Source organism: Etheostoma spectabile, chromosome 4 (assembly GCF_008692095.1).
Source record: "Etheostoma spectabile isolate EspeVRDwgs_2016 chromosome 4, UIUC_Espe_1.0, whole genome shotgun sequence".
Lineage (NCBI taxonomy): Eukaryota > Metazoa > Chordata > Actinopteri > Perciformes > Percidae > Etheostoma > Etheostoma spectabile.
In genome coordinates this window covers 21,804,145-22,032,558 of record NC_045736.1, presented here as the reverse complement: position 1 = coordinate 22,032,558, position 228,414 = coordinate 21,804,145, and the positions used below count along the sequence as shown (strand labels likewise).

The window sequence follows — 228,414 nt, the reverse complement described above, 5'->3', positions numbered from 1 at the left end:
GAGGATTTTAATGCTGAGGGAAGTCATGAGCATCTTTAATAAAAAGTCCAGCTGTTTATCAGATGCACACAGTGAACATCTGCACAACCACTGAACAAAGCTTCGGGCTATCGACTTAATAGCACAGTGTATTCCCATACATTTTTTCTTTGAGTCCAGTTCTACACAGCACACAGTCACACTCTCCACACTACCAGGTTTAAGCACATCAGAGGGACACAGTCATTCATGAACATTGGGTGGATGATTAAAAAAAAAACTCAATGCAGATTTTTTTTCCCTAAGTGTGAGTAATAATAGGTGAAATTTGCAGGAAATGCTCATGAATGTGTATAATGTGTTTGATTTCATTCATTTAATAGTCAGTCATATTCATGTCCATTGAGTTAGAGACACAAATTATTTTGTGATTTACAGTATATATTAATGAGTTTTCACAAAATATTTTCAATGAACATAAAAATATTTATTGTTGTACATAAATGTAAAAAAGAAAATCCACATTAAAAACATGAAGTTTCTTAAATGTATTTCTGATGCACACACAAATTGGTTGTTGGCTGAAATGGAAGAAGCCACCAGGTTGGCCACAAATTATTCCCTTTTCAAAAGAAATGTATTTCTGAATTGAGCCGTGGCAGCCTTGTGAAAACAGGCTAAATGACTACTGGCTGATTGAGCAACGCATTCATTTATTCATATAAGAAGATTGTCACATTGAATGCTTATTCTTTAAATGGTCTTTAAATATTTTTTTCTTTTGCAACCTGTTTGAATCTACTGTCTTGCCATCTTTATACAGTATACGTTGCTTGTTCTCACTTTGTCTTCTTTTTTGATTCTTTTACCTTCGCGGGCTGTTTTGTTTTCCTCCAAGGCAGGAAGTTGTAGGAGACTAGAGCTGTGAGGAGGTATGTAGCCATGCCAGTGTATCCTCCCAGTACCAGACACAGCGGCTGTGCCAACACGAACAGACAGAACACATTCATTGACGCACGGTCATCCAGCTCCACCTGATCGTCCTGTGTGGCTTTCATCACTCCAAAAAAATACATCAGTGCCACCCCCGGGTAGAAAGCCAATTCCACCATGATGCTGAAGACAGGATGCTCCCACAAACTAGAATGCCTTTGGGTTTAACAATTAAACATGTGTTGGAAAGTAGTAGCAAAATCCAAGTATTGAGCAAGAGTATTTTCAGAGACACTCACCTGGATCAGATTTACATTCCCCCACTGACAGAAGTCTGTCTGAAGTATGAAGGTGGATCTGAAAGGAAAACACACTTGGACCTTTGATCTGTAGTCACAAAAGTCCTGTCAAACATTATCCACCTCTTGTGCTCCTTATCAGAACACTTGACAGTTGTTACCGTCTATGACATGAAGCACTCTTTAAAATGATTTTTATCACTTTTTAAATTACTAACAAAAACAATTATACTGAGCTTTCATGTGTATTTTATTAAAGCCACAGACAGTATTCCTTAATAAAACTGTTCTCATACGTCAAAGTGTCCATGTGTGAACTGAATAACATGTCATAATTGTATTATGTTGTAAAAACCTGAACTTTACATTCACATATGCCTTTCTTCTAGTTTGCAGATGTACACTGACCGGTACAGTACAGTGATTTACAGAATCATCCATTAATACCTATTTTTTATTGCAGTTAGATGAGAAGATTCCAACAAATCCAGAAGATCGACAATCACTCTCATGTCTGTACACCAAATGTGAAGCTATGGAGCCAGGAGATGGTTGGCTTAGCTTAGTATAAAGACTGTAAACAGAGGTTAACTGCTAGCCAGGCTCTGCTAAAAATTCCCCCTATAGGCTGCCTCTAAGAATGAAGGAATACACAGTGGGTACGGAAAGTATTCAGACCCCTTTACATTTTTCACTCTGTGTCATTGCAGCCATTTTCCAAAAATCAAAAAAGTTAATTTTATTTCTTATTAATGTACACTCAGCACCCCATCTTGACAGAAAAAAACCCCAGAAATGTAGACATTTTTGCAAATTTATTAAAAAAGAAAACAAATATCACAGGGCCATAAGTATTCAGACCCTTTGCTCAGTATTGAGTAGAAACACCCTTTTGATCCAGTGCAGCCATGAGTCTTCTTGGGAATGATGCAACAAGTTTTTCACACCTGGATTTGGGGATCCTCTGCCATTCCTCCTGGCAGATCCTCTCCAGTTCTGTCAGGTTGGATGGTGACCGTGGACAGCCATTTTCAGGTCTCTCCAGAGATGCTTGGTTGGGTTTAGGTCAGGGCTCTGGCTGGGCCAGTCCAGAATGGTCCCAGAGTTTTTCCGAAGCCACTCCTTTGTTTTTAGCTGTGTGCTTAGGGTCATTGTCTTGTTGGAAGGTGACCCTTCGGCCCAGTCTGAGGTCCCGAGCACTCTGGATGAGGTTTTCTTCCAGGATATCTCTATACTTGGCTGCATTGATCTTTCCTTCAATTGCAACCAGTCGTCCTGTTCCTGCAGCTGAAAAAATCAAAACATAGCATGATGCTGCCACCACCACGTTTTACTGTTGGGATTGTATTGTGCAGGTGATGGCAGTGTCTCGTTTTCTCCACACATACTGCTTAGAATTAACAGCAAAAAGTTCAATCTTGGTCTCATCAGACCAGAGAATCATATTTTTCCTGGTCGGGGAGTCCTTCATGTGTCTTTTTTGGCAAACTCTATGCGGACCACTCTGCCACAAAGCCCGGACTGGTGGAGGGCTGCAGTGATTGTTGACTTTGTGGAACTTTCTCCCATCTCCCTACTGCCTCTCTGGAGCTCAGCCACAGTGATCTTTGGGTTCTTCTTTACCTCTCTCACCAAGGCTCTTCTCCCACAATTGCTCAGTTTGGCTGGACGGCCAGGTCTAGGAAGAGTTCTGGTTGTCAAAAACTTCTTCTATTTAAGGATTATGGAGGCCACGGTGCTCTTAGGAACCTTGAGTGCTGCAGAAATGGATTTGTAATCTTGGCCAGATCTGTGCCTTGCCACAGTTCTATCTCTGAGCTCATTGGGAAATTCCTTGGACTTCATGATTCTCATTTGCTCTTCCATGCACTGTGAGCTGTAAGGTCTTCTGTAGACAGGTGTGTGCCTTTCCTAATCAAGTCCAATCAGTTTAATTACACACAGCCGGACTCCAATGAAGGAGTACAGAACCATCTCGATAAGGAGTTTTTCTTTTTTAATAAATTTGCAAACATTTCTACATTTCTGTTTTTTTCTGTCAAGATGGGGTGCTGCATGTACGTTAATGAGAACTAAAATGAACGTTTTGGATTTTTGGAAAATGGCTGAAATGAAACAAAGAGTGAAAAATGTATAAGGGGTCTAAATACTTTCTGTACCCACTGTACTACAGCCAGTAAAGCAAGGCAATGCGTAGCTGTGCCAGAGTTACAGAGAGAAAGAGTGTCCAATGTGGTGACATTAAGAAACCAGTGAACAGATTGCTTTTTCTTGATTTCTTAAAAAGTCCCTGGTGGAAACTTTGCCTGTAGGATGTTCTTTGTTGCTCAGTCTATCATGTTCACTTCATTTTCAGAATCTAAACTCACACCACAACATACACTTATTAGCAAAACCACTCAACATAATACTCCATTAGTAAAAATACAGAGGAGGACAGAGCCCAGGCAGGGTTCCTGGACGACTTAAACTTTCCCCACAGCAGAGAAGCTACTGCACATTAAAACGTTTGGATGTGCAGCTACTTACAGTGGTGTGAAAAAGTGTTTGCCCCCTTCCTCATTTCCTGTTCCTTTGCATGTTTGTCACACTTAAGTGTTTCGGAACATCAAACCAATTTAAACAATAGTCAAGGACAACACAAGTAAACACAAAATGCAATTTGTAAATGAAGGTGTTTATTATTAAAGGTGAAAAAAAATCCAAACCATCATGGCCCTGTGTTAAAAAAGTGATTGCCCCCCTTGTTAAAACATACTATAACTGTGGTTGTCCACACCTGAGTTCAATTTCTCTAGCCACACCCAGGCCTGATTATTGCCACACCTGTTCACAATCAAGGCATCACTTAAATAGGAGCTGCTTGACACAGTAAGGTCCACCAGAAGATCCTTAAAAGCTACACATCATGCCGAGACCCAAAGAAATTCAGGAAAAATTGAGAAAGAAAGTAATTGAGATCTATTAGTCTGGAAAGGGTTATAAAGCCATTTCCAAAGCTTTGGGAATCCAGCGAACCACAGTGAGAGCCACTATCCATAAATGGCGAAGACATGGAACAGTGGTGAACCTTCCCAGGAGTGGCCGGCCGCCCAAAATTAGCCCAAGAGCGCAGCGACGACTCATCCAAGAGGTCACAAAAGACCCCACAACAACGTCCAAAGAACTGCAGGCCTCACTTGCCTCAGTTAAGGTCAGCGTTCATGCCTCCACCATCAGGAAAAGACTGGGCAAAAATGGCCTGCATGGCAGAGTTCCAAGGAGAAAACCACTGCTGAGCAAAAAGAACATCAAAGCTCATCTCAATTTCTCCACAACACATCTTGATGGTCCCCAAGACTTTTGGGACAACCTTCTGTGGACCGATGAGACAAAAGTGGAACTCTTTGGAAGGTGTGTGTCCAAGTATATCTGGCGTAGAAGGAACACTGCATTTCATAAAAAGAACATTATACCAACAGTAAAATATGGTGGTGGTAGTGTGATGGTCTGGGGCTGTTTTGCTGCTTCAGGGGCTGTTTTGCTGCTTCAGGACCTGGAAGACTTGCCGTGATAAAAGGAACTATGAATTCTGCTGTCTACCAAGAGATCCTGAAGGAGAATGTCCGACCATCTGTTCGTGTACTCAAGCTGAAACGAACTTGGGTTCTGCAGCAGGACAATGATCCTAAACAAGTCCACCACCGACTGGCTGAAGAAAAACAATGAAGACTTTGTAGTGGCCTAGCCAAAGTCCTGACCTGAATCCTATTGAGATGTTGTGGTATGACCTTAAAAAGGCCGTTCATGCTCGAAAACCCCCTAATGTAACTGAATTAGGACAATTCTGCAAAGATAAGTGGGCCAAAATTCCAACAGGACGCTGTAAAAGCCTCATTGCACGTTATCGCAAACGCTTGGTTGCAGTTGTTGCTGCTAAGGGTGGCCCAACCAGTTATTAGGTTTAGGGGGCAATCACTTTTTCACACTGGGCCATGATGGTTTGAATTTTTTTTCCCCTTTTAATAATAAACACCTTCATTTACAAATTGCATTTTGTGTTTACTTGTGTTCCATCCATCCATCCATCTTCATCCGCTTATCCGGTATCGGGTCGCGGGGGCAGCAGCTCCAGTAGGGGACCCCAAACTTCCCTTTCCCGAGCCACATCAACCAGCTCCGACTGGGGGATCCCGAGGCGTTCCCAGGCCAGGTTGGAGATATAATCTCTCCACCTAGTCCTGGGTCTTCCCCGAGGCCTCCTCCCAGCTGGACGTGCCTGGAACACCTCCCTAGGGAGGCGCCCAGGAGGCATCCTTACCAGATGCCCGAACCACCTCAACTGGCTCCTTTCGACGCGAAGGAGCAGTGGCTCTACTCCGAGCTCCTCTCGGATGACTGAGCTTCTCACCCTATCTCTAAGGGAGACGCCAGCCACCCTCCTGAGGAAACCCATTTCGGCCGCTTGTACCCTGGATCTCGTTCTTTCGGTCATGACCCAGCCTTCATGACCATAGGTGAGGGTAGGAACGAAAATTGCCCGGTAGATCGAGAGCTTTGCCTTCTGGCTCAGCTCTCTTTTCGTCACAACGGTGCGATAAATGGAATGTAATACCGCACCGGCTGCTCCGATTCTCCAACCAATCTCACGCTCCATAGTCCCCTCACTCGCGAACAAGACCCCAAGGTACTTAAACTCCTTCACTTGGGGTAAGGACTCACTCCCCACCCGAAGAAAGCACTCCATCGGTTTCCTGCTGAGAACCATGGCCTCAGATTTAGAGGTGCTGATCCTCATCCCAGCCGCTTCACACTCGGCTGCGAACCGATCCAGTGAGTGCTGAAGGTCACAGACCGATGATGCCATCAGGACCACATCATCTGCAAAAAGCAGCGATGAGATCCCGAGCCCACCGAACTGCAACCCCTCCCCGCCCCGACTACGCCTCGATATCCTGTCCATAAATATTACAAACAGGATTGGTGACAAAGCGCAGCCCTGGCGGAGGCCAACCCTCACCTGGAACGAGTCCGACTTACTGCCGAGAACCCGGACACAGCTCTCGCTTTGGTCATACAGAGATTGGATGGCCCTAAGAAGGGACCCCCTCACCCCATATTCCCGCAGCACCTCCCACAATTTCTCCGGGGGACCCGGTCATACGCCTTCTCCAGATCCACATAACACATGTAACTGGTTGGGCATACTCCCAGGCCCCCTCCAAGATCCTTGCGAGAGTAAAGATCTGATCCGTTGTTCCACGACCAGGACGGAATCCGCATTGTTCCTCTTCAATCCGAGGTTCGACTATCGGCCGAACCCTCCTTTCCAGCACCTTGGAGTAGACTTTACCAGGGAGGCTGAGAAGTGTGATACCCCTGTAATTGGCACACACCCTCTGGTCCCCCTTTTTGAAGAGGGGAACCACCACCCCGGTCTGCCACTCCTTAGGCACCGTCCCAGACTTCCACGCAATGTTGAAGAGGCGTGTCAACCAAGACAGCCCCTCCACACCCAGAGCTTTCAGCATTTCTGGACGGATCTCATCAATCCCTGGGGCTTTGCCGCTGTGGAGTTGTTTGACTACCTCAGCGACTTCCACCAGGGAAATTGACGACAATCCCCCATCATCCTCCAGCTCTGCCTCCACCAAAGAGGGCGTGTCTGTTTACTTGTGTTGTCCTTGACTATTGTTTAAATTGGTTTGATGTTCCGAAACACTTAAGTGTGACAAACATTCAAAGGAACAGGAAATAAGAAAGGGGGCAAACACTTTTTCACACCACTGTATTTGATCAGAGGCAGCAGCAAGTATTGAGTCAAGGAGTTCATAATTAGTTTGAGCCCATTTGTATTGACTGTAGACCTGCAAGAAATAGTGTGAATAGAGTATTTTTATTGTTTTACAGCTGTATTCCAACATCCAGCTAATCCCAGCTGCTGCAGCTTGAGGGAGCGCTGGACCATTAGTCAAGTCAATCAGCCACCTAGGCTGCTGTGGCCTTCCATAAACACCCTTTGTATGCGTTTGTGTGTGTTATTCTGTTGCATTGTTTGTCGAAATAATTCAGAAAAACCTTCACTGTGATGTTTGCCTCCTCAGGAGGGGTTTGATTCTGGATTTAACCACTAGGCCATAGACCAGGATTGCACTCTGGGAGGGAACATGTGGCCCTTTGAACTGGGATTTATCAAAACCCTACTTCTCCACAGGGTACAAGTGAAGTACCCACATGCTTCTACAGCAAGCAGAGAGAAGGACAAAGCCTCAGCCATCAGATTAAATCCAGCTCAATCATAAATCATCAGTTTGTTGGAGTTTGCTTCAGATACACCAAATGGGTGTAATAATTACAACTTTAAGCATTTCTACTTTCAAAAGCCTGTTACCAGTTCTGTTTCGAGCATGTTACTCTCTGATGGAGAGCAGTCAATGCAAAAAAACAACCTCATTTTGGGGCACATGAACACTTCGCAATGGGACGTTAATCTTCTTTTTGTAGGATGTTTTGTATTGCAAAAGTCTTATAGAAAATATCTTTCTCCATTTTCATTAAGAAGAAAAGCCTTAGTAATGACACCAAAATCTGAAGTTTGCTGTTGTTTAGAAGAGGTATTTTCAGAAGTATTTGTCATTGTCCTTGAATACCTCAACATGAAATCATGTCATCGTCATTTAGCCAGTCACACGAGAATAAGAACTATTCTCCACAAAACACACCTGCTGTGGGAGAATTTTCTTTAGGAAATGAAATAAAACACAATTTCCTACACAGCAGAAACCTTACTGTCCATCAAGACAAAACTGCACTACCACGGATTGTTTTAATTTTGTCCTACGGCAGCCACAATAAAAGGTTTGACAAAGACATACTCTAGTTAGCTGGTGTCAAATTTAAAATAAAAGATGACTGCCTTTTAAAAGTGTGCATCTGAGGCTGGCTGAAAATACCAACAGATTATGGGTATAACTGGTATTTGCGGACAACTTCCCTTCATTTAGGAATGGGCCATGGACATCCAACACATATTAATTAGTGTATTTTGGTATGTTTGCTTTAGAAAAAGTGTTTAAAAAAACTGAGAAATGTTTAATGAAGTAAACAAATGTCTTTATTTTCCAGGTATGTGTAGGAAAAAAGCACATTTATTTTAAGGAGCTTTATTGCTTGACGGGGCATTTGTCTATTTTTGCATAATTACTTCCAGAAAGGGGATATTTTGGACAGCATGACGCAAGTAAGGATAAACACAGTAATTAGTTCTAAGGAAACTGCAGGAAGCCGAGAAAACAGGACGGAGAAGGAGGAAAGGGGACATTTGAGTTCCCTATGGTGTTATTAATGTGACCAGCAGTACAGAGAATTGACCACCTCCTGGTCCATTGCAATTGGATGACAATAGCATTTAAAGGAGGTATCCAGGCTTTTGTAATGCTGGCCCCACACTTTATAGTAGTGTATAATTTGCAGAGTTTGGGTCTGATTCGCCCCTCACAAAAATCCGATTCCGATTCGAGGCTGGTCTGGCCGGATTATTGGCCCAAACTATACTGTAGTTTGAGGGATTTACAGGTACAATTTTACGATTACCGACTGGCTCGAAGCCAGTAAACGCCACCTACTGGATGTAGAACAGAAACATGGCTTCCAACCAGGTGGATGGTAGAAAAGAAAGAACTTTGGAAAAATAACAGACACAGTATGAGTGCTTGTTTTTAACGTCATCCATTCTTTCCCCAGTGCAAAACATAACACACACAAGTGCAACCATCTGATGACGACAGTTCGCCTACATGTTTTTTGTTCTGAATTCACGTTTAGTGACGCAAGATTCTGTGGGATCACAAGTCTCTGTCGCCACTCTAAAATTGTTCAGGAGAATGCCAAGTATGCGGTCCTGGGTCTTTACAGAATTGTCTGGTAAGTGAATCCCCATATAAGAAAACTGTTAAATCTGTCATTATATCTGTGGTCTTCCATATTTTTAAAATCAGTTAACTTTTTCTGCACAGCACCCCTTTTGAGGATAAAAAACATTTTCAATTAAAGATTAAATTGTGGTCACCACTACATATGTTCTTGTCTTTGTTTTGGTAGTTGTGTAGCTTTATCGTCTGCTTTACAGTACCTTGACTTCGTAGTCCTTTCACAAACCTGTCCATGATTTGCTAGCAGTGCAGCAGAACCATGCATTATTCACCTATGTTTCACATTGCTGGGCCCCCCCTAGGGGCTACGCCCATCAGTATGGGAACCACTGAGTTAATATATGAAAATCCTCCAGTATGCACCACGCACAGGGTATTGGCTATTGATCACCCAACAAGCTGGCTCCTTAAGACATTCAGAAATAGGCATGAAACAGTGTTTGTTTCTTAGGAACTGACAGCAGCAACTGCTTTCCAATGGTTTTGTTATTTGTTCTTACCATTACTGCTACAGACAAATATAATTTGGTCTGCTGACAGTTCTGAAAAAAAAAACATATGCTTGTTATGTTAATTATTTGAATTGCCAACTGTTGATTAGAGTGTTGTTTGTTAAAGAGGGGTTCCTATTGAAGGAGTGCTCAAAACTAACATTACATTAACTGTGATGGATAGAACAGTAAGGATTTAAACACCTACGAGGTTAAATGTTGCTGTGATTGATGACTATGACTGATCGTGCACAACAAATGTATAAAAGGACTGTATAGATGACAGGTCTGAAATATTACAACAATTAAAAAGATTCTAATCGATATCCAGAAAAAATATAACTTGATCTCAACATCAGTTCTCATTGCTTTTTTTAAGATCAAATCAGAGGACGGGATGAAATAAATACTTGTTTTTATGTATTCTATTTGGTATCAAATGTTGTAACTGTTGGTTCTTCTTTACATTTTTTTGTCTTCTGACCCTGCTGTTGCCAACCCACTCCTTGGAACATCTGCAATAATGTGCTCACCCACACTTAACAGCGGACCCTGAAAATACATCATCATTATCATCCTGGTAGAAAAATGGGTGTGCATGTAGATGTGTATGCCTCTTTATCTACTGGTTCGTTCAGTGACGTCTTTATATGTGCACATTGTTGCGTATCTCTGAATGAAGGATTCTGGTGTGTGTGTGTGTGTGTGTGTGTGTGTGTGTGTGTGTGTGTAGGTGTGTGTGTTCCTGATCCTGAGCTGGAGGGCTGTGGCAGAAACATCTTGTGTCGGTATAAATTGATTTCCGGAATCCAGATGCTAGGTGCTCTATGTAGTAAAGAGCTGTGTCCTTCTGCACCCATTTTATGAAAGAAAATATAGCTGTGCATGTGTGTGTGTGTGTGATGTGCATTTGCATGTGAGAGAAAGAAGATGGAAGAAAGAGAGAGACAGATGTCCATGTTTCCATATTAAAACTATAAAAAAGACATGCACATCCCAATAGGATGGGTGCGGGATCAAAAAATATCATTGAAACAAATAGATTTGCACACCCCATTAGAAGGATTTTAATGCAGTGTAACTTTTCGAGTTCTTGGAAACATAACACAGCCTTCAAATCCTTCGAACAGGAGCTACTTGGTATGCAGATCCATTTGTTTCCATCAGTATCAATATTGACCCAAAAATGTCAACCATACTGTAGTTTTCTGAGTTGGTCAAAAGTGATGTTTCCTCATGCAACAAGCAATCTGTGGGAAATATCTGGTTATTTATGACATTAGTGTTTTCGTACCATTGTTTATGCATAAAAAGACAGAATCAGAACAAGTGTGATAAACAGATATAGGCATACACACACACTGCGTTTAGGAACTGTAGTTATCCAGAAATTACAAGTCTTTCCCTTTTTTTGGAAGGCAGTTTCACCAGTCAATTTCTTTACAATGTGGTTTACAGGTCTTAGCAACATACAACAGACTAATGCTGGATGGTGGCCTTTAAATCTCTATGTAATTCCTTCATTGTAATTAATATTGATTGTAAATCATTCAGTATGAACACATTTTAATTGCTAACTGCATTTCTTAAAGCTATGGTGCATAATTTCTGTCTCCCTTATGAGGAATTCTGTGTAGTAGACAGATAGATAATAAGGGTAGAGCTTAATGACAAAGCCTACTGAATTAATGTAGAGCTTACTGAAAACAAAAGAAAAAGAGAAATTAAAAAAAATAAAATTAAGAAAACATAAGCAAGCCAACAGTGGTGTGTGATATGATCTAGTTTACAGTCATATTACACACACAATACATTGTCCTAAACCCTAAAAGTAATCACTCTTACTTTCTTACTATTTCACAGTATTTTGTGTTTATGATTTACTCCAAAGTATGCTTGTTTGGTGATTGCTTTCGAATATTTGCCGATGGCTTTAAAATACACTTTTAAAGTGTTTTTGAATTTGATAAGCCTTTTGCAGTGATTTATCCTTCATAGCGTTGGCAGAATTTAATTTTTGTTTACTAGGATACGGTGTTTTATTGTTTTACCTTTGTATTTTTAATCTTTCATGTTCTTAAAGTGTGGATATAAGCATTGTGCACGAAAAAACACATGGTTTTAAACATTGTACTGGAACAACTGTCATGAGACAGAAAATCTGTGGCTTGTGATGAAGGGATGTAAAAGTAAATGCTTGGGGCTGGCAAGTCAGTTCGTCAGAGGCTTTGCCACTTTTGGTTATTTTCAATAAGTTGTGAAAGTGTAATTTACACCTTGCGAGGATTTGGTAGAACTTTGACTGTAAACTAAAACTTGGTGCCTACTGAACTTGGAACCACGACCTCTCTCTTCAGTCCCACAGTTGAGCTGTAGTTGACTGATCCATTGTGAGAAATCAGCAGATATTGAGATTTACTCAATGTCAATGTGAAGCCAACTACTAAATTTAATGTAAAAACTTAGAAACGCCAGGCTAAATTCTGAATGACTGAAATCTTTAAAAGTCACACCACCAAATGTTTTGATTATATTTTTTACATTATTTTTAATAAGCCCAGGCACAAGGGTATATAAACGACTTAAGAACACCCCCTGATAGGGGGGCTGAGCTGATAGTCTTAATAAGATTTGTAGCAACTCATTTGGCAATGGCTTGAATGCAATGGACGTTCATTAATATCAAAATGTTACCTACTAAAGCTTTAAAATGTCATGCAAATAACTCCTTTAACTACAGAAAACAACACACACTATGGGAAGGAAAGATAGTTGCAAAAATAGCAGTTTTGACCCGTTTCAAAATTGAACATTAAGTCAAAATTAATTTGGATTGCACATATTTGGTTAAATGTGCATTTACAAGCAACTCAGTGAGTATTACATGCCAAATATGTTTCTGAATACTTAACTGCTGTTGTTTCCCTGTTATTGAGCTGAATGGTTTGTTCTGGGAGCTGTCCATTGCTGTGGTGCTTCTTGAAAGCCCTTGTCATTGGCTGAGAGGAGTTCAAGTGATTACACTCTCATAAATCTCACTGATTAATATGAATATTTTTTTGCGGAGGGGATAGGCCTACAAATAATTATTTAATCTACATTAAAAGTTAAGATTAAAGAAGTAAAACAAAGCGATTTATTCCTGTCACCATCCTGGGACACCTCCAATTTATCGTGCGACCCATTGGGGGATCCCGACCACCAGCATTGCAACCACCGTTCAGCACCGTGCTCTTCAAGAGCAGGGTCTTACAAGTGTCTATTATGACCAGCTGATCTTTATTTCATGGTTTTGGCGGATTTTACGCTTAATCTTCCCACCAAACCTCAAGTCTTTAATATTAAAAAGCATAAGGACGTAATTAAATTACCATGACACTCACTCGGTCAAACAGCAGCACAGAGGCTGCTGCAGGGCGACAGCAGCAGCACCGGGGCATGGGTAGGGTTGCGAGCCCTTGAGTGTAATTCCGTGTGGGAGGAGGATGGGTGTGTTCGAGTGTAATCTTTCCTTTTCTCTTCACGCGCTCTGCTGTGCACACAGACTGAAGACAAAGCGCAGAGAGGAGTCCACCTCTCCTCTTCATGTGATGTGCAGCCAGTCGGTTAGGATGCAACAGTAATCTCAGATACTGTCCACGTATTTTTTTTTTTTAATTTTTTTTTTTTAAGATTTCACTTACGTTGCATGGACAGTTAACCAAGTGCGTCAAGTGCTTTTTCCGCGGCTGTCCACTCACTTAGTGCTCCCCCTCCCTTCTCTCCAGCTTCAACATTTGTGAAGTGGCTGCCTCACCCGCTCGGACCGGAGGCCGTCCGGTCTCTGATCTGGTTTCTGGAGTCACCGGAGACTCGACGCGCTCAGTCAGGGCCAGGGTGTGCGGCTCCCGGATCACACCCGAGCCACCCCGAGCTCTGGCGATGGAGATGATAGAGGGAGACGTTATGGACAAACTAGACGACATGTCATCGGTGTACGACTTCGACCCGATCACCGGCAACATCCCCGCCACCAAAGTAGAAATCACCGTCTCCTGCAGGTGAGTTGAGGCGTCCGCAGAGAGCGAAGGGCGCAATCGACGGAAAGTTCGTGGTAGAAAAGTTGTGACACCGCCGCACCCTTTCTTTGAGATTTTGTTAGCATTGTTCAGTGAAAGGGTGATCTGTAATGATTACAGTAACTTATCCAATACGGTGGTTAAACGCAAATGAGCTGCAGGGTTTGGGTGGGGACAGACGCTAGTCTGCATGGTCTAGTTCACTTATGAAGAAAGTTGTTTATCCAATCTACAATAAGCACTTTTTCTTTTTTTTTTATCATTTGATTGATTTCTGTTGGGGGGGTTAAAACACTTCTCACTGTAGACGTTTGGAACCTGTGCCATACAAAGGTGGTCTGAAGATGTGCAGCACTTCACATTAACTCATGCATGCTGATGATATGCATGGAAGAGAAAAGGTGTGTGAGCCATGTAAGTTCTTATTTTTGGAAAACCCGTTAAGGAGGCAACCACAAAATCTTGGAATCTGTGCACCTGGTTTGCTTTTGTGGATATACTTTATATGCGTAATGAGGCATTTATAGTGTAGCACATTGTTTGCTGTAAAATCTTCTCAGATGTAAGCCACTTTCATATTGAGCCAGGATGTGTCCATTGTAACCACTGGCTGAGCTTTGAAAGCCTCTTTGCTTTCTCTTCTGCATTCTTTACAAAGTACTGGATGTTAAAGATTCAAACAGTTACATCACATCCACACGTGTCCCTGACCTCAATGTTAGCTCATTACTTATTATTTTATTGGTATTATTATTATTAATATTATTATTATCCTTTTCAGAAAGTTTTTCAGGAGAATGAATCCCCCTGCGCCAAATAAATCTCAACACAGAGCTTGTTTAGTGACAATAAACACTCACTCCATTTCCCATTAGGAAAGGTGTTTAAAGTCAAGGCTTTCAATGCTTTTCACCCCTCTTTCTCTCTCTGTCTCTCTCTCTCTCTCTCACACACACACACTCTCATACACACACACACACACACACACACACGCACACACACAAACACACTCACACACTCACACACGCACCCACACAGACACATCTCTCTGGTCTCTTCGATGCCGGGTTTTAGGTTGGTGAGCCATCGAAGCAGAGTGAGTTTGAGCTATAACAAGCTGCGTGTGCATTATTGATGGTCTTTCTGGCGTTCAAAGAAGCTCACTGCCACATCTCTCAGCTCGGAGTAAAATAAACAAATCTAAAACCAAGGACCCTGGCGAGAAATGAATGTTTCAATTTACTGAATGAACAACCGTTTGCTTGTTTGTGTTGTGTAGGAAATGGTGGGCGATAGTGGAAAATCCGTTTAGTTTCAGGCAAAAAGAACGACTAGCATAGTGTTGCCTATATTAGTCAAAGCCCTGCATTATTTTAGATTTTGTGTTTTCCAGCTTGTAACGATGAGGTGATTGGGATAACATGCCTCAGTGATGCACAATTAAGCACCATTCAGGTATATGAGTGCATGTCTGTGTGGGTGCGTGTGATTATATGCGGATATGTGTGTTGGTAAAGAGGGAGACAGGCAGAGTAGTGGTGCAGATGCCTCTTACCTGAAAGAAGAGGAGTTTGTGAAGATGAGATCATTAATTAAAAGGGGAGTGTTGATGCTGGGGGGAGAGAGAAGAGAGAGAAAAAATAAAAGCCAGAAAGAGCAACAACAGCTGAGAGAGTTCATCTTAGAGAAGCAAACATTTGATATTTTTGTAATTACAATTGTAATGGATTAAGACACCCTAAGTGTACAAAAGGTTGTTCTCATAACCTATACCTAAACCTCTAATTTTATTACATACTGCTATTCCTGTGGTGTTATAGCAAATATTTAAGAGGCTACTGCATCAGGCACTCCTTAAGCAGAAGAAATCAACAGTAAAATATCGTGGTCACATAAAAAAAACTTCTAATAACAGTTCAAGGCCTCACAAATCCTCCAAATCCTTTGTACAGATGTGGTGTGAGTCACAGTTCTATTCGAGAGAAGAGGCTTCCTGTTGCGTCTTCTTCTTCGCTATTCTCCCATTGTCAACATGTACATGCACTCTCTAAAACCATCAAACCATGATGATAGCTGTTTCCTCTGGGGTTAATACCCCTTATTACAGGCTATAGCCCCTGCTTTTGACAACTGATTATTATCAGGACCAACAACAAATGGAGAGGGGTGGGTGCTGGATCTGTAAAATAAGAGGGCAAATGATAGGAATAGGTTTGTCTGTCATTCAGGGACGGTAGAATGACGGATTTAGTGGCCGGAAGTTAAGCTATTTGTTCAATGTTTATGCAGGAAGTCTTGGTTTTAGTTGCCTAACCTCAACCATACTTTATATATGACAGACAGCCCTTGGGATACATCTGTCACCATGTTCACAGCTCTCACTGTTTGATGTGTCGTTTACAGCACATTTGTTGTGTGGGAATGCTTGGCCTTTAGGAGCTGAAGTTGTGTCAGAAATAGAAAATCGGTGAAGCAGTTTGACACTGAAAGAGAAAGAAAGAGGAGTATGTTGGGCCAAATTCAACCTGTGGTTTTTCTTTAAGTGCCCATATTATGAAAAAAACACTTTTTCTGGGATGTGGGGTTTTATTTTGTGTTTATGGTGCTTCCACACGCATACAAACTTGGGAAAAAAACTATCCATTCTGTTTTGAGTGAAATACAGTTTTCTGAATGTTCTCTGCCTTCAGTCTCCGAGTGAGTTGTTCAAAATCTGCATGGCTTTCTCAATGGCAAAACACTGCTACAACACACACTAGTTCACCATAATCTACAAAAGAACTACCTACATGTCCCTGTTCTGCAGGTATTCCACAAGTGTGCCCAACCTCGTTCAGATGTCTCCCAGCTAATCCTGCCCTGTACTGACCAAAGAGAAAGAGTTGTCTAGCTAATGTTATCTTACCCAGCTACTGCGCATGTGTGTCTCTCAACAAAGATAGTATAGAAGTGAAATCACTCTGTAGCTAAAACAAGTGAGATGTCTCACTTGGTAGCAGAGACCCAAACACACCGGGTGAAAAAAGGATCTGCAGAAATGTGCAGTAAAACAAAAATATGGTGTTTTTTAAAATGAAACCATGTAAACCTATTTTGGTACAACCTCAAAATACAACTGTGAACCTGAAAATGAGCATAATATTGGCGCTTTAAAGTTGTGTTTACACTTCCAAGGGGCATGACAATCAACGGTCTGCTGCTTGTGGATAAATGAAGGGAGAATGGTACAATTGGCATGTGGACAGGAAAGCAGAGATGTAAATTGTAGAGCCACAAAGCCAAGCCACAGTCTTCTTGTTCATCCCTTTGTTCAATCCCTCTGTTACCTTTCACACGCAGCACAAAGTCTGTTCTGACATTACTGCTCCACTGTCTAGTCGATTCAAACATAAAGAAGTACTTAATGTGTCCAAGGGCTATGCCGTATGTTGATTTTTTAAATCACGTTGACATATTTTCAAACGAGATATGGGATGACCTATTTCTTCTGTAAAGCCATGCTGTCGTGTCAGGCAAGCTTGTTCAGGTTATAGATGAAATGACAATCAATCCTAAAATAACATTTGAGTTGAAATGCAAAATAACGTTCATTGCGTTTGAGAGAAAAACATGGCTTGGTTGAGCATAATGACTCGTGTTATAAGAGTCAGTAGCTTGTTTGGGGAATAGCTCAGTGTAGCCTACTGTGTGTGAGAGAGAGCCAGTGGGAAATGGGGGATGCGTTCAGAGCAGAACATGGTTGGCTATTGAGGCAGAGAGCTCTATAAACCAAGACCGAACCCAGCCCATACCCACACCTTTCAGATCTGACCTGACTGAAACCACCTAGTACTGCCCAATTTGAGACCTGAATCCAAGACCTGAAACGAACCAAAAACAAGTATACAGTAGCTGTCTGTTTAAGACACATCTTGGCTCTTACATGTATGTGCAAGGGGCTGATGGGAAACAAATATGGCTCAGAAAGGGAGCGTTGTGATTGTCAACAAGCACTGGGTCAAAGTTCACATTGACTGAAGTCAGAGTAGAGAAAACCATTTAAATTATTAATGGATTGTCCTTTTGTTGTGAGTGACATCCAATCTAGGATTTTCAATAGGGTGAAGATGGATCTTGTAGTTGCTGAATCGTATGCTAATTGGTGGCTTGTGGTAGTAATGTAATGTTTCTATTCCTGTAGTTAGGGCACGGCTGCCTAACAGCGAGGATTTCTATCTTAGTTCTTGAGTGCAGTGTATTGCATTGCATGTGTTGTTATGATTAAATTATTCTGCTAAATGTCTGAATGGTCTAGATTTGCATACAGCTTTGTGCTTATGGGGACCCTGGTTTCAGTGTCTGATCGGTTCCTTTACGGATCTGGGACAATTATGAAAGCATCTCACACAGTGTGGAAAAGCCTTTGGGATATCTGACGCCACAGCTTATCATCAATCTGATTTCCCATGGTCTTGCACATCACATCTCTCTAGGTTTGAGCACTTTTGGTGTGATACGGACTGCACCATAAGCATCATGGAAGCTAATTAACCATATGAAGAATGTGGTGCATAAAACATGAGCTCAGCTTTGCAAACTGCAACATAATCATCTTGCAGATGACCCACCACCACCAAAAGTGAGATAAACCCCTCTCTATCCTCTCTCCCACCATCTCTCTCTTTATCTCTATCTGACACACATGCCGTCAGTAATTTTGTGGCACAACTAACTGGGCAAACTGCCCGATGCCACACAACCCAACAGCCTTAAGCTGGTTAGAGAAAATAAGTTATGGAGAGGCAGAGAGAGAGGAAACACAGTGGGGAAGGTGAAGAGCACATAAACCAAGAAAGACTGAGATGAGAAGTATATGGAGGTGGGTAGGTTCATCATTGTACAGTAACTGGAGGACAGAGAGTGAATTCATTAAGAAATGCAAATTAGAGCCTAGCATGTTAAGAAAGAAACTGGCAGACTAAGTGATATTAATGTTACATTTTTCATTCAGGTGATTTAGTTTTATTATCATCAATAGCACAGGGGTGAGTCTCAATCATTTATGTGATGCAATATTTCTGTGAAATGTGAGCATAACCAGTAAATAACAGGAAATGAGGATCTTTCAAAGTAAACCCAAGTGTTGAACGGGAAGCACAACTTTAATGAAAAGACACTTCCAGCTACACTGGGGCTTGTTGATAAAACCGCCTGAGAATTATAAATTTAAATGCTCTTGATAACGGCCCACAAGTTACAGTTTAAATATTTTGGGCATGTGAGGTACCAAGGACAGATTTACTGGGCACCTTTAGGTTCAAGTAAAGCAGTACAGGAAACACACAAATTACTTTTAGGGGGGGGACAAAATGACAGTGAAAGTACTTTTTTAAATATGCTGTATTATTGAATAAGTATAAGCTAGAAACAGGGTACTAGCACACTATATGTTCTTTCATAATTGCTATATCATGAAACGAGGCAAGCTAAGAGAACCTGCAGGGGTCTCAAATATTGATGAAAACACTAATTTTTTCCAGTCAAAAAAGTCACTTGTTAATGATGTATGCAGACAAAAGACATGAAGCAGTAAGCATTGTTCTTGTGTGGCAGGGCAGAGCTAGTTTATTGTAAAGAACCATATAAGATCAGTGACAGAGAAATTCATTTGTATAAGTCTTTTATCTCATATTTCTCTGTAGTAGTGTCTTAAAATATTATAACTTTCATGCTTATTATATATTCATATATTCTTATTATTTTCAGATTCTTACTGACTATAGAAACATACAAGCAACAATAAAGTAACGTTATGCTTTATTGTTTTCTTCTTCTCTTGTAACCTGTAGCCCCACAAAATGATGTGGTAAGCAAATCAAATGCTACTCCTTGGAAGTAATGCCTGGTTACTGGGTAGTAAGCTAGTTTGCTTAAATCTAGTCCTAACTATTTAGTTCCTATAGTTTTGTTTTTTGGAAAAGAAAAAAATTACAAAGACAAACCTAATTATGGTTGCTGAGGTATGATCATTGCTGTTCAGGGGCGGATTATGCAGTCAATTGGATGATATTGACTTAAGCAAGACAAAACAGAGGAGCAAAAGCAAAAAAATGATTTTTACTTCCATAGCTTTATTATCATTTTCAGACATTTGTCTTTATGCCTAATCTAAACACAACCCTCAAATACCCAAAGAGTAGTCTCACATTGCGAGATCTATCTCTTCTGCGCTGTGTCATTTAAAATTTTTGACCCATGCATTTACCCAGATCTTCCGGAGCACTCTAATAAAGGGTGCCAAATATGTTTCATATCGACGTATCTGTAGTTTGTTGAAACGTACAAAATCTTTTGGCAACCTGGCTGTTTCTTAAGCTGTGGTAATCATCTGCTTATAGTTTTTGCATTACATTTTTAGTGGAACAATTTTCACTCATAGTTTTTTTGTTTGTTGAGGCCATACATATCTTTTTCCTTTTACTTGTCAAACCTCACTCTGTATAATCTGCAGTCAAAGAATTTCTAATGAGGGAAGAACTTCCACTCTCTTGATACTTTCGGCTTCTGAACTGGTTGCAGTTCCACCAGAGTTCACCCCCAGTTCCACTGAAGTGGAACTCTGGTGGACCTGCAACCATATTTGGTATAATGGGGCTAAATAGGGAGTGAACAGGCTTTACATAGATGGGCTTTGCTGCAGTGTTATTACGCTGGAGCAGCACTAGGGCCCATGGCACTCTGCAACAATGATGATTCTGCCTCTTTGCCTCTCTCTGACTCCAACCATCTCCTACACAGACCTGGCCTCTTGGGAGCCATTACACAAAATCGGTGAAGCAGCTTAAACCTTTCTGTTCCACCTCTTCTTCAAGCTCTGTTTTGCTAATAGCCAGTAGACAGCTGTGTGGTCACACACAATTTTTACACAAGCTTGATTACTGCAACTCCATTTTCACTTGTCTTAGCAAGTCCTCCCAGGACCATCTACGACTAGTTCAGAACTCTGCTGCTATAGGCTGTTGGCCAGGGCCAGCAGGATGTCGCACATCACTACAATTTTATACAATTACATTGGTTTCCAATCCAGTTTAGGGTGCAATTTAAAGTTCTTGTTCTGCTCCAAACCTGTGGAACGCCTTCCCACTGTCTTGCGTTCTGTAGTCTTTGTTGAAGCTTTTAAAAAGCAGCTGAAGGCACAATTGTTTAAATTCGCTATTGACTCTTGTTTGTAAACTTTGGGTTTTAGGTTTTAATTGTTGAAATAATTTTCATTGGTCATTCAACAATTATTTTCGTTTTTCCCTTATTTATTTTCTGTTGGATTGTACTGTATTTTTACAAATTTTTATCATGTGAAGCACTTTGTGTCTTTGTCTATAAAAGGTGCTGTATTAAAAGTTTTGTAGAGTTTTGTGTGTGTGTGTGTTGGTGTGTGTGTGAAGGAAGCAATACATTTTAAATATGCATCAGAGATGTTGCTTCTGTTTAGTTTTTTTTCTGTTTCTGCCTTCAAGACTGCATTGATCAGACAGCGTATTGTATGATGGCACGTCTATGTGAAGCTGTTTTCAAGAAGACCTTTGGATACTTTTTAGCATGAAGCACTCTTCTCCTGACCTGACAGAACCAATCAATTATTTTCTACACTCTTACTTTCTTAGTAACACCTTGGGTGAGTGCATTGCAGACAGCAAACATAATAGCTGAGACCCATTTACTATCTTTCACAGTTCAGTGCTGTTTTTTGGCCTTTCTTTCTACACCTTCTACACATTGATGGACAGACTGTGACTAATGCTTTCACTAAATCAATAAGGTGGACTGTGGGCATGCTGAAAAGATTACACATACACATGTCAAGAGCTTGTATCCACACTTTAAAAGCATTATTTCCCTTTACTTGCTCGTTTGATATCAACAAGAATTACTGCCTTGCAGTTGTATGCACATGCCTCAGACAATTTGCAATTTACGTCATTGTTGGTCAAGACACATCATAATTTATGTAGTGAAGACTTTAAAGCAATATAAGAAAATGTATTAAGCATATTTTTATTGGCCAATTTAAGTTATTGCTATATTGATATTTCCAGTGAGACACATGCTGTCTTCACTTAGAGACTATTTTTACAGACTGATAGAGAGCTTTGCCACAAACAATCACCTGAACCTCAAAGATCAACAAAACCAATGAGCTTGTGGTGGACTAACAGAGATACAGGAGGTCCCCTGTCCTGGTCGTCATCCAGGGAGAGCAAGTAAAGTGGGTGGACTCAAACAATTACCTCGGGGTCCTAATCAATAAAAAATGGACTGGACAAACAATACTGAAGCTTTCTCCGGGAAGGGACAGAGACAGTTCCTCCTGAGGAGACTGAGACTTTTAAGTGTGTGCAACAGGCTCCTGCAGAGCCAGTGTGCTTTTGTTTGCGGTGATGTGCTGGGTTGGTGGCATCATAGCTTTAGAGGTCAGCCGTCTCAACATGCTGTTATGGAAGATCAGCTACGCAATCAGGTTGGAACCGGACAGTGTGGAGGCAGAGGCAGAAAGAGGACGAGGGACAAAATCAAAGCCATCTTGGATAAGCCTATCTACAACCAGCTGTGGCCAGTTGGCAGCTTGTTGCGGAGAGAAAGATGAAGGACAAGATCAAAGCCTGGGAGTGTGCAAGTTAATTTTGAGAAACAACAAACAGAGTCAAATATCTTGCATGTGTTCTCATGCTTGGCTTATAAAGCAGATTCTTATAGAGCATAAAGTTGTAGCCACGGCAGAAAACAATGCTTTAAATATAAATGCTGCTTCAAAGAAGCTACACATTCTAAAACATTGATGCTTCACACACATCTTCAACCCGGCAACACAGAAGATTGATGCAATCATCACAGTTTCATGGTGGGCACCAATTAAGTATCCAACCAAATGTGAAACATGATCACAATATCCCATTCTGTTCCTGAGTTATGGTGTTGAATAATGTCCAGGAAAATGTTTTTGCAGGGCATTATGATGTCCCAGTGAAGTTGACCTTGACACCCAATAATTCCCAACGGTCCTGACAGTAGCACCATTCAGTTGTCGTCTCAACATATCCATGGTTATAATCAGCTCTGTTAGCTCTGCTGCTGAGAATTAACTGTCCCATTCCTGTACCCATCAAATTATTTCATCCCGCACAGTTATATCAAGCTCGTATCTTTCAGCTCTTTCAAGACTCTCCCGGAATACAAATGAGGCCTGATGAGGCTGCGGTTGACAGCCGCTGAACATAAGTGATGTTGAGACCAAAAGGAAGAGTGGTAACACTCCCTGCACGTGTTAATGATGGCTCACTGTCATGCTGGCATTAGAGGCTGAGTGGCTGAAACAGGGCTTTGATTTGAGCCGAGGAGTTCTAGATAGACAAAGTCAAATGTATTGGTGAAGGAGTAAGGAAACACAGGACCACCCTCCCACACATAGCTAAAAAGTCTGTGTTGGGTAGATATAATAATAAAGGAAGTTTAGTTTGGGTATGAAGTCTGTGGCCTCTATTTGGTACTAAGTCATGAATTGTAACTCTTGCTGTGCAGCAGAGGTCTCATATTGCCTTACAAACAACTGTCAGTCAAGTATATTTTGACCTAAGGGACCTGAGAGATTTTTTTCTGTATTTATTTGCGTACTGTAAAAACATTAATACTTTGCTCAAATTATTCTTCACTCCAGAATACACCCTAGCAAAGCTTTTTGGCGTACTTGATTCTCCAAAAACATAATCTTTTCACTTTGGTCTATCATTTATTAGATATCGGGCTGCCATGTTTCATTTTTTGAAATACTAAAAGGCCAACCTTCAAAAGTAAATTTCCTGTTTGTAACAGTAAACCCATTTTTTATCATTTCGGGTACAGTATCAACATTTTACCATTGCTGTTTTCAAGCCCAATGCTATCAGTGAGTTTCCAGCCAGCTTTATTGTGAAAGGTACAATGTTCATGGCTACATAGTCAGTGTCAGTCGAGTGATGTAATGTTTACATAATGGCAAAAGGTTTTGAAAAAGCATAGCATGATTTGATATATTAAAGTTCATAATCATGAAAATGCCATCATTTTCAAATCTTGGTTAGCAGCAATGTGTTAGAGTAATACAAACCACAATCTTTTTGCATTTCACCTGATAAACACATTGAAACCAGGTATTTTTACATTTGCATACTGTTCCTACTGCCAAAGTCTAACTGTCAGGTCAGGGATTGATGAGTGTTATGTTTGATCTGCATGTGAGGAATGATGGGTCACTCGAGTCATCTGTCTAATTGGAGGAGCTATTATACACATCTGACCGGGGTCCCTGACTTACTTGTCTCTGCTCCCTGATTAGCATTATATGAAAGTTACTCTGGACTGAAGGATTCCTATCTCATGAGTTTCATTATTTTATTGCGCAATTTGCTTAATTTGGATTCTCAGTTTGAGATACTGACAAACCAAACAAAGCTAAGAGGCTTTTGAAGTCATTAAACATTATAGAGCTCACAGCACATAAGAAAACAGATGCAGCATTTGTATAAGATGACCGATCACCAACACCCTGATGAAAAATTACCATTTCTTCTCTTTAGTTTTTTTCACAGTTTATTAACCAATATCCAACGCTGTCCAAACTGCTCCAAATTCCAAACCCCAAGTTCACTGGATACCCAGGAAGCGATGTGTGAAGTAGATTGGATGAACGGTTCTTGAGTAGACACACACACACGTACACACGGAGAAAGCTCGATTTTATAGTTAGATGTAAGGTAAGATACAATAAGAAATAATGTGAAAATAATAAGATCACTCATCATTAAATTCTCTAACTCACAGATTTGCTGGCTCTCTGTACCACAATAAATCACTGTTCAGTACTTTGAACATGTGTGATATGTGGGAAGTTGCATATAAAAAACGTTTTTCAACAGTGAATATCGAGTACAGCCCCTTTAAACTCTAAACATCAAATTCTTCTGATACACAACACCAATGCATGAACAGTCATTTAGCTGTGTGATTGCAACCGTTGTGCAGCGGTAGAAGCATCTGTCCTCGGCATGTGATGTGAGTGTAAATATGTGAGTAATTGGAGCTTAATGGCTCTCAGTCAGAGCTTCTGTATTGAGGAAGGTGAGTCACAGCTGTGGACAGCTACCATCACCTGGCAGTTACAAAAGATGGGGCTCTTTTCATCCTCACTATGACCACATACACTACAAGTGATGCATCCTAATGGAGTACAATGAACTCATTTGTTTTGAATGGCATGCCCATGAACTCAGGTGACTGGATGCTCCCGGTCATTGCTTTGTGTCAAAACTTTCAAGAGTGGTATCAGTCACTTAGTGAGTCGGCTGGTTCTAAAAAAAAAAATCAAGAAATGTATCTGCACATGCAGTGTATAGTGAATTATAAGCTTGTTCTGATACATTCAAATAATAATATTATGTCCATTTGAATACATTTTCCTTAAAAGGTGATGGTAATTTGAGTATGCAGTGCTTATGTTTAGAAGCAATACCCGATACGCTTCAGCTAATGAGCTCAGCCCACTCCAGGTATGTGGCCTCAGGTTTGGATATGCCAGTATTTCTCTTTATTGGCATCTGAGGGAGCCAATGAGCAGAAACACTGCAGTTCACCAACAAATTCCCTGAGCTCAGAAGTACTGTATATCAGTATGTCCAATTTAACCACATAAAAGGTGTTTTATGATTTTCATCGGCACAATGCTAATTGAGGCATCATTACAGCGACTATGGCTTTACTTGTCAAAACAGAGCATGGGTACAGTGAATTTAAGATGACAACTAGTTTGCAAATCCTTCACATACTCTACCTGTGGAACATGATTTCTTAAAACTCCACAAAAAGTCAAAATAAAGTCAGGCAATATAATCAATCTAAATTATTGTGTGTGACTGAGAAATGTTGTTGATGAATAGTTTAATGCTGTCATCATTAAAATTATATTTTTACAAACTGTGGGTCATTCAGCATCTTGTAGTGGGTGACATATTATTGAGTTCACTCCCAGGAGATGTGAGATAGTTTGCCTATTCTCAGCCTGCGTTGCTATTTCAGCTTTGGCTCTGGGCCCCGATACAGGACGGGATGATAGGGCAAGATCGTCCTGTGAGAAACAGCGAGGCTGGAGATGTGTGAAAAGTGCGTGGGTGAGATAACTGGATGTGATTATGGCGCTTCCAACGCCCCTGAGGAAAAACAGATAATGGATGTGTGTGAGTATGTGCATGCTTGCATGCGTGTGTGCATGTGTATCAGTGCGTAATTTGTTCTTCGTGCTGCATTCATAAGGATGTGATTATTTATATATATGTGTATATATATATATATGTATATATATATATATATATATATATATATATATATATATATATATATATATATATACACACACACTGTATACATATATACTTCAATGAAAAATAGAATGCTGACATGCCAAACTAAAATTGCAAACATGGCAAACAACATAAATGCTAAATACCAGCATGTTAGCATTGCAGTTGTGATATTGAGACATTATCATTTGGCTCAAACCACAACTGCATTGAAGCAAAGCTCCACAGAGCTGCTAGCATGGCTGTAGACTCTCAGTCTCAATATTATTATAGACTGCTGCATATTGTTCGGCCTGTGAATAATTTGAGCAAGTTTTTATAGAAGCAAGTATCTCAGTCTTGCGTTGCCAGAACTCTACAGCGCTGTAAGGTCTTGCTAGATACTTTCTGGGATGAGAGAAAAAAAGTTGTTTGAGTTGTTTGCATTTTTTTTAACCAATCACAATTGTCACAGTTGTCTAAGTTTTGGGCGCAGCGACACCAGTTCTGCAAAATAGTCTCATTAAAAAAGTTGTTTTGGTGGAATATTTGTACCCCAGCAAAAGAAAATGCCACATACAATATTAAATTAAGTTAACTGTTCACACAACACAGTAATGTGAGCTATTTAAATTAGCTGGATACATGCTTAAACATAATTTTCTCTTACCAGTGTATTGCCATGTGTACTTCTTCCATGGCAATCCCGCCAATCGGCCCCAAAACATCCCAGTTAGATATTTAATGTGGTAAACATATTATTTATAAGTCTTCACAATCATTCATTGAAAGAACCATGCAGGCCTACCATATTGCACAATCTAAATCTTCTTTAAAACTTGACATTTTCAGCATGTAGCTTGATAGTTCAAAATTTGTTGTCAACTTCCTTAGTGAAGGGATTTTGAGAACGGCAACACTAAGAGCGGAAGGTAAGGGGCAAAGCCTGACATCCAGCGTGTGGCTTTATTCTGAAAAGGTACGTCCATTGATCCAAACTAGTATCTCATTAGGTGAAAGAGCATGTAATAGCAGCAGGAAGAGGAGGGACATCCGACAATGAGATCCTCTATAGTGACCCCCTTCACTAAAACAATCACACATTTTACACTGACTGACTTTAAAGCAGTTTTTAAAATAAATTTAAGGCAGAGAAGTGGAAATGTCTTCTTCTTCTTTCTATTGAAGAAGGGCACACAGTATGAAACAGTTTCCTGTTTAAATTACAATTTCTTCTACTTACTTTAATTTTTTAATCTACCTAGATGCTACAAGTTGATTTCCATTGTGTGACAGAATCAGCCACTTTTACCTTCAAAACTTTGAAAACAAAACATTCTGCTGCTCATATCAAAAGCGATACTGCACTTTGTCAGGATCCTGACCATGCAATTTTTAATACTGCCCATTACCTGACCTCTGTCGACTCATGCTGTGGCACAATCCAGGCTGTTGGAATTTTGTGACAATCCCGAGCTTCCCTGCCAAGCTGCAGAGCTTGCTGCGTCTATCTGGCAGCCTGAACAGGAATCTCCCCAGAGGAAGTCCTGGCCTGAATAATTCAACAACTGGTGGGAAAAACGATCCTACATGGTTCTGCCATTGATCCGACATTAAAGCAATGCCAGCACTATAGTTTAGACTCAGATGATAGAGGCAATGGAAAGAGCTTTATTTATAAATTCCTTCTGCTCATTTTGTTATATAAAGATGGATTACAGAACATTATAGAGGAGCTCTTTCCAATTATTTTAAACTTTACAATATGTTGATCAGGGTGGGAAATAATCTTACCACAGTGGCAGGTGGATGCCCAATTTTACCAGCCACTTTTTCCGGTATTTGAATTTATAAAAGAATGTGCACTAGCATATTTTGAATTTCTTCAATATATTATTATAATATTATTTTTTTCACTTTGATCCTGGACTCCCGTCTTTGGCAGCTGTATGGCAGTGCACTTGATAAGATACTTGGATGACTCTTGGTCTTTTATTGCCTCTAATTTAAATTTAGTTGTTATTCTAACAAACAAATAGTTTGCATTTTCAGACAACGCGTAGGTTTGACAGTGCGGTGCATGGACTGGTTGTCGGGAAGGTAGGCTAACCATTACCTTGTTTTCCCTTTGTCATCAATGCACCACTTGTTCACAAAGTACCTTCTCTTTTTCTTTACTTTGCCCTCAACTGTTTGTACATTCACAGCTACTGCTGACTCAGCGGCGGGCCTCTTAACACCGGGGATATTCCGCCACATTTCTTTAACCGATAACTTTCCTTTCAGCTGTACCTCAGCTCAGTTATGTGTCACGGACTAGTGCTGAAAACCACTCCACCCGCCACTGTGGCTGGTATACAAGGCAAAGTCCCCTGCCACTTTGAAAAAGTACTTGCCTTTGGCTGGTTTTGTGTGCTAATTTTCCGCCCTGATGTTGATGTTAATGTCATTAAAGCACGGTAACACTTTATAATAACCATCATACTATATTAGGTATCGGGTAATGATTAAAAACATTTTTGTAAGCCTTTATGAAACCATAGATAGATAGACCAGATATTACTAACACTTTGTTAAGGGTTACTTGTTGGTTTGTAAACCATTTATAAACAGTGTATGGCTGGTTATTATAAAGTTGCAACAGATTATTATAATACATATAATATATACAGTATATATATTGACATACATTATATATATATATACTGTATGTACGTACAGTATATTTGTGTGTGTGTATATACAATATATACAGTACTGTGCGAATGTTTTAGGCAGGTATGAAAACATGCTGTAATCTGAGAATACTTTCAAAATGGTTTACAAATCAGTTAATCATTACCCAATACCTGATGTAGTATATGAGCGATATAATGTGTAAACTGTTTATTTACAGCACTACTAATATTTTGTCAATTATAATTTAACAGCAAAATTATGGTTTGCTAACAGTTAAATGACAATTAAGTAAAGATGAATTAACTCTCAATTTACCATCTACTAATGATGGTTATTATAAAGTGTTACTGGCAATAAAAAAAAGTACAAATAAAAGGACAGTGAAAAGATGAGAGACAGTGATGAAGGGCCAGTGAAATCTTTAATAACACTGTGCTGCATAATGCTTTACCCAACTCTCCTCTCTCGCTCTTTTAAACATGTTATCGTCCTTCTTCCACCTCCACAATTTCCTCTATAGCTTCCATTAACGTTACTTTTTTCTCCCTTCCTCATCTGTCTGCTTCTTACTTTTTAATCTTCCACTATAACTCCTCTTCCTAAACGCACTTTTCTTTTTACCTTGTTGTTCCCTCCTCTTTCCTCCTCTGCCATCCGCTTTGGATGACCACAGTCCCATCCACCTGTCCCTTTTTTATTTTGTCTCACTGGCAATGCTTTTTTAATCAAGAGTGTGAGGATAGCCCTCTTTTTACGATCCTTGAAAAGCTCATATTTTCAAAACATCAGGCTTTTAAGGGATATAAAAAGTATCATTTTTTTTAGCTTCACTGTCATGCATTTCTTTTACAAAAATGTATTTGAAAGGGGGTTGTATGTCTCAGATTTGTTAAACATAAAAAAATATGATCAAAACTGGAGCTTCAAAATGTCCCCATATCTGGACACCCTAGGAACAGTAGCTGATTGTTATTGTATTACCATTATAACATACAATGCCAAACATTTAGGTTTAAGGAGGATCAATGGTTGGTATGTAAGTCCAATATTCACTCTCTTTTACTTCAATGTTTGATCTCCACCAACTCCTGAGGGAAATATCAGAATCTTTGGCTGCTAAATGCTCCACTATGTTCAACGAAAGGTCTGTGTGCTGTTGAAATCGTTTTATTTGCTTAGGTACAAACTTACAGGACATTTTGCAAAAATCCATTCAGTTGGGCCTTTCATTATCTATTAATTTCTGCAGATGATGAATATCCAGTTACGTCTCCCTTGCTTCCACACACACACACACACACACACACACACACACACACATTCAAACACACACGCACACACACATTCAAACACACACGCACACACACATTCAAACACACACGCACACGCACACACGCGCACACGCACACGCACGCACACACACACACACACACACACACACACCACACCACCACACACACACACAGTCTTGAGCCCATGTTTCAGTTTAGAGTGCAGAGATTCAATTCTACACACAAAAGCTGTCCTTGCACCAGGAAAATACACCTTTGATGGGAACATTTTACCTTTGATGCACACATGCATAATATCCCAGTCTTCTCTTGGTTTCATTTAAATTCATGCAATACTGTAATATGTTGGCTATATGCAAGCTAGCTTCCATAAGACTTCCCAAAGGTTAACGTCAGCCATGGCAGTTTAACTAACAATGCATAAAAGATGGAATGTAAATGAATGAATCTGGACTAATTTTTACAAGTAAGCAGTATCAGCGAGTAGTATTCAGTTAAGCTCCCAGAGTTTTACTTATTAGCCTGTGGCAGCCTATTTATGCTGACTTGTGCTCGATTCCAAGTCAAGAATCTCCTCAGTTCAATTTTCATGTCTTGAAACGCCTCTTCAAAAGAACCACTCATCCCTTGATATTTATCACCCTTTTCTCAGCCAGCACTCAGAGCAGTTAGAGTAGGAGAGCTGAGGAATCTCCTGCAGGTTAGAGGAAAGGGGCTGTCTAATTATTGTAGATTGTGTCAGATCTCTGTAAATAAAGTCAGCTATGTCTGTCTAACAGGGACTTGTTTCTTCTCCCCGTGCAAGAGGAACTCCTTTATACTCTACATCTAATCTCAGAGGGCTCTCTCTCTCTCTCTCTCTCTCACACATTTTCTCCCCTCCTTTTCTTCTTGTTCTTAGATTTGATGTTCTTATATTCCTGCTCTCTTGATTTTCACAAATTCTCTTGTGCACAGAGACATACATTACATATCCAAACCCTGCCCCCACGCAGCTCAGATCTTTTCATAACCTCATTTACATAAGGGGAGTTGAGTTTCAGGAAGTTAGTTTGAAACCCCTTAAGTATTGCCATTCCCTTTGAAATGTATTATGTACGTAATGCAAATGTGGTGACATGTTTAAATATTTATCATATAGGTAGTTGTTGCCCTATAGTGAAAAGTTAATTCTTCATTTAAGTTTATTTGTGTTAGGAATACTCAATACTCAAAGGAATATTTAAAGTAATACTCACAAAGATCACAATTGCCGAATAAGTTAACACACTGGTGAGTGAGCCTATAGTTTACTGACAAACTCAATTGCATTTTGCTGTGAATTATGAATTGGGTGTCTGTGGCAACGTTACCGGTAAAAAATCACAAGCAGCGCAGAGTTAAGCTGGATTTACTTCTGCAGAGGCTCCTCAAAGAGCTTTTTGCCGTAGCCTATGTAAGCGGCCTGAAGTTTATACTTGTGTGTAGGTGTGTGCATCGGTCTCTTTAAAGGTGCAATATGTAATTCTGAAGTTCACCAAGGTTACTAGGTTAAGACCGAAACATCCAAAACAATGTTGCTAGACAGATATTTACTTCACAGCACAGCCAAGTAGCTAACGTTAGATGCTGGCTATATTGACCGTCATAAAAGCCTGTGCTCACGCGGAGCTCTGTACCCAATTTACAGACACACTTTTTTGTCTTAGAATTACGGTAAGAACAGCTAAAAACACACAAACCTCACTGTCAATGTGAGTACACAAATGTTGAAATGACATAAAATGCCCGTCCCTTGTAGCCGTGATAAATTAGACTGAAGCTAGTGCTTACCTGGTCAGGAGGAATAATAATTTATAATTTATACTGTTTATTGATCCCCAAGTTGTTTCCATCTTTCAAATACGTCTCCAATATTTACATGGTGATTGTTAAGTCTCTGGTCACGCAACTTTTAGAAACATTGTTTTTTTTTAGGTCGGGTGGAATCTATCTCTGTTGGTTCTGTTTGTTTGTTTGCTGCTTTCATGGCTGTACCAACGTTACAGCTTTAGCACGCTGGCTTTATGTTTTTACAGGTATTTCTGGCAACCTGGCCTGGCCTTCAAACTGGGTAGTTGATAACAACACACAGGCCAAAACACAAACAGAAATTCCGTCCCGGAATGGAAATTTCAAAATTAGAAAATACTGGCATTAGCATTGTTGTCAGAAAAGATAGTCAACATCAACTTAGCATTTTTCCTTAATATCTGATGATGCATTGGGATTATTGACAATTTTTGGATTTATTACAGTAAACATATTACATATTAGAACTTCCACAAAATAACAGGGCCAGCGTGTGTGTGTGTGTGTGTGTGTGTGTGTGTGTGTGCGTGGGGAGTATGTGGGAGAGCGAGCAAGAGCGTGTCGGAGATTAGCTTTGGAGCGACTACCACCTCTAGAGGCATAGTGAGAAAAACAAATTTCCTTCCCTCTGCTTTCTGACCACGGTCGGAAATCTGTAGCAGGAAAAGTTAACATTCTCCTTGATTACATATTGTTCATGGAGAAAGAGAACCCAGAAATGAGATGTGGGATGTGGGAAATGCGATGCTACCAAGCGGACCAATCCCAGTTGATGTGGCCGCAAGGTGTAGTTAAATCATTTGAGAGGTGCATGTCCGGCTACGGTGTAGGGAGCGGCGTAGGGAACGGCGTAAGGAGCGGCGTAGGGAGCGGCGTCGGGAACGGCGTAGGGAACGGCGTAGGGAGCGGCGTAGGGAACGGCGTACGGAACGGCGTAGGGAACGGCGTAGGGTACGTATCTCCATGTACCCAGGTACGTACCCACAGCGTCGATTTAACCATATGGATAAATTGGCCTTTAGTGACCATTTTCTATCACCTATCACTGGTTAGTCTGCCAGAGGAGGCAGGCGGAGCTATTGCAACAGACTTGCTCTTTAACTAACTTCTGAAGCAGCACACTGTTTTTTCCAGTCTCTGCTTGTCTTGCAATTAAATGGTTACTATGGCTAAACAAACTATGAAACAAGTAATGACTACATACACCTGCAATTTTCTGCTTATTGCCATAGAAAACAAAACAGTATTATTTGAGATTGTAACTTTAAGGTTTAATTGCATCATGATCTTTTCTAATTTATCAAACATTTTTTTAATTTTATATGCATCTTTCTTTTTCTGTTCACACCGTTGTGGTAAAGGATAAGGAGATTTCACCATTAGTAAAAGAAGACTGTATTTTACAGTAATTACCACAGTCTGCAACCCTGAAGACATACATTACACTCTTTAAGACCATTTTCAAAGTCTAAGTGGCTGTATATTGCTGAAGATGAGCACCTCATCTAATAAAATGTTGGGTGAGGTTTACTTCAAAATTTAGGGCAGGACCATTGTTGACTTGGGGCCGGTGTTTAGGAAGGCATATGCTGCGGGGGTTGAATTTGACACAGGGTGATAAAATAATCGCTTTGATGAGCTTTTGTTTCAGCAGACCTAGATTGGAGTACACTCAGATTGAGCTTCTGCTGGCTGGGTGTTGGTGTTTGAAGCTTTGGATAATACAGCCTTTTTCTGTGCTACTTCCTGGTTGAGAGCCTCATACACATCTATATGGCCATCCATGTGCTGTACTGTACATGGATGGTTGTCATGAGGATTAAACTAGTGTATCCTCACTCAGTTGCGTCAATTGATTGGCTTGTTACATTTTGGCTAAACTTTGAAGTACCGTAAGTTCTCCTAAAAGCCAGCATTCAGATGACGGCAAAGTTTAAAATAAATAGTCAAGGGTGTTGCCAGCACGAACAAATAATGCAAATAAGGTTAAAAAACACAGCTCACAAGGTAAATTAAGTATAATGTTAATTGCCACAGGACCAATTGAATCAGTACCGCAAGAGTCACGTCAGGCGCTTCACTTTGCTTTTTTCCAAGAACGACGTTAAGTTTTAATGAATAAATCTCAACACTTCAAGAATTTTCACATTAAAAGTCTGTGGGCAGTGCAGGGCTATTGTACGGTATACAATAGATTGCACATGTGGTGAAACACTGTGTATGGAACCTTCCCCTCTCTGACACCAAGATTACTTTTTCTTTCAGAAGCAATACTAATATCTTGTTATTTTTTACCTTTTTCAAATGCAGGCATACTAGGAATATTTGCTCTTTACAAATGGCTGATCCTCAACCTTATCTTGCACTCATTTGTCTTTCATATTTCTAGACAGAGAAAATAGTTGGCTAAATTTACACTGCACACAGCTCAATTTGTGACAATGATTAAATCCTCCATTTTATTTATAATATGTAAAACCAAAAGACAATTATCAGTTATGTGTATTTATATTTTCTGACTGCAATTATCATGCACTTGAGAGTAGGTGTGCTGATATGAAATTGGTTTAGTCTGAGGTCTAGAGCAAAGGTCTGAAAGTGTACATGTCAAAAGTAGAAGCTTTTAATAATTTAATGGCACCAAATGCTTTTAATTATTCAACAGTAACAGAAAATGACCCCCTCATAGTGAACAAGTAAAATTATGTTTTCTTGGCCTTTCCACTTGTTTTGATGTTGTTGTAATTACATTGATGTGTAATTAAGCTGTAATTATGTAGTATTTTTATTTTGTTTCTATTGCATTGTTTGCTAATGGACATAAACCAAGTGTCTCTCCTTTGGATGTTTGTTTTATGAATATGTAAAAGCCTTTCATTTGGAGATAGATAGGCCTAGTTTTCTTTTGACATAATTTCCATTATTTATTTGATTTTTGCGACACTCAACATATGTAGTTAATGACACAATGTAATGCACCAAATGAACCAATCAAAAAGGTGTATGAAAAAAATGTTTTGGTTTTCTACAAACCAAATTTTCCCTTCAGCCATGTTGCTTCACCTACATGCTTGGAACATGGGAGCTTCCATGGAACTGGAACAAGCTTCAGTTCTTTGCTATCTGCCACCTCACTGCTAGATGTCATTGAATTCTACACACGGAAACCTTTAAACTACTGTACACAACTTAAGACAACATTTAACAATGTGTTCAGGGGTCTGTCTCACAAAATTAGTTTAGTCGCTTATTGTGCACCTATGGGCTTAAACCTGGTTATTTACCTTCATAGAAAAAACTTACTATAGTTTTTCATCACCATAGAAACGTAGGCTGCTCATCAATCATGCTCTACAGAAAGTCATGTTTAGGTTATTGGTTTCAAAGTATTAATCCATCTTCCTCACCAATTATCTTTCTGGAAAGATGCCAACAGGCAGACCAAACCACAATACGTATACGTCAGCGTTTCGGCCTCACCAATTGTTATACACATGCAGAGGAACATTGTTTACAACGTGGCAGCTCCAGTTAGCTTTCCATCATTATTTATTAGAGTAACAATATTCGGCATCTATGTGGCGTTTACTGGCCTTCTTTACGCTCAGACCATAAAAGATGGCCTCAAATGAAAAGCTAACATGAGATTACAAATATATTAGTCCTAAAATAGAGTTACTGTTGGTCTAAATGTTTTCATAGGATAGCAAGAGTCAGACTACATTGATAATGCCTTAGCTGCAACATGAGAGAGACTTTGTTTCCAAAAAATCTTTTATCACATCAAATAAATCTCCACCTTTAAGCAAAACCTCCAAAATTACATTGCTGACTCTTGTTCCTGCTGACAATCATGAATCATATTTATACACACATATTTAAGCTCTTAGTCTTTATCTTTTTTCGTTGACTGTCTTTTTTAATTCAGTTGCTTGTTCTATGTGTCATGCGTTTGATTATGTAAAGTTGTACAGTATGTTCCTATTTATTTCTGTAGCCTCTTGGCCAGGTCATGTTTGTAAATGAGAATTGGTTCTCAAACAGTTTACCTGGATAAATAAAGGTTAAAAAAAAAAATCACAAAGATAGAGAGGAGGTAGTGGTGGATGACATATGGGCGGATTCATTTTGGACCAGTGTTCAGACATGAACTAAATTAGAAAAGACAGAGAGAAAGGGAGGCAATACTATAAAAATTGGTTGGATGGTGCATGCTTGGGTAATAATGTCTGCAGATGCACACACTACTGTACACACAAACACAACAACAAAGTTATGACAGAAAAATGCAAATGTTAAGTGTCCACTGTGAATATTTCTGTTGTTCTACTGAGCAATGAAACTAACCAGTGCACAATGGTTTACATTAGTGTCATTACTCACTTTCACAGAAGCAAATACCGAATGGGTTAAGGAGGATTAATGTGAAAACCACAAAAGAAAATACTTCTATGGTTATATTTATCTTGTACTAAAAGAATAGGAAACTATTTCATAACTTCATAAATATAATCAAAATATTAAAACATCCATAAAAAACTAGCACCTATGAACGTCCTATGACTATATTAGTTATACTTGAACAGGATCTGTGGTATAATTACTTGTCTTTAAGAGAACTCCTAAAGAAGTCAAATATAACAAACAGTAAGATCTTTGGATACTCAACAAGTCTCTGATTGTAGCATGCTCAGGAGACAATCCAAGACATGTCTTTAACTGGCTTCTTCAACACAGACACAGGTGTTCCAGTTGGCTCCTATGCAGTAAAATTGTCTTTGACATTTACTTATTTGCTCTGTATAGAGTCAGACACAAAGAAAAATGTAAAGGCACTCTGTGACAACCTTTATAGGCTACACACTGGTTTAGATTCTTCTAATTTGTGAAGACAGGCAAGGAAACACGATCTGATGCAATCAGAGCCAACAGCTGTTAAAATAAAAATAGAACACATAAAATGTTACACTCCTACACTACCTTTATTAGAGGAATATATCATTTTTAGATGAAGTGTGAAAAATAGCTACCAACTCGACAGCCTCCACAGTTCTCTCTTTTTAAAGGAAAAGAGAAAAGTATTCCTACATGTACACAGATTTTTAGAAGAAGTTTCTAATTTGTTATATGATACAACTACTCTCTTTTATGAATGGAATTTATCTGATTTTGATAACTTTCTTACTGACTTTGGCTCAAATCTGATTGGTTCACATTACATTCACATTATGGGGAATCTTTACACCCCCATCAGCAAACATTGACTGAATTCATAGTTTCAGAGGTCAAGATACTACACGACAGTTCACAATATTTATAATGGAACTGTTGTTTTTACTTGAGGGTTGACACTCAAACTATAACAATGGAGAAGAAATAATTATTGCATCCAGTTGTGTGCTGGTTAGGATGGGTTGGTATATATAACTGAATGTGTACTTAGAGAAGGGATTAATAAATTAAAGCAAACAGAGCATCTAGTTATTAACAACCGCACATGCACAAAAGATTCAAGATTCAAGATATTTATTTGTCATATGCACAGATTTTACACCATGCAATGAAATTCTTAAGTTGCAACGTTTCCCACAATATAAAAATGTACACAATATACACACAATATATTTAAAAGATTCAGGTATAAAATTGCATGCAGCAGCAAGACATTAAAAGCATTATAAAAAGCATATGCATTGAACAAATGCAAACATTCACAGTGTAATGCAAACAGTGATTAGATTGCGAGTAGAAATTGTCAGAAGACTGAGTCATTCAACAGCCTGATGGCCTGTGGCATGATAAACTGAAAACAAAATGTTTTTTTTTTTTAATTTTCCTTTCTTCTACTGGAGTTTTAGACATGCAATATTTTTGTTATTAGGATGAAATGACTTTTAAAGTCAGTGCCGTGTGTGTCTGAAACCTTGGACTCTGCACCTAGACATTCAAATTCTGCAACACTTCAATGCCAGAACAACAGCAAGTATCGTCTTTGTAACTGTGAACGTGAGATGAAAACCATGAGGTTTCAGGATTTCATGTTTTGTTTTTTTCGGTAATTGTCTTCTCAACTTCCTCTTGAAAGCTATAAAAGGGAGGTAGGAAGAAATACAGAAGACAAAATAGATTGAGGTCGATGAAAGAACAGCCGAAGATTTCCGACAGGAGAGATTGCTGAGTAAAATGAAACAAGAAATAAAAACCAATACAAGAATCAAGAGATGCCAGTGGGCTTTTGGCATCTCGAGTGAGGGCTCTCATGTCACTGTAGTGACTGAGCAAGCAAAAGAAAACAAGGTGGGTAATAGTGTTGGGCCCACAGAAGCCTCTGACAGGCATAATGAAAAGGTCAAGCAAGCATGATGGAGGTGTTTCACCAACACATGAAACACGGGCAGAGGTATGAAAATGCAAATGAAAAAGGCTCAGGAAGAGTAGATGAAAGTGCTTTAAAAAAGAAATATACAAATGAGAGCAATAGATGAACAATTTTCCAAAGAATTCATTGGTTGCTGTGTTGGAACGCTGAATACATTTATTATATTATGTGCAGTTTTACTACTATTACTAAATGCTCTGAAACGGAACTAGTTAATTTAAGCCAAGTTCAAAAAAAAGATTAGCAAAACTGTTTTAGAACGTTGCAGAGAAAAGGTCTGAACTGGCCTGTCTCAGCTCAGATGTAGAAGACATCACCTGTTTGAACAGCCAATAGCAATGCTGTAGTAATAATCTCACTATCACTAACGTTATCCACAATCAGAATTAGACGCAATCAATGATTTAGCTAGCTACAAAAAGCCTGGAAGACGGAAGTTCGAACGGAAGTACAAAAAGTCGTCGCTATGGAGATGATACAGCGTCTTGTCTCGTTGCGTTAGTGTTAACAGGCAGGTTTCAGAAAGCTGCAGACCTTGGTCAAGGTGCCAAGAATTTGGCTCTCTTATACTTTGTCACCTCAGTTCCTTGTCTGCTCTCGTAATAATTACTAGAGCCACGAGAGGTTGCTCCCTAACAATAAACGTAATTGGCGGTCCTTATAAGCTGCTTGCTTTTTAACCTTTATTAACCTATCAATTTTACACTCAGAATCTGCATGGTGTAGAGATTAATGTGCACATTTTCAAAAACAACTTGAAATCACAAAATATATAGATGATACTCTTCTATTCATGTAAACTTATGCTATATAAAGATCTATGGGTAAAATGGCTAAGGTAATTGTCCTGTCTTGTCCCTTCACTTATTTTATGTAGCACATACCGTATAAGCATATAGAAAAAAGAAACATTTTGGAGACACAGATTAGGTGAAAGACGATTGGATGATAGAGCAAGACGGAGGGCAGAGAAGCACACAGCTTTAACGAGACCCTTGACAATGACCTTTTTGTACTTCCTCTTCACATTACACAAGCCTATAATTTTCTATCTCCAACCATTGCTGTAAATCAATGTTGCAGACAATAATCAAGCTTCAGGTTCAAAGGATTAATTTAAAATGTGGTCTGTGCTGGGGTAACTACTGAAATTAAAACTCCTGGCTTTAGCTGTCATGACATTTTCAGACCAGAACTATTTGATAGTTCTAAGAACCACCTTTTTTATTGTGTCGGCACGGCAAGAATTGTAAAGATTGTAATTCTTTGAATGCCGGTTTTAGGGACTTTTTTACCTTCTATTTTAGAGTATCCTTAAGTGACATAAGTGTACGGTAACTGATTGAACACAAGAGCCAATGCAGCAACGACAACAGCCATCTTTAAAAACCTGTTAGCAACAAAAGACAATAGAAACAACAGTTTGTAACGGTCCAGGCTTTACTGAGCATACAGTATATGCAAGAGGGAAATGCAATATTTTATTTATACCCAACCGCCGGCTGGCTTCCCTTCAGTGTTTCTATTGTCGGTGCGAATACAAACTGAACTGACTCTAGGCTAGTTCTCAGAGGAGCGCTACAATGAGCAATTTGGTCCCAAAACACATATAGTTACCAGTTACTTATAAAAACCATTAGTCTAGGAATTAATGGTAGGCTACTAATTACAATTTAGGCTAACTTTATTTACAACTTGGCTTATATAATCCACAGGATGAAAATTCACATTTCAAAACAAACAGAAATGTGCATTACCCTGACACTATTTTTACTTTAATATGAAGAGTTTGAAGTTACACTCTGAATGCTATTACAAAGAGGGAGGCTTGGTGGGTATTTGGAGGGCAGAAAAAGATGAGCATTTAGTAAACACACAGACATGCTGGTAATCAGGCAGCTATTGTACGAGATACCAAACCCAACAATTGTCTGTGCTTTTATACAAGCTTATTTTTTAGTCAGTGATTGGATAAATGTGCATGTGTGGTGGTGCACATTACAAAGACCATTGGCTCAGACATTTTACGGTTGCGATTTCATGTTTAAGTGCTCTATTATCTCTTTGACATACAGAACTTGATCTATGCTATTATCTCCTGCCACACGTTAAAAATACCTTTAAGTAGCACATATTGACTAAAACGGCAAAGTAGAACCAAATGGGTATTTTGATCAGAACTTGATTTGAAAGTACACCAAAACTGTAGGTTAGTTTCAGTCAGCCTTTTTACTTTACTGGACAATTTAATGTACTTAAACACTGGGGTGTGGGTGTGCTTGATTGACATCTCTCTGACCCATTGATTAGTTTTGTTACACTTGTTAGGATGGGAAAACCTAAGCAAACCTTAAAGGTCCAATGTTTAGGCATTTCTACCATTTAGTGTTAAGATTATATATCGCAATCAACTTCCTTGCGCCACACAGTTATGAGTACATATTACAGCTATGGTAGCCTTCACACTTCACACACAAAAAGCCGGCCTTTTGCTCTTTTCAATATCCTTTTTTGTTTTCTGGGCGAAGAAAAAGACTCCTGTATTTGGATTTTGAATATGTGTGGTCCTCCGTGTTTCCTCTTCAAATTTGCCGGGGCCGTGACGCAACGATACCTATTAGCAGATTAGCACCACCTGTGAGTTGATCTTGTGACAGCAAAAACGCAAAAGGCGGAGCAGTATATCCTGTATGTCCCTTACCGGCTAACATATTTCAAGATGGCGCATAAATATGGAGCGTCTACCCCAGAGACAATTAAAGAAATGGACCAACAGATCCAGTTGTTCTGCACGAAGACCAGTGAAGGATATTAGAAGCACTTTTCTGGTGATGGCTGAGCGTTACTGTGCAGCAGTAAACAACCGTTTGCCTATTTTTACAAAAACGTCTGCTAAAGAACCGTAAAGTGAGCTACATAGGGCCATGGTTTGTCTTCCTCTTGTGTTTAATTTTAAGTTTTTATTGCCACCTACTACTGTTCTTTATTTCCTTCCTTGATGCCAGGTGTGGTTGTGAAAAGCATCTGAAAGGGAGAGGGGTGAGGGCTTGAAAGTCACTTAGCAGATTTAAGTTTTGTTTTGTTTCCTGTGGATCAGAATCCAATCAGAGTAGTAGCAGTGATGATGGAAAAAGAAAATTCCCCCAGAGAGCTACAAAACCTTTTTTATTAATAGTTATTTTAGATTCTTTCAAACAAAAAATAGCATTTTATTAAGAGCAAATGAATGTATGGAAGGTCTACAGAATTGAGCAATTTCAACCCAAAAAAATAGTTGAATTGAATTATAAGAATTGACCACTTCAGATCTCTGTGATAGCAACATGTAAGCATGAATGAGATGTTCCTTGTCACTGAGTAACAATTGTTTTTATTCTCTATCTTCATTTTTCAGAAATCTGCTGGATAAAGACACATTCTCTAAGTCAGATCCATGTAAGTACATCACAGAGACTCTGTGTTTGATTGTTTGTCTGCACTCTTCTGTCATCACTGTATTGGTACTCTAATCCTAAAAAAAGCCTTCTGTCCTGCTCCAATTTCATTTTTTTCTCTTTTATCACATCGGGGTTTTGTTGATATGTTGCCCTGTGATTTGGGAAATCTATCTTGTGCTCTGAGTGCCATGTCTGTTTGTTCACTGTACTGCTAAATCTCCTCATATACATTTCCCATTTTGGAATCTGATGAATTTTGCTGATTGTATTGCCCCTTTTCTCTCTATTTGCCCCTCATTTTCTTTCTCTTTCACTATATTTCATCTCTTCCTGTCTTTATATGGTACTTTTTCACAGTATGCGTGCTCTATACACAAGGTGTTGAAACCAAACAGTGGAGAGAGGTGAGTGTACACCCACACACACATATACACACAGAAGGAAGTGACTTATGGCCAATAAATCTCTTGCTGTGCTTACTGTGTGTTTGTCGTAATTGTGTGTTTGTGTGTCGGGTGAGGCTCTACTAAAGACCGTTCAGGTCTTGTATTTGTCTTTTCTCAAAATGCCAGGGAAATATTCTCTAATTGGACACTCCATCCAACAAAAATAGGCCCTCACAATGTAATGATCAATATGTTGACACTTTGGGGACTAAACAGCACGCTGGGAAGGCTTTAAGTCTTACTGAGCCTTTATTCAGTTTGAGCAGCATTACTGTCCAATCTCTCTACTTATTATCTGACTGGTCTGTTTGTCTATTAATTACATTGTTCTGCTGTTATAATAAAAAGTAAAACATTTAATCATAGTGCAAGAGTGAAGTGACTGAAACTGAAATCTGTCTGTCCAATGCAATCATTGTGAAATGTGGGGTGCCTGAGTAGCTTACGTGGTAGAGTGTGCGCCCAACGTACAGAGGCTCAATTCTTGCCGCCCTCGGTTCCGCTCGGTTCCAACCTGAGACCCTTTGATTCATGTGATCGCCCCCTCTCTCTCCCCCCTTTTATGTCTAAGTTGTCCTATCAAATGAAGACCTAAAATAAAGGTAGTAGTGGGCTACCTGTGTAGTGATTTGTTGTTACAATATACTGCAATATATGTTAGAAGACACGTTTTCAGGTGGCAGTCAAGGCCGTGGAAAATAGAAGAAACACGGTGTGTGTGTCTGCGGTAGTAAACTCTTGAACTCGCTGTGTGATAAATCCTACTGTGAAAGAAAATAACTGAACTTTTATACACCACTAGCACTGTCTCGGTTTGAGTGGCGTAACATTTTGGAGGCACCGCTGTGATTCCTATCAAGATGAGGATTACTATGCAGCGGAGAAAAACACGGGAAAACCCCAGTGTGTGTGAGCAAGGGACACGAGGTAGCTTAGCTTACAGAGCTAAAAGTTACAGTCTAACTAGGACGACACCGAGCCGTTTTATTGGTTAAAAAAAAAAAGTGTATCAAGAACACGAACAGCAAGATGTCGGAACAAGACTTTCTTTTGGGAATTGAAGAAAATTTGATTTGATTAACTGTGAAAGGCGGTGGTGAAGCAGCAGCAGTGTCCATGTATGCGGACGGCGTGGGAGCAGCTCACTCGCCACAGCCCGCATCGGAATAACTATGAGGAAACGGCAAACCATTTCTGGCGCAGGCAGAGAGTCCATGAGCAACAGTTACTATGCTCCTTCAAAGGGGTTCAGAAAGGACTTCAAAATATTTTCAGTTTTAGTTTTCATTGGTTCTTCTGGTTCAGAAGAACCAATGAAAACTAAAACTGAAAATAGTTGACACTCACAAAGCAGGAGAAGGCTATACAAAGATAGCAAAGGGTTTTCAGATGCCAGTATCCTCTGTTTGGAATGTAATTAAGAAAAGGCCGTCATCAGGAACAGTGGAAGTGAAAGAAAGATCTGGAAGACCAAGAAAAATATCAGACAGAACAGCTTGCAGGATTGTGAGAAAAGCAAGTCAAAACCCACGTTTGACTGCACGATCCATCCAGAAAGACCTGGCAGACACTGGAGTTGTGGTACACCATTCCACTATGAAGAGATACTTGTACAAACATGGTCTTCATGGAAGAGTCATCAGTAGCAAACCTCTTCTACGTCCTCACCACAAAAATCAGCGTTTGAAGTTTGCAAATGAACATATAGACAAGCCTGATGCATTGTGGAAACAAGTTCTGTGGACTAAAACAGAACTTTGTGGCCGCTGTGAACAAAGGTATGTTTGGAGATAAAAGGGCACAGAATTTAATGAAAAGAACCTCTGTCCAACTGTTAAGCACGGGGGTGGATCAATCATGCTTTGGGGTTGTATTCCAGCCAGTGGCATAGGGAACATTTCCCGACTAGAAGGAAAAATGGATTCAATAAAATTTCAGCAAATGTTGGAGGCTAACTTGATGCCATCTGTGAAAAAGCTGAAGTTAAAGAGAGGATGGCTTCTACAAATGGATAATGATCCTAAACACACCTCAAAATCCATGAAAGATTACATCAAAAGGCATAAACTGAAGGTGTTGCCATGGCCTTCACGATCTCCTGACCTCAACATAATTGAAAATCTATGGATAGACCTTAAAAGAGCAGTGAGTGACAGACAGCTCAGAAATCTCAAAGAACTGGAAGACTTTTGGAAGGAAGAATGGGCGAAGATACCTCAAACAAGAACTGAAAGACTCTGGGCCGGCTACAAGAAGCGTTTCCAAGCTGTGATACTTGCCAAAGGGGGCAGTTCAAGGTGTTAACTCTGCAGGATGCCCAAACTTTTGCATATGCCATTTTTTTGTTTTCTGTTATTTTGAAAGTGTAAATGATGGAGAGAAAAAATCTAATCTTGTGTGACATATTATACAAATGTCTAATCTGTCATTTGATGCCTTTTGGAGATTTTCACATCTTTTCTTGGCTTCTTTATGCACATTAATACAATTTTTTATCTGGGGTGCCAAAACTTTCGAGCCCCACTGTAAAACATATAATGCCATACCACGACCATTGTATGAGGAGGTAAAAACCCACATACAGGACTTGTTAAATAAAGGGTTTATATGCAAATCCACTTCCCCATAGCATCGGCAGTGGTTTGCGTGAGAAAACGGGACGGAAGCCTAAGACTATGTATTGATTACAGAGGGCTTAATAAAAAGACAATCCCAGACAGGCACCCTATACCACGCATCCAGGAGATACTTGATGGTCTGGGTGGAAATGCTTGGTTCAGCGTGCTGGACCAAGGCAAAGCTTACCACCAGGGAAACATTAGCGAGGACTCTAGGAAATTCACAGCCTTCACAACCCCATGGGGTCTGTATGAATGGAACCGGATTCCATTTGGCCTAACTAATGCACCGTCAGCCTTCCAACGCAGTATGGAAGAAAGCCTTGAAGGACTCAGAGACAAGATATGTATTCCTTATTTAGACGATGTCTTGGTGTACAGCAAAACATTCTCTCAGCATGTTGAAGACATGAGATCAGTCTTAAAACGTCAACAAGCCTGGGGAGTCAAGCTGAGGCCGGATAAATGTGACCTGTTTAAAAATGAGGTGCGTTATCTGGGAAAAGTGATCTCAGCTGACGGCTACAGGATGGACAATAAAGAAGTAGCTGCAGTACAAGCGCTTAAAACAAAACCACCTACTAACATCAGAGAACTCCGGAAACTCCTAGGGTTCCTGGGTTACTATAGGAGCTACGTGCAGGATTTTTCCCGTCATGCAAAATGCCTGTATGACCTGCTCTCATCAGACATAACCCAAAGTACTGAGTTAAAGTCCACATGTCGACCAGCGAGGACAGAACAAGCCCCTCTCAATCAGAAAAGAGAGTGGACTGACACAGACCAAAAAGCATTGAACTATCTTGTTGATGTCTTGACTAACCCACCTGTAATGGTGTATCCAAGATTTGAGGATCCATGTATTGTGCATGTTGACGCTTTACAGGAGGGACTGGGAGCAGTCCTTTACCAGAGACAGGAAAGCAAACTGAGAGTCATTGGCTATGGCTCACGGACATTGACAGAAAAAAGTTACAGACTACATTCGGGAAAACTGGAGTTTTTTAGTTTTGTTTTATGCTCCCTCTGTAACTGTATACAGTAATAATAACCCTGTTACGTACTATGTCCTGAGCACAGCCAAACTAAATGCAACAAGACATTGCTGGGTGTCTTCGCCATTGTTGTTTTGAGTGAATGGTCGCGGCCGTTACACACACTTAAACCACGCTCGTAGCTCCCAGTGGCTCCTCACTGGTTCGGTTTGCTGCTGCCTGGACACAAATGCTTTACTTGAAGCCTGACAATATTTGAATAATTTGTGTGATATGTGCGGTGGCTGACAGGGCCAAACACACTGCAGCGTAATGAAACACACGCAAAAAGAGAAAACTAAGAAAACATCTTTAATTTGACAACACATGCACAGCATTTAGCAAAGTGCTGCAAATACACACAACACAACCAAACACACAAACGCGCTACAAATACAGAAACAATGCAAAAAAAGCATGCAATCCCCAAAAACAGAAACAATGCAAAGAGAAAAGCACACAAACTCAACACAAAAAATGCTGCATCCCAATTACACAACAGAAGTTTTTCAGGCCTTTAGGGGGAGTGCTAAGTGGAACCGTTTGATTTTTGACCCCGCTGAGAGAGAGAAAGAGAGAGAGAGAGAGAGAGCGAGAGAGAAGGGGCCTGTTCAATCTTAGAAAAGTGTGTGCACCGTTGTGAAACGGTGTGCAACTGCTTTGAGATCATAGACTGTAAATATTAAGTCTATGTGTGAGATATGTTTTCTCTCGTTTGGTGGGCGTGTCTCGGCTCAGGTCACATGTGATACTCAATCAGCCCTAACCTGTCTGTAAACTTGTACTAAAAAGACAGAGCGCTAGCTTCCCATGGGGTTCGAAAATCAAGCTGTTACACTTAGCGCTCCCCCTAGAGGCCTGGAGAACTTCTGTTATGTAATCTGGATGCTGTGTTTTTTTGTTGTTGTATTTGTTTTCGGAGGTTGTGTGCTTTTCTTTTTGCATCTTTTCTGTTTTTGGAGTTTGTGTGCCTTTCTTTTTGCATTGTTTGTGTATTTGCAACACATTGGTGTATTTGATTGTGTTGTGTGTATGTTCAGCGTGTTTACTAAATGCTGCACATTTGTTGTCGAACTTATGACGATGTTTTCTTAATTTGCATGTGTTTCATTAAGTTGCAGTGTGTTTGCCCGTCAGCCACCATGGATATGTGATACTGCGATTCTCGCGTGATATTGCAAGAATCCAGCTGCCGTGCAAAGTAAAAAAATTTAAAAAACAAACACAAAAAACTACACTATCTGCTTTAAATAGTCACTTCAACAACAAATCCTTAGTTAAAAATTGTCCCAAACAAACTCACAGTTCACTCCTATTTGATTAATTTTTGCTATTTACAGTGGCCAGCTGGTTTAAGAAATGACTAAAGCTTTTTTATATTGAAACAATGTATTTGAAGGATTTACTTAGGAAAGTCAGAAAGTATTGAGGAATTGACTGACTCATTGTTGGTTTAGGTCTTTTCATGCAATCAATTGATAGTAACCGAAATAAAAAACAGTGCCAGCCTTATGTTTTGAAAAGCTGAGCTGCAGATTGCTTTCAAAGGCAGAATCGAGGAAAAAGACAGTGACAGTAAAATATTGGACAAGATAACAAGATAACGTAGACATTCTGCTCCTTCTCTGCAAAAGCATTATAAAACCCGACCAGCTCACTGTCATCAACAGGAACAAACTCCTCATATTCACACATGGTTATGGTTTTTGATTTAATGTTAATGCTTGTGTCTATTGTACATTACCCTGTATGCATCCATGAACAATTACAACTCTGGACTACTGTTTTTGTAATGTGGATCTCTGCCAATTTCTTATTGTGTGTGCAATAGTCCAAATATATTTCTGTGCATGCTTATGCACACGTTCCAACAGAGTACTTTTCTTTGATGTCACTCACCATATTTGACATCCTTACTTACCCCTTGTGTGTTTATTTGTTCAAAGCAGATGGCTGTGTGGGCTTTTATTTAAATATAGCTAAAGGACTGTGGAGAACTCTGTTGTGTGAACAAAAATGCTTATGCATGTGTGAATAAAGCATAGTGGTAAGCATACATAAAGATCTTTCCATCATAAAACTCTCATTTGCGCTTCTCACAAAAACACACTGTTTAAGTTTACAACTAATGAATGTAAGACAGGCTATTAATCCAATTAAGTACACAAAACATAATTAATATAACAAGCATTTCACTTGAGTTTATTATCAAATCAAATTATGCTTAATTCTTTCATGTTTGCTGATTTTGTTGTAAACCGTCACATCATATCGGTAAGAGGTGGTGGGTGTTGCTCCAGGTATCATGCCCAAACCTCAGACTGAACAAGTGAAGCCAAACAGGGGACTCAATAGGGACTTTTAAATAACCTTTTCTGACAGGGCCCCCTAGCATACTGCACCGGTTGGGCTTGGGTCACATTTGATAATGCTTTCCACCTCCTCCAGTATTTGTCATGTGTCATGTCAATGCAGTTGGTGCTCTCTATGGAGCTTCTTGATTAGATGAAGAATGTCTCCTCATTTTTTGGCATTACTATGCAAGATCACAGAGCTATGTTCATTATCCTGTGCAGTGCTTTGCTCTTGATTTGGTGAAAAATACTGTTAGGGGTGATTTTACACTGATGCTGATTGGAGGTTATGTAACTCAGGCGCAGTGTAGAAAACTGGTCTCATTCTAATATGCTACGGAATATTAACTGTGTACGTTATTGTGTACAATACAATATATTTGTTGTTGTTTATTTATATATCAGGAAATCATAGTGATGACTCTGGTATGGACTTAAGTATTTAGAGTGTACAGTAAGAGATGTTTACCAGGTGCCAGGTAAGGCTGTTCTTTTGCTAAGTATAATTGACCAACACAACCTCAGTGGAGTACTAAAAACAGCAAAGAGATCTGTCCTCAAACAAGTTATGTAAACATAATTGTCCTTATACAATAGCGGCAGTCAAATAAAGGCAAAATGCCAAAGAAATGTGGAATCTAACAAAGCCCTGTAATATTGTTAGTCAGTTAAGCCAAATAATTATTAGCATGGTTAAAAATTAAATTAACACCCCTGTGAAAATCTTTTATTTTGCTGACCTCCAGGGGTTTATCTTCTCACCTTGCTGGATTGATGCAGGTGCACTTCAGTACCCCTGTATGGCCCTTTGAGAGAGTAACTGTGTGAGTAACTGCGTGTAGCTGGGATAGCTCCTATAAGAGGCTCTCTGTTGTATGTGTGTCTGTGGGGGAGTGTCAGTGCATAGCCATAGCCATGCTGTCAATGTCACTTTTTGTTAGCCTGAAACATCTTGTTAAGCTCTGGATATAGCACAGAAAGCACAGTAGGGGAATCCTGTTCATGTGCAACGTTGCCTCTACACCCTCACTCATCACATCTATTACGTAAGGGAATTTTACACACAAAATTATCAATCAATCATTCAATCAACATTTAATCTAGCACTTTACAGCAACCAGCAAGTATCCACAATGTTTTACATCAAGAACCAAGAATAAAACAACATAACATCCAATGAAAAGAGTAAAAACAGTAAAATCAGAAAAGGTCACATAGAAACAGGAGGAGGACAGGGAATTGTCAAAACCATTACAATGTACTAAAAGCTATTCTAAATTAATACGTTTTGAGTTTGGATCTAAAAAGAGCTACATCTGTAGCAGTGTGAATTATTATTATTATTATTATTATTATTATTATTATTATTGTTAGGGAATGACCTGTGTAAACATCCTATGCCAACAAGAAGGTGATCATGTGTATAGTGTAATAATGTATTTATTAATTATTGTTTCTTTGAACCTGTAATTGTTTGCCCTCTGTCACTAACAGACAAGTTTTTTTTTAATTATTATCATTTTTAAGTGGGCTGAGATGAAATAACACTAGGACAAAGTCTTTTTGTGTACTACAGCGCCTGCATAGTGCAGTCACGGAAGGCTTGTATCATGTGGACATGCCGACAGTTTTGTTGTCATTACTTAGAATTCCTCATGAGGGCGGCAGAAACTACTTTAATATAAATATATTTTATATTATATTTATACTTATATAATATGAACACTATAGCTTTAAAGCTATAACAAACTTTGGGATGTATTTTTAATGCCACGTTTCATGGGGAGAAAGATGTGATTTTCAGCTGGTCTTTTGGCTTTCCTCTCTTAACAAATGAAGTATCCTTAACGCTCTATCATTCTTGGGAGGCTTTTCAAAATCCTGTGTGCTTCTTTCACTCTGTCTTGGGGAATCTTAAACACACCCCAGTGTTTTTCACTGAAGGCCAAAACAGAAACAAAGCTCAGTCTATATTACACACAGTCCACACTAATTCACACCATCGTCATTTACCTCTCTCTGTGAAAACACAAGCCTCCACCAAGCTCATTATATCAGCACCATGGTTCCATCTGCCGAACATGGTACGAGGAGAATAAAAATCCATATTGGCGAAAGAACTTCAGGACATTCACATGGCACAGATCCCCAGGGGTGATTTACTGTATGTGTGCTACAGGAAAGAAGATAATTAAATCTTTGTTAGGTTTGGAACAAAAACCCCACAAAAATAATGAAGGATTAGGCTATCCTGTTGCCTTCATTTTAAACCCGTCACTCAGAGTGTGTGTGTGTGTGTTGTGTGTGTGTGTGTGTGTGTGTGTGTGTGTGTGTGTGTGTGTGTGTGTGTGTGTGTGTGTGTGTGCGTGTGTCTGATTTTTCCTGTCTGTTTTAGGGACAGGTTCACATTTCAATATCAGACACTGCAGGTCAGTACGTAGACTCTACATGTGTGAGCTGCTCTGCAGCTGTGTGCTTGTATGGTACATGTCGAGGCGAGGGTGTGGGTCAGAGACTTCAAACCAGATATTCTCATTAGCCAGTTCCAGCAGCCCAGCAGTATCTAATGAACTCCGCAGCACGGTATTGTCTCTTCTACTCAGCAGGGAAATCACATTACGGAGCTCATCTTCACTATCACCCGCCTCTTTACTAACATGGGCTCACAGCCTCATCAACACCTGGGGCTGTCTTGGAAAGAATGGGTGTCTCACAATATCAGTATCATTATCTCCCTCGCTGGTTAAATTTAGATGTTCAGTCACTGAGTGAAAATATAACACTAAAAAAACAGAGATCAAAGAGATTACATTTTGTAACAATATAGAGGTGTCTGGTTTTATAGCAGTTGTATTTTCCTAATTACCCACATTTTATTGCATTTGGTGTTTTTACTGTATTGATTGAAAAGACAAAGTTAACTCACACATCCACCTACAGTACCTGCTGTCCACATTATGGAAAAACAAGATTGATTCCTACTTACAAGTGGCTTCCTTGTCATTGATTGAAATTGTAGAGTTTGCCAGTCTTCCAATAAAACAGGGCAGGTTTGGCTCAAACACGGTTGTAGTAGTGCAGTTTTATGATGCCGGATTTTACATTGATATTGTACACTGCAGGCAAGACACATAAAAACAGCAATACTCTGATTCCATTTGGTTCCTGAATCACTGCTCCAGTTTGAGAATATTTTACTTAAGATCATAAATTAAGAAAATCTAACAGTGATCAGTAAGAGTCACTGGAATCAAAAGTTTGTGAAATAAAAATTAAACTGAATGTTAAATAAGTTCACTCAACACATGCAGTGTGGAGTTATATTTAATCTGGAAATTATGTTTTTGTGAGCAATGAAAGATGAATTGCAAACCTGGCAAAAAAGGGCAACTGCCCAAAAATGTCCCAATTTCTTTGTGTGTCAATTGGTTGTACGTGATGTCAATAACTGCCAATTTGTTTAGAAAGGTCACCAAAATGAAATATAAACTCAGTTTGGTGGCCCTGTGTCAAAAGACCTCATCATTTTGGTTAATGTTGAGCACAGATGGTTCATATTCCTCAATGTTTGACACACTGAATACCTTATAAATTCAGGGCTATGTGTTGTTGTCTGTGTGGAGTACACTTGATGGGAACTCCAAGAGGACAGAGTACATGCACAAAACCACAGGGGCAGGAGATGTATTAGCAGCCAAAGAACAACTTTTTGGACAATGGCCTTCTAATAACTTTGTATGGTATATGCATGTGGCATTGCTGGGTCTTTGCCAACCTTTGCTCTGGCCTATTTCCCTGCCTTCAGTCTTTTGCGAGTGAGAATCCAACTAATTAGGAGGGCTTAATCACTAGCTTTCTCCCCCTCTCTCTTCCCACTCCTTTCCCACTCCCACTACTCCCCCCTCCTTTTTTTTACAAACCTGCCCCCTTTTCTTTACACATATTTAGCCGTTTTTCTTACCGTCTCTGTCTCTCTTTACACATTTCCTTACCTCTTCCTTTATCTCTTCTTCTCTGTGGGGTTAATGAGTGAGCTATCTTGCTATAATTAATGTGGGAGAGGAGTGAGGATCAAGGAACCAGGAAACACACCCCTGGCTTCCTCTGCACAGCGGCAGCATGTGAAAGCACTTCCATTAATCAGGCCTCTGTCAATGTATGCATATAAAGGAGAGTCTGAGAAAGAAAAGAAAAGAGAATTTAGAGTATTTGTTTATTAAAAGTGTTTCGTTGTCTTGCTTCTCCTTTCATCATTTTCTCACCTCACTTCCATTTGCCTTTCTCCTTCCACAGTTTGGCAGAACGGAGGTGATAGATAACACCCTAAACCCAGACTTTGTTCGAAAGTACATCTTGGACTACTTTTTTGAGGAGAAGCAGAACCTTCGCTTTGACTTGTGAGTGATTTCCTTTGAAGTTGTATATCAACAATGCCATTTCTCTCCCTCAGCTCTGTGCTAATTTAGAGCCCTTTATCACAGTCTTAAAAAATGTACTGTTTGGAAAACATCGCCCCCAAAATAACGATCAGATTAGCAACCGTAACTAGTAGGTGTATTAATAATTACTATTTAACCATTAACTGATAACAATATTTCCGACCAATTATATTATCAGTTAAACAGTTCAAAACAATGTAATTAAAAATTGTTCTAAAGAGTGATTTAAAAAAGCTGTCTACAATCTATTTCTTAACGGATAGTTAGCTTGCTAGTAGCAAGTTGCGTTTGTGAGTGTGTACTTTAGTCAGGCACAACAACCTTGCAGGTAAACTACTGTAATCGACGCGGTGGAAACAGGCTCAGACATATGATACATGCAAGCCGTTTCATTTTTACTGCCAAAGTGAATGCACGTGTCCATGACAATGCACATAACATTGTGGCTGTGTGACTGGTACAAGTTCCCAGCTGTCCAAGGATGCTAAAAGCAAACTGGAACTCAGTTGCCTGCTTGCCTGTTAACGGTCAGGTGCCGGGCCAGGCGTTATAAGTATTCAGGAATCCGCCCAAATCTAGGCGGTTCCGGGGGCATGCTCCTTTCTCATTTACAGCATCTATGTGCACTATTTTTCAAGCCAATTAATAAAAGAATGCTTAAACTCTGTACATAATTTGGGAAAAACATGATAGTTGCTATGGAAAACAACCATTCTGTGGAGTTTACATCCAATTTGGTATCCATGTCTTCATCATTTTGAAACCAAAAAAAAATAATTTATGAGGATGACTTATTTTCACTCCTGTCTTCTTAAAAAAAAAAAAAAAAAAAACTTGTCTGATGTTTCTTTTCCTAAGTTACATAAGTAAGATATATAGATAAACTAGGAATTTTGGCGTAAACTGACAAATCTGCTTCATTTGAATTAAAATGCCGTACTAATTTGGGCTGCTAAATTAGTAACTCCAAATCCCCAATAATGCCAAGTAAATGTGGTCCTCAACACTTTGAATTGAATATTAGAGCAACATAAGAACATTTACTCAATTATATAATTCTATTAGGGAACAGCATAGTAGTAATTATAGTAGAAGTAGTAGTAGTAGTAGTAGTAGTAGTAGTAGTTGTTGTTATAAAACAAAACATTTAGGGCTGGAGCCCCTGAAGCCACCCCCCACTCAACCCCTGTTAACGGTTAATGATTTGTTAACAAGGGTAGGTCAGAAAAACAAAATCTAAATTAGAATCCCTAGTAATTAGGCACAGCAGGCCTGATAAGCTTTGAATTTCTCCAAATAAAGATGTGACGTTTTGCCTGGGACACATAGTTTTGAGTTTTAAGCCAACTCATGGTGGTTTAGCATTAGCAGAAGCTAACGCTAGCTACCCACAACTGATAAAAAAATTGTACAGGCAGTCATCATTTTAACCAACAAAATCCATAAATGTGGAGCCTGCTTTTCACTTCTGTGTGAAATCAAAGACCAATCTTTTAAGAATTGTAAAGAATTTTGAATGAAAAATCTGCCAACCTTATTGCTGTAACCTGCAAATGTGCTGTGTGAGAACTGAGCGGTTTAGCAAAACAATTATTTGACCTAATGATTCGTTTTGTGACATGTGATTTTCATTAATGATTTCTTAGTACAAATACATATGTTTCTGACAAAAGAGTGGTCATCATTTTAGCAAACTGTATGTAGCGTGTTGTTGGCCAGCATGAAGGGTTACCTGCCAGCTCTTTACAGGCGGGACACACAAAGAAGGCTGTCTCAACACTTGCTTGGGTTAAGCTTTTTCATGGATACAAATAATCTTAATTTGAAATCACATTAACAACCATTCCCTCAGAGCTTCTGAATACAGGGACCATTAGCACAACTTGCCTTTATATCCCCTACAGCTAAGCCACCACAGAATATAAAAATAGATGCAATTTGGCAACTTTGTAGTATAGCACTTGATCTTTTATTTAAATTAATAGTAAGAAAAACTCATAAACATGTAGCGTGTGCAGCCTGAATAATCTCCAGCAAAAAAGATCTATTGTTTCATTGTGTGTTTAATCTTCGTACATCACATATGGTCCACTTCCTTCACTTTCAAAGTGTTATATTCACATGCAAATCAGACCACGTCCACCATTCATTATTATGGAAGAGGAAAAAAAGGTCTTGTTGAACCCTTACCCAATTATTCTGCCCACATTTAGCAACATCTGAAACGATACTAAGATCCTTTCCTCATTTTTATCTTGGCTCGTAGTGTGTGATGTGAATTGTGATGACTGTTTTTTATCTCTCATGAGTGCACCCACTTCTGTACATACAGTGTTTTTTTTGTCCTGTTATCCTCCTCAATTGCCATCATACCATTTGCCTTCCCTAGATGTTTCAGACAGTCCTTAAACCTACAACAAAATGAGATAAGCGTGGTGAAAGTATTTGTTTTGTGATCCCTGTGATGACAGATCACCAGCGTTTGTTTAAAAGCGTGCCTTTATGAGCATGTTAATCAAAATGTCTCTATTTAGATAAGAGTCTCCTCTACAGTTTTTGAAGTAAAATAGCTTTGCTGCTTTTATTTTGTTTCCCTTCAGGTATGATGTCGACTCCAAAAGCCCAGACCTGTCCAAACATGTGAGTGCACATATTGTGACCTTAACCCACTGATAAATGGAGGCCAGTTTTGAGTAAAATCTGAATTATTGGCTTGAATACTGCTTAATAGAATATGGTGTTCAAAGTGGTTTGAGACTGGCCAAAGTCTTTTTATTAGTGGTCCATTGGTGTCAACATTGACGTTTTTCTGTTGACTGCTGCATGGTATCGTCTTGATGGAATAGAGCAAACCCTTTTTATTGCCTGATCGTATAGTAGACGTACCCAAATACAAATGTTTATTTCTATTTTATTTAGTTTTTAGACTTAAACAAGTTTATGCATGCTGTAATTGTGCTTTGAATATTTTAATTATATTTATATTGATCTATTATTAAGTCTTATTTAGTGTTTGTATTTGTTTTAGTAGTATTCAGCAGGCATTGCTACACTGTCATGTAGAAAAGCTTGGATTGTGCAATGCTTTGTTAGTTTCCATTTTAAGCAATATATTACATTACATGATCATTTTTGTTTAACTAGAACAAGATAAGGCTGGAAACTATGGTGACAGAAAGCATTGACAAAACTTTAAAATAATCAGTTTGGATGATTATTTGATGTATTTGGATGACTGGGTTTGCTTGGTTTCATCACTAGCTTCAATTCTACCTGTGTGCTTTGTGTTTTAGTACTGGCACAGCATGTTGTCTTTGCACTCGTACTTGGACATTTTGAGCAATGCTAGGAGTGCTAGGTATTTGGTATAGTGTTGTGATGATGTAGTTATTGCTGTTGTCGTTGTTTTCATTAATGTTGTTGCTGCTGCTGCCCAACCTTTCTGGAAGCCTGCAGAACTCAACGTAGGTCCCAGCATCTCTCTCACTTTTGACACTGCATGGCTGCTGTCTCACATTAACGATCCTTTACTCAGGAGGAAGAGAAAACAAAAACTGAGAGCCAAGCCGACCCATTTGTGCAGCTCTTAATCATTGTCGCAGTCTCGAAGGGCTCCACAACAGCCACAATATGAAAATAAATACTCAGTTGTTAGCTTTTGTACCATGTTTTTAAAGATGGTGAGAATTCCCAGGCTCTTCCCTTTAACCCTCAGTGGAATCAGTGGGCGTACTCAGACTCACTGAAATAAAACACCCTACAGTATGAGGATGAATTATTTAGTTTACGCCTGTCTGTTAAGGCCAAAGATTTCCCCAAATCCTTGCTGAGATTAATTTAAAAAAGAGTGTGTTAAAACCAAACAGTATGATTTGGAATCTGTCTCTGGGAGTCTTATGTACCAGACCAGTGCGGGGTGATACAGAGAGACTGTGTCCAGTTGAAGACATGATTAAAACTATGTCACTCTGACTCAACTTTAGTCATTTTAAAATTTAAATTTAAATAATGTGGTGTTTGTTGTCATCGTTCATGGTGTTGTGAATCCCTCCATCATCTAGTAGTGAGCAGAGGCACTACAACATGCATATTTGTCTTTTCAGTAGCAAACCGTGGCTCTTCAACCTTGGCCATCTAACCCCTTTGCCTTGTCGGGAAAATAAAGCAAACTACCAGCCTAACTTATTGTGTCCTCTCCTTTAGTACTCCAAAAGTTATTTATGACAATTCCAGCTCTGAAACAAAAAAAATGATAGTCCAACCTTAGCAATGCAACAAGCAAGCAGCACACAGCAACTTGCTAGCTAGTTTATCGGCCTTGCTAATGGATGTATAGATGGTGCTAGCCTGTGATTTCTGTCACCACAGCGACTTGTCATATAGTTAACGATAACCAAACAATTGCATAAAACATAATTTCTTTTGGTTAAACATGTGGATGCAGAGGATACATTGAAAACTCTGAACTATAAATTGAAGAAAGCAAGCTTCTTTGGCAGAAACAAATTCTTTAATTTATCAGTTCCAATGGTAGTATAGTTTTTAGTCTGGGTCTGACTATATTCCTTCTTTCCCTTCAGGACTTTTTGGGTCAGACGTTCTGTACTCTTGGGGAGATTGTGGGATCACCAGCCAGTCGACTGGAGAAACCACTGGGGTGAGTAAGAGCTTCAGGCCTAAGATACCTTACTGCCTAAATACCCCCAACTCCAAATGTGATTGAGGAAGACTATACTGTGCTAAGAGGCAAGGCAGCTTTATTTGTAGAGCACATTTCTTCATATGCAACATCAATCACATGCAATGCAGTGGTATGACAAAAAAAAAGCGTGTATTTATTTGAGGTGAGTGAAAAAAATAAAAAATTGCATGTATTGTGACTGTTTTAGACGATTTTTTATATATATTCTTTTCCTTTTTAACAAGGACTTATTAGGAATTCACCTTAATATTTACATATGATATATATATATATATATATATATCTATATATATATATATGTATATATACGTATATATATATATATATATATATATATATTATATGTATATATACGTATATATATATTTATATATACATATATGTATTTATTTACATATCATATATATATATCATCATTTACACTACATCATGTTCATTTCCAGCCAAACAGAACGAAAGAAGAAAATGCAGAAAATCCGTGTTGTGTTTCTATTTAAACATGAAATAAATGTCAGATTGACTGGCATGGGATGTGCATTCTTCTTAAAAATGTCTTATAATATATTGTCTCTGGAAGTGTATTATTCTACTTTTTTGTTAAAGAAGGAAAAGAATATTACAATACTCATTACTGTCAAATCCCAATACTTCTAGAATTGAAATAAATGAAAATAACAATACAAATTGAATCGGCACTCATGTATTGTGAAAGAATCGAATCGAGACAAAAGCATGCCGCCCCAGCCCTAATATTTATACATACACCTAAAAACCAAACACATAGGCCTGAAAAAACAGGAAGGTTTTGAGCTTAGATTTAAATGTAGAAGGTATACAATAAGCACCTTTACCAGCTCCTGATCTTATTCTAAGTGCAACAAAAAAGCCACTGTCTGAAGACGTGAGAGGTCTGCTGGGGGTGTAGTCAATGAGCAGGTCAGAAATATACTAGGTAGCTGAGCCATGTTGTGCCTTAAAACCAACACAAGGCTTTGAAAGTGGATTCTCTGTTGAATGGGAAGCCAAAGAAGTGATTTACTGGAAGTATTGGGAGTAAAGTGACAATGCTTTCCTGTATAAGTATTTTAGCTGCTGAATGCTGTATAAGTTATAGGGTATTTCGTATATGTATAATATATAGTGTGTACGTCTTCCTATTAACTGTTTTTGATAATCCAGTGAAAGGGAGAGGGGAGTTAAGAACAAAATACTATTACTATATACTATATACTATTTATAAACTTTGTTTGTACTGAGAGAAATTGAGCTAGGGGCACAAAGAGAGGAAGAAAAGAAAATGAGGAGGAGGAAGAATGGGAAACACATCAGTGATTTAGCAAGACAAATGATCAGACAGAGAAGGAGAAGAAGGAAAGGGAAAACAACCCATCCTACAGATGTTTTCCTATGATAATTATTGTCATTAAAGAAAAAGTTGAAGGAGCAAAATTACCCAAATTACGGCTCATCTCCTCAGCATGGACCGCTCCACAGCTCTAAACTGGCTGAGAAAAATGTAGTCATTATCCATCATCATTATCAGTGTGCTGGGCTCTTGTGTAATTCAGGTGAAGTCATTTAAATGTGGCATTCAGTAAGATATACTGGTTTTTAGCTCTGGATATGTTACCGTAGACAAAATTAAGAGGGAATATTTGAATATTGGTCATCAACTTTGAATTGTACAAGATGTTATTGCCATGTTGTAGTATTGGTTAACATGTTATGGAGAAGTTGCCGTTATCCTGCCATGCTTTTGTGTGTAAGTACTGAGGTCATAGCAACACAGACACTTTAGCTAATCCAAAGGTAACGTCTTTGAAAGCTGTCTTCCAGCAAGACACCTTGCGAGACCACAGAACGATACTTCACCATCTTTCCATAATGTAGTTAGACACACAACTAAGGCGTCAGGTTTATGTCACATCTCCCGAGACAGGCAGATCTTTGCGCACCATTTTAACAACCCAGAGGACTTCCATAATAATACAATTTGGCAGGCGTGTAATCTCCTAGCTGTCTCAAAATAAAAATTAATAATTGTGCAAGAGTTCTATTTTGCTTTTCTAACCATTTCATATAAATGATCAGTTTAAGAAAGAAAATTTTATAATAAACTTGTTAAAATTAAGGCTCAAGGCACACTTATATTTGCAGTGCTTAAGTTAAGGTATTTTTCAGCCTTGATACATTTGTGTGTAAGTGAATAATGGGAACAAACCTCTTTGGCACTGGTCCAGATTTAATCGAGAATGCTGTAACCCGTGAATGGATTGTGTGTGTCTATTTTTGTTAGAATTCACTACATAATTCACACACGCTCAGGATCTATTCATGCACAAATGGAGGGATGTCAGAGTGAGTGGGCTGCCAGTGCTGGACCACCACCCTTAGTGGTTAGGGAGGGGGTACGGCGCGTTGCTCATGAGCACCATACCTATATCTCTAACGTTAACATTTGAGCTAGCGTTGGCTAACTTTGGATGTTGTTAGCCTAGCCATCCAGTCGGATTAATCCATAACAGAAACTTAGAGCAACAAAGAACACTTTGCTATCTTCTTATAGCTTTCTTCTGCTTTGTGAGCATCAACTATTTTCAGTTTCAGTTTTCTAGACAGCTGCTTAGAAGAACTCATGGTGCTGATTGTTGGGGCAAGGTCAGATGAGTCTGGGCATTTAAAACCTTTTCAAAGATTGACATCACCTGGTCTTTCCAGACGATGATTGAGAACAATCCATGACACTGTCACGTCTCATCTTTCCAAAGGGGCGGTGCATGCTATAAACTCTGCAGGGTGCCCAAACTTTTGCAGACGCCATTTTTTTTGCTTTCTGAAAATGTAAATGATGGAAATAAAATCTAACTTTTTGTGACATATTATACAAACGTCTAATCTGTCATTTGATGCCTTGTGGAGATTTTTCCATTTTTCCATTTCTTGGCTTCTTTATGCACATCAATAAAAGATTTTACCTGGGGTGCCCAAACTTTCCCACTGTATATTAGTAGAACACGATCACACATTATATTATTCTCGATGTTGTGGAACATTAACCAGGCATATACTGTAAGTATGGCATATTATTTATTATTCACCATAAATACTTTGAATGAGTAATCGTTTGACATCATTGGGAAATACAAGAATGTAAATGGAATGGTTATAAAAGGAAATAAAACTCTTGCACGATTATTTATTTTTATATTGAGTCACTCTGCAGCGAGAGATTACACAACTGCTTGCCAAATTTTATTATTATGGCAGCCCTTAATCTTTAATTAAAGGCTGCAAAAAAACCATTAACAGTCACCAAACTAACACAACCCTAGATATAGTATACGTACAGTACATGACCTATTTTTTTCACTTGGTATTCATTTTATGGCTGTCAATGACTAATTTTACAATGTAATGTGTTTCATGAAGTAGATGTTGGGATCATTTCCATTCTGTGATTTTGGTGGATATGTGGAACAGACCACCCATGCAAAGGAAAAGAAAGAATGAAAGAGATAGAGAGGAAGTGACATCAATGAATGTGTTTTTGTAGGGACATGGACATCAAGACAGAGACACAAACACAAACGATGATGAGGACACCTAAAAAAAAAAATTGCTAGTCTAGATTGTACACTGAAGCACAGCTTAACGAATTAGCAAAAAGAAGCAGTAGAAGTTAAAAAGCAAAAGACACTAGTCACTATGAATGAAGTAAACATTGCATTAAGTATTCAAACATCCTATTCTAACAGACACATGAAAGACACAAAAATAATGTGTTGGCATGGCTCTTAGTGACACAGAGAGATAGGAGCAGTTAGAATAAGTGTATGTGCAGGATGAATAGTATGAAGTGCAGTGTAATATGGCTATGTATAGGCGTAATTACAGCATGTACATTTGTTTTGCAAATTGTTCGGGGGGGGGGGGGGGGGGGATGCAGAGTTAGATTTCAGTAGGGTGACAGTCACAGGAAAGAAGCTTCCTCTGAACTTGCTGGTTTGGGTGCGGAGAGACCTGAAATGCCTCTCAGAGGGGAGTGGGGTGAACAGTCTGTGGTTGGGGTGGAAACAGTCTTTGATGATGCTGCATTATGCAAGCATTGCCTGGATGGCCTTGATGGAAGGGAGTGAGGAACCGGTGATGCGTTCGGCAGTTTTCACCACCCTCTACAGTACTTTCCGGTCATGGGCAGAGCAGTAGCCATACCAAACTGTGACACAGTTGGAGCGGGTGCTCTCGATGGTGCAGTGGTAGAAGTTCACCAGGATCTGAGGAGACAGGTGGACCTTCTTGAGTCTCCTCAGAAAGAAGAGACGCTGATGAGCCTTCTTGATTAGGGTAGAGGTGTTTAGGGTCCAAGAGAGATCCTCAGAGATGTGGACACTTAAAGCTGGAGACATGCTCCACCTCAGTTCCGTTGATGAGAATGGGTGTGTGTGTGCTAGCTTTAAACTTCCTGAAGTTCACAATGAGCTCTTTGGTCTTCTTGGTATTGAGATCCAGGTTGTTGTCAGTGCACCACGATGATAGGTGCTGGACCTCCTCCCTGTAGGCTGTCTCATTGTTGTTGCTGATGAGACCAATCACCGTAGTCTGCAAACTTTACAATGGTGCTAGAGCCATGTACAGGTGTGCAGTTGCAGGTGAAGAGGATGGATGGTGGTTTTAAAGCATGCGGAAACAGCTGGTTGGACTAGTGACAGATTAAATATGTCAGTCCAAACCTCAATCAGCTGCACAGCACAGGCCCTGAGTATCCAGAGATACCATCATCCTGATGGTATCCAGCAGCCTTGTGTGCATTAATCCTGCTCAGTTCAAGTAATGTTGTAGCTCCACTTGAGCGACATTTCCTGGAGCATTCTGAAGCTCAAGGGCAGTGGAGCTTTCTGCTGTGGTCTAAAATAAAACTGGTGAGGATTTAGTAAACATTTGGCATATTGCTGTAGTTTAGCTTACTACATTTGTTTGGGGGCTATTTTTAGCTTTAGTGTAAGGTTATAGCTTCATTTAACATGCAGTAACTGGTGGCTTAGCTCTTAACACTTTCCAAGTAGATTGCCTTGGTAAAAAGGAATATGACACGTAATTAACATAATGTTATGTTTGTGTATAAATAAACTAACGGAGCCGCTAGTCTCTGGCGGTTCTACAGAACTTTGCTGCTGAGCCAAGCAGCAAGATGTGAGGATTACATTTCAGCACCAGTGGAAAGGGGAATGGTGCATTTTCAGTTTTTCTTAATAGAAAGATTGTGTGTTTTTTGGTGTGACAAGATGATATATGACATAGTTCTCCTCAAAGAAAACTAAAACTGTGCTGCCGATATGGAAACATTTTGGATTTCAAACCGTGAAAAGAGGTGAGTTGAAAAAGGCACAATGCAAAGTGTATACACTAAACCAAAAAGGCTTCTTGTCACTACAGGTAAAATCTCATGACTTGGAGGTGCATTACCGCCACCATGTAGCCTGGAGTCACTAAACTCATACTATGGGCACTCTCATCAGTCCTACTCAGGAGTGAATAAGAAAAGTGCAACACCTAGTGGTACAATTTGGTATTCCGGTCCGGTCCGGTGTTTGGCTTGATATCAACCGTTTTGAACATTTTTACACTGGCCCAAGCCTAAGCACAAATAAACACACCCACACCTCCACACTAGACTGCGGGAAGGTGCCATATTTTGTGTGAATGCAGAGATTCATCCTGTAACTGGATGAGTGTCTTTGTCTGTCTTTTTATGTACAACTCCTACTGAAAGACAACAGAACCCTAGACTAGGGTTTGAATATAACACCAATTTACCCTATTAATGGGAAATATATTTCCATGTCCAAGCTAAAAAAGCACAGGTGTAATTAATAACATCAACACGGACTAAGTATGGAATGTGGACTGGCATCTGGAAAAGGTGCCATTTTGCCTCCTGGGCATTGCTGTGGTTCCCCTTAGCAAGGCACCTAACCTCCAGACTGCTACAGGAGCGCTGTACCATGGTTGACTCTGCCCTACCCCTGAATTATTTGTGCTGTGTGTTTAAAGAGGCTAATATCCATTTCAACTGCCAATTACATGTACCTTGTTGGCCATGCGGATTGACAAATTGTATAAGGATCATTAAAAGTATTATTAAAACCGGAAATTGAGCCAACTTTAGTACCTTCACCTGTTTCAAAATGTCTGTCATGAAAAACATAGAAATGCTAGCAAACCACCTGTACATAGACAGTGTTTTTTAATGATAATAAGATGCACCTTTTTCTAATTTACAGAGATATGTTCATAATGTATAATTCAACATTGGACTTATCCACTACCTAAAATGTTAATGAACCTAATTCATACTGTATGTGTGTGTGTCTGTGTGTGTGTGATAGAGAGAAAGAAACAGAGCGCTTCCGCCAAACAAGACATTTGTTTCATCTGAACATCAAAGGCGCTCTGTTCTTTTGTCATTGCTTCAGATTTTACAGTCCTCTCTTGCCACAGGCCTCAAATGCATATTTTATTAAAGAGATTACATTCTCTTGTTATTTATATTTACACAGAAAAAACAAATTAAACTTATAGTGCAGTTACGAAGCTAGCTGCACAATTCTGTTTGTTTCCTTTTCTATTTCCTTCCATTTTTGGAGAATCTGGAAAAGGTACACAACACACAAACTGGTATTTATAATAATATAATAAATATGCAGTGAAAACGTGCACATTGTACACATTCTTTATAAGTATTGTAGAAAAGGTGTAATGTAATATGCAAAATTGTTAGAAAGTTGTACTGTGCGTGTCAGATTTTTTTGCAGTCTTTAAACATATCTAAATCATATGCAAATATAATATATAATCAGTATTGGTAACTTACTGTGTAATGTAATTGCTCCAACATTTTTTACTGGACTCTTACCTATTCATGCATTATAACTTTTCTATTTAACTGAATATTGTGCACATTCATTTGTAGTGTGTGACAGTTGAATTTGTAACAATGTTAATGCTGCCCTCATATTAATCATAGCATAGCCACAGCTGTAAGTATGGGTGGTATGGAGTTGTTTAGAGGCCTTTGCCAAACAACACACACATTGGGTGAAAATATGTTCAATATTACATTATTATTAAATTATTTATTGGATTATGATATTTGAACTCAACTGCCAAACAACTACAACCCACCCTTCAGAATCTCTGCCCCCCAGATTTGCGGATGTGCATCGATCACTTCTGCTAGTGTCTCTGCTGACTAAACAAAATGTGTGTGTGTGTGTGTGTGTGTGTGTGTGTGTGTGTGTTTGTCTGTCTGTCTGTCTGTCTGCCAGAGACAAAAACAAACCTAAAACATTTCCCTGCAATTAGAATAACACTGTACCTCACTGTGAGAGCGAAACATGGCTTATTACATTACTCTAAGGGACTCTAAGGTTGTTTTTTTTTTTAATCATAGGAGTTTTGGGGGTTTTTGGCAACAAAGACTTGACCCTCTCTTTGCCAATAATGAATGTTTCTTTGACACTCTAAAATGATTGGGGGAAAAAAAATGACCCTCCCTAACAGCTCATTGATGCTGTCTGTTCTCATTTGTACTCAACAAAGATGTACTAACAGCGCCTGTTTATATACATCCGTGACATAAATGACTAACATCTGCATTCTCATCTTACACATCACATTCCACTGTTATGTTGACCATTTCAATAGAAACATTGTCGTGGAAACACAATAAGTTTTGAAACTAAATGCACAGTTCCTGCATTACCGGATTCAAATACTAAGTTACTCTTCTTGTAAACTAGTATTCACATGAATAGCCCTCCCGGCTGTGTGCTGTCCGTGAGCTTTGACTTTTCAAAATAAAAGCTTGCGTCTGGTATAGCAATTATGCTAATGAATAAAATTGTTTTTTCAGCAGATGTCTTAGTGACAGCACGATGGACGTGGCAAAGCACTTTTGTGTTTATATGTGCGGGAGAGATTTATTCAGGTTGGGAAATCGCACGGTCTCTACAAAGCTACAGCAAAAAAATTTGGGCTGACTAAACAGGGAGGGACCCATATGCTAGCGATGGGGGCCAAAACTGAGAGAGCTACATGGAAAAATATGCACCAAACAAGCCACTTGGAAATTTGCTGTTTTTATGAACACAAAAGTTGGGTGACCCTCCCTCCTAGACTATAAACAAAGAATAAAAAGACATGACCCGTCCCTATTTTCCTCCGGTGGTCTATCCCATAAACGCCGAACAGTCCCTTGGCAGTACGACTTAGAATTACTCAAACATCCCACTAATTAATTTACCATGCACCTGTTGTTCCATTTTAGTATGACCGCAAACAAAATGTTTACACAAGTGAAATAAATTGTGAAAAAGCCTGTCATTGCAGGCACCACCTTATTGCCAGTCAATTGCAGGTTTGCTGATAACGGTGGAGAAAAGGTCTGAATGCAAACCAGCTAATTCCCTGCTTAATTTAAATCCATGGTTATTGCTTTACAAGAAGTGACAAATAGGAGCACTGGGCTACCCTCTACGCATTAAAACAATATTTAGCCATTTCTCCATTATTTATGATTTATTCTGTGTTTTTGCTCTCACAGCAATATTGCTCCAGGCAGCTGAGCTTTAGCTGAGAGTTTAATTAGTAATTCATAAAACATCTGACAGCCACAGGTCATGGACACCTCAACAGGCACTACCTTTGCAAAGCTCATAGTAATACGTTTTTGTTCAGACTCAGGCAAAGAAGTGTTGATTCAACTTTGTTGACATTGTTTTGTGGTCTCCATACTTTTCATGTGCCAGCAGTGAGTCATAATTGTAGTCAGTGAAATCTCTCAAATCTACTAGATGGATTGCCACAAAACTTTGTATATACTGTACATTCATGGTTCCTGTCAGATGGATTACTTTGATATTTTATACAAACATAACCTTAGGATAAATTTTAGTAACTTTGGTGATCCCCTAACCATCCACCTGCCATTATCAGGTCAAAAGTTTAATTTGTTCAATATTTTGGTTTGTGACCAAGTACTTGAAAAACTGACTATATTCCCAGCCTCATTTGTACAGTACTTTGTGCATAGTGCTAATTAGGTAATTTAAGCAGGCCAACACACTAAACTAAGATGCTGAAAATGGTCAACATAATACCTGAAAAACATCAACATGTTAGCATTGAACATTTTACAGTACCTGCAAGCAACCTGGTCCAGAGACTGTATATACGTAACATGTTCAAAACTACTATTTCATATTTTCCCTTCAATTGCCCAAACCTACTTTGAACCATACTTCATATAAAGTTTATAAAGCTCTTCATCATGCCTAAAAGAACCCAACAATGAAAAGTCAGCGTCAAAACACATGATGCAAATAAAGTAGACAAACAATCAAACTTTAACGCAAGGATAGAATAAAAAAAGACAAGATAAAACGGCACAATGCAAATAACGTCACATGTTGGAAAGACATAACAAATCTACTTGTCACCACAAACCCAAACAACTAAAAGCATCTTATGAGTGGAAATTCATGAAACCTTGGGCAGAGCAATTCTGTGTACACATATTTTTTTCTGCAAGGCACTCACTGCACCTGCACAGTTAGATTTCCAGGAGCTGACCATAAAACACCACAGTTTTCAACCAAAGCCCACAGAGCAGCTCAACTTCAGCAGATGGGGGTTAAATGGCTCACTCTGGGGCACACTGATGAACAACAAGAAGCTAGTGGAGAATAGTAGTCATTCACTTCAGTTTTCCTCACAGCATTACTCAAACTCAGAACATTCAAACTGCATGTTTTCTTTTTCAGTAACCTTCAGGCTGCTACAATCTACTGCGGGGTACCATGGTTGTAGCTTTTAACAATGTGCCCATATTCCATTGAAAGGCAGTGTTTCCGCTATACGCAGTACATTTAGCAGTGGCGGTCCGCTGCTATTAAATTATTGCCACCGCTGCTTCAGTAATTTATGAAATGTCATGAAGTCGTGATTACGTGACTCTGCAGAGCTGTCTGTTCCACTGAACTCAAGCGAACAGTCCCCAGCTGGAACTGGAACAGTCATCACTTGCAAAGTCATGGCAACCAAATAAACAACATTGCGGGTATAGCACTTTCTCCTTAGGCAGAGTGACAAAGAGTGACAAAATGTGGATCCTGGAGCTACAGTAGCTTGGGAAATAACATTATTGGCACTGACTTTGATGAATTTACTGTTTATCAGATTCCAGATGAGAGTCCCTTTGCCTTTGACTCCCTGCCACATGAGACATTGTAGTCCCCCAACACGCTGTTTGCCAGGTTAATGGGGATGCATATTGCTCAAAACCAACATGAAAGTAAAGTTCCTTCAGCCTTATGTTGCTAAACCGTTTATAAGCAGAGACGTTAAATCACCTGTTTCATGTAACAGTTTCCTAACTCCAAAAACACACTGGACGCAAAAGCTTGCAAAGCGCTGTGATTTTGAGCAAATCACTGTGATTTGGAGCAAAGCGCCATGATATGAATTTTTTTTTCATTTCGGTGCCCATGTTATCCAATCTTTCAGTTCATACCAGCTGCGATCAGGAAAGGAACGGCCGCACTGGCCTGCACACTACAGTGATCATTTGCGTCTCCTCTATTTCTTCCACGTGCAAATATGTCAAGCACGGTGGGTAATTATAAATAGGAAGGCCACATCGCAGCCAGATAGGTTACAAAATAAAACAAATTTCAAAATAAAACTCCCAGGTTTATGATGATTTTGGCTGTCTTGACTTCTCAGCTGTGTCAAAGCAGAACTAGAACAAAGCAGGCGGTCAGGCACACACAGAGAGAGACCGACTAATGGACAGAGAGACAGAGTGACACATACACAACCAAACACTCACAGGGAGAGAGAGAGAGAGAAATAAAGAAGAGAGAGAGAGAGACACTGTAGAGTGGAAAGGAGAATGACAGCTTTGTGATCACTGCGGAGAAATGCACGTCTGGTATGAATCTAGCTTTGCGGCGATTCTGCATCCAGTGTGTTTTCACTGTAAGTTACTGTCAATGTGCTGGATTTTTCCTTTGCAGTGGTTGGCTAGCAAATAAACCCACTGATGGCAATGTTTGTCTTCATATTTGGCAGAATGTTTAGTAAAGACACAGTAGTGGTCATAGTGGGTGAAATGTGATCTTGCACATTGCAAAAAAATCTGAAGATGTTTATTAGATGTGTGATATATGTAAAGCTATATAAACTCACAGTAGTGTTATTATGGAACCAACGTTACTTCTAGGAAAGGCCCATCTTACGAAGCAGCTCAGGGTTAGGCATTGACTTTGAGTGGTTGGTGGAAGGTTGGGATAGCCAATTGATCAGAGGATTTTGACCTTAACAAATCGGTTTACGTTACCTTGTGTAAGCATGGACACTTGGCCAAGAGTATTGTGTGAATGCTATTGAAGGGCTTGCAGTGGTAAAACTGATTTTATTCTGATCTAATGACTACCTGTTAGAGAAAGGACACTATATCCTGGAATGTAATTGTAAGACATATGCCTTAAAGAAATGATTGCCAATCAAGCAAACTGTTGCTGAAAAGGATCTACATGCTGTATTCACTTAGAAACACAGAAATGGTATTGCAGTAACCACTATTTATTGGCTGTGTTTTATCTATGTGACACTACTGTTTCAGACAATGGATTATATAACCCTAAGCCCAATACAGTTTATGATTGCTGTGTTGCATTATGTAGACTGAATAAAAAAGAAAAGTATACAGATGTGGAGACCATGTTATTAGGAACAATGGAATGAGTACCAGTTGAATTAGTACTACAAAGAAAGAAATGAGAGCAGAGAAGAAGAAAGTGGAGCCATGATTAACCGCACAGAAAAGACATCAGAAAGATGTTGAGGGGGCGAGGAGGACGAGGTGTGTTTGATCATGCTTGGCCTTTTACCATCTCAATATTCTCTGAATGTCAGTGTTTATTTCTAGAGCACAGAACCGAAATGGGAGGAAATTATTTGTGAATGTGAATAGAGGCATGTGTGCAGAGGCAGGATATCCAGCTGGGTATGATGACAAACTAAGCCTGACACCATAGCCTTCATGTCTCCAACAGTTGGCCTTAGGCGCTCCTGGATGAAGTGATATTGTAAGATCTGCAACCACAAGAATTCTTGAATGGGTTATTATATTAATAGTGTTATGGGAATATCATTGTCAGATGTTAAACAGTTAACAGTAATAGACAGTTCAGTGTTGCTATGCTTTCAGAAATTTGTGATCAGCCGTAAAAAAAATATTTTCTCACTTGCCCTTAATTGACATCTGAAGTATGCAGATTGTTTCTACTTTGTAAAGGCTTCGTCCTCTAAGAACTGTTGCTATTGGGTTTATGCCTCACGCATGTGCAGTTGTGAAGATTTCTTTCGCGCCATGTTCCCTTCACGGGCCTCTCTTACGTCTGCAGTTACTGTATATTACTGCTGCAAGACCAGAGATCTGCTTCTTATTTTTCTTCAGCAACAAGCAGTTGGAAGACTTTGAAGAACAGTGTACCAATTGAGAGACCGGCTACATCCTGCCAGGCGGACAGTCAGGAAAGAAAAGGATACCACCAGTCTCTTTGACTTGGATCCACCCAGAGATGGTTCTCTAGCCGGACCCCCCCCGTTGCGGCTCAGTGGCTTTCAAATCTGCATCAGACAGGCTCCCTGCTAAGACCTGCGTGGGCATTCAATCTCACATAAGGTAATGCAGGCGAAGCCCAGCTACAATGCGTCAGAATTAACAGGAGCAAACACCCATTCAAAGTGCGTATTGATAGCCTACTCAGTTATTCCCCACCTCCCAGCTGATAATGCGGATTGGTGAGAGTCCTGAGTCCCCCTCTAAGCAGGTCTTGCTTTCGTTACCCTGATCCGAATACACGTTTTGGTCCCTTACCCCGCCATTCATCTCCAGCATATATCGGGCAGCAGACACACTTTCGATTCTGCCTACTATGGCTTGTGAGAAACAAACAAATTGCTTCAAACCGTGGCGGGGAGGGCACGATAATCACTGCTATGTTAACAGACAACACACAGACATGTACGTGTCCACTCTCAAAATGATGTACTGTTACCCATGATGACCACATGGATGTTGAAGCTAATCACAAACGGCTATACACTTCAATTTTCCAGCCTCCCCCAGTTCTTACCGGTGTGGTAAAATCTCAAAGGCACAGTGTGCACATAATGCACATAATGGCTCTGACATCAGAGCTTGCGGCGCTGCTAGAAAGATGTGCTAAACCCTATTCTTCCGCGTCCTTCCAGAGGAGGACAACGAATTTTACTCCTGTTATTTCCTCAAACTGGAGAAAATGGAAGAGATGAGGCCAATGCTGGACCTGTCTTTGTTCAACTGGTGCATCCTGGAGCCATAAGGCCCTACGGGCAGCACCCACCTGGTCCAATAAACTCCTGAGCCAACTTGCAAAAAATGGCGTCAGTGGCAGTGACAGTGACGGGACGCCAGGAACGCATGTCTCACTCCAGCTGGGAGTTGGAAATATAACAGAGCTTGGGCCACACAATTTCTCCTAAAGAGCAGTTCCCTCTCAGTCAGTCCTCTTTTGTCCCTTCTGAGCATCTTGCAGACACTGAGACACATGTTCCCCTCACACACACAGACAGGCTCGCTGCCACACTCACATAAAGTAACACAGGCGAAGCCCAGCCACACTGTGTCAGAATTAACAGGAGCAAACACCCTTTCAAAGTGTGTGTTGATAGCTTACTAACTTATTCTCCATCTCCCAACACGTGGAGCGACCGTTCATATGTTGACTACATGCGTTGCAGTGTGTGTGTCCGGCGATTGGTTCACTTCCATCGACCTGAGGGCACGTTTACATTCCAGTCATCCCAAAACACAGAAAATTCCTGTGCTCCTGCTTCCTGGAAGTTCAATAGACAACCGGCTGACTACTCTGTGGCCCACCATATGTCCTCCAAATGTTTTTTCAGCCATTACACTGAGGCGATCATGGTTCTTTTTGACGACCTATTTATATTTATGGCATTTCAAATTTGAAGGCATTTTTAAGAAGCACTAGCCAATCCAACATTTATAAATACAGATACCTGAGTGTAATCAGGGCTGGGAATGCTGCCATGGCAGAGTAAGTTTAATAAAATAAAATGCTTTCAAATTTAAATGCTTGAAGATCATCATTTTCAGTTCTCAGAAATATTTTTCAAACCTCACTTTCTGTAAAAAACACAAAGTAAGTAGGTCCAACGTTTCTGTGGGCTTCACAGCATTTTTCTTCCAAACTCTTTAATCCTACAATATTTTCCTTACCTTTTTATTGAAAGTGAAATATCATAAATCACCTATGAAATTGCAGAACAAAAACACAAGCAATCATCACAATTTTTTAGTGCTAAATTGTTGGCTGCTCATATAATTGTGAAATGCGCAACATGCCTACTTCTTGGAAAGCGATACAAGGATCGGAGCCTGCAAATATGGCCTTAAGCCATGTCCCCCATAAAGTGTTGTCGCGTGTGCTGGAGATTTGTTTGAGCTCTTCAGAGAAGGTGACTAACAGAAAAACATCTTGAAAAGATTTCAAATCACCATAAGCAATGTTTGTGAAAGACTGCAAGAGAAGATTCATCAAAGGCTGACCTTTGATATTAAAACAGTATATAACATGCTACATGCTTGGGATGTTTACACTGAATTTGCATTTGAAAAGGAGATTTTGAATGTTTCTGTCATGACCCTGATCCCTGATGGATCCTTTTACTTCTGAAATAATTACAATTTATGCCAGAGTTGGATCCTCTCCCGTGTACCCTCTTATCTTCTCTCAGACTTACTTTTAACTTAGAGCTTGCACTAGTAAGAATAATGGATTCTACTGGCTTTCTTTCTAGCTCAACACAATTAATTAATGCATTCTCAAAGGGCACATTTCCACTGTAAGATTCAGTCCAGACCTAAAGTAGAAACTGTGAGTTTCTGACACTTCTTGTGCTTTTTCTGTCTGTGGGGGAGATGCCTGTCAGCAAAACACTGCTTCATTATCCATTCAGATGGAGTAATACACACTGACACTTGCTGTGAGTCATCCAGCTCAATCATTCTCCTCAACTATTGGTGTGCCTTGCTCAAGAGCAGCTCAGTGATAGATGGTGGAGGAGGGGGGGGGGGGGATTTCACTTCACCTTATCTGTTGAGATGTCTCCAGCAAGTTTGAAAATTGAACAATTGGATTCTCCTTGAAGACTAGGTGTTTCTGTCTCACTGCTTCTGATTTCTTTACACTCATCTTTTGCTATTTCTGCTTTTCATCTCTGCTCTCTTTATTCCTCCCGCAACTTACCTGTCATAAAACCACACATCACTTTCTGTTGGTATGGCTACCAGCTATTTCTAAACCCCACTTTGAATGAGCCCTGCTCCACTGTGCCTCATCATTACTATCAGATGTGCAAATGCACACAAACACAGGCCCTGACAAAATGCCTGGTGTAACAGCTCCAGTTGGTTTTTAATTTGGATGACATTTTTGTGTGATAAGGTTCTTGTATGTTTTTGGCTGTTCTGGTAAAAAAAAGTTACATTTTGTCTGGCTGTGTGATTGAATTATTAGTTTCTAACAGATGTGGTTTTAAATTCCAGATAGCTGGGTCTTTTGCAGCGAGTCATCATGAAGAATTTTACTTTCACTCCCTATATTAAAATGGATTGCACCACACAAAAAAAGTTCTTACTTATTAGAACATATTTACAACTAATTGACAGCTGTAACTGTCAAAACTAGCTTGCCTTTATGACCTAGTTAAGAAAGATGTAACTTGGACCTCCAAGGACCTTTCATGGACCCCTATGGCAGAATTTGACGGGCCCCTAGTAATTCCCTTTGAGAATCACTGCTAGAAAACTAAAATTCACATATGCACACACACTATTGACTCCCTGTTACCAGACAGAGTAGAAAACATATGACGACAACTCGAAGTCTGAATACAAAATGAGCAAATGTTAGCCAGTATGTGGACAATACAAACCCATTGGTAAGGATAAATCCCCCAAATTGTCTAAAGAGACAAACACAGACACGCATACGCGCACGGGCACGCACACACACAGACACAGACACAGACACACACACACACACACTTCTGTGTTTTTCTCCTTTGGCATGTGCTAATGGAGGTCTGGAACAGTGGAATGATAAAGCTGTCATACCACCTCCATCTCTGTTTTTTCTCCCTCTAACACAGAGTGATAAATCAAGTCTCTGCAATGGCATCACTTCCACAAAGAGACTTCTGTCTAGTAACACAGACGTATGTATGCACGCGTACACAAACACACACACAAGCATGCACGCACGCACACTCTCATCACAGATAAATGCATTAGATCTGTGTGCCTCTGCGCTATGAGGGTGGCTATTCATAGCTTTGAAACACAATCCCATCACCTGTCCCTCTCCATTGTATTTTGTCATGTATCTTCATTATTTCACCTTCTATCTCTTTCGCGTACGCACACACGCACGCACGCACACACGCACGTACGCACACACACACACAATCACGTTCTTAGATTAGACTACATTCCACTGGATCCAGCGGTGGTGCTTTGCTCACTCTCTGGGGAAGCCTTCATTGGTGGCCTGGGTCCCTATCACAAAAATGTCTGTTCAGGGAATAACTGTACTGCAGTAGCAAGTTTCCTTTGAGACAAAGATCATACAGTAAATATGAGGTATAAGACTTTATTTCCTTGGGGTGATTTTGGTGGTCAGAAAAGAGTAATGGCCGACAGCGTAATTACTCCTAGAGGGCTCCTTTTCCACATGAGTACCTAACCTCTTCCTCTCCTTACACTCTATGTCTCTTTTTACAGTATCGGCTGATGGGAAGCTGGTATTTCTTTTTTTATAAAACTGCAGCTGCTTTTGTCTTCTCGGAGGTCAATATTAAATATGACTGCAGCAGATATTTGAGGAAGGGACAAGGGGCCATAGCACTTTGCAATTGTGTCACAAAGTTAGATTTAAGGCAAATATGGTAGCACAAGGGTATTTCATATGTCTGTATGTGCAAAAATAGACTTTGGAGCAAAATAAAGTCATTTTTTACTTAATGATTTATTCATTAGATGCCAAGATTTTAGGCTAAACTCCCTTTTGTGCTAATACTCTGAAATGGCTCTGACCATTTGCTAACCTTCAGCTCTGTTTTGTACCACAGCACAATGACTTTATTGTTTGGGTCAATCGCAGGCTACATGAGGATCAAGGGGTCCAGCACTCAGTTAATGACTGTGGAAGAATCAAGAATCAATGTGATTGCGATAGTTTTTACTTGTTTCTACTTTGTCTCATAAAATTGTTAGTGTCCTTTCCATCTTTTAATTGTTTCCATGAAGAAAGTAAGAAATGGCAGGAAGAAAGGAAAGGGAAGATTTTTTCCACTACCCCCTCCAGCTCCTGCTGTTCAATTGACAGGGAAGTCTTTGATGTGATGATGAAAAGTGACGGCTGTAATGCCCAGGGCAGCTCATGTTTGAGGAGCTAGGTGAATTGAAACGGATGGTACAGGCGAGCTGAGCTCCAAGGAAAGGTTCTCGCCAGAAAGAAGTTCTGTCCCTCACCAGCATCACCAGCTTGGTCCAGGAACCTTTCTCTAGCAAAAACTGAAATAAAAAAAAAATCGAAAATAATTGAACAATGCTTTGTAGAGGTTTATGTTCCATCCCAAAGGATGAGGGGGGGGATGGATAGATGAAGGATAGGGAAAAGGGAGAGTGGGTCAAGCAATCAGAGACGCAGCATGGTATATGTAGGTTTGTCTGGTGATGAGAGGTGTGGTTTAGGAGTGGCCCTGCTCCCGAACCTAAGTTAACAAATTAACTTAATTTCACTAGCAAGGACCATGCCTCAACAATGTGTAAATTAAAGATTTAATGAACATCATGAATGTGTAGACAGATGAATAGCTGATGGCTGGTCTGGGAGGATGTCTGATGACCGGGTGGAGGAGACTCAGAGTGGGGGTTCCGTCTCAGAAGCAGTTTTTGCCCGAATAGTTTACAGACCCACAAAAGAGTCAGATTGTGTACAACTGAGTTGTGCGTTGGCTTGACGGAGATCGTTGAGATTGTTGTGAATGTAAGATCAGTATACCTGGGATGACCAGCGGCCTAGGACCTGAATGGTTTCGGAGATGTCTGATCTGTCGGCAGTGGATGCTGTGCCGATGCAAAAAGAGTGACTGGAATAACGTTTGGGTGATATGGCTGAAATGCAGAGAATTATTTTCAGATGTTTCTGAAACCAGAATCAAGGGGCCATTTTGTAATAGTAAAAAGTGGGTGTTGTGGACATGCCTTGGCAGCGTACTTGAAGCCGATATATTTGATTTGTGGCTCGTAGGTGTCTGGTACTTAGAGGTGTGGTTTAGGCGTGGCCCTGCTCCCAAACCTAACTTAACAAATTAACTTCATAAGTTGGTGACAATAACTGTCATGATTGTAAAATAAAATTATTGTTGTTCTCCTTTTCTTAATCAAACTTCCTACCCAAGCCACAGCTAAACACATATCTAAATGGCCCAGATTTGCTCAAATCAGACACAGCTCAATTCAAGCTCTTTTGACAAATAGGCAAAGTGTTTCAACTGGGTTTCACACAAATGATGTCTTTTGTTTGTTATTTTTAGTCTCTCCTGAACCCAATCTTGATAAATTAGTCTAAAACTAGCTGACCCACACTTGGTCTTATTACATGAAGTAAAACATAAATGTACATAGTTTAAGGCAGCATCATACTGCTCATAAAGTGATCTGATTGTTGGAAGATGTAACAGCTGCTGTAATTCATTTTGTATCAGAATGACATGCTGCACTTCAGCAACATAGTGTTGGCAAATTGTTTATGAGGCAGTGGAGGCTGGGGGCGTGGCCTTGACCAACTGCCACTTTGCTCATTCGAAAGCCATGATGTCTCTCTCTTATGGGTGGGCAAATTCTCTGGGCGGGCAAAGCTGAGAAAAGAGAGGTAAGATTACTGGCCTTTAAAAATAAAAATGCGCCTGCCTCTATGGGAATTTAACATAGGGGTATGTATACTTATGCCGCTTATTTAAAGGAAGAACATTCATTTATTTACGATACATAATTCATTCACAAGGTTGGATTTTTCCTAATCTTTTTAATTAATGCATTAAGATCAATTTACAAAAGATGATTTTTTTATTCCTCTTTTTAGTCAACTTTAGAATAGGTATGTACCCTTTTGAGCAAAACTGTACATGTTTTACATATTTTCTAAGTGTGACTTGCAGGTCTCAAAATGTATCTTTCACCTTTTAAAACAGAGTAAAAACTAATTGCTTGCTAATTCAGTAGCTTTGTGGTAGGAGAGACCCTGGAGCAATTGTTTGTTTCATGAGAATATTTAAAAATGACCCAAATTGAGAAAACAAATGAAAGGAGCATAAGATGTTCAGAAAAACAACATATTTCTTCTTTTGTGATAAAAAAAAAATACCATTTAATTTGGAAAGATAACAAGGATAGTACGAGTTTTCTACCTGGCTGCTCAGTTTAATTTGTTTTCTTGCCCTAGTGTTTTATTTGTTTATTTAAATGCAGAATTGGCTTGAACCTCATTAAAAGCAAGTAACCCCTACCAACAAGAGAGCACTGTTGTCTTCTCAATAAACACTAAAGCTCTCAGGTTATTTGCACTTACTGTACTGCAGAATGTTAATGCTAGGGCTGTCCCTCAATTTACATATTTAGTTGTGATTAATCAATTGATTGTCCATAGTTAACTTGCAATTAATTGCTAAGTAATCAAATTTTTTTTTTTTTTGTAGAATGTACTATAAAAGGGATATTTTTCAAGTTTTTGATGCCCTTATCAACATGGGAGCGGACAAATGTGCTTGCTTTAAGCAATTTTGTATTATTGCAACAATACAAAACAATGACAAATACTGTCTAGAATATTCTCCAGAATAACCTCAAAAGTACTGTATGGTCAAAAAATATGCTGAAAGCATAATATGGGCAACTCAAGCTCATCAAGCAACAACAGATGGGCACATATGACTCCATGAAGTTATCCAGCAAGGCCTGCCTTTGGCAATGGGGAAGAGGATTCTCTGCCTCTGCCGTATGCTCAACCAGCAAGTGGTATTTGAGACTCAACGTACTCCGTTGGTAATTTAATTCCCATCGACAGTTCATGCAAATTACTTTAGTCTTGTCGAGAGAACCATCCGCAAAAGATTTTGAAACTGAACTCGCCATTCAAAAGACCCTTTTTGTTTTCCATTTCTGTTACAGGAGGTTTTTCTGCTAGCCATCCATAATGTTACTGCTGCACTGCTTCCTGATTTCCCAAACTACGGACCGGCCTGAGGCCCAATTCAAAGAACATCTGTGCTCTAACCTTGCGTCCTAAAATAATAATTAGTGACGTTAAAAGGAATTTGTTTTAACTCGTTATTATCGCGGTTATTTTGACAGCCTTATTTAATGCACTAATTAACCTGATAATAATTGAAAACAAATGATCTATGACAGAATATCGAGATTAGAAATATTTTAGCATGGACACATACTATCCATCCACATGAAACCAAAAAGTTATTCTCTTTGAAACAAACATGCCGTGTCTGCATCTGAAGACGATTTATGGCCTAATTAACTCACTATGGGCAAAGATTTGCTTAAACACAAAGTATCTATTAGTGAAGGACATTCCCCCCTCCCAATTGCAATTAATTATTACCTCACATTATATGAATAATTAATATGTGGGCCCTAAGGCCCTGGGGCACTTGCCCAATTTGCCCGGTTAATTAATTGCCCAGTAATCCTGCAGACCTCAATGAAGTTTGAACGGGACAGCTGTTCTCATCTATATACATTTACAGTCACTATAATACTGTAAGGATGACTAATTACAAAAGCTGAGCAAGATTGAACTTTTTTGAGTGACTATACATTGTTATAGTTGATTATTAAAATGAATGATGGAATTTCATTATTCCAAACAGTCATATTCTCTGTCTGAATACGGCCGGACGATTGCATTCATGGTTATGAGCTGGGGCCTTATTTATAAAACTGTGCGGCAAATTTGCGTTAGAAGTGGCCTACGGATAGAACATAGGATGTAAGTAAGCACAGAAATATTCAGATTTATAAAACCGTGCGCATGCACGTGCTATGCTGGATTCTCTTTATAAATCTCGGTTGACTCTAAATGTGGCTCACCTTTGGTGGTTTCATGTCACAGCCATAATTTCCCTTAAATAGTCAGTGGAACGCCTCAAATTAATATTTAGCCATACTGACATCATCTGCACAGAGGAAAACAAAGCAAAGGACTTTCACTCAATGTGAAGTAGTACTTTTTTGTTTCTCTCAATATGACTCTAAGGTCAGTATTTGCTCAGAAGCTAATCGCCGCTGCTCTCTCACTTCTGCGTAACTTGTTTTATTTGTTTTACCACAGATGGATCAAACAGGTGTTAGTGTATGATATCAATTGTAAGATTAGCTTTGTTAATTCTTCATATCATCAATAAAGTGAATATTTTGACTATTTTGATATTTTGACAATGGTCTCAGATTCCCACAGTTTCAGGTGTTTCATCCATCCGTCGTCGGTGTCGCCGGTTCTCATTTCACCTGTTTCTGTGTGTACGCCTGGGTCAGAGTGTCCGTGCAAGACTGCACATTTTCCCGTCAAATTTGCTTTTTATAAATCCCAATTCTTGCGTTGATCGGTGTACGTCTTCTTTTGTGCATTCGCCACATTTATAAATGAGGCCCCTGGATCCTGAAGCTGGATGGATAACCCCTCCAGACACACTCACAACCGTTTTTTCCTGCAGCGGTACTTTGGAGAGAAAGGGGTGTTTGTTGTCAGGATGAGAGCTCATCCAGTATTGATACCCTTGTGTCTAATATCTGAGCAAAACTCAGTTTCCTCCTCCTGCAGGCAGCAATTGATCACGGCTCACTCACTCTCCAAGCCGGGCCATCTGTTAGGAAAACAATTTTTGTCATTGCGGATTCAATTGCAGCAATCAATCAACTCAACAGATGAGGTTGCCTGCACTGAATTAACAAATTCAGGAATGCTGTTGACAATTAACTGTTTTATCAGGTTACAGTGAACTTAATCCTCACAGTCATCTGGTTGGGAACCCACAGAACACACTACTCCTGCAATAAGCCTAGTCTGTTTAAACATTTGGAGACTGCGATTTTGGCAAATAGCATTGATTTTCCTCCAAAACAAATTAGAGGACTCAGCAGCATGGATGGCAAACAAAGCATTAGAGATATTGCCTAATTGCCTGAAGTGTCATTTGCTCCCCAACAGAAAGAGTGAGGATATTTTTCCCATTTCACTCATTTCAGAGAAAACATTTGTAATGAAATGAACCACAAATGAAAAAATGAGACATCAATTAAGTACCACTGCCCATGATTACAGCTTATCTGTCTCCATGTGCCTTTATATCCAGGTGAGAATGAGGCTCGCTACAATGCTAAGCAGCGTGTAGAACGGCCGGAGAAATGTGCACTATAGGACAATGTGCTGGAGAGCCCCAGTCTGAAAACACATGTTACAGCGTGGCTCAATCAGAGATTCAGCGTGTCCCCTATGTCATTGTTTGCATGTAGAATAGACAACAATGACTTTTTGGTGGATGATCATTTTTTTGCAAGACACCCGTAGCCCGTGAACCTCAATCAATGAGCCTTGTAGGGATTCAGCAATTCCCTGCCCTCGCTGCTGTACTGCGCATGTATGGGGACACAGAGATATCCCGATTTATAGATATATAGATGGATGGATGGATGGATGCTGGGTCACTAGTTCTATTTCAAGCAGTTGCAGATCATAGAAACAGTAGCAGCCATTTCAGTTCATTTCTTTGCTTTCCTGGGTTTGCTGCTCACTCTTTACCTCTTCTATTTGATTAATGGCACTGTCTCACTGGTGGACGTTGTAATAAAGTCAAATGAGGTCTCGAATGGCTAAGGCTTTGTAGAATCAGCAGTGGGTAATTGAGGAGGTGAATGTCTCAGATGTGTGTGTGTGTGTGGGTGGGGGTGTCTGTTCTCCAGCCTTACCGCAATGAAATACTGTTTTTCAATTCCCTTTGGCAGAGTTATTGAAGTCAGTAACTGCATTAGAGACGCCCTGCTTCGCAACATATTGTTGTGTGTTTGAATGGTTGTGCTAGTTTGGTTTTAAAGGTTAGCTAATGCCGTGGAAAAAACGCTTCCTTCCTCAATGCATCAAAATCTTTTCAGTTTGTCTCCTAAATAAGACAGCAACAGATGAGCAGCGATAATTTAAACATTGTAATCCACAGCATCTTTTTTATCCTACAGTGATGTTACTTAATCTGAAAGACATGTTTGGATTTCCATGCTGAAATTTGTCACAGGCTTCCCGCTTGAAACCTGGTAATCCTCAATCACGCCTTTCACCAGGCAAGACTTTTTTGTTTGTAGATACTTTGCTTCATAAAAGGATTGTCTGCAATACCAAATAGGCCATTTGGGATGTTAGTGGGTAGTAAGTGTAGCAGAGCATTCTTCCTACTGGTAATATGTCACACTGAAAGCATTTATAAACTGTCATGTAATGAGATTTCCATGTCTTCTCTTGGTGGATTATTGCGGATCACTGTTAAGGCCACAAATGTTTATGTCACCACATGTTTAATCTAGCAGGGTAGAGACTTTTGGTACAATTAACGTATTTCCTAACACGTTTAAACTCATTTGACAACAATCCTGTGAGCCATTGTGTAGAACTAATGAACTACTACTGTTGGTGATGGTCTTCTGGGCTGTGGTGATGCTGAATGGACAGCTTCTGTAAAGTGACTATATTTGAATGGTTTTGCTGCTATATTGTTGCAGTGGTCAAGTGTTTTTGCCGTCTTGAATATCATTTTAGATAAAGACAATCACGTACTGGATTTTAGCTTTACATAATTATATTATAAATATAACTTCAGTGATCGTGTTAGGCTGGACAGAAACTAAAAAAACATGATGTTACAGATTAGAAATAACTGCCTTAAACAATCCCTTTTTAACAGTTCCACATTTAATTAATGTGAAGTTATTCCAAGTAATGCCAGTTGATAAAGCTAAAGAACAACTGTGCTGTTCAAAACACACGTAAAAATCAAAACTATAATCCTTCTGGTACTTCAATGTACTCAGGAGTGTAAGCAATATTCAATTCATTTTAAAAGTATAACGCTTTCTATTACAATTTTAAACTAAACTAATGCTAATGGTGTGATATTATCTTAGTCTTACCAGCAGAGAAAAGTTCTTTTCATGAATAAGCAAATTATTCTCACTCTGTTTGATGGGGTCATTGATGGTAGTCCATGGCAACATCTTTTCATGGTTGACTGTTGCTGCTCCTGTACTCCTGTTCTTCAGGCGTAAATGAGCACAAGGCTTCTAAAAGAAATCAATACTGTCTGAAAACCTTCCCAAGACGTCTGCTGAAGGCATCCCATGTTGTAAAGTGAGCTACCCATCTCCTGTGCATAAACTCGTAATTTTTATTGATAAGGTCCACAAGGGCAATGGCATCTGCAAATGTAAATAAACTAACGTATGGGTGGCGGGATGTAAAATGAGTTGTGTGGTAGGAGTGTGGGTGATAAACATAGTTAAGTATGAGATAAGATCAAGTGGGATGTAAATGGAAGGTTCTAACTCGATATATTGATTTTTAAACTACCCTTGGGCAATTTTATATGACACAGTTCTAATGTAAGGTACAGGAGCAAGGAACGTTCTGGTGTCTAGACATTAAATCAAGGCCAAAGCTGTTCGTGTTACAAGCTGATTCTCCTTGTCAACAAACTGCAGTCAAAGAATGGAACTGAGACATATTCAAAGACAGCACACAAGAACTATGTCTGAGTTGAATGCTAAATCCTAACAAACTCAGGAGACCTTTGGTGATTAATAGTAATCAATGTAATCTAACAAAAGTACCACAGATTACAAGCATCAGGTGATAAATAATAATAATTCACAAAAACTAATCTTCTGCTCATTTTTTATACATTCAACGTGCCCAGTTCCATGTATCCTGTTAGATTATTCTGTGTGCCTTGTCAACCTATTTATACACCGATAGTGTACAGATATGACGGCTGTGGTCACAAACATTGAAAAATGGCATACTGTATAGAGAAGCATTTAAGGAACGTGGTTATATTGAACAGCTATTGTGAAAATAATATAGAGTTCTTCCAATACTGATACAAGTATCGGGAAAGCCTCTAATAATGCCTAAAATTCTGTTATCAGTAACGGTGATTAAGCTAATATGCACCCATCAGATATCTATCTGATGAAAAACTTTAACATAAGCTTTCATTAGCTGACCAAACTGTAAATCAATTCTTCTTCATCGCTCTAAAAAAAGAAAGTTGTGCTGGCAGCTACTGTTTTAGGAGTGGTTAAGGAAAATTGATTTCCAGTTTGGTCTGCTCGCAGGGAGTGTAACAGAGTGTAGTATCGTATTGTCAGACCTTATCTCCACAATGCAGTGTCAGCAATAAACAAAGTGTAATGTTAGTCAGAGCTAACATTATCAAAATATCCACAATTTGGCTGTGATTTACACGGGAAAAGCCAACCAGTGAAACAGCGATGTGTACAGTTTGCAAAGCTTCAGTTTTGAGGGGTGGCACTACTGTTTCTTACTGTTTCTGTACTAACACTGACACTACTTTTTAGGAATTGTTGTTTATTTCCAGATTTTTTATTTTATGTTCTTTTTCAGTAAAGATTGACTGACAAACTAGATAAAAGAAAGTTCTATGGCATTTTATTCTCTGTGCATTTCTTCATGTTTTACAAAGGGTTTAACCTCAGTAACCTGAGCTATGCCATACAACAATGAAAGCAATCACGTCCATGGTCACGTCACGTTAATGGTATACAGCTGTTAAAATAGATTATATATATATATATATATATATATATAATATGTACATGTCTTTTTCAGTGTACATATATATATGCACACTGAAAAAGACATGGCCAAAACATAACCCCCCCCCCCCGTGAAGCCTTTTGTTCTTTTTGGACTGTCTTTGGTTAAATGCACCCCAGCTCTCTGTTTTTTGTCTTATTTAACTTTAACACTTCCCAGAAAAAAAAAAAAATGTTTTTTTACATTATCCAAGAAATAATTTTACATTTGCAACTTATGCAAAACTGAAAACACCTTAAGGAATCTTTTAAAGGCTCAATTCTTTCTTTAACCTTTTCACCCTTCTCTCTTAGTTCAAACCTATCATTTTTCTTTGTTAATGAAGGGGGAATATTTCCAGCCTCTCAGGTGAGCTGTTGCACAGAGGGAATCAATGAGGGGCTAAAGATCCCTTTGGTAGAGTGCTCTTCTGGAAGGCCTCCAGCACAATATCACTCTCAAGAAGTCTGATTATGTACAATGGCCCTTGGCCCTGGACACAGGTTTTTGTGCTCTGTGTTACTTGAATGTTTTCGTGCTTTTTGTTTGCTAAGGAACAGTTACAGTTTACATGTTCATGTAAAAGTGTAAAACTTGAATGTGAATTCACACTAACCCTTTAAAAACACCAAAGTCACATAATAACAAAAACAAACTAACCGATCGAGGTAGCGGTAGACCAGCAACCAGGGTTTTTGTCTAAATGAATCTAGTGGCTTTAAAGAGAGCATAGACGGATGGCTCCAGTTCCCCGTTGGAATGGGCAATCTAACGGCAATGTAAAGTTGTAGAAAAAAAATCTAAATATAACATACACTTGAACTGATAATATTTTTTAGGTTGGCTTTTTTCAGGTGGCTAAAATATGTTTAACTGCTGCCCCCACTGACAGCTGTGCATTGCTTAGTCTCCATGCTCGTACCCCTGCCTGCTTCTCCAACTGGGGGTGTGTCATCATCTATAGGTAAAACACTGACTACGGAAAGTTACCTCATACAACCCAACTTAAAATATTCTGAACTGTTTAATTATATAGGTACACAGCAACAGGCATTGTAAGTTGGAAAAAGAACAGAGAGTAGCTTCCAAATAAGCCCAGTAGTTCCCATCCTTTATCCTTTCAATCCTTTTTCCTTTTCTTGTCCTGCTTAATTTAACCATTCCTTGTTCACAGCAGGTTTATTAGTTTGCTTTAGTCTTTGACTCTCTGAAGATTCTTGTAATTACAGATTATCACCACTGTAATCAAAATGTGTGTAAGTGTGTGTGTGTGTGTGTGTGTGTGTGTGTGTGTGTGTGTGTGTGTGTGTGGGAGTTTATTCTCTGAAAGATTAAGTGCAAGTGTTATTTTTAGGTTTACGTGTTCCTATAGGCAATATTATGTCTCTCAGTGTTTGTATGTGCACTGTCAATGTACAACTCTCGTTTGTTTAATATCGGAGGTTCAAAAGCACTTGTGTGCATTGTGTTAATGGATAGGTTATATTATGCATGCATCGCTGCTTTTACTCTTTTAAGATGAAAAAAGAATAAAGTTAATGAAAGAAGAGCTTTCTAATTTGCCCAGGTGCAGTTCAAAAAATAAACTTCCTGTCAACCTGCACATTTATGACATTATTGTTTCAGGTTTGTCAGTAATATGAGGGAGCTGTATCTTGTGTGGCAGCCTCAGGGGGTCTATCCGTCCTAACTGCAATTCTAATCTAGTCTTTCTATTTTTGCTGTCAATAGCACAATGCAAATTACATATTATTCCATCATTTTCAACTCCAATATTTTCCTTACCAATGAGATGGGTGGGCATTTTTGGCATGCACCGGCATAAAAGAAATAGAGACAGATAGTTTGACACCTGTTTTCCTGTCTGAGAGTCATCCAAATAAATTACACACACATTCATACATACATATATATATATGTATATATATTTACTGTATATAAAATATCATTAAATAAAGAAAGTGAAAGAGCTTGAGGATTGCTTACACACACATACATTATATATCTGTAGAGATATTGTACAAAGGAAGAATGAAATGGTCAGTCAAAACACAGAAAAACACTTAAATATTAAGATTTTTGATTTTATGTAGCTCTTTGTGTTGTTTTTAATTATTTTTTACTGAACCCACATCTTCTTCACATGCAACCTTTGTGAAGCATATACATATTCTTCAGCTAGAAAACATGGTGTTATGGTTGTTTATTGTAGCCATAGCTGCATCATAGTTAGCTGCTTTGTTGATGATTGTAGAAAAGTTTGTGTGAGGAAGTGCACAAACTCTTCCACTCTTGTGCAATTGGTCTGAAACTAGCATTAGATAATTCACCTAACTTCTTTGGACTGTGAAAAGAAGCCTATGCAGACCACTCACAACCACAATGCCTCCCTATGTGGAACACTTTAAAACTAATAAGGCACATTATTCTTACTGTGACACACAGCCACACACAGCTGATAAATGAAGCAATTAACATGCATGCAGAATGACCACAGTAAACTCCATTTAATGGTCATCTGGTGAGACAGCTAATGGTCTGGGAGGTCTAGCATACTGTCAGGCAGACAGGTTATACATTCTGTGGGGAAACAAGAGAAATGTTTTGTTAATATTATTTAATTGGAGAAACAGGCCTTATTTTATTTCAACACGTCTCATATTGACAACAATGTGGAAAGGATTATGGATACAACTTTTAACTCAACTCAAGCTAAGTAAACAACACTGTTGATCTAAAATGTGTTGCAGTGCAGGCACAAAAAAGAAAAGAGAGAACAATGACAATAGACTAAAATCACAAGTTCTTAATGTATACACACAGATAACCAACCAACCAAAGACAACAGACACACTGTCCCAGACCAAATCAGGCACTGTTGAAAACTAGTCTGTAGCAACACATTTAGACCCAGACCTTCTGTAGTGCAAGACAGGCCTTTGGTCAGAGGATCTCAAGTCTGTGACAGCATGGTGTGAGGATAGTAGTACACTAGAGCAGCGGTCTTCAGTGTTTTTTAGGCCAAGGACCCCTTAGCTTAAAGAAAAAGAGAGAGAGAGTAGGGACCCCCTACTACACTGTATAAAATTGAGTTGCGTTTTAAACTAGGCTGGATGGATGAAAATGAATGGATAGTAATATATGATTTATACATCTTGTTTTAATGTTACACTTACATGTGTAAGGCACAGTGAAAGCTGTTTCGGCACTTTACCTATAATAAGCTTATCTTTAATGTGTAGATAAATGTTTTTTTTCCACAAATAGGCCGATTTATCTTTGGAATATAAATGTTGGATTCATATTAATGTACTTTATAATTTAAGAATTTTTTTTTAAATAATTTGGCGGCCACCCTGCACTAACTCTGCGGACCTATGGAGTCACGGAAAACCTGTTGAAGATTTTGGCACTAAAGAATGGGTGAGACTAGACTCTGCAGACAAAAAAAAGCTTTTCAACTCAGTTCTATGACTAAAAGGAAATAAGTTGAGGGAGGAGAGAGTTAAAGTAACATGGTCTTTCTTTCTTAATAACGCTAAAAGCCTTGGTGCAGCATTCTCAACATGCTGGAGACAGAGTAAAAAGGTCTGAGTGATAGTAGAAAGTATAGAGTTGCAGTAATGAGCGGTGGATGCATATGAAGGTGATGACATTCTCCAAGTCATACACAGGCATTACTAGTACTAATTAAAGGCTTTTTTTGTTTATCAAAGTTCAATGCAGAATCTAATTTGATTACTAAATTTGTCCCTGTGGCTTCATAGTGAAACAAGGTTTGGAGTAAGAACAGGCACTGTCATACCAGCTTTTCAGATGGCATAATTAAATTCATTAATGGAATTGCCACAATCACTTTTTTTCCTCGTGGGGATGAAATAAATCCACTTAAATGTTTCACATGGAGAAAATTCAGGCCTTGGACAGCAAGCCTTTTCTACCGTCCTGGTCTTTAAGGGGACTGGAGAGCCAGATAATCCAAAATGGAGGAAACTATCCTAGTTTACTGTATTAGCTGAATTGAACCACTCACTTCAAAGGTGTTATCTTTTTATATTTCTTACAACCAAGCTAAGCCAGCTTGCTAACTTGATTGTTGGCAGTTTGAGACATGGAGAGTTAGATAGCTGTTTTCTGCCTCCTCCAACTCATTATTTGACAACATAGTGTACTATTCTGAAATAAAATGGGATGGGGCCAGGTAATGATCCACTGCAGAGAAAATATAAGAAGCTAGGAGAGCTATTTCGATTGATTAACACAGCTGGCTATGTCTGTTAGCGGTTGGGTAGAAAGTATGTCCTGGTGGCAGTTATGTTAGTTTATTATAGTTATTTAGCTTGAACTATGGGTTTGTGTGTCATCAACAAAATGGTAAAAAGAAATATTTTAGATGAAGACTCATTTGTCTTTTGAAAGCTGTATTTTTGAGACACTGGCTGATGGAGTGCCAAGTGTCTATGAATGTGTGTGCAAGATTTTTGGGGAGAAAAAGTACACTCAGTCATCCAGTTGAGCAGGATGGTTTCCCCATCTGAAGCGTCTTTTACTGTGTGGATCAAAGGTCTCCATCTACGTCTTAAAATTGCACACCTCTGCACAAAGAGCAGAAAGCACTTATACACAGCTTGAGAACACTTTCTCTTGACCTCAGCATGTTGAGTGCAAAACCCACTCATGTCCATCAATTTTTTGTGGAAATTGTCAAACCATTGCTGCTGGAAATACAAGAATATAGACATTCTTGTTCTGCAAAGAGGTTGTATTGAAGGTGTTTGGGTGGATTACTGGGCATGCTGTGTATTGTAGGTTAAGACTGCTACAACACTTTATTAAGGTTAGTTTATTACAGTTATTTGGCCTTGACTCTATTGGGTGTCATCAATAAAACTGAAAAGAAATAGTGTAGATGTATAGTATGTACAGGTAGCTTTGTCCATTTAAAGCACTCTAACCTCATACAAGTCTTTATTTGAGCTTCATTTAAATTACTGTAATGTCATATGGTGCCATAACTTTCCTACTTATCTTGTAAAATTACAGACTTTACAAAAGGTTTTTATGCAGTATTTTAAGATGCACAGTAGTGATAATAATACTTGATTTTTTAAGTATTCAAGCCTTATTGGATTGTACAGGAATGTGTCATCACCAAAAACGTAGAGTCTAGTAAGAAATTAGATCTGTTGCTTCATACAACTAGGAACATTTTCTAAAACAGGCTCGAAGTTGCCGTAACCAGCTCATGAACTCATAAACTGAGGTCATGAGGTTAAAGGCTTTGCTCCCTGTGCTCTGAAAGAGCCAAAAGACTGATTTGTCTCTACAACTAAGTGTAAAAATGTGTATAATGAAGACAAGAGGTAATTAAAGCACTGATGAGTAACATGAGCTGTGGTGTTGTGCGGTTTGAAAATCTGAGGGGGAAAAAATTAAATGCATACAAAAAAAAGAAAAAAGTTGACAGTACTTTATAGCAGAGAAAGCTAAATTCCTCCGAGGTATATTAGGTTAACCACATGGCTCTGTTGAGTAATATTTAAAATTGTAATTAAATTAAATGCAATAACTTAAGTGAGAGTTTCTGTAAATGTCAAGCATGCACTACAAATGTTCTTCAAATTGACATTTGTTGTTGAGTATAATCAGGACTAATTCAAGGCTGGAAAATTACCATAATTTTTTTTCTTGCAGTGGCTTTTAATGATCATTTAAGAGCCAAGAGTGGACAAATAGAATTTTTGAAGCTCTTATTGTTTTCTCTCTTTACTCCACAGAGGGATCCAAGGGAAGAAATGTGGCACTATCGTCTTGTCCGCAGAGGAGCTGAGCAATTGTCGAGTGAGTAAGCCATAATAATCTCCCCTGCCAAACACATTAGCAGGCAAACATCTGTCAGCAAAGCCTGGTTAAACAGAATTTGCTCATGAAGTTGATTGAGCCGGATGGAAGCTTAGAGGGGCAAATAAAACCAGGTGCACAGCAAAGAAATATACAAAAAAAGTTCTTGTTGACAAAGAAATACTTTTTCCGCCTAAAATATAGGTTGTTACGTCTCCTCGGAGTTAAAAGGTCATTGTGACAAAATAGCCAAGTTTCTGAGGCACCTACATTGCCAGCCACAGACATAGTGGGTCCTCTTTCTTATATGTCCTTCCCTGTTCTTTACAAAAACATCTATTAAATATTATATATTTATTATTTTTCAATGAGGAGTAATGGATAAATATTAGTTGGTATTAGGGATGAGCAAGTACAGCATCATCTGTATCTGTATCTGTATCTGTTTACCACATGAATTATCTGTATCCGTATCCGTACTCGGACTGGGCGGGGTCTAAACCGGAAGTGGTCAGATTTAACCCGGAAGTAGGTCGGGTTCTCTTGAAATGTGCGGGGCTTTAACCGGTATGTTATTTAAGCATGCAATTGATATGAGTTGATCAAAAATTGTTGTATTTATTGCTGATTTGAAAACTATTTACATGACAGCATCGAGCTTCAGATCAATGGTGTTGTCATAGTAACAAACAAACTATATACAGAACGTTTTGCAACAATGAATACAACCAATGCGGTTGCAATTATGAAGTAAAATGTAATGAACAAGAGTTTTTATACTCAATATATCTTTCTTTTTTTAACTTTTTATTTTTTTATGATCAGTGTGATTTTTTTAGTTTTTGGTTCTTTTTTATTTCTTTTATTTCCACACAAGGTATATGTGTGTGTGTGTGTGTGTGTGTGTGTGTGTTGTGTGTGTGTGAGTAAGAGAGAGACACAGAGAGAGAGGGGGCGAGGGGCAGCTGACAGTAAAAAAAAAAAATCTCCGATGGCAGAGACGCAACGGGAGTTGCATTTAAACCAAGCAGCATGTCTGAAACCCACGTTCACCAGAAATCTACTGGTTACTATGTAAGGACTACAAACCGAAGTTAAAAACAAACCTGAAGCTGAAGAAACCCTAAACGTTAACGGAACAGATCCGCAGACCCGATTAACTGCCTGCCTGACGGAGCGGGAGCGAGCGAGAGAGAGAGAGAGAGAGAGAGAGGCCGAGGGAGCGCATTTCTCCATGTTATGTGTGTGTGTGATAGAGCCAAGTGTGTTTGTAGGCGGGCGCTGCGATTATCACAGAATGCTGCGCGGCCAGTTGAGGAGTTGTATTCAATCCGAGCACGGATATTGACTCGCATTACTCGTATAATACTTGTACTCGGCAAACGTGCTTTATCCGTACCGGATACTTGCTTCAGCCGGATACTCGGATCACCCCTAGTTGGTATATGTGCTGAAACTCAGGTAGCCTATCATAGAGGCAAGTATTTATGCATACCAATCTACTGTGTCTATGAATCTATCTACCATCTACCTATCTACAGTACCTATCACACACTTGTGCTGAGTGTCCTCCTGTCTAATGAAATGGCCCAGAACATGATGGTTGAGTGCTGTCCGTAACCTCAACCAACACTGTTGGGTAAAGCTTGGATGCTCCACTGGGCTCCTAGCACACAGATTAGAAGAGGATATTGAAAAGCAGAGAGTGCCACAGAGCACAAAGAGAGAGAGAGAGAGAGAGAGAGTGAGAGAGAGAGAGAGAGAGAGAGAGAGAGAGAGAGAGAGAGAGCGAGAGAGAGAAAGAGAGAGAGAGAGAGAGAGTAAAGGAGAAGGAAAAAATAGCACAATGAAAATAAATCGCAAACAAGAAGTGATAAGATGGAAACAGAGATGTGTGTGTGTGTGTGTGTGTGTGTGTGTGTGTGTGTGTGTGTGTGTGTGTGTGTGTGTGTGTGTGTGTGTGTTTGTTAAAAACATGCAGAGACAGAAAGAGTCTGACACATAGCAACAAATGCAAAGACAGTGAAGTGAATCAATAGAGGATAATTTCACGTGTACCAGCCCTCAGCTATAAGAGCAGCTTGGCTTATGATAGTGTGAGACTGAGCGTTGGTTAATTAAAATTCAGCCTTGCCTGACCTTGTCCCTTCTAGATAGTCACACACACACACACACACACACAGACACACAAACACACACACACACACACTTTTCTCTTTCACACAGTTGTCTCGCTTTCATCCCAGCAAGACAACCTAGTCTCGTTTTGACAGACCTTCCTCCACAGTGCTGCAGCGGATGGTCCGGCTAGTCCACACAGCATTCCGGAATGGGAGAAAAATGTGCTCTGGTTTATTGGCATTTCTTTAAACCAATCACAATCGTCAGGTGCGGTGCTTAATAGCCTCCGGAAGGAACTTGTTTTGGTGGAACGCATACCTTCAAAAGTTGTTTTAGTCGAGAGAAAACTCAGATTGGCAAGATAGTCTAGTTAGCTGTCTCAATTTAGTTGGCAAAGATCCGAGAAGCAGTTAACCATTGTCCTCATAAATGGACCGGTGTTTAAAATTCCTTACAAAGAAAGCAACAGGAAACGTACATTGGCGAAAAGACATGCCTCCAGCGGAATTTCCTGTGGCACCGGAGCAATCCCGGAAGTGGAACTTCGTGGATATAAAGGAAACTATCACAACCTGTCTAGAGGCTTATTAACATGAAAACACATGTACATTAACACGTAAAGCCTGGTTCCTGCTGCAAAGCACACACATAGCATTTTGCAGCTAAAGAGGTGGACATTTTCCTTGGTAGAGTTGGTGGAGATCAAAACAGAGCTAAAAAGAGAGTGAATGTTGGACTCATGTTTTCAACTTGTTTCCGCTGCCTTAAATAAGCCTCAACTTTAGCAGCTTTAAAGTGAGTCTAAGCATTTATATGCCGACTGCCAAAAATATAATCTGTATTTTCTTTTCTTCCCACACTTTGCTGAAGCAATATGATAATGTAAGTCAAAGATTCCGACCGCCGCATGTGGGACGAGCTACAGCAGCGGGACGGTTGTGGTTAAGAAAGAACAACTGCGAAAGGAAGGTCACACGCAGGAAGCAATCCCCCGGGGTGAAAGTCCTGTCTTGTTTGACCAATTCACCACCCCCACCAACCTACTTAGACGGATTCTCGGCTTTTCAATACTACTCGCTACCGTAATCGTGCTGTTATCACAAAAGATGCTTCCCATTGAATTAAATTAGTTTAGAATTCATGCTCACCAACACGAACAAAACGAGAAAATTGTCTCCCTGTACACAAATCAATAGATTAAATAACAAAATTTCCCGAACCGCCATAAAACTGGGCTGACCACCATAACTGATTATTTTAACAAGCAAATGCACGGTGTTTAAAATATGATTAGAAGTGAAAAATAAATATTACACAAATGTGACCACAAATTAGTGAGAATTAGTTAGCAGCTCATCATTTCATATTTGAAATTGCATGACAGTTTTGACTGCCTGCTCCTCCCAACATTTCAGTAATCATACTGTATTATTGAATCCTATAGGACCAACAGGATCCCAGTCAATTTGCAGTTCTTTCCAGCAAAACATTTTTAAGCCTTGTCCATAAGCAAATTCATTTCAAATATGTTTTCTAACAAACTTGCAACAGGGTATGTGGGCATAGCACTGTGTGCTGCATCACACAAACATGCTGATACAAGCTGAAGAGGCTTTTGAAACATTAGCATTTTCTTATTCTCATATGCTTCACAAAACAGATCTTACTTCCTGTGCTTCCTAATTTGAAAGGCAACATTTAACGCATATGCTACGGTGCAAACTGGACCTGGTTTTCTTTTAGCGTAAGCAGAGAACAAGTGCAATAAAGAAAATGCTAAATGTAGAAAATCAAAAACCTGGAGCAGCTGGGAGTGGAGCGATTAGAAGACACTAGTGGGGAGTGGGAAGCAGAAATTGCTGACGCTCTATTCCACTCACGTACGCTGTTTAGCAATCCTCATTAAAGGCTACAAGACAATATCTCACATACGCTGTTTGGCAATCCTCATTAAATGCTACAAGACAACATGAATCACATATTTTGTGCCCTGTGGCTTTAAATCAAGCACGAAAAGGAGAAGCTCATCCAGGCAAGGAATTACGTATTTGTAGAACCACACATGTAAAAGAACGCATAATCACTGTGGCCCATGTGCTGTGTTGTAAATTTGACACCCGGAGAGCCACCATACAAACAGCAGGAAGTCATTTGCTGTTGATTATCATGTTAAATCCCCCTCCCACCCAACTGCATTACTTTGGCCTTCAATTGAGTCACTACCTTATTTGTCCCCTTTCTTTCTTGTTTCCCCCCTTACTGGCTCACCTTAATTCAAGCCTATGTGTATTGAATGTATATGTACGCTAGCTATACTTGTACTACCTCTCCTCTTTTCCCCATTTCTTAATTAGCGCATCTATTACTCTTTGTGCAGTAAGACACGCATCCTCTCCTGTCACAAACACTCCTTCATTACTCCCCTGAGGATGTGAATGTGTCTCTTTTCTAGCCTGGCCTCCCTCTTTAAATATTGATACTCTGATTCTCTCCATATTAGCAAATGGCTGTTGATCACAGACCTTTGCAAGAGTGTGTGTCCGTGCTACAGAACCAGAATGAGACAGGAGCAGATGAATGTTTTATATCCTCAACACATTCCATCACCATAAATGCTTTTATGTGGCTATTAGCCCTGCAGCGATTTCCTCTCACTGACTTAGAGTGGCAATTTGGCAACACCAAATTCTGCTTCTTTGAATACCAAAACCTGCATTTACTTGAGCAACTTGATTGGCAAGTTAATTTAATTCCTGTAGAGCAAAAACCCAATGACACCTTGTGTTGAGTTAATAAGCTCTGTTATGTTAAATTGATATGAAGCTGACAGAATGGCAGTATTGGTGGATCAGTCGATTTAATTAATTTTAGCCTATTTGGGTTAAGAAGCAGCACTAATAGAGCCAGTTGTCACTTATTGAAAATATTTATTATGAGGATATGATGTGGATTCACTGTTGAGTGTTATTGTTTAAACACAGATGGAAATAACAATTAATTTAGTAATTTGTCTTGTTTAAGAAATTGCAGTTTAATGTAGTGTCTCATTTCAATCATGTTGATATTTTACTCAATGTTATGGTTATTATTCTCTCTCTTGATAGTTTAAGAGACTCACCTGAAATATTTTTTTCTATAAGATTAAATGATAACATGACATGGCCCATGTAAGGCAACAACATGACAAGTTAAACTCTAAAAGAACATTTTACCAAAAGAATGCAAGAAAAACAGAAACTGCAAAGTTGCCAAATCTAGAATGCTCTTTCAGGGCCACATGATCAACACAGAAACTTACTGTACAGTAAATGTTGCCCATGAGCTTGCCTTTGATCTGCTGTTGTAGATGTCTACAGTAACTCTTAGAGACCCCATGCTGCATACTTGCTAAATTCCATTGTGATATTCCATTTATCAACCATACGTTGGAATTAGGAATTCAATTTACTGTTATTGTTGTGCCTGAAAAACTTGCATACAGTTACTACTTAACTTGTTTCTTATACACTGCATCGATGCACTGATGATCTGTTTTAGGATTAATTCATAATATCATTGTCTTTATTTTCTCATAAATTATTTTTGCTGAGGACACAGACCAAAAGGATATTAAAAGCTAATGGTTACATTATGCTTGTGTGCATGTGTGTGCCTAATATGCAAGTAAGCTTGCACTTATTGTATGCATATATACACATAGTATGCATGCAGGAGTAGGCAAGGGGCTATGGGATATAATTTTAAAATTTAACTGAGTGAAAGTGCTGGGATCTTGCTGCACTGTATCTTGCACTTGGGAGGGATTCAAATCTTGAGTAGTTGAGCCCCAGAGAAAACTGACGCTGGGCTGTTTCTTTAATCACAGGTGCAGGGACAAACATTTGTCACAATATGCGTCTTCACACTTTTTTTAAAGCATCTACAAGTACTGCAATCCAGAGCACTACATTGTATGCTTGAACAATGCTTTAACCTGTAGAGAGACTACAATGTCACAGTCACACACACAAACATACACAACCAGTGCCTAGGGATAGAAGACAGAAAGCAACAGAAATTAAATCAGTATATTTCTACTGTCACATATTCAGATAACACAAGCCTTCAACTGCTTGTGTGCATCAATCATGGCTGCCTACATTCCCCAGGAGGATAAAAGGGGTGTTTTTCAGCGAATGAAACTGGGTAGGAGGGATGTGTCAAATGGCAGGCATGTGGTGTGTGCATGCGTGTGTCTGTGTGCTCGTGTAAGTGTGTGTGTCCTCGGGGTAAGTGCAGGAATACAGATAAAGTTCCTCTCTGACCGGAGTGGAATGGATGTGATCATGAATGTGTCAGAGAAAAGTGTTTACTTCATGGTGCCTGGCTGTGTGTGATAAAGACACAGAAGACAATGAAGTAAGATGCAAACAGGAATTAAAATGGGCATCAGGCTATGTGGACAAAACACGCCTGTTCTCACTCTCACACACAGTGTGTCACACGTGCACACACTCTTTTGCTGATTTGCCACTCAGCACACAGCCACAACACAAGGTGCAAGCTGTAACATTAAAAAGCTATTAAGTTATCATTAGTGGCACCATGGCTGCCCAGTGTAAGGCCTCGAGCCCTGACAGCAACAGTAATCTATTGTTGTAGCATCTGAAACCACTATAATGGACCCACTGTGTTTCAAAGATTAGCCATAGTCCATATGCCAGAGATAAGTCTGGCCCCTTAAATGCACTGCCATCACACAAGGAGAGCCATGAACAGGGAGGGGAAATAGTAAACAAGTAGTACAATCCTTAACAGCAACCAAGTGATTTGTATTTGGGCTTGGTACAAGCACTACATTTCATGATAAACACCTAGAAATGCAAAATCTGGCTTATTTGTGTGTGTGTATGGCTGTTCTAAAATAAAAGAGTTAGTTTGCAGTTAATTAATCTCCCAGCATCTGCTGCTGGTCTTTGATTTATTTAAGGGGGTATATATAACATTTTCCTGGTCATCGTTACTTCATCTTTTGAATCCACAATAGCCTTAGGTTACCTCCAGACACAGCTAATTCATAGCTGTGTCTGGCTGTGTCATAGCTCATTGGCATAAATAATTTAACTGATTAATTACCAAGCTAATGATAAAGGTGCAATCTAATTCTAGTCATTAAAAGTGAAAATTGCAACTGCTGATTGTAACTGCAAACATGTTTACATTTTAGGGAATGCAGCTGATAGATAAAGATATAGTTAATAAACCTCTCATTTAATCTCGTCATATAAAGGGCAATTTTCTGAATAGCAGAGAAGCAGCAGGCCGTTACAAGGAAAACATGATGATGAGCTAATGTTTTACTGGCTTACTGAAAAAAATAAAAAAAAAATAAAAAAAATCTTTGAAGACTTAAATAATTGATAAGTCAGCGTCTGTCTGGGCTAAAGACTAGTATGGAATTTAAAAAAAAGAGGATGTGGAGTTAAAAATAATGTAGGCACCAAGTTTTGAAGTTTGAAGAAGAGTGGAATAAAAAAGAGGATATACCGATATATATTGTGTCTGCTGCACAGACTTTATCTTGTTTTTGTAAACTCTCCATCATGAGTCCGACAAAGTTATACTAAACGGATGGAGTGCTCTTTTAAGTTCTTTCATTTGCACCATATTTGCTATTGTGAGCTGAACTATGTCCAGCACATGCTAAGATGAATTAAATAATGAATTTTTTGTATGGTAAATATAATCTTGCAAGGCTAAACCATACACCGAAATAACTTGCTATGGTAACCTTTCTAAAACATAATTTTAGTTAAGAAAATAATGGGAACTAATCATAATTAAAGCAATAATTAGCAACCTTAATTTAGAGGTACTTACTTAGACATGTTTGACAATATGATCATTGACATTGCAATTGTTGGCTGAAGCAAAATCTATGGATTTCATCAATATCTACATAATACATACAGACATAAAAGTTTAACCAAATTGATACCCAAATGTTCTGGTTATGGCTCCAACTTGAGAACAACATTAAGTGCGTTGTTATTTGGCTGGAACAAGGAGCAAAGCAGCCCTCCAAACATATTAGAAAAACATAAAGCCTGAAGCAGAAACTGTGCTTTGTGTTTGACGTCTGCCTGACGCAGAAATATACTTGAAGCATCTGATGCTTTCCAGATGCTGTGACAGGTATCAAAAGAAGTTAGCTTGATGAATAAAACTCATGCTACACTTAGACTTGGTAAGCAGCTGGCACTAATGGGAGTTGGACTGTCTGTGGATATGGTACTATGGTTAGGTAAAACACACACACATACACACACACACACACATACACATACATAAGGCGGCTGGAGCTCAGTGGTAGAGCGATTGCCTGCCAATCGGAAGGTTGGTGGTTTGATGTGTCCTTTGGCAAAACACTGAACCCCAAGGTGCCCCGATGCTGTGCAAATGTGTGTCAATGTTTATCTGAGGTGGCACCTTGTATGGCAGCCTCGGCCACAGTGAGTTAATGTGTGTAAATGGTGAATGGTTCTTGTACTATGTAAAAGCGCTTTGAGTAGTCATTAAGACTAGAAAAGCGCTATATAAATACAGTCCATTTACACACACACAAACAGACACACACAATTAGGTGGTGGTTATAGATAAAGCTAGAGTGTATTGTGGGCTGACAGCCAGTAGCTCATAGAGGGGAAGCAGGTGACATTCACACTACACAGTGAATGACAAACAATGGAGTCATATGTCTACATCCTCATACAAAAAAGTAAAGCAGACTTTTCCAAAATATCAACTTTGTATAATGTGATTCATGAAATAGCTTTCTGAGCTTTTCTTTGAGTTTTACAGCAGCTCTGTTATATTTGTGAGTATTCGTATGGGGTGGACAGTGTACCAATACTGTGCATCTGTAGGCATGTGTGTGAGCATGTGCTATACAGGACATTGAGTCCTACTATTCTTACACCCCCGACTAAACTTTGTTCTCGTCTCCAGCAGCTAGGTGGTGAAACATGGGGACTATGATATAAAAGAGATAAAAGAGATTGAAATGCTGGGAAATGCCTGGCTCTCAGCTGATTTGTTCAGAATCTAATCAACATGATGACGTTTTATTTAAAGTTTTTATTGTTTTTGAATTGGGATTTTAATTACTATTCATCTTCCTTTAAAGGTTTATTCAGTACAGAACACATGTTGTGTAGCTGATGGTGTGGTTTAGAAGTCAGAGAGACTTAATCCGTCCAGATTACGGATCATCTACAGTCTGTTTATTACCATCAGCAACAGATTGCACGAAGGGAGTTGTGTTGGGAACCAGAGGGTCGCTGGTTCAAGTCCACATACGGACCAAAGTAGGGTGGTGGACTGGTAGCTGGAGAGGTGCCAGTTCACCTCCTGGGCAAGGCTAAGGTGCTCTTAAGCAAGGAACCAAACCCCCAACTGCTCGGGGCACCTTTCCATGGGCAGACCCCTCACTCTGACATCTCTCCATTTAGTGCATGTATAGGTACTGAGCATGTGTGTGTAATTCAGGCCTGTGTTGTAATAACAACAGAGTGTAAATTGTAATTTCCCCCTTGTGGGACTAAAAAAGGATACATTAAAAAATTAAAAATAAAATAACTACATTAAAACAGCTACTCTGTCATAATAAAAAAATGTAGCCTCTGTACAAGCTGATACATGGGTCTGATAACATTTTAATAAATCAGACCTAACAGGATGTGAGTGTCTCTGTGACTTCTTAGTCAGCCTGAAGTCTGTTGGAAATGGCTGTCTAACTTGACTGCTGCTCTCGTCTAATTTGCAGAAGAGGTGCAGTTCACCTTGATCGAGCCTATTGACAGCATAGCCTTTCCTCCAGCCCAAACCACCAGTTAAACTTTACATTATTTGCCCAAATAGTGGAAAAAGATATAAGAATAGTAAAGTTTTCTGTTTTTAATGTATTCGACTGTTGGTTATCTGGTGTGTCACAGCCATTGCAGCCTTACAAATCTGCGTGTATGACTATTTTTGCTACAATTCTGACTGGGTGGATCAATGTGCACCCATGCTTACCTTGGGGTGACTTATTTCTCCTCATATACATGTTACTCTAATGTAAATCTAATAAAATATCATGGATAAAACGTCTCTTTTTTTCTGTAAGAAAACAGGATATTCACAATATGCCAAGAAATATAAATAAGGGTAAACACACCCAAACACGCACAAAAGTACAGGGATTACAGTATTCATGCAGCCTTCATTATCTTATAGTGATGCACAGACAGCTTTCTCCATCTGCTGCCCTACTGTAAGCTAAGAAGATGAAAGAGAAGAAGCTGGGGAAGAAGAGCGAAATAGGCCACATAAATAATATATATGTATATATTATATATTATATATATATATATATATATAATATATATATCTATAATCTTGAAGACTTTTGGAGATACCCTACCCTTCCCCTCCCTGCAACCTATCTCACACTTCTTTCCTCACATCTCCATGCATTCCTGCAGGATAGCGCCACTATGCAGTTCTGTGCCAACAAGCTGGACAAGAAGGACTTCTTTGGCAAGTCAGACCCTTTCATGGTTTTCTACAGAAGCAACGAAGATGGAACGTGAGTGCTGGATGTGCTTTTGTTTTTTTCATTCCAAGTGTTTCAAAAGGTAGCTGCTGGTAATTGCTGGTGTTGCCAGTGTGTAAGGTATGACAGAAGATCTGTAGTGGTTACTGAAGCATGCACAACAGAGGCAAGGACACTGTTCAAAGCACAACCGCAATTCCTATGACTATGTCTAGCATAAATGGCTCCAGGAGAGCAAATACAAGAGGCAATTAATGTATAAAAGCATGTATTAAAAAACAAAATCTACATTTTTATCAATAGGAAGACACCAACAGTCAACAGTCAGTTTCTGAGGCAATTCACATATTGATGCACATTGTCCCATCTCCTCTCACCTTTCCAGAGTACTGTTTAGCCTCCCAAGAGGCTGTGCAGTTGTGGAAGCGTCAGCTTTAGCAAATGCTTTATTAGCATCTTTCAGCTTTTCCTCAGTATTTCTTCTTAAATACATAACATAAGGAATGCATCTTGACAGATGTGCTAGAAGTATTGTTTGTTGGTACCAGTGGGGGGTACAAATTAGAGGCCTGCACGGCTTGAGGACTAACAGGGTTTTAAAAGGCTTGAGGCACTTAGTGGACCACAAATAATCCAAGGCTTTGGGTGAAAACAAAAATGAAAAAAATTGTGAAAGCCGTAGCCTTTCAAGAGAATATTTGGGGGGGTATTTGATAGGAATTTATGTGGCTCTCCTCTGTGAGCATTTCAGATATCCATAGAGAAAAATACATTTGCATATCATTGTCACCCTTTTGGTCAAGGGAAAGGATTTAAAAGCCAGACAGAAATATCAAATTATTCTCTGTGGTCTAAAACACAATATAGCTGGGAGACAGGCCAAGCAGTAAACAAAGCTGGGTACAGCCCTATCTATCCTGTCACTGTAGGATTTGACATTGTCTTCTTGTTTCCATCTCTTTAATTGCAGGCTACTCCTCTTTTTGCATATTTATCTCTCTCCCTAGAAGGTGTAATTAACATGTGATATTACTTTTTTTTTTCTCTGCCTTGAACATATCTTTTTCTAACTCCCCTCCTCCAGGTTTACTATCTGCCATAAAACAGAGGTGGTGAAGAACACATTAAATCCAGTGTGGCAGCCTTTCACTATCCCAGTTCGAGCGCTCTGCAATGGAGACTTCGACAGGTACAATGCAGCCTCCCCCTATTCTTTAAACCTTCTGATCCTCTCACTGCTACACTTGGTACCATTTATCCCCCACTCAAACACACACACACACACACACACACACACACTCACATACATTTTCTGCCGTTCATTGATTTCTGTTTGCTCAATCTAACGAGTGCCTTCATGGCTTTCTAAGTGAAAAACTGCCTATAAGCGTCAATGAGATCAACCAGCAGAAATCAATACAAGTTCAACATGGTGCAGCATTAAGCTTCTGATTCATTTTTATTGTCACATTATTCTTTTGCTGTGTGCTTAGGACATCCCTTGGTATCGACCTTTGCTAGAATGGCACGAGTCAGTCATAATGAGCCTCTCTAATCTCCAAAGACCTCCTTGCACTATTTCTGCTATCAACGCTATTCTGTTCAGATACAATCTCTGAGCCATATAAATGTACAATTATAACACTAACATTTAGTTATAGGGTAGGAATAAACAACCTATAGAGTTGTATGCTTTGGAGGACTTGTTGTGATGCTACTATATAAGAGTGTAGGCCACATATTTAAAACCCATTTACAAGATTGTAAAATGAGTCAGTCGGAAACGTTGAAAAGTCAGCTGGAGACAGCGTTATCAACCAGCTTGACGATAGCGAAGTTAACTAGCTAGGTACAACTGATAAAATCTGCCACTGACAGTTGTCATTTCACCAACATAATCATTGAAAACTGAAAAAACATGCAAAAATGGAAAGCTTGTCAGACACAGTAACAGCAGGTGGATATGGTTTAGCAAATGGTTAGCTGATGAATGTTAGCAGTGCAAAACAAACAATATTAGGAAAGTTGTTGTGAGGGAATAAGATAGCAAAAAATTGAATACACTTGGAATTATAATATGGTATATTCATTATCGCTTTGCTTTTATACTTTTGCCCTAGAAAACACTGGATCACTTATTACTGACAAAATTTATCAAATAATGAAGGGTTGTTCCTCCCAATTTGCACATAATTAATGTAGACATGTTGTGTCAAAGGGGATAAGACTTCCTTTTTTTCTGAGTTTATCTTCCTGTCTCTAAATTAAAAAGAAAAAAAGGAAAGAAAATTAACTAAATCACGAAGGAGCTGTGAGAAAAGAAGAAAGAGAAGTGACAGACAGATTACTTTTGTGGCAGAAAATATTTCATACTAAAACTCTCAAATGTGTCTGTGCTATCATCTTTGTATGCATAAAACTCTGATTACTGAGAATGCTGAGTAGTTAGTGTGTGTGTGCAGAAAACTGTGGCAAATCCCAAACAAAAGGAGATGGGAACAGAGCTACTGATGGTGTTGTCTCAGGAAGTATTTGATACTTGCTGAATTTGAGTGAGCTAGCCAATTAAACATAAGCTCAAGAAGGGGTCACTACCCTGTCAGAGTCACACACACACACACACACACACACACACACACACACACACACACACACAAACACCTAGAGTATAATAAAATGTGACAAGCCATGAGCTGAAATTCTGTGCAAGTCTTGAAATATCACCAAGACAGCGCTATAAACAGGTTATATACATGTGCGTGGGTGAGGAATAAACTTTGTGTCAGTGTTTTTATGTCAATATTTCTATGACAGGGAGTGGGAAGGTCTGTCTGTCTTTTTAATTATACAGTTCTTAAGACCCACTAATAAATAGATTTTTTTCAACATGGTTCCCAAGGCTGTCAATTATTCTGATTTATGTAACTACCCTTTACATCCATCAACAGAGGGAAAGCTTCCAGTGATTTACGGTGTGCATAACCTAAAGAGAATAAAATGAACTAAATCAGATCAGACCAATTTCTATTACATGTATAAAAGTATTTGTTTAAAAGAATTAGGAATCACATCTTTTCAGTTGTTAATTATCAGTTTGTCAACCAAAAGAAATTGCATTGAATATGGCCTGCTGGTCTTTTCCGAATGTCCTACACTGAGTTATATGAATGAGGCATATAATAGAGATTGCCATGCAATATTGTTGTTTCTTTATTCCTTTTGGTTCACTCCAGGACCCTCTGACTTCTTGTCAAAGCATGAAGTCCAAACGTCCACCCTCACATACTCTCCATGCTCTCCATCATCACGTCAAGCAAAAAAACATGCTTTAAGACATGACTGACTTTGATTGCTTCTATGGAGATGAATTATGGTGTTTTCCTTAATAGTCTTTCACTGTATTGATATTGACAAATTATGCAAGATACACAGTTTCATGATAAAAAAATATGTAGCCTGAACATTTGGATTCAGCCAAAAAGTCACACGTTTCCACGACTATTAGGAGTTAGACACATTGCAATAAACAGGTGGTGCCGCTATTTCTCTATGTCGGTTGCCATTAAACTATTATACATTTCCAGTTATTCCAGTTTTTTTATGCTCACATTGAAAATGATCATTAAAACATAGAAATCTTTATCGCTGTTGTAGATGGGGGGAGAAGCAGTGACTGTGGAGCCAACTGCTAGCAATGAGTTGTCAGTCACCCTACTCTCTCTCACTCCAGCACATGTTGAAGAAGGCATCGACGTACCTTTATCAGTTGAGAGTAGTAGCGTGTGAGTAGTGGCCGGAGATGAGCTCCTGCAGATATAATTAGCTCAGAGTATTAGTGTGGACACGTTCCTCTCATTAGATGCACCAAAGGGCAAAAAGACAAGTAAGAGCGAGTTCAACAAATGGTGTTTCCAAAGGGGGCACTGTTCTCCAAACTGACATCTCTAAAGGAGCAAAAGAAGGAAGACGCAGTGTCTGTTAAAGAGACGATGAGTCCTTCAAACCGTTTGCCTGAATTTCTTTCTCGAGCCAGACAAATAAGCACTGGTACATAGACACCTGAAAATAGTGCTGCAATCTATTGCTTCTGCTGGAACAAAGTGCGCTGATAGGCATAAATGTGAGATAATTGTGATTTTATTCTTTTCATTACGTGGTAAACATAGAACTATATATATATGGAGCTTGTTTAAAGAAACTCTCAAGTCAGAAGATGGAAAAATACACTTTGTATTTCAGTTCCATGGTTTCTCTCATGACAGTCTTGTATCAATGAAAACAATGAAAGTCCCTGTGGGATGTGGATGGAAGGGACTGTAAAGATCTCACAGCTGCACTTCATTTGGGCTCTGCTGTGTCTATTCACATACTTTTTTTAAGGCCAGTGTAGTGTTTTAATTTGTGCCTGGTGTAAAATCCAGATACATAGTTTCTAAGTTGAATGTTTAACTTACTTAAAAAAGGTTAGACTTCTTAATCAATTTGAAAACCTTGCAAGTAATTATTTAGGTGTGGTGTTGTGACCAATTCCTACTGAATACAGTTGTTTCTCAATTACAAGAAAATGTCAAACATTTATGCACAATATAATTCTATGAGGTACTTTTTTGGTCCTAAAGATCACTGTTACAAAGAATAGGATTTGTAAAGTCGACAATACCTTTTTAGTTAGGCCACAAAGTTAACATCCATAACAATGTGCAGCCTCATCGAACAATGGCTAAAGGCTACTGGACCATTCACAGTGTCGCTGAATACAACTCGTCATTGGTAAACTGTTGCTTGTTATTGTCAGGATCTTTCTGACATATATTAGTTACTTCTGTTTTACCTTTTAGAATATTTTTTAAACACAGACAAGGATAAAAACACCTCCTCAACTGGGCAAGATTATCCTTTGAGTGTCGAGGATCCAGTTCCTTCTTGCCGTACATACATACATACATACATACATACATACATACATACATACATACATACATACATACATACAGTACATAGTACATTTATAAACTCTGCTCTGGAGACTACATTTTGGCAAAGAAGAGGAGTGTATAGTATTGAAAGTAAAGTAAGGCAAAAGGTTAGGGGATGAGGACAGGAGGAGAAATGAAGGAGAGGAGAATAAAACGATCACAGGCAGCATAGGCAAGTATACTTGCAGTATTCAGAAGGAAAAACAGAAATCCAATATGTCAAAGGCCCTGTTCCAGATGAGTGGATCAAGGAGAAGAGGATGTGAGAAGAGGGAGGAGGGAAATTGAAGGTGCTTCTAGGATGTTGTATAACTCCATCTCTCTACTGTACAGTATGTATAGATCCTCTATACCCCCTGTATACTGTGTTTCATATGTGTAGGTGGTACAAAAGGTATATATTATTATGCTGATAATTCATTAAAAACATCAAATGGAACAATTCTTTCTCACTCACGTGCCAGCCCAGGTGACTCAAGCATAGTCTATTACCGTCCCTGGCAAAAGATCTGACGGATCCGTGTAATTGGAGCTGAAGAATTGTTCAGTATCAAATGCAGACTCTCTTTATTTCTCTCAGTTATATCCGCCTCCATTACCGAAGATGTCATGTTCATTAAAGATGCCTTAGAATAGTAGCTGAGGATAACTGTGGCATATTAGTTTTGGAGTGTATATTGTCCTGAGAGTTCGGGGACACTCAAGGATTTGAGCATCTTGAGTCCTTTCATGCAGCTCTAATTTAGGATCTAAGATAAAATGACGGAAAAGGCTTTGAGCCGGTATGATGACAGCTTCCTGGTACTTGCATTTTGCGCTAGTACTGCATATGGATTGGTCGGGAGAAGGAGGAGAAGACTGACTTTTTTCTGCCTTACTCTCTCTTTCTGTGCTGCATCTATCTTACCTCAACCTATTCCCTCTCTTTTTTTCACACTGGAAGAGAAGCATCACGTTTCTTTCACCCAGGTGCACATTTTCTTCTTGTAGATAATCTCAAAAGAACAAACTGTCACCACAGAACGACAGGGGCCAGGTGGCAGCGAGGAAGTTGGGCTTATTTCAGGCATCTTTTAATTCCACAGTGACAAGAAAAGAGTCACTGATGTGTCGCTTGCTTCCATTTTCTTTGGTTCTGGGCCAGTGTCAGTACTTGTGTATGATGAAGTGGGGAGACATGGGGGTGAGATCAATGTGACTCAGGAATGAAATTCCCCCCAAAAGTTTTATTCTCTTCTTGGCTCTGTAGGGACATTGTTTCTGCTGCATTTGTGTAAAATGGCATCAGAGTGTGTATTTTGTCTGATGTTCTTTTGAATGTTGGAAGTGAACATGTGCTGCAGTTTGCAATTTTGGACTGAGTGCTTTATACAAGTTGACTTTTTTCTTGCATCGTGCAGCCAGCAGCTCAGCTTTGTTCCAAAGCTAGCGAGAATCCCAGTTTTAGACCAAAGTGACAAAGGTTTTAGTTGATTTTTGGGTACCCTTAGCCCCATTTCAAAACACTTTCTTTTAAATTAAATGATATCAATGTACTCAGTACCATACTTGAAAATAGCTATGGTTTTGAGTGGCCTACAGTATGACTACTTGAGCACCTCTGAACCTACTGAATCACTCATTAACACACCAAACCGTTTTAGGTAAATACATAAACATCCTCAATGTTTCTTTTCCTCATAACACTCAATAATGATGATGTGCTTTACAGTATGTATTTGGCACTGAAAACTATAAGGCTCAATGAAACAGGAGTCCACACCTGTGGCTGCTGTCCCCTGTCCTCATTAATTACCAAAGCTGAAATGGTGCTAATGAAGTCCTAGCTAGGAAATGTCCCCAGCGTGATGAACCTTTTAGCACCTATTTAACACATGCGTTGTATTCCATAAATGCTCTCACCATGTTTGACATTGGCCTCATGGTTGAAACAAAACCCAAGAAGTAATTTCTGGTTTTAATTTCTTCCTTTAAGACATTATCCTTTCTTGTCATGATGTTCAAATAAAAAAAATGTCTATACACTTATTAGGGACTTGCCTAGTTGGCTTATAGATTGAGTACACAACTCTATGACAAATGGGCAAGCTCCATCTGCAAAGGAAGATTGTGTGATATGATATAAAGCTCCAGAATGAGCTACTGTGGTGAGATTGTTTGCCGAAGAGCATGCTGCTTTAAGATGTAACCTGATTGGGCGTTTGTCTGATTTTTTTCCTCCCAGAACAATCAAGGTGGAAGTGTACGATTGGGATAGGGATGGCAGGTAAGTGTGATTGCAATTTTTGGTTGAAAAATAGGAACTTAAACGTGAGCCAAGTTTAAGGTAAAAGTTTCCTGTCATTTCCGGTCAGGAAGTTCCATTTTGTCTGACATCTGTCCTGTTATTTTTACCTGATGTGTTTTTCTTACTCACTAGTGTGTCTTTCCTTTTATTCCTTTTCCCAGCCATGATTTCATTGGGGATTTTACGACCAGCTACAGAGAGCTAGCTCGAGGGCAGAGCCAGTTCAATGTGTACGAGGTGAGTTTGCACAGTTCCAACAACACGTCTGTTGGCTCCTGAGATCAGGAATCCCTCTACGCTGGGCATCTTACATCCCATTTCTGACACAAGTGACATTTCTATCTTTGACTAATATCACTGTTGCACTGTTTTCCATTACTCTAGCACATTCTTTTCCATCTTCTACTCCTGCGGCAAACCAATGAATTTTTTCAAGAGTTATAAAAAAACATGTTAAAAAAGTTACACCATACTACTAATTTATTTCTTTAAAGGGCGTTTGTATGGTACATTATTTGTCCACGTCTCCCCACGTTCCACAAGCTAGCATACATCCAAATATATATTTCTTTTGCCCATGTTCTTCATTTGTTATTCAATTTATTTTGCCACTATAATCACCTGAATGCGGGCACACATTAAAACTGAGCTATTAGCAGCCGTGTGAAACAGGATTAATAGCAAAACAATCCAGGGATTTAGAATGATAGGAATGGTTTCTCAGTACTTGTTTTGGGATAGCTTAACGTGTCCCTTAATAGCACACAAAACAGCTCTGTATGCAAATTACAAACCCAACTCATTTAATTGTTGCAGAATCCAAGGCTGGTGGGTAAGGCCTGAAAATGACAGCTGTGTCCTGTGCCAAAATCTCTAATCACAATTGTCCAAAGCAGAATATATAACGTTAATTTATGTGGAAACATTTCTGTTGTAACATTGTGAGTATGGAAATTACTGAGCATTAACCCTTGTTAAAAATAATATTATTTAAACACTTGAAAGTGAAAGTTTGACTATAAAGGAGAACATTTCAAAACCTTCTGGCTTCTGGGGTTTGGTAGGCTCCAGCCGAAGGACAAATACCTGTCTCTTGGATGTCAGCTCCATTATACGCTACTCTTGATTCCTTTCTACCTCCAAGTGAGACTGAAAGGCCCTTTAGTTTTTGCATCAGCAAATTGTTCAGTGTGTCAGACAAATTGCCATACCTCCGCGTTAAATTAGGGGCTGTCACTTTCATGCCTAATAGCAGCCATAAAGGATTGAGGTAATGAGCCGAGATGTCTTTGGTCTCCGGATTGACACCTCTCTCTTGTTCTGAAGCCAGTAGCATAGTAGTAAGTAGTCAGTGTAAGTCTTGCAGCTTAAGCCTGTCTCACCCATTGCTTCCCTACAGCCTTGAGATTTGATTCTGAATTTTCCAAACTTGTCCCATAATAGTGTGATTGATGTAGAAGATACTCAAGATAAAGTGTTCCTATATCAAGTGTTTATAGGGGATCTTACATTAGCTACACATTCTATTAATACACATCTGTTACTTCATGCAGACCCATCTGTTCTCACCTTCCTTAGAGTCCTCTTTGTCACTTGGATGGACAAACTGCACACATCTATCTGATGGCATGCACTTGTCCTCATGCTGCCCTCATACTCCCCATACACGTCATCACATTTGTTGCAAAGCTACAAGGTGTGAATGTGTGTAAAAGGGAGATAAATAATAAATGGGAAATCTATTTTAATGTGTGGAATAATACATAGTTGATAGATAAGTTCTAGCAAACACATAGGGAGTTTTATAAATATACGCTAGGAATGCTGTATTTTGGTTAGATGGATTAAAGCAACACTAGAGAACATTTTGTAACTTAAAATAATGTTTCCAAAATCGTTTCAGTGGTTCATCAACTTGTAACAAGGTAAACATCACCTGCTGCTCTCCAGCGGCTATAACTGAACTATGCAAGTTTGCCAGATCTAAAAAAACAATCCAAATATTGTATTACTGACACTGGCGTACACACCTGTATACAATATGTATATACTTATATTTATATGTACACTATTTGTATTGTGAATATGAATGTATGTATGTATGTGAATAGCTTTGAAATTAAATGAAGTATTATATTATGTATTAATATTTTTGGTTTGAAGCTGTGTTTTTTTTCTATATTGTGGCCAAAATGTTTTTCATTTTAGATCACCTGTACTTCTTGATTTTTTAGGTGATTAATACCAAAAAGAAAATGAAGAAAAAGAAATATGTCAACTCTGGGACAGTGAGTATGGCTCTAGCAGCAGGACTGGCACCGTGTCTCTTTCTTCTGCACCACACCTACTTCTTCTTCTGTTAAATGAGTCCCTCTTTAATCATCACGCAAATGTTGACTCCTTGGAAGAAAAGGCTGATCTTTCTATATTGTGAAAAAAAGTATTAAAACATTTGGTAAAAAGCTAAGAAACAAGATTTGTTGTTGTACTTTAGAAATTCAGCTCAAGCTAAATAAGTTACTTAATAGTTACATCTGTGTGTGTTTGCATTTCCTGTACACAAACACACTGTCCATTATATACTATGTGTGATATTGTAGGTGATTATGCAAGATGTACTGTACTTTGAGCCAGTTAAGTATGTAAGTGGAACAAAATGAAAGATCAAGGCGCTGCAGAACTTGAAGGACAAAAGATCTGAGAGATCAGAGTGGGCGACACCAACAACCAATTGAGAAACCAATTTTCACACAACTTACCCAGCAGTGTGGGTATGTGCACGTAATGCATACAAATGCATCTCATCCTCTATCCAAACTTGTCCTCTGGCAATGTAAATGAATCAGTAATCAGAAACCAGCCGGCTCACATCTTTTACTAAAAGTGAGTGTGTGCTGAACCATGACTTTGCTGTGGATGAGGAGGCATTTCTATATTTATGAGGAAAAGATCATTACCCCCATGTTTAATGAAATGTTTTGGCGTTCAATTACATGGTACATGATTGACTCGGCTCAACTCGGCTCAACTCGGCTCAACTCAACTCGACGCTGCCGCTGTGCCCCGTCTCCTTTTTCTATTGCAGATTAGTACCGCCTCATGCATGAGGCGAGCGTGGCTGGTCATCATTTGATTCTCTGCATGTGGTTGTTGCCACAGCCAGAACACAGATTTAGATTCAAAAGAAGCTGGAGGCAGCAAAAAAATGCTGGCTAAACTACTTAAACACGGTGGCTTTGTGCAGGACACCCCCGTCTGTCGCTAGCAATTATGACACAGTGATTAGTGACGATTCTCTCCGACCAATCAGTAGTCTGCAGGTTTTCACATCACCTTTTGGTATTGCCTCAGCTCGCTAGGAACCTTGACTGAGGTGTTACTAAAAAAGTACCTGTTAGCATATACCAGGGACTTTTTTTTGTAATGGAATACCAAAAAAATTTAAAGTCGAGGCGAGTCAAGGAGGTACCATGCGGTGGAAAAACAACATTTCTCTTTGTCTTTAATTCCAGGTGACCCTGCTCTCATTCTCAGTGGAGTCAGAGTTCACATTCTTAGATTACATCAAAGGAGGGTGAGTGGAAATGACATCTGCATACTTAAAGAAACCAAGAAATGGCCTCTTTAACTCCTTGTATGAGTGTGATTCCCGTTAAATTACCATACTGCAATGCTAGTGCACGTGTGTGTATTTCCTGTGTTTATGTGTAATAAATAACAGAGGAAATGAAATTAATTTCCACTAAAGGAATTAATAAAGTAAAACAAACATAACACAGTTAAACACGATGAGGTGAGATTTCATTTTGTAAGCCAATGGAATATCAGTTAGGGAGATACATGTGTTTGATTTGACAACAGGGACTAGTTAAGAAATTGTGATGGTTTCATTGGTCAGATATTGTTTCCATGAGGTTGAATTGTCCATTTCATGGGTATTGACAATCATTTCTATTTGCTAAAACCCTCATTCATTGTTTTGTTTTTTGGCCATGGCAGCGCCAACACTTTGTAAAAACAACATCAATGTTTCATAACCGTAAACGTTGTTATGGCTGACATACAGCAAACTATTTACACATTCTAAATGACACTTAGGAACATAAATATTGGAGCTGTGTTTCTGGCTACCTGGCAAATGTTCCCTCTCCTTGCAACTCTTATTTTACGATTTACTGTACCAACTTCCGAGTAAAAATTTCTGGTTCCTCAGCCGCTACTTGGAATGCTCCGCTAAATGTTCATTAGCTAGTCGCAAACTTTGTGTGTCGGCCGTTTGGTGCTAGGGAGGGTAGTGTGCAGTTGGTTTATCTGAGCCTTTACTAAAAAAGCTGCTATTTGTGTATAGAGCAACGCTAAAGAGAGCAGTGAAACAAATACACAATTAAACATTTCAGTGATGATTATCCAGGGGTTTGTAATTACAAGTGACCCCATTCCCTTAAGTCACATGAGCAATTGTTATATTTGAGCAATTGTTAATATAGAAAAAATGCTTCTAGCAACTTTAAAAGGATAATTCTGATTAACAATTGATAGCAATGGTTGCCAAATCCTACAAACAGTACTTAAATAAGAAATTATATTATAGAAATACTAATGAAATTATTATATCATTAGTATTTAACTTTGTTAATTTGATGTATAAACAGTAGGTTCTGTCTGTAGTATGAAAGTGCCAAATATATAAATATATTTGTCATAAATGAGCTAGTTAAGGCCGAACTGATTCCACAGTGAGTACCAAGCCTTCGACCTCAGTTTAGTTTTAGAGCTGGAGGTGTGATAATCAAGTATGTCACAGGTGAAGTGTTCCTTTCAGGCAGTTTGGGCTGTGCTTTGATCTCCACTCTGCCATCTCAGGGGGTAGCATGGGTTTTACGGCTGTGGCAGAGCTGACAAGTGTGACAGATTCAGTCAGTCAGTCAGTCAGTCAGTCAGACATTTCCTGGCTTTGGCTGATCTATGATAGTGGCCTCACTTCAAAAATATCGTCCCCATCAGTCTGCCCCTTAACATTACTTTGGCACTTATTGAGTGACACATTAGAGAGTTGGTTCTTGCAAATGTAGAATCTTCTCTTTAGAAAATGAATGAAAGTTTAGTGTGTCACTTAAACTGTATAAGCACTTGGCTGCAGGAAAACCGGATGATGATATTTTGCTCAGAATTTGCCCACTGAGAATTGCAAAACTAAACTGTAGTTATAAAAGAGCAGAAAATTACGGAAAAAAAAACAGTAGGGAAGAAAGACAGAACAGACATATGCATATGACAGACCAGACGTATGTATGTATGTAAACATACATACATACATAACAAGACTTTTTAAAGCTTGTCTAGAGTGCACCAAGCACTAATAGACCATTTGTATTACTGTGTGTACAGATCAATGGATGGATTTGGATTTTTACAAAAGAAATCGTGATTTTCATTATATCACAAATCATGCATGTAGTAACAAATTCATGAATTTATGCAGTTAGGTTTCATTAATGCATTAGCAGGTTCAGGCTGTGGTACATTCTCCATCCACAATCCCAATCTGAAAAGTTAATGTGAATCTTTAATACGTTCATTTTATTATCATTCTTTTGCCTTCTTCTCTGGTGGCTCTCACAGATAATGAGACGCTGTCGTTTGGGCCCTCAAAGGCCTCGTCTCATTGTCGTAAATTAGTTAGAAGAGGCAAGTGCTTTATCAGCAGGGGAAAATTGGATTATGATTTGCTCTTTAGTGCTCCATCAATTGCTTGTTACCCAGCTCAGTGTCTCAATGGCTCATCTGCACCTCCTGCTACACCTTTTTATGGAGGTGAGAGTCAGATAAAATTGTAATCACTTAAATCTTATTTGACGACTGAGCAACTGCACTTTGTGTCTTAACGCAGATGAAAACAAAACCCAAATTGCAATTACAGTTTTTTTCGATTGCTAAACGACACTGGTCACAACTGCAAAACTCTAACTACAATCTCTTTTGTTAACAGTCACCTGAACTAAGCAGTTCACATCAGCTGCAAAACTCATTCCAAGCAACGCAACTCTTAACACAGATCTCAAAACAGGCTCAGTGCACCAAACACTATGCACAAACTTCACGGAGATTACACACACTGTCACTCAGAACACACTGAGAGTAAAAACACTAGCATCAAACACCAATACAGAGTGTACAAATTAAGTGACCTTACACTAATCAATATTTTATATATATATACATATATATACAGTATATCTGTAGTAATTTACTTAATTTCTGGAAATGTGACAAACTGAAGGTACACAAGTTTTACAAGTTATTTTTATAAATACATTACCACATTTCTTTGTGAAAAACGTCTCAGGTTACGTATGCAACCCTTGTTCCCCGAGATAGGGGAACGAGACACTGCCTCGGTGACGACACTATGGGAAAAAAGCTATAGTGTCATCACCAAAACAGTTGGAGTTCCCCTCGAAGGGGAACAGTAAGTGTGCATTGTGTATGTAACCTCAGACATCTTACCTGGACATATTGGTATCTTTGCTCTTTTGCTTGTTCACTATTTTTCTCAAACGATACAATGTGTAACTGTTTCATTCTTATTTGTTGTTTCTTTATTTCTTCATTGTTTTCTTTGAGCTTTCCCTATGAACTGTATATACATTATGTGTTTACTAAAAAGTCTAAAACAAGAAAGCATTGCAATCAGCAGTGTTTGAAATGCACCAGTCTAAAATCTGTACTGTTTTGAATGTGGGATTGACAGTTTTGACAACAGTGTTAACACACATCTCAAAACAGGCTCAGTGCACCAAACAGTATGCACAACCTTGAACAAAGTGCTGCAAATCCACAGTGTTGTGAAACCCACAGGATAAGTCTGTAGAGTTTTGTAAACTGTATTTAAGCAATGAAAAACAAACTACAGTTTGGTCCACATGAACCGCTGCTCTGCAGACTGTAGTTAGAGTTTTTACTAAAGTTGACCCCACTGTTGTCTGGCAATCGGGAAAAAAAACTGTAAATATTGATTGGTTTGTAGCTATATCATAAGAAATAATTGTCACATCTGGTCTATGATCCTCAGTTTTAGGTATCATCTATCATCTTATCATCTAGGTATTGAAAATTTTGCATTAGTGTGTGTGACTGGGTGTGAAAACACTGGAATTTAATGAGGCCTGGCTTGTTATTACTGGCTGGTCTCAGTCGTTGATTTTTTATCCTCTTCTCCATCCCCCTTCCAGGACGCAGATCAATTTCACTGTGGCCATCGATTTCACAGCATCTAATGGTGAGTGATACTAACGGCAAAGTGTGTGTGTGTGTGTGTGTGTTTGTGTGTGTGTGTGTGTGTGTGTGTGTGTAGGCAAGAATAGTGCATGTTTGAGTTCAGAATCTATCACACAAACAGACAAGTGTGGGCACACATACTGTACACACATTGTAACTGTAAGTGATAGCCTTTCCTGGATATCTCCTCCACCTAAATACTTTGTCAATACACTCTAAATAAAAAGGTTATAGCAGGCATTTTAAGAAAAATTGAGGAAAAAAAAACCTCTGCTTGACATCAAAGAATCACACTTGAGTCTAATTACACTTCTTATGGCATAAATAATGCCTAACATAAAACTCCAAAAGATTTATCAGCAAAGAAGAGCTCTACATGTTGAAATTTGAATTTCCCAAGTGATTATTGCTTAACTCATCCCTGGAACAACTATAGCTTAGAAAAATGTAACTAGTCATGTTTGTGCATTGGATTTTTTACGCATGGTCTACATGGGTCTGTAGTAAGAAAAACTAGGTAAATAAAAAGTTATTTTAGCCTTTATACTACCAAAAACACAAGTGCAAAAGTGTAAGGAATGCATTAAACAGTGTGTTTATCTGCTCTAACGTTGGCTGCAAATGTTAGCACGTCAAGCTCACTATTGTACTACCTACATTAGTAACAACCAGCATTATTTCAAATCCTGTGTAAAAGTTAGTCTGAGACAGCGTTAAAATTGTATATTGGAAAATGTTACCAACCCTGCCTTCAACACATCTTCTGTTATATTATATTGTTATTTACATATATAAAAAGTGCTGTCAGTTAAACGCATTATTAATGTTGTTAACGCAAACGCATTTTCTATGCGGCCTCATCAAAGTATTTTTTCACCCTTTTATTGATGGACAGTGTTACATTGTGTGAGATATTATTTGCTCCAAGTGAGAATGTTACGTGTGAAATTGACCACCATAGTAGGCTATATGCCAATATTGTTTTCAATAAAAAAAACATTTGCACAAAGCAAGCCGATTCAGTTTTCCATGTTGATAAGAGCATTAAAATGAGAAACAATAATGGGACAAAATATGAAATCAAGGGACATTTAGAATAGATAAAAATGTGCGATTAATTGCGAGTTAACTTTGACATTATTGTGATTAATCACGATTAAATGTTTTAATCGTTTGACAGCACTAATAAAAACCCAAATACCAACACACTGTGACCAGTCACAATGACTTTTTATAACAGTGCAATGACCAGTCAAGCCCTGCGCTGTGCCAGTGTTGCACGCTGTAAGTTCTATTATAAAAAAGGACAGAAATGTGCTTTAAAAAAGTAATGTGATTACAGTAGCAGATGTCAATTTACATACATAACTTAACACATTCCAACTTCTGGTGTAGATAGAAAGTCACAATGCAAAGTTACAGAATCAAAGCACTTCTTGTTGCTGAAACTCGTTGGGTCAATAAACTGCATAGGCCTATGTGGCGTGGACGAACAGAAATCTTGAAAAGTGTGGCAACAGTAACAAAGAGGTAGGGGCTTAGCAAACAGTCCAACCTGTTGAGATCTCCAACCATGAGGTTGGTTAAGGTGACATACACGTTGTTGTTGCACTCTAGACTACAGATACAATCACCTGTGCTACATGTTGTGAACTCACAGCCTGACCAGGCAAAAACCAGGATTTCTGCACGTGCGTCTAATCAGATGTGCACATGTCATCCACAGCCTCACTGGGTGCAATATTTTCCGAAACACACTCAGAATATCCCAGCTGGGCTATTAATGCTAAATTTCTCAATGGTGTGTTGGGATATTGGAGAAGGTCACAGTTAGTAAGAAGCTTTGTAAATTCTCAATTAATTACTGGAAGTGTTTAATTCTCAAAATGGCTTTCATCCCACTGTTTGTTACTAGATTGCCCTTGATTGTGTCCCAAACTTCTGTCACAAGTTATGATTCATCATCCCTTATGACTAAACATGAAAGCTCATGCTAATTGTGATCAAAAGCTGCAGAAAACTGAATAGTTTTTAACATGTCTTTACACTAAAACAGCATATTGCATTCTAGAATTGACCTCTTTGTCGCTCATTACCCACAATGACCTCATGATTGACTGATTGGTTGATAGGTAACCCGTCCCAGTCCACTTCGCTGCACTACATGAACCCCTACCAGCTGAACGCTTACGCTATGGCCCTGAAGGCTGTCGGGGAGATCATTCAGGACTATGACAGTGACAAGATGTTCCCCGCTTTGGGCTTCGGAGCCAAACTGCCCCCTGATGGACGGGTTTCGCATGAGTTTCCACTGGTGAAGTCAACCTCTCCTTATTTCATCTTTGATTAATCAGTTCAATGATTTTTATCAAGGCTATTTCATGCTTATAATATCCAACGTCCAAAATCGTTCCACTGAATCTTCTAATTTATTGTGTTTATCCTAATTTATGGATTTTGTGCATGGCTAGGTTCATCAGAACCGAGTAAATGACATCTAATGAAGGCAGTGTACTTTCTCTCCTTAAAGAATGGAAACCTGGAAAATCCATACTGCAATGGTATTGAGGGCATCTTAGAGGCATACCACCAGAGTCTGAAGACAGTGCAGCTGTACGGGCCAACTAACTTTGCTCCTGTGGTGAACCATGTTGCCAGGTGAGGGAACATTGCAGCTAGTGAATAGCTATTCTATTAAAGTGGCAAAGCAACAAGGACAATACTACATACCTCTAGGGGTGATCCGAGTATCCGGCTGAAACGAGTATCCGGTACGGGTAAAGCACTTTTGCCGAGTACAAGTATTATACGAGTTATATGATCAATATCCGTGCTCGATTGAATACAACTCCTCAACTGGCCCGCCGCGTTCTGTGATAATCACCCCCCCCCCCCCCCCCCCCCCCCCGCCGCCTACAAACCTGCTCGGATCAATCACACACACACAGAACAAGGAGAAATGCGCTCCCTCGGCCTCTCTCTCTCTCTCTTGCTCTCTTGCTCGCCCCTCTCTCTCTCTCTCTCTCTCTCTCTCTCTCTCTCTCTCTCTCTCTCTCTCTCGCTCTCTCGCTCCCGCTCCCGCTCCGTCAGGCAGGCAGTTAATCGGGTCTGCGGATCTGTTCCGTTAACGTTAGGGTTTCTTCAGCTTCAGGTTTGATTTTAACTTCGGTTTGTAGTCCTTACATAGTAACCAGTAGATTTCTGGTGAACGTGGGTTTCAGACGTGCTGCTTGGTTTAAATGCAACTCCCGTTGCGTCTCTGCCATCGGAGATTTTTTTTTTTTTACTGTCAGCTGCCCCTCGCCCCCCCGTCCCTCTCTCTCTCTGTCTCTCTTACTCTCACACACACACACACACACACACACACAAAACATATACCTGGTGTGGAAATAAAAAAAAAAAAAAATCACACTGATCATAAAAAAATAAAAAGTTAAAAAAAGAAAGTTATATTGAGTTGCAAAACGTTCTGTATATAGTTTGTTTGTTACCATGACAACACCATTGATCTGAAGCTCGATGCTGTCATGTAAATAGTTTTCAAATCAGCAATAAATATAAATTTTTTTTGATCAACTCATATCAATTGCATGCTTAAATAACATACCGGTTAAAGCCCTGCACATTTCAAGAGAACCCGACCCACTTCCGGGTTAAATCTGACCACTTCCGGTTTAGGCCCCGCCCAGTCCGAGTACGGATCCGGATACAGATAATTCATGTGGTAAACAGATACAGATACATATAATGCTGTACTCGCTCATCCCTACATACCTCTATATCACTCCCTTCCATTTGTCAAGTTTATTGAAAACAGGAAGAGACTTGAATAATCTATTTTTACTTGTGCGTTCATGGATATAAATTGGTCTTAGATAGGAACATGCAAATTCAAAATACAAGTTTAAATTTTAAATTGGAATGGTTTTGACTTATTCATATTTACAGTCAAATTCAAAAAACATATTGGCAATACAGTGAAACCTGAACAGATTTTCTCACATAAAATTGTGTTTTGTATCTGCAGAGATAAGGACACATTGTCCAATGCTTTTCCAACAAACCTAAATCTGTTTATCATCAGAATTCATTTTTTGTACCACAATGTTAGCATACAGATCATCAAGATTATGATCTTCTACAAGATTCCAGTTATTCAAAATAAGAAATCAACATTTTAGACTGCTGGCCTCAGGTTGCTTTGCTTTCCTGTACCACTGCTTTTCTTACCCAGTCCACTGATAACATATGTCCTGCCAGACACCACAAACAGAATGTAACATGTATGAATGTGTGAATTTAGATTGACTGACAGCTATCAAAAGAGTGGCAGATTTAGCTGATGGAACAAATATACTGACATATCACATATCATAAAACAAAAAACTATGCAACTGTGACATGATCTGAGTGGATTACTGTGCCCCAGACACCCACTTCTACCTCTCACCAATTCCCTCGTCATTTCATTTGTTGAGCCATATCCGGACAATTCTCCATCTGATTACCCCGAGCCCTTCTGTAATTAAACATGTCACTCTGACAAAAACACTTTTTAAACTGTGGCAGGGAGCCATAGCTTTGAGAATACAGAACCAGTGTTGGTATTTAGCATTTGAATAGGTGAACAAGTATAAAGAGATTTTTAACTAAAGGTGTTAATCTGTGAATCAAGCAGAGTAAACCAGCTTTGAGGTAAACTTGATTGTTTGGGCTGATTAATCAATGTGTATTTGTGAAGCATTTAATGAGTTACCTGAAGTACAGCAAAAACAAAAGAACACTTTTTATTGAATTTGACTGTGGTGAGAGTACGTGATAAGACATGGACTGTCATGGATTTAATTTCAATGTATGGTCAATGTTTAGATCCAGTTTTAATCCATCAAGAAAGTTAGATTTGTTCTTGTATTAATGAGATCATTAAACTCATTACTGTCTGTTTCTCTCTCTGTATCTGTGTGTGTGTGTGTGTGTGTGTGTGTGTGTAGGTATTCAGCTGCAGTGCAGGACGGCTCTCAGTACTTTGTGCTTCTCATCATCACAGACGGCGTCATTTCTGACATGGCCCAGACCAAAGAGGCCATTGTTAATGTAAGAATCGGAACGGTGGTGGTGGTGCCATTATTCCTTTAAATCAACATATCATTTGGGCATTATCCCAGCACAAATATGCGATAGAATATCGCAATAAAGATATAACTTGCAATAAATAAACAGATATTAAAGTGTACTTAGTGTCTTTTGCAATATGCTGCAGCCTTTTGCAATGTGTAGATTGCGCCAGTTGATACAACAATAAAAAAAACAATTTATTGTGCAGCTCTAATTGTCATAATGGATCCACATAACTGACAATTATTTTCTGTAATTGCAAGATCAATAAATAAACTAATGATTTACCTAACAACAATACCAAAGTAGCCCAACACCCAGGTTATGTTTTTGTTCTTGCTCGGATTTAATCCTCTACTGTCCTAAAGTAATACAGCACTGAACAAGATGTACCTGCTTCTGTAAATTAAAAAAAACACATCCTTGTGCTTCATTCCTCTGAGCTTTCCCTAAAAGTTGCCCTAAATCTTTTTTTTCTCCCAGCTTTAAATAGTAGTTGGCGACTTTCTTCCCTCTTCCTCTTTTCTCCCTTCTTCCTCCTCCTCAGCCCACCGCAGGCACAGAACATCCAGCAGACTGGATTTAAAGGGAATTTGCGACTGTTAGTCAAAACATTAGAACAGCCACACCTTCCTTTTAAGATCTTGCCTGCTGCTCTATCTCACTGCCTCCACTCTGTCTACTGACGCTTCCACTGCTTTCCCTTTAACTCTCCATGGATCCGAGCGAGGGGGAGGACACACTGCTGAGGTTATATTAAGTATGTTCTCATATTTATTCATGCTGGAAGGTGCCTTCAAGAAAAGCAATAGGAAGAGAGAGGAAGCCGGAATGTGCACTACTCTCTGTATGTTGAGTACATCTGGAGTGGGTTTATATTTGTGCATGCATGTGTTTGTGTGTGTTTTGGTCAAAGTGTGGACATGTATCACTTCTTCCCCATGTTTTCAATAACTAGTACAGTGCCCATTGAAAATGTACCTGTTTGGGACGGGGTGATTGCTTGGCCTGAGGTATTGCTGGTTGTAGAATTCTCCAAAACCAAATTGTAACTCAAAATTTACTTACAGCAGGACCCCACTTAGGCTACTTCTACATCGAAGAAACACATTGTACTACTACAGTCCCTGACAAAAGTCTTGTCGCTTATCTATTTTGTAGAAACACCTGGTATTAACCTGACTTTTAATTAATCAATTGGTGTAAGAAATAGCTCATATGAAAAGCTAAAACCCTCCCAAATGACGTTCAATGCACTGAAATAAATTAGTTTCACTAAAAAAAGATTTATTGTCTAAACAAGACAGAAAGGTCAAATTTTGGCAAGACAAAAGTTTTGTCGCCTATACATAAATTGAACAAATTTACTAAAAATACTAAAATATGTCAGCAAATTAAATAGTGGTGCTGTGAGATTCAAATTTAACATCTTGTATGACTTCCATGAGCTTGAAGGACTGCATCCATGCGGTTTGGCAAGGATTCATACAATGTATCGATGAAGTCATCAGGAATAGCTAGGAAAGCAGTCTTGCATGCCTCTCAGAGTTCATCAATATTCTTTGGTTTGGTCTTCCATGCTTCCTCTTTCATCCTACCCCACATATGCTCAATGATGTTCATGTCTGGTGACTGGGCCGGCCAATCCTGGAGCATCTTGATCTTCTTCGCCTTGAGGAACTTTGAAGTGGAGATGGAAGTATGCGATGGAGCACCATCCTGCTGGAGAATTTGGCCTCTTTTATGGTTGGGAATATAAGAGGTAGCTAAGATTTCTTGGTATTTGAGACTATTGATGTTGCCTTCCACCCTGCAGATCTCTCGCACACCCCATACTGGATGTAACCCCAGACCATGATTTTTCCGCCACCAAACTTCACTGTTTTCTGGGTGAATCTTGGATCCATGCGGGCTCTAGTAGGTCTCCTGCAATATTTGCGGAAACTGTGGTGTAATTCAACAGAAGATTCATCTGAAAAATCCACTTTCTTCCACTTCTCCAGCGTCCATCCTTTTAGCAGGCCGTGGGCCTTGGCAAATGCCACACGGTTTTTCAATTGTCTTTTGTTTAGTGCTGGCTTCTGGGCACTGATTCGACCATGGAAGCCATTTTGAGACAGAATCCGACAAACCGTTCTGGTTGACACCGGGACTTCAGGGGACCAGGTCTGGTGGAGCTCTGCTGCAGTGGAAAATGGGCTGGCCTTGGATTTTTGAGGCAACAAACGGTCCTCTCGCGCAGTTGTCTTGCGGGGTCTGCCTGACCTGGGCTTGTCAAAAACATTATTACAAAAGCTGTTGGGATTAAAATGAGCCATTTCTTGTAAATAAATCTTGATTAGAAATATATTTCAGCGGCACTTCAGGTCAATTTGTACACAAGTGACAAGACTTTTGTCAGGGACTGTATGTTAACTTGACAGAGAACCTGGCATATTCAGAATTTAATCACAATATATCACAATTAAAATGTGGAGTAATCAGACAGTTGCCTCATGTACTCATGGAGGTGTGCTACCCACCCATTACGAGATCAGCTTCTTCTAAAAAGTATTGCCGCTTTCTGAATCAAATAACTTATCAGTTGCTTAAGTTAGCTAGATGTAAAAAAAAATATCTTTGATTTAGTAAACTACTATTAGTACCGCTAGTGTCTGAAGGCAATTTACTCCCTAGCTGAGCAACGCTGTAAAGGAAATTACACTTCAGTAGCGGTGGGAGTATGGTTATTTTAGTTACTTGGGAAAAGTGTGACATCTAGTGATAAACTTTGGAATACCGGTCCAGTCTTTGGCTTGATATCAAACCGGTTAGAAATTTTGTACTCCCACCCAAGCCTAACCTGGATTTTCCACTGGACACGTCTGTGTGTCTCTGTGTCTGCGTTCAAGCTGTGCCACGTTCTTTTTCCGTCCTCCGGCACGCGCCATAACACCCCGGGAACGTCTCAGAAGTGTCTTGCCTGCCCCACCGATTTTAATGTTTCTAAAAGTGCTTGAAAGAACAATTACGTGTTTAATAAGGTAGTCTCTACCTTCCACTCTAAGCACTCCTGCAATTAAACGTCATGCCTTCTCTTTTATGGTGTTGTCCTTATAAAAGGGATGTGTGGTGTTGTATTATGTTTTTCCACCTCCAAGATAAATCTCTTGTTGTTCATGGTGTTGTAGACGAGACATATACAGTTTGTGGGGGTGTCTTTTGAGGCAGAGCTGGAGGATGATGGGGGATTGTCGTCAATTTCCCTGGTGGAAGTCGTTGAGGTAGTCAAACAACTCCACAGTGGCAAAGCCCCAGGGATTGAAGAGATCTGTTCAGAAATGCTGAAAGCTCTGGGTGTGGAGGGGCTGTCTTGGGTGGCATGCCTCTTCAACATTGCGTGGAAGTTTGGGAAAATGCCAAAAGAGTGGCAGACCGGGGTGGTGGTTCCCCTCACATTTCTCAGCCTCCCTGATAAACTCTACTCCAAGGTGCTGGAAAGGAGTGTTCAGCTAATAGTCGAACCTCGGGTTGAAGAGGAACTATGCAGATTTTGTCCTGGTCATGGAACAACGGACCAGCTCTTCATTCTTGTAACGATCCTGGAGGGAGCCTGGGAGTATGCCCAACTGGTCTGTATGTGTTTTGTGGATCTGGAGAAGGCGTATGGCCGGGTCCCCTGGGAGACACTGTGGGAGGTGCTGCGGGAGTATGGGATGAGGGGGTCCCTTCTCAGGGCCATCCAATCTCTGTATGACCAAAGCGAGAGCTGTGTCCGGTTCCTCGGCAGTAAGTCGTACACGTTTCAGGTGAGGGTTGGCCTCCGCCGGGCTGCGCTTTGTCAACAATCCTGTTTGTAATATTTATGGACAGGATATCAAGGCGTAGTTGGGGTGGGGAGGGGTTGCTGTTTGGTGGGCAGGGGATCTCATTGCTGCTTTTTGCAGATGATGTGGTCCTGATGGCATCATCAGCCTGCGACCTTTGGCACTCACTGGATCGGTTTGCAGCCAAGTGTGAAGCGGCTGGGATGAGGATCAGCACCTCTAAATCTGAGCCCATGGTTCTCAGCAGGAAACCGATGGAGTGCCTACTCCAGAATTAGTCCTTACCCCAAGTGAAGGACTTCAAAAAACTTGGGGTCTTGTAAGGGGACAATAGAGCGGGAGATTGGTCGGAAACCGACGCAGCAGGTGCGGAATTACATTCAATTTATCACACCGTTGTGACAAAAAGAGAGTTGAGCCAGAAGGCATAAATAAATAAATCTACCGTTCATCTTTAGCTGCCCCTCCAGAATTCAATGCAAACGCGCTCGGTAGAAAATAGGGGTAATGTAGACCCATGTGGTGAAACAAGATGATGTTTATCAGGCACAACAGCCTGTTACACCACATCCGTCCAGTCAATCACTCAGCATCCCCCTCCTCTGCTCACAGCTCGGGTCCCTCTGCTGCCTCCTGCTCTCTCTGTGGAACCCTCGCTCACAAATTTAAAGGCTTGTGTTGTCTCTCTCCATCTCAAAGATGTAAATCTTTTCATCTGCGCTGACCTTACTCCTGTCACCACATTCTGTCTATAACAAAATTCTCCAATATGATAAGAAATCAATCAAAGGCAACAGTCAGTGTTTTGTGCTTCTTCTCTTTATCTGTGCCAGGGCCCACTAAAAGTACTTCACAACCATTTAAACAGGTAGAAAAAGTTTGATTGATATTAAGAACAAGTAAAAATACCTATCTGAAAAATACTCAAGTAAATGTAATAAGTAGTTAATTTAAAATGTACTTTAGCTAAAAGTTACTTAGTTACATTAAAGAAACTGTAAAACGGGGCGAGTGGCACTCTCTCATGTAGTGAAAATAGGAAGAGGGGCATACATCCAAAACTATCTTGATATTAATTATAGAAAAATCTATACAAATATAAACATCTATACAAACGTATACACATGTAATAACAACATACACACATGTCACACATGACATTAAGGGCCCCCTTTGAAAGGGTTTAAATGGGAATTTTTAGTTTTTATGAGCCCCTTAAAAAAAATTTTTAAAAAATCCAAAGAATTTAAAGGGACCCCACATTTATGTTCTAGGGCCATTTCCCCCATTTCTTCAAAAAAACCCTAAAAAAAGGTTTTGATGCAAAACCAAGGCCAAAAAAACGTTTTGGACTTATGAAAGGGTTTAAAAACTACCCGCCCAGACAAGCAGCTGGAGGGGGACGGGCCCTTAGGCTAAACTCAATTCTTTTCAAATTAATTTGATGGTTTCCACGCCCCGTTCTCCCAAATCTCCTTTTTTTTTTCCGGGCATATTTTTGCCAGGGGTCCACAAACACCTTTTAAAAAAATCCGCTTCAGGAAAAAGGATTTTCTGTTTTTTTGGGGTTTTGGGCGGAAAATTTCAAAGGGTCTTGTGCTGCAACCCCCGGATGCCTTTTTTACTGTTTTAGCTTTTAGCCAAAGCCAGATGGGCCAAAATTCTCACGGGATTTTCATTCTGTCTGATTCAAAATTTTACTTTTTCCCAAAAGTTGTTTAAAATTTAAACATCTTTTAAATAATTGCTAAGCCCTTGGGGAAAAACGTTAAGTTGTTCGTCCCTCAAGCTTTCCAAATTTCCCCGAGAATGAGCGTTTAAGGGATAAAGGTGGACAAAAAAAATTTTACAGTTTTTATAAACAAATTAATTAAGGTAAAGGAATTTTTCAACCCGTCTCTAATGTTTTCCCACCCGACTTGTTTTAAAAAACCCAAAAACCTTTTAGAAGAAATTTTTTAAATGAAATTTTTATATTGGGGAAAAAAACTGATTTCTAAAGTTGCCAAAAGTTTAAAGGGAAAAACCCGCATTTTAAAAAATTTGCCCCCCATTAATACACATACCCCACACACACACACACACAAACCACCCCAAAAAAACACCCACACCCGGGGGCATTAATGCCCGGGCCCCGGGAAAAGGGGTGGGGAAAAGACCTTAATTGGCAAACTGTTTAATGAAGGGTTTTAGCCTCCAACCAAAAATTTTTTGTTTTTTTTCCCCTTTAATTTTGCAGGGGCCTCTAAAATTTTTTTATAATAAATTATTTAAAAAAAATTGTTTGGCAGGGGGTGTGCTCAAATGTTTTTAAAATTATTCCAAAATTAAAATTTTTTAAAAAAAAAATTTTGAAGCAGTGCAAGTTTTGTTGTTACTGAACCCAAAGCCCAAAGGGGGGTGGGGCAGTGACCAGTCCAAGGGTTTAAAAAATACCATAAAACCCTTTTATGTATTCAGGCAAAATATGCAAGAACACACACCCTCCCCGCCTGCCAGGGATAAAATTTGGTTTAAGCAGCAAAAGGGAAGTGAGATTGTTAAGTAATGAGGTTTTTAAATTTATGCCGTTTTTTATCTATTAAAAATGGATTCCGCTGGAAATAATGTGACAGGAGAATGGCCAAAAATGGGGGTGGTGGATTGGCCCGGTTTTTTTTTGGGGCATTTGATTGTGGGGGCAAATATCTGCAAGTATGAGTGTTTGTGGGTGCGTGGGAGAACAGGCACTGACAGGAGTTGTGTTGAACACTGATAATCGCGCTGATGTGCGGGACTGAGATGGGCCCTTGAGAAGGGAAATCTTTACCCACGTACATTTGCTTGGGGCCAGAGATAAAAAAGGGGTAGTTATAACTGCTTTGTCAAAATATGTGACTGCAGAAAAAACTCATTACAAAATAATATAGGGGGTTTTTATTGAGCCCTTTGGGGGTTTCCATCTTCTGGAATTTTCAACCGCCCCCAACATTTGGGCCCTTTTTGAGGCAATGCAGTCACGTGAATCAAGGAATGTAAAAGAAAATCACGTAGTTTCATTTAATAAAAATCGAGGGTCAAAACCTTTGATTTTTTTCATAAATCTTTTCCAAGGGGTAAAGAAGCTGTTCTTGAAGGGAAAAAAAAATTTTCCACAACCCTTTCAGTGGTTGAAACATATGGGTCCCCTTGGGCTGGTTGAAATATGTTAAACACCAACACTTAGAATGTATTGGGCCCCGAATTAAATTCATGGGTTTTAAGTGGGGTCTACCCCAAATTTTGGGGATCTCGGGGGTTTTTCCTCCAAAATGTGTTAAATGTCTAGGGCAAATATTTGATGGATTTCAAGGGAAAAATGGGATTTTTGGTCCCTCGAAGGGACAGTGTAATTTAAATTTGGTGGGCCCCTTTAATTTTAAATTTGGGCAAAAATTTTTTTATTATCTAATAAAAAAAAATAAAAATAATTCCCCTTTTTCTTGGGCCCGGGGCGGGAGCACAAAATTTTTGGGGCCCTGTAAAGGGGATTTTTTTAGGGGCCCCCCCCTGCTTCCACATAATTTTAAACATCTTTTTTGGGACCTCCCCACACCCGGGGCCCCGGGTAAATCTTTCTTTTTTTCCCCCAATCCGGGCACCCCCGAACTTTTCTAATTTATGCTTAGTGCTAATAGCAAATTTTAGATGCTAAAATGATAAAAATAAATGGGGAAAAATGGTTCCTTTCCCAAATCCTAGGGGTTAAATAAAATTTTGGGGTATTTTGCCCGGTTTTAGCTTGTGCCTTGGTTGGAGACTTTAAACCTCCAAAAGAAGGAAAAAACTCATAGCGTTGTGTATTGACCTGAGGTGTGGGGTTGGCGGGGGTGGGGGGGGCCTGAGGATGGTGCTGTACGATTGAGTTGGCACCCCTTCCCCCTCCCTCCTCTCCCAAACTCCAAATACCCCATGCCCCCACCGGGCCGGGCCCTGTAAAACCTAGTCTGTCTAAAAGTATTTCTGAGATAAAACCTACATCCGCACCTAATTTTCCTTTCCCCCCCGCTACATGCTATCGGGGCTTAGTGCGGCCCCGGGGCGGGTTGGGGAATTGGTTTTTCAGAAATACAAACAAAACCAAAACCTTTTTCCCAAAGGGGGTCTACTTAAATTGTTTTCCTCCCCCGAAACAAAAGTCCCGGTTTACCTTAACCAGCTCTGAATTCTGTGGTAAATTTGATTGGGTTTTTTTTAAACTATAAAAAAGATTTAACTGTACTAATTTACCCGGGGGTTCCAAATTTTCTCGGGGGACGATGTTAGTGGGTCCGCAAGTTTTAACCCGCATTTTGCGGGCAAAAACCCGGCGTGTTTATCCAAGATAAAAGCCCCGGGGAATCCCTAAAAAGGAAATTGGATTCCCGGGAAAAAAACCCACTGGGGTAGGAAAAAAAAATAAAAAAACAAGTTTTTTGTTGAAAAAATCTCCCGATTTTCAAGGGCTTTTTTGGACTTTCCCGACGCTTTTTTTTTGTTTCCCCTTTGGGGGCCTTTGGTTTTTTTAAATTTAAATTCCCATGTTAAAAGGGGGAAAACCCGAACATTTTGTGGTTTTAAACCCTTTTGGGGGAGCCTTTTTAACTGCTATAATGTGTGATATACAGCAATGCACGCTTTAGGTCAGTGGTGAAGTGGACAAGTGTCTCTATTTTGAAATGTGTACATGTTTGTAAAGAAATATAAATGTTTTTTTTTCACTTGTTCTTTTTTGATTCCTCTGCAGGCTGCCAAACTTCCCATGTCCATCATCATAGTTGGAGTGGGTCAGGCTGAATTTGACGGTACAGGGACTTTAATGTTTTTGACTGCTGCATTAACATAATGATGATATATTCTGGTAAAGGTGTTATGGCAGACACATACAATGTATCATAGTAAAGAAAACCTAATATTCTGACATTTTTAATTATATCCAGCATACGTAAATCAGGTCAGTTAAACAGATTTAAACATGGGCCAATAATTAACATTTTGATTCATACAACTCACAGACAATTACTGTTACAGCCAGCGCTAACCTCTCAGGCACCAATTCAGAAAGAAACACCCGAGAGAAAATTACTTTACAAACTCATATGAGTCAGTGGAGAAGGTAATGTGTGGGTGGATGCATGCATAACTGTAGAAGACATGGCTGAGGTTAATTGCTGCGTTTGCAGTACTTAGACAATCCTGAATTGCACAGACTATAATAAAAGGACTTATTTGTTCATTAGACATGCAATAAAGTTGGATTACAGCTCAACGTCCTCTATTCCTTACCAACGCTAAAGCAAGAATATGTGGTATTAATATGATATATAATAAATAAACCTGTGCATCAGAAGTGTACCAATCGCGCGTGTGTGCGTATGTGTGTGTAATCTTTCAGCTATGGTGGAGCTGGATGGTGATGACATCAGAATCTCGTCCCGGGGGAAACTGGCAGAGAGAGACATTGTTCAGGTGACCATGCACTAGAAAAACAGGTTCACACAATTTCAGGAATAACTCAGATTTACAGATATTATTTACAGGCAATGGGGTTTGTTGTGATTTACAATATATGGGTCATATTTTTACATCTTCATTTTAAATTCATGCTGGTGTCAGTTGTGCTGGTACATTAAAATGTTTCTGACAAAACACCATCTGTTGGCACTGACAACTCTAACAGATTAGGACATCTGTGTGTGCTTCCTGTGAATTCCCATGGAGACAAGCACTCTAAAAGGTTTTACATTATGTGTCACTATAGAAAACCATATGCGTCTTAAAACTAAAGAGTTAATTATCTGACAAGTGGGAATAGGACAATGTGCACGGTTTCCTAAAGTTTTAAAGCAAGATGTCGTGATTCGGGTGGCTTACCACCTCTGCTTAACAGTTTACTGGGAAAACCTTGATGTGCTATGACAAATAATACAAAACACAAAATCTAAAGTCATTTTGTCAAACCCCAGTAGAACAACATCTATTTTCACTTGGGCGTTAGTGCAGGATTAGTGATGGATCAACATACTAAAATTTACAGGAACTGTTGACCAACATAGGGGCTTAAACATGAGCCCTCTGGATTTCTCCATTCAATCACCCTGCTCACAAAACATTCTTGAGTACATTGTCAAAAAGTGTTTAGTGCTTTTCTTGAATCACTTCAACAAAATCCCTAGATGGAATCATGCTAGACAGAGGGAACCATATGTTGTCAAGTTTTGACTCTTTCTTCTCTTCTTACTCAGTTTGTTCCCTTCAGAGATTATATGGACCGGACAGGCAACCATGTGTTAAGCATGGCTCGGCTTGCTAAAGATGTGCTAGCAGAGATCCCCGACCAGTTCATCTCTTACATGAAGAGCCGGGGGATAAAACCCAACCCAGCACCACCACCCTACACACCGCCTGGACACACACACCACCACACACTGATCTGAGGCCCTCCTCTTGGCTTTTCACTGAGGACTGACAGCATGCAGCAGCCACTCAGAGTCCAGTGGGAACTCTTTTCCTCCTGTTTGTTGGTACAAACAGGAGCCGAGACACCAGGAAACGGGTGTTGAATTTTGTGCCGTATTCTGCTAGTGACTATTAGAGCAGCAGATCTTTGGTTTGTTTATCTGTGATTTATTAATTAAGAATTACTTTTGGATGATTTTCCTTAAAGAGAGGCTCAAACTTTCCGGGACTTGGTGAAAGCCTTTTAATCCCACACCAAGGCATTGACTGTTTTACGTCTAATTTGACAGCAGGTTGGTTCAAAGAGATCATGTTGTGGTTAAAATTTGTGCCTGTCTGTGGTTGTTTCTCTCATCGTATCAGGACATGTGAACTTTGACCTAAGCCTTGCTCGTCAGTCATTGGTGTGGCCTAATGCAGTGATATTTTTAGGCACCTTTTCCATTCTGGAATTAGTTTTTATATTGGGGAATTATCTCCATTTCTGCTAATCCATTAGTTATGATGAAGGAAAAACTACAAGTATGTAGTTTACAATGTATTATGTTACACACATTAATCAAGCTTTTCATACCATGAGGGGTCACCTCATCTCTCCTTTATTAGGTAAATGTTTATAAGAGCATGTTGTATGAGAAGTGACTTCCCCCATATCCCAGTATATTTTTTGTGTTCTTCAGAGTGGCATGGACATTTGATAGTCAATTAGTTTGGAAGTGGTCATCAATTATTTTCAAGGAATTGCAGATAAAAAGCACAACGTGGATCTGTACCAAGGACAAGATAATGATGATGCTACAAGGTTTCCTGCAGAAGTTGTTAGCTAAAGTGGCTGGGTGGGGTTTGCCGTCAGACCGCGCGGTGGGGGTTTGTCATTATATTATTAAATAATAATATATAATTAATACATTATATCCATCTATATGGCTATCTGCCACATGGCAAGTAAATGTTTGTATCAAAATAGTTCTGTTTTACAGTCTTCATTTTGGCGAAGGTGCAGCTAATTTCTTCTGTTGGAGCTTCGCGGGGGACCGACACACGCACACACCAGAAGCCATTCACCACGTCACTTCTGTTTATTGATAGCTATTATTTACCTCAGGCTAAATTAATTAGCTAGTAATTGCCGATTTTTGGCAGCCAGCCTTCCAAAAGATAGAACAACGAAATGAAATGTAAACCGATCATTAACCATTTGCCGACAAGCAGGAAACCTGGAGGCTCTACACATTATCCGCCCTCCGTGTCCGTGGACAGCTGTAGGCTTGTACAAGTTAATGTTCTGTGCATTGTCGGACACATGCAGCCATATTCCTGAAACCGCTTGCGAGACTGACAAGTCCACAGCAGCCTGTAGGTTTTATGTCCTAGCCTGTCACCGCCACCTTGACCTGCAGGTTGTCAACTGTGTGGTTTGGAATGAAAGGGAGAAAACAGAAAAGAGTAACATGGCGTATATCGCATATACACTTTTATTTATTGACAACGTAGTTAAGGCGGTAGGTATGTGCTGGTTAGGCGGCCGCCTTAGCTGCAAAGTGCTGCAGGAAACCCTGCGCTACCAGGATAACCACACAGTACATAATCATTTTGAGTCACTTTGTGCTGTAGCTGCAATTTATCAAAAATACTGAAAATATGACTAATTTAAGGTTCTCATTAAGAATGAAAGAGATCCCATGAGGAAGATTTTGCACAAGAAGAATATTAACCCATTAATCATAACCTCAGTTTCTTCCACAAAAATTGTATTGCTTTGGCAATATAACCTACAGTAAATACAAAATACAGTACCATATAAGTAAAAGACAGACTCAAGGTTGAAACCCACTTAGGCATCATAGGTTAAATACACCACTAAAGCACATTATACATAGACGGTGAGGGTCTTAAGGCAATGGTTGCCCAATCATGTAGCAAGGCACTGTGTCAAAATCTATAACTTTCCCTTTTTGGTTGATGCATACATGGATGCGTTTATGCTACATATTAATAAAACAAATGTGTATTTTATCAAAATATCCCTAACTGAAACACAGCAAACAAGGGGAAAAGGTAGATCTCCCAACGCAGGAACACAGGTTGGTTTATGTTCCAAAAGGAATTGGGGGAACTAAAGGGACATAGTGATTAATTGGGGCCACATCTAGTTGTTGCCCCAGGGCCCAGTACAAAGGTAATCCGGCCCTGATGCGATACCAAAAACATCACCTCTGCAACACAGAGACTCCAATGTCAGTGGAAATCTGTTGCTGCCCCCAGCAACCACGCATCAGCAGCCACATAACCTTCTTGGTCACAGACTTCCAACTGAGAGTTGGTACCATCACAGCCAGTGTTTCTCACTGGAGATTTACTTTTCATACAGCCCGATCCTAGCAGCAGTGTGTTACAAGTCTCTGGTGGGAGACAGTTCACAAGTGGTCTACAGGGCTTTAGCATTTATGTTCATTATGTTCAGTGCATAAGTAATTATTTTATGTGTGAACACATTAACAATCCATCTTTACCACAGGGTAAGGAGGGATCCTTTTGTGCCAATCTTGGATTGGCTTTTTGTAGCCTCCTGCCATCTGTAATATCAGGTTAGTGTTAAGAAACAAAAACAAACTGACTTTCAAGTAGCAAATCCAATTTTAACGCATCAGTAACAAAGCTTGTCATTTGAGATGCATCTTTGCACAATGATGCAACAACAAGCCCTGACAGTCTTATGATGTGATGCCTTACAATAATGCAGAGATCGTCCTGTAAAATTTAAGAACATTAAGGAATATAAACAGTAGGTACGCATGGTTCATAAGTAGGACTAGGCTATAACATCCACAAAGAGGAGTGTTTTTGATAAAAGTACAGAATACAACGTAACACTCAAATCTTCTGCCATCATGCCTGTAATCTGACAAATCACATAGCATTAATGCTTAAACTGCAGTGACAGTTTTTTTCAGTGTTTTTTTCTCTCACTGTGTATAGTGACATAGTCCACATAATTGGCCTTTCTACTTTAGGCTTTGTGCTTAAGGAACAGGACACCCTAATGCAGAGACAAAAGAATGCTAAAATTAAAGGCACATGTTGCATAAAAAAAAAGGTATTTTCATGGCTTGCAGATTCTTCTTTTACTAAGTTTGAATTGTTTGCCACGATAGCAGTGAGCCTGTGGGGATGCCAGTGTCAGACATTCAACCACGTTGGTCCAGAATGAAATGTCTCCACAACTACTTGATCAATTGTCATGAAATTAGGGTTCAGACATCATCCTCTGATTTTTCCTGTAGCGTCATTATCAGGTCAAAATTTCAACTAGAATGCTAACACACTAAAGTAAGATGGTTAACATGATTACCTGCTTAACAGCAGCACCATTGCTGCATCTTTAGCTTAGCGCTGCCCAAGATGATTGTGATTGGTTTAAAAGATATACAAACAACCCCAAAGTGTTTTTTTCCCCTATACCAGAAGGTTTAATCGTGCAGCCGGACAATACTCCAGCACTGACACAGCATGTTGATGTTAACATTCAGCTCAAAGCAAGTGCAGCCTCACAGAGCTGCTAGCATGGCTGGACCTTGTGTGTCTTTTTTTTTAGAATTACATAGACTGATTCTAAATCTTATTTGAACTTTTTTTCCATCTTTGTCACTTTTTCCCCACAACCATTGTTCTTCTATCATTGTTCCAGTTTCACTCTGTTTTGTTTACTACTTAACCTAAATGTTGCCCTTATTGGTGTGGAGTGTAAACAAACGCAAAACCATGCTAAAATACAATAGACTATAAAAGGGAGTCCTTTTCTTTAAAACAGACAAAATGAGTCAGAGTCAGAAATAATCTCAGCTTAAAGGTTCTATTCAAATGTCTAATGTAGCAAACTAAAGGCCTTACAAAACAATGTGAAAGGCAGTCACTGCATCTCATTTAGTCCTGTATTAAAAAGTACCTCTGGGGGAAAAGTATGGTTCTTGGGTGGATAAGATGAAATTATTTGAAGGTGTTCAAAATGGCAAACAGCTATGTGCTTGTGAATCTTTGGGTGGTTTAAGAGAGGAAACAGTGGAGGGGAATGCAATTAGAATGTAAAGTGTATGAACAGTTGGTTTGCATATAGATCCCAGCAGCACTTTATCCTTGCGAGGAGTGCTCATTGTATATGATGGATATGTTTTTAGGAATATTACTGTATTGAAGAAATGTATTTATTTTTGGAGTTTGTATGAAGAGCCATCGCTCCTGGAATCTAGGTCACTAAGGTGACCTATTAACGCCCTAAATTTATAAGTGTGATGGATTGACTGCATGTTTTCTTGGGGTAGCATCAAATAGTGCCACCATCTGTATAATAGGAACTAGTCCAAAAGGATTACATGCATGTCAGTGCCAAACATGCATTGAGCTCTGTGGACTGTTTGCTATTTCCTATCTCTCGTACCTGGCTCTCCAAACATTTGTCTCACCAGTTGTTACAAATCGTCGCAAAGTTAGCATGTTACAGTTAACGCATTTTTTTATTATTAATTTTTTGTCTAATTCCACTATTTGTTTATATCTCTTCAGTTTTCTGATTTGCATGACTCCTTTATTTCCTTTAAATGGGTTTTTATTTGTACCTGATTATTGTCATATGGTGGGTTGTAAAATGCTTTGTATTGGATTGCCTTAACTTAAAATAAATTAAAAAATGACTACTTTCATAAAAGTTCTTGGAGCATTATACTTTAATATCATTGGTGTTCAATTTGTTACTTAAAAGCAGCAATGCTGAAGTTCATTTTTAAACTGGAGTCAGGCTGCCGGTTGCTGATAAGATGAGAGGGGCTGAGTGCCAACTGCTTGAGGAAAACTTAGACATTTAGATTATTCTCACTTTCACAACATTGATATTTCTGCTGGACACCGTCAGCTCTCTAGACGCAGATGTGTTTATCAGTGGTCCTATACCGTCAGTCAGAAGAGGAGATGAGAGATTCAGCCGACTGTTGGCACTAAACAAATGGCTTTCAACTGAATGTACCGTCCACTCTCTGCAGTTCATTGACAACTTTAACATTTTCTGGGAGCGCAGACATCTTTTTAAAGCAGATAGACTTTCCCTTAACAACCCAGGAGTAAAGCTGTTCACCTCTAATCTGCTTTACTTTCTGCGCTACACATCTGCTCCCTCTGCCAAGGTCACAAAACAAGAGGAAGACATAACAAAGTGTGGTAGTGATCCACCACAGCCCCCACCTGAGGAAAGACTTGACCCTGGGACACCACAGAGCACAGATACAAAACCTCAACTCCTCTTTTCACCCATCCAGCACCCCTCTAACCCTCTTACCAACCCCGAATCCTTTGAGGAGCCATCGCTGTCTCCACTCACCCTTTCCCCTCTTTCCCCTACCCCCATGTTGGAGTTCACTGACCACATGAATCACCTGGTAGATGCTGGAACCAAATATACACCCCTTCCTTCCCCCATCACTCAACCTCTGGCAAAAGTAAAACGCCGGGCTCCTCTGCCAGGAAGTAAACAAACTCTTTCCACTCAGACTGATAAGGACGCTTGTGTGCAAAATCCAGTAAGCATGACCTGATATGTGCCGGGCCTTGGCTCCAGGCCTAGAGACACTCATGACTTTTTCAAAGACAAGCCCGGGCCCTATGTATTCAATTCTTCCTCAATTTATGTTGTGATAGGTAATAGGAAAAGAATGGTGAATAAACACTTAACTGCAAACTTAGCAAATTTAGCATCCATTCCTCGTCAGCTACATCCTGTCCCAAAAAATGAAAACACACTAACACTAGCCTTACTAAACGTCAGGTCTTTGGCAGGAAAATCCTTTTTAATCAATGATTTTATTATCAAACACAATCTAGATTTTATGTTTTTAACTGAAACCTGGTTAGACCATAATAACAGTGCTGCTGTTCTCTGCCATTTTGTTTAATGACTCATTCCACTGTACGCAAATATGCTATGGAAGTTTTGCTTCTTTTGAATATGTTGCTCTTCAATTAAGATCTTCCCCTCAAGCGATGTTTCTAAATATCTACAGGCCACCTAAATATTGTGCAACTTTCATTGATGACTTCACTGAACTGCTGTCTATAATCTGTATTAACTTTGATTGTGTAATCATTGCGGGTGATTTTAACATTCATGTTGACAACCCCCAGGACAGGGGGACCAAAGAACTGTGTTGTGTTTTTGAGAACTATGGACTGACTCAGCATGTAACAGAGCCCACGCACAATAAGGGGCACACTCTGGACTTGATTGTCTCAAAGGGTCTGAACATTTCCAAGGTTGTGGTGACTGACGTTGCTCTCTCTGATCATTCCTGTGTTTTCTTTAACGGCACTATCTCTGTGCCCAAAAGTGTCCAAACAAAGATAATCAGAAAACGGTATATCACTGAAAACACCAGTGAAACATTTATTCAGCTTTTCTCCTCCACACCCGCCCTCTCTGGGCTCTCAGTCACTGAGCTTGTAGATAATTTCAACTGTAAAATTACAAATGTTATTGATGCCATTGCTCCCACTAAGGTCAAAGTTGTCTCTGGTAAGAAAAGATCTCCATGGAGAAATGTCCTACTGGTGAGAACAGAAAAAAGAGAGTGTAGGAAAGCTGAACGAAAGTGGCGAAAAACAAATCTCCTGGTCCATTATAACACCTATAAAGAGAGACTTCGCATTTATAATTTGGAACTGAGGAATGCAAGAAGGTCCTTCTTCTCTGATATATCTCTAGAAACAATAATAATTCACGTGCTTTGTTTGCTACTGTTGATAGGTTAACAAACCCTCCAGTCCCAGTAGCATCTGAACTTTTATCTACCAAGGCCTGCAATGACTTTGCCTCCTTCTTCAAGACAAAATTCAAAAGATTAGACAAACAGTCAGTGCCTCCATATCAAGTTCAGGATATGTGTTGTCACAGTGTTCAAGCAAAAATAGTTCCAATATGACAGAATTTCACGGGATCTACCATACAAACCTGGAGGCATTATTCAACATCTGAAAACCTCGACCTGTTGCCTTGATATTCTACCAACGGACTTTTCAAAATGTTTCCAATTGTTTGACTTCGGATCTTCTACAGATTGTGAACACATCTCTTCTTTCAGGAATCTTTCCACAGGCCCTGAAAACTGCAGTAATCAAGCCACTCTTAAAAAGAACAACCTAGACAAGTCACTAATGAGCAACTATAGGCCAATATCAAACCTTCCGTTTTTAAGTAAAATCATTGAAAAAGTAGTCTTTCAACAACTCAACCATTTCTTGTCACTAAGCACAGTTTTGATACCTTTCAGTCGGGTTTCCGACCACACCACAGCACTGAAACGGCTCTTGTCAAAGTCTTTAATGACATCCACCTTAACACAGATAATGGCAAAATTTCAATCTTAGTATTACTTGATCTCAGGGCTGCATTTGACACGGTCGACCACGACATACTACTAGACCGATTGTAAAACTGCGTTGGCCTTTCTGGCTTAGTACTAAACTGGTTTGAATCCTACCTAAGAATAGGGATTACTTTGTGTCTATAGGTAATTATGCATCTGAGCGTACAATATGACGTGCTGGAGTTCCGCAAGGCTCCATTCTGGGCCTCTTCTGTTTAACATCTACATGCTTCCACTGGCTCAGATTATGGAAAAAACAAAATAAGTTACCATAGTTATGCGGACGACACACAATTTACATAACCTTATCGCCAGGGGACTATAGTCCAATACAAAAACTGACTAAGTGCATCGAACAAATTAACAACTGGATGTGCCAGAACTTTCTGAAATTAAATGAAGGAAAAACTGAGGGTGTTGTTTTTGGAAAAAAGAGGAACGATTAAAAGTCAACAATTTAAAAACAACAGACAAAGCCAGAAATCTGGGTGTAGTCATGGACTCAGACCTGATTTTAACAGCCACATTAAGACAATAACAAAGTCAGCCTACTATCACCTTAAGAAATATCAAGGTTAAAGGACTTATGTGTAACAGGACTTGGAAAAACTGGTCCATGCTTTCATCTTCAGTAGACTTGACTACTGTAACGGTGTCTTTACAGGTCTCCCCTAAAAAATCAATCAGACAGCTACAGCTGATTCAGAACGCTGCTGCTCGAGTCCTCACTAAGACCAAGAGACCGGATCACATCACTCCAGTTCTGAAGTCTTTACACTGGCTTCCTGTGTCTCAAAGAATTGATTTCAAAGTACTCTTGCTAGTTTATAAATCCCTTAACGGTTTAGGTCCAAAATACATTTCTGATCTGCTACTACACTATGACCCCCCCAGACCTCTCAGGTCATCTGGGACAGGTCTACTTTCTGTCCCCAGAGTCAGAACTAAACAGGGTGAAGCAGCTTTCAGTTTCTATGCTCCTCATATCTGGAACAAACTCCCAGAAACCTGCAGATCCGCTGCTACTCTCAGTTCTTTTAAATCAAGGCTGAAGACCTTCTTTTGATGCTGCCTTTCTTTAAATGACTGCTCATTTCTTTAAATTTCTTATGCTGCACTGTAACTTTTATTCTTGTGTTTTTGTGTCCTAATGTTTCTATTTTTTTTAACTGTCTATTCATGTGTTTATTAATTTTTAATGTTATGATTTTTAACTGTTTGTACTTGTGTTTTATCTGTTTAACTGATTTCGTGTAAAGCACTTTGAATTGCCCTGTTGCTGAAATGTGCTATACAAATAAAGCTGCCTTGCCTTGCCTTGCCTAAACAAAAACAAGACTGCAGGTTATGAGAATTTGTACATATTACTGTTTGCTTTAGAGGCTAAATCACCTTGTAGAAATGTTAGAGGCAAGAAAGTTCTAATATAGTGCTAGATAAAGTTATATACACAGTATATATATATTTTCACATTAATTCAATTAAATATTAAATGTTAATATAAAAATTACAAATATGCTTTTGTCTCGATTTGATTCTTTCACGATACATGCCGATTTGATTTGTTCTGAGATTTTCATTTTTGCGATTCTAGAAGTACATGTATTAGTACAGTATTTGGTAGTATTGAGAATTGGGATTTTCTAATCCATCTTTAACAAAAACAAAAGTTAAATTAATAAATTTCTAGAGATAATATATCATGAGACATTTCTATAAGAAAACAAATTATTTTCCATAACAATGCACATCACATGTCAGTCTGACATTTATTTAATTTGTAAAGATGTGCATAACATTGATTTTCTGCATTTTCTGTTTTGCTGGAAAGAGATCTGATGTAGACATCAGCAGTTCCGTATAAAAAAACAAAATCAATGGTAAATAAATATATATTTATATCTCGACTCAAGGAAAAAAATCGATTTTTTTTTTTCCCCCAGCCCCACTTCCTAATGTCCACTGAGAAAAAAAACATCCCTTTTTATGATTTTCGCACCTCCACCATTATAAGGGGTAGATGATGAGAAGACAGACAGAAGCCATGGTTTAAGTCTGAATAGGTCATTAGAAACACTGTTAAATGCGCAAGTTGCAGAATGATGACAGAATTATAACAAACATCTGTAAATGAAAGCTTATATTTGCCCACACCATTCAGTCCTTTGCACTACCGAAATCTGACTCCAGATGGATTTATGCTCTTGAGGATGCTTATAGTGTACCTGTACTGTTGTAAATCATACTAGATGTCTTGTCACTCTTTTGCAATCATGCAAATTAACATCCCATCAAGAGAGAGACACACACACACACACACACACACCACACACACACACACACACACACACACACACACACATACACACACACACACACTATTCTAAAATCTAAAAAAAATGCTTTTAAAGTCTTCTTATACTTAATTGCATAGTTTTTTGTAATTGCTCTTCACTTGTCTTTGCAGGTTGTAATGTAGACTAAGTACAACACAATTGAGAGTGGTGGAAGTGTCCTCCATGTTCCTCCACACCAGGAGTAGGAGGAAACTTTTGTTTTCCAGCTTGCAAGTTTTGTCCCTCTTAAATTATTCAGTTTGCATTATGTTCTTGTTCTCTGTACATCTTGTCTCAGCAGACTGTGGTGGGGGTGGAACGGATGACAGCTGTCATAGAACTAAATCAAACCCAAAACTGAATGTTAAAAAAATGCATTCACTTCAGCTGACACAGTAGTCTCTTAACAGCGGAGAATTGCTGCTCTGAACATAGCAGGTGATGTATGGCAAGGCAAGTTTATTTATAGAGCACATTGCAGCAAAAACGCAATTCAAAGGGCTTTACATAAAACATTACAGAGCAGATAAAAACATAAGATAAAAAGATAAAAAAGGGAATACAAAATCCCAACAAGCTAAAATAGAATAATGCAGGTATGAAACGCAAGAGACATGTTACAGTGGGGTGAAAGAAATGAATTTAAATTACTTAATTTAACAGAAGGCAGTGTCAAACAGAAAAGTCTTCAGTCTTGATATAAAAGAGCAGAGTTGCAGCAGACCTGCAATTTTCTGGGAGTTTATGTGGTGCATAAAAACTTAATTTGTTTCATGTTTAGTTGCTCCACTAATAAAACAAATAATTTTTGAAATAGTTCTAAAATTATTTCTAAAAAGCATGGTAACTGGGTTTTTCTGGTATGTAATTTCAAGCAGAATTTACTGTCTGGAAGAAATACACTTGAACATACATTGTGTGTTTGGTCCCTGGGTCAAGGTAGAAATAAGTTAGGAAAAACTGAGTAGTTTCCAATGTTCCCTCTTCCATGTCTTTTTTTGTTGTGCGTGTGCCCTTTAATGCATTGCTCCAGCAAGTCAAATGCACGCAGTCCAAGTCCATGCATTTGCTTGCACAATGCATGTTGTAGGTGTTGTTCCATGAACAACAACCTCTTGTTGAAAAAAAGTCTAGGACTCTCAGACTTTCACAAACAAAAAATAAAACTGGTATGCAACTACTTTACAAAAACATCTTTTTTTTGGAAACATCATGCCACCAAATCATGTCAAACACAAAGTCCATTTAAAACTTGATCGAGACATCACTAGTACTGTACTTTAAAAAAACAAAATATTTAGAATTCACAACATTAACTGAGAATCCTCCTAATGTCAAATGCCTCTCCAGGTTTTTCCTCATGGCATCTATTCAAGCCACTGGAGTGTTTCACAGAACTGAGACACCTCAAACGATTTGCCACATCTATTTTAGTTCACCCAGATTTGCTCTTTGCCCTTACTGTGTTGTCTAATGCATGATGTGCATCAACAAACACTTGTGCTTTGGCACAGGACAGCAGATTGGCCTTCAAACTTTTCACAGCAGCTCCATGGCCATAGTCAGGGGCTGCTGTTGTCTACAGTCTCCCACAAAATGAGATAATAATGGCCGAAGCAGCTGGGATGTTACAATTATCTGACCACTGCCAAAAAAGCAGTTATGACTTAGCAGTCGCTAGAGACGTTGAAATGAGTGGCTAATATCACAGCTGCTCAGCTGAATCAAGCCCTGAGCACCTTAACTGAGCCCTAAACACACACTCTCAGCAGCCAACAACTCACTTTGAATGTAAACTCACTCAGAAATGTCACCCTAAAAATGAGTGAACTAATCACTTCTATAATTATCAATCAGCTGGCCAAACATCTTTCATCCCAGAGAAGAGAAAGAAGCAAGAAGTCTTAAAAGCATTTTATTAAACGTAATTTGACATCTACAACTGTGTGCATACAATATGTGTCTAAAGTCCGTCTCTTGACAGCGGACAAGCTAAATATCTCCTGACGGCACAAAATACAACTTGCGCGCTTCAGCAACACTGCTGGAAAAAGTCCTCTGGGAAACCGTGAGCACAGCATTTGTCGACCATAACACTCCTGCACCATAGTGTGTAGTGTGTTTACTTGAAATATTAGACAAGAGTATGTTGGGACTTTTCAAGCCCAAACACAGATTTACAATACTGATGCGATTAAAAAGAATTATTAGTCACTTACTAGTTAACAGTAATAAGTGTAAAGCAAGTCTGTTTAACATGTGTACATGAATATAGAAAGTGATCAATCCCCCTGATAATCTTTTGTTGTTACCAAGGGTGGCAATCACAGGGTACCTCGTGAGACATGGCTCACATACCTATAACATCGAGGTACAGCAATTCTGCCATAATCAATTTATTGCTAAACAATCTTTGTAACTATGTATAGAAAATGCAGCCAAAAAAGATTAAGTGCTGGTTTTCTCTCTTTATTCACAGTTTATTAACAACTGTGATGCTGCAACTCCAAACTGTTAGAAAAAAGCACAATCCTGCAGCACAAGTTGTTCAATCTGTAAATTAAAATGACAGAACTATAAAGCAAATGTAACATACAAAGTAACTTTGGACTTATGCATGGCTGGGGCTTCTGTTATTTTCCTTCAACTGCCGTCTGCCATTTCGTTGAAAACTTCTTTGGCTAGTTACTCATGTTGAAGTTTCCCTCATTCATGTGTTCAGCTCCACCTCAAGGAACCATGAAGAAGTGAATGTGGGAGCAGGGTAATATGTTGCAGCACCTTGTTTTATTAATATTGTGCCAGTGTATTGATTAGTGTAACGCATGAAAGAGGACAACAACATTGCCATATTGATATTTTCCCTATTTTATTTCCTAGAAAAAAGTCTGAAAAGTGGGGTCATCCTATTATCGGGGTCTATAATTTCAGCTGTGCAAGTTGCAGAACTTAAGGGACATCACCTGTTTGAACAGCCAATAGAGAAGTCAGCTATAAACTATAGACACAAAATTAGCGATGATCCATTTCATTTTAATGTTACAAAAAGCTGAACAGAAAAACGTAATGATGGCATGCCCATTGCCATGGCAGTCATTCAGCTGAAGGCCTTGGAAATATTTACCATTAATTTAAATGTGACACCTTCATCTAAAAAGATATTAAAAATGTTATTTTATTTAAAAGATGTTAAAAACAACCGCTTGACTTGTTTTATTCAATGTGTTTTTATTAGAATTATTTTCAAATAAAATGTTCTTTATGAAACAACATTTAGCTTGTTTAAAGTATTTTCCAAATAGAGGATATGTGGGATCCAGCTGTCCTGAGGGAGTTCAATGATGCTTGAAGATCAATGAATCACTGCATTCAATGTGACCACGAGAACTCACAGTCTATGCTTCCGTCCTCCTGACGGTGGCTGCTGCAAACAGGAGTTTAGTCCCTGTGGCTATGTATGGCATACATTGAGAGGTCCTTGGGGTAGAACCACATGTAAGTTGGTACTGGAGTCGTAGTTTATGGAAGTTTTGGATATCACAATTTACAGGGAACGTTGTAACAAGATAAAGTTTTGTGTTCAACTTGCCGAAGCAACAGATCAGCTGGTAGCCTGATGACCTTTTTCTAAATGCATCTTTGACTACTCTTGGATGTGGAAGATACAACATCAAAGGTTTTTTTAAACAAACTTTGACACAGAACCAAAACTGAGCTCACGATGTGCTTAACAGCCACCTTTTGAATATCAAGTTAAAAAAAGAACGTTTAGACTAAAATTAGTATAAATTTGACATTCTTTTATATTTCAGCTAGACAAATGCAACCAACAAATAAGGAAAAATGTTTTGATTTGCCATTTGAAAAGGTCACTAGCAACCAGACAAAAAGGGCAGTAGCTTTTGTCCCCCAAACCCCCCAACCCCCCCATTTAGGGCTACTAACTCCATGCGAGTCTGGATATATCATAAACAACATAATACATTTGAGATGACACAGAGAGGTCACACTGTCTGCAGTTATTCAACTGGACCACTGAAGCCAAAAAGAAATTGCAAACTTTCTCAAAAGATATACACCAACAGAAATAAATGTTCGTGAACATCTCCGTGTCAGAACAATGCATTGTGCAGTTCTGTCCCAAAAATACAAAGACAACCTGATACATTTTAGAGTTAGAGTTTCATAGTTAGAGTTTTTAGGATATTTTCAATTTATCCGCTCCACTTTGAATTAAAAAGAACAAGAAATATAATACCCTAAATGGTCAATAGGCCACAGTTCACTAGCTTTCTTTAATTATCTGGAAGTCTATGGCAAATATAAATAGGAGAGCAAGTGCAAACTGTAATGAGAAGAGGATAATTAGTAAGAGAAACAGCAAACAAGCAGTGAAGAAAAGTCTATAATCCTTGAGAATTAATTAATGCACTTGAAATTCTACGTCAGTTTCCTCCAGAGAGTCAACAAACCAACATACACTACACAATTAAAAAAAGATGAGCCTCCATCTTTACCATCAAGGGTAAGTTGTCATGTAGATGTAACTTAGCTGTCAATCAGTCCAATCTGTGCTCAATAATTCATGAGCTGCAACCTCACCACTGCATTGGAATACAAAGCAAAATGATACTGTATGTAATGCCATATGTTATAAATAAATATTTACAACATTCAAACATTGTTAGAAAAAAATCCCCAAAAGTAGGACCAGTATTGGTTTCACGCACAACCCCAAAAAAAAGTTAACAGTTCATGTGTAGAGCCCTGGTGACACTTTGAGCCTTCTTAGTGTTTTCAAAATAGTGATTTTGATGCTATCATAGTAGTGGCCCTAGCACTCCCATTCAAAAGGCCATTTGACCAATTTTCTTCTGACACTAGCATATTTATTCCTATTAATGTTTCTAAAGATGTTCCCATTTGAAGAGACTCAAAAATCTGTGTGCTGGTGCAATAATGTTCCAAACAAGTAAACCAAAAACTAAAGCCCCTATGATGATTATGTATAATGTAGTTTGTGATACTTTATCTTACATATTTGCATGACAACCCGTCACGCCCATTGCTTCTGTTTGATAGCACCTCTTCCTGTATCTGTCACTGAAGTATGGGTTAACATTTGGGAAGTACAGTACATTAGCTGGGATGATGGTTATTTAATCTGTGACCAATTTTCTGTGTGTATGCCGTCACAGTGACTTTAGAGTATCACACAATACAGAAGTGAGTGTGACATCCCCGCTGAATATCCTGGTGCACAATTCCTAATCAGGACTTCATTATTTCCAGAAGAGATGGAATTGCATGACTAGACAACCCAATTTTCTTCTCATTCTCTGACATGCCAGAGGACAATGTGTGATGAAACATGCTCTTTCATTGTTTTCATATTCTCTGTCAGTCCTCATAAACAAGGCAGCTGCCAGGGTAGTGTGAATACAAGGCATACTCTACTAAGATAAGCATACTCTGGTGTGAAAAAAGAAAAGAGGTCAGTTTTTTGATAAGCAAAAACACATCTGGTATTAAGCATAACCTCCCAAGTTGCTCTTAATCAATTTGGTTCAGAGTGGAGTCTTTGGTGCTGTTAGTGGGAAAGGTTGTGGTTGGATGTTTGCATCAGTGTACAAGATGGATGCAGAGTTCTACAGATGGAGATGGGTTAATACAAATTAGTGAGTCAAAGAGAGAGGAATACAACATAGTTTGAAAATATATTAAACGCATGGTTGGTAATGTTGAAAAGCTGGAAAAATTTAAAAGAAGTACCTCTTTCAATGCTCCCTCCAACCCCTCTCCCTGCATTTGGGGCTCTGACCCACACACAGACGTGCATGAGCAATGCTGCTTCGGAGCAGAGCAGAGAAAGGACCACAATTTAACATTATGTCTTATTAACCAGAAAGCAGCTAACATTATCATTTTTAATGTTAAAAACAATTCAAATTCAGTCTTACTTCCAAATGGCCTAAATGGGTTTGTGACACAATTCACAATCTGGGATGTTATGAATCTTAGGTTTGGGATTAAAAATTATGACAAAGATACAGTATGTACATGTTTTATCCCCTAATAGTCTCAACACTAAATTATTTATTTGTTGTCTTTGGCCTACACTGCAGGTAACTGCGCAAAGACAAAGGCATACACGCATGTGAAGAGTTGGCTCAGGTTTTAGATTAGTGACTGTTGGATGGATATATACAAACACCTCACTGATGGTTATTGAGCCAAATCAGTTTGATGGAAAAAGCTTGCTGGTGTGTATGCACTCTATGGCACCACTCAACCCATTTAGCCTATTTTTTAGCTTAACAGCTATTTTGCGTGTAGATTGTTTTTATTTCTGTATTTATTGTTTACTTCTTATTAATGTTAAATGTTTGTTTTTATATATGCACCATTCACCAAATTCCTCGTAGGTGTGTCTTACTGTGGCACTAAAAATTTTTTTGTTTTAATTTTTGGTGCCCGGGTTGAGTCATGATGTTGGGGCATTAGGTACCAAAGGGTTTTACCTGAAAACAACCCAAAGGACAAAATAATTGGAAAGGGAAAAAAGTAGAGGTGCAGAAAAAAAAGACTTTTTTGGTGATCAATTTTAGGTCAGTGGGCATGTGTGTGGGTGTGGGGGGTGTGTGTGTGGTGGGTGGGTTTTGTGTGGTGTGTGTGTGTGGGGGGTGTGGTGTGTGTGGGTTTGTGGGGTGTTTTGGGGTGGGGGGGTGTGGTGGAACCAGGGGGGGGCCCGCAGCACTAAGTAAAAACATTCGAAGGGGAGGGCACCTCTTTGGAGGGGAAAATGTTTTAACAGGCCCAAAAGGGGGGGGGTCGTGGGGGGGGTTTGCCCGGGGAAGTAATTCAATTAAGAACCGCCCCTGTGTGTTTCACTCATAGACCGTTAAATTAATTAAACAATATCAGCTATGGTTTTAAATTGCGGAGATTTAAACACAAGGGGGGGGGCGGCCAAAGGGCGAGGGCCCCTTTTACAAAAAAAAATCCTGCGCATGTGGGCGCGGCGCACCGGTTTGTTAACGTTTGGAGCCGGGGAATGGCCCATGAAGCGTTGTTTTAAGGGGGCAGACGATTTAAATAATCCCAAATTGCTTTAAAACGAGAAAGAAATCCCAAGTCGTTGTTTTGAGTACATTGGAGGTTTACAGGTACCAGCGAGCAACGGTTGTTTGTTTTTTTTTTCCGTGTATGCTTAATGAAGGGGTGCGAGGGGAAAAGGACGAGCGGAAAAAAAGCGAGAGAGAGGAAAAGCTGTCACTTTGTTGGGGGGAAATGGACGGGTTTAATGAATTGGTTTCACGGGAGTTGCCCTTAAGGACAAGGCCCAAGGGCCAGATACCAAAAATAGAAAAATTGCTAGCTCCCATTTTTCCCAAAATTTCCAAATTTAAATTAAAATTCAAACCCCAAAAGTCATTTAAGGAAAATTTTTTTCTTTTTATGGATCCTATGTTTATAAGTAGTTAACGTTAGTAGTACGATACGGGGAAACGTTAAAATTTTCAAAAAAAAAAAAACCCAAAAATTAAACCCCCTAGTCAAATAAGACATTTTTTCTAAAAATAACGAGTCAGCTCCTTTTTTCCGGGAAAAATAAGGTATGAATAAACAACCTCGCTAGGCTTTTTACATTTTAAAAAAGTGTAATTTCCTTTATATTTCCCTTTTAATTTGGGGTTAGAGACGGCCTTTCCAAACAGGGCGGGGCCCGGTTTTTTCCCATAGACAGTTAATACAAAATTATTTGAAATGCACCCCCAGGGTTTGATTCTAATAAAACAATGTCCCGGTGTCTCAGATAAAACCCAAATTAAAGCATGCGCCGACATTGCCCACTTTCAAAACCCCTAAAGTATTTAGGAGTAGGTTTACGTTAACTTGTCCCGTAATTACAATAGGATATGTTATAAATTACGAGCTAAGGTGTATAATTTGTTTTCTTTTTTCTTTGTGAGGCGTGAAATTTGGTGTTTAGTGGGTAAAAATCCCCTCTGTATTTCCCCCTTATGGCAGACTTAAAAAAATAAATCAGAAACCTGCGTTTCTGACCTAGAACTGAATTTGGAGTTTTTTTTGTTTTTATTTTCAGTGACAATTTGCCCCCTTTAATAGTGTAAAAGAGGAGTGTGGCTGATTCCCTGAATGAGACCCCCCGGTTTTAAAAATGACTGACTCCGAGAAAGCAGGGAAAAACAGGTTCAGCTCTGAAAGCTTTATGTTTAATTTTTTTTATAAGCTACTTATTTTTTAAAATTTATTTGAATTTGTTTTTTAACGTAATTATTTAAAAATTCCTTTGTTGCGCAACACCTGCAGTTTCCCTCTGGGAATCAATGATATATCTTATTTTATGTGAATTAATTAATGGAGTTCACAGGATCAGATGTTATGTACAATTTTTGACACTTATGTGTAGAGGAAACACTACAGATGTAGCAGACATTTCTGGCCAGCCACACACACAAAAAGACTGATGCTAAAGTTGCATCAGTCATAAAGGACCTGCATTTGCATTTGCATTTACACACACACACACACACACACACACACCACACACACACACACACACACACACACACACACACACACACACACACACACACACACACGTTGTGCAAATAATGCATTCTTTATTAGTCCCACAAGGGGAAATGGGTTGAAATGTAGTTTTATTATTGTCATAATACTAGACGTTTTGTCTACTTCATATTGTCTCATCTACTTAGTGTTTCCCAGCCTTGCAGGTAATAATGTTGTGTATTGTCTAGGTTTTGAAGTCTCAACATTTGAATGGGGACAATCATGAGGCAAAACTTATTCTGCAAACATGTGTCCAATGAAAGCTACTGACTCCATCGTTTTTCTTTGACTGACTTGTCTCCATCACTGGCAGCTTAAACGCCATGAATTTTAAAATTTGGGTTTTGTATACTAAAAATAATTGTAAACAAGCACACAGTTTTAAAAGAAAACAAAAAACATCAAGTGTGTTTACAAATTATGAAACTATATTTAGTATAATGTCTTGATATTGAATTTCCTGTTATATAATATCTTCTTGACCTCCGTCTCATCTCTCCCCAGGCCTTTGAAGCAGCGTTTACCCATAGCATGGAGACCTTGTGCCGAACTGACGTCTCTCAGAGGGCTGAAGTGTCTTCAGAGATACAGCTAATCAGGGCCTCGGCAGCTTTTGGGCTGTATGTTATTAAATCCTCACCCGAGCTGAAATTTAAGGTCCAAAGTGCCATGACTGCATTCCTGGACAGGACGGGTGTAGTCTCATGGGTGACACAGCAAGGTGGATGGGTAAGAACGTTTTCCTTATATTTTCTTTATTGTGACCACTTGCACAGGTCAGGACAGCTGGAAAACTAAAATATAAAAGTAAAGGAGACTTGAGATGTTTCTGATGAGATTAATAACATGTTAATTGTTGCAAGGGTCATGGTTTTGAACCACTGCACCAGCTCTTGGCACCGGATGATTGTTCATATTTATGACATCTATTACAGGCATCTACCACAGACTTTTAAGTGCAATATAACAGTTTTAAACAAGCAATCAACTTCTTACCTAAGTTGAGAAAAGATTTAGTTTAACTCTTTATTTCTTTAAGAAAAAACACTTTTGATTGAGATCATTTCTGGAGGTGTACTACATGTCATGCAAGTTGAGTTTGTTCAGTTAAAAGAAACTATTGTTTGGTCCAAGTGCTTCCTCTCTAATTTGTTTAAACCACCACACCTAACTGGACATGGAATGAAGCAATACTGGATTGTGACCTTCATGCAATTTGAATTCTCGTGAAATGAAACTGAATGCACTAAATTTGTTTAACCGGCTGCATTAGGGCAGATTTAAGCAGACCTTTCTGCTTCGACTCTACAGGAAATAGTAGACAAGCTTACTATAGTACAGTATAATACTGTAAGTAAACGCTATAAAAAAAATTATTGTCACACCATGACTTTCTATGGTTGTAAATACCTGTTTTGTAATGTTATGTTTGGTAGGTGTAAATCATAAAATCCCTCAGCAGTTTTTCTGCCACACGGCATTTTTTTTTTAATCATTAATTTCATGTAATTTTGCAACACCCTAATCTAGTAGAGAAAGATCAAGTAGAGATTTATTGATACAATATCTTAATATTGATCTAGCTTACTATGATGCCCAGTGGCTCATGCCACCCAGAAAACTTATTTCGCACTGTAACCATGATGATGTAACTCTTATTGTTGATTGGCTACTTTACTTAGTTGTGATGACTTTACGTCCAAACAAGTTGGGTTATCTGTATATTGAGTAGTCGTGGTGCAATCCAATTTTAGTAGTAAATTTAGTTTTAAAATAACTCATAGTTACAAAGCCTTTACTGTCAAATTTACACCCTAACTTACATACAGCTGGTGCAACCCAGTGCAGACATTGACCAGATGTTCTGTACGATGTTTTGTTAGGATTTGTATTTGTGCCAGTATCCTGCATACTGCTTAAAGATACAGTAAAACCAACTATTAATATATAGCCGTGCCAAACATTATTGTTTGGAGTCTTTTGCACAATATAATTTTTTATCCACACATTAAGGAACCATGCAGTTAAAGCTATAGTGTGTAGTTTCTGTCTTCCACATGAGGAATTCCAAGTAATGACATCAACACTGTCAGCGCATCCACATTATACAGCCTTCCTGATCACGCCCCCACCCCTCCACCACACAGTTGCAGGTATGCAAGGAGGACACGCCAGATGGAAAAAAAACACAGACTCTTCAGAAGTGGTCATTATCTTCACTTGAGCTTTACCGGACGACAATCTTCTGAACATAGACATACTAAGAAATACTTAGTATGTCTAGAATGAAACTGATCTGTCTGAACGGTCTAAATCATCTTTGTAGCAACTCATTTGGCAGGGGCTTGAATGTAACAGAAGTTCATTAATATTAAAAAGTTACACACTAAAGCTTTAAAGCAAGATTTAGACAAGAGCTACATCTGTACATCTGCACCTTTACTTTTTTTTCATCTGTAATTTTGTGTTTGGTGTGTTTCAGGAAAAAGTGAAAGACGTTTGAGACTGAATCTTGCCCTACCAGCCTCTGTAATGAATGCCTACCTGAACAACATTCCACCAGTTGAACTTGTGGAGCCACTGTATCAGTCTGTAATCTGTCTGTTCAGGGTTCTTTATCACAGGCAGACATCTAATCAGACACTAAACCTCTTCCTTAGAATTTCAGTGCTTTCACATTGCCTTTCTGTTTCAGACAATCTGGTGCTAACCCCATGTTGTATTGATGCAGTTTATGGGAGTTGATTAAAAGGATTGCAGCTGCCATTGAAATTTTTCCCTTCTCAGTGACTTGCATTGGTTGATAAATAGCTAAAATAGTAATCTAAAGTAGATCATTGTAATGCAAAAAAATTTCAATAAGTCACTTTTATTCTCATAAATGATTAGCGCTACTTCCGCATTATGGGGCCCATAGAGCATGCACACTACAGAACTCTTTCGGCCAAGCCGGCTACTCCCGTTTAGCACTCCGCTAACTTGTGCGGCACTTTTAAGACTTTCCAAATGTTATCGGGCCAAATGAATAAAATTCTGATAGTAAAACGAATCATTTCGCAGGGGTTGTGACCATTAAAGTCTATGGGGGGAAAGTATTTTTGGGCCAGAGGGCATCACGCTACAGATCCGGAAGTTGCAATTCTGTTTGGCCACTATGTCAAATTGTCTTCAAAGCCCAACGTGCATGTGCAAAAGTCTCTCAGACCACTTGAATCACAATATGCTAAAAGATTATGGAATTTTTTGCCAACGATGCCAAAAATAAACTGCCTACCACAGCTTCAATTTGAATTATTTAATTTGGCTGGTGTTTTTTTTTTTGCTTGCCTTCTAGTATACAAATCAGTGCCCGAAAGGCTCTTGCCAAGTCATTGTTATTGTGATTCCTGCAGTGAAAGGTTACAATTAAGCTGTTGAACCCACTATGTTCAAACTTTGGCATCCATATGGATCTGAAATGTGTATACTGGATCAGGAAATGCCCTTTTGGGGGCTCAGTCAAGCTGTGATTTCAAGTACTTGTGTTTTCTAACACTTCCTTTTTCCCATAAAATGTATACGGGTATTATCCCTGATTTTGTTAAAGGTCTGCTAAATGTCTTAATCACATGTAATAATGAAATATTCAAATCCAAATGTACACATGCACTGTCATTGCTTTATACATGTTGGTTTAACTTTAAGTGGGACATATTTGGAAACTTTGATATCTTATAGTTAAAGATGTGTTGCCTTGGACAGTGATTTTACTCATGTGCAGGGATGTAAGAAAACAAAATCCACTAAATCTTTTAAATAAATGTTGAATAGACAGCACGTTTTTTCTCACATTGTTTAAAAACGATTAAAAGGGCATCTTTCTTTTTTGTAATTTAATGATTTCAATAATAATGTGAAACTTGTGATGTTTTGTGAATTATTAAATTCTGGATATGACATTGAGATATTGTTGCACTTTTTTCATTTCATCACAAGCATGTTGGCATTTTAGAAACAAAGCTAATAAGTCAAATTTTCCATGCAAACGTGCTACAAATACAGAGACAAGCTTATTATCAATGTCAAAACCTATGCTATTCAAAAGCCCTCCACAATTAACTGTTTAAGATTAGAGTAAGACTTTGATCTTGTTTGTGAAGATGAATTAGTTAGGACTTATCTATGGTTTTTATTTAATACAGACCACTGACAATCATGTATACAGAAAAAAACATGTTGGTAGAAACATATTTTGATGAAAAGTTAAATGACAGGGGGGACTAAGTACTAAGTACTTTCTAAGACGAAGTACTTTCTAAGACTGACAAAGCACGTCTTCATCAATTAGTTACACAAATAAGATTCGATAAGGAAGTGTTGACATTGTTTTTATGTAGACTTGCTAGTACACAGACATTAAGATAGCCCTGTGTTGCCTCATTCGTAGTTTCACTACTGTGCAGTAACCAGCAGAGTACAGCACTGACCACTTTCAATCACCAGTTGCCAGTGTGAAAGATGCCACCCATAGTGTACTGATGAACAGGGGGGTCCGGGACCCTCATGGGTCCTCAGTGTTGCTGCAGGGGGGCCAACAAATTATTGTTCAATAGTTTAAAAAAATTTAAAATTAAATTATGTCTGAAAATATACATTAACGTGAATCCAACATATTTGTAAATAAATCTTTTTTTTTTACTTTACACAACATTGATGATAGGCTTCCTGGTAAGGTAGCCATCCGCAGATACAGTTAAGCTTGAGGATTCACTGTGCCACATTTTAACATTAAAACATGATGTGTAAATATATAAGTCAACCATTATTATTTAGAAGCTTTGTATAATATGCACCAATAAAAAGGTATGTTTAAAGACTTGTCATGTATTTGAAGTTTTACACAGCCATTGCATTCTTGGCCCGTAGCAGGTAGTCACAACCACTCTCAAAGTCGAGCTGTTTGCACAGCAACACCTCTCCCTGTCCTACTTGGCAGTCTGCACCAACTTCACACTATCTCTGTGAGACATGGCGGGGGAGTTCTGTACCAGGCATGCCACCAGGTAGGCTTTACAGGGTACAGGGGAAAATCGTATTTGCCCCTAGAAAGACATGCAATCTCTATAGGGTGGATAGTTCCAACAGATATGAAGTCTGTTTCCATTTAAAATTAGGGGGCTTCATTTACAATAAGTATAAACACCTCATTTATAGTATATGACAACAACTGTCAAAAAGAGTTTCTTTATAAATGAAGCTTAAGTTCATTGCCATAAACAAACATACCTGAACCTTGCTAGCATCAGCATCCCCTGTGTGTTTATTGTTCCCAAATGAATAAGATTCAGCAGACATTTTTGACTTGTAAAAGCAGGAAAATCACAGGTGGATCCTGTAACATTAACGATGGCGCCTTCTGTTGCAGTGACACAAGAAGTGTTATCGGAGACACCTGTGGTTGACAAGTCAACATCACAGCTGTGAAAAAACATTTAATTATTTCTCTGGATACAAGTTTTATATATATAAAAAAGAAAGTTAAAAAACAAACATCTAATTACTGTCAATTTATAAGATCATGTGTAAACGCATTTCATAATAGACACTGACTTATGTTTTTGTATTGTAAGAATTCCTACAATTTTAAGATCATGGGATTTCAGGCTATACATAAACTTGACTTGTCTTTATGAGAGAATGTTTGACAGAACGAGTAAGCAAAAGAGAAAGCGATATTTGATATGATCTGTTGTTACAACCTACAAAGAACTTTGGTTGAATTTTAAAATTACTCAATAACACCTGTAATCAAATTCTTAGTCAGCAGCCCTAAAAGTAACTTTATTATCTTTCACTAGTTTTTGAGTGTATTTTCCAACAGTACATCAGTCAACATATACTGCATTGAAATGTTTACATTCAGCCAAGATTAACAATCTTCTTTTCGGTTTGTGACTCAATTCATATACTTATTTATATATTCACCACATTAGAACGTACTGCTCTGAACCTACAGCACTTGATTTTTGAACAATGTCTACATGTACATTATCTAAACTATAGATTATATTTTCATGTTTAATTTATCACACTGGTTCAGTCAAAGTTCAGTGAAACACTGTTAGACATGTTCAGCCCAATCACCCACGTATAAATTGGTCTAACCCGAGGACAAAATGAGTGGGCAGAAAGCAATAAACAAACTTTGCACCAACTTTCTCATTTTTCTACAAAGAAAAATAATTGGAAATATGCTATATTTTGTACATGACTTGTAGGCTATACAGTATATATCAAATTCTGCACATAGTGGCTTTAAAAGAATTTCACAGGATCACAAAGCGAGAAAAGAATCACACGGAAACATTACTACAAGAGCAGCAATGGAAATAGTGAGTACACTAGTGTGTGTGTGTATTACTGTACATGTTGTAACACACAATGCCACAGAAGCTAAGAGAGATCAGCAGTGTCACATTAACAGGCCTGTTTATTTGATGGGAAAGCAACATGGTCGCCTCGCTGTTGACCTTCACAGAGTCTTGATGACTTCCTCAGCTGCACTCTCGCCTTCTGGTTCCCTTGTAAACGGAATAATCCTTCCACCCTGTCCTACCTCACCCCTGGACTTCTCATAAGCACCTCAATTATTTACACATGAGCAGCTCTCTTTGCCAAGTGACAGAAGATCAATGTGCGCTCAAACAAATTGCCCCTCACCACTGATGGCTTTAGCCTTGACACAAAGAAGTATGGGGAGATAGTGAGACGCTATTTCTGTCATAAAGCACAGTGGGTTTTGATGCTTCCACTTGCTAATTGACGCACATCATTAGGTATTTAAATCTGGATTCACCATATGCTGGTATATTTGTTGCTTACCTTCTGGTCTCCATTTGTCATAGAAAAAAAAAAAAATCTAATGAGATGCTTGAAGGATGGTATTTCCAATTTGCCTACTCAATCAACAGCTGTAAGAGGACGTGTCAGAGATAAGCAGGTGTGGGCTTAGTGAGGTGAATTTTGTATAGTATCTTCTAGTTACATACAGTACATACAATTGTCAGCAGTACCATCTCAACATGTAAACTCATTTTTAAAGGGCAACACTTTGTTACCCCGTAACGGAAATGACAGGATGTGATGATGCTACATTCGAATACCTACTTCGGCACAAAGAATCGGGGGGACATGTAAAATGGTGAAAACACCTGTTGGTAGTAAAATGTACATGTACAGTAGAGGTACATTACAGGGTTAAAATGATTATTACCCAGATCTCATGAAGCTTATTGGACGGAGGAGCTCCAACATTCCTTAGATTCCTAGTGCTGTAGCTACAGTTATATACACACAGTAGTTACAAATAGGTAGCTCGACAGTTTTTGACCATTTTCCATGTCCACAAATATTTCAAGAGGAGCATTAAGTATTTTTTTCTTTTAGCATGGCTGCTGTTTTCAGCTGCTATAGCTACTAGCAAGTATCTGTCAGTCAATCGGTCTCAATAACAATATTAAAAAACATAACCTTCATATGCACTGGATAGCACCACACATCTGTAAAGGTCATCAGCTTAATGGGTTACTGTGCAACTGACATTAGCACAGTCAGACCACATCGCACTGAAGATCCTGTGTTGTAATTCCAAATGGATCAAATGGATATTTTTTGATCCATGAAGCCAGCATACAGTCCATCCTGTGTCCATCTCAGAGTACCCAGCTCATTGCACAAACCACCACACTATTAACACAATGCACTTAGTTCCTACCATTACATGCCCTATCCTTAAGGCCATGAGTTTTAAAAGTCAAAAATTCAATACAGCATACACTACTCTTGTTCCGCATATGCTACAGATACACACTTAGTTATTCAAGTTGAACAAGTTGGTGTTAAAAGCCTCTTATCTCGTGTGACATCCTCTTCATTTTGTCAGCCATTGGAGAAATAAACAATCAGTCTTATTTAAATCAAAGTCTGATTTATAATGTCTCCATGCTGATTGGTCATCTTGCTGTCCTTAGAGTGTGCTGGACGGTCTAGGATCGAGTTCCCTGATCTCTTTCATCCCTCTGACATGCTTCAATGCCATTAACGCCGTTCTGACCAGTAATCCCTCAAGCATGAAAATACAGCCAGAGTCTTGTCCATTCCTTGAACCAGTGGAGTGAAACTTAACAGTTACACAGCAATCCAATTAGTTGCCAAAAGTCACACATCATCATCATCATCATCATTCTGCCTTAGCCTTCTCTCATGACTTTGTCCTCTCTGGCTCCCTCTTTGAGGAAGGCGACCGACTGGATCCTGACAAAGCATGTACTGTTTCCAGATTTTACGGAACGCTGTGCGGAATTTCTTAATACGGAAAGCATACACAATGGGGTTGACGGCCGAGTTGCCGTGGGTAAGGATGATGGCAATGTAAACGAGGAACATCGGCTTTTCACAGGCAGGGCAAAAGAGGGTGATGCAGTTCAGGATGTGAAGAGGGAGCCAGCTGACTGCAAAAAGGAAAAGAACAAGGGCAAGCGACTTGGCTAGCTTGAGCTCTTTGCCAAAGTAACGGCTGGGGTCTGTGTGGCTAGCTGTCACCTACAGAGAGATAAAGGAGAATCTCGTCAGCGTACACATTTAGCTTTAGTATAATCAGCTCAAAGGAAGTCTGTAGCACATACAGCAATAGCTAAATAATTGTCTTTTATTTGCTGCATATCAAACAAAGCAACCACAAGATGGCAAAGACCTCACCTTCTTGTTGAGCTGCTTGTGGATCATGTAGAAAATTTCAACATAGATGGCAAGCATGAGGAGCAGAGGGGGTAGCACCCAGCCAAAGAAGTTGAAGTAGACCATGTAGTCCATGCTGATGACTGTCTCAAACGCACAGGTAACCAAGAGGTCATCAGTGACCAGGGAACCATTGTCACGGAGAAACTGAAGGTTATTCCAGCCCAACATGGGCGTGAGGCCCACGATGATGGACACCAGCCAACACAATAACACGGCCGTGCCAGCTCGCCGAGGAGTCACCACCCGCTTGTAGCTATGGCAACAAGGGAAAAGATCTTGTTTTTAATTCAGTTCAATACAAAATATAATTCACTGCAAAAGATTCACACCAAATCACACCTTTGTGAAGCATTCATGTTAGCAATTCTATCATGAGGCGTTGTTTCAACTGCTAAAGCAAGACTATTGCAGTGGTTACACAATTGTCTTTTCAATGTGACTTGTGACTGGATGCATCAAATCCACATCCAGGCCACCTTGCCATGTGGTCTGGTTGATTGAATCCAAATGCAAGCTAGATCCGATCTCAAAACAGGTTTAACTGTCATGATTGGGTGACAAAAGTGTAACCACGGCCTATGACACTTTTATTCGACAAGAGTTGAAAGTTACGTACAGGATAATAGTAACTGCAATAACATAGTCCAGATGTAGCAAAAGCATAGAAGAGTTAAAGTCACAAACTGGCTTATAGAGCGATATCTAGCTACTACTTAAGTTTGCTAACATTATCTAACTTTTTGTAACCATAAGCTACTGGTCATAGCAGACCATGTAATGCTGTGGCAGTGTGTTGAATTGAGCAGTTGAGTGTGTTGAAGGGTGTTATAGCAGCTGTGCATTTTATTGCATATAAATTAAATGTTTTCATTTGTGAAAGAAAGAGTTATTTCTTCTTTCAAAAGTTAGACTACCTAGCCTGTGGTTTGTGGGGTTGTTTTATTGGACGGTCTTGCATCATAAACTGTTTCAGTTATTTTGTCTGGTCATTCCCATTTGCTTTTTTATTTCTGTGTAGGATGGCAGCAGGTGACTCAGTTTGATCTTCTTTACTGGAAATCACTGCAGTGTTCTCAAAAACAAATCAAACAAAGTAGACACAAGCAAGATATCCCTGAAAACTGTGTGTTGTTGCCCAATACAACTGACTGCAGTTATCTGGTCTAATAGGATGTAATTCATCCTTTCTCTCCCACACAACGGTCAGCTATTAGACAGGTCCGAATTAGTCATTGTCGAGCAGACATGAAACATTCCTTTGGTAGAGTTGGTTGTTGATTTTTCTAATTCAACCTTTATGTCTGAAGAGTTAGTGCTGACTAAAACAGATGAAAGGGGTGGATAAATAATCTCAGGCACTCATTCTTACTCACACAGCATATTTTTCCCTCTTCTTTTCATGCCTGCTCCCTGGCTAACCTCACTTAAACTAACAGAAACACACTGAGATGTGTGGCAGAGCTAAACATTAATAGTCCCCCTCATTTGCATACTCAGTTTTCTTTGCTCACTCTTTGTCACACAAAACACTCCCTCATGAGTTCAGTTAGGGTTAGGCAGGCCCAACATACAACTTAGGATAAACTCAAAGGAGGTTTGAAGAGAGTCAGGAGAAGATATTACCATATCTGACAGTTTTTATCTCAACTTGCGTTTTTTAACTCTCTCTGTCCAGCTGCTTGTAAAGCTCAGCAATCTGTCTGTATACAGAGCAGCTGTCCGTTCTGCCAAATATTACTTTATAGACTCAACTATCTTCCATCTATCTTTGTTTTCCTGTGGGATTTCATTTCTCGTCTCCCACCTGCTGAATCCCATCCTCCAGCAAAGCACACTAGCAATGCATTGGGCCATTTTCAAAGCACACACACACACACACACACACAACACACACAACACCCCACACACACACACACACACACACACCAAAACACACACACACACCACACACACACACCCACACACACCACACACACACACACACCACACACACACACAACACACACACACACACACACACACACACACACACACACACCACCACACACACACACAACACACACACACACACACACACACACACACACACACACCCACAACACACACACACACACACACACACACACACAACACACCGAACCTTATCAAAACAATGTGCTCCCAAACCATGTGCATAAAAAAGCATCAGTGCCTTTTAAACTCTGCACCTTGAGTCCTTGAAGGTTGGGAAATAGGACTCTTTTCTGACTCACTTTGATCATTAGAACACAAACAGTAAAAAAATTTACAAATCACTGGGGGTTAAACTGATCATTCCAGAGGAGTATTTGGCTAAAATGGATCAGCGTTGTGAGGTAATTTTCTCAGATTGTGACTTTTTAAAAAGTGTTTTCTTTTTATGCCTTTTTTTAATGACCATCATATGATTAAAACATTTATAATCATAACAATACAATATTTTTACATCATACTCAAAGTTGACCTGTTTTGAATTTGAAAAGTGTGAGCCATTTACTGTTCATTACCTGACCGTCATTATTTCAGTAGGGGTTGAAGAGAAGGGTGAGAAAGTTGCAGCACATGTCAATAACATTAACCGAAAAACATTGAGATAACACACAATTATTTTGTTTTGTTCGTGCACTGAAACCCTTTTGTTAATGTCCTGAGTGACAGAGTGCAGTGTGCATGTTCCTATGTGTGTGTTTGGTTCCAGCTTGAGAAATTATGCAATCCATCAACCAGCCACCATGAGCCTATTGACCAATCATGCATTCTCTGTCCATTCTAATTGTCCAATTAACCAACTTGAAGTGGAAACTTTAGTTTTCAGTTAAATTATGGGTTAGATATGAGGATTGATAACACTTGCAATTTATAAATCTGTTACCATGTAACAAATGTCACTTTCCCATGAACTTAGGTTTTAAAAACAGTTAAGAAAGTAAGGGGGACAACATTATGTTTCTCCAATGTTTCTTCTAATTCAGGTTGTAAAACAGATGGCATCTGCCACGATGAAAAATTCAACAGCTCTTGTGTTTAAAACATATGTAAAAACAGTCATTTTTAGAGGAAAATGTTAAACAAAGAATCTGTGTTTATTCATCTTGAGAAGGGCAGTTAATATAAGATTTTCTTTATATTACCTTGTTTCAGTTTACAGCTTAAATTTAGGATATGCGCTGGAGATATATATATATTTAAGGGGTTAAAAATAAATACATGAATAAATAATGAATTACTGAGTCTAAACATAATTTGAATTTACATATAAAATGTCATTGCCTTGAAAATCACTGTCTTTTATCCCTGCCAAACTGTAGTTTCCAGTAGCGATCTTGCAGATGTCAATGCAGATTAATGAAGCCCTAAAGTTACTGTCAGCAAACTAAAATGATTACACACACCTTTACACTACACATTCCAGTCTGTTTCTGGTTGGAACTAAATTGTTAATCCTGCTTTACTGCTTTGGTGGTGTGCCCTTGGTCCGAGCAGCGGTCCAGACACAAAGGCAAATGAGACAAGATATTGGAAAAATTCACCTTTAGGCCCTACCTCATGGGTATTTTCACTCTCAGATAGCGGTCGATGGCGATTGCCAGGAGCGCCAGGATTGAACTTTGAGTGAGGACGAGCACAGTGCAGGCGACCAGCAGGCAGCTGTAGAAGTGCGTCTGGAGTCCGATGCTGATGGTTATGGCGAGGGGGATGACAAGAGCGCCGACCGCAATGTCAGCCAAGGCCAGCGAGACGATGAAACAAAACGTTGTATCTCTCAGAGAACGGTTAATACGCACAGCCCAGACCACCATCACATTACCGATGACCGACGACACGGCAATCACCACCTCCATCCCGATGTAGAGGGCTTTAGAGGAAGACAGACCCGAAGGCATGTTCACGGATACTGAGAGAGTGTGCGCTCAGCGGAGAAACAGCCTGAACACGTCGAGGGAGTTCCCTGTTTGAGTTTGTGGGCACCTACTGAGACACCCTGACTTAGGTGTCGCATGTTTTATGTCCCCACAGAGGTAGAGGCAAGCTATAGTGTCTTTTGTTCTCAAGTATTTTAGGGCCGGGTCCAAGACATCGAGCTGCGCGCAAGACGCAGAACTTGGTCTCCATATGGTCCGAAGCGGCGATTCCGAGAATGAAGTGGCCCCTGCCGTCCTACTGGCGGAGGGACAGGACCGATACTGAATGAGTCACAGATTCCCAACGCCCGGATTGACAGTGTGTCTTTTCCTAATGTCAGGCATGTGTCAAATGTCGGGAAATTAAACAGAATTTGCATTTTATTTCCTGCTGAAACTGAGTCGTTTGCACTATTACGCATTCTACTCCAGCAGGGGTTATCTCCTATAATTTGGACATTAGTTATTTTTTTTCACTGTATAGGTTTCTTGTGAACTGATTCCAGTTTGTGTCACCCAGTGAGTCCAGATTGTTATTAAAAGGGCATTTTATATTCTTTCTGCAAAGTTACGTGTGACTGAAAGCTCGCCCTCTATCGGGGTGGCCATCCTGTTGGAGGAGAATTCATGTTGCAGATGAGCCATTGTCAAAGATTCACATGCTTTCATCATTTAGACCATGATTATAAAGGGGGGATATAACCAACATTTCTGTACATCCCTGATGCTTTTCCTCAGTGTGACTTGTTGCAGGCTTAAGTGAGATTGTGTACAAAGTATAAGCTTGCGAAGCTTTGGAGAAGATGCACAGAAAGGACACTGGATGAAGGGAAATGGGTACATACTTTGGGTTGAAAGGAGAGTTTCAAGTTGGGTCAACGGTACAACAGACGAGAGAACGGGTCAGCTCAGCCATAAAAGCATGGTCACGGCAATAAGAGCACTAGTCATTTAACACAATGTGACAAGATATAAGATAGCATGAAAAAAAACTATAGCGCTAAAAAAACTATAGAGAGAGAGAGAGAGAGAGAGAGAGAAGAGAGGAGAGAGAGAGAGAGAGAGAGAGAGAGAGAGAGAGAGAGAGAGAGAGAGAGAGAGCTATGCACATACATGAAAAAGAGGAGTGTGTGGCTCAAGAAATCAATACTGGACAGCATCAGCTTGTTTCAGAAAACAGCAGGATTCAGCTGGAAAACACACAAACCATATAAATGCAAATGAGACAAAAAGTTGCATAAAGGCATGACTTTGCAAACACATGACAAGCATAAAAACATACTGTTCACACAGATAAAGTAGTGCCTTCAAATGGGACTGCAGTTTTTTTAACCAACTTCTCCAATCTAGGTGTCAAAAATATAGGCCAATACTCTGACGATTTATTTAGAGATAGAAAACGGTAATTGTCGAGGCCTCTTTCTCTCTCTCCTTGACTACAGTGAAGATCTGAGAATGATTCATGTCTGTCACCACTCATTCGTCTGTACAATAACTCCTCTCGGACCTCTTCAAACCTTTTTCGGTCCAAACCAGAGAGACTCAACTAATGGAAATCCTGATGAAAATATTTATCTATATATATATTTTTTATTTTTACTTTTAGAGCAACCTCTTGCAGATAAAAAAAATAATACACTTCATTCCTAAGCTGGGAAGAATTTCAAAGGAAGAACAATGACAAGGTAATTGGCTCTATGACATATAAAAATGGGCAATTTTGGTAAAGGTGTCCTCACCCTTTTTCACAATCACAAGGGCACGCACGTCCCATCCCGGACCTGTCACCAAGGCTGTGCATGTCTTTTCAGTTTCTGTTATTTTCAGTTTCTGTCATTTCTATTTCCTGTTTTATTTCTCTTCACTTCCTACTCTTGTGTGCTTCCCACCTTTGTTGATTGTCTTCCCCGCCCAGTTTCAATCATCCCCTCTTGTGTATTAAGTCTCGTCTTCGCCTTTGTTTTAGCTCGTCTTGTCTGTTCAGTTGCTTTTCAGTCTTTTGTTTTATGTTTGTCTCTCTCTGGACTTTAATTTTTGTTTTTGCTCTTGTGTGCCTTTGGGTGAATTCCTACTCTTCTCAGTAAAGTGTGATAAAGAAGTTGGCTGAATTGGGGACAATAAGCCCAGGATAAGTCTCATATTGGCTCAGTATAAGCCATGTTTGCACTCTTGCTGTCCTTTTTATGTGTACAGTATATATACTGTATATGTGTGCTTATCAGTTTACTTAAGACTGGTGTGCGGTTGGTACACTTATCTTTAAGCATGTACTTTAACAAAGCAATGCGTCTTGACTTTTAAGGGGAATCCATCCCTTTATTATTTACAGTGTTATGTCTAGCCTACAATTTGATTACTGGTGGACCTCAATACTGTACAACAGTTAAATTGACTAAAAAAAAAAAAACTAAATTTGTTACAGCAATTATAAATTACAGGAAAGTTTCTGACAAGGATGCTGCCTCACTACATTGCCACAAATTTACCACTAAATAATGATTTGAATTGTATCTAGGTGCCATGACCAAAGTTAAGTAACTTTGGATTAATTCATATCACAATATTTTCTCACTCACCAGGACAGGACATAATCCAGTTTGGAATCATATTCATCATTCATGTGCAGTTTATCAGTTAAAATATTTGTTCGTATTTTTAAAATAAAACTGAATCATATCTAACTAATCTTCTTAAATCCAAAAGGTTTTCTTAGGTAACAAGGTGCTTTGTGTCACCTAGGCAGCTCTTGGGTCGTGAGCTCTCCCTGACTACACTACTGAAGTTTTACATGTTGAGCTGAAAACATTGGAATGATGTTATGTTTGACTCATTGTCTTAGTGTAAAAGCATAAACGATCTGGCATTGCTCTTCATACTACGTTCATCCTGCTTCTGAAGAAATAGAGTGAGAGAGAAATTGTGTGAGTGCACAAATCAAAAGACAATGGACTTTGTCTTCAACAGATTTAAAAGGTTTTATTTAATGTATTTATGTGATTGAAACCAGTCACAGTAGGAAACTCTTATAGAGCAGGCTGTTCTGAAGAGCAATTCCTTACTCAATGACACAAAAACTCTTTACCACAGTAAAATAAATACAGTACCTCAGGACAACAAATCTCTATAAAGCCCCAGTAGAGTAGTTAGTAGAGATAGCGAGAGGGCAGGGACATCTGGCGCACCTCTGTCAGGCTTTATCCCAGCAACAAACAACCAGTGAGCCACACTATTTCAGAGATTGATTCGTCCACAGGTTCTGTGTAAAGAAGACAGAAACCTTGGTGGAAATAAAACAAGACTGTTTATAATGATGCTGATCTAAGTTGTGCCCTATACATTATGTTTTTGATACGATGGGACGTAAGAAGAATCAAAACTGAAATCAACTGAATGGAAACACCCAATGATGTGACTTTCTGATGATGCCTAAATAGTCACTTCACCCAGCAGACCTGCTCTGTTGGTTGCTTTAGTAAACATTTTTTTATTTATAGAATTAAGACTGTGTTACTCGCTACAGTTTATAATTTCAAACAGCTGATAGTTTATCACCCATTTTCTGTGCAGATCAAAAGAAAATTCTATCTGAAAACAACTTTTTCCTCTCTCTCTCTCTTGTCTTTCCAAGAGATGAACCTTTACAGGCTTGCTGGATATTACCCAGCTTGCATTGGGGTTCATTGTGTTGACTCAGTGCGGTGGCTGCTGAAGCATGGCAATTTAGGGAGAACGTGCAGCTCTTCATCAACCCTCTCCAGCGTAAATGGAGGGAATTGTTCAGACACTTCACTGTAGATTTAACAGAATGAGCCTAAATTTCAAACCTGTAATCTGGCTAACCACTAAAATTGGTGTTCCTCTCGTCATGGTGACTGAAGGTTTCAAGCAATAGAGCAGTGTTGAAATGTGCTGAATAAAATAATGTGCTGAATAGAGCTTTAAAGCGTGTGGTATGTGCAGGTAAGACAGAAAAAAACAAATGTCTCACTCTCTAACCAAACCAAAAAAACAACTAAATGGAATCTAGATAAGATGCAACAAAAAGTTTGACAAAGATTAATGTATAATACAATCTGTTTGAAAGCAGTGTGGTCCATTTACAAGTTTAAAGGGGTATAAATCTGGGTGATGCTCTACAGGCAAATGTTTGCAGAATTATCTAAATAAAAATAAAAAAAGAGGCCGCGATACAATGTAAGTTATTAGGGCAATTGCGCAGCTCATATTTATGTTCAAAAAAGATGTTTTTATGTTGGATCTTACTCTAACAGAAAGGTTGACCTCTTTAGAAATCCTTTCCTTAATGTCGTTTGACACTTAGAATAATAATCTAAGGCTGTCCGTGGCAAAAACATAATTTTAGTGGACAAAATTTACATTTGTCCTAGAGGGTTACATTGCAGCTCAGTCTGTGTCGGTCGCAGTGCTCTAGCTTAATACTGGACCAATTTCAAAGATTGATGTTCCCATCAGTCACTTATAAATAAAATCATAGGAAAATAGGGGTTGAAAAAAACAAAATTACCCTTTAACAGCTGGCACGAAGAGGAGCGCCTGACTGCAAAGTCACTGTTCATTTAGTCACACTACAAACCTAACTGGTGTTTTTACATATCTATTCAAATAACTTATGACTTGTGTTTTGAGGAAGTTGGTTGCATGTTTTGCAAAATACCAAAAACCAAACAACTACTTCCTTTGTTCACATTTATCTTTTCAACTTTTTCCTCCTGTGTAAATCTACAGAATTATTTAAATGATCCGTAGTCACCGCCGTTCCCACAAAACACTCAATCCCCATTTCTTTCCCATGTCATAAAGCCTTCAAGCAGATCCTTCTGTTCCATCTTAAGACTGGGCATAACGCTAATTGGTTCAGATACAGAGTCCTAAATTTCCAAAAGCCCCTGGAGCTTATTTGCACATTTGACACAACAACCATTCCTTAAAAAAAAAGTATATTTTTTTGTATATATATATATATATATATATATATATATATATATATATATAATACACACACACACACACACACACACACACACACACAGTATGTGTTTATATTAACCTGCACAGAAATTTTGCAAAGTTGAATAAATTAACAAAAATAAATGTATTACAAGCGCCTGGGTAGCCCGCCTGGTAGAGCGCGCACCCACATACAGAGGCCAAGTCTTCCCAAGTCTACCCAAGTCTTCGCCGCACCGGGTTCAGTTCCGACCTGCGGCCCTATGCTGCATGTCATTCCCCCTCTCATGTCACACCTGTCCTATCAAACAAAAGGCCAGAAAATGCCACACACAAACATCTAACAATAATGAATTATTCTCTCATTTCCCTGTAAGGGTTTGTAAAATAAAAATATATTGTTCTCAGAATGGGAGAGTAAATCTGAAGGAGGGTGTCCTATAGCTTATGGCCTCAGTGCTAACAGCTAGATGAATGTTGTTTTATTTGTTTGTATGTGCATTTTTGAAGTAAGTATGTTATTGTGTATAAGGAGATATGCATTTGTTTAAGTGAAATGTTGTACTGAAGGGGTCAGAATTCAACTTAGTTTTACATTACTCAATTTCACATATTTGCAGTAGTACACACACCACACACACACACACACACACACACACACACACACACACACACCACCACACACACACACACACACACACACACACACACACACACACACACACACACACACACACACACACACACACACCACACACACACACACACCACACACCACACACACACACACACACACACACATTATTAGTCAAACAGCAAAAGCAGAGCGGCAACATGGATGAGAACCAAGAAAATGTGTAGTTATACAATACCCTAACAAACTCCATCTGCTGTGTGTGTTACAATTGAATCACCAAAACAGTTACTAAGTAGACCGGTTGGTGAGAATATTTTTGCCAGCCGTATTCCTTGATATATCTTCTCTCCCTGGCATCTGCCTTCTGACTTGCTTAATGACAAATGACAACTTTCTACTGTGACATTTGTCTCTTGTGATTGCTTGCTGTCTTCTTGGCCTTGGGGGGGAACAAATTTGACTCACCTGCAGGATTGGACTCTCTATCGCCCTTGCGCACAATGTTTTCCCGTGAGGCTGGTCGTGATAGCAGCTGTAGGCCACTTCAGGCTTTGGCCAGCTCTCACTTTCCTTGATGAAGGCAGCTCAAGATTTATTTTATGGGTAAAAGATGGATGGAAAAGTGAGCAAAACAGCACATTAAAGAGTTCACGCTCTCATTATCCTCATGGCATGGCTCCACTCAACCTGTGCACGCTCCTGGCATCTCCCAGGTGTCTCGCATCAGTGGGTAACAAGCCAAACACCTGTGTGACTTCAGTTCTGACCCTCCAATGTTTTCCTACACAGTACAAACCTCCTATTCGCTTGTCACAACAGTCTCCTAAGCCCCTCCCCCCACAAGGGATAATGAATGCGTGTGCACGAGCAGTGATTGACACGCAGTTAAACCCATCTCCCCAAAAAAAATCTACCACTTTGTTCCAAAAATCTAATTGAGCTAGATGACGGTGACTGCTTAGAAATTACATTTTTGACTTTTGAGTTTTCCAGAGAGACACATTTTGGTCTCTTGTGGCTATGTTAACATTCTGTACAGAGTCGTGTTTCCACCCACTTGTTGTCTGGAATTCTTTTGGAAATAACTTTTCTTTGAGGGACTACTGTGAGATAATACAGAGAAACAAAAACTTGGTTGTACTGTACTAATCTATTGCACCATATCCAGTATCAAACACAAACATAATAGGCTCAGTATGTACTCACTGTCAAAACAGATGTACTATAGTGTTCTGTGAATCAACTCAGTGTAGTAACTATGGCATTTACTAACCTATTCTCAAGAAATTTCATGAGGTTTTATTGCAGCAGCTGATGAACACAGAGTATAAACCAGACCCAGAATGACTGATAACATCAAGAGGAACACACCAAAGGTCTGTCCTTATTTGGTAGCACCTCTTTTAAATTTGTCCATTCTTTAGGATGCCGAGATGTTCTGCATCGTCTCTGTTGCACTTCTTCTGGGAAACATTAAAAGAAATTTTCTCAAGTGCCACTGTGTGACCTTGACTGTTGCACAGATGCCCGTAGCAAACACCTTGCAATATCGAAGGAGAGGAGTGAGAGAGCAGGTAGAAGCATCAAGGTGGATTAAAGTGAAGATGGAGCAGAGATTGAAAATGTCAGTGACGGAAGAGTGGATGGGTTCAGGGCAGAGTGAAGGGATCAGTAGTCATGTTTCCATCTAATTTTCAAGTGAATTTTAAGTAAACTTTTAAAATGCTGCAAAAAAGAAAAAAAAGAAAATGTCAGCTTTTCCATTAACTGGTTTAGAGCAAATAAACTAGACTACGCAAAGCGTAGTTTTGTCACAAATTGATGCTACGCACGGTTGTAGATTGTAAACCGGCTTGCTAGTTTAGAAGCTAAGCTCTTTGGTTAAATGCAGAGAGGTAGCATTGTACAAGATGGCCACCTGTGCAGAATTGTGTACAAAAGTGTACGGCACACTGGATGGGACCCATTTCCTGATCGTCTCCCATCCAATGAATAACAGGACTATAATCACGTGAGTTACATGTTAGCGCATGTTTGCGCATTAACTCTTTTTTGAAAATGGAAAAAAAACACCTCAAGCTAGTGTAAAAACCTTTTTTGCGAATTTGATGACCTTTTTCAGAATTTTGCCATTTCTATCATAATTTTATAATGTAATACTTTAAAATGAGCAGAAACATTCATTGATGGAAACATGACTATTGACAACAGATCCCTGTTTGCCCTCTCACTGCCTACAAAGACTGTAGAGCTACAATGATTAAACTATTTATTTATTTTAAGAACACAAATGCTTCATTTTAATTACAGTTAAGGTCCATAAAATACTGGCATGGCAGGTGTGTGCTGAGCAACAGAGCAAATATTTGCAGTGATGCATGAATATTTGAGGCAGGGGAGGCTTGATAATCTTGAGAGGAGTGTCTGCTGCTGACATGATAGAAATGCACAAACCAAACATTACATTACACATTCTTGGGTGGTGATACCTTGCACTAAATCTGTATTTTATATTTAGCATTTAGTTTTATTTATTTTACTATCCACTGGGAGTACAAAACAGTTGGTTAAACTGTTAGTACAATATACTATTTTTGACCTTTCCCAGAGATTTTGAGTTTCCCAGAATCTCAACAGTTGTATGTAGCAACACAACCCTGATGATGTAATCCAATTAGTTTATGAGTTTTGGAATGAATCCTGCATGTTTTTTGAATTTACACAGACAATGACTTTGCAGTTCCACTTCCTACTTTGCAATGATAACACAGCTAGAATTTTTGCCCAAGTCCAGCAGCTCTGTGGTTATTACATTTCAGACAAAACCACAGTCAAAGTATGACACATAATTATCAGAGCTTGCAAAGAAGTATTTTGTAATATAAAAACAGTCAACAGAAATTCAATAGTAATATATTGCACCTGTTACATCTTGGCCTAAAGATGACATCAGTACATTCGTAAATGAGGTGGTTTGATACAATATGTACAACATAGATTAGATTATGTTTATTGCAAGGGACATACAGGCCCATTGATGAAGCATGTAAGTGCTGATTGTTTCACAAGCAGAAGGCATTAAATAACAAATCAAATGATTGTTATAGTCTTTTTCCAAAGCAAAGATTTCCTTTTCAAAGGTCTAGTCTCTATCAGCAGAAATACAGTATTTCCAGGATGATTGTCTGACATCCCGATGTCCCTAACCTTTTGCTCTCTATATGTTGCCGTTCTCAAACTCTGTACACTACGGGAAACAACAACAAACTTCAAGCTAGCTACACAATGAAATGAAAATGACAAGATTTGAAGGAAATTTGGATTGTGCAATAAGGCAGGCCGTTTTGGTTATTTTTGTGAATGATTGTAAAGATTTACAAAGAATGTTGTTGTTGGGCTTTTTCCTATTTTTTCCTATTTGATATTGACAGTGGATAGACTGAAAAGGTGGGAGCGAGATGGGGGATGACACTCAGCAAAGGGCTCTGCAAAGGCCACTCAGCCTACATGGTGCTCATGCTCTTACTGGGCGAGCTAAAGGTCGCCCCTACAAAGAATATGTTTCCGGTATTTACTATCTAACTAGGATATTTTGGGACTGATTGGAGAGGATTGCTATGGTCAAAGTACACATGGCAATTCATTGGTAGGAGAAAATTACATTTAACCATGTATCCAGCTAATTTAAATAACTCACGTGACAGTTTAACATTTACCTTCATTTGATATTGTATGTTGCATTTTCTTTTGCAGGTTGGAAATGTTCCACCAAAACAAGTTCGTTCCCAAGACCATTTTTCAGATCCACCTCCGCTGCGTCCTGAGCTTAGCGCTGACCAAGGCAATTGTGATTGGTTTAAAAAATAGAAACAAACCAGAGTGTTTTTTATGTCTTATCCTAGAATGTTTGTGTGGCAATTGGAGACTAGCAAATTTCTAACCATGCTAGCTGCTTTGTAAACCTGTGCTATCATACTGATGTTTAGCAGTAATAACGTTTGTTAACCGTCTTAGTTTAGCATGTTAGCATGCTTTTAAGTTACAGAAATGTTGATATTTTCATGGCAATTCATCCAATTGGCCAAGTTGTTGAGATATTTCACTCAAAACCATATGTCAACCTTGTCATCATCTGGAAACCATAAACGCCTGTACAAAATGTTCTGTCAATGCCTCTTTTAGATGTTAAGAGATTTCACTAGTGAAAACTGACCCCCTGGTGGCACTGCATCAGGGGATCACCAACTTCCAATAGTTGTTGAGACATTTCACTAACAACCAAAAATGTCAATCTCGTTTTGATCCTAAAGAAAAAGTCAGTAGGAGTTATCCTCTGAGGACAATGAATGTGAAATTTCAAGCCAAATATTTCAGTATGAATTAGTTAGTTTTCATGAGTTCAAAACCACCAGACATACTGGTAATCTCTTAATCACCTGTAGGTGTGAATGTGTTTGTTTGTTTATGTTTGTGTTAGCCTTGTGAGGAATTGACAACCTGTCCAATGCAAGTTGGAATGGACTCAACAAACGTGACCAACTAGTATGTGTAAAGAATAAACCAAGTGGTTGGTAGTAAAGTCTTGACATTGGTCAAATTTTAATGTCTGTTTAATCCTAAAATAAGGATGCTGTGTAATCAATACACAGTATCTATCATTATATCATTATACTCACTCAAATAATAGATAATTTCATGTCTCACGTTCTGGCAAACTACATGCATGCAGTGAGCCATGCAGTGGTTACAGTATCTCTTTCAGCACAAAAATGAGTAAACAACTAGCTTCAAACTTGCTTCTTCTTTTTTTAACATAAAAGAACTACATTTCCTGATTGTGTTTGTCTCACATCTCCTTTCAAACCTGTATCCTTTAATAAACTACTAATTTGTTTTGTACAGTATGTTTTGAGGAGACTGGCATTACCAGAGAGGCAGTCAATGATTAAGGACAGAGCGCCTGGTCTGCCGCCAGGAGCTGGGACTGGTTACTGTATTTCTCATTTATAAAATTGGAATAGTTTGAAAAAATAATAAATATAATCTGATGTAACTAATCAGGTATTTCAAGAGATATGTGAATAGTTAGCTCTGAGTCAAGGTTGTGGTGTCCAGTCTGACTTGTTAATGACATTCACTATCGGCCTCTCTGGGCCATGAAGCTGATGCTTTGGATCAACGGTCTGTGAAAAGGGGATCTTTAAATCCTTCTAAATCTGTTTTCCCTCAGGTTTTAGTGAACACTTCCTGAGAAGATATAGAAATGTAAACACACACATCTGCTCATTATCATTGTTCAAATACTTGTCACAGAAATGTATCCATGTTAGAATCTGAGGAAGAAATGAGTGTCTGACATTTTAAACACTTAAAATGCATATTTCTTAGCTGTTCTGCTTAGGATATTTAATTTAATTACATTCTCTCTGTATCTAAGCATATCAGATACTGATTTTGTTTAGTGAAATATATCCTAATAACTTGTTCTGTCTTCTTTACTGTTACTTACATAAAACTACTAGTACGGTCTCCTCATTGCTTTTGTAATGTATTTATTAATCTGATTTGGTATATGAAAATTTGGTAACATGTGTACAGATACATTTATTGTCTATGTTATTTGAAATCATTTGGAAAAGCATCCCATGTGTAAATGTTGCACAAAGCCTAATTTTTGCCTGAGTTTTTTAAAGTGAGTCTATTGCACAGCCACTCTCACAGAGCCAAGCATTAGTCGGACAGCTGAACCCTCACCTGTCAGCTCCTCTCCCAGTGAGAATGCGGGGCCTTTAGGTGTTTGTCCTCTCATTGTTGTTTTTCTCCCTGAGCACTCTGCACCTCTGCCGACCCTTCCATCAGTCTACACCCTCTCAGTCCCACATAATGTGTTAACAACAAGCCAACAAACATGTTGAAGTGATAAACATCTGATGGAGGAAGAGGGCTACATAATAATCAGACTCTCATAGTCTCAGCAGGACCCGGCAGATTATTAGTAGCAAGGCGGCCGACCTGTTTTGGATATGTACGATGTCTCACAGCGGTTGGGATATCACATAATCATCAATGTGATGAGAGGGATTATTGCTAAACCAGAAATTTCACAGGTTGCATACAAAAAAGTGATAATGATGAAAAGCTAAGCTAACAACAAAGAAAAGACAACTATCCAGCAAACTAATGCTAGAGAACTGTTTCAAGTGAAAGCATTAAATAAAGACCAATTTACTTGCTTTTTCTCCTTTGCTATCTCTGCAATCACAAAATATTTATAACTGATAACACTCACTTTTAATGGTCTAAATGCGGCAGTAGCTAAATCCTGATGATAAAAAACAGCTAAATAGGTTTGGCTAACAGGTAGGCTTATAGCTAAGCAAAGTAGCAGTAACTGACATGTGAGTTGGTGTGTTGGTTTAAACTGCCTTTAAATCACATATATAAGCTCTTAAAACTGTTCATAGAACTGAAAATCATAATGATTTTATTTTGTATAAGCAAGCAAGAAATAAGACGTATTAGAAAAGCAAAATCAACCCACTATAAGAATGATATAAAGATAATAAAGATAACCCAAAAAGGTTGTGGAAGAACCTTAAATGATTTGGGGGCTGCTAAGACAAATGCTGAGAAACCAAGAAGCAAAGGATTAAAAATGAATGGTTCCCTAAATGTCAATAGTAAAGAGGTTGCCAATCATTTTACTACTTAATTCACTTTTATAGCAGAACAGCTGGCCTCAAATCTTCGGCCTTCCTCTGGGTTATTTAGCATTGATAGGGTGAAATCATTGATGGCTTATCCCCTCGGTTTTTGAAAGATGCTGCTACCCAAATAACCCCTTACATCGCCCACATTTTTAACCTGTCTGTTAAATCTGGTGTTTTTCCCCAATGACCTCAAGAGAGCCAAGGCAGTTCCTCTTTTAAAAAAGGGACGCCACGATCCTGGTAACTAAAGACCAGTCTCTTTTTGTGCACAGTCTCAAAAATGTTGGTCAATGAGCAATTTAATAAATACATGAATAAAAACAACTTCACGTTTAAATTCCAATCTAGATTTAGGAAGTCACATTCTACCGAATCATGCCTACCCCATTTATCCAACATCATACGCAGGGATATAGAAAATGGAAATCTTTGTGGAATGGTGTTATTGGATCAGCAAGAGACATTTGATATGGTGAATCATGACAGACTGCCAAACTTGAGGCATAAACCATCAATCAATAATCAATCCACCCTAGAAAGTACCCTAAGCTCAGAGCTATCTTCTGTACACAACTGGCGGATTCCCAATATATAGCAAATTGTCAATCAGCCAGTCCCTACATTTGGGTAAGACAGAAGCTATCTCGTTTGGTTCAAAATACAGATTGAATAGATGCTCAGAATTTAGGGTCATTTTGATTAATGTTGTGGTTAGTGCAAATGCTTCAGTAAAATACCCGGGTTGCATCCTAGAAAACAACTTGGATGGCAGGATTATGGCCAACAAGGTTCTGAGTAAAGTCACCAGGCTTACAGTGTTTTTAGCTAGAATTTCAACATTTTTAGATCGGTCAACAATGACCATTTTAGCCAACGCCTTAGTTTTAAATAATTTTGAATTTGCATGCACTTCCTAGTTTGAAGGACTAACAAACCGACTTAAAGAGAGGCTGCAAACAGCACAGAATAAATGGGTTTCTCTTGCTTTCATTAAAGATAACACAGTCAGACGGAATCTGCATTTTTTAGATATTATATGGTCCATGCCAGCAATTTGGAGGTGTACACTGATCAGCCTAACAGGCATTACAACATTACAACTGTTATACAATGTGATGGCCAGGCTTAAAGTATTGAACCCTTTTTTCCAAACTTCTCCACTTTTGTAGTTACTCCTGTCTTAGCTGACTGTGTGAATACACTTAAATTCTGAGATGAAACATGTCTTGAACCTCATGCAATTTACTTTGACTCAGACATGAAGGTAACAACATGCTCTGACAGAAGGCTTTGAGCACCCAGAACACAGACTTTTTAATTTTTTCAAAATTCTTATTAGTCATACTTTTAACTTGAAAATCAGTATGGTGCCACAGCTGTTTGGGGCAACACACACACACACACACACACACACACACACACATACAAAATACCTGGAGACACACAGCTGTTACAGGGGCCCATTGCAATTACTGTGAGGGAAGTGTGATAGGCAACTTAGATGATGGAGAAAAACAATAACAGTGCTCTTACAATGTTGGTTTTGATGATGCCCATTACATCATCTGTGTTTTGCTTCATTGGGAAGGGAAAGTGGCTGTGGCCAATCAGCTGGCCCTGCTGGACTTTGATAAGGCTCTTTGGCACCTACCAGCTTGTTTCTTTGTTGTAGTTGTAGTAAAAATGAGGTCTGCTCCTGTGCTGTGTCCTGGAAAATTGAAAGGCTTTAGCATCTGCTTGTGGTCAATAGTATAGCTGTCAGTGTTACGCTTTTCTTTTTTCTTGCTTTACTCTTTCTTCTTTGCAATCCTTGTAACCTGGGGATAAGAGCAATTTTTGGATTGTGGAAGGGATTTATTCTCTGGGTCTGCTTTGTGGTTGTGCAGATGTTTGTTCCAAACGACCAGTGCATATGGTGAAGTTTTTTTAAATGTAAACATTGTTGTTGTTAAATGTTAAAAGTAGTTTTGACATTCAATTCTTTTGTACATTTCTTTTTTAAATTCTTATCTGTCTTAATTTTCAGACTTGACATTCCAACATCTCCAGACATTACTTTTACTTTTACATTCTAATATTACAAGTGTGCACACAAGAACGAGATCCAGGGTACGAGCGGCCGAAATGGGTTTCCTCAGGAGGGTGGCTGGCGTCTCCCTAAGAGATAGGATGAGAAGCTCAGTCATCCGGGAGGAGTTCGGAGTAGAGCCGCTGCTCCTTCGCCTCGAAAGGAGCCAGTTGAGGTGGTTCGGGCATCTGGTAAGGATACCTCCTGGACGCCTCCCTAGGGAGTCGTTCCAGGCACGTCCAGCTGGGAGGAAGCCTCGGGGAAGATCCAGGACTAGGCGGAGGGATTATATCTCCAACCTGGCCTGGGAACGCCTCGGGATCCCCCAGTCGGAGCTGGTTGATGTGGCTTGGGAAAGGGAAGTTTGGGGTCCCCTACTGGAGCTGCTGCCCCTGCGACCCGATACCGGATAAGCGGTCGAAGATGGATGGATGAATGAAGTGTGCACACAAACAAATTATAAAAATTGTTAAATTTATGTCCTCATTACAGCTTTTAGTCTGCCAATTTAATTTTTGTCTAAATTAAAAATACTAACCAATGTTAACACATCATGATCAATTTATTTGTCATGGAGAGTGCAACTCTTCCTAAACTGTTGTATTAGGTGTTCTGTGACCCTGGAAGAGCTTTATGAAGTCAGAAAACCCAAAAATGACACCATACATCAAGTCGCATTATGGGAACTGAAAGATCCAGCATTGTTGGTGCTTGACTCATAAAGAGGACTGAAAGTCCTGGACCATTTAAGACAATACACTGTTGTGAAACCACTGGACAGATTGTTAAATTCACTTTGGAAAACCACTTCACCTAAACATGAGACTCCATATGGGACTTTGTTACTGACTAATCTTAACATCATAATATCATAACTGAGTGATTCAATGCTTATAATAAGGTACAATAAATGTGTAATCAAAGCACTAGTATTTAAAGCTAAAAAAGAGGCGTAGGATCCTTTTACGTGTTAGTACTAAAACTGAGCTCTGCAGCAGCCCAAAACTCACTGGAGCCTGATCACAGATAATGAGGTCAGATTAACCCTTTGACTGCAACAATGTATTTAAAATAGAAAAAATAACATTGCTATAAAACAAGAAATATTTATTGCCTGCCAAGCAGAGTTTATGTGTTGACATTCCATGGCTTTAAGGTTTTTGGATAAACTCTGTACCACTCTGTTCTTTCTCTTCTCTCTCTCTCTCTCTCTCTCTCTCTCTCTCTCTCTCTCTCTCTCCTCTCTCTCTCTCTCTCTCTCTCTCTCTCTCAGTGAGCTATGAGTTTGTGGTTTACCTTGGCAACGTCAATTTATAATTCAGATGAGTCCCCAGGGAAATGAGTTTGCTCACAATATGTGTAAGGATGTTAGGCATTAGTGGTAAGATGTAAATAGATTTATATTCTGATTGATTTGGTCTCATTTTTTCACTCAGCTCTCCAAAGTCTTAATCACCAAACTGTCAGCCAGAAGGCTTTGAAGTTCCAGTCCAAGACCTCTCTGAGTAAGATCATTTGAAGCGCGGATGTCCAAATGAAAATGATAGAAAGTGATTGCTTTGTCCAAGAATTAGATGATTTACTCACGATTATACAAATTGACATTGTCAGCATTGTAATTGGTGTTGTAGTTTCAAATTAACGTAAACATTGGGTTAAAGTTGAGGCATTTATAAAATCAAGAAGACGTTGTATGCCCAGATGAACAAAACAAAGTAATGCAGCTACTTGAAAGATGAATTCACAGATTTATTATAGACATAATCTGTAAGTCATTGTAGTTGTATGAAAAGCTTGCTTCCTCTTTACTGTGTAATAACAAGAGAGGCAAGCTTTCTCTTCTTCGGCGGCTGTTCAATTCAGTTGCAGATAAAAAAAGCTATTTTCTTCACCCTAAGATCAAATCACAAATTTGTTCCCTCTCCCCACCTTCATAGCCCTGCTGCTACACCAACATATTGCCTGCCGGCTTAGCGTGAAAATCCTGCTGCAACCTTTGTTCTTTGTGTCAAATCTCTCTCCCTCTATGAAATAAAAGCAATTTTTTTTCTTGAAGTTGAAACAGGTCTATTAAGGGGAGGATATGACTAACATTGTAACTTCTGCCTGACAACAGACATGATTACTGAGACTTCAAGCGTGACTGTTTGATGTTGTTGACAATTTGTAAAATCGTCTGAGAGACAGATTGACTGAAGAGTAATTTGTGGCCAGTGACGGTCTACATCTTACATCTAATTACATCTAATAACTTATTCACTCTTACATATTGTTCTTATTCTACTTCAATCAGTCAGTTTATATGTTATAATGTTTATATTTTATAGTCATAATTAATATTTAATTATGATCTACTGCACTGTTCACTTTCACACCATCACCATTGCATACAGTCTACCATAGTACCTTACCTCATCATGGTCATTGCATTTCTGTGAGTGATTTTTATATTTTTTCTTGTGCATGTGTGATTTATGCTTGTATATGTGTTTGATGTGTTATGGTTGTCTTGCTAATGGATGCCTAAAATTCCCTTTGGGATGAGTAAAGTATCTATCTATCTATCTATCTATCTATCTATCTATCTATCTATCTATCTATCTATCTATCTATCTATGTGTCTCAAGAAGGGAAGAAAAACAACACAAAAAAGATTGCTTGACACATCAATTGTAGCTTGACAATAACAAGCTTCTGATTCACAGAGACATTTGTTTGCTTTTCTGTTGCTTAAACTCTACCGACTTTAAATTTTAAATGTATGTATGCAAATCAAGATGCAGCACAAACAAAATCTTGCTCTGCATTACAATACCTCTACTCAATCACACCTCACAAGGTCAGTCTGTGCACAGCACTGTCTGAATGAATCTACTGAGGGCTGCCAGACTACAAATGAATTGGATCTTACCAAAAAGCCTTTGCCATTACATTGCCCTCTTAAAGATATTGCTGGATGGAATATATGTTTTCTTTTACAAACTCAATTCATTATGCATTTTTAGGACACAACATTTAATTTGATCGTTGTAAAGGCTCCCATCTTGTTTATCTTCCCTCTTTCTCACAGACAGCTCAGTTTGTGAGGAAAACACATTTTTAGAACCAAACATACCATTAGTGTTGCAAGTTGTCATGAACAGAAACTTTTTTTTAATTTTAAGCGGGGCATGCTGGGAAAGTGAGCCATTGTGGGGAAACAATAGGATTAATGGTTTAGATGCCTGCAGAGGCTTTGGAAAGTACGTAATTTCAAAGTGAAACCAGTTGGACATTGTTTTTGTGTGTGAGGCTGTGTAGTTTGACTTTAAAAGAATTGTCTGACATTTTGGGAACTACAAAGCTGGAGTCAGGAGAGCGTTAGCTTAGCATAACGACTGGAAACAGCTAGCCTAGCTTTGTTCTAAGGTCACAAAATCTGCCTATCAACACCTCTGAAGCTTACCAGTAGTCAGCCGGACCTCATGTCCAGGCTCTAGCCTCTGTTCCACTAGCTTCTGTAACGCAGCACAATATGCCATTCAGTATTTCTTTTATTGGTCTCCTAGGCCCTACTTTCCATTTTCTAACAAATTAGTAGTCTTGATAACAGTTGCTACTAGAGGTTAAAATTGTTCACCCATACTCACATTCAACTGCTTATCCGGGGTCGGGTTGTAGAGTCAGCTCCAGCAAGGGACCCCAAACCTTTCCTGAGCCACATTAACCAGCCCAGACTGGGGGATCCCATGGCATTCCTAGGCCAGTGTGGCTATCTAGTCCTCCACCTAGTCCTCGGTCTTCCCCCAAGGCCTCCAGCTGGACTTGCCTGGAACACCTTCCTAGTGAGGTGCCCAAGGGGTATCCTTACTAGATACCCTTAACACTTCAACTGGCTCCTTTCGATGCTAAGGAGCGGCGGGTGTACTCCGAGTTCCTCACGGATGACTAAGCTTCTCCCCCTATCTCTAAAGGAGACGCCAGCCACCTTCCTAAGAAAACCCATTTCAGACACTTGTACCCTCAATCTAGTTCTTTCATTCCTTTCATGACCTAGCCATCATAACCATAGATGTGGGTAGGAACGCAAATTGACTAGTAGAGTAGTTGTCACAAAGGTGCGGTAAAGTCAATGCAATACCGCCCCTGCTGAGTTTTATCTAAAGTTAAACAACAAATTATTTATTACACTTCAAAAAACTACAACTCCCGTGAAAATTTTGAGACTGTCCTCGCCCCTAAAAAGCCTACATAATCGTTTATTTAAGCTGCAATTACGACTCAGATTTAAGTATATTGTGGCTGCGACCTCCAGTGGCCATAGTAATTATGACGGGAGCAATGTAGACAGTACGCTGATGAAGTAAAAGCATTATGGTAGATGGTATTTCTTAATCAGTTTAACTTGTCACCACATATATTACAGTGAATGAAAATAGAGAATATCTTCCTTTATCTTAGTAATCTCTTTGATCTGTTTATCCTCTCTGTTGCTCAGAATACCCAGCAATAAATTAACCCCATTAAACGATCAAGATTTTAGATTAAGAATAATAAAAGTCAGATGGGGGGTAAACAAACATGTTTACTTGTTGGAGTTTCTTTCTTTACCTGTACTCCCTCTGGGCTTTCACTCCTGATTTACCTTTTACTCTCTCATCTGAACCCCCCTCCCTCTATTTTACTGCTCCCTGCTTCTTACATCTATTTCTTTTCCTCTGGCTCCTGTGTCGACTCAGACAGACAGAGAACTGAAGCTCATTGTCATGCTACACACTACAGCGCTCGAACAAAACAGTGTCTCTCCTGACTAAAATGTTAGAACGACCTCTGTGTGTTATGTATGCATTATTTATGTGGATACCAGTTATTATTTTTAATCCTTTACTTTTGGGTCCAAATGTCAACAGAATCACCACTTTGTGAATTTACATATCTGACAAAAGAAAAAAAAAAAGCAATTATTTATTCCATTAAAGTGTTACAAATTTTAAATTGGATTGATGCAACCTTACATGTTAAACTATTAAAGTTGTCAAATCACATAGAGAAAGTGTATCCTCTTGAGATTAAAGTGTCATTCACTAAAGGGGGCTTTGGTGATAGCATACCGTCACTTATGCATGTTGGTGGTGGTTGAAAGTCCTGCTGTTATTTTTATACTTCAAAGGATACACCTAAATGTCACTTTATAAGGTCTTTGCTTAGGCCTAGAGCTCATAAGATAAGTATGTTTTTGGCTACTTGACGTGCTGCTGCCAGAATGTCTTCTAGCAAGAAATCTGTTCTCAATTAATGTTAGACATTAGGGAAATGCACTATTTAACTTTCTTGAGGAGAGTTTAGACGGCAATATTGATATCTCTCTCAAATCTGTGAAATGACCACAACTTCTCAACACTGTATTAGCAGTAGTGGCACATAATGTGTTTTTACATGCCACCACCACAGAAACAATTAAGGTTTAGTTTAAAAAAAAACTACTTGGTTAGGTTTAGGAAAAGATCATTAAGTTAAGACAAGGCAAGGCAGTTATTTATATACATTAGCACACCTCAGCAACAAGGCAGTTGAAAGTGCAGTTAAAAATAATTAAAACATTTGTTAAAGAGAATATAAAAACAACTAAAATTGAATGAGACAGTTGTAAAAAAATAAATAAGAATAAAGGTCACAAGTATTTTAAAAGGCAGCATTTAAAAGAAAGTCTTTAGCCTTGATTTACTGTTAAAGACAAAAATACGTTTTTAACGTGTTATGTAGGCCATGTGATGTAAGATAAGTATGTTAAGTATTTTAACTGACACAGGCTACATAAGTTAAAACAAGTCAATGTTGCGTTACGAACGCACCAAACTATCAGGGCTCGTTAAAACCCCAAAGACCACCGCTAAAGTTAAGTCTAGCCGGTAACAAAAAAAAATCCCTTTGCCTTCTTTTGCCTATGTATTGCCTTCAACGTGAGTATGGGACTAACCAGCCTGGGTGAGTGCAACGCTTTCCTACTTCTGGAGGGGTTTACGTGGTGTCAATGACTCACATAAAACGGTTATCAGAAGACAGTGACTGCGTTGGAACTGCTCCAGTGCTTCATTGGCTCTGTTATGTCTGCTTATTTGCAGAACTGCCCCGCTCCGCCTTTGTTGTAGCAGTTCAAATTTTTTAAAAGGTTTATATACAAAAGTTTGTAGTGGGGGAACCAAGAAGGTATTTCAGTCCTTTGTCTGCTGTGTTCTTTGTTTAGCAACACCTGCTCTATAGCTGTTCGCTTGAGGCCCAGTCTTTTTGACTTACCTCCAGCTGGAAGCAACCTTCTCCATCACCACATTCATAGCACACACCTGTGACTCAAGGTTATATCAGAACACAACCACCTCCCCCCTGACGTCAGTCTGACCCTGCCCACTTCTGAAAGACCCAGATTAATATCATAACAGTTGGCTTTTGGTTTCACACAGGACACAAACAGCGACCTCCTGGGTAAAAGTCCTGTGTTTGTTCCTAATGCAGACTTTATGACAGGGCTGTCCAGTATAAAGGATCCTAATTGACTTTCCAATGGTAGGCTACTTTTTCTCTGGTACCAGCACAACATTTTAACACATTAGGTGCTACCACCACAATGCAGGGTTAAGAAGTTGTGGTGCTCACGTGTAAACGCTAAATTTTGGAATTACAGCCAGTAGATGGCTAGCTTAGCTTAGCATAAACACTGGAGCACAACAGGTGGAAACGGTGAGCTTGGGTCTGTACGAAAATAAAAAAATCCTCTTACCTGTATAGCTCACTAATTAACATTAAATCACATCTAGTCATTCCATACAAAAGCTGAAATGTGTACATGAAAAGTGTAGGTAGGTTGTTGTTGTTTTTTTACTTACAGCCAGGCTAGTCTTTAGGATAAACTATGCTAAGCTAAACTAAGCTAAGCTAAATGTCTCCTCCTGGCTATAGCATCATATTAAGCACGCAGACACGAGAGACATTAATCTTCTTGTTTAACTCTTGACAAGCAGGCCAATAAGAACGTTTCCCAAAATTAACTGATTAATCCTTATTTTGACTTGTTTGTGTAAGACAATGGTGGAATTTCCCTTCATTTCATCAGCCTTTAACAGCTTTGATTCTACTGTGAATCTCATTTTGCTCTCAGTGTGTTATGATTGTTATGTTGTGTCAAACCATCAGAAAGCTCCATGTCTGCTTTATTCTGATCTGTATGCAGCCATGGGGGGTTAGTGTTTGTTGTCCCTGCTGAATATTTTGGATACTGGGGAAGCTGATTTCCATAAGTGATGTTTGCTGCAATTCACTGGTTAACATGTTATGGCAATGACACTAAATGTCTTCAAATTGACTGTTTCCTTCTCTCCCCGGGTAGGTCATTGTGTCTGATACAACACTTTTGCAGCGACAAATTTCAGCACTGCAGGGTTTCAGACAGCACATTGGTCATAGATTGCAGGTGTGGAAAATGTGGACATGAAGAGGGAAAAGTACATGTAACATCCATCTAGGTGACCTTTAGATTTGAAACAGTTGATAAAAGCAAGGAATAAAAAGAATAAATCACGTCTTTGTTTATCTATACACTACACAAAAAAGCTTATTTCAGACATGAGACTATTCAAAGTAAAAAAATGCTCATAAATCAAAAGGAAATGGTAAGCACTACTTCACTTTATATATTGTGTACCCCTAGAGCAGTGCATTTAACCAGCAGTGTAATTTGAAACACATGAAAGAGAAGTGTGATATTATTCAGAGGAGAGAGAGAGCTGAAATTGTGTCCGTTTGGACAGTTGTGGGCTCCAGCAGAGTTATTGCTGTAAATGTGGTGGTCGGTGCTCTGACATTTGTTTGATACATAACTGCCTCAAAGATCAGTCTGACCATTCATGCAGAAACAACCCACCATGACTGACTGCTTCTCTCCAAGGAACCGAGCCGAGGCGCTCACAGACTCAAAGGCCTCCGTGTCTCTGCTTAAGCCCGCTCCTGTGTTTCATTCTGACATTTTGATAAACCTGAGTGACTGACTGAACTAAATGTAGAATTACTTCTGAGGATACGCCGAGGGATATTTGTATGGATGTGACCAAACTGACTCTGTCAACAAGATTGTTTTTACTTTGTAAGCTTGTCATGTTTTCACTGTGTGTTCTTGATTGAAAAAAATAAATGCTAGTTTTGAAACGTTCCAAATTATGTTATGTAACATGGGTTGACAGCGGGGGGGTTTTGTCACAGTTTTGGGTTTGGTGTGTTTGGTTTTTAAGAAAGACTAATAATCTGACAATATAATCTGTTCTCCTCAAAGGCCCTGTCATTGCTAAACTTTGTTTTGTACATTCTAATGTAAGTAATAAAATGTGTATCTGTCAATTAAAAGTACCTTTTGAGGAACTGTGTACAAAAAAAACCCATTTATCTTAAGCAATGAATAACAAAGCCTTGTACCAAGTCCCCAAACAGAGGCCACAGGATCACACCTAATGTTGCGTTCCAGGCAACCTGTAACTTCTGTTTTTACAACCTGCCCTGGAACGGCAGTCAAACCTGTAACTTACTACTTGTGAACTCGTAGCAGATCGTTGTACTCCACACACACATAAACAGCAATGGCGTCCCCGGTTGAAATTGAAATAAATATACATAAACAGGCAACGTAAAGTAATTCTGCACATTGTAAATCAATACACACATGATTGTGTACTACTCAGGGCCTGAAATTAACATCCCACCACCTGCCAAATGCGGGTGAATTTTGCAATTGGCCGGTAACACTGTATATCTAGCCATTGAGAATTTAGTGATTAAGCAGGGTACGCAGTTGCTTATGGGCCCAGACCAATCAGGGGGCCGCATCACTGGAAGACACTGATTGACAGCCGGGGCCCCAAATCACATTTTCATTACTCGCAACAATCCCAGCAGTCCGACGTGCAGCCACTGACCAAGCGAGAGTGAAAATGGGTCAAATTCATTTTCTTGTTTCTGGTATGAAGACGAGACGTGTGTGACTCAAACATCTCACATTTACCAACAAAACATACAGCGCAACAGTGCAAAACATTTCAGATCGTCCTGCCAACCTTTACATTTTAACATCAATGTTGTCAAGCTGTAACGTTTTTTCACTATAAAGTCGCTGACAGCTGCTATTATTTCAATCCTGTCAGCTCGCTGCAGCGGACGGGGCTGCTGCTCCGTTCCCCCCGCAACTAACGCACACACACGACACAATCACACGGTGAGATGTACAGGATTGCCTAAATTGAGGACAGCTACGTTATTGTAGGTGAAATGATAAGTTAAAGTCCAATAAGTACTTCATCAAACCGTAGGAATTTGTGTTCCAGCCCAGGATAGGAAATTATGCCTTCATACTGGATTATTGAGGCGGGCCACCTACTACAGCACATGATGACGGCGTAATGTCCAGGAGTATGCTACCATGAATAGGATAGGATAGGATCATAGAGACACAGCAATTTCTGTATTTCACCTTTATCGGGAAAAGGAAAACTGGATGGTAAAAAGACAGGTGGTCAAAAAAGTTAAATTTAGGCCCTACTACTACATGGTATGTTTATTAAATGAAGCCCAAAATATGTTGCTGACTAGAAATCGCTAGTATCAGCTAACGCTAGCTAATATCAACGGTAGGTAGCGGCAAGCTAGCGCTAACGCTAGCTGGAAGGATTTGTTGTGATTTTGCCTGAAACAATACCAAGTCATGAGTCGTGACTTGAAGTTGTTACTTACGGACTAAAAACTGTGTCAGGAACGCAGCATAAGGCAGGGTGGTTAAACCAAACACTCCTTCATGGGAAGGGACTGCCCCTTCCAGGTGCAATCAATTCCCTTAATAAGAGGCTATATATAACGGCTTCCTCCATTTGTTCACTCTTGTCTACCTAACCATGGTTTGTCCTGTAAGTTGGTTTGCTTTGAGATAATATTGTTTTTGATTCTTGCATTGATTCACCCACACAATCAATGTTTGTGTTTGAATCATTGTTAATTAATTTTATGTCATCTCATTGCAGAGTTAAAACCACACACGTGTACCCAGACAGAAAAAGGCAGCAAAGAAAGTGAATTGAATTTGCCTTCTGCCATTAAATGCTCTGCTTTAACTGCTCACCTGCTTACCGATTCTCTTCCATTCTGACATCAGTTGAGTTTCCTCCAGTGTTTACCTTCACCAACGGAACTAAAAATAAATTTAACAAAAGATACCATAAATCACAACTTTCAATCGTAAGCCAGCTCTGCCCAAAATAGACCCCATATTTGGAATATAAGGGTATCATTCAGTGTGCCGAGGTGCTGCAATAGCAGCACTCGGCACAATGACTATTATTGCCCATACTTATTATTATTATTCCGCCTGTTTTTTGTCCCACTACTAGTCCCAAAGCGTTGCCAACACGCGCAACACATTACACCGAAATGTGGGTATTGATCGGGAATGGCGGGCTATGACTTTTCAACAAGATTTGCCGCGTGGTTTTACCGAAATCGGCAAAAATACGGCAAAAAATGTCCCATAGACATGAATGGGAAATGTTCGGGAAAATCGCTCAACATCGCTCAAAACGCCCCCTCTTTGGGACCGTGCTGCATCGCCATACTTTAACGTAGAAACATGATTAAAAGTTTAAACCGAAGACAAGACTTTGGTGTTTATTGCGCTGAATGGGCGTTCAGATATCTAGCACGGTTTCTCCCAAATCCCAGTTTACGTATCGTCCCGTTTTCAGACCGTCTCAGATTTTCCAATGTGTGTGTATGTGGCGGAATGTTCGGAGCTAGAGTGGGAGACAGAGTGGGGAGACTAAAAAAGTTATCTTTTTTTTTTCTCTATAACTTGCTCCCACGCCAACAATTCTAACTTGTCATGAACAATTTATACATCAAAACGTAGGTATTCTTGTCTAGTTTCATCCAATGTGCTCATTTATGTGATATGATGTATACTTTCCGCTCAGCAACCTTTCAAGTGAGAACAGTTCCACATTTTCCTCCATTCACTGTAATGGTAAACATCGTCCGCATTTCTGAGCAAAACGCAGAGCGAAGGACTTTTTTACATCGCTGATACGCCCACATTTTAAAGTTTATCCACATAAATTTTATATCAATACGTTCACAAGGGCCTTGTGGTGCCCACGAGCACCTCAATTAATTGATATCTTGTATCCTTTTGGTGATATGATCATTTGTTTGAGAGCTTGATCAGTCTCTTAATAGCTGGTAACAGCAGGTGCCAGGTGCAGTCGTTAACTGACTACATACCAAAGAGATGACATCACAGAGATGAAAGGCTTCCTATTGGTCCTTAGTAACCAGGCAACCATACTTTGTATGTCTGTCTGTGGACATCCATCTGTCTCCCTCTCGCTCAGACACACACACAGACAGACACACACACACGTCCTAACATCTTAAATAGGTTTTAAAGAGTTATATCTCTGAAGGGTTAAGACACTTATTATTTTTTATTAAGTTTATTTGCTGTTCGGATGTGCACCAAGTAGTAGGCACACTGATAAAATTTCTGCGGAATTTTCTAGTTATACATAACGTTATGTCTTTATCGTGTCTAGGGCCCGATGATGCTGATGATTATTTAAACTTGCGGGGACACCACGGGAAAGGCAGAAACAGTTCAACAACAAAAAAAATCATTTGTTAATCTTAGCAAAACAACTTAAAGCAGTCTTCAACAGAAGATAGGTATTTTGCACAAAAAGTGAAAGTGACCAGCTAACGCTTTAAACAAAGATGCAACACAAAAAGAAGTTCCACAATCACAGTATTGCTTCACACAGCCGTTGGGCACACTGCTCACTGGCTCGACTCTGGCTTCCGCTGACGCCCTGACCCCAGTCACAGGCTCAGCACAAGTACTTAACGCCTCCCTTTTTTACAGCTGAGTAGCCTCAACCGCCACACGCTCTGACGTCACACGCTGAGTTGCACACCTGGAGGGGATTACGCACAAGAAATAACCGCAACGCAGAAACCAAACACTACGGCACGTAACAAAGTTTTAGCCAGTAAGCAGAAAGAAAGAAAAACTTGAGACTGGATTCACACAGCATAACCCTAACTGAATCACATCCACTCAGGATGTCTGGATTCTGTACTGAACAAAGGTCCCTAAAAACTTGTGATTTATAATTTAAAAACCTCTCTCCACAGTGTGAGGCGTTTTAGCAGCTGGAAATGATGGAGCACACCGTGAAACTGCATAGAAATGGTTGTTCTGATGGAGAGTGTAAGAGGGAGGGCTTTGATGATGCCTTTCAAGAGCTTGATCTAATTGTCTTATTAAGTAGTTTTGTGAACTGCCTCTTACTGCATTTCATACTCCACAGATGTATGACTTGCATGAACCCTCCCTCATGACTACACAAAGTATTAATCAGTAGAAGCTGCATTCTAAGGATGTCTAAGGAAATGGTTCAGAAAGTCTGTTTGGAATTGGAGGATGAGCTGTACATATTTGAAAAGATAGATGAGCTTATATCTTCTAAAAGACAGGTATTTCCGTGGTTTGAATTAGCTGATACCCTCAATTTCACTTCTATTTACTATTTTTGGTGGGAAAAGTAATGAAAAGACTTCATGTACCGGATGGATATGTCTTTTTGGCTGGAAAGTATCATAGTGTATTGTCTTATAATCATCAGTCCAGCTTTTGGCAGGATGCCGGAGAAAGAGTGCAGTAAATCACCTGAATAAATTACAGTTTGTGCCTAAAGTCCTTTATGCCATCCTGGAGCTAGGTCAATTTGTTTAATGGCCAAGTCTTTTAATGTTATTGATTTTCAGGGTAATTCTTTCATAAGGGTACATGATCTTTAGTAGCAAAAACAGCAGAGGAAATTTAGGGACCCAAGTGGTGCACCCCTAATCCTGATGTAGCCTATTCATCCAAGCCTGTCCTCTCCAGAACCCATTGCCCCTGTCGCCCCACTGGGTCAAAGCTCCAGGGTTGTTAGCGAGTATCCTCTTTTATGAAGCTTCATCTCTAATGAGGCCCACTAAACTCAGTGCCCAGTCAACCAAGACTCACTCATCCTCTCATTTAATCTCTCTTGCCTCTTTTCTCTCTCTTATACTGTTATCATAACGTTGAAGGCAAACTAGAAGTCTGCAGTAACCTTCGAATAACCTGGTAGCATTTTTTCAAAGGAATGATAACCTTATTTATAAAAGTTATTTTAACTACTTTGGCAAGTTTCATATAATAGTATGGGTTTTAAAGTTGCATTACTTTCCCATAAATTACTTGTTGTGACTGAAACTGATAACCATCTTAAACCAAACAATGTGGCTGAAGCCAAATTCAATATTGTGGGGAAAAACAATGCACAGAAATAATTGCTTGATAAATGATATCCAGTGCCTTACCAGACCAAATCTAGACAAGCAAACATTTAGAGAAAAGGCAGACAGCACTATAACAGGTGCTGGTAATAGTTTCTATGGAACAATAAGTAAATGGTGACATTTGAAGCAAAAATGAGAAGCCCTGCCTTCTGTTAAGCTTTCCATTCTCAGAAGGCACATGAGGTTTACAGTGGTGGATTTACCACTTGAAGATGGCAGCAGCCTAATTTTTAAAAGAATGGGTCTTACCTATGGCATTTTACATGGAAGAGAAAAAAGAACAGGCTTCTTATTTCTAGGACATAAAAATATGCTAGCAACAGACAGTCATAATTTTGTAAAGTCTGTTGCTAGCATATTTTTATGACCTGGATCTAGATATTGTAAACCAATCCGGACTCTAAAACTCTGGGAATTGTCTTAAGATCTTATCTTTTTAATATTTAAATCAACAAATTCTGTCAAAGGTCCTATATCTATTATGATGGCCACATGATACAATGCTAGACTGAGGCTAAAGCTGCAGGTAAAAAGTTAGCATGCTCATTGAGGATTTGTGTAAAAGACATGGAAATGAAGGATTAGCAGTGTTTGTTTAAGGTAAAGCTAGTTAGATAGATAGATGGACTTTATTAATCCCAAATTGGGAAATTACTCTGTTACAAGCAGCAAGTAGCAAGTTACCAAGGAAGTACACACATACACACAAACAATAAAAAATAAATAAGATTTAAAAAAAATAATAAGCAGTTTCATGAAAATGAAGTTTCATTCAACTTAGACTTCTTACCAAGCTTAAGGCCTTTTCATCTTTCACAGACTTTAAGAAAGTTATACGTGCTTTTATTACAACACGCCTTGACTACTGTAATGCTCTGTATGTGGGTGTTAGCCAGGCCTCCCTCTCTCAACTAAAACTGGTTCAAAATGCTGCCGCTCGTCTCCTTGCTGAAAATCATGAGCAAGATCACGTCATCCCTGTCCTTGCCTCTCTTCACTGGCTCCCAGTTAATTTTAGGATTGGTTTTAAGATTTTATGGACTAGCTCCAGTCTATATCACTGATCTGTTGAAGCCACATGCTTCTTCAAGGTCATTAAGGTCTGCAAACCAGTCTCTTCTTGTTGTCCCTAAATCGCGGCTCAGGTGCAGAGGGGATCGGGCTTTCTCAGTCGCAGCCCTGAGACTGTGGAATGAATTGCCTCTTCATGTCAGACTGGCCCCAAGCCTTCCAGTTTTTAAATCGCGACCAAAAACACATTTTTATTTCTTGGCTTTTAATCCGGCATGACAACTGTATGTTTTATTTGTCTGGTGTTGTATTGTCTATTTATTGTTTCATGTCAATGTACAGCACATTGGTCAAATTGGTTTTTTTTAAATGTGCTTTAGAAATAAAGTTTGATTGATTGGTTTGATTTAAATTATATTTGTCTTCCAACAGTCTTCATTGACTCGCTACACATTACTAACTCTCTCTATTACTGACTTACTATGTTACTACCTCTGTAGTTCCTCATGAAGCATTATTCATGCAGCCACAACTCTCTGACTGGCAATCAAATCCATTACACTCCTGCCAACATGCAATATATGCTTTCATTTCCACAGGATCATAGAGATGCAGGCGTAATCCCGCCGCCTCCTCTCTGTGAAGAACAGATCGATGTGTCATAGAGGGGTCAAAAAGAAGCAGAAGAAGAAGAAGGATATGTGAAGTGTGACAAACCAACAACAAATCATATTTTCAGCTGACGCGTGTGTGTGTGTGTGTGTGTGTGTGTGTGTGTGTGTGTGTGTGTGTGTCAACACAAGGGTTAACATGATCATTCTATCACAGAGAGAAAGACACAGTACAATATTCTTCTTTGATTTACATTAGGATGATTTTTTAAAATCTAAAATGTTCCGTCAATATTGAAGCACTTTTTTACGTCTGTTCCACCTCAGATGAACTGTTTAACAAGGCTAACCCGAATCATCTCTGCTCAGCAACCAGCAGGAGAAAATGTATGGCTTCAGTTAAGTGGCAAAAACCCAGAATCAGCCAACTGTTAGTAGGGCCAAACTCATAAGCAGCAGCCTGTTATCTGACATTTTTGAGAGTGATTGTTCTATTCCTCTTGACATTTCTGCATGAGATTATCATGAGCAAGTGAGCATCAACATGCCACAAGAATGCCATTTTGCATTTACTACACATAATTGAAACTGCTGGCTCCATCTGAGGATATTTTTCCAGCAGAAATATTTTTATGATACATTTGCTACCATTGTGGCAAACCAAACTCTGAACAAGCAAGCATTACGCAATAGGAGATGCGAGAGCACCGTTTGACTTAAAAACTGACTGATCTAAATTTGGCTCATGACGGTCTCTTGCAATTGACTATAGATTTATTGACATAAGTATCATGGTATGCTCCGTTGTAATACCTAGGTAGAGGTGTTTTTTTAGCCAAACCCTTAAAGTGCTTATATTATGCACATTTCCGGGTGCATCATTGTATTTAGAGGTTGTATGATTTGTATGATTTAATTTTCAAAAAACAAATTTTTGTTGTACTGTACATTGCTGCAGCTCCTCTTTTCACCCTGTGTGTTGAGCTCTCTGTTTTAGCTACAGAGTGAGGCATGTCACTTCTATTCCTGAAATGTGTAATTGGTCACGTTATTTTGATCTATTGATTCGTCAACAGGGACACGATTTTCTCAGTTATTTTGTGGTGGTCACCAGGAAATGAACATCGCCCACCGGTATATGATCTGCTGCCGGGACACGATCCGCGGTCTCTGGGGAACGCAACAACAGGGAAACAGTGACAACAACGGGACGGACCGCCACATGCTGGGCGTGCTACAACTATGGGGCGGTTGTGGTTAGGAAAAGAAGAATGCGGAAAGGAACTGCTACTCGCGGGACGCGATCTCCAGTCTCCGGGGTGAAAGTTTTGTATTGCCTGACCCATCCACCATCCCAACCAATGGCTTTTCAATACTACTCGCTATTTTAACCGTGCTGTTATGATGAAAGATGCTTCCAATTTAATTTTTAAATTCATTCTCACTACCAAAATCCCAAACTGCCATAAGACTGGGCTGGCAGTGCATAGGTAAGGACAACTAGCCATAAAGAACCAGAGTATGAAGGAGTGTCACACTAGCAGTAGACGAGCATTGGAACAGTGTTACAAAGTGACGCACGTTTGTCACGGAAGTAAAGGCTTCCCTACAACAGAACTGTTTGCAGCAGTTTGTGAACAGTGTTTTCTATTGGAGATGGTAAGTCCCTTTTGGGTAGACTTTGGGCTTTTTCACGTTGTAAACCTTTAACATGCAAAAAAAGATATATAACACAATAAAGGAAAGGTAAAAAGCCAAAAATCATATGAGCACTTTAACTGTTTTACTTTCTGGAAGTTCTGCTTTTTGCCAGTTTAAAGGAATAGTTTAAAGGAATAACATTTTTAAAAAAGACACTTATTTACTAAAATAATTTATTTTTCAAATGTTTCACAAGGAAGACAACACATAAATCACAATGGTTCAACCTCATTGATGAGGAACACTGAATATAAATATAGCTTTTGTGTTACGGTACGGCAGGGTGGAGGACCCAAATGCAGAGAACCAGGAGGCAGGCAAGAGCAGGTACAAACAGGTTTATTTAAACAGTACAGGACAAGACTGGGAACAGGCAAGGTCCAAAAACCAGGGGAATCCAAAACACAGGAAAATCCAAAAACACAAAGGGCAAGAAGTCCAAAACCAGGTCCAGGGGGAGATAAAGGTCCAAAAGACAGGAAAACAACGCAGGGAACAACTCACAGGGAATGCAGGCAGAACAGCTGGAACATAGACACAGACTTCTTCACAAGACACAAGGATCTAACAAGAGGCAAAGGGAACACAGGGGTTAAATACATGAGGTAATGAGGTAACGGGGAACAGGTGAGACATCAGGTGGATCACATTAGGGCGGGGCTGGACAATCAGACAAACAAAGTGAAGCTAGACAAGACAAGGCAAGACACGACAGGAAGCTGACTACCAAAATAAAGCAGAAAGCATGACAAACACACACAGGGAAACATAAGACAGAATCTATGACACCAGACTAGGGAGAAAACCGGGACAAAAACACAGGGAAGGCCAAATGGGAAAATAACCCCAAACAAAAACCCCAACCCACAACAGAACCCCCCCCCCCCAAAGACAGATACCAGATGTCAAAAACCCCAAACAAAAACCCAAAAGAGAACAAAAAACAACCCAGTAAGGGCGGAAACATGGAAAAGGGGGCCAAGGACGGAAAATAGGGACGGGAAACCCGGGCACGGGGACAAGGGGAAAGGGGCCCGGACAAAGGGAACCGAACGGGGAAAAGGGGGGCATAAAAAGGGGAATTAAGGGGGGATAGGACAGGACCCAAGAGGGAAAGGGAAAAGGGACGAAAGGGGGTGGAAAGGAGGGGCGGAGAGGGATGAGAAGGGGGGAGCGGAGAGGATGAAAGGGGGAGCGAAGAGGGACTGAGAGGGGGGGCGAGAGGGCTGAGGAGAGGGGGGGAAAGGGATGAGGAGGGGGCGCCGGAAAGGGGGAAGGAAGAGGGGAAAGGGGAAAGGGGATAAGGAAGGGCGAAGAGGGACAAGACTAGACCAAGGCCGCAGGAGGGGAGAAAGGTAACAAAAAGACAAAAGAAACACTAACGGGGAGCACAAGGAACCAAAAAGGCTGGACCCTAGCGGCAGGGGCCCAAAAGGGGAAAAAAAGTGGGGGCAAAGGGGAGGGGCAAAAGGGGGAGACGACGGGACCAGAAAAGGCAACAGACAAGAGCAAGGGGGGAAAAAAGAGCGGTAGAAAACAGAGACCCCAAAAGAAAAGGGGGGGAAAAGGGAAGGTAGACACAAACGAATGAAGAGAGACAGAGGAAAAAAAAAAACGACAGACACCGGGAACGAAAAAACAGAGGGGAAAAGACACCAGGGGGAGAGCAAAACCCACCGGGAAACAGAGCAACCAACAAAGAAGGGGGAGAGACGACAGAGCATCAACAGAGCGAGATGACCGAAAACAACAAATAAGAGCAACAGAGACAGCAATGGGCCGGGCGGGACCAAAAAAGGGGGATTGGAGGGGGGCAAAAGGAGCCGAAAAAAACTATGGCAGGGCCCAAAAAAGGGGCCCGAGAGAGACGGGGAACGGAGAGAGCCAGGGCAAGAGACAAGCAACTGAAAAGAGCGAGTACACACAAAAAAACAGGGGGGGGAGAAGGGACGCGCGCAAGTGCGACAGCAGACATAGAAAGGGAAGGACGCAAACGCAGAGACAGAGTGAAATGCCGACCAGGGCCAGGAAAACTGGAGAGACTGTACAACCCAAAAAACAGTGAGACACAGAGCCCCCGAAAAAGGGGAAAACCGGGCAAGAAACAATGTCAGACCCAAAAAGAAAGTCGGCAAGGAGATGCGTTTAGACCAGTAAAGGAAGGGGGGGGTGGCCGGAGGCTAGGAGGGGAAAACAAAAGGGAGCGAGAACACAGGGAAGCGCCCCAAACCAAAAAACCTAAACGGGCCGGGAAAATACCCCACCAAACCGGGGAAAAAAGGGGCTAAAACCCGGGGGCGACGGGGCCGGAAAACCCCGGGAAAGGGGGGGAGGCCGCCAAAAAAAACACAGGAGGACGGGGGCCCGGGACGGGGGCCCGGGCTGGCGGGAGGTGGGGAGATAGGACACGACTTGGGTGACTCCAACCCAAACGCCTTAAACCCCGGAAGGGCCTAGGGGCCAAGGGAAGTCGGGGGGCCCAGGGAGGGGCGCCTAAGGGGCCCAAAGCGGGGTTCAAAACCCACTAAAGGGGGCAAGGGCCCCAAGTCCCAGGAGAGGGCGCACAAAGACGCCTACGAAGGGGCACGCGGAAAGCGCCTCTAGGTGCGCACTAGGACGCGAGAAAGCCCACGGGGGGGGCTTGGAGCACGGGAACACGGGAAGCCCACGGAGGGGCGCAGAGAGCACGGAGAGCCCACAGGAGGGCGCACTAGGAGCACGGAGAAGCCCGCGGAGGGGCACACTAGGAGCACGAGGAGCACGGAGAAGCCCACAGGGGGGCGCACTAGGAGCACGAGGAATACGGAGAAGCCCACGGGGGGGCGCACTAGGAATTTCAAGAGGGGACAGACCAGACTCTGAGCAAACAGGTGGGACGGACGTGGACATGGACGGGTCGGGTTTGGGGACAATTTTGGATGGGACGGACGGAGGAACAGGGAGGAAGACGGGGACAGGAATGGTGACAGGGACAGAGACAGTGACCGGGACAGAGACGAAGACTGGAACAGAGACAAACACAGGGACCGAGACAAGCACGGGGACAGACGTAGGCACGGGGACAGGGATATGAACAGGTACAGAGACGGGGACAGGAACGGACACAGTGACGGGACAATGACAGAGACAGGACAGACACAAGACCAGGGAGACTAGACTAGGAGAAGCAAAGACACGGGGGCCGGGGTTCCTGAGGACCCGGGACTGAGCCAGGACCTGAGGAAGCCAGGGACTGAGTCCCGGGGGACCCCTGGAACCGGGACCAGGGAGACCCCGTGGAGCCAATGCCCAGTGGAGGCGGAGCCCAATACCGGCTGGGGGTCGGGGGCACCGACCGTCGACCGAGGGCCATAAACGTTGGCCGTCGGCCGAGGACCGGGGCCACCGAGCACCAGCCGGGGTCAGGGTTGTCGGTCTCTGGTCAGGTCTGGTGGTCCGGTCAGCCGGTCAGGGTCTGTGGGGACGGTAGGCCGGTCTGGGTCTGGGGGGCCGTCGGCCGTTGGGTCTGGGGGGACGGTCGGCCGTCTGGGTCAGGGGGGCCGGTCGGGCCGGTCTGGGTCAGGGGGGCCGGTCGGCCGGTCTGGGTCAGTGGGGGCGGTCGGCCGGTCTGGGTCATGGGGGCCGGTCGGTCGTTCTGGGGGCCAGTCGGCCCATCTGGGTCCGCAGAGTGCTCCCAGGGAGGACTGGTCAGTGAACACTCCCTGGGAGACAGTCTTTGCGGCGCCGGCTGGGGTCCGCGTCGTCAGCGGCAGTCGGCGGCAGTGGTTCCGCGGTGGCTCCCAGGGAGGACTGGTCAGTGAACACTCCCTGGGAGACTGTCTTTGCGGACGCCGGCTGGGGGTCCGAGGCGGATCCCAGGGAGGACTGTCCAGTGCACACTCCCTGGGCATCCGCATCGTCGGCGGGAGCCGGCGGCTGGGGGTCCGCCTCGTCGGCGGGTACCGGCGGCTGGGGGTCCGCCTCGTCGGCGGGTACCGGCGGCTGGGGGTCCGCCTCGTCGGCGGGGGTCCGCGGCTGGGGGTCCGCCTCGTCGGCGGGGTCCGCGGCTGGGGGTCCGAGGCGGATCCCAGGGAGGACTGTCCAGTGCACACTCCCTGGGCGTCAGCCGGCGGCTGGGGATCCGGGTCGACGGCGGCGGCAGTCGGCGGCTGGGGCTCCGTGGTGGCAGCAGGCGGCGGCGGCTGGTGCTCCATGGCTGCAGCAGGCGGCGTCTGGAACCCCGCGGCGGTATCCGGGGAGAACCGGTCGGTTACGACTCCCCGGGAATCGGTCTCAGAGGGCTCCGGGAGGGGACCGAACTCTGCGTCCACCTGTTCCCACCGCACCATCATGAGGTGCCAAGTCTCTGTAGAGTCCACCTCGTGCATGCGGCAAAACGCGGCGGACATAAGGTCCGCCAACGGGTCGAGTGGGTGGAGGAGCGGCTGAAACCGATACTCTGCTGGGTCCATATTGTGGTTAGATCCTTCTGTTACGGTACGGCAGGGTGGAGGAACCCAAATGCAGAGAACCAGAGGCAGCAAGAGCAGGTACAAACAGTTTATTTAAACAGTACAGGACAAGACTGGGAACAGGCAGTCCAAAAACCAGGGGAATCCAAAACACAGGAAAATCCAAAAACACAAAGGGTAGAAGTCCAAACCAGGTCCAGGGGAGATAAGGTCCAAAAGACAGGAAAACAACGCAGGGAACAACTCACAGGGAATGCAGGCAGAACAGCTGGAACGTAGACACAGACTTCTTCACAAGACACAGGATCTACAAGAGGCAAAGGAACACAGGGTTAAATACATGAGTAATGATGTAACGGGGAACAGGTGAGACATCAGGTGGATCACATTAGGCGGGGCTGGACAATCAGACAAACAAGTGAAGCTAGACAAGACAAGGCAAGACACGACAGGAAGCTGACTACCAAAATAAGCAGAAAGCATGACAAACCCACACAGGGAAACATAGACAGAATCTATGACACCAGACTAGGAGAAAACCGGACAAAAACACAGGGAAGGCCAAATGGGAAAATAACCCCAAACAAAAACCCCAACCCACAACATTTTGTTTGTTTCCAAAAAAACTCCACCAGACACCTCTAACTTCGACTGGAAACGGGGTGGAAACAGTTAGCCTGGCTTTGTCGAGATGTAACCAAATTAATCTACAATCACCTCTAAAGCTCACTGATTATTTCTTCTTTGTATAATCTGTACACAACTAAAGTGGAAAGGACAGAGTACCACCCACGTACTCAAGTAAAACCCCAAATGCACACACAACATGCACTACACTTCACATCAGGTACAGTATGTGTTGTCTAATCTCCATAGTTACATTATCGGACAGACACATTGCTTTCTTCTGTTCCTTTCTGTCCTAACCCTTAGATTAATGTGTTGAGAAACCATTACTTGTGAATTACTGTTCTAAGGCTGAAATATATTTGTCTTCGGTCAGAGATCTTTTTACAATTGACTAATATCCATCTCCAATGCCCACTGCTTCAAACCTACCTGCAGCTACTGACCATTAACCAGATTTATAAAACTTGATATTCATGCCATCCTCATGGGTTATGAACTGGCATCTGCACTGAATGCTTAAGCTGGAGATCCATCAAAGTTTGAATGAGATCCCTGGAGAAGTCTCATCACACCACTCACTTACTCACCAGCTGTCAGACTTTAAACCTCCGTAGCTCTCTTTTATTTTTAGATATAGAGGGCATGTGGATTGCTCAAAATGTCTCTTTTATGTAAAGTTGGTATGGAGGGAAACCACCGTATGCTCCTGGAATTATTTTTGATAAAACTGTCTGACGTTAGGCTCCAATGACTTTTTGAGTGGACTTTTTATGGATGCCGACATATCAGAGATATAATGTTCATTTCAAAGCTTAGGTCAAATAAGACCAAAACTACCTGCTTGGCTAAATGCCAGGGTAAGAAAAACTGAAAATTGAATCACATATTATAGGAATCAATGGCGTGCAGTTTATAAATAACCCTCTGAAAAGCACTCAGAAAAAACTGAGAGTGAATTGTGTGTTTTGGTCCTAAAAGACCACCAAAAGAAATCTACACCTCGCTGATTTGAGTTACGTAACTGTAAGTTAGATCAACAAGGTGTAGAAAATGTTGAGGTGTGCAAACTTGATTTAAAAGATAAGATGCTGCATGTTTTGTATTAGGAGTAATGTATTTTCTTTGTTTGCAGTTGGCAAAGAAAAGTATTTATTTATAGAGTTGGGGACACGTGTCATCATCTGACTTTGATGGCTGATTATACCACAGGTTTCTGATTGGATTTCCTGTGATTGGGTAATGTAATCACACAATAACAGAGTAGATAGCTTGTTACATTGGGACTATATTTTAGTAAATTCAAATTTAAAAAATTTAAAAAATGATGTAAGTGTCAAACTGATCGCCTTGAAGGGAGGTTTATCTAAATAACTTCTGTTTGGCAGATACTGACATTTTACATTAACGGCATCTCCCTCAGTCTCTTGGTTTTATATTGCTCTGGACCTCCTGGCTCTTCCTGCAATGTGCATTCACCATTTCCGTTGTTATATGGCCGTGATAAATATCACAGGACTGAGTTTTCCCTAACATCATGAAGATGTTATTGGAAACATATTGTAGTTGTTCAGAATGATTAACTGATGCATAAAGCTTGTTAGGGCTTTCAGTGACTCTCTCTTACTGATGCACTCTCTTCAAAGAAAAGAAGCTTTGAGGCTGTCATGTGTAAATACATGGTTCAGCACAAGGTTGCCTACAACCAGATATGTTGGTATTAGCATTGTCAGTCAATTCACAATGTGTAGAACTTACAAGTCTATATGATCTTATGATGGCAAAGGCAAATTCCAGTTTCCAGTTGTTCATTTAACAATCTATTCTGTATGTGCTTTTCATTTGAGTTAAACATGCAGTTGGAGAGCCGAACATTGCGTTAACCATTAACTCTTTTTGTTATCTAGAAAATTTGTCCAGGCAGATGGCAATTTTAAAAAATAATATCGTCGAGTTGCCTCATTAACTCCTTTGTCCCTCATGCCATGGAACAGGAAGGAAGGGAAGGAGTGGTTGCCACTTTTTCATTGTGCAAATAAGTAGTTAATAATCTACTTACAGTTATACCTGGACATTTTAACTGCTCTTAATTGTTAATTTATAATTTATAAAGGTCTTTTTTATAGCTAAAAGTTTATTGTTATTATTTTTATACTGTTTTTTCTATACTGTATTTTTTTTTTTAAGCTCTTTATTTTCTATTCAAGTGTTTCGTAAGCTAAAATCTGCTGCTGGAAATTCAATTTCCTTGCGAGAGTCATCCCATAAAGATCAATAAAGAAAAGTCTGAGTCTAAGTCTCTAAGTTGGAAAAACATTGTAAGGGAAAGTACCCCACCAGGTGTCGTATATATGTTAACACAAACACTTGTGGATGCCTTGCTATGAATTACTCTTTTTTTGTACATATTGTATCAACTTATTTACTGGCTGTGGGCACACGATGGGTTTGAGGATTTTAATGTGGTTTAAATATAATTGCTTTTTTTTTCTTAAAGCACAGCAGCAGGATTTAGAGTTAAAATTGAAATACTTGAAGTAAAAAAATGTTTGTTGTCAAAGGGGCTTTTTTCACCTCATACATTTTGACATGTCATATTTTGTAAAGTGCAGGTGTAACTAATACTAAAAGATGGCTCTGTTATTCATGTGTCGCAGTAAAGCTGCACATAACATAGTTCGTTTGATTTTTTGCACTTGTGCTTTTCCCACTGTGGCATGTCAAGATGTCAACTGTGAAGAAAAAAAAATTCACTAAAATAATTAAGTGATAAATATTTAAAGTTTCTTAATTTAGAAGTTTAAATTACAGGGCCTTAATGCATGCTGGCTCAATGTCACGATTTGCTGGGGCACTTGAATACAGACAGAGTCATCCTTAATGTTCTTAGTAATGCCTGAGCTTTTCCTAAAATGACAAGATAACCAGAGTCAAGTCAGTATACAACGACCTGTCTCAGAAGAGACTGGATGTTAGCCTCTGTACCTGGATGTAGGTAGATAGCACTGATAATCAGCACCATGCCATGTTAAATTCTGAAGTTTGTTCTTTTTGCATAGATTACAAGACGATTACAATGAATATTCAATTACTACTTTATTAAAAAATAACATTTAATACATAATGATACAACACTGTACATTGGAGTGTGTGCAGGGGAGCAAAGGTGTCCCAGAGAAGACTGTGAGTGAAGGGCTGCTGGTCAGCTGTGAGGACATGCCATAGTTGTCTCATGCTGCATTCATTGCGCATGAAGGGTTCACTGGTGAGCATCCCAGAGCAACAACTGAGCTCTGACACACTCTGAAGGTATCATATTTTATTTAGTTGGTCTTCTTGCAGGATGTTCAGATTTTGTTGGAATTGTTACGGTCATGTTTATTTCTGCAACACGCAGGGACAAATTCCATGAGAAAACTCACACACCCTGAGTTTCTGACTTTTATAATAGCCTTTTCAAGTCAGATATTAGTCCTCACGTTATGAATGCAGCATTAGTCCTGAGAGGAGAAAGCTGACAGTTGGGTCTACTGTGCAGAGGGGTCAGTCTAAGATGGGCAGAGGAAGTACCTGATTCTATGATACACCAAACATCACCTCTGAAAATCCACAACCACAACTGAGGCCACTCCAAAAAATGTGTCACATGTGAATGACTATTGTGGTGGAAACATAGATGAAAATACATCCTTGCAGAGTGAAACCCCTGAAAAAACACAGATAGGTTCATCTAATACTGTACGGCCCTATTATAGAGTGAATTTCTGCACCGTCTTAGAAAGATGCCATTGTGCATGTCATTAAAACAGACACAAAATTAAAAAATAAACGGTAGATCAAGACTAGTGGTATTTTACAGAATATCACATTATTTCACAAAATAGTGGAGCAGTCTCACAATAGATTGATCCATATTTCAATGTACAACATGAAGCACTGGTGATGTGAGATGGCAGTATTTAGCTCTGCACAATTTAACATCACTATAAGAAAAAAAAGGATGTTAAAATAAAGATGAAAATGGAGATAAGTGCCAGGTTAGACTTCTCCTTGTAAGTCAGTCAAGTCCACCGTTTACAGGCGCATTTTAGTGGCTTTTTGTTTACCTAAATTAATTTATCAATCATTGTTTAATTGCTACATGAAAAACTACTGGCAGTGTTAGACAGATAACACGCAGGCTTCAATGATCAGGCCATCCATTCTCTAAGTAAGAGAAAATTTCATGCACTGACTCTTAATTTTAGGTCCTAAAATAATAACTACAAAATATATGTCAAGTCTGCAGATTTTGAACTAAAGTGTAAACTTTATGGATATGAAGTGACTGGTTGATAATAAGCTGTGACTGTGTTGAACATTGTTGCATTTTTTTATGCATCTCAGTTTCAAGGCATGTGTGGAAGACTTCATCATGCTAATTATAGGATTAAGGAAAGGCTAGAAAATTCATAAAGGCTAGCTAATAACTCAGATTGTGTCTTGGAGGTTTAATACTCTGTGACAAGTACAAAATTAAGTAAATGGCATACTAAACTGGCTAATACAAAATCTATTGAGAGACTATGGCGTGGAGAAATGTCAGGTTAGATAAGAAACGTTCTCTAAGACTTGCTGAATCCCTAGTTCTTGAAAAGTTGGAAGAAAGAAAAGCCTCATTTGAATGGCAGCAATTTTAGCTTTTTGTAGGAAAGTTTCCCTTATTAATGATTCACAAACTGGGTTGTTTAACAACACACTTGCATCATTGCCCTGAGAAATATGTTCCCTCGCGGCTATGGGTCTGGAGATGCCTTTTGATTTTGTCAGAACGGCTGAAGCATTTGCCACACACAGGGCAACTGTATGGCTTTTCCCCTGTATGGATCCTCATGTGTACCTTCAAATGAGCCATCTGTGTGAAGCCCTTTCCACAAATCTGGCAACGAAATGGTTTTTCTCCTGTGTGGCTACGCTGGTGCTCCTGGAGTCTGCCAGAGGAGCTGCAGCATTTCCCGCACACTCCACAACGGTAAGGTTTTTCTCGAGTGTGCACTTGTACATGCACATGCAGGTGGCCAACATGACTAAATGCCTCACCACAAACCTTGCAGGAAAATGAAGACATGTGGCCTTGTAGGGGGGATTTTTGATGAGGGCAGTCCACAGTATTGGCTCCTTGGTTGCGCATGTGAGAGGCCTGTCCTCTGTTAGCTCCAGTTCCATTTCCTTTAGCACCAACCATCTGCCCTCCATTCTCCACCCCAATAATGTCAATGTTGTTCTCATTTGAGCAGTTTGGGTTGACTGGTGCGAGTGGCTGGGCGGTGCTGTTGGAGGAAGTAGAGCCTCTGTGGCCTCCTCCACTCTCTACCTTCACATGCCTTGAGGAGCCTCGAGATGTAGGATCCCTCTCCCTGTTCTCCACACCTTGACTCTGAGGGAGGTTGGATGTGTGCGGGCCATCCTGAGGATATTCATTTCCAACACGAGGGGGAGTAAACATGTTCTCTGGTGTGCTGCAAGAGCCATGGCCACGAAGCTGATCATCTCCTTGGTTGGCCCGGAGATCTCTTTTATCCTTAATCTGAATAGGGATACGCTCTTCATGCCCCATGCTGGGACTCCACTCACGGCGTGGATGCTCACTATCCTCCTCGTCCAACAGCGCCATGGACGGACGATCTGAAAACAACAGGAGGAAGGGGCTAAGATGAAAACCATTTACTTCATTGTAGAGCCTGACCAATGTATTTAAATATCAAAATGGACTTCCTCAACATACTAGACTTATAATAGACATAATAGCTATGGCTGAGCCACCAGATTATGTGGAAAGAGTTTCAGCAGCATTCTTTTGTAAAACACCCTTATACCAGACAACTTTTCCCATCAAAAACATGACGAGCTGAACTCACTATCCTGTTAACTTTAACTAACAGAATGATTTTAGTAGAACTATACATAGAATTGTTTCCCCAAGGAAACTGTGTAGCAGAAGTGTACCCAAATCCTGACACACCTTGTTTTATGATCAATTTAGCTACAAAATAATGGCCCCAAGTAATCAATCAAATATCAGGGAAAATCTTAAATACGTTTAATAGTCAATAATAATACTGTATGTGATGCCTAAACAAAGCATTCACTCCCTCGATCTTTCAAGTATTGTAGCTATACTACACGTCACAGTGATTGTAACTGATATTTAACAATGCACAAGAGAAAAAGACTGCAAAAAAAAAACACTTAAGCAGCAGCATGGGTCTACTCTATGTGGATATGGAGTTTTAACATTGGAGTAAACAAACACAAACACAAGGACACAACTAGTGAATAGTGTGAATTATTTTCAATGTTCACTGGTATCTGTTCCTGTCAAATACATCGTGAATTAGTACCTTGACTATGTCAAAATGCACACACTAGCAAGTATACAGACACAGCTAAATGCTAACGCGGGTGTAGGCTAGTCGGCTAACCTAGCTAGTTTGCTAACGAACAAAGGTTGCTAACGCGCTAGCCGCTTCACAACAACAGCAGCTAAAGTCAACTAGCTCGCTACCGGCTAAAGTTAACTTGTTTGGAAGTGACACAACATAATTCTGAGACTAATTATTGCATTATTACATTCGTCCTGTACGCAGTCATTCCCATTCCACTACATAATACCACCCTACAGACTCGGCAGATAGGACATAAAGGGTTGCAGCTGCACCGCTAGCTTTCAGCGGAGCTAACCTGGCCATATTTCAATTCCAGCGTCTCGCAGCCTGCGTCTCAAATGGTCGTTCTCCCGCTCCCTGATCGCTATCTCCTCCTGGAACTCCAACATCGTGTCCTCGACGGATTTGTAGATCTCCTGAGCAGCAAGCATGAGACGCTCAGTCAAAAATACGTTTAAAAACTGCAGTTTGGTCATTTTCTTGAGTTGCACGGAGCTACTGCTATCATCCAAAATGGACCAAAAAAGATGCTCGACCCAATCACGTGACCCGTAGTTATGTCTTCTTCTTCGCCTTCTTCTTCTACATCGTCCCCCAATATCTTCTGTGACCCCACTGATTCATTCAAAGAGCAGTGAGTCAGTTAGATTATGGTGCAACACCTGCTACTATAGCATATCACTGTGATAAAACAGCATACCCTAATGTTGTGAAAGTGCTAATCTATGACCTATTTATGACAACTTTTATATTGTTTGCCATATGGCTGCAAGTGGAAGTTTAACACATCAATCCAAATATCCAGTTTCATGGTTACACTTTTGGGGAAGAAACCAGTGATGCTGAGCACATAGCCTACAAATTTAAAGGCTAGCTGTTTCCTGAATATTTCCTGACAGCCTTAATGGGCCTCTAATAATCTTATCAATGGTTCTCCTTTTTGAAGGTTATCATCCTAATATAAGCACCCACTGCCAGCTTTGACATTATTGCATGAAGCCCAAACAAGGCTTTCTGCTTCTTTGTGTTGAAAATGGACCATCTAGTCCAAAATATAAACAACACAGTGGGGCATCTATATGATACACAAAAATGTGGTCTATTACAGTGGTTCCCAAAGTGGGCTCCTTGAGGGTGTTCCAGGGGGTCCACAGCAAAACAGGAAATAATTTCACTAAATGTTCACTATAATTCCAACCATAAGTAACACAATGACAGGATGTACAGTTATTTTGGTCATAGGTTTTATACACGTTTTGTATTAATACATTTAAAAACAAAGATTATATCAGATGAGGGACCCTGGGACAAATGGGGGGCCACCATGGTCTAATTTATACCAGTTTAGGGGTCACATGAAAATGTTTGGGAACCATTGGTCTATACTGTGTGTGCATACATTCTGTAGATTATAATACACTGCATCATAGACTCATCGACACCAACATTGCAGTATACAAGAGGATTTTTTTTATAATAGTCTGCAACAAAAAATTGCAGTTACATCTCCAATCAGGTGCGTGATCAAAATTCAAAAGTATATTAAACACAGAAAAAGGTAAGTGCTATATTCAAAATCAAAACTGAACAACAAATTAAGTAATTGGAAACTGTTAATACCAATATATAGAAATATGGGACTATCATGATATGAATATCTAAGTACTGTAGCAGATACTTAGTATTAAAATATTATGATGAAAATGTGAAAATGCTAAATAATGTAGACTTGCAAAAATTAAAGTAATTTGTTTTTTTTGTATTTTACATCCTAACAAGTCAGGATGTATTCAAATTACTTTTTAACATTATTTTATCACCAATTAATTATTAAGTGATAAGGATGACATGACCTGGAGGACTAGCTTCCTTGCACTTGATTAAATGTTAAGTTAATTAAAAAAAAAAAAGAATTCAGCGAAGATGATATGATGAAATGTATTTGAGTTCTGAGAATAAAGAAAATAGAAAAAATCTGAACTAAAATGAATTTTTGTGTGAAAATCCTCTTCCGTAATTATTATTATTTTTTAAGAATATGTATATATACTGTATATAAACTGTCAACCTTAACTGTCTCTGCTCTCAACGGATGAGCATGAAGCACTCCAGCTCGGCAGGGGGCGAAACGTGCGCTGACAAAGGCGGAAATGACGAGTCCTCAGACTTGCTCACTCCTCCACGTGCTAGAGCATTACTGTGCAGTCACATTGGCAGGTTCGACCATATCTCCACGATGAAACGACCAAGTAAGTAAGCAACCGTTAACAAGGACGTTAGTTACATTAATATAGTGAGCTCCTCAAAAACCAAATGTTTAATGCTTTAATGTTCGGTTAATAAACTTAGGCAGAAAAAAATTAACTTAATCGCTGACAGCCACCATTATTCCGTCTGCTTTAGCTTCGTTTTTAGCAAACTATGCAACCATTGTCAGCATGTTTTAACGTTACTTTTATATTTTGTCCTTAGAGTTAAAGAAAGCAAGTAAGCGGCTCACATGTTCCAAACGCTATAAAATACAGAAAAAGGTAAGTGTCTGACTTTATCACCCATTACTATAAAGACCGTAGTTTAACTGTAGCATGATGAGGCCTGTGTGAGCGAGATGCGACTTTTTTTAATTTTGAACTCGTTAGGACAAATTGTAATGTCTATCTATAATAAAATGAGTTACATTTTTATGTTACGTGTTTAGGTCCGGGACCACACCAGAAAGCTACGAAAAGAGGCAAAGAAGAAAGGAGTTAGCAAACGAGTGAAGAAAGATCCCGGCGTGCCCAGCAGCGCTCCCTTCAAAGAGGAGGTCCTCCGCGAGGCAGAGCAGAGGAGGCTACAGGTTGGCATCAATACTCTAATAATGCGCGTTATCACAGCTGCTAACGCTATCTTTAATACATGCAGTGTCACTTTTCATTTGTTTTGGGGAAACGGGATTGTACAATGGTTTTGTGTCTTTGTGCATGTCTGATATACAGCTGTTATACTCATTGCATATTTTTTGTCTCACAGATTGAAGAAGAAAAGGAGAAAAAGAGACAGGCTAAAATATTGGAGCGAGCCCAAAAGAGGAAAAAGGAGAAAGAGGTCACAAGTAAAGAAACAGAACCCAAGGCCAAGAAAGCTCGGCAGGTAAAAGGCAACCACTAAAATAATCAGTTCAAAATTGTATCACTCTAATGTTGACTTACTTTTAATTTTTGGGGCGGGGTCTTGTTTCTATAGGATGATGTTGGAAAACGGCAAGAGAAACCGTTTGCCCCAGACAGGAACTCAAAACAGTATTTTTGCTCTGAATTAAATAAGGTAAAACTTCCCAGCATGTTCCACTGTAGAAAATGAATGACTTTAATTTGATCATCTTCAGTCTGATTTCCCTTTTTTTTTTTTTTTTTTTTTTTTTTTTACTTTTTCAGGTTATTGATGCATCTGATGTAGTAATAGAAGTCCTTGATGCTCGTGATCCACTGGGATCCAGGTGTCCACAGCTGGAGGAGGCTGTGCTGAAGAGGGAAGGCAACAAGAAACTGATTTTAGTTTTAAGCAAAATAGGTAAATGGGCATGAGTTGCTGTCATGTTAATTTATAGTCAAGTACACACACACACACACACACTCTCACTCTGATGAGCAGGGGTTTGTGGTCTGGTGTGAATTTCAAACAACTCTAAATGTTGATATTCTGTGTTATAGATCTGGTACCAAAGGAAAATGTGGAGAGGTGGATACAGTGCTTACAACTGGAGTTTCCAGTTGTGGCGTTCAAAGCATCAACACAGATCAAGGACAAAACAGTGGTAGGAGGTGCATTTTACAAACTGGGATAAAAAAACACATGTTTGCAGGGTATAATGCTTCATATAAACACTGTTGAACTCAGACAGATTTTATTGGTCGGAGACCCTCTATTTAGAAACCGGTCAGCGTTTGGATGCATTTACCAATCTTCGTCTCAACTACTAGCATTTGAGCTAAGGCTTCTAACCTCTTATTTTGACTAATGTTCACCATCCAGCTTTTTGCAATATAATTAGAAGTTCTTTTGTAAGAATTTAAATGAATTCCAATGCAAATGTGTGAGGGGGAGGGGGCAACTATCAATTACTTATTTTGTTTTATATCGTAATGTGGAGGACTGAGAAGGTTGAGCAGCTTGTGCTGTGCTGTTATAACTGGTTATAACCTCCAAGAGTAACACACAAACCACTCAATTGAGCATCTTTGTCATGAGCTCATTTGTAGTGTGTTTGTGAACAAAACACACATATACATATACACACTTTTTTTTTTTAAAGAAATATATACCAAGGAATGAATGCTGTGTTTAGACTGGGGGGGCTTTAGCCAATTAAAATGCTAACCAAAAAAGCCAGTGTGAATTTGAGTGGGTGCTTGAAAGTAGTTTTACTTGTATGGTTTTGTCTTCATCAGCGAGCCAGAAAGCGCACAATAGTGGCCTCTAATGAAGTCCTGGACCGATCCCGAGCGGCAGCCTGCTTCGGAAACAGTTGTCTAACTGAGCTCCTTGCAAGTTTTGCTGGTAACACACAGAGTGAAGCTTCACTCCGAGTGGGCGTAGTTGGTAAGCGCGGCTTTCTCCCTACATGAAACAGCATTCTTGTGACTTTGTGTTGCATCAACTGTAGATTTAGTCGTGTTGAGTTCTATGAGGACTTCAATTACTTAATTCTCTTATACAGCTGTGTGATAGATACTGTATTGGTTCTGATTGCGTTCATTTCTTTAAACTTGCTCAAAGTAGATAATCTGAATGTGCAATTATATATTTTACCACCAGGTTTTCCTAATGTGGGGAAAAGCAGTCTTGTCAACAGTATGAAGGGGATCCTTGCATGCAATGCTGGCATCAAGAGGGGCATCACAAAGTGAGTACTGGAAATAAGCCTACAACAATATCTCTAAACACCATTATAGCATTTTGTCTGGCATCAGTATCACAGTATTTATTTAGCACAATCATTACGCACATAACTGTGGGATTATGTTAAAATTCTAATTACCACATATTGCTTATGACCCTTTTTTTTTTTTTTTTTTTTTTTTGCTTATCCCAATAGTCAAATGTTACCTGTTCCCACTCCCTCAGATCCATGCAGGAGGTGCACATCTTGAAGAATGTGAAGCTTATAGACAGCCCAGGTGTGGTGGCGTCACCGTCCAACCCACCAGCCTCCATGGCTCTGAGGAGCCTGCAGGTGGAGGAGGGCCAGGAGAGTGTGCTGGAGGCTGTCAGGACTCTGCTCAAACAGTGTGACCACAGCCAGGTAGGACGACTTTCCTTCACAGGAGATTTGTTGAGTATTAAATGGATTTGGGTGTTCCCTTGTAAATGTTAAGTGATTTGTTTTCAGGTCATGTGTTCTCATGGTTTCAGATCATGCTTCAGTATAACGTCCCTGACTTCAGAAACTCTCTGGAGTTTTTAACCTTGTTCGCCAAAAAGCATGGATATCTGCAGAAAGGTGGAGTACCTAACACAGAGCAGGCAGCCACAGCTTTCCTTGCTGACTGGACAGGGTGAGTGTTTGAATTTTTAAAGGATTGGAAAGGGTGGGCAGCTGTATTGCGTTTGTGGAAATGAGGACAAAACACAAGTCTGGATTTCAATATGAAGACTTCTAATCCAACTCTGATCCCAACACTGTGCCAGGATAATTGCAAATAAGACAAATCATGAAGTAGAATAGGAGTGCTATGTCTTGCTTGATCTGACAGAAGTCTGTCTCTGGTTTGGTGTCTCCTTAGAGCCAAGATGAGCTACCATTGTAAGGCACCTGACAACCACAGCCTCCCCAGCTACATGTCTGATGCTGTTGTCGCTGAAATGCGTAATGGTTGGGATCTAAACAATTTGAAAACGGGCAACGAGGAAACTCTGAAAGGTACTGGTGTTAGAGGGAGACCAGGGCTCCAAAATACAAGCGCACTCAAGCACAGTCCGCTGTATCAACTGATTTTAATTTAATTGTGTGTAAAGCGCAACAAGGCCACTAATGAGCTTAAGACTTGTCAATGTACTGTAGCTACTGAAAGAACATTCTTTCACTTGTTTGTGTTGCTGAAAACTTCTTTATTTTTAGGTGTTAAATTCCCAAACCAGGCCAGCAGTGTAAGCTTCATCTCTAAAGGCCCAACTGCAGGCCTGCTGAGTGTCAACGACGTCTCTGAAGAAAAGCTTGGTGCTGCAGCCACTGAGAGAGAAGCAGAGCAGAAGGAGAATGAGGTAACTAGTTGTAACTAAAAAAAATAAAATAAAATAAAATACAGCTGCTTCAAATAATGCTAGCAGTCTGGTCGCCTGGAAATGAGGACAAAAAAATCAAGCCTTGATTTATTTATGAAGACTTCTAATCCAACTCTGATCCTGCTGGCTGGACCTTTCTTATTGAAATCACTCTGGGTATCTCCAAATGAGTTTAAATAGTTGAAACATCTGCTCTTCTTGCAGCCTGAACAAACTCCTAAGGAGGCAAAAGAAACGGAAGCACCAGAGAAACAACAGGTGCTACTCAAAAGTAAGTTCTGTTATAAAAATGTCCTTTTAATTTACTAAAATCTCCACCTATTTGGTCTTACCTTTTTACATCTCAACATCTTCCAGAAACACCGGGCCATGTGCAGTTTCAGTCTGTCCCCATCGACATCAGCCTCTCTGCAGCTACAACAAATGATACCTATGACTTCAACACAGATTTTAAATAAGCTTTGCTTTCGTTGTCTGGCAGACATGCAGACCTGGATTTGTCAACGTATACGATCGTGTTGATGTAAATAATCACTGTCAGGGTGCCTTTGACCACCTTGTGACAGGCAAGGTTGATTAAGAATCAGTTTGAAAGGCACTGCCTAGTTGAGGGGTGTAAGGCTTGTCAATTATATATGTGCGTTTACTTCAAACTTTGAATCTGAGACAGTAGGACAGTTTCCAGACAAGGACTTACTTTTGTCCTAGAAAACCTTTTTTTGTCTGGCTCAATTGAATTGTTGGTCTAGGACTAATCCTTGCTCTGATAATGAACTTAATCTGTTAAGTCATGTATATATCCAAATGTTGTCTGTGAATGATCTCCAGTTTTAAATGTCTAGAGGTCATTTGTGTTGATGCAGAAAACTGTATATAGATGATGTATTATAAATGTAATAAACCCTCTACAAAGCCTAAATCTGTTCTTACTGTATTTTTTCCCCTCAAAACCATTAAGTAACATCACACGGCGTGCAAGCACTTAATTGGAAGTCCCTTCGGATAAAAGCGTCAGCTAAATGACATGTAATGTAACAACACAACTCAGTTTAATGCCGTAGCAATCTTTAACCACATCTTTAAAGGCAGGGTTTGGTAACTATTTTCAGCTAACACATTTTAATATATTGTTTGAAATGGTCTTAATACCCCAACAGCAATAAATTATGGTCTCTTAAAAAAGAAGCGGAAAAAGATCCATCTTCAGCTGCTGTAATCCGGTTAAAATCTGACCGATCACTGCCCAAAAAGACTTTCCCATTGCTTTTAATATGACGAAAGACCTTTATCAGCATATACATTTTTTAAGATACATCACATCAACTTGCCAAACTTGGTTCTTAATTAGGCATAATGAAAGTGAGCAGACCCACAGGACTACTGGCTGAGCAGCAGGCTCACACGACGGTTCTCCCGAGTTCCTGCAGCTGTAATGACTATAACTCATTTGTTGTCTTATAATACATCCGAGAACCGTATTAAAGAGTATAACCTTTTTGGCCGTATGCTGTAAAGCATTGGCCAAAGTAACGTTATTGGTCTGTTCCCAAACAAACGGCTATCTGCTAGTAGCTAGCACACGTCTGTGGGTGGGGTGGCGCTCCGAGGGCAGGGGGGGGGGGTTGGACGGAGCCCTGAGATGCTGCTTTCTAATCTTGCTGGCTTTTACATTACCATTACTGGGTTTTATAATTTTACACCCCCTTTCATGAAGTATTCCAGAAAACAGTCTTGGAAATGGAAAACCTTCAAAATTAACCACTTTCATTCATTACAGATAATTGGAAAAATGACTTAAATGATAAAAATGTAACTTTTATTTCATGTACTATACAAAGGATGACATATTTACACCAGCAAGGCAAATGCTTTTCAATGTATAAAAATCCTGACAGAGGAGATATAAAGAATTGGTATACTGTGCAATTGCTGCAGAGGTGTAGTTTGCTTAGTGGTCTGTATATAAAGTGATAAAAAACAATTGAGCAGTTTTGTTAATTTATGGCAGTTATAACTGATAGTTAAGACAACTCAAAATGGCAGCACACCCTTAACTGTAGTTGCAAGGGTTAAACAATTCATTTGTGAAATTGCCATAGAGAATGATGGAATTATAGTGGAAGAGGGAGTTAAACAGCATTTTCTGTCCGTCTTCTTGTGATTGAAATGCTGCACTAAGCACGATCACTGTTAAAAAGGATCTGATAAATGTATGTGCAATAAAGTATACAACCTTTCCACAGGAAGTAATGAACTGAGGTAATGACATGAGACATCTGCATGATTACAATTCAGACTGCAGTCATAAAACTGAGGGGAACATGGTTGAAGACACCAGTTTATGGCTGAGGTAACTATTGTATTTCTTACTATTGTATTTTTGTATTTATTGTAATTCACTGTCTATAAATAAAGTAAATTAGTCGGTATTAAGCTGCATGTGTACATACCTATTTAAGCCATTATTACTTTGACAATGGCTTCAGTTGTAGATGGTTGTCTTGGCACGTTGCCACAAGGTATCTTATTATCATGGTGACTGGGATTGATGCAAACTTTTGACCGGTAGTGTATGTTCAGGAAAAGTGAAGCCAATTCGGTGGTTCCTTAAACCTGCATTCTATCTAATTTCCAGCAGGGGGAAATCAAACTGGATGCAAAAATCAGGTTTCAAAATACCAATATGGCAAAGGCCAAAATGCAAACTGCTGGCTTCAAAACAGCAGTCCACAAACCAATGGGTGACTTCACCGATGCTACATTTTATTATATTTGTCGTCTTTTCATGAAACACTGCTCTTATCATAGGGTGAAAAATGGTCTAGGACTCTAGTGAAAGTTTCAGGACTAAAGAAATGTGAAATATATGTGCGCTCTAAGAATAATAAGACGCACTGGTTATAGAAAAAAAGGTGCATGTTCAAGGGAAGGCAAGAGTACACAAGGTCCACCTGTTCTTAGGATGATAGGACCTGAAAGTGAAAAGGCCTTACTTAGTTCCTGAGATGCGAGCGAGGCGTAGTCCTGAATGGGATGGCCTAGCTGCTCGAAAGCTTACTAAAACCAACTTTTCAGTCTAGTTGTCGCCTGCATGTTTTCGCACGGGATGAAATTTTCCTGTGGGGTCTGGAATGAACCACTTGTCCCACACGTCTGAAAAGGAGGATGTTCTCCCCCAGGGCTTGTAGTGTCCATTCCAGTGGAGGAGTTTGGCAGCTTTCACAAATTGGGGAGAGTAGCGGTTTCCAGCCCCTGTCATGCCTAAAAAACAAGGTTTGGCCATCATATGATAATGTCCACTGTAATTTGTGTCAAAAATAATAAAATCATTATAAACGTTTAACCTGAAAAGTTAATTAAAAAAGTTAATTATATAATGATATAATTAAACTGGCTATATGCTTTTACAACAGGAAACTGCCTAAAAAATAAAAAAAAAACTTACCAAACATGCAGAAGTAGCTTTTAGTTTTTTGCACCACATGAACTTCCTGAACACTTACGATCTGCCCCAACCCTGTTTTCTTTTAAAGCAAGACTTAAAACATTTCTGTACGACATTGCTTTTTCTGAGGCTATTTAGAGATGGCCATTTCAGATTTGAAAGTTTTTTTAAATATACTGTTTGTTTGCTTTGTTTTTGATTGTTGAATTGTATGGTGTATTTGCTCCTCTGTATATGTATGCTTATGTAAAGCACTTTGAATTTTGTTTTGTGTATGATCTGTGCTATATAAATAAATTGCCCTGCCTTAAAATCAGTTTGATATACAGCCAATGTTTTTTTGACAAAAGCTCTTAATGTACTCAAGTTTCCCATCATAACTAATCCAAACTTACCGAGGTGCCTGACATGCCACATGGGGTCGATCGTGGAGTGACGTTTGTAGAAAACAATGAGGAGTGGGGGGGTGGTGATGCTTTCTGCCAGTGTCTTACTGTACAGATCCTCCCTGGGGAAACCAACACATTCATCTTAATACGAACTAAAAAGTCCACTACAATGTGTGTACAATTAAAGCTACAGTAGTCATATTTACTCAAACTGTCACTATATCCTGACAGTAGTACACAAGAAAGTTCCTCTGCCTCCTCCTAATGTTCCTAATGGCATTAGCAAGATTCCACGCCTGAAGGAAAACCATTCAGAGCCGAGAAATCTCTAACACAGTGCCAATCCCTGTCTGTGAACTCAGTTCAAACTGTCTAACTAGGCAGAGTTGATCAAATATGAATCAATATTCTGTTACTGCATTTGCATTTGGCATATGGACTGGCTGAGGCACCTTTTAAATAGTGTGCAGACTTTGCCTGCTTGGCTCACCAGTGACTGACACTGGGTTAGAGACTCCTGGGCTCTGATCAGTGGTTTCCTTTAGGCGCTGTAGAATCTTGCAAATGCCATTAGGGAGCAAGAGGAGGCAGAGGAACATGATTGAGTCAGTTCAGTAACAAGTGACAGTTTCAGCTAATATGATAATATAAAAGTTACCAACTGTAGCTTTAATGACAAAAATCCAGATTTTTGCCTTCAGTTTGTCTATATTTGACATAAGAGACTGCCTAATATTCACCCATCTTTTTACCGCTGTGAGTTACGTACTGTGTGTTAAGTTCCATCCAGTTCTCCAGCTGCCGGGTGATGTTCTGGTTCCTCCACTCCGTCAGGTTGGCAAGGATGACCCCGGGGTTGAAGGAGCATGTGTTGGCCCTCATCCCCAGCTTCTTGATAGCGTCCTTCTTGAAGTCCAGAAAGCCTATGTAGTTATTCTATTAGAGAGGATTCATTATTAAATTAAATGTCAGCATATTCACATAGAAACATTCCATATTATGATACTCTTAATTTTTTTTTACCTAACTGAAAAAGTCATCCAAGAGATGGCCCACCTGATTTCCAGCCCCTCGAATGATGCCCTTAGCAGATGCTGAATCACAGTCATCAGAAAAGGCGGCTGCGTGTCCTGGTTTGAGATTGGTTTCATAAAGCTCCTGAATGTCCCCTAATATCCAACAGAATAGACAAAATCCCTTCATAAATACCCTCCCAGAGCACAATTTTATCTTACAGTTATAACACGTATAGTTCTGAGAGTTAATGAGTTCATTAGGTGCACGAAAAACTAATTTTCTGCGTGACAAGTAGCAGAAAAATAGTCTTTGTTAAGTTCATGGCCAAGGGAATTTTCTTACTTTAAGGTGGTGTCTTACCTTGTACAATGACATCGTCATCCAAATAGATGGCTTTCTCTGCCTTGGGTATGTATAATGGTAGATAAAACCTAGCAAAAGTTAACTGGAAAAAAATGTAAAACAAAGAGCTGAACATTAAAAAAAACAAAAAAAAAACAATAAAAATGAATATGTCTTCTGGGACAGTGTGAAAACATGTGGTTGTCTTACTGGTTTGGCAGCTTCCAGTGTCTGAGGATCTTTAGATATCTTCCTATTAAGGAGCTCAGGCTTGAAAATAACTATTTTATATTTGACATTTTTAAGCCGTGTCTTACTAAGCCACACACTGTTGGTAAAACAAGGAGGAAAAGGTTGTGTGAGACAATTGACATTTCGCAAATTCCTCTTAGCTAACCTAAAGACAAACCAAGGCAATATAATGGTATGCATAATGTAGCAAGACAGGCATGCTCCATCATCTTACTTTAGGTGATCCACCGTGTCATTCAGGGTCACTATGGTGAAGACGACATTGGCTTTACTGTTCTGGTAGACGCTGTTCATGGCAGCAACCACAGCTCCGAGTCTTTCCACAGCAGCAGTGATGAGGACAGGGATCTCCTCTCCTTTCCTCACCGACTCTTCTCTGCGCTCCGGAGACAACTCGGATTCAAAGGGAAGAATCATCCCAGCATCTGGATAAAGCCATATTTAGGATTTAAATCATTTCTTCTATAGTTTCATTTTAATGCACTGAATTTGTCTGATTAGGTGTTCACAACATCATACACACATGCATTTGATAATCTGAGGAAAAAGTGTATACCGTGTGTAGGTAAAGAGCAGCTGACACACAGAGTACTTACCCAGCACAAAGATAGACATACCTGGGTTTTCCTTGTGTAAAATGTCACTAAGGTTAAGGAGATTTCGTTGAATTATGATCAGGAAGGCCACAGCCAGCAGCAAGAGGATGACCACGTTTACTGAAGGACACAATGAAGAGCTCATTTTAATGATAGATACACAGGCCATCAGTGACAGTGTGGGAACTGTGAAAGCCACAACTCTGTTGATAGGTAATGTTAAATGTGAATGGCGACCAGTCTGCCTCAGTAGTAGTCTTACCAGTATCTATTTAGTTTTCCATTCTCACTGTAACGTTTTATCTAGACTACATACATGCTCCCTTCCATAGATATAAAAAATATCTATGCTTCCTTCAGACTGGCTCACCTCTCCTCATTGTCATGACAACGGTCTCATCAGTTCCTCCGCCTTATTAAAAAATAATAAAAACAAGTAAAAATGTCGGGGTTGATCTGAGTGCAGCCCAATATGTATTAGCTGGCTCCTCCAGTAGCTAATGAGGACTGAGGTGAACCCGGATTGCTGCTGCACCGCTGCGTGGCGACCGCATACACACAACGGGGCCGTAAGCAAACTAGTGGCTTTTAACTATGTTAATATGCCTATATTTAAAATATATACAGCGCAGGTGAAGTTAGCTCTTCAAAGAAATAAGATAGCACAACAAAAGTAATTTACGCTAAAAAAACCAAACTGCCAACTCAACATCAACAACTTTATCCGCCATCACAATTGCACGTAGTAATAGATGCCAATGCGTTTGCCTGATTGTAAAATTAGGCTAGCTTGCTGTTTTCTGTAAATAAAAATAATTTTAGGTTTAATTTAGTATGGATATGTGATTTAATGACTATAGATACGAGGTCAAAATTTTATGCTTAAACTATGATGGCCAAAAGTCGCTAGACATATTGACGGGCAGTCATTTAAGCAGGCAAAGCTTTCTACTAAAACCCATAGATTTTGACACCTTACCAAATATGTCAACAACATGGAGCACGTTGCCCAATCCTGACTAGAGATATGTGACCTAGCTTTTTATATATAGAAATAGAATTTCAAATCGATTTCCATCGGTCTATGTGAAGTGTATCTAACAAAATTAGTCCTTAATTGCCTTCTTATTTTTAAGATCTCTAATAGAGTAGCAATATTGATGCCATTTTTGACAAAAAATGTCCCAAAATTGGTTTGGAGTCCGCCCATTTCTGACTGTGGAATGTTTCTAATAATAACATTAACTGCACAAAAAAAGACATCTTTTCCAACCTCATTTGCCCAATTTTTCTTCTTATAAAATGGAAGAATATCAAATATTATGGTGTATATATATATGCAGTGATAAAACAAATGGCATATTGTTTCTTCATCTAGTTCACAGAAAGTGAAAGAATATTGAATATCTCTAATGTCTTTTTTTGTATTTTTTTTTTCCGCACTAGCCGAATATGAGCCGAATGGGTCCTTAACAACATGACGTATCTTTTTGAAACCGGAAACGAACCTGCTTCTGTTTGCACGGCTTGTTCCCGTTTGAACCAAATTCTGTCCGTGTATGCTTGTTCACTTAAAGTAGAAAAATGCTGTCTATATTCAAGTCCATTCCCTCGCACATGGTAAGAGATGATTAGCTTATTTGATGGGGAGCTGCATAGTTATGCTAGCTACTCATTCATGCTTTCTATCAAGCTTACCAGCTAGTGCAGTGGTTAAAGTTTGTAACAGCTGCTAGCTAACGTTATGATGATGGCGTTAGTTACCCAAACATCCAATGTTTCTGAATTTCTTTCGACGGAGTGACATATCAAAGACGAAGTTAACCTGCTGTCAGTTTTCGGCTGATATTTTGCTCCGTATGTGACTGGACTTACTTAGCTAGCTAGCTACATTTAAAGTTGTTTAGTGCCGTTAGCTTTTAACTTTAACGTTAGCATCGCCAGTAACAACATTACGTTTATTTTCCGTTACTCTAGCTTTATTTAACATGCTAAAATGCTGCCTTGTCACTCAATACCAAATTCTCATTAGTCTCATCATCTTTAGTGAGCCAATAAGAATGCACTATGCTTATACCAAGATCTACAATGATTCGCTGTCTAAACGTTGTAGATTGCAGGTATGTTATGCACATAGACGGGGCTCGTGTGTGTGTGTTGTATTTTGATTTGACTACAGTGTGTCACATATGGTGTTAAGGAGCTGGGGGGGGGGTATTTGTAATGTAATTTTATTTTTGTTGAAATGGATTTTATAAAATTGGTTGGTCACTGAAGGAGCTGCTTAGTGCTATCCTTAAATCCCTAAAGCTCATTGTGGGACTGGCTCTAGGGGCTGTAATTCTGCACCAAGGCTGATTTTTGGAAAAAAAGACTTCAGATATGGTATTAGGGGACCACTAAGGTCTACATAAAGGCTTCCAAAGCAGGGGATTCTTTAGGGGTGTGGCTACACGCCAACCTGTTAATCAGGACAGAGGCTTAGCAATGCTAACCATGGCACGGATTACATTAAAATAGCCACAAAGTGTTTTCACTTCATCAAAGTTAATGGGAACAGGTGGTTGCCTAAAATGTCTTGTTCAGCGTTATGCCAACCAAGCTATCTAGCTACTACTAGTGTTAGCTGGTAACTAAGGTAAAGCTGGTAAATCTACACTGGAGGACTAATTTCAAAAGGTTGAAAATCAGCAACTTTCCCCCTTTAGTGTTTAACTTAGTGCAGCGCCATAAACACCAAAAACAAGATGGCAACGCCTACATTGCCGAACTTGAGGCTTCTAAAGGGCAGTCCACAAACCACGGGTGACGTCACGGATGCTACGTCCACTATTTGTAGTCTATGGGTGGGGCATGTTATCCATCATTCCCCTTTCTCCCACTACCTCCACTGGTTCGAGGGGGTATCCCAGGACAGAGCTGGCCTTCTTAACCTGCTGAGAGTCCCTTCCTCTCAGCGGTCGAAATGCTGCTGCCCCAGCAGACCACTACACAGAAGAGTACTTATTAACATTGCCTAAATGATGTTTCCCCATCCCTTGTGTTGCAGGATTATAAGGGCCAGAAACTGGCTGAACAGATTTTCCAAGGAATAATACTCGTCTCAGCGGTAACTAACCATGCCACATGCAAACTAGAAATTCAAACATCCCACTAGAAGAGTGCCAATGTATTTTTATTTTTTAACCTTTTTTCATGTACACTGATGTTATTTGTATCATCTTTCCAGGTGATTGGATTTGTGTATGGTCTGATCATTGAACAGTTTGGTTGGACAGTGTACATCGTCTTGGTTGGTTTTGCTGTGTCCTGTGTGGTAAGTTGTTTCGATCTTCTGTGTGCTTTGTGTGGAAGGAACGATCTGTTGTGCACCCACGATAATTAACTTTTGTCATTGTTCTGTTATCTCAAGACAACTCAATAAACTAGGACAATACAACATTTTTGCACATTGTAAGCCGTCTTGTGGTTGTATACCATGTAAATACCTTTTCTGGGGGGGGGGGCTATAAACAGCCAAAATTAATCATTTCTTCTTTGTCCTTGGCTGTAGTTGACGCTGCCTCCATGGCCTATGTACAGAAAGAATCCTCTGCCCTGGCAGCCGGTTATACCAGAGACCAGCGGGGAGTCCAGCCAAAAACCTCAGGAAACTCTCAAGAAGAAGAAGCATAAATAACTCAATACTGTCTCTGCCTGGCTGTTAATACATCCTTTATTTTGGAAACTTCCCAACATCTTACAGTTCACATTTTAAGTATTGTGGAAGAAAATTTTGTTTCAGTTTGTCAGTCATTAATGAAATAATCGTGTCCAAATAATAAACATCAGATTCTGTTTTATAAAGTGGATGTTTCATCTGTAGTTTTAATTTTCTGCAGGTTTGTGTTATTGTGGTGCTCAACATGTTGAAAATAGGTGTAATAAAAACACATTTGATTTATTAGAAAAGATTCAAAGGTTAATATCTACAATGCACCTATATAATATTATTAAAAATAACAGTGAAATCTAGTTTCTTCAAAGACAATTGAAATTCTAGTCTGCATTATAAACAAATGAGTACCAACTACAAAAAGAAGAGTGCTTTAACATGACTCATTTCTTTGCATAGACATCATGAAAATAACAGGAATAATTACAAATTCTGTGTTTGAAGAATGTTTAAAAAAAAAAAAAAACTTTACAGTCATTAACATATCATTGCTTGCACAAGAGCAGTAACATGGCAATTCCATGACAAAACCTGCAAGCATCAATGATTTGCATGCAAGAATGTGTCAATGCCACGCAAGCAGGTTGGTGTTTTGGCAGGAAACAATTTCATTTTCATGAACAATATTGACTTTATACAAGTTTCTACTTGGAAGCTGAAACATTTCTCCCAAAGACAAACGTTTCCTGTTGGAGATCTGTTGCCTCTTCCTACATGTGGTGTCATGGAAATGCAAATGTTTGCTCCCTCGCAGTAAGTACAGCATTTTCTCTAAACCTTGATGGCAATATCCTCAAAGAATTTCAGCTGCCTCACCATCACAGCATAAGCTTTGTACTTCTCCTCCCCCATCTGGTCCCGGAGGCAAAGCTGCAGTGAGAAAAAGGGATTCCAGCTGATCATTTTGGAAACAGGACAGTGGAACTACCTTGAGTTCTGTACACACTGCGTTTTGAACTTCGCAGACAAACTGATTACATCAGAGGTGTGATATGGACAGAATAACAGAATTTGAAAGTTAACTTTGACAGAAATTCATTTTGATAAGTCTTTTATTTCATATTTCTCTGTAGTAGTGTCCTAAAATATTATAACTTTCATGCTTATTATATATTCATATCTTGCTTGTCATATATCCTTACATGCTTATTATATTTTATAATCTTATATGCACATTTAACCAACTGTGTTTCTAACTAACTTTGTTTCTTTAAGCTGTTGCCCCATGTCTTAGGTTCGAGGTCAGTCAAAGTACACGTCGCCTAGCGACCTGCACTCTGCCCTGGTTGTATTAGTGTAGGCATAAACCAAATAACAGATGTCACCTAGTATCAACAACTGTGAATCTTTGTGTGTGAGTGTGTTTCAATAAACAGACTGTGCCACAGAGATTTTCAAGGAGTTCCCCGGGAGTGATGCTGCAGATAGGTCGCTCTCGCGCGGTGCTTCCCTCTTGCTGCAACAGTCTATTAACTGCATATTTGCCCTCTGAGTCTCGTTTCTTTGCTTGACCATTTTTATTTAGTAAGTTAAAGTGTTATAAACCTGACAAACTTATTTTGAACTTAGAAGCAAGTATAACTTATTTAACTTGTAGCCCCATTTATTCGTGGATGTCAGAACTCTAAACATCAAGAAAACATTTAATTAATGCATTGACCTAACCAACGCATTAGAAAATCCTTAAGTTTGGTCTGTATATAACTACTTCCTACTTGTACATTGGGCTTTCATCTTTATGAATGACGTTACCCTTTCTTGTAGAGAAATGTGTTTTACTGAAGGAAACCATAAAATCCCTGAGCATTTGCAAAACGTGCACAAATGAACAAACCAACAAACACATTGCCTCAGCTCCTATTTAGTAGCTCCTCCTGAACACTTAATGTCACATTTTCAGTTAAACCATGAGTACAGTCTATATAACTTGGCATGTGTTGTTTTTTTGTTTTTTTAATTAAAATCATACTTCTCGTTTGGTGTCATCCTCCACCTCCATGATTTCCAGGACTCTGTCCAGCAGCTTGACCCCGAGGCCCTTCACCACATCTGTCCTCAGATGCTCTATGGCTCGCCTTATTTTGGCGGGACCAGATGTGGAGCCTTTTTGAGAAAAAAGCTGGTTAAAACACAAGGAAGCTCTAGGATGGCGGACCAATGATAATAGAATTTGATCAATTATCTAACCGATTGGTATTTCGCCAAGTGACAAGTTTTCTGCTTCCCCTCGACCCTTTCCATGAAGCACCAGGGTGTCTCTGTACTTTCTGTTCAGTTTAAATTCTGGCAATGCAGTAGAGCCGAATCTGCCTTTGTCCACCTCGCTCATACCATCTCCATTATCCATTGTCAAAGTTTGGGTCATCATGTGGACTAAATCCTGCATGTCACTGGATTCAGTCTTCCTGCAGACGACCCATAAATCATGGATTATACAGCAAATTGTATTCAACCAATGTGAAACAGCAAATACGTTGACACAGACTGTCTAGAGCTAATAATACGAAAGCAAAGCAATATGGTGACTACTTTCGAGTTGAGGTGAGCTGCACTTGTTATTTTCTCCTGTGGTGTCTGCTCTCACCTTTCCCTGCAGTCTCCCTCCGAACGTTCTGTGGAACTTGTGGATGAGCTGCACTCGTCTTCATCTGACCTTTGCTCCTGCAACTTATCCTGTTGTGATGAAACAGTCCACATTTATGGCCAACATTTTCACATACAAAAATGTATACATTCATACGTACAGAAGTATCCACCCCCCCTTGGCATTTTTCAAGGTTACCAAGTTAATTGGTTGCACTAGAGCTTTCTATGGGCTTCATAACAAAAGGGGGTAAATACATACGCACATGCCAATTTTCAATTTTATTTTTTTAAAAAATAGTTTTATGTATATATTTTTCTCATTTCACTTCACCAACTTAGACTATTGTGTTCTGATCCATCACATAAAACTCAGATTAAAAAACATTGAACTAAATGCTGTAATGTAACCAAATGGGTAAAAAGCCAAGGGGGGGTGAATACTTTTGCATGGCACTGGTGTGTGTGTGTGTGTGTGTGTGTGTGTGTGTGTCTAATGTACTTGCACTTGCTGCTTGTCTGGACTTTGCACCTTCAGGGTTGAAAGCACTTAATTGGAAGTCGCTTTGGATAAAAGCGTCAGCTAAATGACATGTAATGTAATGCAACTTCTGTTTTAAATTTACTGTAAAACCATCATATTAGACTCTACCCTTTTTGTCGTACCAGTAGATATTCAAAAAGTGCAGTATCCTTTGTATGAAGTACAACTGAATGTCACAGTGATAGGGTGTTGGTACCTTGCAGTCGGTCCAAGTGATAGAATCTGAAACAGATCTGGTATAGGGAGCATTGTAGTGCTCGTCCTTAGTGGAGCTGACATTATAAGATGCCCTTCTTACACTAACACCTGTGGAAAGAGCAGGAAAGTATTCAAGACCAAAAAAGTCAACTACTACAAACTATTCTTGTTTTGGTTTTATAGAGCTGCAATGCACAGAATATGTTAGCTAAAATGTGCATGTATGTTTGTTATTAAGTGTATATAAGTGTATCTAAGTATGTGCATTTTCTATGTTTACAGTTTTGTTTTTTCATTACTTTATTTAAGCCTCCTATAACTTTAGTTTTTTTTTGTTATTGGTCCAACTGTAAAGAAAAAAACAGTATGTACCTGGTTTGCTGGCACTCTCCTGGGACTGCCTCAGTCTTCTTCTCTCTCTGGCAGACAGAGGACGATCCTGAAAAAAAAATTGAGCCACGATTTTTGTCATTGATAAACGGCATCTGCTGATTTATATATTGTATTGTATTATATTCACATCTTTGCAGTAATGTGGCTGTATGCAGTGCGTGAGTGGAGGGGCACTTTCACCTGTGGCAGCGCTAAGAATCCATCCTTAGAAGAACTAACTGATGTGGAGGTTGCAGCTTCACTCGCCTTTTTGGCCTCTGTGCACCTCCGACTCCTCTTCCTCCCTCCCACAGCTATGCCTTCAACAGGAGGAAGAGGTAAAGGTCTAGGAGCAGCCACCTTGGACTAACAGAAGACAAAAAAAGATAAATGAAAATTAAGATATTACAAAAAAAAAGATTACTTTAATCAATCTCACTGACTGTTGATCATTTTGGTATTCTCAAGTCTCACATTTGTTACATATACTGGTTGGTTATAGTAGTACAAAAACATTTCCTTATTATAGAGGATAATTCCAACTATCATATCTTGACTTGAACTCAGCATAAATTGTGTTCCTTTACAAATGCAATATGATGGTAGGTTTGAGGAAAATCAGCAGATTCAACAGCAGTGGAAAAAAGGCAGATTGATTTTTCTTTTGGGGGGGGAACTTCTTTCTCTCACGTTTCCCACAAGGCACTAGTATTTAGGCTCAATTGAATCCTGTAACTGAACAGATTTTTACTTTTTTTTAATTTTAGCTCAAAGCCCACCAATTCTTGCACGTCAAGATCCAAAGTTTTATATACCTAACATAAGCTCATGTATTTATTTCTACCTTGTCCTGATCCCCATGTGTCCGTCCTATGTCCCTCTCAGTGTCCTGCTGGGATTTAGATGGTTCTGATGAGAAGTGAAGGGGACTTTGGCATGGAGTGATCATGCCCAGTTTACTGGCTGGTAAGGGAGATTCCTCCCGAACTGGCTCCTGAACAGAACACAATTATACTTTTTCCACGATGGCAAAAATCTTCCGACTACACAAGAAAAACTTCCTGAACTTTGTGCCATTGGAGGTTATCAGTGTTACACACTCAGCAAGGCTTATGGGCTTTATCCTGGCAAAAGGTCATAGAATGAGTACAATATTTGTAATGCTCACCAGTGGTGAGGGGAAGGTCTCTAACAGCTTTTCAGTAGATTCAAGGCTTTCCTACACAGACATATTTTGACACACGTTTTAATATAAACAAGGATACTTCATCAGAAAACAACAGAAATACAGCTCTATAACTAAGAACACTTACCTGGATAGCTGAGGTATGATGTTGTGTTGGAGCTCCCTTGAGAAGGACAACAGTGTCACTTTTATCATCCATATTCACTTCCTCAACTATTTCAATACTTTCCGTATTGCATTTGAGTGCAGATCTCCTCTCAAGGATAGAAAAAGCCCCCCCTTTCTCCAGCTTCGGGTTCTGCATGCCAGTCCTCTTTGAGTAACTCCATGGTATCATCCTTATCATCCACATCTGACATCTGTTTCTCCCCACAGACAGAAAATGTATCCCCAGGGTTTGGTGTGGCCTGTGGATGAATGTCTACCAATCCATTGAATGACATCCTCTCGTCTGCTCCCCGACTGCCAACACGTGATACAGACTTCAGAGGGGGCTTCACAGGGGAAGGAGGGGGAGAAGAATCTGATTTCCTGATTCCCTTAACGTCTTTGTACACACTGTGAGTCACACGTTCATTACATGCACGGTGGTGTGAAACAACTGCCTGCGGCCCCTGCACCTGTCTCTTCACACACTCCTCATCCTCCTGTAGTTGGAGATCAATATTAATGTTGCTGATGGTTGCCAGGGATGCGATGCTGGATTTGAGAGCATCAGGTGAGGAGGATTCGGGCGACCGAGGTGTTTGGACTGTAGTGCAGTCTGCAACGCTGTTTTGAACTTCATGTTGTTGTGATTTCTCTTCTTTCTGAGGATAAAGAGAAAAAAACATAATAAACACAGGATTCCCTGCCTGACATCCAAAGTGAAGAAGCTTGGCTAAACAGCTTTAACTATCCATGTTAATGGAGCAATCCGGTATTTGACATCTCACTACTTTGATGGCCAGGATAAATCCACATACACAGTAAATATAAACCAATGGAACTTATTCAGGACTGAATTGTTAGCATTAATTATAACCAAAATTGTTCAGGTTAAGCCAATGCGTTACCGTCCATGACAGCCATCACAGGCAAACCATAAAGGAGCATTTCATTTCAACAACTAGCATGACTAAGTTGGCAAAATAAAATGCAGTAAAACATGGCCATAGCATAATGCAAAACTGGGAGACTTAAAAACTGTGGGAATATTCTAAAATAGTATAGTATTATTATACAGTTATCTGTGTTAAATCAGCCTTGCTATTCTCCAGTCACTCACCCGTTTCACCCTGGCTAGAGATTCAGGATGGTGACTCCGATCAGGTTTTGTCAGATATGACACCACAGGCGATCCACTGTTGGCCCTACAATCACCACTGCCAGCCACAGCTTTCTTTCTTGACTTGGCTGTTTTTCTGGTAAGAACCAAAGCAAACATAAAAATTTAAGATATATTACATAAAGATGTATCATTCTACTTTATGCTGGAAGCTCACTGTTACAGAGCAACATCAAAAGGAGGGATAAATGAATATCTGACAGTAGAAATAAATGAAATTTGCACAAAACAAATAGCTTTAAAGAAATAAGAAACAGCAAGGTGTTTTGCTGTCAGTGCCACCTACTCTTTAGTGGCCTCAAGGAACATGGCAATTTGTCGTTTAATGTACGGCTGCCTGAGGATAAGTTTGACATCAGGCCTGTCTTCAGGTCTTTTACACAGCATGCTCCTGATCAGTTCTCCCAGCTGGGGATCATACCTACTGGGCATCTGTGGCAGCTGATAAGAAAACCAAGGAAAATGTTATAAAGCATTGTGAAACTATTTGTGCCATAAATTATATTTCTAGAATCAGAAAATAATATACTATAATAACTAGAAGAGAATCAAATGTTAAACTCCTAATCAAGATGGCTAAAGTTACTAATCGATAACAACATTTTTTTACATGGGACAAGGACAAGACTCTTGCAAATTCAAAACAATGTCCCAGGACTATATACTATAATATGTGTGTGTTTACAAAAAGATGATTGCCATTCAAACTTGAACTGAACAGAATATCAAAATATATGTAAAAATATGAAACCAACCTTTCCTTCTACAATGCGATAAACCAGTGAGTTCATGTCCTTGGCATTGAAGGCATGTTTCAGTGTGGACATTTCATACACACAGCAACCCAGGGCCCATACATCTGACTAGGAAAAAATAATATCCAATTGTAAAGCAGTTCCTATGACAATTCATGAATAAACTACAGAAGAAGAGCAAACAACCATATTACCTTGTGGTTATAGGGTTTATTAGAAAAGAGCTCTGGACTCATATAGTAAGGGGTCCCTATCAGTGTGCTGGCCATATCATTCTGGTTCTCCAATACTCTTGCGATGCCAAGGTCCCCAACTTTGATGATGTTGGTCTTGGTCAAAAAGATGTTCTGCGTTTTGAGGTCCCGGTGAAGAATGTTCCTCTCATGCAGGTACTGCAAAGAAATCACAACAGTGACTTCAGATGTCCTCTACTCATATAAAGATGTTAAATTATGTCTGACCTTGCATGGCTTTTACTTCCAATCAATACCTGGAGTGCCATGGCTATCTGGACAAACCATTCCACCACCTGCCTCTCTGGTAAGAGTTCACCCTTTTGCTGTTTGAGTCGATGATAAAGGTCACCACCTTCACAGAAACCCATCACAATGTACAGCTGGCAGTCATCTCCTTCCCAAGACTCCCTGTATGTCACAATGTTAGGATGTCGCAACTGGGACAGAAGCTGCGCCTCCTGCTCTGCAGAACGCCTTTCCCGCTTGGAGGAGGTGGTTAAATTCAGCTTCTTAATAACATACTGAATAAAAAATGAAAAATTCAGTTACTCTCCGTGAATTGGAAACTATTGAAACTATACAGTATTTGTCCTTCTATAATAGTGAACATGAACAAATTGAGAAACCAAAACATGTAAAGTCACCATTAGATGAAGAAAGTGAAGCATTTCCAACCACATTTGCAATGAAATGAACGCAGTTTTAGTTCACATAACCCAACAAACCCTGGAAATGGCAGTGATCCACATATGAGGCCATGCACTTTGTTGTTTTAGTTATGGCTTATGTTCAAACGACAAAACTTGCTTTAAATGAGGGGATAACACTCAGCATTACATTTAAATGGGTTAAAATAAATTGTCCCCGTTGTCTCAAACCCTTCAAGGACTCTTTAGGGACCACTACAGACAGGAAACATTTTTTTATCAGCTGCCAAACTGAGTGATATTGCCCTGTAAGTAATAAAATACATTATCTTTACCAACATAGACGTTGTTTTGTCATGTAGCCTACTCCAGCGCACTGCATGTGTTTACATTATGTGCTGCTCCACATATCTTAAATATAACAATTTAAAAGAGTGTAAACGAATCTGTGATGTGATAACGTTACTTAAGCTAACTTTGAGCTAACGTTGGTTAAAGCTGACTGGCTCATTATAGCGGCAAGCCTGGTGATTATAACATGTCAAACAACTAGCTAGCTAGCTACACTTGTTAAAGCTACGTAACGTTGCTTTTTTGAACTGTTGTGGGCTGTACTGAATTTCATTTCTCACCTGTTTTCGGTCTGTTTTGTGTTTCACCAAGTTCACCTCCCCATAGCTCCCTTTCCCAACGACTCTGATGAAAATATAACTATTCATCATTCTTCAAAACGCTGCATAACGCGACCTGAAACGCTGATGACGCTACACGACATTCAGGGCAAGATTAACAGTTTTATTCGTCCCATACTCCAGCTGCAGAGACGAGAATAGCATGCAATCTGTTTGGAAAACTTCGCACGAGCTCACAGTGCCAGCGATGAGATTTTGAAAACGCAGGAAATCAGCAGCAGTCGATAGTTTTTCGTCACTAGGCAACTGGCGAAGACGGTGAGAAGGTCCAGCGAGACCAAAAACAGCTCTGCGTAACCACAGCGCCACCCAGTGTCTGCATGCAGACACGGGCGCAGCTTCAGCCTGCTAAAGTTCAATTCAATTCAATTTTATTTATAGTATCAATTCATAACAAGAATTATCTCAAGACACTTTACAGATAGACCACACTCCGGAATTTACAAGGACCCAACAGTTCTAGTTTCCTCCAGAGC

General features: G+C 39.6%; 7 protein-coding genes, 4 long non-coding RNA genes and 2 other non-coding genes across 16 annotated transcripts; 7 read left to right on the top strand and 6 right to left on the bottom strand.

The window, feature by feature from the left end:
- Positions 1 to 675: 675 nt before the first annotated feature.
- Positions 676 to 1,393, bottom strand: LOC116688035 (uncharacterized). Its single transcript, XR_004331686.1, has 2 exons — positions 1,212 to 1,393; positions 676 to 1,128 (listed from the first exon to the last, which is right to left on the bottom strand). It is a non-coding gene; the product is annotated as an uncharacterized LOC116688035 (long non-coding RNA).
- An 11,540-nt stretch (positions 1,394 to 12,933) lies between these two features.
- On the top strand, positions 12,934 to 134,447 carry cpne5b (copine Vb). Of its 2 annotated transcripts, XM_032513729.1 has the most exons (22): positions 12,934 to 13,652; positions 41,586 to 41,626; positions 41,986 to 42,032; positions 52,374 to 52,477; positions 55,120 to 55,159; positions 55,969 to 55,983; positions 57,100 to 57,176; positions 89,068 to 89,131; positions 99,757 to 99,860; positions 100,912 to 101,016; positions 107,028 to 107,069; positions 107,252 to 107,327; positions 109,325 to 109,378; positions 110,603 to 110,664; positions 114,323 to 114,369; positions 116,501 to 116,682; positions 116,899 to 117,026; positions 119,360 to 119,462; positions 128,034 to 128,091; positions 128,682 to 128,755; positions 129,532 to 130,547; positions 131,314 to 134,447. In XM_032513729.1, the coding sequence occupies exons 1-21, from the start codon at positions 13,534 to 13,536 to the stop codon at positions 129,721 to 129,723; spliced, it is 1,734 nt and encodes a 577-aa protein (XP_032369620.1). In that variant the 5' UTR covers positions 12,934 to 13,533; the 3' UTR covers positions 129,724 to 130,547; positions 131,314 to 134,447. The 2 variants fall into 2 exon arrangements, with proteins under 2 accessions (XP_032369620.1, XP_032369621.1); XM_032513730.1 differs by lacking the exon at positions 55,969 to 55,983 and having other exon boundaries at positions 12,937 to 13,652.
- LOC116687983 (uncharacterized) lies at positions 38,550 to 46,740 on the bottom strand. Its single transcript, XR_004331675.1, has 3 exons — positions 46,730 to 46,740; positions 42,398 to 42,403; positions 38,550 to 38,680 (listed from the first exon to the last, which is right to left on the bottom strand). It is a non-coding gene; the product is annotated as an uncharacterized LOC116687983 (long non-coding RNA).
- A 13,146-nt stretch (positions 134,448 to 147,593) lies between the features above and the next one.
- On the top strand, positions 147,594 to 151,377 carry LOC116688121 (uncharacterized). The gene is made up of 3 exons (XR_004331713.1): positions 147,594 to 147,701; positions 148,590 to 148,814; positions 150,568 to 151,377. It is a non-coding gene; the product is annotated as an uncharacterized LOC116688121 (long non-coding RNA).
- Positions 151,378 to 153,891: 2,514 nt separating this feature from the next.
- LOC116688120 (adenosine receptor A1) lies at positions 153,892 to 161,053 on the bottom strand. The gene is made up of 3 exons (XM_032513934.1): positions 160,425 to 161,053; positions 156,822 to 157,116; positions 153,892 to 156,665 (listed from the first exon to the last, which is right to left on the bottom strand). Exons 1-3 carry the CDS (start codon positions 160,763 to 160,765, stop codon positions 156,282 to 156,284), a joined length of 1,020 nt encoding a protein of 339 aa, XP_032369825.1. The 5' UTR covers positions 160,766 to 161,053; the 3' UTR covers positions 153,892 to 156,281.
- Positions 161,054 to 170,153: 9,100 nt separating this feature from the next.
- Positions 170,154 to 173,903, top strand: LOC116688122 (uncharacterized). Its single transcript, XR_004331714.1, has 3 exons — positions 170,154 to 170,165; positions 172,430 to 172,431; positions 173,852 to 173,903. It is a non-coding gene; the product is annotated as an uncharacterized LOC116688122 (long non-coding RNA).
- Positions 173,904 to 200,033: 26,130 nt separating this feature from the next.
- On the bottom strand, positions 200,034 to 204,057 carry LOC116687846 (zinc finger protein with KRAB and SCAN domains 1). Its single transcript, XM_032513519.1, has 2 exons — positions 203,674 to 204,057; positions 200,034 to 202,617 (listed from the first exon to the last, which is right to left on the bottom strand). Exons 1-2 carry the CDS (start codon positions 203,852 to 203,854, stop codon positions 201,698 to 201,700), a joined length of 1,101 nt encoding a protein of 366 aa, XP_032369410.1. The 5' UTR covers positions 203,855 to 204,057; the 3' UTR covers positions 200,034 to 201,697.
- Positions 204,058 to 205,466: 1,409 nt separating this feature from the next.
- Positions 205,467 to 210,561, top strand: gnl3 (G protein nucleolar 3). Of its 2 annotated transcripts, XM_032513516.1 has the most exons (16): positions 205,467 to 205,627; positions 205,851 to 205,909; positions 206,077 to 206,217; positions 206,391 to 206,510; positions 206,604 to 206,684; positions 206,795 to 206,930; positions 207,071 to 207,174; positions 207,809 to 207,959; positions 208,176 to 208,263; positions 208,485 to 208,662; positions 208,773 to 208,915; positions 209,144 to 209,280; positions 209,479 to 209,621; positions 209,847 to 209,913; positions 210,000 to 210,129; positions 210,162 to 210,561. In XM_032513516.1, the coding sequence occupies exons 1-15, from the start codon at positions 205,471 to 205,473 to the stop codon at positions 210,098 to 210,100; spliced, it is 1,806 nt and encodes a 601-aa protein (XP_032369407.1). In that variant the 5' UTR covers positions 205,467 to 205,470; the 3' UTR covers positions 210,101 to 210,129; positions 210,162 to 210,561. The 2 variants fall into 2 exon arrangements, with proteins under 2 accessions (XP_032369407.1, XP_032369406.1); XM_032513515.1 differs by having other exon boundaries at positions 210,000 to 210,561.
- Positions 207,506 to 207,637, top strand: LOC116688728 (small nucleolar RNA SNORA47). Its single transcript, XR_004331858.1, has one exon. It is a non-coding gene; the product is annotated as a small nucleolar RNA SNORA47 (small nucleolar RNA).
- On the top strand, positions 208,971 to 209,044 carry LOC116688726 (small nucleolar RNA SNORD19). The gene has a single exon (XR_004331856.1). It is a non-coding gene; the product is annotated as a small nucleolar RNA SNORD19 (small nucleolar RNA).
- A 1,474-nt stretch (positions 210,562 to 212,035) lies between the features above and the next one.
- On the bottom strand, positions 212,036 to 216,447 carry glt8d1 (glycosyltransferase 8 domain containing 1). 2 transcript variants are annotated; one of them, XM_032513517.1, is made up of 9 exons: positions 216,054 to 216,447; positions 215,705 to 215,803; positions 215,302 to 215,512; positions 215,046 to 215,163; positions 214,854 to 214,938; positions 214,533 to 214,645; positions 214,246 to 214,412; positions 213,483 to 213,595; positions 212,036 to 212,903 (listed from the first exon to the last, which is right to left on the bottom strand). In XM_032513517.1, exons 1-9 carry the CDS (start codon positions 216,067 to 216,069, stop codon positions 212,719 to 212,721), a joined length of 1,107 nt encoding a protein of 368 aa, XP_032369408.1. In that variant the 5' UTR covers positions 216,070 to 216,447; the 3' UTR covers positions 212,036 to 212,718. The 2 variants fall into 2 exon arrangements, with proteins under 2 accessions (XP_032369408.1, XP_032369409.1); XM_032513518.1 differs by having other exon boundaries at positions 215,946 to 216,446.
- Positions 216,448 to 217,167: 720 nt separating this feature from the next.
- Positions 217,168 to 219,529, top strand: spcs1 (signal peptidase complex subunit 1). The gene is made up of 4 exons (XM_032514016.1): positions 217,168 to 217,303; positions 218,733 to 218,792; positions 218,913 to 218,999; positions 219,237 to 219,529. Exons 1-4 carry the CDS (start codon positions 217,268 to 217,270, stop codon positions 219,360 to 219,362), a joined length of 309 nt encoding a protein of 102 aa, XP_032369907.1. The 5' UTR covers positions 217,168 to 217,267; the 3' UTR covers positions 219,363 to 219,529.
- A 95-nt stretch (positions 219,530 to 219,624) lies between these two features.
- On the bottom strand, positions 219,625 to 228,211 carry nek4 (NIMA-related kinase 4). Its single transcript, XM_032514015.1, is given in 18 exon segments — positions 219,625 to 220,268; positions 221,368 to 221,501; positions 221,586 to 221,803; positions 221,983 to 222,071; positions 222,490 to 222,492; positions 222,722 to 222,831; positions 223,096 to 223,162; positions 223,297 to 223,461; positions 223,940 to 224,089; positions 224,264 to 224,314; positions 224,409 to 224,591; positions 224,593 to 225,090; positions 225,549 to 225,684; positions 225,895 to 226,049; positions 226,364 to 226,471; positions 226,558 to 226,755; positions 226,854 to 227,120; positions 227,879 to 228,211. Coding segments are annotated over 18 exon segments (2,721 nt in total). The 5' UTR covers positions 227,969 to 228,211; the 3' UTR covers positions 219,625 to 220,169.
- Positions 228,212 to 228,414: the final 203 nt, after the last annotated feature.

Excerpts from the sequence above, each read along its gene's own strand:
- spcs1 (XM_032514016.1), top strand. The coding sequence starts at position 217,268 with ATGCTGTCTATATTCAAGTCCATTCCCTCGCACATG. Across the intron at positions 217,304-218,732 it reads AGTCCATTCCCTCGCACATG|GATTATAAGGGCCAGAAACT; the intron begins GTAAGAGATGAT and ends CTTGTGTTGCAG. Across the intron at positions 218,793-218,912 it reads GAATAATACTCGTCTCAGCG|GTGATTGGATTTGTGTATGG; the intron begins GTAACTAACCAT and ends TCATCTTTCCAG.
- cpne5b (XM_032513729.1), top strand. The coding sequence starts at position 13,534 with ATGGAGATGATAGAGGGAGACGTTATGGACAAACTAGACGACATGTCA. Across the intron at positions 52,478-55,119 it reads CAGAACCTTCGCTTTGACTT|GTATGATGTCGACTCCAAAA; the intron begins GTGAGTGATTTC and ends GTTTCCCTTCAG. Across the intron at positions 89,132-99,756 it reads AGGAGCTGAGCAATTGTCGA|GATAGCGCCACTATGCAGTT; the intron begins GTGAGTAAGCCA and ends GCATTCCTGCAG.
- LOC116687846 (XM_032513519.1), bottom strand. The coding sequence starts at position 203,854 with ATGACCAAACTGCAGTTTTTAAACGTATTTTTGACTGAGCGTCTCATG. Across the intron at positions 202,618-203,673 it reads TGGAATTGAAATATGGCCAG|ATCGTCCGTCCATGGCGCTG; the intron begins GTTAGCTCCGCT and ends TGTTGTTTTCAG.
- gnl3 (XM_032513516.1), top strand. The coding sequence starts at position 205,471 with ATGAGCATGAAGCACTCCAGCTCGGCAGGGGGCGAAACGTGCGCTGAC. Across the intron at positions 207,175-207,808 it reads AGATCAAGGACAAAACAGTG|CGAGCCAGAAAGCGCACAAT; the intron begins GTAGGAGGTGCA and ends TGTCTTCATCAG. Across the intron at positions 208,916-209,143 it reads TTCCTTGCTGACTGGACAGG|AGCCAAGATGAGCTACCATT; the intron begins GTGAGTGTTTGA and ends GTGTCTCCTTAG.
- LOC116688120 (XM_032513934.1), bottom strand. The coding sequence starts at position 160,765 with ATGCCTTCGGGTCTGTCTTCCTCTAAAGCCCTCTACATCGGGATGGAG. Across the intron at positions 157,117-160,424 it reads AGAGTGAAAATACCCATGAG|CTACAAGCGGGTGGTGACTC; the intron begins GTAGGGCCTAAA and ends TTGTTGCCATAG. Across the intron at positions 156,666-156,821 it reads ACAAGCAGCTCAACAAGAAG|GTGACAGCTAGCCACACAGA; the intron begins GTGAGGTCTTTG and ends ATCTCTCTGTAG.
- glt8d1 (XM_032513517.1), bottom strand. Across the intron at positions 214,646-214,853 it reads TGACGATGTCATTGTACAAG|GGGACATTCAGGAGCTTTAT; the intron begins GTAAGACACCAC and ends GTTGGATATTAG. Across the intron at positions 213,596-214,245 it reads TGGATGGAACTTAACACACA|GGAGGATCTGTACAGTAAGA; the intron begins GTACGTAACTCA and ends TGGTTTCCCCAG.